This window comes from Ceratotherium simum, chromosome 40 (genome assembly GCF_057802395.1).
Source record: "Ceratotherium simum simum isolate JZ-2026a chromosome 40, ASM5780239v1, whole genome shotgun sequence".
Lineage (NCBI taxonomy): Eukaryota > Metazoa > Chordata > Mammalia > Perissodactyla > Rhinocerotidae > Ceratotherium > Ceratotherium simum.
Window position 1 is genome coordinate 4,161,914 of NC_141939.1, and position 243,793 is coordinate 4,405,706.

General features: G+C 47.7%; 5 protein-coding genes across 16 annotated transcripts; 3 read left to right on the forward strand and 2 right to left on the reverse strand.

The window, feature by feature from the left end:
• Positions 1-9,787: 9,787 nt before the first annotated feature.
• On the forward strand, positions 9,788-25,810 carry ARID5A (AT-rich interaction domain 5A). 2 transcript variants are annotated; one of them, XM_087426162.1, is made up of 7 exons: positions 9,788-9,857; positions 17,706-17,827; positions 19,379-19,499; positions 19,767-19,819; positions 20,304-20,401; positions 20,813-20,972; positions 21,416-25,810. In XM_087426162.1, the coding sequence occupies exons 1-7, from the start codon at positions 9,854-9,856 to the stop codon at positions 22,652-22,654; spliced, it is 1,797 nt and encodes a 598-aa protein (XP_087282288.1). In that variant the 5' UTR covers positions 9,788-9,853; the 3' UTR covers positions 22,655-25,810. The 2 variants fall into 2 exon arrangements, with proteins under 2 accessions (XP_087282288.1, XP_087282289.1); XM_087426163.1 differs by lacking the exons at positions 9,788-9,857; positions 19,379-19,499.
• Positions 25,811-59,271: 33,461 nt separating this feature from the next.
• On the reverse strand, positions 59,272-103,182 carry KANSL3 (KAT8 regulatory NSL complex subunit 3). Of its 6 annotated transcripts, XM_014791640.2 has the most exons (22): positions 102,699-102,870; positions 101,818-102,082; positions 99,907-100,077; positions 90,399-90,489; positions 90,081-90,266; positions 81,660-81,791; positions 81,295-81,411; positions 80,949-81,050; positions 80,770-80,841; positions 79,550-79,624; positions 79,215-79,372; positions 77,074-77,137; positions 76,087-76,287; positions 75,714-75,870; positions 74,092-74,169; positions 72,436-72,627; positions 71,869-71,953; positions 71,322-71,452; positions 70,367-70,476; positions 69,723-69,945; positions 69,255-69,388; positions 59,272-63,648 (listed from the first exon to the last, which is right to left on the reverse strand). In XM_014791640.2, exons 2-22 carry the CDS (start codon positions 102,030-102,032, stop codon positions 63,628-63,630), a joined length of 2,715 nt encoding a protein of 904 aa, XP_014647126.2. In that variant the 5' UTR covers positions 102,033-102,082; positions 102,699-102,870; the 3' UTR covers positions 59,272-63,627. The 6 variants fall into 6 exon arrangements, with proteins under 6 accessions (XP_014647126.2, XP_004435877.2, XP_087282290.1 ...); XM_004435820.3 differs by lacking the exons at positions 74,092-74,169; positions 102,699-102,870 and adding an exon at positions 103,121-103,182; XM_087426164.1 differs by lacking the exon at positions 74,092-74,169 and having other exon boundaries at positions 102,699-102,868.
• A 6,624-nt stretch (positions 103,183-109,806) lies between these two features.
• FER1L5 (fer-1 like family member 5) lies at positions 109,807-163,896 on the forward strand. Of its 2 annotated transcripts, none has more exons than XM_087426168.1 (53): positions 109,807-109,891; positions 112,175-112,227; positions 112,821-112,912; positions 113,637-113,745; positions 115,417-115,471; positions 115,935-116,044; positions 118,210-118,338; positions 119,689-119,751; positions 120,491-120,541; positions 124,166-124,196; positions 124,588-124,703; positions 124,937-125,060; positions 125,492-125,544; positions 127,125-127,193; positions 130,015-130,058; positions 130,152-130,234; positions 130,314-130,408; positions 131,382-131,510; positions 133,226-133,403; positions 144,675-144,799; positions 145,666-145,766; positions 146,500-146,677; positions 146,754-146,909; positions 148,141-148,272; positions 149,521-149,684; positions 150,010-150,124; positions 150,999-151,101; positions 151,664-151,872; positions 151,943-152,095; positions 152,352-152,496; positions 152,619-152,696; positions 153,621-153,802; positions 154,009-154,185; positions 154,505-154,594; positions 155,666-155,812; positions 155,892-156,054; positions 156,203-156,228; positions 157,172-157,222; positions 157,353-157,457; positions 157,807-157,926; positions 158,464-158,625; positions 158,868-158,959; positions 159,371-159,541; positions 159,750-159,898; positions 160,119-160,258; positions 161,449-161,537; positions 161,795-161,890; positions 162,049-162,190; positions 162,398-162,497; positions 162,574-162,767; positions 162,951-163,060; positions 163,356-163,503; positions 163,616-163,896. In XM_087426168.1, exons 1-53 carry the CDS (start codon positions 109,807-109,809, stop codon positions 163,841-163,843), a joined length of 6,210 nt encoding a protein of 2,069 aa, XP_087282294.1. In that variant the 3' UTR covers positions 163,844-163,896. The 2 variants fall into 2 exon arrangements, with proteins under 2 accessions (XP_087282294.1, XP_014647127.1); XM_014791641.2 differs by having other exon boundaries at positions 151,664-151,827; positions 151,922-152,095; positions 154,009-154,170; positions 154,493-154,594.
• Positions 163,897-165,086: 1,190 nt separating this feature from the next.
• On the reverse strand, positions 165,087-191,308 carry LMAN2L (lectin, mannose binding 2 like). 4 transcript variants are annotated; one of them, XM_004435821.3, is made up of 9 exons: positions 191,122-191,308; positions 189,833-189,951; positions 186,688-186,805; positions 185,801-185,883; positions 171,457-171,489; positions 170,237-170,398; positions 170,030-170,144; positions 166,915-167,034; positions 165,087-166,565 (listed from the first exon to the last, which is right to left on the reverse strand). In XM_004435821.3, exons 1-9 carry the CDS (start codon positions 191,306-191,308, stop codon positions 166,423-166,425), a joined length of 1,080 nt encoding a protein of 359 aa, XP_004435878.1. In that variant the 3' UTR covers positions 165,087-166,422. The 4 variants fall into 4 exon arrangements, with proteins under 4 accessions (XP_004435878.1, XP_004435879.1, XP_087282296.1 ...); XM_004435822.3 differs by lacking the exon at positions 171,457-171,489; XM_087426170.1 differs by lacking the exons at positions 171,457-171,489; positions 185,801-185,883; positions 191,122-191,308 and adding an exon at positions 189,286-189,366.
• A 14,798-nt stretch (positions 191,309-206,106) lies between these two features.
• Positions 206,107-243,504, forward strand: CNNM4 (cyclin and CBS domain divalent metal cation transport mediator 4). 2 transcript variants are annotated; one of them, XR_015550314.1, is made up of 8 exons: positions 206,107-207,523; positions 233,546-233,689; positions 234,052-234,186; positions 235,151-235,320; positions 235,578-235,674; positions 240,411-240,592; positions 240,901-241,823; positions 242,319-243,504. XR_015550314.1 is itself a non-coding variant. In XM_087426171.1 (7 exons), exons 1-7 carry the CDS (start codon positions 206,122-206,124, stop codon positions 241,096-241,098), a joined length of 2,328 nt encoding a protein of 775 aa, XP_087282297.1. In that variant the 5' UTR covers positions 206,107-206,121; the 3' UTR covers positions 241,099-243,504. The 2 variants fall into 2 exon arrangements, 1 of the variants encoding a protein (XP_087282297.1); XM_087426171.1 differs by having other exon boundaries at positions 240,901-243,504.
• The last annotated feature ends 289 nt before the right edge of the window (positions 243,505-243,793 follow it).

The following is a 243,793-nucleotide window of genomic DNA, read 5'->3' on the forward strand; positions in this document are numbered from 1 at the left end:
CGAATTATTCTTTCGGTTTGAACCAGCTCCCCATTTTGACTCAGATCCGGCTGGGCAAGGAAAGCGTTTTCCGAAACCCCCGCCCGTCTTCCCCGGGCTCCGCGAGCCCAGAGGGAAGGGGGGCAGCGCGGCCGCTCCGGCCGCTCTCGCCCCCAGGAGCCGCGGCCCCGAGCCGCCGGCGCGCCGCGCAGCCCAGCCGCGCCCGGGGCAGGAGCGGGCGCCCCGAGCCGGGCGGGGGCGCTCCTCCCGGAGGGGCGAGGCCGCGCCCCGCGCCGGGCGCCCTCCGGGGTCGTGGAGGACCGGGGCGCCGGCTCAGTGCACCGAGCACGTGCTTGACGCACCAAAATAGAAAAAGAAAAATGCTTGGAAAGAATTTGATATTTCCAAACGAGCATCGAAATCGCCAGTTACGGGAAAAGTCAGTCTTGTGGGACTTCCTCCCACCAATTTAATCGTTCAGCGTTGTTTTTATTTCAAATTACACGAGGAGGCAGGCATCGTGGTCTCTTTCAGGGTTTGGCTGCCCCCCCCACCCCGTCTTCCCTGCCCCCGCCATCCCCGGGGCCCTCAGGCCTCAGTGCCTCTCCAGCGCACCCTAATATTTCCGAGCCCCCGTTTCAAATCCCTGGGGCCGCAGGGCCGCCCAGCTGTTATTTTGCAGAATTTCTCTCGCAGCAGCCCACTAGCAGTTCTGCTTACTGCTCCCGCCACTGACTCACAAGGGGAGGAGGGGATTTCTGAGCTGTTTCAAAACTTAACCAGAATATTAGGGGTTTCATGTAGCCCTTGTTTATAAAAAAAAAAAAAAAAATGCCCCCAAAGCCAACAAAATATGACACATAGGAACAGAAGGAGGGAAGGTGTGGTGGACAGGGGCCTTCCAGGACCAAATGGCCTGTCTGCTGTATTGGAGCTGGACCAGGAGCCTAGCTGTCTCCCTCCCCAAGCCTGGCTCCTCACCTCGTGCCTTCTGCTCTGCCCTGGGCCGTGGATAAGAGCCAGTGTTTATGGAGAGCTTCCTCTAAGCTCTTTATAAGAACGGGCTCATTGAGTGCGCATAACTGCACTGAGAGGTGTGAGGGCTGTTATTATGCCATCCCCGTTTTATAGATGAGGAAACTGAACGTGAAGAACTTAACTGATTTGGAGCATTTGGTCTTCTTATGGAGAAAGATGCCCATCACTTGCCCACTTTGCAGAGGCAGGTTCTGACCAGCCACAAGCAGGCCTCAGACTCACTGGAGTGAGGCTACTGGGTGCGTGGAACCTCCTCTTGCAGAGACCAGCGGGCCAGGGGCCTGGGAACCCTGAGCTCCCGAGGGGATTGAGGACCGCTGCCCTGAGTGAAATCCAAGGCCCCAGATCCTGCTCACAGCCCCCACCTAGGGTCCAGCTGCAGCAGGGTTACCCAGCGTAGGGGCTCGGACATGAGCTTCCAGACTGGGGCGGGAGGGATGGAGAGAGCAACAGATCTGCAGAGTTACCCAGCCCTGGGAGTCCCAGAAGAAGGGAGCATGTGTGACCTCAGGGCCAAAATATTGTAGAATATGCTGCCCTTAAAAATTAGGAAGCACTGCCCTGGGGAAAGACTAGATGCTCCATGGTGATGGGGGAGGCAGTGGGAGGAAGTGGAAACAGGTATCATGCCCCTTCTTCCTCCCTTCCTCTCCTTCATCCTCCTTCCATGGATCTTCACAGAGCACCTGCTATGCACCTGCCCTCTGTGGCCTCGCACATCTTCCTCTTCCTTCCCAATTCCTTTATTCACCAACTCTAAGATCTCCTGAACCTACTGTGGGACCTCAGACAAGCCCCTTCCATCTCTGAACATCAGGCTCCTCTCTTGAAGGGCAGTGGCCCGGGCGCTGTGGCCCTGCCAGCAGCATGGTACAGGCCAATAGGAAGGATCATTCCTAACTGGGGGATAGAGGCCCAGTGGGTGCTGGCCAGTCACATAATGGCATGGGACTGACCATAGGAGCACCAGTGTGGCAAAGGTCACAGCAGAGGTGTATGCTGGGAGCACTGGGACACAGAGGGGATGTGGATGTCTGCCTCGGGTGGAGCGTTGAAGGATGAGCAGAGCTTGGCTAGGTGGACATGGCAGGACCTGCAGAGCCAGGGAAGGGCACTCAGGCACAGAGGGAAGACGCCACATGCAAACATCTGGCGTCAGGAACGGTGATGGGGCATTGGGAGGACAGTCCTCCTAGTGCGGCTATATTGCCAGATTTGCCAGGGAGGGGCAGACGCCAAGCTACCACCATGCCCAAGAGTTGTCCTTACCCCAGGTGCAACACCCAGAGAAGCCACCTTCATGCAGCCCACTGCCTTCAGCTGTGGCCGGTACCACTCAGGCGGGTCCGGAAGAGCCTGCTGAGGCCAAGGCAGGGAGGGAAGGCAGTTGGAACGAAGCAAAATCCAAAACCCAGAAGAGAGCAAGCCAGCTCCATGGCTGAAGAAACCAAGGCACAGGGGGGCAGCTGGGAAGAGGCAGTGGGGCTGGACAACCATCTGTCCCCTTTAGGGTGTCCAAGGTGGTGCCCCAGATGGGGCGAAGGAAGCCTTAGGGGCTGTGGGCTCTCCAGTGAGTTGTAGTTGAGTGTGTGCATATGTATGTGTGTTCCTATGTGTGAGCTATGGGCTCCTCTGCATGCTGGATGCATATGCAAATGCATAGGTGTGTGTACACAGATTTGCACACATGCTCCAGAAAGGATGTGCAGTGGGCGTGGGGAGAATTCAAGCCCTTGGTTGGCAGAGTAGGAAGGAAGGAGGGCCTGGGGTGCAGACAGGACCATTTAGATCCGAGTTCCCCTGGGGTACTCCCTACCAGGTGCTGTTTCAAACAAACATTGTTGGGACATCAGAAACGGAGGGCAGGCCGCCCTGGTGGCAGTCGCAGGGTGGATAATACCAAGATGATGAAAGTGGAGGCCTGGCCTTCAGGTACAGGATTGGGACTGGGAGTGGGGACAGGTGTGGGGAAAGCATGAAATGTCTAAGGGATCTTGAGTTCTTGGAACCAGTAGGCCCCAGACAACTCCAAGCCTGGAAGCTTTAGTTTTAAGGTCAGTAAAGTCCCATGGGTTCATGTGGGGAGCAGGAGTTAGAGCACCGCCGCCCCGAGGCCTGGGCTTCCAGTATTGAAGGGGTTGATGGGGCCCCCTCAGGTTGGAGATGAATCACTGACCTCACCCACAATTCCTCCCACCATCCTGGCTAGACCCTAAGACCTCACCAGAGACCTGGGGACTTTGAAGCTACTACCTGAAAACCTGGGAAACCTGATTGAGCGGGGAGTCTCAAAGCCCAGCTCAGGTCACCAAGGCCTGGCCTCCCCTGGGGTGCACACAGGTTTATTTAAGTATTACTTCTTTCCTTATTTCTTGCACAGGCTCAGAAGCACACCAAATCTGCTCCATCGGAGGCTGTTTTCAGAGAATACCACTGACACAACAGAGTGATCATTTGTCGAAGGCCTATGTTATTTCTAACCCTCACACTAATTTTGCAAGATAGGTATTGCTAACCCCGTTTTACACGTGGGAAAAATTGAGGGTTAGAGATGGTGAGTAACTCGTGCGAGGTCACCTGCGAGGGAGGGTGCCAGGATTGGGAACAGGCGGCCTGGCTCCAGGGCGGAGAGCTTCCTGTTCCAGGGGACTGGCTGAGAGTGAGTGCGGCTTCCTGGGAACTTGTGAGCCTCTCTGTGCTTCCCTGTGTCCTTTGGTAAAAAAAGGAAATTTAAAAAGTACCTAACTCATTGCAAGAGTGAAGAGTGAATGTGTGTAAGGAGCTTAGCCATGCGCCGGGCCTGCCTCAAACATTTAGTCACTGTAAGTCTGAGTTACTCTGTGCTGCCTTGGGGACCATGTAGGAAGCCAGTGGGAAGTCTCTGGACCCTAGCCGACTTACCTGCCAAGGGTCTAGGTTAGGACCACGGAGAGTGGGGTGATACCTGTGTCCAGCTCACAGCTGAGACCCATCCGGTGTTGTGAGCCCTGGAGGGGGCATAGAGGGCAGGCTCTAGAGACCGAGAGGCAGCTTCTTAATCAGCTCACCCCCCCCCCAATTAATCACAGTCCTGCCCTCAGGACGCCAAAAACCTCCGCCCCCCCCCCCCGACGACTTTCCTGCAAGTCTAGAGGAAAATCGGCACCTCCCAGGAGGTTAGGGTCCCCCCTCTCCTAAGTGTCCCCAGGCCGTTCCCCAGCCCTTTGCTCCGACAGCGGGCCTACAGCTGTCAAGATATGGTCTCCGGAATCCGGGAGAAAGGGGGGACACTGAAGAAAATGGAACCCCAGCCCCGGCTGGCCGAGTCCCCTCCCCATCATTCACCTCGCAGGGCCGCCCCCACGAGGGACACCGATTCTGCGGAGAGGAGGCAGCCCCAACCTTTCCCCGAAGCCCTGAACAACCAGGTAAACTGAGGCTGGCTGGTTGCCGGGCGAGCCCGGGGCCCAGCTGTCCGGGCAGGGCCGAGCGGCCGAGCGCGCCCGCCGCGCCCCCTCCTGGCTGCGCTCCCGCCCGGGTCCCTGGAGCCCGCCTCTCCCCCTCTGATGTAAGCTGATATTTTAATTCTCTTACAAGGAATGGTGTTTAGAGAAATGACTTAACCGGATTACTCATCGTCTATAATGACTTGGCCTGACTCCGAGGCTATTCCTAGACGTGACGCTTGAGGCTTTGATTCTTTCTCTCTTTTCTTTTGCTACTTTTTTTTTAATACCAAGAAATGACCCCACCCCTCGCACCCCTCCCACCCCTCGCCCCCCTCGCACGGCATCCTGGGAGACGTAGTTCTCTCCGGGCCCCGGGCGCCTCCTCCCCCCGCCCCAGGGCAGGTCCGCGCGGTGCGGGCGTGGGGCGGGGTCGGGCGGAACAAAGGAGTCCTGGGAACCTGCCTGTGATAAGAAATCCTGGGGCAGAAACCCCGGTTGTGCGGTCTGTGGGCCAGTCGCTCAATCTCTGCATGCCTCGGTTTACTCATCTGTCAAAAGGGAGACAGTCACACAACAGAGGGCTGAAGGGTTAGCTGAGATCTTATTTTAAGTCAAAGTGCTACACAGACCTTACGTTTAAAAAAAAAAAAAGGCTTTGTCCAGTGCATTTGTACTGACCTTCAGTCTAGACGTCCCACTTCGTGTCACAAAGTGACACAAAGAGCTGGGCTTTAGTTATCCAGGTCCCCTGGGCTTAACAGGGACCTGGCTCACAGTGGCCTTTCCTTACTCCTTAGTGTTTGTGGAGGAGCCTACCAACCTGTCCAGCACTGTCTCTCTGATCCTTAGTGTCCTCAGCTGTAATAAGGGGATAAATCGAGTGCCCACTTCACAGGGCTGGGGGGACGCTAAATACTGCACGTGAGATGCCTGGTGCAGAGTCTGACAGTAAACACTGGTCAAAGGCGTCTTCGCCCCTTCCAGCGCCAGCCGGGGCTCAGTCACTGAGAAGGAATGGCTGGTTCTCCGCAGCCAGTGAGGTGGGCAGGGCTGTATCTTCTGCTCCACAAGGTCAGAGCTTTGTTCTGGTCGCAGCTCTGTCTCCAGTGTCTAGCCCAGTGCTGGCATTTAGTGGACCACAACAAATGTCAGAGGAATGAATAAATGAAGATTACCCCTGCTTTCCGGATGAGGGACCTGAGGCTCTGAGAGGTCAGGTGACTTGCACAAGGCCACACAACTGGGCTGAGTGGGGATGAAAACCCAGATTTTCTCTTCTTGTCACCCCCCGCCCAACACACACACAAGGGAATTCGACTTTCACCCTTCAGGCTCAGGAAGTGCAGAATCTCGGGTTTCCACCCTGCTGGGACGTTGGTGGGAGGGGCTCCCAGCCCGGGCGCAGCCCAACAAAGGAAGTTGTTCCCGATTCAGGGGGAGGGAGGACTGAGGGGGGCTGGAGGGAGCAGGCCGACAGGTGTGGATGTGGCTCCCAGTGTGGACAAAGCTGGGGAAGCTAGTTTTCACGCGCCCTGGGGAAGGTGGCCAAAGCCCCTCAGGCAGGCAGCTGGGTCCTGGGCGATCTCGCCTGAGTCCCTATCCCGGTGCCACGCCTCCCGCTCCCTCACCCCCAGCAGTTCCCCAAAGGCCGAAAGCTATTCTTGGCTTTTTCTAAAAGAGGCATTTGAAGCCATGAGCCAATTTTTTCCATTCCTGAGCTTGGGTATCGTCTATTTCGGGCGTTTGTTGTTTTCCATGAGTTGCGAATGCCACTGTGAAGCCGGCCTTTCCTGGACAGCCAGCACGAGGGAGCCAGGCAGGAGCAAGGCGTGGCCGGCGGTTAAAAATACTTCCCGCTTCATTTCTCCTTTGAAAACAAAGCCCTGGGGGCCTTTTGCAACTGCCGAGCCTGGGAACGGAGCTTCCTGGGCAGAAAATTGGCTGTGCGTGGTTTCCTGAGTGCGGTAGATGGGTCTGTGTGTCCCAGAAGAAGCAACACTGACTTGCTATGTGACCTCGGGCAACTCGCTTAACATCTCTGGGCCTGGTGGCCTCCTCTCAAAAATGAGGCCAGGTGGACAGAAGATCTTGAATGGTCCCTCCAGCTCTGAAAGCTCAGGATGAGAACCACCCCCAGTGCCAGGTTTTCTTCCTAGAATTGGCCGGCAAGGGTGCTGGGACATGGAGGCAGGAGTTAGGAGAAGGCAGCTCTTAGCTCAGTCTCTGGGAACACTTTGTGAGGTCCCAAGCCCCGAAAGTGTTCTTAGGGGGTCCAGAACATTCTCAGAGGATTCATGTAATCACAAAAAGATTAAGCACCATCCAGAGGGGGTTAAATAAAAACGTTGTGGTAGATCCACACCAAGGTGTGCAGCCTGGCAGGTACGAGAAAGAGGCGGATCTGGGTTCTGACATGGAGGGATCTCAGAGAGAGAGTGTTGAGCGAAAAGGCAAGCTGCAGAATGGAACAATTAGAATTGTATCATTTGTTTAAAAACCGGTAAAACAAAGTTACATATTTTTCTATACCATGGATACATAAGTTTATGAAAATACATAGGGAAAGTTCTGGAAGATTTTACCCAGTCTGATGATAGTCCTTATCTCTGCGGCAGGGAGGGAACTGAATTTGGAAGTGGTGTCAGAGAGGACTGATTTATTTGTAATGTTTTTACGGGAAGAATGTTTATTAGTGGCGGTGTGTGTTTGTTTTATTGAGACACAGAGAGACACCAAGCCATTGAGGGACAAGGTGACTCCTCAGGCTGTCCCAGGCTGGGATCCTCTGGTTGGGGGGTGCCGGAGGTGGGTGGCTGTGGGAGCGAGGTAAAGGTGTGTGCCAGAGGCTTGAACAATGGAAGTGTTGATGCTTTTAGAAAAGGAGGCAAATGGAGATGTCATCCCTCTGCAAGATTTATTAGCCGTTGTAAATTACTTTCTACTGCAAACAGTTGCCTCAGGAGGCAATTAAATTTAGATCACATTGTTCCCAGGTTGGCACAGGCAGGTGTTGACTTGCTGAGGCTTTGCACAACAGCTACTGTCTGTGAGAGTGTGCTCAGCTGCCTGGACAGCAGAATAACCCTATAACCCTACCCCGTGGTGGAAAGCGCTGCTGCTTTGTAAGGTAGTGAGTTTGTTGTCAGAGGGGGCATCCAATCCAGGAGAGGGCTTAGCCTAGACTGTGACCCTGAGGGCAGTGTCCTGGTGTCCATCCCAAACCTTGGGCGATCAATCCTTATCGAATGGACAAAGGCGGGACTGCAAGCCTGTTAAGCTTCCCGATGGCATTCCATCGTAGTGTCAGCCTCCACAGCCTCAGGTCTCCTAGAGAGTTGTAAACTGGGAAATGGGGTGCACTATTATAATCATCATTGTAATGATTGTTCTGGGTAGTTACTAAATATTGTTGATGATGTTTCTGTTACCAAATCTACAGGCACTGGCTCTTACAAACCAACCCATTATGAGGTGGACAAGGGAGCCCACGGTGTTGCCTGGTTTGGCCTGAGCCTGGATGGATCTTCCATCCCAGGGCCAAAGGGTAAGGGCCAGGCTTTCAGGGTCATCAAACTGCAGCCCTGGTCCATTTGTGTAGGGTGATGGGTACGAACAGGTTTGGTGGATGCCTGGGTATGAGGGCTCCTCAACCATCTATATTTCCAGTCTGCACCTCTCTCCTGGATGCCAGGCCTCAGTTCCAGCTACCAGCTGGACATCTTGCTGGCCCACCACTTCCTCACCAGCGCTCGTGTCTTCCCCCTTATGCTCTCTCCTCCCCAGGCCGTGGTACCTGATTCTGTTAACAGCACTGCCAAGAGATGGCTGAGGGGAATGGTGCAAGGGGCCTGTTTTGGAGCCCCCAAGCCTGGGTTTAGCTCAGGCACCACCACTTACCAGCTGTGTTATTGGAGCTAATTAACCTCCTAGAGCCTCAGTTTTACCCAGTAAAATGAGGACAATGATGATGTGAAATGCATAGAGCTGTTGTATTAAAACTAATCAACAAAAAATCGTGAGCACCTCCTATGTGTTAGGAACAAAGTTCAAGGCATAGCTAGCCACATGCTGAGACCTTAGGCTCTTTTTCCAAATTGTGATAAAATATACATAATATAAAATTTGCCCTTTTAAAACCAGTTTTAAGTGTACAATTTAGTGGCATTAAGTACATTCACATTGTTGTGCAACCATCACCACCATCCATCTCCCGAACTTTTTCATGTTGCAAAACTGAAACTGTGTACTTATTAGACACTAACTCCCCATTTCCCCCTCCCCACCCCCCAGCCCCTGGCAACCATTCTATTATTTGTCTCTGTGAATTTGACTCAAAATACCTCATATAAGTGGAATCCTACGGTATTTGTCCTTTTGTGTCTGGTTTGTTTCACTTAGCATAATGTCTGGGAGGTTCACCCATGTTGTTAGCAGGTGTCAGAATTTCTTCCCTTTTTGAGGCTGAATAATAGTCCACTGTATGTACATGCCACCGTTTATCCCCTCATCCATCAATTGCCACTGGGTTGCTTCCACCTTTTGACTATTGTGAAGAATGCTGCGAGACTCTGGGCTCTCAAACCGGAGCCTGTTCCCTCTTCTATGAGCTGCACACTGTTCCCGCTTCTATGAGCTGCACACGGCGGAGTTACCCATCCCTCCAGTGGAAGCCCTGCCGCCGCCGCCGCTCGCTCAGCATCTCTTCTGGCCCCCACTCCAGCCTAAGCCTCACCCTTAGCTCCCTTCGCGGGGGTCATGCCGCCTCTTTGGACTGCTCACTCTGTACTACCACTCTCTGCTTTGGTGACATCTGTGGACATTAGCCAGTACCGACAAGCTTCCCGTCCCAGGCACTTCTGGGACTCCACAGAGCTTCTGCCCAGGATTTGCTAGTTTGGACTGGAATCCTTCTTTAGCCCAGACCAACCACCTCTACTTCCATGTTGGGCAGGGTGGGAGTTGGGAAATGCCCATGATCCCCGTCAAGTCAAAGTCAGAAGCACTTTGCTCCCCCCACCCAGCCTCCAGCGCCCTGCGGGCAAGCGAGGCATTTTTTCCAAGACTCCCGCTGTGCCTCCAGAGGCACAAGGCAGCAGTGATTCCTGGGTGTCCCGCCTCCTCCTCTAGGGGCGGAGCCTACTCAGGTGCACCGGTCCGTGAGCCTAGACCGGGGGAGCAACTACAACTCCCAGAGATCCCCGGGCGCAGGGGGCGGCCCCTGCCCCTCGCCGAGGATTCAGACCCACCAACCAGATCGCAGAGCGGGGCGTGGGCGGGGCCGGGCGGGGCGGGGCCGCGGGGAGGCGGCGGGAGAGCGGCGCCGCGGGCCAGTCGCGCGGAGAGCGCGGGGACGGGAGAGCGGCGCGCGCGGAGGGGCGCGGGCGGGCGCCGCGGGACCTCGCCGGGCCATGGGTAAGCGGCTCTGCGGCCGTCCCGGGACGGGGCTGGCGGCCCCGCGGGGAGCGCGGGGGGCGGCGCCGGGTCTGCCCCGGCCCTGGTGGCCGTCGGTGCGCCTTGGGGGGCGGAGCGGGGGCGGCGGGGGGCTCCGGGGCGGGGGCGCCGGGACCCAGCCCGGCCCGCGGCGCCGGCGCCCTCCGCCCTGCGCGGGAGGGGTGAAGCCGGGTGTCGGCGCGTGCTCTTCGAAAAAAGGAAAGACGAAAAGTTCTGGCGGCCAGGGGCTTCCCGGGCGTTTATCTCGAAACTCTTCTCGCCGTCTCTTGACTGAAATTTACCAAGTCCTGTACGGCTCTGTCATCCCACTTCCTGCTGTGGTTTCAATCTCGAGCTGGTCTCAGCTAATTTGTTGTGACAGCTGTCCGCAGCAGTTTCTCGGCCTCCCAGCCCCCAGCGGCCCCCGCCCCCACCCGTCACATCCCCGGGTTCTCAGAACCCGCCGGCGCCGCCGAGAAGAGGCTCCGGGGTCCGCTGGGCGCGCGGGGCGCTTTCCACTGCGGCCGCCGTTTCCTGAAAGTGACTCTGCGCGGGTTTTGAAGAACTTGCTCAATGCACTTTGAAGAATCAACTGTTCCTCTTTCAGCAGAGGGCTGTGCGGATCCTGCGGCGGTTACCTGCTTTCTCGGCCCCTACCCCGTCTCTTTTCTCTTCCCTTTTTTCTTTTCTTCTCGGGTGTCTCTTCTGGTCTCCTGTCCACTCTTCTCTGCCCCCCCCCGGCAGGAAAGGGGTAGCTTCCCTCTTTGCTCTCCTTTCTTCTGTCTTTCCTCTTCTCTCTCTTCGGGTCTCCAGAAGGGAAGTGATGGAGGGAGACAGGAGAAGCGCAGGTGCGAGCGCGCGAGGAGAGATGTTGGGCTTCGCGCTCAGCCGGAGCTGCGGGGCGCAGCCCAGTTGCTGTATCTCGGTCCCTCCGCAGAGTGTCCAGGGGGCGCCGCCGGGCCGGGCTCACGTCCCCCAGCCCCGCCGACGCGCGGGGGAGGGGGGGCCTCGCCGGGCGCCGGACCCTCGAGGTTTCAGGATGCGAATCAGGAGGCACTGCGCTGGCCGGCCCCGGCCTCCCTTTGTTTGCAGGGTCATCAGCGGGCGAGGAGAGGTCCTCGGGGGCGAGGGGAGGATAACAGGCGCGTCTTGTCCCGTCCCGAGCACCACTGTTGGAGGCTTCGGGGTCCCTGCGCCTACAGGCCACCCTAGGGCAGAGGAGGGGTGGGAGATGGCAGCTAGAGGATCGGACCCCTGGAGTGGAGTTCCAGAGTCCATCCGAGCCCTGGGGACCCGTCTGGGGGCTAGAACTTGGAGTGGCAGAGGTAGAAGAAAGGACCTCGGAGAATCAGCTCCTCCGTCTTTGATTCACAGTCGAGAAACTGAGGCTTAGAGACCAGTTCTGGTCTGGCAGTGAGGGCGGGGCAGGCCTCCAAGACCCCGCCCCCTCCCTTCCCCTGGGTCTCCCGTTTCCCGAGTGGGAAACTGGCCTGGGACGGCCCACACTCTCCCTTAGGCCCTGGGTCCACAGGCTTGGAGAGCTACCCTGGGGGGCTCTAGAGGAGAGTGGAAAAGCAGAGAGGCAGAGGAGGGCCCCTGCGCGGGTCAGGCAGCCTTCCTCCGGGCCTGGCTGTGCCTCTGCTGCTGGGCCACAACTTGGACAAGTCACTTAAAGCCTCTGAGCGTGATTTCTCCACAGGTGGAATGGGAACATGGAGTATAGTTCACGGGGACATAGGAAACCGTCCAGAGACGGAGCTGTTACTGTTATCGTCACATATCATCCAGACCTGGAGGAGGACAGTGGGGATCCAGCCTTGTCCTGCAGTAGGGTCTTTTAGGACATCCCAGAGCTGGCTGAAGTGGCATGCCCTCTCCGTTTCTATACTCTCTCAAGGCTGGCATCTTGGCTCCACCTGCTCCCAGACCCTGTTCCCCCAACCCCCAATCCAAGACATTGAGGCCAGGCTGTTGCAGGAGCTGCACCCTGTGCCTCAAGGGTCCCGTGTCCAGCTCGTCTGTCCTCAGTGCTGGCTGGAGCACAGCCCTTGGCAGGTCCCTCCTCCCCAAACCGCCCACTGGAGCGAGCTCCACACGGAGACTCCCCCAGGCAGCCGGCTCCTGGGCCACGAAGTGGACTGGCCGCTTCAAAGGCTGTCTTTGTTTCTGTTCCAGCTAGAGCTAAGAGCAACTTCAGCCAACAGCCTCAGGCGAGGGGGTGGGGCTGTGTCTGGTGGTTGTTATTGAGCTGCTGTTACCATTATTGTCGTAATTGACACAATGCTCCCTGTGGGTGACTTTTCATGAAAGGAAGTGTCGCTTCCTTCCCATCACACCAAGGGTGAATGGGGCGGGGCAGGCAGAGAGAGAGAGAGGGAGAGAGAAAGAAAGATAATCAGGGCAGGCAGAGAGAGAGAGAAAGGTGGTGCAGCTGCCACTGGGTTACTGACAGGCTGTGTGTCCTTGAACTAGTCACAGTCCAAGTCCCTCTCTGGGCATCAGGAGTAGCTGAGATCAAGTGGCTCATCATGCATCCATGTAGCTGAGGTTTATGGAGCGTCTGCTCTGTACCATACACTGCTCTGGGCAGTGAGCAGGACAGGCAGACCTGGGATCTCACCCAGGGGTGTGTGTGCGTGCACGCACACACACGCGCAGCTGTGGTTTGTGGGAGAAGCCTCGTTTTTCACTTTGTTCTGCTTAGAACATTGGGCCCACAGATTCTAGCACACTCACCTTATAGATGGGAAAACTGAGATACAGAAGCAGAGACTGACTTGGTGAAAGATGCACCCGTATGGTGTTGGAGCCGCCTTCCCCATCGCTCGTCCTGCCCCGCTCCCACTGATTTCAGCTTGTCCTTTGGTAGGGCAGGGGCAGGTTCTTGTTAGCAGATTAACTGGAGTGATGTGACGGGAGGCTGCAGATCCACTCCAGGAAAGTAGGCAAGCTTGCACCTTCTAAGCACAGATAAGGAACTTGGGGTCTCCCTGCTCCCACTAAAAAGATACTCTAGGGGCCGGCCTGGTGGCACAGCGGTTAAGTGCACGCGCTCCGCTATGGTGGCTGGGGGTTCGCAGGTTTGGATCCCAGGCGCACACTGACGCACCGCTTGTCAAGCCATGCTGTGGCGGCGTCCCATATAAAGTGGAGGAAGATGGGCACAGATGTTAGCCCAGGGCCAATCTTCCTCAGCAAAAAAAGAGGAGGATTGATTGGGGGCCGGCCCAGTGGCGCAAGTGGTTAAGCGCACGTGCTCCGCTGCAGCGGCCCGGGGTTCGCTGGTTCGGATCCTGGGCGCGCACCGAGGCGCTGCTTGGCAAGCCATGCTGTGGCAGCGTCCCACGTAAAGTGGAGGAAGATGGGCATGGATGTTAGCCCAGGGCCAGTCTTCCTCAGCAAAAAAAGAGGAGGATTGGCAGATGTTAGCACAGAGCTGATCTCCTCACAAAAAAAAAAAAAAAAAGAGGAGGATTGGTATCGGAAGATACTAGCCCAGGGCTAGTCTTCCTCACACACACACACACACACAAATACTCTAGATCTCAGGGGTCGGTGTCTTGAGTGTCTTGGGACAGTCAGACTGCCTGGTTCTGAATCCCAGCTTTGCCACTAGTAAGCTGTGTGACCTCAGGCAAGGTATTGAAGCTCTCGGAGCCTCAGGTGTTGTATCTGTATAAGGGGGAAATAATCCTGACTGGGTGGCTGGGAAGCTTTGGTGAGCAGTGTACAGAAATGCCTAGTCCCAGGCCTAGCAGAGCCCTGTCTGGTTTGGAGTGTGGCGTGTGGAAAGGGAAGTAGAGAAGGGCTGCAGAACAAGTAGCTACAGGGAGCATCCTCTTTTGCTATTAGTGACTGAAACTAACCTCTTCACTGCTGTGGTTTTAGGATCTGGGGGTTAAGCTTGACTTGGACATGAGCCATGGGGCTGAACAGAAATCAGATTCCTAACACAGGAAGGGCCTTGAGCAACCCCCCTGCCCAGCACCCTGCCACGCCCACTCGCTGCACAGTGAGGGACTGGGGCACAAGGGCCCAGGGTTCGTCTCCTTGGCCCAGCCACCAGCCTTCCTCTGTCCTGTCCCAACAGTGAAATGAGGAAATGACAGGGGCTGTGGGGCGGAGCCCTCCTGTCGATTATCAAGGCTTTTCTCACACTGTTATCCAGCTGCACCAAACACAAGGATAAGCTCAACAGGAAACCCATCAGGCCTTTAAGAAGGAATACTGGGGACTACAAGGGGAGTCTTTGGAGACACGGGGTCCTGAAAAGGAAGGTGCAGTGTCAGAAAGGTGTTATTTCTCGAAGTAATTTCTGAATTTAAATGCAATTCAATCAAGACCCCAGTAGTTTGGTGTTGTGTGTTTTTTTTAAAGGGAATGTGACAAAATTATCCTAAAGTTCAGATGGGATTTTTTAAAAAGAAGAGTAATGATGGGGGACTTGCCTTCTGGATAATAAGTTGTTTCACAAAGCCACAAAGATCAAAACAGATGCCTGGGTCCCAGCATTTCCCAGTGAATGGAACAGAATAGAAAGTCCAAAACGAGTCCCAGATGTGTTCCTTATAAGCCTTTAGATTGTGGGGAAAGTAGCATTTCAAATTATTGGGGGAAGAAGAGTCACTCAGTCAATACTGGGACCACCTAACCAATGGGGGGGGATGTGGTTAGATCTCTATCTCACACCTTATAGATTCCAGATGTATTAAAAGTAAACAATGAGACGATAATCACCATTATTGTCATTCTTGCTTCCTGGATGGAAAAAGCAATGTCTGAATGACATTCTTTTGGAGAGCAGAGGTTTTCTTCTGGTAACTGAATCCATCTCCTTGGAATAGGGCATCTGAGGCTTTGTGCTCAGAGGGGATCTGTGCTCACAAGCTCAGAGCAGGACCGTCACTCAGTGGCTCCTGAGTAGCAGCGGTCACTCAGGGGCAGGTGGGTTTCTCCTGCCTCTGCAGGCTGAGTGTGGCTGGGGGACTGGAATGGCTGGTCCATAAGTCCCTCCCCTCCCCTGCAGAGCCAGGAGGGGCCCAGCCCTGCCATCTGGGGCCCTGCAGTGGGAGGAGGTGTGGGAGCTGGGAGGTGGGCAGGCAGGAGGACTTGCCCATCACCGATGATGGAGGCTTTCAGACTTATTTGTCATAGCAGAATCCTTTTCCCAAATGGAGATTTACCTGGAACCCTGATTTACAAATCAGGATTGGAGAAGGGAGGGATTGGGGCAGCCAGGGACAGGACTGAGGCCACCCTGGGGAAGAAAGGAGAGGACTCTTCCTCTCCCACATCTAAGGCTGAGGAAGTGGGGGCCCAAAAGGCCCTGCCAAGACAGAGAGAGCCTGCTAACCCTGGATGGGAGAGAATGGAGGCTAGGTTCATTTGGGGACTCAGTTGGACACACAGATAAAGAGTGTTTCCCTTTGTGGCTCCAGGTGAGAGCTCTAATCCCTTTCCCATCTGGGGTTAAACAGCTTGGATTGGTGACCTCCTTTCCAGGTAACCTGAGTGCCCGACTCCAGGACACTGTGGCCCAGGCAGAGCTCACCAACTCTAGAACTGAGCAGAAGGGACTAGAGATCCTGTGGTCCAGTGGCTCTCATCCTGGCTGCCCCCTGGGACCCCCTGGGGAGCTTTAAACTCTGATGCTCCTGCAGGACCTTAAATCAAACTCAGGTGAGGGTGGGGAGACAGGCATCAGTGTCTTTAAAATGCTCCCCAGGTGATTCTAATGGGCCCTGGTCCAACCACTTTATTTCTCTGAGGCCGGAGGGCAGTGACTTACCAGAGTCACCTAGCAGATTTGCAGGAGGGCTCCAGCGAGAAGCCCCTCTCACAGGACCAGATGGAGAGAGTCCTTGCGTGCTGAGGAGCTGAGCCAGCAGGAAAGAAGGGAGAGGGGATGTGAAAACGGAGCAGGAAGGCAGGAGGGAGAGAAGAGCTGGCGGAAGCAGGTGCTCCCGTGACCTGGAAGACTTCAGGAATTCACAGATAGCTAGCAAAGGACTCCGGGGCCTTTCTCTCTTGTTCCAGAGGAGGGAAGACTGAGGCACAGAGTTGCCCAAGGACTTGGTTGGAAAGGCATCAGTCTGCAGGGTCGGTTGTTGGTACCCAGTTATTTCTGGAGATTGGCCTTGTCTCCAATAGTCAGGAGCCGGCCTGAGAGGATGGCCTGAATCTCTTTCTCTTTGACAAGCATGACGATCGGTTTCTCCCAGGCGTATTTGGACTCCTCATCAAGGCTTTGTAAATGTTGGCGATAACGACAGCAGGCGCAGTGGTGGTGAGGCCGGGCTACTGGACTGGTGGTCAGACAGACCTTGTTTTGAATCCTGGTCCCCCAGAGGGACAAGCAGTTTAATCTCTCTGCCTTCATATTCCCACTCTTTCAAATGGGATCCCTTCTGGGACTGAATGAGAGAACATACATGAAAGAGCCAGGGACACAGAGCTGAGGACCCACACAGCGTGAGTGAGTAATTGCAGGCATCGTGGCGCTTATGTGAACAACTGAGGGTGCGGATCCAGTGGCCAGAGGGTCTAACACCACGTGCCTCTGGCTCGTGGGTGGTGTTCGTATGGGTTTATTATTCTTAAGGAGATTCTTTTTCGGTCTGGGATGAAGGCAGAATCTCACAGATTCCCAGCAGTAAGGGTTTCCTGAGCTGGAGTGAACCAGGAGTTTGGGCCAGTTCACACTAGATTATCAAAATGAAAAAAGGAAAGGAAAAAAGAAAGAAAAGGTGGTCAGAGGACGTGGATCCTGGTCTCAGATCTGCTGCCAGCCCGAGTGTGGCCTGAGGCAGCTTCCAATGGCTGTGTTTTCTGCAGTGGCAGGGGTGTTGCGTTTTTGCAACCATCAGCTCATGGCTGCCCTTTGTGAAATCGAGCCCAGAGCGCCTCCCTGGCCTCTGTGTGGGTTGCTGTGAGACGCACTCGTTCTGACCTACCTGGCACCTACCACGTGTGGGTGCCAGCAGGCCTCAATGAGCTTTCAGGAAGCCAGACAAGTGATGAGCATTCAATCAGAAGGATCGTGAGGAGCGAGGATGGCTAGAGAGAAGCAGGAGCTTGGCTGGGGTCGGGGAATGGCCACCCAGAGGAAGCGACTTGTCCAGTGAGACCTGAAGGGTCACCAGGACCCTTGCAGGGGAGGGGAGGTGATGGGGTGATGCAGGTGACGGGGCCTGATTAGGGGCAGTTAGGGCCCTGCAGGTGCTCAGGGAAAGGTGAGATGCTTCACAAACAGGCACTTATTCTCTTCTTGATTATTCCCGGAGGATCTACGGTCCAAGCAGCCCCTGTGGTGCTCTGTGGTGCCCTGTGGTGTGTTGTGAGGCCCACAAACATGAGAGCCTCAGCAGCTTTCCCAGTTTGGCTGAGCTGCTGCAAAAACTTTCTGCCTGAATGTGGGGCAGGTTTTGGAGACAGGAGTTCCCCAGCACCATGGCCCCAGCCCCAGGCTCCTCTGACTTGACCCCAAGCTGGTTTAGGCTTTCCTTCAAAGATGTGGGGACATGGCCGGAACAGAGGAAGGAAAGGCCGCAGGTGTGGCATGGGCGGGGGCTGGTTGGGGATGAGCATGGCAGAGAGGAGGGAGAGCACAGTCACCCGCCAGGGGGAGCCCACATGTGTGTCTGGGGGGTTGGCCTGCGTCCAGCCAGGGTCAGCGGGGGCAGGGGCAGAAGACACACTGCAGAAGGAAGGAGAGGACTCACCCCCACCTGGCGCATTCAGACCTGCCGCCTCTCCCCAGGGGACCTCTCCTCGCCACCTGTTCCTCCCTACCTGCATCTCACGTGTTCTCTCTCCTTCCTCTCCTTGCAGCACCTCCTGTCAAAGGGAAAAGGAAACAATCAGAGGGAGGTGACGCCCTGGACCCACCTGTGTCCCCTCAGCCCGATGGTGAGCAGAGCCAGAGCCAGAGCCAGAGCCCCGTGCAGCTGGAGGTGAGTTGGGCGACCCCACTGGGGCCCTCTTTCCCTGTGCCCCGCCCCCTGGCCCCTGCCTGTGTGCAGCCTCCCAGGTGAAGTTGGAGACTCCCCAGCTGGAGATGTGTTCCATACTCCCATCCTGCAGAGCCAGGAGCGGCCCAGCGCTGCCGTCGGGGGCCCTGCAGTGGGGGGTGTGGGAGGCAGGCAGGAGGACTTGCCCGTCACCTGTGGAGGGGGCTTTCAGACAGTTTTCCTAGCAGAACCTTGTTATCAAATGGAGATGACCTGGAGCCTGATCTGTAAAACAGATGAAAGCACTCTTCTGTGATGTAAAAGCACATTTACACCCATCCGTCCATCCCAATTTATAACATGGACGTTAAAGCCACCCGGGGAGGTCACCGAGGCAGCGTGGATGAGCACGGTCTGAGTGGGGAGCCCTGGGTGATGCTGCGGAGCGGTCAGCCTCAGCGTCCGTGCACCTTGGCCGTTTGCTTTGGTGGCACAGTCTGGAGTAAAAATCCTGATTGGTGTAGAAGAGTAGTTGCAAATGGTAACAGGTTTTCACAGCTTGCGTGGCGTTCAGAGAAGAGGGCTAGAGGAGCAGACTCATTTGAAGAGCATATGCCTGCGTTCTGAGGCCTGCACAAACCGGCTGCCTTGGTCCCCAGCAGGTTACAATGTCATAGGTAACACGTGAATTTGTGTGGTTATTATCAGAGGCCTTTGATGAGTCAAAAACACTGAAATGGTACTTGAATCAGATATTTTGGGAATGCATGGCTCTCTGCACTGCTCTAGGCCCAGATGGTTTGCATCCTTCTGGTGTTGGAGGCCTCCCCAGCCAGGTCCTGGGAGCTGTCTGTTCTCCCAGCCCTCAGCCCCAGCGCAACCACCCCCTCTGCCCTGAGCCACCAGCCAGATGAACAGCATCAGCAGAAATTGTCCCTCTGGGAGCAGAAACTGAAAGTCCTGTGCGCCTGACAGAAGTGTGCCAGGAACTCAGGACAGGGCTTCACCTCCCTGAATTCAGCACGCAGACTGGCAGGTCAGAGAGGCAGGCCACTGCAGCAAAGGCTCAGTGGACACAGGCCGGCAGAGCAGTCCCTCAGTGCCAGAAAGTACCAAGCACCTGTGTTCCTTCAGCATTGACCACAGGCTGCTGTGAGGCCTGGGGACACCGAGCCTGCTGCCAGGACCTCAGTCTGGTCGAGGAGCTGAGACACAGGTGTAACAAATGTAGAGCAAGCTAAAGAAGTGATCTGTGCCTGGAGAGAGGCCTGGAGAAGGTGCGGGCTGCTCCTGTGCCCATCTCTGGAGCCAGGCCTCTGGGGACCCTGACCTGGGGTCCTGAGCCCTCATAGCTGACAACTGTGCCTTTCTGATGCCAGGGACACTCACTCCAGCCCAGAGCAAAAGGCTGGGTACTGGGGGCCTGGCCCCTCCTGTGGGAGCCTGGGGTTGGGGGCCACACACCTCATTCCTCCCCTGCAGCCAGTGGTTCCACCTGTCCCCAGCCACCCACCAACTGGGGGCTCATCCCAATGCCTCCTGTTCTTTCCCCAGGACTCCCCCGAGGCAGGCGGGGAGCGGGAGGAGGAGCAGGCCTTCCTGGTCAGCCTCTACAAGTTCATGAAGGAGCGACACACGCCCATCGAGAGGGTGCCCCATCTCGGCTTCAAGCAGAGTGCGTCCCTGGGGTGCAGGCAGGGAGGGGGGGCCTAGCAGGGGACCCCACCCAGGCAGGGCATTGGGGCAGGCACCTCCACTCTGGGCGACCCTGGACGCTGCCAGCCCACAGGGGTTGCACACAGAAAGAGTGCCCGGTCCGTCACAGCAGCCCTGTCTGGGTGTGTGCTGGGTCTGCCTGCCCAGCAGGGCCATGGGAACAGGCTGCTGGCTGCCCCCCCCGCCCTCAGAGACTGACAGCGGCCCTGCCCTCTCTTCTCTCCAGTTAACCTATGGAAAATCTACAAGGCAGTGGAGAAGCTGGGGGCCTATGAGATGGTAAGAAAGGCACCTCTTACTTCTCACCATGCCGCGTCTCCTGGCACATTCCTGCTCCCCACCCTGGGGGGGAAGAGCGTGAGCGGAACAGGGCTGGCCTTGCCTCCAGACAGGAGGAGGAGGCAGGGTCTCACCCCCTGCCCTTCCCCAGCGCTCCTGCATGCTGCAGGGAGGAGGACGGGCCTGCCTTGCCCTCTGGTACTTTGCTGCTCAAAGCAAGTTTTCCTCTCTTCCCCTTCTGTTCTGCCCACCCCCTACGCGGGGCTCAGAAAGCTGCTTGGGCCAGCAGTCGGGCAGCGGCCCCGGGGAGAGAGACCTGGCTGGCGGCCAGGCGAGCCCCTCCAACTCCCCGCCCCTGCTGCTGGGGGAGCAGCTGCAAGACTGCACTCCTTGCCCCCATCCCTGCCAAGTGAGGACCCGGAGCTGCGAGGGCCCCACGGCCAGGGGTGCGCGCTGGCCGTGCCCTCACGTGGTGCCCTTGCAGGTGACCGGCCGCCGCCTCTGGAAGAACGTGTACGACGAACTGGGGGGCAGCCCAGGCAGCACCAGTGCGGCCACCTGCACGCGCCGCCACTACGAGAGGTACGGCTGGGGGCGGGGCCCCTGGGTGCAGGACACCTGGGCCTTCACCTCCAGGGGGCGGGCAGGGCGCAGGGGGGCTGGGGCTGGGGGTAGGGGTGTGGGGAGAAGGTACTGGTGCAGGTGCGGACAGAGCGCAGAGCGGAGGCGGGATGTGAGCAACGCAGGCTGTCAGATGGTGGGCGCGTGTGCTCTGCTCATGGCGCCAGAGCTCTGCTGGGGGCGGCCAGGCCACAGGCCTCCTGGGCGAGACCAGGAAGAGCGTGGGCCCCCGCGCCTGTAGGTTGTCTGTGTGCACTGGCGGGGAGGGGTGTTCGTGGTTGGGGGAGGAGCCAGGTGGGCCTAGAGGGGTGGGAGGTGTGGAGCGGGCTGCCAGCCCTGGCCTCATGGTGAACATGCCTGGCTCCTCCTCAGGCTGGTCCTCCCGTACGTGCGGCACCTGAAGGGGGAGGATGACAAGCCACTGCCCCCCTCCAAGCCCAGGAAGCAATACAAGATGGCCAAGGAGACTCAGGGGGATGACGGGGCCGCTGAGAGGCCAAAGAAGGCCAAGGAGGAGAAGCGGGGAGATCAGGTGAGCTCTGAGCTCAGCGGGGGCCACCAGCTGACCCTGCCCCTCACGGCTCCCCCGCCCCTCATGGCTCTCCTACCTGTCTTCACTGTGGCGTGGCCGCGGAGCTCCCTGCCCAGAACACCCACAAGCCGCTGTGAGGGCAGAACCCGTGCAGGGCTGCAGGGCTTCTGTGATGGTTGTGCGAGTTCACTATTTGAGGGCTCTCAAATGAGGGCACACGTGGGATCTGAACTCCAGTCTGCACCCCATTCACCAGGCCCCACGTCCTAACACAAGGCCTATCCCTTCAGAGGACGGGATACCTTTTGAAAATTTTGCACAAAGGTGCTGGAAGGGCCAGCAGAGGCTCCTGGGTACCCCCCTGGGACCCTGCTGTCACCAGGTCCCCAGGTCAGGATGCATGGCTCACACCCAGCCCTGAGGCACCGCCTTTCTCATTCTAGATGGTGCCAGGAAAGATCAGAACAGATGCCGTGGACCTGGTGCGGCTTCCCAGCCAGGAGTCCCCCAGGGACTGCACGGAACAGCCGGGCCCGGCCTCAGGGCCCTCTCTGCCGTTTGTGGGTGCCAGCGGCTGCCCTGAGGCTTACAAGCGGCTCCTGTCCAGTTTCTACTGCAAAGGGACACAGGGCATCATGTCACCACTGGCCAAAAAGAAGCTCCTGGCCCAGGTGAGCAAGGCAGAGGCCTTGCAGTGTCAGGAGGAGGGCTGTCGCCATGGGGCAGGTGGCCCTAACGGGGAGCCCCAGACCTCCCCTGCTGTTTGCCCCCTGGAGCATCCCCAGAGCCCAGGAGGGCTGGCAGAGAACTCCAGGCACCGACTGACCCCGCAGGAGGAAATGCAGGCCCCTGGTGGCAGCCTGAGGGAGGAGGCTCAGGCGGGCCCCCGCCCGTCAGCCCCCATCTTCACTGGCTGTTTCCATGCCTACCCCACTGAGGTACTGAAGCCCATCAGCCAGCACCCCCGGGACTTCTTCCCCAGTCTTAAAGATGGGGTGCTCTTGGGGCCCCCTGGCAAAGAAGAGGGCTTGCCGGTCAAAGAACCCCAGCTGGTGTGGGGTGGGGATGCCAGCCACCCCTCTGCATTCCACAAAGGCAGCTCCAGAAAGGGCAGCCTCTACCCCAAGCCCAAAGCCTGCTGGGTGTCCCCCATGGCCAAGGTCCCTGCTGAGACCCCCGTGCCCCTTCCCACCTTCCCCAGCAGCCCAGGCCTCAGCAACAAGCGCAGCCTGGAGGAAGAGGGCTTTGCCCATGGTGGCAAAAAACTGCGGGCAGTGTCTCCCTTTCTTAAGGAGGTGGATGCCAAGGAGTGTGGGGCCAAGTCTGTGGGGCCTGGCTTGGCCGTCTCCTGCCTGCTGGGCCCAGCCCTGGGGCCTGCCCTCCCGGAGGCCTACAGGGGCACCATGCTGCGCTGCCCACTGAACTTTGCCGGCACCTCGGACCCCTTAAAGGGCCAGGCTACTCTCCCCTTCAGCCCCCTGGTCATCCCGGCCTTCCCAGCTCACTTCCTGGCCACTACAGCCCCCTCACCCGTGGCCACTGGCCTTATGCACTTCCCCCCAGCATCCTTTGACAGTGCCCTCCGCCACAGACTTTGCCCGACCTCGTCTCCATGGCACGTGCCGCCTGCCACAACCTATGCAGCGCCCCACTTCTCCTTCCACCTCAACACGAAGCTGTAGGTCGGAGCTCACAGCACTGTGAGGGTGGAGGGTCTGACGTGGCCTGAGATGGGTAGGCACTGCCAGGGGGCTCTGGGCTGGAGCCCATTCCCCAGGAGAGCTCGGCTGTGTCTGATGCAGGCACGTGCCCCAGGCTGGGCAGCCTGGCACAAAGAGGGAGGCAGTGGGAAAACTGGGTTTGTCTTTCCAGGTAGCAGCCCGAGCCTGGGGACTGGAGGCCCAGTGTGGCAAGGCCTTGGGAGCAGATGGTGCCGGGCTGGCAGCTCCCAGCTGAGTTCCCAGAGCAGAGGCCAGGGATCGGGTGAGGGGCCGAGGAGCTGGATAGCAGCTTGGGGCATCTTGGCTGCCCACAGAAAATCCAATAAAACAGCAATGTGAATCTACCCAGTCCTGCGGTGTGCATGGTGCAGATCTTCACAAGGGCAGCCGGGGGAGCCAAGGAGAGGGACCTGCCCAGCACCCACTTGGATCTGGAACTGCACCCCACTCAAGAGCGGGACCCAAAGCAATACTCAGCTTTCTGCTCAGACTTCAGCAGGCGGTGACAAGCGTCCTGTGCCTTCCAGCCACTTTCTAGTTGAGCCTCAGGACAGCTGCCTGTTACCTCCCTCATTGTGCAGCTGGGGCCTGAGGCTCAGAGAGGACCAGTAACTTGAGCAGGTTTCCCCAGCAGGTAAGTGGCAGAACAGCACTCGGAGCCAAGCCGCAGGAGCCCAGCGTCCAGGCCCTTGCAGCTGTTAGCAGCGCTCCTGGGGGCTGAGGGTGTGAGCAGGAAGCCTGAATCTGTCTGCCCTGGTGGTGGACGCAAACTTACAGGGCCTGCTGAATCCTGGCGCGCCCCTCCTGCCCCCCCCTTGCCTGCCACACATGAGTGGGTCAGGAGATTTCCACTGGGGGCGCCTCGAGGGAAAGGGGAGTGAGAGGGCCAGAATCTCTGCCTGGGCATCCGTGTTTCACATGTGGCTGCTCCAGGAGGCTCACTCAGAGACTCTGCAGCCTGGTGCCTCCTTCTGATGGGCTGTGGCTGGGGAGCTGTGCCCTGCTCCTTGCCCTGTTCCTGTCTCAGTAGGAGGGAGGGCCCCTGTCAGAGGCATCACACCCGTCCCCTCCCCAGGCTGTGTGTTCTCAGAAGCCAGGCACAGCTGCCTGCCTAGTTCACACATGTTCCTGGAAAGGCAGTGCTGGTATTGGCCAGGCAGATGCTGGGGTGGCGGGCATGGGGCCAGGCCCCCGACTTCCGGCCTCAGAGTGATCAATGAGTGGCCTTTGATGCGTGCCATGGAACTCCCCCTGCCCTCTGGGATGCTCATGACCTCAGGCCATGGGAGGGGCGATCTAGTGCGACCCCCCTCAGTTAACAGGTAAATGGGCTGAGGCCAGGGACGGGTCCTGCTTGCCCAAGGCCACCACCAAGGATGACAGAACCCAGACCAGGCCACATGCAACATGTCTGGCACCAGGGGCTGGGCTGCCACGGCTGAAGGCCATCCTGTCCAGCCCCCAACTCCAAGAGCTGCCTCTGGAGGGGGAGTTCCAACGGGCACAGGCAAGATAGCTGCCCGCCAAGCTGGGGCCAGTGATGGGGTGGTGGCCACCACTGTTATGAACACTCCCCGGCTCTGCAGGCGGTTCTCCCAATTTTCCGCCTCCCTCCTTCTGGAAGATGCCAGATGCCGGCCAGAGTAGCTGCGTGACTTGCAGCCCTGAGCTCCCAACTCCTGCATGAGCCCACGTGCTACCCACTTCTCTGAGCCTCTGGAGTCTCAGTGGTTGACAGAGGGGTGAGAGGACTGGATTCTGCCGCCCTCCCTGCAAGTGTGCTGGGTGCTGGGCCACAGGTCATTGGGGTCAGATCCCCTAAGTAAGGGTGAGGCAAGGGCTACCTATTGTGTGTAGGGTCCTGCCTGAGATGGGGCAGGGTCGCGGGGGTCCCCTTCATATGCACAGCCACAGGGGCCTCGCCCTGGCACAGAGGTAGGCAGGTGCACCGGGCGGTAGGACTTGGGCACAGACCGCTCAGAGCTGGGATGTTTGCGCCCTCTGGAGGCTGCTCTGGGGAATATGCCTTTCCGCACGGGGCATCTGCTTCCTGAGCTAGTCGCTGGGCAGGACACGGCCACCCCTGCTTGGGTGTCAGCAAACACCCAGGGTTTAATGTGGGCGTGCTTCCTCGAAAACCTCTGTGCCCTGTGCCCTGCAGCTCCAGTGTGCTGGCTTTGCATGAGTTTTCTCACTCCTCACGATTCCTGGGAAAGATACTGTCTCCATTTACAAATGAGGAAGCAGCTGAGATATCCTCTAGCTCCAGATGCCAGGACGTGGCTGAGTGGGATTGCCTAGCTCGCTGGAAGGGCATCCTGCACGTGCCTCGGGGCACTATCCCCTGAAGTGGACAGGTGTGCTCCAGGTCATCTTCCTTGTACTCATTACTTTGTATTACCTGCTGCGTCCTGACAGTCCCCAACAGCCCTGGGGACCTACAGCCCAGCAGGACTGCAGAGTACCTACCTTTGGGGCATAAACTGTTTCGGGGCCATTTTCAGGACCCCCTTTTTTTTTTTTTTTTTTTTTTTTTGTGAGGGAGATCAGCCCTGAGCTAACATCCGTGCTAATCCTCCTCTTTATTGCTGAGGAAGACCGGCCCTGAGCTAACATCTATTGCCAATCCTCCTCCTTTTTTTTCCCCAAAGCCCCAGTAGATAGTTGTATGTCATAGTTGCACATCCTTCTAGTTGCTGTATGTGGGACACGGCCTCAGCATGGCCGGAGAAGCGGTGCGTTGGTGCACGCCCGGGATCCGAATCCGGGCTGCCAGTAGCGGAGCGCGTGCACTTAACCGCTAAGCCACGGGGCCGGCCCTCAGGACCCCTTTCAAACTGCCTTTGGCCTTTGAGCTATTGATGGCAGTGGGGAGTGGAGGCGACTCTGGGAGGGATGTCCCCACAGTCCCGGCCCCTTTCTCAGGTGACGGTTTGTAGAAGGCCGTGTGTCAGGCATTTTGTGGACGCTGCGTGTCTGTTCCCAGTGGGTGCCAGGCACTGTTCTAGGTGTTGGATGGACGTGTCAGTGGATGAGACTTTCAAGACCCTGCTCTCACGAAGCTGACGTTCTACAGGGGGAGGCAGGAAAGAAATGAATAAAATACAGAGAAAAGTAGGGCTAGGAGTGGAGTGTGCTGTTTGTTTTTGTGGTAAACTATAACTTAGCATAAAATTTACTATCTTAACCATTTTTAAGTGTACAATTCAGTGGCATTAAGTCCACTCACAATGTTGGGCCACCATCACCACCATCCATCTCCAGGATGCACAGTTTTAAATGGAGTGGCCAGAGAGGCCTCACTAGAAGGTGACATCTGACAACGGCTGGAGGAGGTGACAGGGAGCCATGCGGCTTCTGAGGGGAGGACAGAGGGGGTATGTGTGGCTGAGGAACTAGAGGGTCTACAAGGCTGGAGCAGAGTGATCAGGCGGGAAAGATGGGGTTCACCAGGGACTGAGGCCATGTGTGTAGAGCCTTTCAGGCCAGTGGAGCAGTCAGCTTTACTCATTGAGGCGAGAGCCCAGGAGGGTCCTGGTCTCCAGCTTGAACAGAAGCCCTGTGGCTTCTGGGTGGGCCTAGATGCTAGGTTGGGGCGGGGAGCCCATTCCCAGAGACACTGGGCGCGGGCAGGGGGTGGGTGGGGGCCATGGGAGCCTCTGGCGAGTGCTTTTGTTTTCCTAGTGAGTGGAAAGTGAGTGTGGGCACCAGGGGTGGGAGGTTTGAGGCGAGGGAGAACGGGGACTAGAGATCTCCAAGAGAGGGAGCAAGGCTGCACCAGGCCTTGTCCTGGGCTTTCTGGAAAGCACCAAATTCCCGCCTGAGGTCAGAGGCAGGAATTTCGGTGAGATTGGCAGCAGCGAGGCTGGGCTGGCTGGGTGCGGAGCTGGACTGCAGGAGAGCTGGAGTCAGTGCCAGTGGGGGCTGTGCCCGGAGGGTCAGGTGAGCAAGAGAGGGACCGGGTGCTGGGGTGGCGCGAGAGTGATGACAGTGCTGGGCTGCGGAGTCGAAGCTGGGTGAGGGGGCGTGAGGACCGGAGGGAGTGAGGGACCCAGGACGGGTGGTGGGACTGATGGAACGTGGGTCCTGCGGGCACTCGAGGTAGGCTGGCAAGATAAGGGAGCGGCTGAAGTCATTTCGGTTACCGGGTGAGTTCATGGAGGGTGGGGGAGAGTGTCACTGGAAGAGAGAAGGTCAAGGCCCAGAGAGGCCAGGAGGTGGGAAGCCTCGAAATCAGCACAAATAGGACCACAGTGGTCTGGGGCAAGGGCTACAGTCTGCAGGACTGGAGAGGAGGCACTGGAGGGTCTGGGGACAGCTGCAGCAAGGACACCCGGCAGGGTCTAGTCGCGTGGTGTGACCTTCAGAGGGGGGCCCACAGGGCCTGGAAGCACGGGGCTGCTCAGCCCCCTCAGGGTCGTGTGGAGAAACGGCCCACACTGGAGGGGGCTTCGGGGGAGCTGTCTCAGGGTGGGCACAGTTGCCGGCTGGCAGTGGGAGGTACTAGAGAGGGCATTTGGGGAGCCCCTACGTATGTGAGGGATTTCCTTAGGCTCACGACCAGAGGCTGCAGCCAGTGGCTTGGAAGAGGGGTTTAGTTGGACCCATTTAATTTTTTAAAATGGTTTTGTAACTAGTTGCCAGCACTTAAAAATCAAGAGATTTTACATAAAAATTTGGATATTGGGCTTCTCTTTAAAAATCAGAATGTCTAGGGGCTGGCCTGGTGGCGCAAGCGGTTAAGTGTGCACGCTCCGCTGCAGCGGCCCAGGGTTCGCCGGTTTGGGTCCCGGGCGCGCACCAACACACTGCTTGTCGAGCCATGCTGTTGTGGCGTCCCATGTAAAGTGGAGGAAGATGGGCATGGATGTTAGCCCAGGGCCAGGCTTCCTCAGCAAAAAGAGGAGGATTGGCAGATGTTAGCTCAGGGCCGATCTTCCTCACACACACACACAAAAAATCAGAATTTCTGGCCACATGGGACCCCTTCCTGGAGCTCAGCAGTGGCTGCTGCCCTTTGGACAGGAATGCCAGCCCATTCACGACAGTCCTCCCAGCCCCGCTGTCCCCAATCCTGAGGGAGCCAGCCCCTGCAGCCGGCGGCCACCAGGTCTCCTGTAGGCTCGGCATTTCCACTGTTGGAGCCCAAGTCCTGCTGCTGCTCAGACACTAGGCGGCCGCTTGTGTTCTTTGTTGTCATAATAACACCCGAGGCCAGTTTCCTAAACAAATGTCTCCCAGAATGTCGCTGGTAAAAACTCAGCAGGGCTTCCAGACAGGAGGGCAGGGCAGAGTCAGATCATTGTCAAGTCACCTGTGCAGTGTCCCCTGGTTTATGGGCCAGCAGGGGCAGGCGGCGGAGGGCTTGACAGCACAGGCGTGGGTTACCATCCTGCTTGGCTGCAGAGGTGGCAGAAGCTTTTGTCCCTCCTGGGCCATGCCTGCGCATCTGTGAGGTGAGTGCAGTCACTCCCAGGTTCTGCCCTGTGACCCAGAATGAGATGCAGATAGGGTCTAGTGACTGGCGAAGGGAGGTGACCTTCCCCCTGAACCCACTCCTGGTCCCTGTTCCCAGCTCCTCTGGGCCCCTGGCCACTCCTGGAAAGCCAATATCACTTACGCATAGCAAGTGGCAGCCACTGCCCAGCCTTGTTTGCAAGGCCCCCAGGGGGAGAGAAGGGGCCACTGGAGGGAGAGCAGGGAGAAGGGGCTCCTGGGCAGGCGTCCTGGAAAGGTGACTGCCTCCCCATCTCCACCCCTCCTGCATGGCTCCTGTCTGCAGGTTCTTGGCTTGGTGCTTAGGATTCCTACCACCTGCTTGGCCTTGTCAGCCCTCCCTTGAGGGAGCAGTGGGGTGGGGAGGAAAGATCAAGGAGCTGGAAGCAGAACACAGGCCCTGAGCCCGCCTCGTGCATGGTTCAGTGAGGGTTCTCAGGCCCTTTCCTGCAAGCAACAGAAGTGGACTCTAGCCAGGCAGGAAACAGCCTGTGTGGCTCACAGAACTGCAGGGAGACCTGCACAAGCAGTAGCCTTGCGCCCCCTCTCTGGGGCACTGCCAGTGGTGAGCTGGAGCTGGCTCCTGCTGGCTCATCTCTTCCCCACTCCGCATTCAAGGATGCCACACTGGTAGCTTGAACTGGGCCAAAGCAAGAGTATTCACACCCCAGGAATCAGCAAATGCTACAAACCAGAGCTTCCCCCTCCATAGTCACCCCACCTCCCCCAGCTGTGCTGCAGCGTCCACCAGCACACCACCACCATGTGGCTCAGCTCCCACTGCTTCCCTCCCAGCGGGTCTCAGCTCTAGGACACATTTTCGGGAGAGAGACTCTGACCTTACCTGTGCCTACCTGTGTTCCCGAGGCACGGGCCCGTTACCTCAGAGGAAGTGAGTCTGCCAGGTAGATCAAAACAGTATCCGCCACACTGGTGACACCAGGCGAATTCGCTTCACTGGGCCTCCATTTCCTCATCTACAATATGGAAGTGAGTAATTTCTACCTCCAGAGTCGTGGGCATTTAGTGAAAGTGCTTTGTAAACTAAAGTTCTGGACGAATGTGAATCATCGCCTCCTTTCCTGCAGTTCTGCTTGGCCAGTCTGACTACCCACCCCCCCGCCCTGCCCTTTACCTCAGGGCTTTTGCAATTCCTGCTGTTTGCTGACCGCTGCTGTCCTGCCTGGCTTCTGACTCAGAGTCACCCCGACCTTTGGATCCTGTCTGTGTCTGGCAAGACTGGCAAATCAGCTTCAGCCCAGGTAACAGCTCTGATTGATCGTGGTTGTCTGCAGCTTTGGGGTGACTCAGTGTGAAAGTGATGCAATCGATTAGTAATGTCTGCCAAGGACCAGGAGCGGGAGGACACTCAGCTGCCGCAGAGTTGCCATCCCCGTCTATATATACCCGTGATGACTAGCTGGTGACCACCTGATGATGGGCTGTCTAACAGGTCCCTGACCTCACTGCCACATCTCAGCCGCAGCTCCTGTGCGGAGCTGTCTGGCTTGCCTCCCACATCAGCAAGGGTTGTGGGGGAGCAGGGCTTGGGAGCCCAAGTCTAGAAGGCTGGGCTAAACATCACTTGCCCATGAGCTACCAAGTTGAATGCCTGGGGAGTAATCAGGGAGCAGCTTCTTGAGAAATCCAGGTAGCCCCCCCAGCCCATCATCATGTAGTCACCCCCAGCCCCACTGCAAAAAAAGGTCTTTCCACGTGGACTGTGTGGAGGGGGGTGATCTGTGACCGACACCAAGAGCAGAGTGGAAGTGGAAGGATTCTGGTGTCATTTGTAGAGTTAACTGCAGTGCTTTTGAGATGGGGCCTGTGGCCTTGGGTATGGCGAAATCAGTAGATGATAAATTAAAAGATTCATTCCATATTCCAGCTCTGATCAGCTCACTCCCCTGCATAAACCTGGCCCACAGCCTTCCACTGCCCTCAAGTTGAACCCCAAATGTCTTAGTTTGTTAGGCTCTTCACTGGCCCCACTTGCCCCCGCAGTCTCCTGGCTCCCCACTCCCCACGGCATCCCTGAGCCTCACAGCCTCTGTCTGGGCTGAGCCCTGAGGCACCGCTTCAGCTCCCCAGCATACCTGGCCCTCCTCGGCTCTGGAAGCACAGAAAACACCTACTTGGAAAACATTCTCTCCACTCTTCCTTCCAGCCTCACCCAGAAGTCTTCCTCCCGGAAGGCTTACTGGCTCAGGAGTCCACCCCCTGTGCCCCCACAGCACCCAGCGCTTCAACCATCCTGCCACTGCCAGACCTATTACGACTCTGTACCCTCCCCCCAGACTGTAGGCTCCCTGAGGGCAGTCAGTGTTTTCTGTTCACCCCCAATCCCCAGCTCTACCTAGCCCCATAGAACAACTGTCTGAGACTCACCCTTTCCATTTTTTTACCCCAATTACTATACACGTGCCCATTGGCCAACATCAGAGCACCCCCCCAGAGTGTTCCCCAGCTGCCTCTGAGTAGTTCCCAGAGGGCTCTTGTGTGCTTAGGAGCCACCCCTAGGTTATTTCTGGAGAACTGTTCCTCACCCCATAAGCCCAACATGCTGGTGGCCCTGGACAGGCGCAGCTCTTCCTACAGTGGCCTTGGCCAATTCCCCACCTGGCTTTGGAGAAGGGCTAGAACCCACCCTTGACTACTGCTTCAGAAATATGGGCCAAACACAGACACACACACACACAGTCGAGACTAGGCAGGGACAGTAACAAGAGTTTATTAAAGTTCCAGGAAAAACAAGGGAGGCACAAAAGACACACAACCCATAACTGCTTCCTGAAGCTGCTACTCAACTCAGCTAAGGAGTGCAGGCAGTCTCTAGTAGTTGGAAAAGGCAAGGAAACGGATTCTCACCTAGAGCCCCCAGAAGGAACACAGCCCTGCTGACACCTTGATTTTTATCCCTGTGAGATCCATTTTGGACTTCCAAAACTCAACAAGTGACTTGGAAATATTTAGAGTGATTTGATGAGTGATTTCTCTTACAACTTATAACTTTTGTATCTTAGTAAGCACTTTTATATTTGTTTTATTTAGAGAATAAAAAAGAATATATTTGTGTTTTATATTATTTAGATTATTGTACCAGTTCTTAAATATTTGACCATCACTCCTGTGTAAAATATTTCTTCCTTTCCACACCTCCTGCTGAATCCTCTTCATTGACTTTTAAGTGATGTGGTCTCTGTGTACAGAGTGCCAGGGACAGACCAACACAAGTTGCCATGAGAAACGAGAGAAAGAAAAGCTGAGTGCTTTTCTGTGCTTATCAGTGAGAGCACAGGGACATCCTTTGCCCTTTTGGGAAAAAAGGAGTCATGAGAGCAGCCTTCCAAGTATCTTGTGAACTTGTTCTTGACAAGTGGGTCTGTAAATGGTGTCCCAGTCTGTCTGAAGCTGAGTCCAGCCTCGGTGCCAAGTGCCCACCATTGCATCACAGCCCCAGGTATGTCACCCCATGACATGTCCCCTGCCTGTGTTTCCCTGGAGGGTGAGTCTGAGCCAGGTCTGCTGGCCGTAGGATTCCAAGTGTTGAAGCCCTGAACAAATAACAGTTCCTGCCTGGTTTGGCGTGCATTTGCATCAACCTTGCTGCAGACTCCTTGACATGCTCCCCTTCACACACAGAGGCCTGAGCCTTGGTCATGATCAAATGCTGCTCTTGACTGCTGATATCTGCATGGTTGCAACAGCTAGCCCATGGCCATCTCCAAAATAGTCCAGCACTACCTATCACCCTGCCAGGGCTGGGCACTATCTAATTGGACTAATGGTGCTGAGTTAGGGTCATGGCTATGCTCCAGGGAGGCCCTGCATGACCTCCCAAATTTGGGGCATCCCAAATCTTCCTTGGAGTCTGAGGACATTCCCAGAATCCTCCCCATAAATCCCTCTTTGGGTATAAGCCTTTCAGATGCAATTTCTGCTACTCGCCACTCGAACACTATCAACCATCCAGGTATGCTTTATGGTGAATGTCCAGGTGCCCCAGCCACAGGTCCCAGGCAGCAGAGCCATGTCAATAGAGTCAGGCTGAGCCTTGTCCCCCTGCCAAGTCAGTAATGATTGAGAGGACTCACTGGGCCTTGTGCTGAGCTGGGCCACCTAACAGTCCTCTGTGGCCAACATAAGGATATATAGATCTTTGGTGGCCAGATCTCTACTCCATCACTTTTGCCAAGGAGTACCCCTGAGGGCAAGGAGCTCACAGTACCCTGGACTTTCATCTCACAAGTAAGTGAAAGACTCTGTCCAGATAGTAAGTCAGGCCTCTGATTTGTAATATGGGGAGGAAGACTTGCCAGGTAGTGGAGAATTTGAATCAATCCAGAATTTTCAAGAAACATAGCTTTGAACTCAGTTACATTCAAGAACTGGGACCAAGAAGGAGACCCAACTAGTCTCACTAGGAATAACCTAGCTGTCATTTGTATGCAAACAATTAGAGTTTACAGGCAGTCCTTGCAGGCTTCTTTGGCCCATTGTTGGACCTTTTCAAACCTGTGCTTAGACAGAAAACAAAGGGAAGCCACATCAGAGACAGTGGAATTTGGAGTCTAAGTCAGAGAGAGAGAGAGAGAGAGAGCTATAGGAAGTGTGTCTTTGATGGTCACCCAACATCCTTCAAAGTCATTTGGGCCCCCTCCATTTTGGTCCTCTCCTATCATCTTCCCAAGGTACAAGCTATAAAAATCATATTCCCAAACTCCTTTGCTGCCACTGAGCAGGCATGTGACCCAGGTGCCACCAATCAAATATGGCACAAAGAGTAGCAAGGGAGCCATGGGAGGAGGTGACCAAATGGATTTAATGGTTTATAGACGTCTTATCTCTGTTAGTGAAAGATAATGGAGCATCTAGTTCACTACTCTTTTCTGTTTGTGTACTTTGTGCTCAAGTCAATTAAGAATTCGTACCAATGAAGTGAAGTACCCGAGAGTTACTGTAAATATTTAATAAGAACATGATTACCATTTGACCTCGTTCCCAACACAGACACAGATGAAAAGAAGTTAATCTTGTTAATTTGCTGTTTTCTTGTTAACCTGAGGGGTGACTCAAGGGTCACAAGGATTTATGAGCTTGTTTTGTAGAAGAAAAAGAATGCCTTCAAGGAAATTAGGAGAACCAGATAACCAGCTCCCAGCTGCCTTTGATGCCCAGAAGTCTGATTGCCCAAGGGCTTATCTGGAGTGAAAGAAACATGGATTTCTCCTTTGTTTTGTTGAAACTCCTCCTCCCAAGACCCTTAGCTTTATAAACTCCCTTGCTTTCTTCTTTTATTAAAGCAGATTTGAGAGAACCTATCCTCCTACCTTCTCGTTTGGCCAGTTCAAATGAATCTTTCTCTGTGTCCAAGCACTGATGTCTCAGCGAATGGTTTACTGTGTATCAGGCACAGAACTTGAGATTAAGAGGTTCAGTATCACCCACTGGGAAGAAAATAGCTCACTGATATGAAATGTTCAAAAACTATGAGTTTTGTTTTTCTCTGTGTATTCTTGACCCATGGCTGAAATTTTAGAATTGAATCTATAAGCCCTGTTTGTATGTGTGAGGAAGATCAGCCCTGAGCTTACATCCATGCCAATCCTCCTCTTTTTGCTGAGGAAGACCAGCCCTGAGCTAACATCCGTGCCCATCTTCCTCCACTTTATGTGGGACGCTGCCACAGCATGGCCTGACAAGCAGTACGTTGGTGCATGCCCAGGATCTGAACCTGGGCTGCCAACAGCGGAGCGTGCGCAATTAACTGCTATGCCACAGGGCCGGCCCCTGTTTGTATGTTTAAGTGTCTGAGTATGTAGTATTATCAAATGGTATGGCATTATCAAATTAGGTTAGATTATAAATCTCTTAAAGGACCTCTATTCTGATGGACATTTATTTATCTTAGAGATATGAGCTTATATAAATTGAATACTCCTAAAATTCCCCCAAATTAAGGTAATTGAACCTCTAATACTTTCAATGTGGGAAAAAAGCATTCTTACAGAAACTAACTCAAATGTTTTAAGAATTCAATATCACATAATTTATTAAGAATTCAATATAACATAATTTATATACATCTTTTGCAAATGAGACTAACAATATTATTTTAACAAAAACAGCTATGTCTTCTCTGAGTTATCAGCATTAAGTATACTACAAGCTTACATTTTATTCTATTGGGGTATGTTCTTCCTAAACTCATACAGGTTTACTCATCAAATATGCTAGCATCACTTCTATTTAATGTTTAAGATTATGAAAAATATATGTTTAACCAAATAGAATCATTATTCTGACAAACTTTATATCAACAATAATTATATTTTGCAGTATGTCAACTGGAAGATATTTTCCATGACCTTTAGGTAACTTAAAATCTTGGGCTGATTGTAAATTGAGTTAAATAATTGATATTCATTCAATTCCTAAATAATTTTTTAGTAAAATACGGAAACATTAATTACAAGCATAATTTTATGTATTTTTGCCTCTTTATATGGTAATGAAGACTATATATATATTTAGGTCTATTAATAAACATGTTCATTTTTCCTTTTTTTTTTTCTGTGAGGAAGATCAGCCCTGAGATACCATCTGATTCCAATCCTCCTCTTTTTTCTGAGGAAGACTGGCCCTGAGCTGTGCCCATCTTCCTCTGCTTTATATGGGACGCCACCACAGCATGGCTTGCCAAGCGGTGCATCAGTGGGCGCCTGGGATCTGAACCAGCAAACCCCGGGCCGCCGCAGCAGAGCGCACGCACTCAACCACTTGCGCCACCGGGCCGGGCCCAAACATGTTCATTTTTGCCACCTTGAGAAGTTATACTATAAGGGATGTGTATGGATATGGAAATTTGTAGGTCTGCAGAAATGAATTTTGAGTGGTCAAAGCTGTCTAAGGTTTGATGGGTTTATTTACAAGATTTTCAAAAAGAGCTTTAGTATAAAATATTATACTGACACAAAACTAGAATTTGGCTTTCTGTTAAAATGACAAAATATTGTGATTTATAAGAAATGTATATATTTGGTCATTCAGATAACCAAAATATATTTCTCATATATATTTGGTCTTCACCCACAGTTCCTGGCTCACAGCCAGGAACCCAAAACCCTTGGAATTTCCTGAGCGATAAGACTCCACACAAGGGTGGAGGCCAGACGCCAGGAGAACCAGCGCTGTGATCAGAGGGTTGGAACTTTCAGTCCCAGCCCCTGATTTCCAGGGAGGGGAGTGGGACTTGAGGTTGAATCAGTTGCCAGTGGCCAATGCCTTAGTCAATCATGACTATTTAATAAAGCCTCCATAAAAATCCCAAAGGACAGCTCGTTGGCCTTTTCCCTTTTTTGGAGGGCCTCCACATTGGGGAACCGGAATGCTTCCCTGTGCCACCATGCTAGGCCCCAAGCTCCACGAATACAGAAGGTCCTTTATTTGGGACCTCACCCTATGTATCTCTTCATCTGGCTGTGGATTTGTGTCCTTTAGTCTCCTTTGTAATAAATTGGTAATCCAGTGAGTAAACGGGTTTTCTTGAGTTCTGTGAGCGGTCCTAGCAAATTAATTGAACCCAAGGAGGGAGTTGTGGGAACCTCTGATTTGTAGCCAGTAGGTCAGAAGCACAGGTTAACAACCTGGGCTTGCAACTGGCATCTGAAGTGGAGGGTCGTCTTGTGGCACTGAGCTCTTTACTTGTGGAGACTGCTTCTGTCTCTGGGTAGTTTCTGAATTAAATTAAATTCTCAGACACCCTGCTGACATCCAAGAATTGCTTGCTGGTATGGGGAAATCTACACACACACACACCCCACACACACACACACACACACACACCCCACGTTGGAATTGGGTCCAGGAAAACTTTGCAATTGGTCTTCTCTTAATAAGAGATTGTCAGAGTTTTTCCTTACCTTCTGAGTTATCTGCCTAGAGGGCAAAGATTCTGTGTCTTACCAGAATAACTTCCTATGCTTTATGTTGACTTTATCATGTCCTTGATTATTTAAGAGAATAAAGTCGTCTTCTAACTTTTGAAGGAGCTAAAGTTCTTTACAATCATATTTCCTCCTATTTAAAATCTTTTTACTGTCACTTTAATTAAATGGGGTAGCCAAATATTGTTTCTCAGTAATACATTATCCTATCTTACGTTTTCAAACCTCCTAAAAATACTTTTTGATATTTTCCCTTTCCAAAACCAAATCGTCCCTTAAATGCATATTACTAAGTGAAAGAAGCCAATCTGAAAAGGCTACATACTGTATGATTCCAACTAAATGACCTTCTAGAAAAAGCAAAACTGGATACAGTAAAAAGATCAGTGGTTGCCTGGGGGTGAGGGGTGGAAAGGATGCGTAGGCAGAGTACAGAAGACTTTTAGGGCAGTGAAAGTACTCTTATAATACCTCATGATGGATACATGTCATTATACATTTGTCCAAACCCATAGAATGTACAACACCAAGAGTGAACCACAATGTAAACTATGGACTTTTGGTGATTATGATGGGTCAATGCAGGTTCATCACTTGTAACAAATGTAGCACTCTGGTGGGGGATGTTGATAATGGGGGAGGCTGTGTATGAGTGGGGGCTGGGGGTGTATGGGAAATCTCTGTACCTTCCCCTCAATTTTGCTGTGAACCTTAAACTGCTCTAAAAAGAATAAAGGCTTAATAAAAAAAGAAAAAAAAGAAAGAAAGAAAAAGAAATCCTAAATGGTATCTTTGACACCTAAAACTATCTCTGAGATTTCTCAGAGGGCCCCTGGAAAATCATTTAGGATTTTTGTATTTTACTTTGTAAAAAGAGAGGTGTTAGAAATAATTAGGTTTATTTGATATGCTATTATTAATGAGCAGCATAGGAAGATTTGTCAAATCATGAGATGCTTTCATTTGGGTAAAATGTTATTAACATAAAATTTTCCAAAATTGTATACTGCGGTTAGTATAGTATAGTATAGTATACAGTTCTAGAGAGTTTTCAGTGTCCTCACTGTCCATGATATATTTCTATTTATCAGAGTCCTGGTGCTACTTTGCCTGATATTAGGCAAAAACAGGAGAGTGTTATCAATCATAATTTGTTAGTTTTAAAAATGTTAACTTGGTTGCAACTTTCCTTAACTTGAATCTTTTTTTTTTTTTTGTGAGGAGGACCAGCCCTGAGCTAACATCCAATGCCAATCCTCCTCTTTTTTGCTGAGGAAGACTGGCCCTGGGCTAACATCCATGCCCATCTTCCTCTACTTTATATGGGAAGCCGCCACAGCATGGCTTAACAAGCGGTGCGTCGGTGCGCACCCGGGATCCGAACCGGCGAACCCCGGGCCGCCGCAGCGGAATGTGCGCACCTAACCACTTGCGCCACCGGGCCGGCCCTTTAACTTGAATCTAGCATCTTCCTGGCCAGTGGCTTTTGATTGGGGATTCAGATCACTTACCTATGGAGTTTTATTAAGATACAGGTGTTTAGGACCTAATCCAAATTTACGAAATCTCTTTCCTTGATATTCTTAATATATTCTTGTGATAAATTTTTTTAAAAAATCCAGATTTAGTAAGGAGAGACTTTATTTGAAGGATTATTGCAAGGGGGGTGGTGGAGGAGGGACTATTGCAATGGGTGGTGAGGGGCAGGGGAGGATGTGTGACTACCGCAACAGGGAAAACCATAAGATCTGCATGTGTCACACAGGTTAGGAAAAAAGAGCTTCCCTTATAGAGAAGAAAGAGTGTGAGGGAGAGGGCTGAAAGGATGGCATGATAGGATAGTCAACCAGAGAATGTTTACCCCGAGGCCAGCCTATTCTCGGGGGGGTTTGTGTGCTGCCTCAAGCTGAGGGTGGGCCGAAGTTCAAGGGCCTAGGGGAAGGAGAGACTCTTGACCAGAGTTTGGTTAACAAGCATTTTGTTGCCGTTGATGCGTGGGGACAAAAAAGTTCAGCTAATCATATATGAGGTAAAGAATGGGAATTTGCAGGGTGTGTCTGGCTCATCATAGGTGAAAAAGGGGGGCATCCATGAGTCTTATCCAAGTCATATGGGGAAGGAGGGTTCTTTGCAGTAAGCTGTTGCCTGGAACACAAAGAGTGGGTGGATTTCTTAAGTTTTGCTGTTTTCCGGGATCACAGGGCTCAGGTAAATTCAACATTGTTGTTGGTATATTCTAACTACACTTATGTGCTGCATAATGACGTTTTGGTCAATGATGGACTGCTTATATGATGGTGGCCCCATAATTAGTACCATATAGTCCCACAGGATCAGTACCATATAGCCTAGGTGCGTAGTAGGCTATACCATCTAGGTTTGTGTAAGCGCACTCTACAATGTTCACACGATAAAGAAATCACCTAATGACGCATTTCTCAGAATGTATCCCCATGGCTAAATGGCGCATGACTATATATACTTGGTATATTTGTGATAAATTATGTCTCAGGATTATTATATGTTAAATCTTAAGCTAGTTTTCCTGAAAAGAGTATATTCATCTATTTTTGTATACTAGATATAATATCCACTTTTCTAGATATACTAGACAAAAACTTTAAAACAACTATCTTAAAGATGCTCAAAGAACTCAAGGAAGATGTGGAAAAAGTCAAGGAAATGATGTGTTAACAAAATGAAAATATCAATAGAGAGATAGAAAACCTAAAAAGAAACCAACAAGAAATACTGGAGCTGGGGCTGGCCCTGGGGCCTAGTGGTTACGTTCAGCACACTCCACTTTGGCAGCCTGGGTTCGGTTCCTGGGGGTGGACCTACAACACTCATCCGTGGCCACGCTGTGGGGGTGACCCACATACAAAATAGAGGAAGATTGGCACAGATGTTAGTTCAGGGTGAATCTTCCTCAGCAAAAAAAAAAAAAGAAAAGAAAAGAAAAAAATTTTGGAGCTGAAAATTACAGTAACTGAAATGAAAAATTCACTAGAGAGATTCAAATACGGATTTGAGCAGGCAGAAGAAAGAATCAGTGAACTTGAAGATAGGACAATGGAAATTATTAAGGCTGAGGAACAGAAAGAAAAAAAATTAAAGAAAAGTGAGCAGAGCCTAAAGGACTTGTGGGTCATCACCAACAGACCAATATATGCATCATAAGAGTCCCAGGAAGAGAAGAAAGGGGCAGAGAGAACATCTGAAGAAATAATGGCTGGAAACTTCCCAAATTTGATGAAAGACATGAATATAAACACCCAAGAAGCTCAATATACTCCAAATAAGATGAACTCAAAGAGACCCACACTGAGACACATTATAATAAAACTTTAAAAAGACAGAGAAAAGAGAATCTTAAAAAGCAGCAAGAGAGAGGCAAATCATCACATAGAAGGGATTTTCAATAAAATTACCAGTAGATTTCTCATCAGAAACTTTGGAAGCCAGAAGGAAGTGGGCCAACATATTCAAAGTGCTAAAAGAAAACCCTCTCAACCAAGAATCCTATATCTGGCAAAAATGTCCTTCAAAAGTAAAGGAGAAATTAAGACATTCCCAGATAAACAAAAGTTGAGGGAGCTCGTGACCATGAGACCTTAAAACCGAGAATGAGTGAGTTAAAATTTTCCCTGGGTTAGAGTGAAACTGTTCCAGGGGCCGGCCCCGTGGCTTAGCGGTTAAGTGCACGTGCTCCGCTGCTGGCAGCCCGGGTTCGGATCCCAGGCATGCACCGAGGCACCGCTTCTCCGGCCATGCTGAGGCCGCGTCCCACATACAGCAAGTAGAAGGCTGTGCAACGATGACATACAACTATCTACTGGGGCTTTGGGGGAAAAAAATAAATAAATAAAAATTAAAAAAAAAAAAAGTGAAACTGTTCCTCATACCATTGGAAACAAAGTAACCAAAGTTTCTGAGCTTGTCTTGCAGAACAACAGGAAGACCACTGATAAGAGAGTAGCTTGCTGACTAAACATCATGCAGGTGCACTGAGAAGCTAAAATGACTGATTGTAAACTTTAGACGCCACAGACTAAAAACCCACTGCGTGCAATATATAGAACCCCCTCCCCCAATTCACACATGCGACCCGTGAAGAAATATGAATCACAGTCACGCCTGTGCAGAGGACTCTTAAAGCTTCAGCCCCCAATGTCCTCCTACTCCCTCCCCGACCCAAACCCTAGATAAAAACCCCAAGTTTTTTCCTTCTGGGAGGTGGATTTGAGTTTTTTACTCCCATCTCGTCTAGCTGCCTTTTTTTTTTTTTTTTTTGGAGTTTTAAAAGTTTTATTTTTTTCTATTAAACTTAAAAATAGTACCAGATGAACAGACTTAGTTAGAAGTCAGAGATTTTATTTTTTTTCATTTTCTTATTGTGAAATTTTTGTTGTACATTTTTGTTTATCAGTTACCATATAAGTGCATCCTTCCACCCCTTGTGCCCACCCCCAACCCCCCTAGCCCCTGGTAATCACAAAACAGTTCTATCTGTCCGTGTGTTGGTTTATCTTCCACATATGAGTGCAATCATGCACTGTTTGTCTTCTCTTTCTGGCTTATTTCACTTTACATAATACCGTCCAGGTCCATCCATGTTGTTGCAATGGGACGATTTTGTCTTTCTTTATGGCTGAGTAGTATTCCATGGTATATATATACCACATCTTCTTTATCCATTTATCAGTCGAGAGACACTTGGGTTGCTTCCATGTCTCGGCTATAGCGAATAATGCTGCGATGAACATAGGGGTGCATAAGCCTCTTTGGATCGTTGATTTCAGGTTCATTGGGTAGATACCCAGTAGTGGGATAGCTGGATCATAAGGTATTTCTATTTTTAATTTTTTGAGGAATCTCCATACTGTTTTCCATAGAGGCTACACCAGTTTGCATTCCCACCAGCAGTGGATTAGGGTTCCCATTTCTCCACAGCCTCTCCAGCATTTGTTGCTTCTTGTTTGTCTAGCTGCCTTTTGATAATAAACCTCTTTCCCTGCTATAAGACTGAGGTTTTGGGTGATTGGCTTTGCTGCGTGTTGGGTAAATGAACCCGTGTTTGTGTTCAGTTTCAACCTGCCCTATGAGACATGCTCAAGGGAGTCCTGCAAGTTGAAACAAAAGGACACTAGACAGTAACTGGAAGCCATATGTAGAAACAAATATCTCAGTAAAGGTAAGTACATGGGCAATCATAAAAGGTAGTATTATGGTAACAATGGTTTGTAACTGTACTTTTTGTTTGCTTTCTACATGATTTAAGAGACATACATTTAAAGAAAAACAATTATTAGTATAAAAGCTAGAATTACTGTAACTTTGGTTTATAACTCCAAATCTTGTTTTCTAAATAATTTAGGAGACTAATGCATTTACAGCAATTACTAGTTTATGTTTTTGGGCACACAATATGTAAAACTGCAATTTTCTGACATCAACAACTCAAAGAGATAGAGACAGAGCTGTAAAGGAATAGAGTTTTTGTGTTATTGAAGTTAAGCTGGTATAAATTCAAACTGAAGTTATAACTTTAGAATGTTAAATGTAATCCTCATGGTAACTGCAAAGAAAATAGCTATAGAATATACACAAAAGGAATTTAAACATTTCACTACAAAAAATCAACTAAACACAAAAGAAGACAGTAATGTATGAAATGAGGGACATAAAGCTATAGTGCATATAGAAAACAAATAGTGCAATGACAGAAGTAAGTCTCTCCTTATCAGTAATTCCTTCAAATGTAAATGGATTAAACTCTCCAATCAAAAGACAGAGATTGGCAGAATGAATGGATAAAAAACACATGATCCAACTATATGCTATCTACAAGAGACTCACTTGAGATACAAAGACACAAACAGGTTGAAAGTGAAAGGATGGAAAAGGATATTGTATGTAAATAGTAACCAAAAGAGAGCAGGGGTTATTATATATAGCTATACTAATATCAGACAAAATAGACTTTAAACCAGAAAAGTTTACAAGGGACAAAGAAGGATATTATACATTAATAAAATGTTCAACACAGCAAGAAGATATAATAATTATAAACATTTATGCACCTAATGCCTGACTATCAAAATATATGAAGCAAAAACTGACAGAATTGAAGGGAGAAATAGACAGTTCTACAGTAATAGTTAGAGACTTCAATACCCTACTCACAATAATGGATAGAACAACCAGACAAAAGACAAGTGAGGAAACAGAGGACTTAACAACACAATAAACTAACTAGATCTAACAGACATATACATAAAACTCCACCCAACAACAACATACCCATTTTTCTCAAGTGCACATGGGACATTTTCCAGGATAGGCAATATGTTAGGCCATAAATCAAGTTTGAGTAGATTTAAAAAGATAGATATCACACAAAGTATCTTCTGTGACCACAACAGGATGAAGTTAGAAATCAATAACAAAAGTAAAACTAAAAAATTCATAAAACTGTGGAAATTAAACAATACACTTTTCAACAACCAATGGATCAAAGAAATCACAAGGGAAATTAAAAATACTTAGAGATGAATGAAAATGAAAACACTTAAGAATAGAACTACCAGACGATTCAGCAATTCCACTTCTAGGTATTTATGTGAAGGAAACAAAAATCACCATCTTTAAAAAATATATGCACCCCCATGTTCATTGCAGAATTATTTACAATAGCCAAAACATGGAAATAATCTAAGTGTCCACTGACAAGTGAATGGATAAAGAAAATGTGGTGCATATATATATATATATATATATATATATATATATATATATATATATATATATATATACACACACACACACATACATACATATACACAATGGAAAATTATTCAGCCATAAAAAAGGAAATCTTGTCATTTGCAACAACATGGATGGACTTTGAGGGCATTATGCTAAGTGAAATAAGACGGAGTAAGACAAATAACGTACTATCTCATTTATATGTGGAATCTAAAAAAATCCCAATTTGTAGATACAGAGAACAGATTAGTAGTTGCTAGAGGTGGGAGGTGGGGTGTGGCCTTTCAAAATGGGTGAAGTTGGTCAAAAGGTACAAACTTCCAGTTATAAGATAAGTCCTGGGGATGTAGGTTATGGCATGGTGACTATATTTAACAATACTGTATTATGTATTCGAAAATTACTAAGAGTAAATCTTAAAAGTTCTCATCACAAGGAAAAAAAACTTGTAACTATGTGTGGTGATGGATGTTAACTGAACTTATTGTGGTAATTGTTTCACAATATCTACATATATCAAATCATTATGGTGTACATCTAAAACTAATACAATGTTATATATCAATTATATTTCAATTTAAAAAAGGAAAAAAATATAAAACTTTGCACCAAACAAAAACCCAAGACAACACAACATACCAAAACCTATGGGAAAAAGCAAAAGTAGTACTAAGAGGGAAATTTATAGCTATAACATTTACATTTAAAAAACAAGAAATATCTTAAATCCACAACTTAAGTTTACAACTTAAGGAACTAGAAAAAGAAGAACAGACTAAACTCAAAGCCAAAAGAAGGAAATAACAAATATTAGAGCAGAGATAAACAAAATAGGGAGTAGAAAAACAAAAGAAAATCCATGAAACCAAATGATAGTTCTTCAAAAAGATCAACAGGGGCCGACTCAGTGGTATAGTGGTTAAGTTCGTGTGCTCCACTTCAGCAGCCTGGGGTTCGCTGGTTCGGATCCCAGGTGTGGACCTACGCACTGCTCATGAAATCATGCTGTGGCGGCATCCCATATACAAAACAGAGGAAGATGGGCACAGATATTAGCTCAGGGCTAATCTTGCTCAGCAAAAAGAGGAAGATTGGCAACAGATGTTAGCTCAGGGTCAATCTTCCTCACCAGAAAAAAAAATCAACAAAATTGGCAAAACTTTAGCTAAATGGACTAAGCAAAAAAGAGAGGATTCAAATTGCTAAAATCAAAAATGAAAGTGGGGACATGGCTACCAATTCTCCAAAAATAAAAAAGATTTATAAGAGAGTACTGTGAACAACTGTATGCCCAAAAATAATCTAGATGAAAGGGACAAATTCCTAGAAACACAAAACCTACCAAGACTAAATCACAAAGAAATAGAAAATCTGAATAGACCCTATAACTAGTAAGGAGATTGAATCAGTAATCAAAAATCTCCCAACAAAGAAAAGTCCTGGACCCGACAGCTTCACTGATGAATTCTACCAAACATTTAAAGAAGAATACCAATCCTTCTCAAACTTTTCCAAAAAAATCAAAGAACAGGAAACACTTCCTAACTCATTCTATAAGGCCAGCATAACCCTAATACCAAAGCCAAAGACACTATAAGAAAAGAAAACTAGAGACCAAAATCCCTTATGAACACTGATGCAAAAATCTTCAGTGAAATACTAGCAAACTGAATTCAGCAGCATAGTAAAAAAGGATTATACACCATGACCTAGTGGATTTATTCCAAGAATGCAAGGGTGGTTCAACATACAAAAATTGATCAACACCACATCAACAAAATAAAGAAAAAAAGTCACGTGATCTTATCAGTTGATGCAGAAAAAGCATTTGACAAAATTCACCACCCTTTCATGATAAAAATATGCAACAAAGTAGGAATAGAAGGAAACTACCCCAACATAACAAAAGCCATATATGAAAAACCCACAGCAAACCTCATAGTTAACGATAAAAGACTGACAGCTTTTCCTCTAAGATCAGGAACAAGGCAAGGATGCCCACTTTCACTAGTTCTATTCAACATAATACTGGAAGTTCTAGCCAGAGCAATTACACAAGAAAAGAAATAAAAGGTATCTAAATTGGGGCCGGCCCCGTGGCTTGGCGGTTGAGTACGCGTGCTCCACTGCTGGTGGCCCGGGTTCCGACCCCGGGCGCGCACCAACGCACCGCTTCTCCGGCCATGCTGAGGCCGCGTCCCACATACAGCAACTAGAAGGATGTGCAACTATGACATACAACTATCTACTGGGGCTTTGGGGAAAAAGAAAAAAAAAGGTATCTAAATTGGAAAGGAAAAAGTAAAGTTATCTCTCTTTGCAGATGATATGATCTTATTTGTAGAAAAAACCTAAATACTCCACAAAAAAGCTGTTAGGACTGATAAATGAATTCAGCGAAGTAGCAGGATACCAAGTCAACATGCAAAAATCAGTTGCATTTATATATGCTAACAATGAACAATCTGAAAAGGAAATTACAAAAACAATTCCATTTACAATAGCATAAGAAAGAATAAAGTACTTGGGAATTAACCAAGGAGGTGAAGAATTATGCAGTAAAAACTAGAGAACATTGCTGAAAGAAATTAAAGAAGATATAAGTAAATGGAAACACCTCCCATGTTCATGAATTGAAAGACTAATTGTTAAAATGTCAATATTACCCAAAGTGATCTACAGATTCAATGCAATCCTTATCAAAATCCCAATGTTTTTTGCAGACAGAGCAAAATCCATCCTAAAATGCATATGGAATCTCAAGGGACCCTGAATAGCCAAAACAATCTTGAAAAAGAACAAAACTAGAGGACTCACACTTCCTGATTTCAAAACTTACTACAAATCTACAATAATCAAAACTGTGGTATAAGGCCGGCCTGGTGGCACAGTGGTTAAGTGTGCGTGCTCCGCTTCAGCGGCCCGAGGCTTTGCAGGTTCGGATCCTGGGAGCGCACAGACGCACCGCTTGTCAAGCCATGCTGTGGTGGCACCCCTTATAAAGTAGAGGAAGATGGGCACGGATGTTAGCCCAGGGCCAATCTTCCTCAGCAAAAAAGAGGAGGATTGGTATCGGATGTTAGCTCAGGGCTAATCTTCCTCACATACACACACAAAAAAACTGTGGTATTGGCATAAAGACAGGCATATAGACCAATAGAATAGGGAGCCCAGAAATAAACTCGAACATATTTGGTTGAATAAGGTTTTTGACAAAGGTGCCAAGACCATTCAGTGGGGAAAGGACAATCATTTCAACAAATGTTGCTAGGAAAACTGGATATTCACATGCAAAAGAATGAAGTTACACCCTTACCTAACACTATATTCAAAAATTAACTCAGGGGCTGTCCTGGTGGAGCAGCGGTTAAGTGCGCTTGCTCCGCTGAGGCGGCCCAGGGTTCGCCGATTCGGATCCTGGGCGCGCACTGATGCACTGCTTGTCGAGCCATGCTGTGGCGGCGTCCCATATAAAGTAGAGGAAGATGGGCATGGATGTTAGCCCAGGGCCAGTCTTCCTCGGAAAAAGGAGGAGGACTGGTGTCAGATGTTAGCTTAGGGCTGATCTTCTTCACAAAAAAAAAAAAAATTAACTCAAAATAGATCAAGGACCTAAACATAAGACCTAAAACAATAAAAATCTTAGAAGAAAACATAGGACAAAGCTCCAAGACATTGGATTTGGTGATGACTTCTTGGATATGACACCAAAGGCCGAGGTAACAAAAGAAAAAACAGACAAATGAGACTTCACGGAAATTTTCAAATTTTGTGCATCAAAAGACATTATCCACAGAGTAAAAAGGCAACTCACAGAATGGGAGAAAATATTTGCAAATCATATATCTGATAAAGAATTATCAGAGATATACATATATAGATATATATAGATATTCTCTATATCTAGAATATGTAGAGAACTAAAACTCAACAACAAACCAACCAATTCAAAAATAGACAAAGGGGCCGGCCCTGTGGCTTAGCGGTTAAGTGCACGCAGTCCACTGCTGGCAGCCCTGGTTCGGATCCCGGGCGTGCACTGACACACCACTTGTCCAGCCATGCTGAGGCTGCGTCCCACATACAGCAACTAGAAGGATGTGCAGCTATGACATACAACTATCTACTGGGGCTTTGGGGGAAAATAAATAGATAAATAAAATTATTAAAAAAAAATAGGCAAAGGACTTGAATAGACATTTCTCCAAAGAATATATATGAATGGCCATTAAGCACATGAGAAGATGGTCAACATCAGTATCATTAGGGAAATGCAAATCAAAACTACACTGAAATACCACTTATGTCCATTAGGATGGCTACTATTAAAAAAAAAAGAAAGAAAGAAAGAAAGAAAACAACAAGTGTTGGTTGGAGAGGATGTGGAGAAATTGGAACCCTTGGGCACTGTTGGTGGGAGGGTAAAATGGTGCAGCCACTGGGGAAAATAGTATGGTGGTTCCTCAAAAAATTAAAAATAAAACTACCCAGTTCTACTTCTGGGTATATACCCGAAAGAATGGAAAGCAGGGTCTCAAAGAAATATTTGTACACCCATGCTCACAGCATTTTCCTAATATTAAATAGTTAAAAACGTGTAAACAAACCCAAGTGTCCATCAACTGATGAATGGATAAGAAAAACGTGGTATATTCAAACAATGGAGTATTATTCAACCTTAAAAAGGAAGCTCTGCAATATGCATGGATGAATCTTGAGGACGTTGCGCTAAGTGAAATAAGCCAGTCCAAACAGATAAGTACCATATGATTCCACTTATATGAGGTACTTATTAGTCAAACTCATAAAAACAGAAAGTATGATATTGGTTGCCAAGGGCTGGGGGCAGGGGGGAATAGGGAGTTATTGTTTTCATAGGTATACAGTTTCAGTTTTACAAGATGAAAAGAGTTATGGGGATTGACGGTGGTGATGGTTGCACAACAATGTGAATGTATTTTTTTTTTATTGATGTTTTACTGGTTTCTAACATTGTGAAATTTTGGGTTGTACATTTTTGTTTGTCCATCACCATATATATGACTCCCTTCACCCCTTGTGCCCACCCCCCACTCCCCTCCCCCCTCCCCCACTGCCCCTGGTAACCACAGTCCAGTTTTCTCTGTCCATGTGTTGGTTTATATTCCACATATGAGTGAGATCATACAGTGTTTGTCTTTCTCTTTCTGGCTTATTTCACTTAACATAATACGCTCCAGGCCCATCCATGTTGTTGCAAATGGGACGATTTTGTCTTTTTTTATGGCTGAGTAGTATTCCAACAATGTGAATGCATTTAATACCACTGAACTGTACTTAAAAATGGTTAAGATGATAAATTTTGTTATGTGTATTTTACCACAATAAAAAAAAAAAGAAAAATATAACAGTAATAACAGTGTGGAAAAAGACCTGGATGTAAACACTAAGTGCTTGCTATTATTCCCCCTACTTACAGGGACAAATCATGGCCAAGACGCAAGTAGGACTCAGCATCAACAAATGATGCCGAGGCAGAGTCAAGTAGGGGCCAGAACCCTGATTCTTAATCCCGTGTGGCTCCTAACAGTAACTCAATGCTGTCCTGACTTTTTCCTCCTGGTTGCAAGATAGCTGCTGCAGCTCCTAGAATTATATCCTTTGAGGACAGCAAACAGAGGTCAATGCAGGGCAGAGAATTTCTCCTCACATGCCTCTCCCTTTATATCAGGAGGAAAACCCTTTCTAGTAACCCCTGGCACATTGCCCTTATAACTCCCTAACCAGAACTGGGCTACATGTCCATCCCTCCCTAAGGGCTGAGTCCTCCTTCTCTGAGAAAGGGATCTCCCCCAATTCAACAAAACTGTATTTTATTAGTATGGAGAATGGAGGAATAGTCATCAGTTTTTTGTTTGTTTGTTTGCTGGGAAAGATTTGCCCTGAGTAACATCTGTTGCCAATCTTCCTCTATTTTTTTTTTCTCCCCAAAGCCCCAGTGCATGGTTGTATATTCTAGCTGTAAGTCCCTGTAGTTCTTCTATGTGAGCTGCAGCCACAGCATGGCTACTGACAGACAAGTGGTGTGGTTCCGCGCCTGGGAACAAATCCCAGGCTGCCGAAGCGGAGTGCGCTGAACTTTAACAGCTAGGCCATCAGGGCTGGCTCTAGTCATCGGTTTTGATATACCATTCTTAAAACATCCCTTGGCCACCCTACCATTAGGACTATTCCCTAGTCCCATCCTCCTCAAAAGCGCAAGGGAATATAAATTAATTCACTTTCTCCTATACGAGTGAATACAATTTCATTTACCACTGTTTGAGCTCCTGCTAAAACTCATGTAGTCAGAGCCACACCATCTGCTTCAGTTTCTTGAACTTTCCCCAAACAGAAAGCTCGCCCCTCCAGAGGAATTCTGGTGCCAGCTCATTACAAATAAAAAATTACATTTGGTACGATTTCAACTATTTAAAATATGTACAGAAAAGGACTAGAAACAAACACACCGAAATGTGAATAGTGGATGCTTCTCGTAGGTGAGATTATAAGCATTTTTTAAAATACTTTTCTATACTTACCAAAATTTCTATTCTGAATATGTATGCCTTTCATAGTTGAAAAACATATCTATTGTGTTGGTTATTCTGTTTGCCCCTCCAGATCCATCCTTCTCCCTCTGCTCTGCTGTGTGTCCTAGGACGCTACCCTAGGAGGCTGACATCCACGGACTGCAATGGCTCCTTTGTTTTCTGGCTTCCACCTGGCTTTTAGCCAATGGGATGCACCAGCAGATGAGAGGCAGGACAGGAGACTGGAGAATTTGTTCCCATTCCCACCTAACCAACTCCCTCTGCGTTCCTCTTAGAGTCGAAGTCGGGTGGCCCCTCTACAGGGATACAGCTCTTGCCAGAACCCAGTAACAGCACTGCTTTGGGTCAGTGAGTGGTAACAGTTTTCCACTGTTGTGTCCCTGGGCACTTCACCGTCCCTTGTTTCTCTTAACCCTGACTAAATGGTCTCTTCACTAACTCTGATATGCCCTTTGAGTATGCCATCTTTTCTTGCAAATACATTAACTGATAGCTCTATTAATAAACCTTTTGAAAGAAGACACATCTCTTTGTTCAGAGTGGCAGAGACCTGAAAGAAAGTTGTGTTGATTCACTCAAATATATACACAGATATGCATACGCAGTACTGGGCACCTGAACAGGAACAGAACCTGTCCTACAGCCTGCTGATGACTTGCACAATAGCTTCCTCCCCAGCAGAAATGCCACTAGAGGAGGAATTCCAAGTCAGTTCTTATCCTTCTGAAGATAGGGTCCTTGCCATCAAAAATTTTCCTTAAAAAGCACTATGTGCTACAATCTCTTTGGAAATTGGTTTTGCAGTATCTACTAAAGCTAGATATAAGCATCCCCTATGACCCAGCAATTCCATTCCACCAAAAGAAATGGGTACATGTATTCACCAAAATGCATGTACATAGTAGCATTATTTACAATAATCCAAAACTGGGAACTATCATACGGTGATATATCCCCACAACGAAATACATCATCAAGAATGATCTACTGATATATGCAACACAGATGAACCCCACATAATGTTGAAAAAAGCGAGACACACAAAAAAGTACATGATTCCATCATTATAGTTTAAAAACAGGCAAAGCCAATCCATAGAGATAGAAGTCAGGAAAGAAGTTACTTTGGAGTAGGAGGGGGATAGGGTAGTAGTGTTCATGCATTGTTTGTGAAAAATCATCATACTGTACACTTTTTATCTGAGCATTTTTCTGCATGTACATTGTATTTGAATAAAAAGTTTACATTTTTAAAAGTGCTGTGTGTGGAATCCCCGCATGTCAGAGACACCATTGGTCCAGAAAATTGTTTTAGGGCTTCTGTGCCTAGAGGGGGCTCTCTAGGAGGTAGAAGACTTTTGTCTCTGGCCCCCAGTATCCAGCATCCCAGCCCATGAGACAACTAGCACTCCCAGAGTGAGGCCACAGTCTAGAGAAGCAAGTACTGCTCAGAACCATCTCTACCACCTGCACTTAGGCCAGGGCCAGCAAAACAGAATGAGCCCTTCTTGAAGACATGTTGGTCTTTCCCAGCCCTCCATCATCAGCTGTGTGGTGCTGGCAAACCCCCTTCCCCTCTCCAAGACTCAGGTCCTTCCTCTGGGAATTGAGGGAGGGTGCCAGAGGCCAGAGACCCCCCAAAGCCCACGTAAGGCACTTATTAAAATACAAATTCCATGGCCCTACCCCAGACATGAATCATAGGCTATGAGGGTGGGACTTGGTCACATTTTAAATCCCAAATTCACTGAGCCAGGTGTGTGGAAAAAATGGCAAGGTGTCATCTCTAAGGACTCTCTCAGCTTTTATTTACCTGGAATTTTGCCTTCATGGTTCTTGGAGCTTAGGGTCTGGGATCACAAAGATTGAGACAAAACAGCCCCCATCAGATGCCAGTTACATGGGACTCTAGTCTTTCTTTTTTTTAACTGGTAAGTTTAATCCGTTTATATTTATTATAATTATTGTCATAGGGCTTATTCCGTATTTTCTGTTTAGGGTATTTTTGGTTTTTTCTTCTTTCTTACTTTTCAATAGAGGTAGCAAGTTTTCTTTTGCTGGTTTAAAAGGCTTACATTCTATTTTTGTTCTTAGGGTTGTTACCATTGCCTTAATATCCATTCTTATGTTTATATACCCTTATCAGTTTCTTAATCAGTATCTTTCCACAACAGGACAAGTGCTTCAGCATGTTTTACATTTCCTTTTCTCTCTTGCTCCCTGCCCCACCTCCAATCATATTAATATTATCTAGAATTTTAGTTCTAGATAGATATATATTTTGTGCCAGACCTTTTTTAAAAAAAATATTTTATTGAGGTCACATTGGTTTATAACATTATATAAATTTCAGGTGTATATCATTATATTTTGACTTCTGTATAGATTGCATCATGTTCACCACCAAAAGTCTAGTTACTATCCATCACCATACATTTGTGCCCTTTTACCCATTTCGCCCTCCCCCCACCTATTCCCCTCTGGTAACCACTAATCTGTTCTCTGTATCTATGTGTTTGTTTATCTTCCACATGAGTGAAGTCATATGGTAACTGACTTTCTCCATCTGACTTACTTCACTTAGCATAATACCCTCAAGGACTATCCATGTTGTTGCAAATGGGAAGATTTTGTCTTTTTTTATGGCTGAGTAGTATTCCATTGTAGATATATACCACCTCTTCTTTATCCATTCATCCATTGCTGGACACTTCTGACTTTTCTTGTTTAACAACAAACTTTGTAAAGATATTTAATCACCCTCATTTCCTATATTTCTTGCTACCTTGTCTGGATTTGTTTCTAGGTACTTCTAAATACTTCTTTCAATATGAGTCTTTATGTGGTAGACTTTTTGAAACCTTGTATGCCTGAGAACGTTTTTATCGTGCCCTCACATTTAAGTTATATGCTCTTTTCCTTTAATACATAACATTAATTAATGACTTCTTGAATCCAAGATTCATGTTGCAATGTCCCATGTCAGTCTGAGACTGATTCAAACTTTGTGATGGACCTGCATTTTCTCCATGGAAGCCTTTATGTCTTTGTACTTTGTACTACTGTACTTTGCTTTGTGCCTTGCAGATATTGCATTTGTGTGTGTGTGTGTGTGTGTGTGTGTGTGAGGAAGATCAGCCCTGTGCTAACATCCATGCCAATCCTCTTCTTTTTTTTTGCTGAGGAAGACTGGCCCTGGGCTAACCGCTGTGCCCATCTTGCTCTACTTTATATGGGATGCTGCCACAGCACGGCCTGACAAGCGGTGCATCAGTGTGTGCCTGGGATCCAAACCCCGGCCGCCAGCAGCGGAGCGTGTGCACTTAACCACCGCGCCACGGGGCTGGCCCCAGATATTGCATTTTTTACAAATTGAAGGTTTGTGGCAAGCAGGTCTCTCGGCACCATTTTTCCAACAGCATTTGCTCACTTCCTGTTTCTGTGTCACATTTCGGTAATTCTCACAATATTTCAAACTTTTTCATTGTTATTATGGTGATCTGTGATCAGTGATCTTTGATGTTACTATTGTAATTGTTTTGGGGTGCCACAAACCACACCCTTATAAGACAGTGAACTTAATAAATGTTGTGTGTGTTCTGACTGCTCCACCGACCAGCCGTTCCCCCATCTCTCTCCCTCTTCCCAGGCCACCCTATTCCCTGAGATACAACAATATTGAAATTAGGCCAATTAATAACCCTACAATGGCCTCTAAGTGTTCAAGAGAAAGAAAGAGACACATGTCTCTCACTTTAAATCAAAAGCTAGAAATGCTTAACGTTACTGAGAAAGGCATGTCACAAGCTGAGATAGGCCAAAAGCTAGGCCTCTTGTGCCAAATGGTTAGCCAAGTTGTGAATGCAAAGGAAAAGTTCTTGAAGGAGATTAAGAGTGCTACTCCAGTGAACACATGAGTGATAAGAAAGCAAAACAGGGCCGGCTCCGTGGCTTAGCGGTTAAGTGCGCGCGCTCTGATGCTGGCGGCCGGGGTTCGGATCCCGGGCACGCCCCAAGGCACCACTTCTCCGTCCAACCCGAGGCCGCGTCCCACGTACAGCAACTAGAAGGATGTGAACCTATGACATACAACTATCTACTGGGGCTTTAAAGGGGGGAAAAAATGAATAAAAAAAAAAAATAAAATCTTTAGAAAGCAAAACAGCCTTATTGCTGATATGGAGAAAGTTTTAGTGGTCTGGGTAGAAGATCAAACCAGCCACAACATTCTCTTAAGCCAAAGTGTAATCCAGAGCAAGGTCCTAACTCTCTTCAATTCTATGAAGACTGAGAGAGGTGAGGAAGCTGCAGAAGGAAAGTTTGAAGCCAGCAGAGGTTGGTTCGTGTAGTTTAAGGAAAGAAGGCATCTCCATAACATAAAAGTGCATGAAGCAGCAAGTGCTGATGTAGAAGCTGCAGCAAGTTCTCCAGAAGCTCTAAGAAAATTAAGGAAGGCGGCTACACTGAACTACAGATTTTCAATGCAGATGAGACAATCTTATATTGGAAGAAGATGCCATCTAGGACTTTCATAGCTGGAGAGGAGAAGTCAATGCCTGGCTTCAAAGGACAGACTGACTCTCTTATTGGGGGCTAATGCAGCTGGTGACTTTAAGTTGAAGCCAATGCTCATTTATCATTATGAAAATCCTAGGGCCCTTAAGAATTATGCTAAATCTACTCTGTCAGTGCTCTGTAAACGGAACAAAGCCTGGATAACAGAACATCTGTTTACCACATGGTTTACTGAATAATTTAAGCCCACTGTTGAGACCTACTGCTCAGAACAAAGATTCCTTTCAAAATATTGTTGTTCATTGACAAGGCACCTGGTCACCCAAGAGCTCTGATGGAGGTGTACAATGAGATTAATGTTGTTTTCATGGCTGCTAACACAACATCCATTCTGCAGCCCATGGATCAAGGAGTAATTTCAACTTTTGTCTTAAGAAATACATTTCATTGGTGGTGAACATGATGTAATCTATGCAGAAATAGAAGTATAATGATGTACACCTGAAATTTTTACAATGTTATGAACCAATGTTACTGCAATAAACAAAAAATTAAAAAAAAAGAAAAGAAAAGAAATACATTTCATAAGGCTGCCATGGTGATTCCTCTGATGGATCTGGGCAAAGTAAATTGAAAAACTTCTGGAAAGGATTCACCATACTAGCTGCCATTAAGAACATTTGTGATTCAAGGGAAGAGGTCAAAATATCAACATTAACAGGAGTTTGGAAGTAGTTGATTCCAGCCCTCGTGGGTGACTTTGAGGGTCTCAAGACTTCAGTGGAGGAAGTCACTGCACATGTGGTGGAAACAGCAAGAGAAGTAGAATTAAAAGTGGAACCTGATGATACGACTGAATTGCTGCAATCTCATGATACAACTTGTATGGATGAGGAGTTGCTTCTTACGGAGAAGCAAACAAAGTGGATTCTTGAGATGGAATCTATTCCACGTAAAGATGCTGTGTAGATTATTGAAATGACAACAAAGGATTTAGAATATTATATAAACTTAGTTGATAAAGCAGAGGCAGAGTTCGAGAGGACTGACTCCAATTCTGAAAGGTCTACTGTGAGTAAAATGCTATCAAACAGCATCACCTGCTACAGAGAAATCGTTTGTGAAAGGAAGAGTCAATTAAGTGGCAATTTCATTGTTGTCTTATTTTTGTTTTTTTGGTGAAGGAGATTGGCCATGAGCTAACATCTATTGCCAATCTTTCTTTCTTTTTTTTTCGTACTGCTGGTTACTTATACTATCTCTCTTTTTTATTTTTTGTGAGGAAGATTAGCCCTGAGCTAACCATCCGATGCCAATCTTCCTCTTTTTGCTGAGGAAGATTGTCCCTGGGCTAACATCTGTGCCCATCTTCCTCTGTTTTATATGGGATGCCGCCACAGCATGGCTCGACAAGTGGTGCATCGGTGCATGCCTTGGATCTGAACCTGCAAACTCTGGGCCACCAAAAGTAGAGCGTGCACACTTAACCACTACACCCCCAGGCTGGCCCTGCCAATCTTCCTCTTTTTGCTGAAGAAGATTAGCCCTGAGCTAACGTCTGTGCCCATGTTCCTCTATTTTGTATATGGGACACCACCACAGCATGACTTGATGAGTGGTGCGTAGGCCCACGCCTGGTATCCAAACCTGCAAACCCCAGCCCGCTGGAGTGCACAAACTTAACCACTATGCCACCAGGACAGCCCCCATTTTTTGTCTTATTTTAAGAAATTGCCACAGCCACCCCAGCCTTCAGCACCACTGCCCTGATCAGTCAGCAGCCATCAACATCGAGGCAAGACCCTCCACCAGCAAAAAGATTGACTCACTGAAGACTCAGATGACGATTAGCATATTTTTTAGCAATAAGGTATTTTTTAATTAAGGTATGTACATTGTTTTTTTTAGACATAATGCTATTTATTGCACACTTAACAGACTACAGTATAGTTTAAACATAACTTTTATATGCACTGGGAAACCAAAAAATTCACGTGACTTGCTTTATTGCGATATTTGCTTTATCACAGTTGTCTGGAACCAAACTGCAATATCTGTCAGGTGTGCCTGTATAATGTGTAGACATATGTTTTCCTTATTGCTCCCTTTTGAGACTCCATGTGAACCCTTTCAAACTGAGGCCTATTTTCTCTTAATTCCTAGAAATTCTCCATTCTTTGAAAATTATTTCCTTGGTTTTATTTTTATTTTTCTCACCAAGATTCTTACTTATGTTGACCTCTTTCTACTTCTATTCTCCATCTTTCTTGGCTTTTCTTGATGCCCTCTGGGAGAGTTCCTAACTGTAACCTTCCAACTCACTAATTCATTCTTTAGTCATATTCGTTCTCCTTTTTATCCTATCACTACCTCGTTTTAATTATATTATTTTTCCCATATATCGTATTTTCCATAACTAATATTTTCCATAACTAATATTTCTATCTGGTTTTTCTTAGTGTTTTCTTATGTTTCATCTCAACAATTCCTAACCTTAAGTCCTTATATATATTCATCATATGTTAACTTCTTGATCCATCTCTTCCAATAATTCTGCTTCAGAAGGTATATGTTGTCCAGTGTGCTGCCTTTTTATGAGGGGATTGTCTCTTAAAGTGTCTAATTATTTGGGGGCTGGTGTCAAAGAAGGCCAAGCAGACTACCAAAACTTTCATTCCAGTGAGTGGTAATGAGGCCTCCAACCCTCATCCCTACTGTGTCATTGGAGACCATATGGTTAGCCTGGACGTCCACCCCCACCTGGAGGTAACAAGGCACGCCCCCCTCCAAGCTGGGGTGGTCAGCAAAGGCGTAGTGGAGAGTCAGAACATTCACCACTGCCCAGGAGTAACAAGGACACATAACCTCTGCAGTGTAAATTGAAGCCATGTGAGGAAGAATAACGAGGTACCCCTTCCCATTCCAGCCAGGTTGGCATCAGTGGAGGCCTAGTGGGGAGCTGAAACTCCACCTTCACTCAGCAGTAAAGAGAAGCCCCTCTCCCAAGTCAGTGTCAACGAAAGCCAAATGGGGATCCTAGACTCCCATCTCACCTAACAGTAACAAAGCAGCTCCCCCTTTTTCCCACCAGAGCAGTCTCAAACAAGGCCTGCTAAAACAGATTTAAACAAGATCAAGAGTCTCATAGATAATACCTAAGACTCCCAGATTTCAATTAAAACCACTCAATGAACATACTAGGAATCCACAAAATCTCAGCTTGAATGAGAAAAGACAATCAACAGATTGTCAACATTTCCATGTGAAAGATATTAGAATTGTCTAACAAGGATTTTAAAGTAGTCATCATAAAAATGCTTCAGTGAGCAATTACAAATACACTTGAGACAAATAAAAAAATTTCTTAGTGAGGAAACAGAAGATGTAAAAAACAAAATAGAAGTTTTAGAACTGAAAAATACAATCATCTAAATAAAAACTCAATGGGTGGGCTCAATAGCAGAAGAGAGGGGACAGAGGAAAGAATTAGTGAACTTGAAGACAGAACAACAGAAATTACACAATCTAAACAGAGAAAACAGAGTTTAAAAAAAAAAAAAAAGGAATAGTCTCAGGGCCCTGTGGGACTATAATTAAAGATTTAACATTCATGTCATTGGAGTCTGGAGGAGTGGAAAAGGAGGGTGCGGCTGAAAAAAACAGCTGAAAAATTCCCCAAATTTGGCAAAAAAGGCACAAGCTTACAGATTCAGGAAGCTAAGTGAACCCTAACAAGATAAGCCCAAAGAAATTCTTGCCAAGACACACCACAGTCAAGTCTGAGAACTAAGACAAAGAAAAAATACTGAAAGCACAAAGAGAGAAACAGTACTTTATCTACTGGGGGAAGAGACAATTTGAATGACAGCAATTTCTCGTCAGAAACCAAGGAAGAAGCATAACATTTTTCAAGTGCCGAAAGAAAAGAATGGCCAACTCAGAATTTTATAACCAGCAAAAATATCCTTCAGTAATAAAGGAGAAATTGAGACACTGCCAGATGAAAAGAAAATTAAAAACATTTGTTGCCAGCTGACCTTCTCTATAACAATGGCTAAAAGAAATTCTCTAAACAGAAAGGAAATGATAAAAATAGGAATCTTGGAATATCAGGAAGAAAGAACAATGGAAAGAATAAAAATATGGGTAAATACAATAGATTTTCCTTTTCCTCTTGAGTTTCCTAAATTATGTTTGAAGCAAAACTTACAACACTGTCTAACATGGTTCTCAATGTATACAGACAATATCAGAAGTGGGGGGGTGGGTAAAGGGACATAAAGGGAGGTTAGGCTTCTTCACTTCACTCAAATTGGTAAAATGTAGACACCAAGAAATTGTAATATATTATGTGTATATATAATGCAACAGAGCAACCACTTAAAAAGGTATACAAGGAGATACACTCAAAAACACCATAGATAAATCAAAACTGTATTCTAAAAAAATGTTCAAGTAACCTGCTTGAAGGGAGGAAAAAGAAACACACAACAAAAGAGGAAACAAAAACTAAAATGGCTGACGTAGGCCCTAATATATCTATAATCACTTTAAATGGAGACAGTCTAAAAACACCAATTAAAAGACAGAGACTGACATCAGATCTGACATCTAAATGTCAGATAAGATAAACTTCAGAGCAAAGAAAATTACTAGGTACAGAGAGACATTACATAATGATAAAAGAGTCAATCCACCAAAAAAACATAGGAATCCTAAATGTGTATGCACCAGATAACAGAACTGCAAAGTATGTGAAGCAAAAACTGGTAGAACTGAAAGGAGACACAGACAATTCCACAATTATAGTCAGAAATTTCAACACCACCCTCTCAACAACTGATAGAACAACTTGACAGAAAATCAGCAAGGATATAAGAACTCGACAACACCATCAACCAACAGAATTTTATCAATATTTACAAAACACTCCACCCAACACCAGAATACACATTCTTTTTAAGTGCCTACAGAACATATACCAAGATAGACCACCATATCCTGGACATATACAAACTTCAACAAATTTTAAAGATCATAATGAGGTATCACTACACACCTATTAGAATGGCTAAAATAAAAAACAGAGACAGTATCAAACACTGGTAAGGATGCAGAGAAAGCGGATCTCTCCTCCACTACTAGCGGGAATGTAAAATGGTACAGATACTGTGGAAAATAGTTTGGCAGTTTCTTAAAAAACTGAAAACTTACCATATGACACAATAATCACACTCCTGGGCATTTATCCCAGGGAAATGAAAACAAATGTTCACACAAAAACCTGCTTACAATTGCTCACAGCAGCTTTATTTGTAATAGCCTCAAAGCAGAAACAATCAAGATGTCCCTTGGTTACAGAAACTGTGGTACATCCATACCATGGAACATTCATACTCAGCAGTGAAAAAAAAAATGAACTACTGATACATATAACAACTTGCATGAACATCAAGGGAATTACGCTGAGTGGAAAAAAGCCAATCTCAAAAGGTCATATATTCCAAGATTCTATTTATTCTTCTATTCATAGAGATACAGAAAAGATTAACAGTTGCTACAGCTTAGGAATGGTGAGGGGGAAGGAGATGGGTGTGACTATAAAGGGGTAACATGAGGGAGATCTTTGTGGTGATGGAATAGTTCTGTATCTTGATTATGGTTACAGGGATAAAATGACAGAACTACAGACACACATTGTCCAATGTTAATTTTTTGGTTTTGATATTGTACTACAGTATGTAAGATGTAATCAGCATTGGGGGAAACTGGATGAAGAAAACAGGGGACCTCTCTAAACTATAACTGCAAGTTAAAAAACCACACGCACATCTGAATAGCCCAAGTTTTGTTTGTTTGATCCCTTCTCCTCTCTTCTTAGAAAGGTAATATGAACCACACAACTTCATCCTCTGGACACTATTACTGGACTGGGGTGAGAGGAACCAACCTATAAGTGAGACTGAGCCAATCAGGTTCACTGTGTTCAGGATTTGAACTGAAAGACAGAGACTGGCCATCCACGAAGGCTCCATAGCAAAAAAGTCCAGTGACAAGATGAAAACTGGTCCCTGGCAAGTCCAAGTCAGTCGAGGTCTCGAGGCAAGTAGCAGAAACTGTCAGGCTCCCTGTCTGTGACAATGCCTATTGAGAGAATATTCCCTTTTAAAACTAATCTGGGTGGTGAATGGTTTCTGCTTCTTGCAACCACTGATCCTGACTAAAACATATGCTTTGGAAAGGCAGATAAAAAGGTAAGGGAGATTTTTCTGCATCGTAATTTGCTATGGCCCTGTCCCTACACTCCTAAAGTTTAAGACAGCTATCATTTAAACAATTTAATCCTCATCTCTACTTCATCTGACTCACCCAAGTCAGTGAGACTAGAGTTGAAAGGGATGGAAATTGTGTCAGGTCTCTACTAAGGATGGTAACAAGATGAGTCCATGTGTACTAGATACTCAAGCAGTCTACCAGAACTATGGCTTCCATCCACAGAGTGTTTCAAAGTTAAGTGTAGGGATCTGGAATTTAAGGGTAGAAAGGAAGGTCCTCTTGGATACAAGTACACAAATAATCTGGAGATTGGAATTCATTCATTCATCTTTATAAGCCTTTATTTATTTATTGGAGGGGACTGGAGGTATACGATGTGCAAAGGAATTTCTATCTCTCAGGACCAAGGGCGAGGACCCTACCTACTGACTCAGACCCAGCCAAGAGTCCCTCCATGACAGCAGCAATCACTCTAGGTCTGATGGGAAGTAAATTGAAAAGGGTCACATGAAGGCCAAGCCACCATCTCCTCACCTCCTGGGCTAATCTCCACCTCTGGTCTCCCATCTCAGAACCCAGCACAATGCAGAGAAGAACAGACACTGGCGACAGACTGCCTAGGTTCCAGTCCTGCTTCTGCCATTTCCTGCTGTGTGACTTCTCTGTGCCTCAGTTTCCTCACCTGTAAAAATGGAATTACCGTACCCACCTCATGGTACCAGGCATCAGTGAGATGATCACTGGCTTTACCGCAATATCTTTGCTTCTATTTTCTGTGCCACTTCATTGGGTGGTTACCAGAATAAACACGAGAAGTCAAGTGAAAAGAAGTTGAAGCAATCCACAGTTTTTTGTTTTTTAATTGTTTTTGCTAACATAAGAACAAAACCGTCACAGCGGCTCAGCTCTATAAACCATCCAGCCCACGACTGTTCTAGTGGTGGGGCCAAGAATAGACAGAAGGTCTTCCTCCATCAGTGACCTCTTCTCAAAGCACAAGGACATCTTCCATAGGGCATTAACATGCATCTGTCATCCAAGAATTTTAACTAAAGGCTTCTTGATCCTTCTCCATTTTCGGCTAGTAGTATTACCTTCTGAGGTTATGGACTCCAGGTCTGCTATATGATAGGTAGAAGAAAGCTTCCGTTTACATTTCAAGAAGTGTGGTTGGAGAAGCAGCATAGAACTGGAGAACACGACTCAAGAGACTTCAACCACTTCCCGTGTTAGCCTGTCCCTCCAAGGTGAAGAAGAACCAACGTTCTCACAACTCCCCTTCTCCAGTTTTGGCGTTCTTCAAGGTGTATAACCCAAGCCTTAGGAAGTCATCCACGGGAAGCATACTGGGATTTACACAAAAGCAGGACAATGCGTTAGTTTTTCCTTTGGCCCCAGCACACACCGGGCCAGCATCATTCAGGAGCGGCCCCTCCAGCGCTGTCTAGGCTGCACTCTTAAGTCTGAATAGGTTGTTCAGGACCCTCTGCCTGTCCTACATCATTCCTAAAAGCTTCACACAGTCTCACACAGTCTTACTGTCCTCGGTTCCTGTTGGTGTGTTATTATCCTACCTGTAAAGTTATCAAACTCCTGACCCACGGATGCCTCTTTCAGATTTCATATCTTCCTCAAACTTACTAAATGCCTCCTGAATTTCAGAAAGCAGTTACCTACCAGCTAACGCGAGAATGCAGCCTAATTCTATGTGAATCACTGCTGAGACCACCTCTGCAGGAGGTCAGGGAGAGAGAGTATGGTGTTTAAGATGCCCTCTCCAATCTTATCACATACATCCCCCTGGCCCTGCTTGCAGCACTCTAATCTGCCTGAGACTCCTGCACACTGTACACTTCTTCGTGGCTGCTATTCACACTGGCAGGTGAGGTTCCTGGATTGAACACAGGTGGCTTGATTTGGATACATGCTGCACCATGGGTCAGGACCCTGCAACACAATTCGAGCCATGGCATGTGGCTCGAATCTTTGGGCCCTCCCTGCCTACAGATACTGAACAGAGTCACATTTGGGTTGCCTTACTTATCACCTTGACTGGAAACATTCTAGGGTATGGAAGGGAAGGGCGCCTGCTCTGGAAGATAGGTTCTAAGCCAAATCTAAAACTACCTTTGCACACAAGTATTGTGAGGAGGTAAGGAGGGGCTCAGAGCTCCATCTTCAGTGATCACTTCTCCAAGGACCTCCACCTCCAAGGGTTCAGGCTGGTACCAAGAGCCCTGCATAGTAGTGTCAATGCCAATAATCTTCCCACTTCTATGCAAAAGGACAAAAAGTTGCATGGAATAGAAACACAAACAGAGAAATGTGGCCTTTGTCGTCTTGATGCCTAAGCTTTCTGGATGGCCAAGATGTTAACTTAGCTGGGTGTCCCTATTTCTGTTCCAGACCCTGGAGACAGAAATTTTAGCGGCTGGGTTTACTTCCTTCTGACTTGGCAAATTCTTCTTCTCATCTCCAGTTGCATCAAGAGTTCCTTAGGTACTAGATGCAAAGCCTCAAGCCCAAATCATTTTCACCACAGGACTTACTTGCATGCCCCTCAAGCCACTTCACTTGCTGTACCATTTCTCTTCTTTAGCCTTTCTGGACCTGCAGGCTTTCTGGATACAGTAACTGCCCAAAGCATGATGAAAAAAAGAAAAGGGCCAGCTTTTACCTCCTGGCAACTGCTGCTCCCCACATCTACAGTGGCCAAAAGGACTGAAAGATGACAGCCCAGTTCTCTTTGCCCTATCGTGGGTTTGAAATCAGGAGTTCCCAGGTCTCAGCAGGCTAGTTGTATCTAACATCGTTCCTAAGAGGGAGCTGCATGGGGAGCACTCTCCCACGGCTGCTCAGTGAGGCCAACAGCGATGTCCAAAACGCCCTCTGGCACTGAATGACCGGCTGGTGGGCCAAGATGATCCCAGTCCTCAGCAAAGGGCTCTCAATTCTCACTCCCACAGCCCCACACCACACGGACGTCTCCTCCCAACTTGGCACAGGGGCAGCACAGACGTCCAGGAGGAACTCCTTTATTAAATGCAGTGAGCGGTCCAACAATGCTCCTTGGCTAGTGCTGGGGAAGAAGTGCCTCTGATCCATGCACAGCCAGATCTGCTGAGGAGCCGGGGATTCTGTAGATGCTGGAAGACAATGCTCCCCTTGCTGGCACCATACCACCTAGCCTAATGGTTTCACAAGACCCAGAGGCCCAACCCTGAAGACAGCTGGTGGGGAGGCAAAAACGACTGTCTTAAAGAGGTCTTCAGACAAGTGGACAGCTCAGCAGGACAGCACGTGCCCAGGGCTCACTGTGCAGCAGCCATCATGAACCTGGTAAAGGACGTATCACAGCATTTTCAGGGCGCTGGAGGCAGGCGCTGTAGTAGGAGAGGTAGTGAACAAGAGTCAAAACCTTGCCAGGTTAACACATTCAGACCCTCTGACCCAATCATCCCACTCCTGAGAATTTATTCCAAAGAAGTAATTCTTGATAGGGAAAAAGCTGGATGCACAAGGACATGTATTCTAGCAGCCAAGTGGTTAATAGAACATGGACTCTGGAGCCACAGAGCCACCTCTACCACTTTTTAGGGAAAGTGATAACTGACTTATGTTCTCTGAGCCTCCTTTTTCTCATCTGTAAGATACATATGAAAGCACCTACTCCCCAGGGTTGTGAGATTAAATGAGACAATCCACATAAAGCACCTAGAGTATAATATGTGTTCAAATACAAAGGTTAGCTCTTATTATTATGCATGAAAACAATGCAGGGAAAAGGACACAGGTGAATTGTTAAGGGTGATAAGAGTTGAAAGGAAGTTTTCCATGATTGCTCCGACAATATCATTTTTTCAGATCTTGTCAATTTTTTAGGTATTGTGGAGGATGCCATAATTGTTGAGCCCTGCAGCTTAGGAAGAAGGAAGCAAGGTAGAGAGAGTTGGCCTTTTTCCACCAAGGTTTTCCCCACTTGTCTAGATTTCATCTTTGGAAAACTAAGAAGTCTCTAAGAATGCAGGAAAGTGGGGAGGACAGAGGGCACAGGAGAGGAGGAATGAAGAAGGGTCTGACAATCAAAACTTGACAGGATTCGCCTCCCACTTGCTCACCCTGCTCAAAGGCAGGGCTGTGCACAGATGACTGCTCTGTCCTGATTAGGAGTACACCTGAGAGCAAGCCCACTCTCCCAGGGGCTGCTACAAAGGTTGGACAGCTAGAGGGGCTGCCTGCCAGCCTGACAAGGTCATGGTGTGGCCAGAGGTGTCCACAGTATGGACAGAGAGGAGAAAGACCTTGTGACCACAGGCAAGGAGTCCATTCTCAGGACTCTGAGGCAGGACATCAGAGACAACATGGTCTCTGTCCCTCCCCTTCCTCCTGCAGCTTCTCAGCTGTAAGGAGTATATAACAGTCCAGTTCCATAAAGGAAACACACAGTAAATATTCATCAGTGCCAGAAACAAAACAGATAATTAAGTGCTTGCACAGACCTTAGAAGTCTAACCAGTGTTTACAATCTTCTTTTCAAATTCATTCTATCCATAAATATTGCAGTATGTAACCCCCAAATAAAAAAGGATTATTCTTTTCAAACTTAAACACCACTATCACACATAAGAAGGTTAGCAATTCCCTAATATCAATAATTATCCAGTGTTCAAATTTCCAATTATCTCATAAATATCATAAATGGGTGGTTTGTTTCTCAACCTCTAAAAATTCATCTTCTCAAAAGTTGAGGAAATTCTGAGACAACCCCTACTGATCCCACCACCAAAACAATCACTGACTTAGACCAACTTCTTCACTAGACTAGATGAGAAAACAAAAGCCCGGAGAGGCTAGTGATTTGCCCAGGGTCACAGAGCTGGATGAAGACAGAGGGCTGACCCATAGCCCAGTGCTCTCCCTGATATCATGCTCTCTGGCGGTCTGGACCCTGAGGTAACTGTTAGAAGCTTTCGAGGGGCCGGCCCTGTGGCTTAGCGGTTAAGTGCGTACGCTCTGCTACTGGCGGCCCAGGTTCAGATCCCGGGCATGCACTGAAGCACCGCTTCTCTGGCCATGCTGAGGCAGCGTGCCACATACAGCAACGAGAAGGATGTGCAACTATGATGTACAACTATCTACTGGGGCTTTGGGGAGAAAAAGGGTAAAAAGAAAAGGAGGAGGATTGGCAATAGATATTAGCTCAGGGCCGGTCTTCCTCAGCAAAAAGAGGAGGATTGGCATGGATGTTAGCTCAGGGCTGATCTTCCTCAAAAAAAAAAGAAGCTTTTGAGTCAGCAAGTCTTAATCTAATAATACCGCCTTCGTCTGTAAGAAGAGAATCACTACTAGAACCCTCCTAGTAATTATACACCCATTTTACTGAGACAAAAACTAAGCTCTTGAGTTAATACCGTCAGGTAGAAGTCAGATCTTGATCTTTACGCTGTGCTTCAGTTTAGCCGTGGAAAAGGATTCTCAATGACCTCTACTCTCTTCTCAACACTAACTAGCTTCCCCAGGCCACAGCATGCTGAAGAGGACCACCTAACAGAGGATGAAGGTACCCCACAGTGGGGATCTATGTTCTAGCTGCACATCAGTGTGGCATCAGCAAAGGTTAAGACTCCCTGAAAACAGGCCCAAATGGCTTTCTAGGTCACTTCCATCAAACCATCAAGCAACTGATAATTTCTGTGCTATACAAATGTTTTAGAATATGAAAAAAAAAATTAAAATGCTTCCCATTTCATTCTATAAAGATAGAATTACCCCTTTTATACAAGTGGACAAGGAAAGCACACACACACAAAAGCAGGGGCAGACGAAAGAAAACTATAGGCCAATCTCCCGAATACACACAGAGGCCAAAATCCTAAGTAAAATAAAAGCAAATCAAAAGAGTAGATACGCTTTTCCTCTGAAACGCCTGGCTTCTTTCTTTTTTTTTGTTTTGTTCTCTCATTTCCTATCTGAATAAAAATAAATTTGAGCATGTGCAAAAAAATCAGAATAGGACATACTGAACAAGTTACTGAATCAGAATTTAGACAGTTTGATATTAGGCAATCTATTAAAGTAACTCCTTGTTTTAACTGATATCCTCATTCGTCTCATTTGATTCCAAAAGGGCAATGGACAAAATTCAAAACCCATTACTTATCAAGAGAAAGGAAAAGAATGAAGATGATCCTAGCAAGCTAGAAATACAATTGATACTTCCTTAACTTGAGGACCTGCGTTATCAAACAATAATATAAAGCTAGTGTAGAAACAGGTCAAGGGTACAGAACAGGCCTACATGTGTACAATATCTAGAATGTGAGGGCCGGCCCGGTGGCTTAGCGGTTAAGTGCACGCGCTCTGCTGCTGGCGGCCCGGGGTTCGGATCCCGGGCGTGCACGGATGCACCGCTTCTCCGGCCATGCTGAGGCCGCGTCCCACATACAGCAACTAGAAGGGTGTGCAGCTATGACATACAACTATCTGCTGGGGCTTTGGGGGAAAAAATTAAGAAATAAAATCTTTAGAATGTGAGAGCAGAGGATTCCAAATGAATGAAGGAATGGAGTCATCAATAAAGTTGGAACCTTACCTCACTTAGCATATAAAAATAAATTCCAAGGGGACTGAAAAACTAAAGGTAAACAAACCAAAGCATTATAAGACACCACAAACACAGTTTTAGTATGATGGGATGATGGGAAAGCTCTGGAGATGCATGATGGTGACTGTTGCATAACAACGTGAATGTACTTAATGCCACTGAACTGTAAGCCTAAAAAAGGATAAAATGGTAAATTGTACGTATGTATATTTTACCATAATTTTAAAAATATATAAAAAAAGAAAGAATAAAAATATGCTTGCAATGGGAAGAGCTTTCTTAAGACACAAAACCTTGGAGCCATATAAAGGGAAAAATTTGAAGATTTTACTATATAAAAATTTTTAATGTTGGTATCATAAAAGATCCTGAAACAAAAGTTAAAAGACAAGCACTTAGGGCCAGCCCCGTGGCCTAGTGGTTCAAGTTTGGTGTGCTCTGCTTTGGTGGCCCAGGTTCACATGTTTGGATCCCAGGTGCGGACCTACACCACTTGTCAGCCATGCTGTGGTGGCGACCCATGTACAAAAACAAAAAATAGAGGAAGATTGGCACAGATGTTAGCTCAGGGTGAATCTTCAAGCTAAAAAAGAGGAAGACTGGCAACGATGTTAGCTCAGGGGGCGAATCTTCCTCAGCAAAAAAAAAAAAGAAAAAAAAAGACAAGCACTTAATACTTCAATAGAAAGAAAGAAAAAGAAGATAAGCAACTGACTGGAATAAAGTATATGTAACTTGTATAATAGATAAAGGATTAACATCTGAATATATAAAGCTGCTGTAAATCAAGTAAATAGATACAGAATATAACAAGTAATTCATAAAAGAAGACACACAACCTCATAAGTAATCAGGAAAATGCACATTAAAACAACTTCATTTTTCACCCATCACATTAATAAAATTAAAAATACTGATCTCCACAATTGACAAAGGTGTAAGAACACAGGTATTCTCATCACTGTGGCTTGGACTATAAATCAGCAGAACCTTTTGAAAGGCAATTAGTCAGCAGCTAGCAGACGTTAGATGCACATACCCCCCACTTACTGGTCTCTAGTCTGTAGACATCTCCCAGAGGTACACAAACACCATGAACAGGAGTGTTCACTGCACCATTATTTATGCTATCAAAAAACAAAACATAACAAACTTTCCATCTAACAGGAGGTGGTGAAACACGCTTCTGTACATCCCCCAGTGAAATACTAGGCCATTGACAACAAACAGATAGGTCTCTATGTAACCAACAGGGAAACATGTCACAGTTTTGTAAACAAAGACTAGTTACAAAATAATCCATATTCTGTGATCCCATTTTTGTCAAAAAATAAAATACTTTGTATAGAAAGAAAAATCTAGACAAATGCATATCAAGCTACTAACAGCAGATATCATCTCTGGGAGTCATATCATAGGAAATTTTCACTTTCTAAATTGCATTATTTCTGTAATGTTTGAATTAGTGTAATCACTTTTGTAATTGAAAAAATGAGAAATAAAATAAATAAGAACACCTCTGCCTCTCTGCAAAAAGGCAGGGAGGGGTAGCTATGATCCCAATGAATGCCGGGTAACAATCTCTGTGCAGTATTTTCCCCTGAAGAGGAAGAGGCACAAGAGCTTCTGGGACTGCTGGGAACTGCCACCTGCCAACAGTACCCAGCCCCCGAGTTCCTGGCCAGGGTTGGTGTGGAGGGAATGACGGAACAGAGCCAGGCCGTCAGTCACGGCAGCCGGCACAGCACCTTGCCCCACACAGCAAGGCCGTGGCTGAAACAGAAGACACTGAAGGAAAGCACACTCAATACTAGACTCAAACTATTTTTTTCTTTAACCTCTGATCTTTGGGTGGCTCTCCGATTACCACTTTAAGATGAGAAACACTCTACTTAAAAAGGTCATAACAGAAATCAGATCAGCTAGGAGGAATTGATGGTGACTTCCTGGGTAAGAGCTATAAAAACCTAGTTGTACCCTAAAAAGACAGCAATGAATGCCAAGATCTGGAATGGCACAATGCTGGAAAACTGTTGGTCAAAGAAGAGTATTAGCCAACTAGCCTCCACAACCACCTCTGAATGATGAAACCAAGAATGAGAGGAGAAAAGGAATGGAGAGGGAAAGTAAACAAAAATATTAAATACTAGGCACGGCTACACACTTGAACATATTTACATATTTAATCCTCACAACAACCCAGGGAGTGTTACAGAAAAAGAGACTCAAAGAGGTCCACAACTTGCTCAGTTACAAAGCTACAAACCCCCAAGTCTGGTCTGCCTACAAGTCCAGTGCACTGGCAGCAACTCCAATCAGACAGTCAGCCGGCCCCCAACTTCCCAATATGGAGCCCATGTCCTCGGTTTTCCCAGGCAGACTCACCTGTGAGCTGGAGGGCAGTGCCTGGGAGGTGGGCTCCTCTGACAGGGCTGCTCCTGAGCCCACGGGGCTCAGCGTGGTGATTCGGCTCGGCTGGCCACGTAGTGTCAAAGTAATGGTGGTGGGGACCTTCAAGCCTGAGGGAGAGAGGAAAGTAGGTTTTGTCACAGACTCCACTTTCCTTTCCTAGAGAGTTTCTTCCTCATATAACACACCCCCCCTCAGCCTCCCGCCTCAGCGTCCTCCCCAGCTGGGTCAGCTACGCCCTATCAGTCAGTCTGAAAGGCAGCAGGAAACAGTGTGCACTCTCTCAACCTCTCTGGGGGATGGACCCACACAACTGAATCCGAGGGTCAATGCCAGGACCCTTTGGGGTTGGGTTCAACATCATACCTTGCCCATGTGAGATGGGAAAGTCCTGATGGAAGACCCCATATCTGGGAGTCCCCACGGTTCTCATGAGAGACTCACCTGATGCTTGGTTAGAGATCTGAGCCAGGCCAGGGAGGCTGCTTGCCAACTTAGCGAGGCCCCCATTGGTCAGCAGCTGGTGGATGGCTGTGGGCTTCCCACCAGGAGTGGCACCCAAGGAGGAGAGAGTGGTGGCCACAGGAATGGTACGGACAATGGTGCTGGTGCCCGTGGTGATGGCACTCAGGCTCTGCATGGGGGTGGGCAACTTCACACTGGTGGCCTGTGGGACACACAAGCCCAGTTGATCAGAAGCTGTTGCCCAACAGCAACGTTCGAGTGTGGAGGGCCCACAGCATATTATTAAGGGCTACCATGTGTCGAGTGCCTACTACATGCAAGATACTCTTCCAGGCATTTTCCATATATTATCTTATTTAATCCTCAAAACAACTCTGTGAGGGTGGTACTATTATTATTCTCATTTTACACACAAGGAAACAAAGATATAGAGAGGTCAAGAAACTTGCTCAAGGTCACACAACAAGTGATGGAGCCTTAACCTTCGGTAGCTCCCAGGTGTGAAGTCAGAAGGCTGTTTGTTCTTGACCCAGAGTCCAGACCCAGTCACCCTGCCAAAACCAACTACGCTGAGGAGGCCTCCTCCCCACACCTGCCCAGCCCAGTGGAAGGCAGATGTGCACCTGTGGGGCTGGCCCTGGGGAGGAATTTGCTGGGAGGCCAGAGGTCTTGCTGCTGATATCCTGCAAGCTGAAGCTGAGACCTTGGAGGAGGCTGCTGGCTGGCGTGGCCCCTAGGAGAGGACATAACAGACATCAGCACAGGCTCAGTCACTTACCCCAGGAGCAGCCACGCCCGCACCCTGACCAACCAACCCGGACACCAGTCTCCCTCCCTCGGACATTGCCAGTGCTCGCAAAAAGATGCCAGGAAGGGCTCCCCAGGCACGTGAGCTGGATGCCCACATGAGGAAAGGTACTACGCCAGACACATTGCCTTAGATTTGCTCGGCACTTCCCAACCTGCTCCAAATCACCTGACACTTTGGACAGTTTTGAACCCCACTTCTCAGAAATCTAAATTCTCTCCTTTCTTTTCAAGGAAAAGGAAGGACTTTTTAAGCCAAAAGAATCCCAAATATACTTCACTTTATACACAGTCCAGTGGCCTCAAAGCAGAGAGAAAGGTCTTCTTGCAGAAGAAGAGCATCTGCAGTGCCTTAGTCCTGCTGGACTCAGGCAACCAGCCCTTCAGTGTAGGGCTGGGGGTGGAGACAGTGAGGAGACAAGCACAGGCAGAAAAACGTCTCATTTTTCTAATGCCCAGTATAGCACCATTTCCAGTTTTACTCAATCAGATGTGCTTAAAAACACCAAAATGAAACACAATACACATCTCCCACCAGCTATTTCTCCACCTTATATATAGACTGGGATATTTAGTCACTATAGATATTAAGGCCAAGAACTCCCCCAACTCAAAGCTAACTCCAGCTTCGTGTCAAGCCTCTATAACAGGCCTGAGACCCAGAGGAGCACTCTCCAGATTCAGCTCCAGGGATGCTTTCCCAGGCCCACCCTCCAGCTGCAGCCCAAAAAGCCTCTGCTGGGAGGCAGGAAATGCTGGGCTACCAGTTACCTGGGAGGGAGCTGCCAGGAGAGGTGGCCACCAGGCGGCTCTGGAGTGTGTGCAGGGCACTGGGCGTGGTGCTGCTGGAGCCCACTGAGGAGGCTGGGCTGGCTGACAGTCCTCCTTCAGAAGCATTTGACCTGGAGACAAAGACAGGATCTCCATTATCCAAAGGTCGGAAAGCAGCAGACCCTGGCAACAAAGGGAGGGTGCAAAGTCGGGCCCAGCAAGGCTTTCAGCAATAGACACAAGGCTAGAACCTTCGGTTTCTCCATCCCACCTTCTGAATCCGGCCTCTAGTCCTTCTAAAAGTCAAGCCGAAAGCACCGACTTCAGGCCTTGAAGCAAGAGCTACGGGTTGCTTTGCAAGCTCTAAGTAAAAATGAACTGTGAGCTGACCCAAAAGAAAGACAAAGAAGACTTCCCACTCAGAAAGAAGTCACATTCCCAAAACTGACAGAATCCAGAATCCACCATCTTCCAAAGCACTAAACAGACCGAAGAAAAGGTGAAGAGAAACAAGAGAACAGGGCCAAACAGACCAAGAAAGACTCACTTAGTTGTGGAGAGCAGCCCTGGGAGCTCCTTGGCCCCTGCTGAAGCTTGCCCCAGTGTCATGGTGACTGGCTTCCCTCCCGTGGCTGCAAAACATAAAACCCCAAGGTCACCAGTCAGTCCTGTGTGGCCCCTACCTTTCAGGGTCCACAGCCCAGGCTAAATGCAAGATATTATGGACAAAGACTGGAAGACAAAAAATGAAGAATAATGACATTAGAGTTGGGAGAATTGGGATAATTTCTTCCTTCTACTTCTAAGCTTTCTGTAATATTTTATCTTTAATTGAAACCGAAAATAAACAAAACATATGATGCTTTGAATGACCCCACAGCTTCCTCTGATCCTCGTTCTGCCGCTCTGATCCTCGTTCTGCTGCCCTGATCCTAGTTCAAATCAGGTCACTGCCCACTTTCCTCCATGTACAACCTCGTGCCCTCCTCACACTAGGCACCTCCTACAGTGAAGTTGAGGCTGAGCCACCCAGCAAGAGCCACCAAGAGGGCAAGGCTCTGTGCCCTGGGAGAGCTCAGTCAGTTTTCAGCTAAACAGGCCAAGAGAAACTCACCTTCTGGAGCTCCTCCTTGGGAAGGAGTACAAGGCCCTCCAGCTGTGTCCCCTTGGGAGACAAGGGACACCTTGATCTTCGGTCGCTTAGAGGTCTTACTGCCAGGAAGAGGACTGGAGGGATGGTGCCGCTTCAGCTGGGCCCTAAGATCCTCTTTCTCTGCTTCCTCCGTTTGTTCTGATGAAATGGGAACTAAAAGATAGAGCTGAGGTGAGGTCCTTCACAATCCGAAAGAGCCCGACAGACACTGACAGCCAGCACCAGCATGGGCATGGCTATGTGTGGGAACACACAGAACCATCCTACATAAGAAGTCACACATCAAAAGAGACTGCCAATGCCGCAGGCCCACCTCACTCAGGCCCCACCTGTGGTGGAACTCCACCTTGTCCCTCTCAGACGATCACTCCATCCCCATCTCTAACCCTGTCCCGGAGTCGGAAGGAAGGGGGCTCTGAGTTGGGGGGAACAAAAAATAAGGAGAAGACACCCTGACCCTGCCTAGCAAAAGCCAATCCAAAAACAGAGGACTCCCCACAGTAGATCTAGACAGCTTTTCCCGGACTCAAAGAATGTGATAACCTTCCTGTTACAAGCCCTCCTCCACATCACACAGCTGGAGGACATTAAACATTCTACGAAGAAGCCTGGAGGGGCAGGCTACCCAGTCCTCTCTAAAAGGGAGATTTTCACAAGGCTCTGCGAGTCCCACCCTGCCCTAAGAGCCTAAGGTTGAGGGTTTGCTTGCCAAATGGAGGCAAAGAGAAGGATTATCACCAGGACTTAAGGCTGGCTTTGAGTAGCTACTAGGCAAGGGAACACCTTAGCCAAGATAACTTTACAGCTCCTGCCCCAAAATAAGAGGGCAACAGTGGCCCATGTCACAGCCTAGTCCCCAGGTCATTTTACCAGTACAGAGAAAGGCTATCTGTTCACACATGGGCTTCCCCCTCCACTGAATCAATCAGACTCATGCTGCACATAGCCAAGCCTCTTGGACTCAAGTTATCTTTCAGGCTTCCTCACAGATCGCCTCCTCTTTAAACCCAGGAGCCCACTCCAGTCCCTCTTCTTAGCATAGGCAATCAGGGGTAGGGTGGGGAGGAAGGCAGCAGTCACACATGGATTGGGGGGGTCCTGGTACAGGGCCACAGGGAGCTATTCCAGACCACAGTCAGGGCATAACCAGCTGGAAGGATTGCTTAGGGAATAAATGCATTGACTAAAATCAGAGTTGGAAGGAGGGTAAAAGGAAAAGGAGTTACAGGTTTTATGCTGATAAGTGGCTGGTGTGTGCTTGCAGCGGCCAGGATGGAAACAGGAAGCCAAAGGCAGGGAGAAAAACACACAAGGAAACTCAGGCTCACAGGCAATGGGCCATAGGCAAAAACAGGAGAAGCAGAGCCAAGAAGCAGAATAAGAGACAAAAAGAGAAAAACACCATGAGAGGCAAAGAGAAAGAATGGAGAAAAAGCAAAGACCATGGAGTAAGCAAAAAGAGTCAGTGAAAAAAAGAATCAGAAGATAGAAAAAGGCAGAAAAGAACAAGAAGAAACCAGAGACGAATGAGAGGCAGGGATGGGGGGAAAATAAGACGGAGAAGGGGAGAGAAGCAGAGAGCAGAGGGTGAAAGTTGAGAGAAAGAACGATACTCACCAAAGAGACAGGAGGAGGTACCGGGAGGAAGAGCTTTCCTCACCAGCATATTTTGTTTCAGAAAAGCAGCAAACTGTGCTGGAATGAATCAGAAAGAATTACAGAATCACAGCCAGCCAGAGAAAGGAGAAAAAGAGAGGGAGTTAGAAAAAGATATGAAAGTGTTCTAGAAAACGGTCAATAGGGGCTTTTTCTGGAATTATTGCATGGATTTGAAATCTGACTCTGCCACTTACTAGCTCCATAGAATCATCTATAAATTGAAAATAAAAAATGTACCTGCCTCATTAGGCCATTGCCAAGATTCAATGAGCAACAACAAATCAAGCGCCAAGAAGAGGATGTAGCACGTAGTAAAGGCTCCATAAATGTTAGCTATTATCATCCCCCTGCCCACGAGCTCTGCCACAGCCAGGGCACAGCGGCTGCTGCTCTCCCCCATGACACTCTGGATCCCGTTTCAAATTCAGCTCACCAATCTGCCTTCCAGAACTCCTTAGATTCTCGACTAATTATCCCCTCCAGAAGCATGGCAGACTGACTCTCTCTTCCTCAAAAGCCTAAGGGGACACCGCCCATCGGGAACTTGGCTCTGGCCACCACTTCAGAAGATCCAGGTCACAGAGCATCCACATGGACCCTAGGGGCCTGGCCTCTTTTATGCCTTCACCAATCCACTGACACTTCTGCTCCTTGTTAGCTCCACTCTTAAGGTCAACCTCTAAGAGGCGTGGGTTTAGGTTGCGACCCTTTGGCTCCATTAAAACAAACACAGGGGAAGCGAGCAGATCAGCCTCCTGTCACCTCCACATCTCTCTACTTGACAGCCAGCTCTGGCTGCTGCCACTTCCCAGGCACATGAGAACCCCAGACGACACACGCTCCTGGACACATCATCAAACACCAATGCCCAAGAGGCCTCACCTCAGGGCCACCCAAATGGATCAAAGTAGGGGCAGGAGCAGAGCCACTGTTTCTTCTTCTCTCCCTACCCACTGAACTCTCCCTTTTCTTTAGCTTCTTACATAGCACTTGCTGTTCTCCAAACTCTATTTTCAACCATACAAATATTTCCCAGTCTAATCTAAAACCTATCTACAGAGACCCCTGACAAACTTCACTGAAAGTCCCAGTATGGGAATCTTAACTCGTCAAGGGCAAAACAAAAACAGGGTGCGACACCAGTTGAGTGGCCCTAGAATCTGATGAATAAAGCCAATCACGCTGTCCACATGATCTGAAGAGCTCCCCGACTGCAGGAGTGGCTGGACAGGGCCCAGAACAGAAGACGTAGCTTCCCCAATTGGGAGTTAGAAAACAATTTGAGGCTGATATACACGTAGTCAGCTCATGAAGCCTGACTTCCCCAAAACACCAAGACAAAGCTGTAATTAGTAGAATTGTATAGCCCCACTGATGCACAGACCTTTTGTGATGTTTTACCCTTGAAAACAGCCCTTGGTGTTCATTTCAACCTAATTTTGCCTGGACAGAAATGTGGGAAAGGGTGCCTCTCACACGCCCCTGGAAAAAGTTGCAGAGCCCAATACTTTCCAACTGCCACATGACATCAACGGCAGAAGACAGAACCCAAGAGAGGCCACTGGGCCAGGCGCCTATACCTTGCGCTTGTTTGTGGGTCAGCACAGCTTCTGTCCGCTGCACATGTCTCTTCAGCAGCTGAGAGCTCCCGATCTGACTGGGCTTCTGGGCAGAGGTCACTGTGGTCACTTTGGTCTTAGGACTGGAGGTGGGGCTGCTGGACACACTGGAGAGATCCTGAGTAGGGTAAGAAGGACAAGAGCGTAGCCATTGTTGTTTGGATTTGACCATCAATCACCACGTCTCCTTGGAATTCCCTGATCAGGAATTCTCCTCATAGGAACTCAGAGGCCTACAGCACGGGTAAGGCAGAGAGGCATCCCCAGGAAGTGAAGGAACCAACTCTGTGGTCCTGATTCCCCACCAAAAGTGTTCCCTGCCCGCCTGCATTACCTCCGAGCCTGAGGGTGAGGCAGGCAGCTTGGCAGCTGGCGAGGCAGGTCGACTGCCCCGCTCAGGGACCTCAAAGGCCAGGTCTCTGCGGGCCACATCCCGGGGCTTCTTCTTCTTCTCAGCATCCTGATCCCGAGGCTCAGAGCCCACATGCCCCTCAGCGCGAGTGAGCACTCCAGTCAGAAAGTCCACAATCTCATCCTAGTGTAAAGAGAGGCCAAGGCCTCTGAGTCCTCATCTGCAGAACAGCACCCTCCCCAACAGCTGCAACTAAAATTGATTCACCTTGGCTTTGGCATAGGATGTGCCGCCCCCCAGTCCCCTGCCCAAAGCATGGCACAAACCCCAGCCTCAGCCAAAGACCAGCAGAAGCCTGCACCCCAACATCTCTGTAAGGTGGCACCCTGCGGTGGTTGCACCCCACCACTCCTCAAATAAACCCTTTCTCCCCTGACGCTTCACTCACGTCTTAGTTCATTCCTCTCCTTTTCCCTTTTTCTCCCTCTCTCTTTTCCCCTTTTCTTTGCCTATGAACTAGGCCTACCAGTGGCCCCAGTGGATACCTCCTCACCCTTCAGAGCAAAAGACGCTGCTGCCAACAAGATCAAGCCTAAAAGGTTATGGAAAGGCAAGCCTAGGGGCCGACCCTGCGGCTTAGCGGTTAAGTGCGCGCGCTCCGCTACTGGCGGCCTGGGTTCGGATCCCGGGCGCACACTGACGCACCGCTTCTCTGGCCATGCTGAGGCCACGTCCCACATACAGCAACTAGAAGGATGTGCAACTATGACATACAACTATCTACTGGGGCTTTGGGGGAAAAAAAGGAGGAGGATTGGCAATAGATGTTAGCTCAGGGCCGGTCTTCCTCAGCAGAAAGAGGACGATTAGCACGGATGTTAGCTCAGGGCTGATCTTCCTCACAAAAAAAAAAAAACAAAAAAAAAAAGGCAAGCCTAGCCAAGAAAAACACATAAAGCAAGTGTGTACCTGAATACATCTGTCCACCATGCTCTGAGTCAACCCTTCTGATTTCTTCTTTGCTTTGCTTATTCTAAGAGACAAAAAGGAGGAAATTTTTACTTTCTAAACATTCCATGGCATCATATGGTAATAAGAATGGATTTCTCTTCTGTGTTGGTCATTTTCTAGGCCCAGGAAGGAAGACTACAGTAGCCCTCAGGCATCTATCACAACCTATCTGAACCTCAGTTTCCACATCTGCAAAATGGGGAATCATGACACCTCACTCACGGAGTTGTGGGGATTACACAAAATAACGTATGTAAAGAACCAAAGAACACGTGGAAAGGGCCTGGGACTGTACACCCCAGAAGTCCTATACCTGTGGCTTCACAGATAAACTCTATCCAATTGCTAAGACTTCATCTAGACGTCCTCCAACAGAGGCCCAAACCCTGGGATTACTGGTGCTGCTGAAGTAAGATTAGTAGGAGGGGAGGAAAGGTGGTCACAGCATAGTTCTAAAGGAATAAGAGAAAATGACCACAGCCGGCTACATTCCCCTCTTTGAAAGCTAAGCCTTATAACCCCTGGCTTCTGACTGGGGGTCTCAGCAAAGAGAAACAGGGCACCAAGTGACATTCTGAGCCTCAAAACTCAGAGACCCCCAACTGACTGATTGTTGGCTTCTGACCTTGTCTAACACCCTCATTTTACAGATGAGGACAGTGAATCCCAGAAGTTAAGCAGTTTACTCAAGCTTCTTAGCAAAGCAGCCAAGACTAAATTGAGGTCTCCCAATTCTCAGTCCAATGCTCTTGGCACCATGCAAATGTGTCTCAAAAGCAGACTCGCACTATAATTCTCACTAAGGACATTCCTACCTCTCTTACTCCCTCACAGCAACTCAACACATACAATCTATTCTCCTGTCAGAATTACCAAGAAAAACCATGTATTTACAAGAAAACATTGCCTTAAGTATCAAAGAATCAGATACTAGGTCCACAAGAAGCTACAGAATGACAAAGGCCAGAAGGACTTCTCCAAAACATCTTTGGGTAGGAAACTGACAAGACAAGTGGGAGCAGGTACTTGTTTTAAGCTCTCTAGTTAGAGCACACAAATGAAATTAATCTCTAAGATTGAGCACATAAAAAGAAAGAGGCCCAATAAATGACACAACTTCTTTTTCAGTACATTTCATGACAACATAACTAAAAGCCCTACAGGCAGCCAGCCTTGTAAGGGAAGAACGGCCATCTCAATGACTAAAGGTGCCTTTTTAAAACCCCTTCCAAACTTTGACTGTTTACACTCCAAAATATACAAAAGGATGCTTAATACAAATAAAATCTATGTTCACATTCATCCTCAGTAAGGAACAAAATATACAGAAATGCCAACTCCAGGAAAAGCACGATGACAAAGACTATATTTACGGAGTCTCAAAGCATCTTCTCCCCACAAGATAACTACTAATTACTAAGGTAAAAACAGTACCTTTACAGTGGAGAAACCCAGCAGATGCTACCTTAACCGTGTGATCAAGGTGAACATCACCAGTGACAAGACGCATCGACATCATGCACCCCGTGGGGGTGCACGAAAGGCGCATCACCTCTGTGGCATTCCTACCAAAAATGCGTATTCTCAACTCAACCTCATCATAAAAAATGTCAAAAACCTAAATGGAGGGATAGCCTACAAAATAACTGGCCAGAAGTCTTCAAAGTGTCAGGGCCATGAAAGACAAAGACAGAGTGAGGAACAGTATCAAATTAAAGGAGACTGAGGAGACACAGCAACTGACAGCAGCGGCTGATCCTGCATAGGATCCTGGTCCAGAAGGACATTAGTGAGACAACTGACAAACTCTGAGTCTGTAGATTAGATAACAGTATCGTATCAATGTTAATTTCCTGATTTTGATAATTCTACTGTGGTTATGTAAGATGTTAACACATTTGGGAAATCCAGGTTAAGGCTATACGGGAATTTTTTGTACTATTTTTTAAACTTTTTATAAATCTGAATTAGTTAAAATGTTTTTTAATATCCCCTTTCCACTGAACCAGATCAGTCTATAGCTACATCATCACCCCCTTACAGGCATCTCTCCAGCACGGAAACATGGCTCTCTTGCAGGTCTGGGGAAAGCTACTCACCTTAGGTTATCGTCAGCTCCCCCAACCACTACCAAGCTGTTCTCAGCCCGAATCTTCTCCCGGAAGTCCTCCATGGCTTCAGGGTGACACTGCAGGGAATTCTGACCAATGACAAAGAGGACTGGAGTCTTCATATCCAAGAGGGGATCATCCACATCCTAAAACAGGTACAGGTTTCACAATTGGCCAGCTCATTTTCACTGAGTACTGACTTGGCAAGTCCGCTCAGGAGTCAGCTAGGCAACTGCAGTCACCGAGCGCAAGCTTGGTCGAGGCATGCAGTCCCTCACTCTCACCTGCCAGGGACCCAGCAATCAGGGGCACCCTGTGCTTACCCCTCTGGGGCCATCCACGGTAAGCAGGGGAAACCCAAGGCAGACAACCGCAGTGACGTACTCCATCACTGACACCTAGAAATAATGAAATGGTTTGTCTCAAGGTCAACTGACTTCACTGCAGCTCCATCCTACCCAGAATCCAGGAGTGGTCCAAACCTAGCAGCCAGTCCCATCCCCTAGTTCCCTGTCCTAACCCCAGGGGCACCAGCCACAGCGGCAGCAGTAAGAGCACAGAACACAAGATGTACCATTCCACAAGCAGCCACCACCTAGAGAACTGGGGCCCTGAGAGTACCCTAGCAGGGGGCTGAACCATAGGATGGGAGGGTTAATACTTCTGTCCTGTCAATTCCCTAGACTAGAGCACTCCTGCTCACTTTCCCCTCCACCAACAGCAAATGCAATCAGGAGAACACAAATGTTGCTCTTCTCCCTTAAGTAAAGACAGTCTCTCCCTTTTGAATTTAATGGATAGCTCCCAGACTGCTCAAAGGTCTTAGAGCAGTCGCTGACTGAGTTCTGCCACCCCTGGGACCAAGGAGTATGAGGAGATAGCCTTCTTCCTCGGATGATCTTAGATGTCATACTTGACAGACCACATGAAGCAGCACAGACCTCACCTATTTGATCCACTTGAGAACTGGGGATTTGGACAGGTCAGAGACACTTATGCAAACTAACTTACATACAAATGTATATAAAATAATAAAGAAAAGGTTCCTTGATGTCTTGGCAAGGGACAGAACACGAACACAACATCAAATTCCAGAGCTATTAAAACTTTTGCCTGCTGGAATTATTGTTCTGCTTTGTTCTTTTAGGTGGGAGAATAGTACCTATGTTTCGGAGAAAAAGGAATTTTTTTTCAGAGATACATGCTGAAATATATATAAATGAAATGATACGATACTTGGGATTTTCTTTAAAACAACTGGAGGAGAAAGGAGACAGGGGTAGCTGTGAGCTGATCACTGGTAAAGCTGGGTGAGGGGCCCAAGGGGTTTACTATACTAGTCTATTCTCCCTTTAAGTTTCTGCTTAAAATTTTCCACAATAAAGTCAAAAAACAAAGTTTGTCTTCTACAGTTTCAATGCAATCGTGCAGATAAAGCACCGCAGTGCCTGAAAGATAAAAAAGACCCCCATGGTAGCCTTCGTAGTCGCAGTAGCAGTACTCCGTCCCAGGAAAGCCTCCACATAAGACGAGAATCACTTACGTGACAGGCCACCAAAGCTCCTGTGTTCCAGCCAATCAAGATAACGGGCTTGTGGGGGAAATGGCTGTGAATCTTTGTGGGAAGAGAAAGAAGAAATAAGACAGGAGGCCACAGATGGGGACAGATCAAGCCCAGAATGCTGGATGTGCCGCAGTGAACTGAAACGGGGGCATTCTCACCTCGAGCACTTTGCTTCTCACTGCCCCGATCATATGCTCAAGACACTGCAGAACTCCTACCCCACAACCATTGTTCGGCAGATGCGTGGCTACAGGGATGACCTAAACGAAAGAAAGTGGCAACCGCGCCACCAGAGGCAAGTTTCAAATCTTCTCTCAATTCTGCTTAACCTACCCGAAATCCCTTCAACTCTGGATAAGCACCATCCAATTCCAAACAAAGAGAGAACAGAGGGACGCTCCACGTTTACATTCATCCACTTTGAGCCCCTCCTGCATTCTGTCTGCTCCATCCTCCAAGACTCTATCCCCACCCAGGAGAGGGCTCGTCTTGCCCCACACATACCTTGCCCAAGCAGGACAGCTGAGACTGCCAGAAACGGTGGCGGCGTGAGGTGGGGAACACGGAACTGGAGGGCCCGGAGGGGGCAATGAGAATGAGAGGAGAGCCAGGGAGTTTGCTCTAAGGAGAAAGACCCCACCAGAGAATCAGTGAGTGAGACGTGCTCCTCCACAAAATCCCAAGTATCCCAATACCCTTCTTAACCCAACCAGTGCTGATTCGCTTATGAAACTATGTTAAGCACTACACACCACCAGTTATTAATGAGAAAAGTTAAAGAAGCCATTGATTATCCTCCGGCCAAGGTTCCGAGACTGGATTCTAAAAATGTCACGGGCCGTAGTTAAGTCCTGGGCCGTCCCACTTACTGGTTTGTTGTGAGAAAGCACCCCCACAGCGGGGTCCCAGGGCCTCTTCAGCAGGAGGGACAGGGCCTCAGCTCCTGCAGCCCCAGTCTTCGTGTTGGATGACACGAGCATCCGGTCAATCAAGCTAGGGATCTAGAAGCAAGAAGAGCAAGGACGCTTCCAGTGTGAAGCAGGAGACCTGCCCACCAGCAGCGCTGGGCCGGAGGACAGAGCCCCACGACGGGGCACAGCAGACTTCAACTCAGCCCCTCAAACTTTCCTCAGGAGCAAACGTACAAATAAGTGGATGGCTAAAAAGTACCCTCCCGTCATTAAGGTAAATGGGTACTAGCCTTCGGAGAGCCACCTGGTAACATGCATCAAGAGACTTAAATTTATTCCTATCCCTGTCTTAAAGGATCCTACTTCTGGGAACCTAACAAAATATAACAGAAATACAATCACACACACACACACACTCGGGGGGGGGGGGGTTATGCAAAAGACAAATTCACTCTCGATAATAATCAAAAAGTGGAAATAACCTAAACGCACATATAAGGGAGTGGTTAAGCAAATTATCTACGTAATTAGATATTAAGAGTTAACTTAAAATATTTAAAAGAATTTGTAGTAACATAGGAAAATAATTTTGCTAAAATGTTAAAAGTAAAACAGAAACTGCAAAAGTTATCTCCACTCAGAAAAAGTACTATAAGAAAATATGCCAAAATGTTAATAGTGATCTTTATGGAGTTATGGATGACTTTTTCCTTTTTAGATTTCTGTATTTTCTAAATTTCCTCAATGAACATCAGTTGATTTTATAAATTTTTTTTTTTTGGTGAGGAAGATCAGCCCTGTGCTAACATCTGCCAATCCTCCTCTTTTTTTTCTTTTGTTTTTTTTTTGCTGAGGAAGACTGGCCCTGGGCTAACATCCGTGCCCATCTTCCTCCACTTTATATGGGACGCCGCCACAGCATGGCCTGCCAAGCAGTGCGTCAGCGCACACCCGGGATCCAAACCGGCGAACCCCGGGCCGCCGTAGTGGAGCGCGCGCACTTAACCGCTTGCGCCACAGGGCCGGCCCCTGATTTTATAAATTTTTTTAAAATTCTGCATTTTCTTCAGGAGTACTGCCTTCAAGCTGTGGCATGTTAAAGAAATCTGTTATTGTGTCCAAAATAATATATCCTACTATACTGTGTATACTGTGATTTATACCATATCCTGTTTTCCACTATTCACCAAAAATGTGACCTCACAGATGTGTAAATACAGGTTTCAGACATGCTGATGCCTACACTGAGAAGAAATTATCTATGTGAATTCCATGCTACCCACAAATGGTCAAAGTGACCTAGGGGAAAGGAAAGCTTTTTAAATGTTAGAGGTAGTTTTCAGAAAAATAGTTTTTGAGAAACTGGAGAATAAAAAGTACTTTGGTGTTGTGGCCTGTAAAAGTTCAGTCCACAGCAAACATCCTACTCAAAATCTGAAAGCTTTTCCCCTAAGATCAGGAACAAGACAAGGATGCCCACTCGTGCCACTTTTACTCAACACAGTACTAGAAGTCCTAGCCAGAGCAATTAGGCAAGAAAAAGAGATAAAAGAAAGGGAGGAAGGAAGGAAATTATTCCCTATTAGAAAGGAAGAAGTAAAACTGTCGCTGTTGTTATATTATATATGTTATACAGTATTATATATATATTATATACATATTATATAGAGAAAACTCTAAAGACTCCACTGTAAAACTCTTACAACTAATAAAACAAATTTAGTAAAGTTGCAGAACACAAAATATACAAAAATCTGTTGCGTTTCTATTCACTAATAATGAACTAGCAGAGGGGCCGGCCCCGTGGCCTAGTGATTAAGTTCCGCACTCTCTGCTTCAGTGGCCTGGGTTCGGTTCCTGGGCGCAGACCTACACCACTTGTCGGCAGCCACGTTGTGGTGGCATCCCACATACAAAATAGAGGAAGACTGGCACAGATGTTAGCTCAGGGTGAATCTTCCTCAGCAAAAATAAATAAATAATAATGAACTAGCAGAAAGAGAAATCAAGAAAACAATCCCATTTACAATTGCATCAAAAAGAATAAAATACCTAGGAATAAATTTAACCAAGAAGATGAAAGACTTGTACACTGAAAACTATGAGACATTAGGGGCTGGCCCAGTTGTGCAGCAGTTAAGCACGTGCACTCCGCTGTGGCGGCCGGAGGGTTCGCAGGTTCAGATCCCCAGCGTGCACTGAGGCACTGCTTGTCAAGCCATGCTGTGGTGGCGTCCCATATAAAGTACAGGGAGACTGGCACGGATGTTAGCTCAGGGCCGATCTTCCTTGGCAAAAAAGAGGAGGATTGGCATCAGGTGTTAGCTCAGGGCTGCTCTTCCTCACAAAAAAAAAACCAAAACAAAACTATGAGACATTAATGAAAAAACTGAAGACACAAATAAACGGAAAGATATTCTGGGCTCATGGATTGGAAGAATTAATATTTTTAAAATGTCCATATTACCCCAAACAATCTATAGATTCAATGCAATCCCTATCAAAATTCCAATAGCATTTTTTACAGAAATAGAACAAACAATCCTAAAATTTGTATGAAACCACAGAAGACCCCCAATAGCCAAAGTAATCTTGAGAAAGAAGAACAAAGCTGGAGGCATCATGCTCCCAAATTTCAAACTATACTACAGAAAACTATAGTAATCAAAACAGTATGGGGGCCGGCCCCGTGGCTTGGTGGTTAAGTGCGCGCGCTCCGATGCTGGTGGCCCGGGTTCGGATCCCGGGCGCGCACCGAGGCACCACTTCTCCGTCCATCCTGAGGCCGAGTCCCACATACAGCAACTAGAAGGATGTGCAGCTATGACATACAACTATCTACTGGGGCTTTGGGGGGAAAAAATAAATAAATAAAATCTTTAAAAAAAAAAAAACAGTATGGTATTGGCATAAAAACAGACAAAGATCAGTGGGACAGAGCAGAGAGCCCAGAAATACACCCACGTATATATAGCATATATATATGCTATATATTTAATAATCAATTTAATTAATTAATTAATTAATTTACAACAGAGGAGCCAAGAATACACAATTGGGGAAAGGACAGTCTCTTCAATAAACAGTGTTGAAAAACTGGACAGCCACATGCAAAAGAATGAAACTGGACCACCCTCTTAAACCATACACAAAAATTAACTCCAAATGGATTAAAGACTTGAACTTAAGACCTGAAACCATAAAACTCCTAGAAGAAAACATAGGTGGTAAGCTCCTTGACATTGGTCTTGTCAACAATTCTTTGGATTTGACACCAAAATCCAAGGCAACAAAAGAAAAACAAACAAGTGGGACTACATCAAACTAAAAAGCTTCTGCACAGCAAAGGAAACCATCAACAAAATGAAAAGGCAACCTACCAAATGGGAGAAAATATCTGCAAATCATATATCTGATAAGGGGTAAATATCCAAAATATATAAAGAACTCATACAACTCAATAGCAAAAAAATAAACAATCCAATTAAAAAATGGGCAGAAGATCTTAATAGACAGAGAAAAGACAGAGAATTTTTCCAAAGACAGATAGATGACCAACAAGTACATGAAAAGATGCTCAACATACTAATCATCAGGGAAATGCAAATCAAAACCACAATGAGATATCACCTCACGCCTGTTAAAATGGCTATTATCCAAACGACAAAAGTTAACAAGCGTTGGCTAGGATGTAAGAAAAGGGAACCCTTGTACACTGTTGGTGGGAATATAAATTGGTATAGCCACTATGGAAAACAGTACGGAGGTTCCTCAAAAAATTAAAAACAGAGGGCCGGCCCCGTGGCTTAGCGGTTAAGTGCACGCGCTCCGCTACTGGCGGCGCGGGTTTGGATCCCGGGCGCGCACCTACGCACGGCTTCTCTGGCCATGCTGAGGCCGCGTCCCAGATACAGCAACTAGAAGGATGTGCAGCTATGACATACAACTATCTACTGGGGCTTTGGGGAAAAAAAAGGAGGAGGATTGGCAATAGATGTTAGCTCAGGGCCAGTCTTCCTCAGCAAAAAGAGGAGGATTAGCACGGATGTTAGCTCAGGGCTGATGTTCCTCACAAAAAAAAAAAAAAAATTAAAAACAGAACTACCATATGATTCAGTAATTCTACTTCTGGGTACTTATTTGAAGAAAATGAAAACCCTTACTCAAAAAGATATACGCACCCCCTTGTTCACTGCAGCAGTATTTACAATAGCCAAGGTATGAAAACAATCTAAGTGTCCATCAATGGATGAATGGATTAAAAAAACCAGGTATAGAGGTTAAGTTCAGCGCACTCTGCTTTGGCAGCTTGGGTTTGTGGGTTCAGATCCCAGGCACGGACCTGCACCACTCGTCAGCCACACTGTAGCAGCGACCCACATGCAAAGTGGAGGAAGACTGGCACAGATGTTAGCTCAGGGCGAATCTTCCTCAAGCAAACAGAAAAGACTGGCAAAAGATGTTAGCTCAGGGCAAATCTTCCTCACTCCCCTCCCCCCAAAACACGGTATATACAATAGAATATTATTCAGCCATAAAAAAATAAGAAAGTCTTGCCATCTGTGACAACATGGATGCACCTTGAGGGCGTTATGCTAAGTAAAATAAGTCAGACAGAGAAAGACAAATATCATGTGATCTCACTTATATGAGGGATCTAAAATTTAAAAAAAAAACCTCAGAGACATAGAGAGCAGATTGGTGGTTGTCAAGAGAAGGGGGTGCTGAGGGGTGGGCAAAATGGGTGAAGGGGATCAAAAGATACAAACTTCCAGTTATAAAATAAATAAATCTTGTAATACGGAATATAAGGTACAGCATGGTGACTGTAGTTAATAATACTGTATTGCATATTTCAAAGTTGCTAAGAGAGTAGATCTTAAAAGTTTTCATCACAAGAAAAAAAGTAATTTTGAAACTATGTATGGTGACAGATATTAACTAGACTTACTGTGGTGATCATTTTTGCAATATATATAAATATCAAATCATGACGCTATACACCTGAAACTAATATAATGCTATATGTCAATTATACCTCAATTTAAAAAAACGTCCAAGACAGTACGAGAAGATAAGCTGCTCCAGGCAATAACAAGCAAAGACAGTGTTCCTAATTTTAAAAAATCAAGACTAAAAAGATTTCTGCATGACAAATTAGGGGAATATTAACCATAAGACTTTCTCAGTTTAATTCAGGAAACAAACCCTGCAAATGTTTATGCAACAGCTGCTATTACAAGGCACTGGGCTAGTCCTGCAAAGAGATTTAATCTACAAGGGGCAATGAAGACAAACACACAAATAACAAATAGTGCATAAGTGCCATAAAGAAACAGAAGTCCCACACTGCTATGATTCAAACTATCCAAGAGAGAAGGAGGAAGTGAACAGGCAATTTTCAACTGAAGACGCAGCATGCAAAGTGAGGTGAGCTCTGAAGAATTCCAACAGAAGAAGATGGGAAAAAAGCTTTCTAATCAGAGATGCCAGACAGAAGCAAGACTGTGCGGTGCACAGACTGTGTGACGTCGAGAATTTGAGTAAGGAAGAAAGAGTACATAAGGCTAGTAACAAAGTCTAGGGCCAATTGCAAAGGATCTTCATTCCAAACTGGCCATTTCTTTTTTTTTTTTGGTAAGGAAGATTGTCGCTGAGCTAACATCTGTGCCAATCTTCCACTATTTTGTATGTGGGGCACCGTCACAGCATGGCTTGATGAGCGGTGTGTAGGTCCACACCCAGGATCCGAACCCACGAACCCTGGGCTGCCAAAGCAAAGCACGTGAACTTAACCACTACACCACCAGGCCGGCCCCATAACCTGGCCATTTCTTTGCAACTTCCTCTATAACTGAACCATTCAACACCTCCAGGCAGAGGATCTCATCTGAATTAGACTTTAAAACCTTTTATCTGGCAGTAGAGTAAACCTCTGAAATGACAAAGCCTTGAAACTCACTTTCTGTCAATATAGAATACTTGGAAATAATCAATAACCACTTCTCTGCTTGGAGGTAGGCAGAACAAGCTTCCCTGATCTTTCTGGCATTACATCACTCTCAACTGGCAATTAAGAGGCTAGGGTCTATACAATCTCTGCTCCCTTTACAATGGATCTATGGTACAAGTAGCTGGGCCAAGAGCATGATCCCATCCACCTGCATTCTCATCCAACAGATACATTAAGTTTTGGGAAATAATCAAAGTATTTGGTGTGACTCTGACAGTCATGGGAAAATAAGAGTCTGATGGTAGAGGAACCACTGCTGAGAGCACAGCCTAGACTGGACAGCGCCTTGCAGTCTGAGACCTTGCTGACTGGCACGCTAGCATGTCGTCTGCCATTCCAGCTAACCCACACGATGACCTAGCAGCACGGCTGGGCAGCAAGTAACTGTGTAGACATGTGGAGTCCCCTCAGTGGTCTGTCATGCTCATAAAACCCGGACACCATCTCATTTACTTGGAAACGTCCAGACAGTAACTTAAATGGGGAAGCAGTGCACTTCCTTATGAGGGAAACTACATCCAAGTCATGCTGGCCATGCAAAGTAAGGCAGAGCCACAAAGAAGTGGGACTCTGGGGACCACCGACAGGCATCCCCTAGAGTGTATTCACCAATGTACTTTTACCACAGGCAGAATGCTGTGGAGAACATTTAAAATACTTCAAATACTCACAGGCCACCACTCTCTGCCAGGCACTTGTCTTGGCCCTTCATCCCACCTGTGCCCATGCCTGCCAACCATTCAGCTCCTGGGCCCAGGGATGCTACTGCAGAGGAGCAGTACAGGGGAAGTCTGGGACTATCTTTTCACCTGTCTCTTTCCCCACTAGAAAATAAGCTCCATCAGAGTAGGGAGCATTTCTGTTTTGCTCACTCCAGTGCCTGGCACAGTGTAGGCACAAAATAAGTATTTGTTGAATGAATAAATTAATGTCAAGTTTCCTACCATGCATACCATTAATGCATCTAGTCCTGAGTTTCTTCTTATTTCCGCACTAAACCAGTTTTACTTTTGCTTTCAAATGGTGTCCTTAACTTAAAAACAGGTAGGAAACAACAAGTCTGAAAATTTTGGGAATATGGCTGAGGGAAGCTGTGGGCCAGGCAAATTACAGCAACAAAATGGGCCAGCTTCCTGCAAAGCAGAAGAAAGAAAAACTATTTAAAAAAAAAAGTCAAGAACTGAATTAATCCAAGTTGTCTGAGGCCATTTTGTATTGGAGCAAAACACTCCAAAAATTTCAAGAACCCATGAAGGTACCACTTATATAATCATTAACAGTTACTGTCGGCTTTCTGTGTGCCAAATTCTGCGTCAAGCATTCTATCTAAATTAACTCATTTTCACAAAAACCCTACCTAAGTATTATTATTAGCCATATTTTAGAGATGAGGAAACTGAGACACTAATCCAAGATTACACAGCTAATTAGTGATCAAGATGAGATCAGCCAGGCAGTCTCAACCAGACCCTGTACTCTACCATATGAACACAGTCCAGTGCAATAACTGAAATCACAATAAACTGGAATCACGAAGAAAACAGTTTAATTTTGTGCAATATTGTCTAAGTAAGGAAGCAGGAAAATGTAATGATTCATTTTATAAAGAATTATTACAGTCAAAGTGTTGCTATTGAAGGCTCATCCCATGATGAGGAGAGACTGAGGAGTTATTGGACTTCCCCGCTCTGGAGCATCTTCCCACCCCCACCCCTGCACTCAGCACCAAAGGTCTGCTTCTTGCCCCCTTCTCAACACTCCTCTCTGGTAAATCCTTCTTCTTCTTTGTGATAATTCAATTTCTTTCTCACCTCACTTCAGAGGTGACTCAAACCACAAGCTATAGGGTTGTATAAGGTAAAAGTATACTCTGGTTTTCAGGCCCCATACCTCATTGCAGGGATAGCAGAGCTGAAGACGTTTATACCAAACAAAAACATGAAATGATACCATGTCTCCTATTTTTAAGAGCAAACCCATTAGCTTCAGTCATGCCCTCCAGGCCAACCAGGCAATGACCTTGCCCAACCCAACTTCTTCTTTTTTTTTTTTTGAGGAAGATTGGCCCTGTGCTAACACCTGTTGCTAATCTTCCTCTTTTTCTTTTTTCTCCCCAAAGCCCCAGTACATAGTTGTGTATCACAGTTGTAGAGTTGTAGCTCTTCTATGTGGGACACCACCACAGCATGGCTTGATGAGTGGTGAGCAGGTCCACGCACAAGCTGCGAACCAGCGAACCCAGGGCCACGGACACGGAACCTGTGAACTTAACCGCCACGCCACAGGGCCAGCCCCCAGCCAACTTCTTGAATCCATAACAGAGGCTGGCTACCCAAGGACAGAGCAGACGACAATCATAGCCTTACCTTCCCTTTCAGCGTCTGCAAAGCATCCAGGTAGGCTGCCAGCATGGGTAGACTCAAAGTCTCCACCAGGGTGGTATGCAGCCACTGGATCAGTTTGGTGTCCCAGCTCACACTTGCCAGAGCCTGCCGCACTCTCCTTGCACACTTGTCCACAGCAACACGGCGCAGCACTGGCTCATTGCAAGCCTGAAAGTGGAGTGATAAAACATGAGGGTCACCTTGTTAGGGATTGGGGGGGGGGTGGCAGGCAGCAAGTTAGTCAACCAGTGAGGCCTGAACCAGGGAGAGCCCACTGTGGACAGATTTGCAGAGTCTTACCCCTTCGTTGGCCAAGCGAGCAAGCCGGTCAGACTGCAGGGCTTTGAGGATCTTGTTGAATAGCTTGTTCTGGGCCATTGTCCAGCCAGTCCTATAAGAGAAACTCAGAGGAATTAAAGTCAAACCCTGGTGACACTTCCAGGCATGTACGCTGTACAAAGAAGATTATGCCATGTTTTTTGTTCCCACTATGAAACACTGTAACTTGAAGTAGCTTAATCTAAGACCACTGAGCTAAAGCACAGGCCCTAGATTCTGGTCCCAATACCACCAGTGAGTCACCTCTGCACACACTTATATTAATACACACACTATAAGTCAAAACCAGTCATGAATGAAGTCTTTTTAGTGTTAGCAAAGCTAATTATTGACCTAGTGACTAAAACGATTCATTAGTAAATAAAACCACGGCACCATTGCACAGATGTATTTGAATTTCACAAGTTTAATATTTCACACAAAAAGGCAGACAGGATGAGTAAACATTTTAATGTAATAAAACCTCAGACTAAGATAAGAGGCCTATTTAAATTAGCTTTAGGAACAAAAATACAGCAGAAATTTAACAAATGTGCTATTCTCTCACTCCCTAATATTCCACCCCACACTAACCTCGCTCCCTTTTCCGTGTAGATTTTTTATATGTTTTCTGTATATCACACAATTAACAGATTTACTTTTGAATGGTCTACTCCATATAAGTTGACACTGTGACATCCCAGCCTGTGACACTGGCATACACCCTTCTACCTTGCTTGTGGACGGCTGTGTGTGTCCTCCTCCAAGGCAGCTGTAAACTCCCTGCAATTAGAAACCTGTCCTGTTGCTCTTGTTCTCACCCATCACACCCAGCACAGTGGTATGGAGCTTACTGAAGTCCCCCTTCCATGCCACTCCTGGCAATCTTAATTACTCTGATATCCCAACTCTGGCCAGTAATCTTCCTACAGATACTAAGAGAAAGGTAACAGAAGATGCCCAATTAATATTTGTTTACTAACCCTCCTTGCCATAAAACAAACTGGTGATTAAATTACCTTAAAAAAATTTTTTAAGTGGGTGCTAGACCCAAATGAGAACCTGGAAGGAGATAAAGATAGCATTTCAAATCAGTAGGGATAAAAAAAGGGCTGAGACAACCACTAGCCAATTGGAAAAAGAAAATCTGGATCCCTACACATCACTCTTTACATCAAAATAAAAATTTCAGGTGGAAAAGTTAAATATTAAAAAATAAAGTTACCAAAGTACTAGGAAAAAATAGTCATTAAAAAAAAATAAATCACAACTATATAAAACAGATTAAAAGCATTAAATATTGGAAGTAAATGACAAAAAAATAATATATATGTAACTATCTTAAAATGAGTAAAGCCTTTCTAAGCATGACCTAAAACCTAGAAGCCATAAAAGGAATAAAGATACATAAAAATTTCAAACTTTTGTAAAGAAAAAAATAAAGTATCATAAAGTCAAAACACAATGGAAAAATAACAACCATTTCTTTAAAATAGAGAAAGCCTCTAGAAAATTATTAAGAAAAAAACAAAATACTCAAAACAAAAACGATGGGCAAAGAACATGAAAAGGCAGTTCACAAAAGAAGGTATAGTCAACCTCCTTCAAAATGAAACATACAAATTAAAGTAATAAAATATTATTTTTCACCTATCAAATGGGTAAAAATTAAGAAGTTTAACAGTACTCTGTGTTGTGAGAGTGTAAGAAAATAGGTCCATCTATACTTTGTTGATGGAAATATAAATTAGTACAACCTTTGGAAAGTCAATTTGGAAAATCAACTTTGGAAAAATTCAATCAAAAAACCTAAGTCAGGGCTGGGCCCATGGCTTAGCGGTTAAGTCCGCATGCTCCGCTGCTGGAGGCCCAGGGTTCGGCTCCCGGTGTGCACCGACGCACCGCTTCTCCGGCCATGCTGAGGCCGCGTCCCACATACAGCAACTAGGAAAATGTGCAGCTATGACATACACCTATCTACTGGGGCTTTGGGGGGAAAAAATAAATAAATAAATAAATAAATAAAATAAAACCTAAGTCAGATTATGTCACTGCTCAAAGCCCTTCCGTGACCCCATTTCAATCAGTTAAAAACCAAAGTCCTTCAGAGAGAACAGTTTAGTGGTTACCAGGGGGAAGTGGGTTGGGGGTGGGCACAAGGGGGAAGGGGCGCATTTATATGGTGACTCACAAATAATAATGTACAACTGAAATTTCACAATGTTATAAACTACTATTACCTGAATAGAAAAAAAAAAAGAAAAGCCAAAGTCCTTGCAATGGGCTGTTTGGACCCCACTGTCCCTCCAGCCTCATCGTCCATGACTGCCCCCGGCTTATACAGTGCTTCACCACGTCACCCCCTGACCCCCTACCCCCACCACACACACATCCTGCATGCTCCCACATCACGGACTGGGCCCTTGTCATCCACTCCTCTACTTGAAACAAGGGGTCCCTCTCCAATCTCTTTTAGGTCTTGGCTCAAATGCCACCTTATACTGAGGCTTCCCCTGACTAACCCCTATTTTAAACTGCCAACACCCTACTCCCACCCCGGATTACCCTCTCCCCCTTTCCAGCTGTATCACCACTTTGCATTCTATCCATTTTATTTGTTTGTTTTAGTCTGTCTCCCTCTGCTAGAATGTAAAGGCCAAGACGGCAGGAACTTGCGTCCATTTTTGTTCAAGTGCTACATCCCCAGCACATAAAATAGTGTCTGACACACAGTAGGGACGTGAACACCTGCTGAATAAATCAATGGAAGAGTTGTGTGCCACTACATTCTAAGTCCTGCAAACAGTGGAGTACAAATTCAAAGCCTCACCCTCCCCACCACACTAAACACAGGGGTACTGAGCAGCAGGGACACTGAAACAGCATTTAGGCTCAACTGTAAACTGAGTCTTCACCATACCGGGGGGGTCAAACTGCAGGGAAGCTGCCTGAAACAACTTCAACAATCTCAGTCTCTCTTACTTTATAACAGACTAGTAACCTTTCCATCACACCCCACTAACACGATACCCTATTTTCTACAAGTCATCGCTCTAAGAACACCAATAACATGGCCCAGTAAACACACAGATGGAGGACAAATTACCCTTTGTTATTCACTTTGCACAACCATCCCACTCTCCTTGGAAAGAGTAAATACCCTCTAGAAAGGAGGAAAATGGTCCAACTTCTTCTCTTGTAAAATAAAATCTCCATCTACTGCATCTCCAATTTTACAACTGACCACAGTTACACAGTGCAGGAGAACACTAACTAGCGCCAGGACTCTAACCAGCTCTGTAGGATACAGCTGGCTGTGTGCCCTCAGCCTCCTTGACTGTGAAATGGACATGGACTGGATGATCTATAAGGTTCCTTCTAGTAATAAAAAATTCAGCTATGATTAGTGATGGGAGCAAAAGTTACAAGAGAGCAGCTGAAGGCCATGATCACAGAATTCTTCAGAAGTACCCTCTATCTTCAGTAGCCTTCCTTGCCACAGCTAAACCCCTTCTTAACCTCCAAAGCCTCCCACCCTTTTGTAACCCTCACACAGGGTACTAAAAGCAGTCGCAGGTTTCTTGGAATTGTCCTTTTTCTTATTTTCTCCTAGTTCTCTTGGTTTAATTCCTGCTACTTCATCAGGATCCAATCAGTTTTTGTTGTGATTTGACATGCAGAGAGATTCTGGACCTGGGAGGCGGGGAGTGGAAGCTTCAACTCAATGTTGGGACACAGACTACTTTGGGACCAGAAAGGCTTGTGCGGAACAGCAGCTCCAGCCCCCTGGTTCTGAATCTCGTTTTCCTTCACACTGTTAAATTACACAACACACTCACACGAGTAGCATCTCTCTTATGTATAGTGATCCTCAGGTGGGCTTAGGGATTTGGCGGTGGTGGTAGGAGACAGAGGATATTCACAGATAGTTTTAAAAAGCTCTCTGGAAATACATGGATATATCTCCATATTACACACCTCTCTGTTTTTAATGGCTGGTTCTACCCTATCAGTGGGCATTTAGGTTGTATCTCTTTCACTGCTATTATAAACAATTGCCATGACCACCCCTCCTTTCCCCACCAATACACACATCCACACATCTATCTACATCTCTATACAGTCATGCAAGTATCTCTGTAGGATAAATTTCTTAAAGTGGAAATGAAAGACCAAAAGCTATCTGTTAAAATTTTCGAACTGCCAGTTCTGTGAAAATAATATATATAAAGAACCCGCCACATCTTGAGAGCAGTATTACACTGCAGCCTTACCCCCAGCAATAATGCTCATTGATAATCAAACAGGTTAAGCAACGAATACAATTTCTTCATGTTCAACAATCTCGAGCTTTCTCAAAGCCTACTGATCACGTTGCAAACTTTAATTCCAAGGACAGAGAATGAGGTAGAACTTATTTATGAGGCACCAACAGCATTTCCAAAATTATCCCATTCTTTATTTTATAACAGGATGTTTTCTCTATTTGTTTTTCTTACTGTATATTTATTCTGAAACCCAAAATGATGGGAGCAAGGAAAATGATGTGAACAAAATGGGAGGGGGGCTAGAAAGCTATTTAGAAATTACTACCATACACCAATGACAGCTGAAATTAAATTGAAAAACCACAATGTTGAGAGTCTAGAATCCCAGAAAAAGTTCTTAGGATTGTTGCTGGATATATAACAAAGTGATTCCAAGAACTGAAACATGTTCTCTATATTTTGTCAGCTTCGTGGGAGGCTGGAAAATTAAGTGGGCAGAAAAAAAAATGATCTAACCCGAGATTAAGATAAAGAGCATGCAAAAGATATAATTAAGGAAAATTTTAAAAACAGGAGACAGAATTTTAAATACAAGTCTAAACAGTCAAATAGCTGATGGGAACTGTGGTGAGTCAATGTGCTCCCCCCATCTAAACCTATTCAATTTTCATGAGCGCAAAAATGCCTTTTCTTCATTTCTTAGATGAGCTCAAATAATCTTATGTTCTCCATGCTCTGACTGAACCTGAATGATGGTCTGACCTCTGGTTCATCTTATCCAAAGTACCCAAAAAGTCACACTGGTCCTAGAAAAGCCTGATATTTTCAAAGTTAATTATTCTTTCTCTGATATTGTCAAAGGTAATTATTTTTTCTCCGATATTGTTTCAAGGGAGACTAATTCAATATCAAAATATCTAAAAGATTTTTTTTTAACCAGAAGTCAAACAGGGAGAGACAAAGAACATCAGAGAGACGGAACAGGTCACACTTACTTTTCCAGATTATAAAGATTCTTTACTTAAACACCAGGAAAGAGAAAGGAAGGAAGGAAAGAGGGGGGTGGGGGGAAGAACACCAGGAGAAAGGAAGGAAGGGGAAGGGGGGGTAGGAAAGAGGGAAAATAAACAACTCAAAGATCTTGGACTCACAATGTCAAACATCCAACCCAAGATTAATACGTAGATAGATACATACAACATTGAGAAATATAATTAGAGCAAATCTAAAAAAGGAGAATGGGTTTTTTTGACTGAATTCAGTTCTGATTTCTAAGATAAGATAACCTGCTTTCTGACTCTAGATTCTTTTACTGAAATGTTGGAAATGTCCAAAAATCCATTTGAGCAATGCTGAGAAGTATCACGTGTCAGGAGTATTTTGTTAAATGTCTTTCAAAAGCTGTACATTTAATTAAACTTGGCATTTGACAAATATCTGGGGGAAAAAAAAGCAGGTCCAACTTCTTCAAGACAACATCAGCACACCAGCAAACGTGAATCACTTTCAAAGGCTCTCCACGTCACTGCTTTGGCACGCAGACACAAGAACATGTTCTAGACCAGTGGTCAGCAAACTGTTTCTATAACGGACTGGATAGGAAATATTTTAGAGTTTGTGGCCAAACGGTCTCTGTCACAACTATTCAACTCTGCAGCTATAGTGCAAAAGCAGCCACAGACAATACGTAAATGAATGGGCATGACTGTGGTCCAATAAAACTGCATTTATCGACACTGAAATCCGAATTTCATGTGTCTTCTTTCCATTTTTTTCCAACCACTTAAAAATGTGAAGACCACTCTTAGCTCGTGGGCCACACAAAAACAAGCAGTGGGCCAGATTTGCCGCATGGGCCACAGTTTGCCAACCCCTGATCTAGACAATTAAATCAGGCAGAGAGGGATATTTAAACTATTTCACAAAATATCAGGCTTTAAAAGAGAAAGTCAGAGTCAGTTGGGGGGAGGGCCTTCATTTTCTATACTCAGAAAGTTATCTGAAGGTGGTTTCTACTGAAATAATTCAAGAGGGGGGAAAAGTGCACTAACAAAGAAAATTAAGTTTCTTACTCCACTGATAGATCATTTAAGTTCTCTGAGGAAAAAAGATTTCTAGGGAGCTGTCCTACAGTTCATGAGTTCTTGATGTGGAAGAACTGTAGTTTTTCTACAGTTCTAAGGAAACTGTAATTTTACATGTTTTTATACAGGAAGAAAAGAAGCAGCAATTTAACAATCAAGTCAAGGGAAAGAACGGCAACCAGACGATTATAATCAGAGCAGAGCACACTGCAAGCTCCCAACAGGCTGCAGATCCATAATTCAGGGACAAGGTCATAAAATGGTGACCTCCGAAACTGAAGCCAATTAAGTATCATCAAATAATGAAATTAGCTGTGTGTAAAAGTGACCTACCTGAAGAGATGGTTTGTAAGCCTGTTGCTAATGAGAGAAGGACGCCTCCAAAATCTCATCAGACACTAAAAAACAAATAATCTGAGATAAACTGAGCACTAATTAAGCGTATCAATCTGTGGCAATGTCATAACAGAAGGATGGAGGTCCACATGGAGAAAGACAAGCCAAAGATAAGAACCTGTCAGTGTTTCTCTGCGGGGCTGGGCAGGTGAGGGTGTCCCCTGGCATATGTGGTGGTCCCATCTTGCTTTGAGGAAAGATGGGTGCATCCAGCTACCCTATTGAAGGAGGGTGCCTCCTGTGCAGACTCTCCTCTCGCCATCCACTTCTGGAATAGAATGGCTTCCCAGACTCTCCTACTGAGAACCAATGCTGTGGCCAGGCCATCCTAGTGTCTCATCTGCCTTGCAGTTATAGCTCTCCTTATAAATTAAGAAACTGGTATTCATATGTATTATTAAGCCTCTGATAACTTTGGTAAGTATGAAGAGTCCCCCAAAATCTCTTGACCATGACCATGGGTGAACTGATAAAAAACTCCATGCAGTTCTCCCATGCAGTTTCTGAAATTGCAAACTGAGAACAAGGCAATCAATAAACACCACAAAGGGACACACACAACTCTGTGAGGTCACCTTGTTCAGCCACCACTAACTGGTCTCTCTTTTTACTGCCCTTAAACAGAGGGTACAGTAGTTGAGAACACTAGGCTCTGGAGTCAGACTGCTTGCTTTGAACAAATCCCTGCTCCATCACTTCCTAACTTAGGTTTCTTAAACTCCCTGAGCTCAAGTTTCTTTACCATGTAAAACAGACATGAAGATGGGATATACCTCAAGAGTTACTGAGAGGATTAAAAAGAGAGAATGCATATGAAGCACTTGGCACAATGCCTGGCACCTAGAAAGCACTCAATAAACGGTAGTTCTTTTTGTTACTACCACTGTCACTATTTTTATTATTATTAACTGTAACAATGATGATAAACCGTTTTGCTGAATTCATGGACCCTAGCAATACTCCAGTAGTTGATCTTCATTCGCAGCAGAGTTTTCCTCTTTATCTGAAGCTCTGGAGAGCATTTCTCCCTCTTAGGGCACAACATTAATTCCAATTCAAGACTTCAAACAACTTTTTCACAAGCTCTTCAACCAAGGTGCAGAACTGTTCGCCCATCAACAGCTAATACCTTGATCTCACAAGCATACCTGCTCAATCTTGTTCCCTGCTTCCAACCAGACTCATAAATCATGCCAATTGCCTCAAACTTTCCTACCCTTCTTCCTACCAAATTACCCCTTTCTCTTCTGTTATTATAAAATAAGAGCTCTCCAACATTACAGCAAGTTTACCACCTACCAACTCCTGATGTAAGGATTTTAACATTCCCTTACACATAGTGGATAAATATATAGCGAAAGAACCATCAGGGAAATGCAGATTAAAACCACAATGAGATGTCACTTCACACCCATTAGAATAGTCATAATAAAAAAATAAGACAGACAATAACACATGTTAGCAAAGATGTGGAGAAACTGGAACTCTCATACACCGCTGGTGGGGATATAAAATGGTGCAGTTCTGCACCCTTTGGAAAACAGTCTGGAAATTCCTCAAAAGTTAAACATAGAGTAACCATATGACCCAGCAATTCTATGCCTAGGTACATATGCAAGAGAATCGAAAACATATGTCCACACAAAAACAAGTACATGAATGTTCATAGCAGCATTATTCACAATAACCAAAAAATGTTAAAAATCCAAATGTCTATCAATAGATGAATGGATAAAGAAAATGTGGTATGTCCATACAATGGAATATCATTCAGCAATAAAAAGGAATGAAGTACTGATACATGCTACCACATGGATGAACCACGAAAACATTCTGCTAAGTGAAGGAAGCCCATCATAGACCACATATGTATGATTCCATTTATAGGAAATGTCCAGAATAGGCAAATTTAGAGAGACAGAAAGTAGACTGGTGGTTGCCAGGGGTTGGAGGGTTGGGAGGAAATGGGAAGTGACTTAACAGGTACAGAGTTTCTTTTTGGGGTAATGAAAATGTTCATCAAATTGACTGTGGTGATGAATCTACTAAAAACATACCTTGATTGTACACATTAAATAGGTGAATTGTATGGCATGTAAGTTTTATCTTCATAAAGTTGTTGTGCAAAAAGTCAAAGATAAATAAATGTTTGCCAAATGAATGACAAATGACCTGAAGAGGAGTACTGAGGCCCCCAGGGTCAGTAGGAAGCATGGGAACAAAACTAGCCACAAACTCATGAAAATGGGCTGAAGTGTTCCTTCAAAACTACCGACTGAAAATCTGTTTTTAAAAGTCACTCAAATCAAACATGTGTTAGCTTTTCATATGACTCCCCATTTTCATTACCCTAGTTATAGACCATATAAATGCAGCATCTTACAAATGTACATTTATCTAATGGTTGGAGTTTTTTTTGTAGTCTGGGTAACTGCCATATCATAATCAGCTAGCTACAGAGCTAGTCATACTGATAGTTCATTTATTTACTGAATAAACATTTATTATATGCCTACTATGTGCCAGGCAGTGTCCTAGGTGTCAAGGATGCAAAGATGGGTGAGACACAAGCCCTCCTCTCAAGGAGCTGACAGTTTATAATGCAGAGAGGAGAATATTCTGACTTGTGTGGCTGCAAGTGAAATAAACTCCTAATAAATGTGTTTCGATGATGATGATACAAAACATTTACAGTGCGGTGACCATTAACCCAGTAGTGATCAGTCCTGAGGAGCCGCCTACCTGTTGACATGCTCCTCCCAGTCCTCTGGTGGGGGAGGGGCATCCGCATCAGTCCTGGCGAAGATGACATGCCGTTCACACTCGTTCATCACGCTGCGTGCCTTCTGATTGTCGTACAGCGGCACAGGGGTTGCCGTGACTGTCTCCACGTCTATTGGGACATCTGATTCACTGTAAACAGGTGAACAAATAGGACCATGCCACACGTACTTCACACAACACACGTGTTTAACAGTCATCGGCTTGCCAAAAAAAAAGTCTCTTTAATATAATCAAGAAGAAAATTATGATCCAAAGTCATCTTTCCCACACTTGTCTAGACCTCTGCCCTCTGACATATTGGTATGTGCAAGGGGAACAGAAAGTCATTTTAAAATGAGTCTATGCAAAAAATGACAAAAAGCTATTTTTCAAAAAGGACAAATATATTCCGCAAGCAAATAGCTGACTGCCTAAATGTGCTTCCTAGTACAATAACTATAACCCACATGCAACCATTTAAATTAATATAAATTAAATAGAATTAAAAATTCTGTTCCTCAGTCACACTAGCCACATGTCAAGTGCTCAACAGAAATATGTGGCTAGTGACTACCATACTGGACAGCACAGATACAGAACGTTTCTACCACTGCAGAGTTCTGTTGGACAGTGCTGGTCTAGAGTTTTAAATTATTCATACAAACTTTCCCTTTCATTAGAAGCCCACTGATAGTTAATTATATGCTGTAAAAGCCTATGATTGTCTAAGAAGATCACCTGGAAGGTAGACACCTTAGCTATTTAACTCACTGGGTAAGGAGCCTAGAACAGAAACAAGTGGAAATGGACATCTGAAGGATCTTTCATATTTTAAAATGTTGTTAAGGAAATCCTATTGCTATAAGGGTTCTTAACTGTACCAACTTTGTGACTGAAAATATTATGCCAGACAAACTGATCTACTGGCTGTCTACCAAACATCACTTTAACTTTTTGACCTCGATGATCTTACTGCATCCACTCCTAACAGCTGGAATAATTACATCATTATGAAATGAAGTGAAATAATGTGTAGCTAGATTTGGTGGTGGGTGAAAGAGCTGATTATCTTCTCTGGACCAGACACCGGGCTAGGCGCTTGGACCTGTATGCCTAAAACAGAACTCTTGATTTCACCATTCCAAATCTATCCTCTACCAGTCCTCCCCCACTTATGGCACCATCCAGCAGCTCAAGCCAGAAATCTAAGATCCTTCAACAACTTCTTACCACTTCTTACATGAGGTAGGTTCTGTTAACTTCTCCCCTAGCTCCCACTGACAGCCCCATTGCAACCATATTCCAGACACAGTGGCCTAAAAAGAGTTCCTAGAACATGGCCAACTCCCACTCTCAGGGCCCATATATGGATACAGAATACAAGAGGAAATAATTTTCTAAGTACTGAAATGACCAAGTCTACAGAATCTCACTTTAAGAAAATATCATGAGATATGAACACAGGACTTTCAGCATTGGCAAGAAGCTACTACATAACTAAGAGAAAAAGATTTCAAATTCTACTTAAAGGAGCTCTTCAGCTATACCCTAGACCAGAGGCATCAAGGTTATGGTGGATTATTCCCTGAAGTCACAGATCCCAGGCCCTGTACAACCAAAAAAGCCAACAAAATGTTGCCCTCATTAGGAAATGAAACAAAAGTACTATTCTACATGTGTTAAAAAATCTTGCTTTCCTAACGCCTTAGATGACTTGAATGCAGATGTCCACCTATAGGCCCGATATCCTCATGCTGCTTAAGAGATGCCTGAATTAAACATTCAAGCCCCCCATATAATCTCCCACAATAACACCCTCTCTAATTCCCACCCTCTGACCACTGCCCAATTAGCGCAACGGCAACCCTTAGGAGAGAAGCCCAAACTCACATGGTACTTTCGTGCTGCCTCCGGGGAGTGACAAAGAGCATACGGGTGGGGCGGGCACTACTGGCATCTGGGTGGGCACTCCATGGCTTGGCATAGCTATGATCCAGAAAAACCAGGTCCAGCTCCCGTTCGTGCACTGACAGCTGGAACAGCAACGAGGTGCCCATGCGCCGCGCTGAAGTCTGGAAGTCCCTCTCCCCACCCCGGTGTGCCATGTCAGCAGAGGGGCAGCAGGTCAGAGAATGGGTAACTGCATGCTAGTCACCTGCAGTGAAAAGTTTCAGTTTATGGCAATTCAAACAGTCTTCCAACCCAGAACATCTAACAAGCTTCTTACTTTTGTGACCTTCTATCATTCATAATTGAATACCCATTACACAGCACATCCTTGCCCCCCCCACAGGGAGGGATCCCAGAGTCCCCAGACCACCACCAAAAAGGCTATGGCACCATGAATTCCTCCACATTCAATCTCTACAAAATTCGTTAACTGGGAAGCTGAGTGGCTCCACTGTTCCGAAAGGCCTGGCACGGACAGGTACCACACTTGCTTGGCCAGCGCCACAATTTTCTAGGCGGGCGGGAAGGGTTTTGGGAAACAAGAGGAATCACAAATAGTAATTCTTCCAACGCTAAGGGTCTCGATTGCTTCTCCGCCTTCTCTACAGCTCCAGAGGGACATCGCTGCAGCCAGAGCGTGAGCACCCGTCACTGCAGGGCAGCGTGGGCCTCAAGGAAGCCCTGGAAGTCTCTTGTTCCATGTTCAATAAAAGTTTTGCAACTACTTCAGAATACTCTGCAGTTTTTAAATATACACACAGGAGAGCTCCTCCCCAAAGCCTGTAACAAAACACTATCCCAGGAAGACCTCGCTCCCTCACCCTGGGGCGGGATCGCCCGGGCAAACCGCCCGGTACTCCAGGGACCCCTGGGGGTCTCGCCACGGAACCTCAAAACGGCCCCTCTAGTTGGCATGGCTCGTAATTCGCACTTTACAGACGAAGGCGCCGGCTCGAGGGGATGAAGGGACTTGGCCAAGGTCACCGCGAGTTCGCGACGAGGAGGAGCCGCCTCGCACCCGCCTCCCGCCCGCCCGGGCCCGGCTCGGCGCCCGCGTCCCGGCGGCCCAAGTCCGCCCCCCAGCCAGCACGCCCGCCCGACCCCGGCCGCCCGACCCCGGGCTCAGCTCCCGGTCCCCGCATGCCCCGGCAGTCCTGCGGCCCTCGCCGAGCCCCCCGCCCGCTCCGACCCGGGCCGCCACCCCCACGGCCCGCTACCCAGCCGGGGCCCACCCTGCCCTCACCCGCAATCTTCGGGCCGCGCGCTCGACCCGGGCCGGACCCCTGCGCGCGTGCGCGCTACCGCCTCCACGCCCCGGCGCTCCGGGCGCCGAGCAAAACGCGGACGCGGATTACAGCCTGGGACGGGAGGAGCAGTGAGCGGCAAAACCCGGAAAGGATGCAACTGCGGCCACGTAGGCGGGAGGAGGAGAGTCGGCAACGGGCGCGGGTCTCGGAGGCAGCAAGTCAGCGCAGAGTCCCGAGTGTCCGCCTCCTGCATTTTCAGCAGGGAAAGCGAGGGCAAAGGAGGAGGCCGGCTTGTGAAGCTCCGGTTCTCGCTGTCCCCGCTGCATTGTTCCTTTGCCCGGTGCCCGGCCAGGGGCGGGAGGGCGCGCAACCGACTTTCCACCTCCGCCAGAGCAGGCCCCCCTGAATGTGCTCGTTAAGAATTTACTTTTAAGAAATGACCACAATAAAAATTAAAATAAAGTTAAAAATAAAAGGTTGCTGTGAGCCTAAAACTGCTCTAAAAATAAAGTGTATTAAAAATAAATAAGATGAAAAGAAACGTTTATCCGGAGCTTTCCCAAGTGGTGTTGGTCCCTGCAGAGATGAATCAAGACCAGAGCCTGCAGTAATGGAGCTTAAGGAATAAAGGGAAGGCAGGGAAGGCAGTGCCACTCAAGGCAGAGAGCAGGCTTGGGGGCTTGCAATGTTGGCTCCAACACTTAACTCCCTGGCATTGTGACCCAGCAAGACCTCTGGGTCCCCTCATCTCTAAATGTGCAAAAACCTCACTGGGTGGCTGAGAGAATGAAATGGGTAATGTGCGGTACCTGGCAGGAATACAAATAGATTTCAAGATGGTAATTACCATGAGGGACCCCAGAGTGTTCCAGAAGAAAGATTTCCCGACCAGGGGATTGGGGTGGTGTCATGAAGGGGAAGTCACCTGAGGCTGGGCTCTGAAGGACCAGGCCATTGCAGAGGGATTGGAAAGGTTGGTAAGGGCCTGTGCAGAGAGAGCAAATGGGCCAAATACACCCAACACCATTTTCATTGGCCCACACATTACTTTCTTAAAATTTTATTTAATTCCAAACATTTTGAACTTGGGAGATTTCATGTAAAAAGCCAGATTTCTGGATTCTCTTCAAAAATTGGAGGCTGTGGCAGCACTGGACTCCCCTTCTGGTGTGGCAGGCGTGGGGTCCTCATATGCTTGCACTCTGCCCAGCTTCAATAGGCCTCCTTGGCCCCTGTGGCATTAATTCATCACGCACCCCTATACACACACACTCACACACCATCCCCAGCTAGATTTAAATGCAAACGTCCCTGGGATGGAAAACACAATCAGGGGTCAAGTCCAGTCATTTCAGGGTGATTAGTGGATTGGTTCATTTTGGTTGCCCTATCAGGGCAGGAGTGAGACAACTGTGGAAGTAGGGTGCAGAGACCAGCCCAAAGAATGAGACAGTGCTACAGAGGGCCTGTGCAATGCCACATGGTGTCCTAAGTGCCTAGAGGAAGGGGGGGCGGGGCAGTGGAGAGAAAGGAGGCAAATTGTCACTTCACAATTCTGGACTGTTTTCAACGCGACAGTGAGCCTTCTCTACAGCACGGATGTCAAACCCTTAGTGCTTGTGCTGCAGTTTTATTTTTCTGTGACCATGGCAGACATGATTAATCAATCACAGTCCACTCTGCAAAATCGTTTTCTCCATATGGGACTCCAAGCTGTCACTACCAATTGATGAGAGTGAGCCATCTCTTCTCTTTAATGCCTCTCCTTCCTCTGATATCCTGTAGGATGCACGTGGCCTTCATTCAGTCACAATATTTCTTAAAGTCCCACTATGTGGTAAGTACTGTGCTAGGTGCTGAGGATACAGCACTGACAAGGCATACTTCCTTTTAATCTACATAAATAATTGTTTAATTTATAATTGTGATAATAAGGGCTAGCATTTGGAGAATGCCAAACAAGTTCTAAGAGACATACATGACTTACTTCATTTAATCCTCTCAATGACTTTATGTGCTAGGTTCTATTATAGTCATATTCAGAGAGGTAAAGTATTTTGCCCAAGGTCACACAGCTAGTAAGTATCAAAGGCAGAACTGGACCCAAGGCAGTCTGGCTCCAGAAATTAGGCATTTAACCCCTCACAACTCCACTCCCCACCATGCCTACTGCAATAAGGAAAAGTGCAAGGTGATGAGGACACATGGAACAGTGAGCCAGCTTTGGCTTGCGTGATGGGGAAGGTGTCCTCGTGGAGGTGGCATTGAAGCTGAAACTAAAAGAGGAGAATTAACATGGTAGAAGCAGGGAGAGACGCTCTCCAGGAAAAGAAACAGCAAAGACAAAGCCTCTGAGGTAGAAAGGAGCTTGATAACATTAAAAAAAAAAAAAGGCAAGAACAGTGTAGCTAGGACGCAGTCATCAGCAAGTGGAGAGAGACGAAGTTGGAGAGCTAAACATAAGCCAGAGCCTGTAGGGCCCTAGATGCCCTGGTAACAATTTTGGATAAAGAGGATGTGGTATATATACACAATGGAATACTACTCAGCCATAAAAAAGAGATGAAATCGTGCCATTTGCAACAGCTTGGATAGATCTTGAGGATATTATGCTAAGTGAAATAAGTCAGATGGAGAAAGTCAAATACCATATGATTTCACTCATAAGTGGAAGATAAAACCAATAACAACAACAAACAAACACATAGATACAGGGATTAGATTGGTGGTTACCAGAGGGGAAGGGGGGAGGGAGGAGGGTAAAAGGGGTGATAGGGCACATGTGTACAGTGATGGATGGCAATTAGTCTTTGGGTGATGAACATGATGCAGTCTACACAGAAATCAAAATATAATAATGTACACCTGAAATTTGTAAAATGTTGTAAACTAATGTTACCTTGATACAAAAGAAAAGAATTTTGGTATTGACCATAGACTGCTTTGTGTTAACTTTCCTCTGTGTTTTGTAAAGAGAGTGTAGATCCTCAAAGTCAGGGATGTTAGCCCTCTTCGCATCCTTAAGAGTACACAGCCCAGGACACAGGGGATGGTTCCTGTGTTGACTGATTGATGTTCGGTACATTGGTTGACTGACTGACAAGATACCAAGGCAAGAGGCATGGTTCAAGCTGAAAAATAAATCTTTGCCACTTCACACCCACTAGGATGGCTACAAAATCAACAATGACAAAAAAACATGATGAAAAGTGTTGACAAGCATGCAGAGAAAGGAAAACCCCATACATTGCCAGTTGGATTGTAAAATGGTGCAACCACTTTGGAAAACATTTCCTCAGAAAGCTACAGAGTTAGCATACGACCTGGCAATTCCACTCCTACATATATACTCAAGAGAACTGAAAACATACGTACACATAAAAGCAAGTGTACAAATGTTCAGAGCAGCATTATTTATAATAACCAAAAAGTGTTAACAACCTAAATGTCCATCAACTGATGAATGGATAAACAAAATGTGGTATATATCCATATAATGGAATAACATTTGGCCATAAAAAGGAATGAAGTACTGATACATGTTACAACATGGATGAATCTTGAAAACATTATACTAGGTGAAAAAAGCCAGTCACAAAACACCACATATTGTATGATTCCATTTATATGAAATGTTCAAAATAGGGAAATCTATAAAGACAAAAAGTGGGTTCATGGTTTCCAGGGGCTATGGGAAGGGGGAAATGAGGAGTGACTGTTAATGGATATGAGGTTTCTTTTTAGGGTGATGAAATCTTCTAGAATTAGATAGTGGTGATAGTTGCACAACCTTGTAAATATACTAAAAACCTGAACAGTACAGTTTAAAAGGCTGAATTTATGGTATGTGAATGATATCTCAGTAAAGCTGCTAGTTAAAAAAAAAAAAAAAAAAGAAAGAACCTTTATTGTTTTAAGCCTCTAAGATTTTGGGTTTGTTTGTTACCTCAGCACAACATAGCCCATCCAGGCTGACACATCCAGCCAGATGATCCATCAACTGCAAGGGCAGAATAAAGACATGTATAGACCTGCAAACACTCAAAAAATTCAGAAAGCTACTAAAAATTGTGTTCCACTAAGATGAGAGAGTAAATCGAGAAAGAGGAAGACATGGGATCTGGGACAGAAGGTCTAACACAAAAGGCAGACAAGGGGAATTCTAAAGATGAGGGTGAAGGGAAGTCCCAGGATGATAGCTGTGCTACAGGCTGGGGACCAAGCAGTGTAGACTGGAGAGGAGAGACGGCCACGATGGGTATCTCCAGGGACAGCAGTAAAACTAGTAAAATCCCTGATGGATGTGAATCTGGGGAAAATTGTATTAAAAGGAGTATCACAGAGCTGTTGAACGATGTTAGAAGACTTGGTCAGACTTTCAAGAAAAGCAAGCAAAGGAAAAAAACAAAGCAATTCTTAACTTACAGAAAACACAAAGTTATATAAGGAAGGACATGGAATTGGAGTATATTACTTGATCTGCAGTGAAAACTATACATTATCATAATAACGAAAATACTGAATCTAGATTTAGCCCCCAAATGAGATATAATTATATTGGGAGAATAGGATGCAGGAAAGGCAGAGTGTGAGAAAGCTAAACTCCTCATAGTGGGTGATGAACAGCAGTAACTAATGTCTGGAAGTGGTGAGTCAGGGGAAACTGGGGAGAGAGAAGCTAGGAGGCAGGAAAGGAGTGAGAGACGGAGTCAGAGAGCTGGCTTAGACAGTGTCTCAAATTGAAAAATTCAAGTGATGCTATTTAAATATGCTATTTAGAGATATAGAGATTAATACTATTAGAGTTGACAAAAAAAGAGCAGTCTCTGCCCAGCCTCTCCCCACACTTAATTCCCTCTCCCAGGCACTTCTCTTGGGCCAGGGTTCTGCTGTTTTTCTATTTATACCCCATCAGGGGTGTGTATGATTTGTATCTTTTCTCTGCCCTCCTTCCTTCCTTAGCACACCAAATTTTTCATTCTTTGCCAATTTGGGAGGTGATAAATTGGTATCTTCCTGCATTTATTTGCTTATTAGTAGCTTGAATTTTTTTCTTACATCTTTTTTTTGGCTTTTGAGTCTAATTTGGCAAAGCGATGAATGATATTTCATTGCATTTCTTTGATTATTAAACAGACTGAATTTTTTATGATTTTTTATATCCATTTGGGCAATTGTCTGATAGAAACTTTGCCCCCATTTTCCTTTGAAATATTCATCTTTTTCTTGTTGAATTATAAGAGCTCACGCTAGAAAAGGTAATACTCTTTTGGACATTAAATATGTTGCAAATGTTCCCTACTTTGATATTTGCCTATAACTTTTAAGTATATTTTTCTGTACAGAAATTTTAAATTTTGTGCGGTCAAATCTATCAGACTTTTCCCTTATGGGGTTTGCCTTTTGTGCCTTGCTTAGTTTGGAAAATCATTAACAAAGCAAAAAGCATTGTGTTGTGTTTAGATTCAAGAAGAACTGTCAGGAAGTACTTTTTTTGTTGTTGTTGTGAGGAAGACTAGCCCTGAACTAACATCCAATGCCAATCCTCCTCTTTTTGCTAAGGAAGATTGGCCCTGGGCTAACATCCTTTATATGGGGGGACACCTGCCACAACATGGCTTGATAAGCAGTGCATCGGTGCGCGCCCAGGATCCGAACCTACGAACCCCAGGCAGCAGAAGCGGAGCACGCATACTTAACCACTGCACCCCTGGGCCTGCCCTAGGAAGTACTTTTTCGCTTTAAATCTACTGCACCAGGAAGCAATCAATCATGCACCAAGATCACACATCCAGCTTTGAATGCCATGTCTTTGAATGCCATGCATCTCTTAGAATGTGTAGTAAGCTTAATGCTAAATTGTTTCATCAACTAAATATACACTTTTAAAACATCCATTAATTTTCAGGCTAATCGTGGGATAAGATGTAACTTATACAATGTTCAACCTTAAAGCAGAAAAAGCCTTAATGTGGACAACAGGAGCCAACAAGCCAGCTTCGTCCTCACACCGTCGTCATGCCCAGAGGCCTTGAGAGCAGTCAAGACACCACAGCAAAATTGTACTGCTGATGAGATTTTTCTTCAGCCTTACAAACCCAGCCGGTGTAAGAGCTCATTGGTTAAAAAGCTAATTTCCCTCTGTTAAAGAGAGACATGGCTGAACTGAGGTTTCCTTAGAAAAAAGGAGTCTTAACTATTTGCTTATACATTAAGCAGGACTCCTCCTGAAACATCATTGAAATCGGCTTTGACTTCCCTATTCCTTTCCTCAGATCGCCTTGCTTCTCTCATTTTCTCATCTAAATTGTGTGACTTTGGCAATGATTCACTCCAAATAACTTGCTTGTATAAAGAGAAAATATAACTCTTATACCGGATCTGAAATCAGACAGCAAGAAGAAAAGAGAAAAGAAAGAGGAAACGAAAAGCGGTCCAATTGTCTGGTTTCCACAGGCCCAGTCACCTCCAGCCCCTGGCTTCATACTCCCTGTGACTTCTCTCATTCCCTTTCATTCCTCTCCAGAACCAAGAACCACCCACCTGTGTGACATCGACTCTATTGCTAAGCAACAGACTCAGGGCTCCACTCACCCCCAGGAGCCCTAGGAGAAGCCTGGGACCCAGGTGCTGCGAGAAGGAAGCTTCGCTACAGAGGGACGGAGGGAAATAGGTCAAAGACATGCTGCGGCTTGTCGTGGAGTCGGCCAAGATCAACCCGCCCCTCACCCCCGCCCCCAGACCCTGCATGACCGTCTACTTCAGAGGTGAGAGCCAGATGGGAGAGAGGAGCCCCAAGGGGCAACATGCATTCAGTGAAAAAATATATTTCCTGTGCCCTACAGTGTAAAAGATGCCCTGTGTGACAGGAAGGTGAGGTAGACACCGTCCAGTTCTTTCAAAACTTATCATCTTTATTGGTCTTGTTTCTCTTACTGTGACATCTCTGCCTCCCATTTTTTCCAGGAAATGGCTATGAGAAAAAGAGAAGATTAATTCTTCTCAAGCCTCTTCTGTGAACTAGGGCTCGGCCACAAACTGAGGTTTAAAGACAAAAAAGTACCCACTTCATAGGATTGATGTGAGGATTTAAAAAGATAATATATGTACAGCTTTTTGTACAATTTCTAGTAATTGCTCAATAATATTAATTACTTTTACAATCAATAATAAAATTTATATTTTCGTAAGTATAATGACTTTTGCTCCTCACAACAATGCCATGAGGCCAATAAGGCAAGTTTCATTGTCGCTATTTTTTTTTAATATTTTATTAAGACTTTTCCTTTCTTTTTTTTTTTTTTTGAGGAAAATTGGCCCTCTGCTAACATCTCTTGCCAATCTTCCTCTTTTTTCTTTTTTCTCCCCAAAGCCACAGTACATAGTTGTGTATCATAGCTGTAGAGTTGTAGCTCTTCTATATGGGACGCCGCCTCAGCGTGGCTTGATGAGCGGTGAGTAGATCCGCACCCAGGACCCGAACCGGCGAGCCCCGGGCCGCCTAAGCAGAAAGTGTGAATTTAACCACTACGCCACCACGCCGGGCCCCTATTGTCTCTATTTTTTATACATAAGGAAAAAAGTCCAAGAAAGGTGGGGAGGAAGGCGGTGATAGAATTTATGAGAGAGAATGAAAGAGATTATGTATATCTATATAACAAAGCTGAGAGCGAAGGAGAAAGAAAGGAAAGCAAAATGAGCAGTTGGTGGAGAGTCTGGGGAGGTAGATACAGGAAAATGAGGTTTTCCAGAAAGCGTGGAGAATGAGAAAACTGGAGCCAAGAGAAAAGAAGAATACAGTAGTTTCTACAAGAGACATGAGTGAAGAATGAAATTCCCTCCATTTTTTCCTGGTCTGTGAAACTGTGGTTGCTCAACATGACAACAGTCAGACTGAACGTTTGGGACTCCAGGCTCCCAGGGCGATGGAGGTTTATGCCCCGAGTCTGCAGGCTGCAGGAGGTGCCGTGGCTGTTCAGTGTGTCTTTGCCCCTACTGACTCATACTACGCTGAGCCAGGGAACAGCCTTGCAGCTCCTCTCCCTGATCTGAGCCATATTCCCCACCACCTCGTGGACGCCATCTATCTCCTCCTAGAAATAAGTATTACAAAGATGCCTAAAACCCGGAATTCTGGGTTTACCAGCAGGTTTACCTACAATTTCTTGTAACTGAATGTTTGTTTGAGATTTTTTATTCCTTTTTCACATGTTCTTCCTAGCCGTCTTTCCCCGTATACCATGCACTACCCTGCACACCTTCCCGCTACCTAACAGGCTCACTCTCTCTCTCTCTCTCTCTCACATTCTTTCCTTGGGAAGAATCTCAAAGTAATTCAGCAATTGAGAGGTTCTTTGCAGGGCTATAGACTGGTCTTTATTAAAGATATTTCTGAAGGAGAGGGATTTTAGTAGCTGAAGAGCTTTCAACCCGTTATAGCTGTTTTGGGGTGTCTTAGGGTACACTAGGCTTTGCTCTGGTAATAAACTCTTAAATTGCCTTAACACAATAAAAGTTTAGCTCTTGCTCACACAAGTCCTGCGTGGATGGCGCTGGTCGGGCGGCTCTCCAGAGTGGCTCCTCTAAACAGTAGTTTAGGGACCAGCTGCTTGCTGCTTCTGGCTGCAGAGTCACCCGGGCACCACCCAGCCAGCAGATCGTGAGTGTGGATGTGAGAGTGAGGAGAAGGAGAACGGAGAATCTCATGGGAGATTTTAGGAGCCAGGCTTGGCAGTGGTGAATATCACTCCCATACTCCATTGGCCAGAACAAGTCACGAGGCCTCACCTGGCTGCAAAGTGGGCTGGGAACTATGTACCCGAGAAGAAAATGAAATGAACACGTGATACTATCTGCGATGCGAGCTGATGTTTCTCTTACAAAAAGTGAGAGATTTTGAAACTTCCAGGGTAGGAAAGAATCAGTGCCATATCACACCTGCCAATGTAGATTTGAAGTTTTCTTAGAGAGTCTTTCCTTTCTTTACCCAGTCGAACTTAGACTTTGAAATATTTCCTACCACCAATGCCAGCCCCTTGGTGTCTTTGCAGATATCAAGAAGAGAACTCGTGAGGCGGAAGGGAATAACCCCACATGGAACGAGGTAAAACCATCAGGGCAGGCCCAGAAGAGGCCTTAACAACCCCGTAGTGAGGTTGGGTCCAGGCTGTGCTCAGAAGGGAGAGGACAGGGAACCTCACCAGCTTTTCCCAAGGCTGAGGTACCTCGGCCTCGGAGTAGCCTCTGAGCTGACACAGCTATGGAGGCCTGAACACAGAGGCTAAATCTGCCCATAGCTGTTCTTGGCCCTTCTCCCAGACTCTCGGGATGGACCACAGTACGGCCCATCATGTCCAACTGGGCCATGCTAATGTTCCCAGAAACCTGAAGCAAAGATAATGGTCCCTGTGCAGGATCCTGTCTCATCTTCCATCCATCCATGTCCACCTTCTCTTGGTTCCTAAACCTCTTCACTACTAACATGCCCATAATACTGCAGTTCAAGTCACAGGAGCCCAAATAGGATGCCCAGTACCTTGGTGAAAGGAAGCAAATGCCCTCCTCTTAGGAAATTAGACTTGAGGGAGGTTCCTCAGTTTGAGAGAAACACAGTGCCAACCCATTCCCTCCATCTTTCCAGAAGGATGGGAAGGGGAAGGTAGAGCAAGGATGCTGATGTCTCTGTGCCTCCCACAGACCCTAATCTGGCACCTCTGGAACCGCCCCCTGAAAAATGACTCCTTCCTGCAAATCATCCTTCGGGACATGGGCTCAATGAAGAAAGAAAGGTGAGGCAGAGAGGCAGGAGGAGCCTGACTCTCTAACCAAAGTACAGCAGATGCTGCATCTCTCTAATCCATAACTCACTCAGACGCAAGGACCAGAACCCACTTCAGCCAGTTAATGCAAAAAAAAAACAAAAAAGGTGGGAGATTTGTGGAAAGGTAGCGAGGCTAGGAGCGCAGATTGACTAGAACTAGGAATCTGGAAACCCAGGAGCAAGTCTGTCTCTTCTGAAGCTACGGGATCTCAAATTTCTGCTTCTCTCTGTCCAACCCTGACTTCCCATCACAGCCCCATTCTAGTACCCAGCTGAGACTGACATCCCACTGACACTGAAGCTATGGCATCCTAAGTCAAAATTCCCTGGACAGAGACTCTGATTGACCCAGCTTCAGTCAGGTGTCACCCTCTGGTCCAATCACCTGTTACTTGGCACAGTCCTCATTCCAGAGGAGTGTGGGAGCAGTTTCTGGGAAGGGACTGGGCAGGGCAGAGCTGGTAACTGGGGCACCCACTGCCCAGGAAGCCCCAAAGCCAATTCCCAGAGACTTGAGAGCCCTGCGCCCTCTGGCGGGTGCTCTTCATCACTGCGTTCTTCCCTCAGCCTCTCTTTGTGGATAACACAGTCTCTAGGAGAGAAAACCATCTCCAGATAAAGGCATGCCTGGAACAGAGAAGGACACCCTTTCCCCTGGCTCAGGATCTCATATCTGCTCCTCATTTCCCCAGGTTCATTGGCCTGGCCACAATAATGCTCACGCCCTTGGTGAAAAAACCTAGTGAAGTCCTTTTCGTGAAGGACCTGACCCTGCTCAACCATTCTATGAAGCCCACAGACGTGAGTCGGGCCCCAGGAAGGGTGGCTGGAGGAGTGGGGGCAGCCGGTAAAGCTGGACTACTCCGCTCCAGCAGAGGCCCGGTGTCCCCACCCAGAGAGTGCTTCCTGCCCTGGAGGGGCCTCATCACACTGGCATCGTCTAGCCAAGTTCCCCATCCGCCATCTCTCCACCCACCCACCCTTCCACCCTTCCACCCTTCACCCACCCATTTAGTTTGATTATTTCGTTGATTATCCACTGGATGTCAGCAACTGTGCTAGGCCTGGGATACAAAATTGAATGAAACCCACTGTCTATTGGAGTGGGCACCACTCAGTGACAAGCGCTCCAGCACACGTGTACAGGAGTGAGTAAAGCTAGGTCACTGAGATCAGGAAAGAATGAATGATTCCGCTTGGGAGGTAATGGAAGGCTTTACAGTGGAGGTGATTAAGACGTGTGGAAACAAACAAAGACCAATCAAATGAGAACAAGCAGCGGCTATTTATTCAGAGCTTTCTATAGGAAGTGAGTCAGCTGCCATCACTTGTGTTTTGGCAGAGACTCAAAGGCAGGCAGGGAAGCAGGAAAGCTTTATAGTGGAAAAAAGAGGAGTGTCCTGATTGGAGGCTATTGGCGTGGGGAAGCTGGAGACAGGCTAGCTAGAAGCAGGGCATCCTATGTGATTGGGTAGGGGCGCACATTTGGCTTTCTCTGGTTGGTCCTACGCTGGAGGTGGGGACAAAAATTAGAGAAGCTATCAGTTATTAATCAAGTCCTGGCCGTTTGGGGCTGGTTGGAAGCTGTTTGGCTTCCTGGGTTGTTGCTGGAGCTGGTGGTCAGACTTCCTATAAGGCTGGCTTCCTGGGCTGGTTACTGCAGACACTGGGTTGGTTTCCTGGGCTGATTGCTGCAGATTGTGGGTCAGAGTTCCATTTTTATATATGGTCTGGCCATTGTCCATTTGGATATTCAGTTTCTCAGACGAATCTTAAGGAGGGGCGTGAGTTTGCCCAATGGACAGGAAAGGAAGACGATCCTAGGCAGGAGTATAAGGTGCATGTGTAAAGGCTGGAGGAAGAAAGAGGCAGCATGGCAGGCTCAGGAGGGCAGGCACACAGGATGGAGGGCATGAAAGGGGTGAGAGCTGAGACTGGGTGGGTGGCCAGGGGCCAGAGGTGAAAGTCCTCGTGGTGTATGCTGGGGAGTTGTGGCTTTTCTCTTTAGGGCACTCAGGGGGTAGTTCTGGCGGTGGTCTGGAGGATGGGTGGGTAGTGAGAGCACTTGGAGGCAGGAGGTCACTTCAGAGGTCTTTGCAGGAGTTCCCACATGAGGTCATGAGATGTTGGGCTAAGAGGAGAGCTGTTAGCATCAGTGGTTCTAGACTCATCCCAAGTCACCTCTCCCTCTCCTCCCCACCCTGCTGCATCATCTTCTGTCACCACCCCTGCCACATGGCTCCTCTGTTCTCCAAATCCTCTCTACTGTAACCCATTGCTCTCTCTCCAGTTTATAACCTCCCTCCACTCCAGACTGCACAGGCCCTCATGGTGTGGCCCTGTATCATGGCCAACATCGCTCCACCCAGGAGGACTGGGCATGAACCCACCAGGCTGGGCAAGGTTCCAGTTCTATGACTTGGCCAAGGATTGCAGGATCTGGCTTACAGTTCCCCTGCCTTTGCCTTGCAGTGCACTGCTACCCTACAGGTGGCCCATATGACCAACCACGATATTGACAAGACAGGTATGTCCTTCCATGGGGCTTACCCCTGCCCTTCTTCAAGCATAGCTGGATGGGCTCTTTGGGACCTTCAAGACCCATCCCTCGAGGCCTACAGAAGGACTGTGACCAGGTTATGGTGTAGAGGCTAGATCTCCAGACACCTAGCTGAGGCCATCTGTCACCCCAATATGTCCACTTGTCATCTCTAGACATAAGACCCAGCTTCCAATGGGGTGTGGAGAGAGGCAAAGACAGCCATTTCCAGGAGCCCCCACGTATGCAGAGTGGGGCCTGGGGTTACTGAGGGTAGGAGGGGACCTGCGGGAATGTTCTGGGGAGGACATGTGCCCCGATCAGGGCCTCTTGGCCATGTTTTTAGTCAGGAGCTGGTCATTCTGAGGATAGAATGATGAAATGGGGGAAATGCCTCAAAACCTCCTGAGCGCCAGCCTCTGAGAGCCCACCCTGGACTGTATTTCCCCAGGGGACGAAGACCTTCTGGGCATAACTACACGAGAAGCCGTCAAGCAAAAACTGATGGTTCCTGGCTCTGCCATGCCCAAGGCTCTGTCCTCAAAGCCTGAACACTTTCAGGTGAGGATCTTCCAGGTTGAAAGACATGATCTGTCTGACACCCTCACCGTGTTCCCAGGCCATTCCTACTTCTCCACAAGGTCGTGGCAGAGGGTCAGAGCTTCAGACTGGGCTACAGGTCCTCGGATCCTCACCGCATCCCCTGCTCCTGCAGGGGTCATGCTGGGGAGCTTCTGCATGTGGCTGAAGCTGGAGACAGTTGCAGTGAGGCAGCAGGAGCCACTGGTGATTGTGCCCCAACAGGCCCTAGCAGACGCTGGGGATGCAGAGCAGAAGGCGTGGACCCTGCCCCTCAGGAGTCCTCGGGATTGTTGACAACACAGGCTCGCTACGTGAAAGATGAAATTAACTGTACAGGAGGGGCTGAGGAGAGTTTGAGGGGATCCATGGGAAGGCCTACGGGTTCCACTGTGAATTCTAGAACCCCCATCCCGTTCCCTCTGACCTCCAGCATGTGACCTAACATTTCTGCTGTGGTTTTGCCTGTTCCCTGGCCTGCCATTTGCTCAGGAGATTGGGAATCATCCTTGACTGCCCCTCTTCCTCACCCACCCCCTGCCTCCAGTCACTGGCCAAGGCCAGCTCTTAATATGGCCTGACTGCACCCACTTCTCCATCACCGCTTCCATTCCTTGGCCTGAGCCGCCACCATTGCTTCCCTGGGCCACCTTGATAGGCTCCTCCCGAACTCCCCGCCTCCAGTTCGCTCCTGTTCATTCTTCAGTCAAAGTGGTCTTTCAAAGATGTCATTCTCATCATGCCATGCATTTGCTTTAAAATGTCCTTAAAAATGAGGATATCCCAATGTCCTCAGGACAAAACCCAAACTCCTTACAGTGGCTTCTCAGGCCCTCGAAAACCCAAACCTGCCCCTCCAAGCCACTTGGTCCTCTGCCCCTGCCCCTCCCCACCCTGCACTAGCATCCTGGACAACTTGCAGTCCCCATTATCAGGCCTCTCTCTAGCAGCCAGGCCTTTGCACATGCTGTTGCCTCCTTTGGAGTACCTTCCGTCTCCTGGCTGGCTCCATCCCTTTTCACCAGGCTAGTTGGCAAGAGGCTAGAAGGTCAGTGTGCCCAAATCCCTACCCTTCCTATGTATTAGGGGTTAGGGCAAAATTCCAACATGAGGGCTGTTTGCCTGGCTTGGCCCACTACTGTCTCTGATGGACAGGCAGCTGCACGTGTGTCAATCCCTGAAGGGTCCCTGGACTTGATGGAGGCACAGGAGGCCTCATGGAGAACGGCTGGACCCACGGCCTGGGTTGGGAGAGCAGTATGCTGTTTACTACCCACATTCTGAAGACAAGCTCCCGCGACTGTGCCCTGCTGGCCGTGGCCATCTCCAGTTCCTTCTCCCTCGGGCCTCAGCCAGCCTGGATCTTACGTGGGCTCCACGTTGCTCTTCTCCCTCCAGCCTTCGAATTCCAGGCTCAGATGCCACAGTCCCTTTACTGAGTCTCAGTATAGTACATAAAAGCGGCAGAAGAAAGCACAAATCAGAGATCAAATCACAGATCATAGATTGAACTGCACGGAATTTTAAATTTTCAATTTGTTAAAAAGATCATAGACAAAAATAAAAAACAAACAACAAACTGAGAAACATTAGACTTTCTTTTGTAACAAGCCCACACCAACGGAGAAGAGAAACACTAATTCTGCACAAGATGAAAAGGGCAAAGAAGTAGGGGTGACACTTCCCAGAAGAGGGCAGTGAAGGGGCTGGCCCGGTGGTGCAAGTGGTTAAGTGCGCATGCTCCGCTGTGGCGGCCTGGGGTTCGCCGGTTCGGATCCCGGGCGCGCACCAACGCACCGCTTGGCAAGCCATGCTGTGGCAGCGTCCCATATAAAGTGGAGGAAGATGGGCATGGATGTTAGCCCAGGGCCAGGCTTCCTCAGCAAAAAAAAAGAGGAGGATTGGCAGATGTTAGCACAGGGCTGATCTTCCTCACACACACACAAAAAAAGATGGCAGTGAAGGAGCCAAGGCCTCCCTAGGGCTTGTCTCCCAGCCAAGGCCAGCTCCTAGCCTTCTCCCTGTGGGTTCTCTTCTACCTGCAGTAGATGCTTATTATCACAACATTTTGTTCCTTTAGAGAAGAGTCCCTGGGAGAAGAGGACCCCAGGCCCCGACGTCAAGGTCCCCCGTTTTCTCGTCTGTAGGTCCGAGTGAAGGTGTTTGAAGCCCGACAGCTCATGGGCAACAACCTCAAGCCCGTGGTGAAGGTGGTCATTGGAGGCCAGCAACACCACACACGGATCAAGATGGGAAACAACCCTTTCTTCAACGAGGTGAGCCGCACGTGCCCTTCAGGGCTGAACGGGGCACTTGGCCAAGCGAGCCAGTCAGGGGCTGGGGGTTTCCTGCAGGCAGCTGGCAAGCTTGCCTCCTGACTCGGGTGTTTTCGTTTGTCTCTTCCACAAACATTTACTGAGCACCTATGGAGGGCCAAGCACTGTGTTTGGCACTGAGGATACAGATGGAAGAACTGGCAGCTCTGCATTTGAGGAGCCAGTGGTCTGTGGGGGGCCCAGCCTGTGAACACAGAAACAATCACAGAGGGATAACACCGGGGTTGACAGAGATCTGGGAGTGCTGTTTTTTTGTTTTTTGTTTTTGAGGAAGATCAGCCCTGAGCTAACATCCATGCCAATCCTCCTCTTTTTGCTGAGGAAGACCGGCACTGGGCTAACATCCATGCCCATCTTCCTCCACTTTATATGGGACGCCGCCACAGCATGGCTTGACAAGCGGTGCATCGGTGCGCGCCCGGGATCCCAACCCCGGCCGCCAGCAGCAGAGCGCGTGCACTTAACCGCTATGCCACGGGGCTGGCCCTGGAAGTGCTGTTAATGCAGCCATGAAATGCAGGCCCAGACCATGTACATCTTGTCACTGTTGGAGCCCAAATTGTAGCATTGTGTCTGATACACAGTAGGAACTCCATCAATACCCGCTGAATTAATTGGCAAGTGGACAAACAAATAAAAGAGAAAAGCAGAGTGGCAGCAGGGAGGAGTGGGTGGAGAGGACTCAGGAAAGGCCCTGCAAACCTTGAAGGAAATGTTTACTAGGGAAAGAGGGACAGGATGGGGAAAGATAATTCAGGAAAAAGGAATAGTGTTTTCAGAGGCTTGGAAGTGAGAATCCGTAGGGCTTGATGGCAGAACTGTAGATATGGGTGGGGCTAGAGGGGAGTGGCTGGAGGTGAGCCTGCAAAATGGGCTCAGGCTCCTTCATGGATGGCACTTGGGAGCCATGGAGGAACTTAAGTAGGATAGTGACAGGCCCAGGTTTGTATTTGGGAAAGGATATTCTGGCTGCAGCAGGGAGTGGGGGTGGAATGGACTGACAGGGCAATCTAGAAGGAGGAGAGGCTTGAATCTCCATTGCAGGGCAGCTAGCTGCTCATGACAGGTTCTCCAGGGATCCCCTACCCCTGCCTTTTATCTGAGCAGAAAACCCTCCAGGACCCTGGCCAGCCTCTGCTTCCAGAGAAGGAGCGTGAGGGTGGCAGTAAGCTGAAAGTTATTGAAATGGGCAAACGACCAGGAAGTAGAACGTTATTCTGAGCCTTCAGCTCACTGAGTCCCTGGGTGAAAAAACATCGTCCACCCCTTCCCCCATTCTCTCTGCTTCAGATCTTCTTCCAGAATTTTCATGAGGTTCCTGCAAAGTTCTTCGATGAGACCATCTTAATCCAAGTGAGGAGCCGAACAAGATGGGTCCACTTTCTTGTCCCACCTCAATTCTGGGAAGCATTTCAGTCCCCCACCCCACCCTTAGAGCCAGAGTCACTACGGATGGTCTTTCTGACCCGAAGGTAGCATCTCTACAACCTTCTTCACTCCAAGGCGGCCCAGCCTCCCCATTCATTCATTCGATAAATGTTACGGAGTGCCAAATGCTAAGCCCTGCCCCTAGGCACTAAGGTAAACAAAGCAGTCCCTTCCCATGTGCCACGATTCTCATGCCGCCAAAGGACCCCCAGACATCCCCTCAACATGGGACATTCTACGCCCCAACCAGAGGGAGCCCTGTAACAGTGGTGAACATGTGTTTATCAAGTGCCTCGTAAGTTCCCAGCACAGGCCTAAGGAGAACAAGAGGCCTCTCCCTTAAAGAGTTTACATGTTCTTAGGAACGCAGGCACATTGGAAACAACCAGATAACATGCAGTGGAGAAAGCTGAGGGCAATGCTTTATGCTGACCAAGTGAACTGTCCTCTGATCAATTTCCTCATCAGCAAAATGGAACTAAAAATCTGAACTTGACAGCGTTCCTCTGAGAATTAAATGAGAAAACCTATGTGGAAGTGTCAGCCATTAGGAAGCGTTGAGTAAATCCGGGAGAATCCTGAATATGCCCTTACAATTCCTCCCATGGGGTGGGAGAAATTGGGGTTGTGAATAACCGAGCTCTTTCTGGGAATTCCCCTGCAGGTGATGAATTCCTCGGTGATGAGATTTAATGCAGAGATCGGGAGATTCCAAGTGAGCACTGGATAAAGGAGGAGGTTTGGTGAAACAGTTAGATACCCACCCTGGGCTCTATGCCTGAGTCTAGGGGAAAGGACGTGCGTTTTCAAGCAGAAAGATCCAGATTTGGATCCACCAACCAATGGGATGACTTAGACAAGTTATTCTGAGCCTCTACTTCCTCATCTCCAAAATGGGGATAATAATATACTCAACCCACAGGGTCCTTGTGAGGATTAAAATATGCAACATTTAGGCAAGCATGGTGCCATGTTGAATTCCCCATACTTAGGATACTGTGGACACTGTTCAAATCTCCGCCTCCAGGAAATGGAAGGAGGGCATCCAAAAAGCCCAGGTTAATTGTTGGAGAAACCCAGAGAAAGATTGCTGCCTGTGAGGACAGAGTAAAAAGATTTGCTTTGGAAAGACACAGTCTGAGAGATAAGGAATGTTTACACAATCACGAAGGGTTAAACCAAGATTCTCCAAATCCAGGAAGTTCAGGAAAATAAAGTTTGCCAGATTAAATACAGGATGCCCTGTTAAATTTGAATCCTAAACAATAAATACTTTTTTAAATATAGGTATGTCCCAAATATTACATGGCTCCTCATGAAATATTGCAGGGGACATATGTACACAAAAAAAGTAGTCATTGTTTACCTGCAATTCAAATTTAAACTGGCATTTGTATTTTTATTTGCTTAATCTGGCAGCCCCTGAAAAGGGGCCTCACCCTTAGGAAAGGCAAATTTAAGACAAATCAAAGTAAGTTTTCTTTCTCACTGCTTGTAATAAGCACATGAGCAGTCATGACCTGCCCCTTCCCCACCTCACCCACACAGCAGCAGCACAGGCTTAGAAACTAAGAGATTCCAGAGAGGTTAGATGGCAGGAGGTTAAAAATATGCTTTTGACAAAGGCCATTGTGCAATTTCCAGACAATGACCAATGATATGATCTGTTGAATAAGTTATAAAGGTCAGAGAAAATCTGAGGGTTTTTTTTTTTTTTCAGTATTACTTTTTTGGAAAATTTCAAACATACACAAACAGAGAGAGAACAGTATCATGAATTCCCATATCCTCATCACTCAACTTCACCAATTCATTGTCAATCATGTTTTATCTACAGCCGGCCCACTTCCCTCCCCCACTGGATTATTTTGAAGATTTTATTTATTTATTTTTTTCCCCCCAAACCCCAGTAGATAGTTATATGTTGTAGTTGCACATCCTTCTAGTTGCTGTATGTGGGACGCGGCCTCAGCGTGGCCGGAGAAGCGGTGCGTCGGTGCGCACCCGGCATCCGAACCCAGGCCGCCAGCAGCGGAGTGCGCGCACTTAACCACTAAGCCATGGGGCCGGCCCCGCACTGGATTATTTTGAATCAAATCTCAGACATCATTTTATTTTTAAATATTTCAGTATGTATTTCTAAAACGTAAAGATTGTATTAAGCATAACCAAACACAATTGTCACATTTAAAAACTTTTACCATTCCTGGATAGCAGTAAATAGCTAGTCAGTGTTCAAATTCCTGATTGTCTTGTGAATTCCTTTTACAGTTTGTTCAAATCAGGATCCACACCAGGTGCATACGTTGCAGGTGGTTAATATGTATTTTTAGGTCTCTTTTATTCTGTTGGCTCTGCTTCCCTTTTTTCCTTGCAATTTATTTGTTAAAGAAACTGGATAGTTTGTCCTGTAGAGTTTTCCCTTAGTCTGGATTCTGCTGATTGCATCTCCAGGAGATCATTTCACATGTCCCTCTGCCCAGGTATTTCCATCTAGAGGCTTGATCAGACTGAGGTCAGTTATTTCGCAAGATGACTTCAGCAGGAGGCGCAGAATGTCCGTTGATCTCTCTTTTTATGTTGTTAACAGCTATTGATGGTCACTGCCTAGATCTGTTGCTTCTTTAGGGGTGACTGAGTTTTGCTTTGTTTTGTTTTCTTACAGCTTTGTGGAGGTACAATTGACATACAATGAATTGTATGTATTTAAAATGTATAATTTGATACATTTTAAAATATGTATACACCCATGAAACCATCCTAACAATCAAGATAATGAATATATCTATCACATCTACCACCCCCAAAAGTTTCCTTGTGCCTCTTTGTAATTCTTTGCTCTCACTCCCATCTCGCCCCCTCCCATTCCCAGGCAACCACTGATTGCTTTGCATTTTCTAGAATTTTGTATAAATGGAATCATACAGCATGCATTTTTTTTGTTTGTTTGGCTTCTTTCACTCAGCATAATTATTTTGAGATTCATCCATGTTGTTGCATGTATCAATAGTTCATCCCTTTTTATCACTGAGTAGTATTCCATTGTATGGATATACCACAGTTTGTTTATCGATTCATCTGTTGATGGACATTCAGATTGTTTCCAGTTTTGGGCTATTACAATAAAGCTGCTATAACATTGATGTATAAATCTTAGTGTGGACATATGCTTTAATTTCTCTTGAGTAGATATGCAGAAGTGGAATGACTAGCTCATATGGTAGGTATATGTTTAACTTTTCAAGAAAATTTCTAACAGTTTTTTCCCCAAAATCTCAAATAGGTTTTACCATTTTATATTCCCCCCAGTGGTATATTAGAGTTCCAGTTACCCTACATTCTCATCAACACTTGATATAGTCCATCTTTTTATTTTAGCCATTCTAATTACGTGTAGTGGCATCTCACTGTGATTTTAATTTACGCTTCCCTGATGGCTAATGATGTTGAGCATATTTTCATGTGCTTATTTGTCATCTATATATCTTCTTTGGTGAAGTGTCCAAATCTTTTGCTTGTTTTCATTGTGTTGCTTGTTTTCTTGCTATTGAGTTTTGAGATTTTCTTATATATTTCTTATATCTTATATATTCTGGACACAAGTCCTTTATCAGATATATGATTTGGAAACATTTTCTCCCAGTATATGACTTGTCCTTTCATTTCCTTAACAGTGTCTTTCAAAGAGCAGAAGTTTTACGTTTTGATGAAGTCCAATTTATCAAATTTTTCTCTTATGAACTGTGCTTCTGTTGTTGTATCTAAGAAATCTTTGCCTACCTAACCCAAGGGAGTAACTGAGTTTTAAAGCAGGCCTACATGCAGAATTTGGGGACTGCTCAGTGGAACCTTCAGATATGGGTTACAACAGTGGTCTGAATGTTCTGTGGCGCCTTGCCCCACACAACCCTCCATCCTGTACCACGTCTCTCAGGCCTCAGTCAGGGGAGGGGAAAGGGAAAACCCCTAGTCTCTTTGCCAACTCCTCCCTTGACCATCTTGTTCTCTTGTTCCCCAAGATGGAGACACCCTTCCCACCCAGGGATAGGGAAGAGTTGGCGCTCTGTTGGCCAGGCAATGCTGCGTGGTGGTTAACGACCCTTTCAATCCAGGCCCCCTCACTAGCTGTAAGACTTTGGGCACTTCTCCCAAACTCAGTATCCTCCTCTGCAGAGTGGAGGTGATAACGAACCAACTGCCAGGTTGTCGTAAATATTAAAGGAGTTAGGGCAGGGCAAGTTCTTAAGCACCAGGGGTTAGTATTGTCATCAGGTTAGTTGGCATTCCAAAGCTTGGCTGGAGGCCCTGACTAATCTTTACTCTATTCTTGTCTTTTCAGACAGATATTGGGTTTATCTACCATTATCCAGGTAGGTAACAGTTGTTGCAAATATGTGTGTCTTCTGAGAAAAACCAGGCCAAATATCAAAACATCTCAAAATCCCTGTATGTTCAACACATAGGAGGAGAGTACTAGAGGGTATGAATTATTTTCTGACTTGATAATATTTTACTGTATTTTTTGGTATTTTATCTTGTTTTATAATAACAACATCTTTCTCTGCAAAACTCAAGTCATCCCTTTGGGTCAAATGCTAACCTTTTATTGTAGCCTTGGGTTGAATTTCTATTTTTTGAGGCCAGTGTTGGGGAATTGAAGTTTCCACGCTCCTCTCCCGCAGAAACAAAGACTGGTTTCAGGGAAGAAGGATGGAGACTGGAGGCTGGGCCCTCTGCCTCATGGGCCCTCTGCCTCTCCAGGTCACACACTCCTGAGGAAGTGGTTAGGCCTCTGCCAGCCAAATGAACCCAACAGTGGTGTGAGAGGCTACCTGAAAGTCACCATCTGTGCCCTCGGTGTGGGAGACCAGGCCCTGGTGAGGCTGCCCCGCATACCCTAGTAATATTTCCTACCCTGGCTGCTTCTCTGGGGGCACCCCTGGGCCCTCAAAGTGGCCATTGATCTTCATATGCTTTCATTTGTCCACTGTGTCACTTCAGGGTTGTCCACCCTCCCTGTACCAAGTGGAAGGCTGGGGAAGCCAAATCTAGTGGCCTTGGTCGTGACCGCCCTATGACCCTGACCCTACCAGCTTTCTGGTCTCTCTAGGTAGATCAAAAGCTTCCCTATGGGGCTGATGACACCGCTACCCCAATCTTCAAGTCAACGGTGGTCCCAGTCAACATGGCCTACTTACAGTTCTTCATCTACTGCGCGGAGGACCTTCATCTCAGTTAGAGTCAGGGTGGCAGGGAGGGAGCGACTCTGAGATGCCCTACATAGTGGCACCCTGGAGTTTCATGGGGCTTCCCTGTTCCTTTTTGACACTAACCTAGTGTGGGGTGGGGGAAGAGGGAAAACTGAAATCTACGAAGAATTGTTTTATGAAAGCCTTGTAGACACCCTTTAAAATGGGCCATATGCACCTGTCTTTGATGTCCACATGAAGACCCAAGGCTCCCTATACCAGTCCTCACCCCTGCTGCCATTATGTGCCATGACTTTTAACAGCACCTAGAGATAGAGTGGAAATAGGAGAGGTCTTCCCGGGGGCACCAAACCAAATTATAGGGGAGGGTTTTAAGTTGTTTTGTCACCTCTCTGTTTCCTTCTCCTAAAAAGAAATGCTGCTGTCTCAGAAATCTTTTAACTTCTTGTTCACAGAGAAACACTATTCAGTAAGTCCTATGTTGGAGGTGGAACTAATTGGGGAAAAGGTAAGTGTAGAAAGGGTCTGATAAGTTGTCACTTAGAAAAAAACAGTGTGGGGAAAAGAGTGGGTTGGTGGGAAGACCCCAGGAATCGTATCCCAGTTCTTCCCTTGATGGGCAATGTGATCCCGCTGGACCAGGAACTCTGTGAAGGTGCAGGCCAAGGCTTAGTCACCCTGCATCCCAGAGCTGTGCCCACTGCCTTGCGTGGAGACAATGCCACTGAAAAACAAATATGCAAATGCACGGATGAGAGAATGAGTGAATGAAACAACATGCCCGCAGATGCACAACACTGAACAGTTGCCGTCCCCTTTGGCCCTCGTTTTCTTCATCTATAAATTGAAGGTTCTGGGCAAGAGAGTTGCCGACATTCCATGAATCTCTATGAATTTGTTGTTAGTGCTGTCGAGTCAGTTCTGACTCCTGGTGACCCTGTGTACGGCAGAGCAGAACTCTGCTCTGTCTTTTTGTGCCATCCTCTCACTTCTGGCGCTGTATCAGACAACGCTCCACTGCTAGTCATAGGATTTGCACAGCCAACTTTTTGGAAGTAGGTGGCGAGGTTCTTCTTTTTAATCTGTCTTAGCCTGGAAGGTCCACTGAAACCTGTCCATCATGGGTGACCCTGCTGGTATTTGAAATACCAGTGGCATAGCTGTCAGCATCCCAGCAACACGCAGCAACCACATAGATGGGTGGTGTGGTTTCCTGACTGGGAAATGAACCTAGGCCATGATGGTGAGAGCATTAACAGAGTAGCATTTTCCAGAATGTGCTGATGTGCAAAAAAAGGAACCTATGTTCAAATTTGGGAAATGCTGGGTTAAAGTTAAATAGGTTTGTCTCAAAATTCATGAACCATCATTTCCACCATATTCTACCTATTAGAAGAAGTCATTAAATCCAGCCCATATGAGGGGAGGGAGATTAGTGTCCACCTTTTGAAGGGAGGAGTATAAAGGATTTGTAGACATAATTTTAAACCACCACACTATTTCTTTCCCAACGAGTGGTTTGGGTACTCCCGATCTAGGTGAAATGCTCTTGGGTGGTAGGTGGCACACATTTTTCAAAAATTTTAATATTTCTGTGTTTTTCTTAGTGCATATTAAGAAGTTTAATCAGTCCTACTAACCCTTGATTTCACTGACATGATTGCTCAGAATAAGGCTAGGTTTAAAAATAAGTCAAGTGATGTTCTGAAAATGGCTACGCCCTTCTGTGCTGCCATCTGCATTGTTTTTGCCCACTTTTCTGTTAGAATCTTGGAGTTTATCTAAAAAAATCTATGTGTATCACTCATATAATAAAGTTAGTAACTCTATATCTATTTTAAAATTAAGTCAATTGAAAGTTGATTTAAGGAAAAATATTAAGGAATCTGGATCTGGGTAGGTTCACAAAGGCCTAAAATTGCAGCTGATGAGAAGTTGTCAGAATGTCTGTAGACCTGGGATTTCCCTGATCAGCTCTGTGCTGCAGACAGCGTCTATCTGTGGGCTGGACCAGAAGGGCTGGAAGGTGAGGCTAGTGGAGGGAGGAGGGGACAGGCCAGCACTGACACTGCTTTGGGATGTTTCCAGCTCAAGACAAACGTGCAGACCAAAACTGAGAACCCGATATGGAACCAGATCTTGACCTTCCAGATTCAGGTACCGCTGTTCCATCATGCCTACCCTCTTCCTCCTGCCCTACAAACAGAAGGGATGATTGGGTGTTCGTGTAGGAGTGTGGATGGAAGGTAGGGACCAAGAAGCATGCGAGGGGAAGTGGGGGCTCTGCTGGATAGGGAGCATGAGGAAGCCCAGAACATATTACAGAAAACCTTACTTTATTTATCTAGTATTAAGAAATGAGTGGGCCATACAGCTGAACTTTCCAGAGAATTTAAACGTGCCCTTTCACCTACATTAAAAAACAAAACAAAAGTCACTTGAGTCATTCTAAATTGTATTATGCATTTTCTTATCTTCTAGGCAAAGTGCCCTGAATATAATTATAGCTCTTTGTTGATGGTGTAGAGGTATCATGGGAACATAATTGTTATACAGGCTACATGTAGTGCGGGGCTATTTGTTTCTACACTAAGTAGCTCCAAGATGCTCTTCTTTGTGGGGTTCTGTGGTCTGATTTTTACAGCCTGTCAGTCCTTCTCAGTCACCTATCAGGGATGTGGATGCCAGTTCTCTCGAAGCTCTGGGAGAGCCTTTTGACTCCATGCCAGGCTTCTAAGAGCCGTGTGTAAAAGAAGAGTAGGCAATTCTGAGAGATAACGTGAGTGCTCTCCTGAGTGTGAGTGCACAGAACTTTGTGTGGCATCTATTTGGTGACCCAGAGAGAGTTTCACTCTCCTCATTCCTTCCATTTGTGTGATGGGAAATTAGCTAATGAACTCCCCTCTACCCTCCTGTGGACTCTCCTCCTTGCTTCTAGAAGCTTCCCCAGTCTGCCTCCTGGTGAGTCATAATTTTTAACCATTCCTCATAATCCTCACCTTCTTGGGTGATTTTAGTGACTCTAAAAAGTAGGAAGAGATTTTAGAGGGGGCCTAGACTATCCCTAGGCCACCTGTCCCTGGCCATGATGAGGTTCATGGCCAGGATCCTCAGATGTCCTGTGGATGCTCAGAGCCTTGGGAGTCCTGCCTCCTGTTCAGCTGCCTTCAGGCTCAGAAACCAGTGGCACAGGCCAGGCCCTCCTTTGTCCCTGAAAGAGGCCTTCCAACGTTTGAAGATGTCCAGTCCCTGGACCCTCACCCACTTCCCGCAAAACACAGTCTTCAGGGCTGGGGCCGTTTGGATGCAGGCCTGATTGTCACTAGCCCTCTGTAAATGCAATAAGTAGATGTGAACCTCACTCTGAAGTGGCAGGATGACCACACAGACAGTAGCATCTGAGGCCAGTTGGTCAGGGCCCCAGCACGGCAGGCTGCCAGGGCCAGGGGGACACTGCTGAAAATGGGGGTGTGCCAGCTTACAGTCCAAGGGCCCCAGGACAGGAGGGAAATCAAGACAAGGACTTCGGAAAGGGGAGGAGAATTCTCAACAGGGTGGGTGAAAAGATGGGTCAGCCATGAATTCGAATTTGGAGGGTTCGTAACTTTGGAAGACCTGGACGCCTGACAGTGCCCGTCTCTCCTCTCCCAGTGTCCTTCCTTAACCTGGGCATTTCCTCATTTCTTACTAATGAGCTGCTCAACTGGAAAGCCCTTTCCCTACTTCCCCTTGTTCCCCAGCCTCCATGGCAAGGGGAGAATGGACGAGCAGAGTGGAGAACTGGGAGGGTTCCCGGCTGTGCCCCAGGACCTGCTGTGAGGGGGTGAGGCCTCAGCGGAGAGCCTTTGGGTGCCACCCAGGCCTCAACCCCAGCAGCTGTTTTCCATATGGATTTTTTTTGTTTTCATAACCGAGGGAACCCTGTGGCAGGGTAGAGGTAAGACTGAGAAGCTTGGGTTCCAATCCTGACTCTACCCCTTACTGTGTGACTGTGAGCAAGTCCCTCTGCCTCTCTGGGCCCCACTCCCCATCTGTAAATAGGGACAATCACAGCCCTCACTGGGTTATGGCAGCCTGGTTGGGAGCTCTGAAGCCGCTTCAGCCCCTGCATGTAACATGAAGAACTTCAGGAATTCAACCTCTCTGTGCTTCAGTTTTCCTATCTGAAAACAGGAATAACAGCACCTGGCTTGTGTGGTTGTTGGGAGGGGTCACTCACATGATCCATGTAGATCATTCAGCACAGGCCAGGGCAGAACAGAAACCCTCCCCAGAGCGGCAGCTATTATTATTCATTCTTTGAGGAGATAGACATCCTGCTGACTAAAAGTCAACTGCTAACTGTGATGAAGACATTCTAGGCCCATGACCTCCCTATGAGATTGTTGGGTAAACACTCATTCAGACTGTGAAGGGGTGTGTGAGGATTGCAGTCATCGAGTCCATACACGGGGCAGACCCAGGTCTGGTGGGTCCTGAGGCTTATGTAATTAGGGGGCCATTTTAAGAACAAGAATACAAAACCATCATGGGACACAGTCCTAGGCCTCTCCCAGGGCCTCGCAAGGGGCCCTAAATCCGAAGGCCCATAAGCTCCCATGGTAAATCCATCTGGGCTGCAGTTAAATGGTTCATTGGTGGGCCGGCCCTGTGGCTTAGCAGTTAAGTGCATGCGCTCCGCTGCTGGCGGCCCAGGTTGGGATCCCGGGCGCGCACCGACGCCCTGCTTCTCCAGCCATGCTGAGGCCACGTCCCACATACAGCAACTAGAAGGATATGCAGCTATGACCTACAACTATCTACTGGGGCTTTCTGGGGAAAATAAATAAATAAATAAAATTAAAAAAAAAAAAAAAATGGTTCATTGGTAACTGAGCCAGGCCTTGGGCCCAGACCCAGGACATCCCAGCTCTCAGTCTCCGCGAGGACCAGACCATCTGAGCAGGCACTCTCTGCTCCTCTCACCTTCCCCCTACAGCTGCCCTGCCTCTCCAGCTACATCAAGTTCAGAGTCTTGGACTGGTGAGCCACTGGGTGGAGGCTGAAAAACACGCAGGGGAGGAGAAACTCAGAGCTGGGCCAGGGGCTCAGCCTGCAGAGTGTGTTTCTCTCCAGCCCCAAGAACAGTTGCCGGGATGAGATCGGGACTGTCAGCCTGTCCCTCAACCAGATTTCATCCACTGGAGCAGAAACAGAAGGCAAGCAAGCCCCCCTGACCCCTGCCTGCTGTGCCTCTCCCACCTGGGTCCCGCCCCCTCTCACTCTCTCTTCTTGCAGGAATGTACTCTGGCTTCCTACCCTGCTTTGGCCCCAGCTTCCTGACTCTCCGTGGGGGTAAAAAGGCCCCTTTCAGGATCCAGGAAGAAGGCTCTGTAAGCTTCTCATGTCAGCTCTGGGGAAGAGTGGAGGTAAAACCAACCATGTGTAAGGCACTGGGGCCTGGGAAACACCTGGGGACAGCCAGGCCCTGGTTTCTGCCGCCACACTGTAGTAGAGGACGCGTAGCCTGTACTTAAATGGCCACGTATACTTGTGCTGTGGCACAAGAAAGGCACAAATGGAGTGCTCTGGGGGTTCATGGAAGAAGGGGTGTTGAGATCAGGCCTTTGGTAAGATTTTCAGCAGGTGGAAAGGACACGTGAGACAAAAGAAACAGCACAGGTAAACGTGGAAAAGCATTGGGTTATTTCAGACTGGTGACATATGACAGAAAGCCAACTCCAATCAGCTTAAACGACCGGGAAGGAGACTGGGAGGGACTCCCAGTGAGGCAGAGCTGCAGACACCAGGACCTCCACGCCCTCTCCTTGCATCTCTCATCTCTGCAGCTCTTTAGCCTGGGCCTCATTCTTTCCTACTGCAGTCATGCCTCCCTTCTGGGAACGTGGCCATGGAAGCCTTTAATAGGGAAGGCCAGGGAGGCATTCTAATTGGCCTCCTTAGGTCACGTGTTGATCCCCTTGGACCAATCACAATGGCCAAGGAGGTGGGGCATGCCCTGATTGGCCAGTTGACTCTCTGAGTCAACTACGGAGAGCTGACTCAGTAGTTACCACAGTCCCCTCCAAGCAGGCAGCATTTATGGGGAACAGAGAACTTCAAGTTGGCCATCAGGTAGAATGCGGCAGAGGAGGAGTGGCCCAAAGGGTGTAGAAGAGGGGTCAGGAACCAGAGGTTTCCTGGCACAGCCATGTCTGGGTTTTCTGGAATTCCTCCCTGGGATGTGAGCAGCCCTGGGCAGGAAGTTGTGGGCAACCCTGTCTTTGCTGCACAAGTTTCAGGGGAGACGTGCCTGCTCTTTTTCTCTCATCCCTTTTCTCCTCGTTTTCCTCCTTGTTACCCTAGATTATTCCCAACTCTGTTAAGGATGGTTTAGCTTATCGAGGCCGAGTCTTCCTGGAGTTAATCACACACATCAAGTCCCATCAAGACTCTAGGATAAAGGATCTCTCCAGTGAAGTGACCAGTGTAGAGGTAATCACGGAAACAGGTAACCCAGGAAGAAAGAGGCCCACTGCCTGCCCCAAATCTTCTGACACTGCAAGAAGCCCTGGCCACTAGCTGAATGCACTGTTGGGGGCATGAGAATGTTTGGTCAACCTGCCTGAGTCTTCACTAAGACCCTGGGGGGCTTCATGCTGTGCCAAATCCCAGGTGGTCAGAGGACCCAGTAAAGACAAGATCAAGTTTTGGTTTAAGAAATGTGTAAGCTAGTTAAGGAGAAATGATGTTCTAAGGAGTTTGGATTTCTTCCCAAAGGCAGAGGAGGGTCAAGGAGGCAGGAGAGGGCAGGAGGAGCAGTGTTAAGAATAAACTGGAGTGGAGTAAGTTGGGCTACCCACTCAGGAGAAGTGGGGATACAGTCACGGGGGCGGAGAGCTGGAGAGGAAGGAGCAGGTTCCACAAATCCTTTGGAAACAGAATGGTCAGAGCCGGTGATTAAGAGGACATGAGAAGTGAGGCCGACTCCCCTAAGCTGACGCCCATTTTCTGCCTCGAGTGGCAAGGTGGTCGGGGGTGGTGTACCTCAACATGGGCTTCCTGAAGGCGAAGCAGGTCTGGGGGAGATGATGAATCCCAACTTGACATGTGCTTGTGAGACATCCACATAGACCAGTCCCTGAGGCTGCTAGATGGATGGGTGTGTGGTCAATACACCAGGATCTCAACCCCTGGTTGTGGAAGAACTGCCCAAGGGGAGTAGGCAGAATGAAAGGAGAAGGGAGCTGAGGCTGGAGCCTATCAGGACTCCACAGCCTAAGTGGCAGGTGGAGGAGGAGAAGGGGTTTGCAGAGGAGACCGAGGAGGATTCTGCAAAGGGGAGCCCTGAGGCAGCCTCTGGAGGGGAGAGTTGCAGAAAAGAGCAATCCGTGATCTGAACGTGGCAGAGAGAAAGGATGAGGACTCAAAAGTGTCCGCTGGTTATTAGGAGGGCACCAGTAGCTTTGGGTCAGGAGAGAAGCCAGACCACAGTAGGTGGGAGGGAGAGGTTGCAGATGATGTATATAGAGGCAAGTGCATAGAAACTTGGCTGGAAAGTGGAAGAAGACAAGATCAGGTGGTAGCTAAATAAGGGCTCAGAGGGGAGAAGGAGAGTTATTTTTCAAGACAGAGGAGACCTGAACTACTGAACAGACTGGGAGAACGCAAGAGTAGGGCAGAGGTTGGCAACAGAAATGAGAGAAGGGCTAACATGATGGATAGAGGACCCTGAGCAGATAGGAGGCATGGTGGGAGGAGGGGCCTTGAGAAGGGCCAAGAGCAGATGCACGTGTGTGTGCAACCTCTACCACGCACCCCTGCCCACACTCTGTCTCATCCAAGGAAGGCGTTTAGGCCAAAAGGAGAGGCGTGGGGCAGCCCAACTCAGAGCCTAGCCTGACCAAGGAGAAGACCCTCCTGCCCAATTTCAGGAAGGGAAGGAACCAGAGCTGGCTGGGTGGAGGTGGTCAGGTGATGGAGGTCCTGGGAAGAACTGCCCTTGATCAGCCCTGAGTGGGAGTCAAGGCAGGGTTTTGAGGGGGGATTCTGAGTTCAGTGATAGTCTAGCTCACCCTGAAGAGAAGCAAAGTGGGTGTTTCTTTCTTTTGAAAGAAACAAGGCACCTCATCCTAGCCTCCCTGCCTGTCTCTATAGCCTTGTTCATCCCTTGGCTTATGTACTGGGGATGTGGGGGGTTATTGTTTTAGAAGCACCAGAACCGCCAAAAGTATGGGCTGTGCGTCATCTTCCTTTCCTGTACCATGATGCCCAACTTTAAGGACCTGATCCAATTCGAGGTCAGCATCGGCCACTACGGAAACAAGATGGACCAGAACTACAAGCCTCTCGTCTCAACCACACAGTACAGCCCAGTGATATATGATGGTAATAGTCAGATCCAACCAAAGAGTAGCAAGCATCCATGGCACGCCAGACTCTGTGCTAGGCCCTTTTAAGGGTACCAGCTCACGGAACACTCATAGGCATTGTTAACCCACATTTCACACATTAGGAAAACGAGCTTCAGGGAGGTGAACTCACCAAACATTGCACAGCTAATAGGTGGTGAACTCACAAGAGTTGAAACTAGGTCTTGACTTCAAGTCCTTCTCTACACTACATTCCACACTGCAACTTCCTCAACCCCATCTCCTCCCCTGCTGCTCTGAACCACCCCCAATCCATCCACGCAACTACCACTGTTACTCATCTGCCCACCTTCCATCCCTCCATTCATCCGTTCGTCCCATACATACTTATTGGACACCTATATTGGGCACTATAGAGTAGCAATTCTCACACTGCAGTCCCTGGGCCAGCAGCAGCAGCGTCACCTGGGAACTGTTAGACATGCAGATTCTTGGTTCCACCCCAGTCCTACAGAATCAGAAGATCTGGGGATGGGGCCCCACAATCTGTGATTGAACATGAGAATCACCTCCAGGTGATTCGATGCATGCTCAAGTTTGAGAACCACTGCTCTAGAAGAATACTGTCTCACTTTCCTCTTTCTCCGCTCCACCATCTCGTCACCCATTGAGAGCCTTTCCGTGCATCTCTCTTCTCTGCCTCTTTCTTTAAGAACAGCTTTATTGAAATATAATCCACACACCATACAACTCATCCATGTAAAGTACACTATTCAGTGGTTTTCAGCATATTCACAGAAGTGTGCAACCATCACCAAGGTCAATTTAAAACATTTTCATCAGCCCAAAAGAAACCCTGTGCCCACTAGCAGTCACTCTATTTCTCCCCCACCTCCTCAACCTTAGGCAAACACTAATCTACTTTCTGTCTCCTTAGAGTTTCCTATACAGGACATTTCATATGCATGGAATCATACAACATGTGGTCCTTGGAGACTGACTTCTTTCACCTAGCATAATGTTCTACTTGTTTTTAAATTATGAAATATTATACAAAAAGTATATAAAATGTATATGTAGCGTTTAAAAAAGAAGAATAAAATGAGTACCCACAAACTCAGCTCAAAAGATAGAAAATTGTCAGCATCTTAGAAGTCCCCTGTACGCTCTTCGCAGGTCCACTTACCCAAGAAATACCCACCATCCTGACTCTTGCGATAATCACACCCTTGCTTTCTTTTAAATTTTACCACCTATGTACGCAACCTAAACAGCATACTATTTTTGCATTTTATATAAATGGATCTTTCAGTCCATATTCATCTGTTTGCTGCCTTTGCTCAATATTAAATTTTTTTATATTGGTATGTGTAGCTGAAGTTCATTTTCATTTCTGTATATAGTCCACTGTATGATTATGCCACAAATGATGTGGTATATGTAGACATTTAGATTGTATCTTTTTTTTCTACTATAATAATTTTGTATAAACATTCTTGTACATGTCTCCTGGTCACAAGAGCAAGACTTCCTCTAAATTATATACCCAGGAGTGGAAGAGAACTTCAAAGCAAAAGCAATTATACCAAATTACACTCCCATGAGCATGTGGTATGAGAAGTCCTATTACTCTGCATTCTCACCAGTACTTGATGTTGCCCAGCCTTTTAATACCTGCAATCTGGTGGATATAAAATAGTATCTCTTACGATCTTGATTTGCATTTTCCTGATTATAAATGAAGGTTGAGCATCTTTTCACATGTTTATAAACATTTGTTTTCCTCATCTGTAAAAAGCCTATCAATATCTTTTATCCATTATTCTATTGGGCTGTATTTTTCTTATTGACTTGTACATTATTTTTTCTGGGAATAATTTTTTGTCAGACGTGTCGTACATATCGTCTCCAAGTTTAGGGCTTTTCATTCTCTTAATGGTGACTTTTGCTTTTTTTATTGAGGTATTACTTACAAGCAATAGAATACACAGATTTTAAGCGTACAGTTTGATGAGTTTTGACAAATACATACACCCACGTAACCACCATGGGTATAAAGTTTCATCACCCCAGAAAGCAGCCATGTATGTGCCCCTTTCAGTCAATCTCCCCAACCCCTGGGGCCAATCGTTGTAATATCTATCGCTACAGACTGTTCTGTTTGTTCTAGAACTTTATCTAGGTGAAATCGTACGTATGGTACTCTTCCTTTTTCTATGGCTTCTTTGGCTCAGTGTAGTGTTTTAGATATTCAGCCGTGTTGTTGCATTTATCAGTATTTTGTTCCTTTTTATTTCTGATAGTATTCCATTATATGAATGTGACAGTTTATTTATCCATTCCCCTAACCATGGACGTTTGGATTGATTCAAGTTTTTGGAGTATTATGAATAAAGCTGCTAGGAACATTTGAAGTCTTTTTGTGGAAACGTGCTTGCATTTCTCTTGGGTAAATACCTAGGGATGGAATTTGGGTTTTATAAGAAAATACCTAACATTTTCCCAAAATGATTGTACCATTTTACACCCCCACAGCAATGTTTGAGAGTTCCATTTGCTCCACATCCTTGCCAACTTTTGGTATTGTCAGTCTTTTTCATTAGAGTCATTCTAGTTGGGTCAAGTTGTACCTGTAGCTTTCTTTTTTTTTTTTTTTTGTGAGGAAGATCAGCCCTGAGCTAACATCCATGCCAATCCTCCTCTTTTTGCTGAGGAAGACTGGCCCTGGGCTAACATCTGTGTCCGTCTTCCTCCACTTTATTTGGGACGCTGCCACAGCATGGCCTGACAAGTGGTGTGTCGGTGCGCGCCCAGGATCCGAGCCCAGGCCGCCAGCAGTGGAGCGCGCGCACTTAACTGCTACACCACAGGGCCGGCCCTGTACCTGTAGTTTTAATTTTCATTTCTCTAATCACTAATGATACCGAGCATCTTTTGATACTCTCATGTCTTTCTCTATGAAGGGACTGTTCAAGTCTTCTGTCTGTCTTTCATTGAGTTGTTTGTCTTTTTATACTAAATTGCAAGAGTTCTTTTATATTTTACACATCCTTTGCAGATATGTTTTGCTAATATTTTCTTCTGCTCTGTGGCTTGACTTTTCAATTTCCAAGCAGTATCTTTTGAAGATCAAAAGTTCCTAATGTTGATGAAGTCCAATTTGTTGATTATCTTTTCTTTTATGGTAGTACAGTATGTGATCTAAGAAATATTTGTCCCCCCCAGGATGATAAAGCTATTATCCTGTGTTTCATTCTATGTTTTATAGTTTTGGCTTTTTTAAGTTTATAATCTAACTCAACTTAATATTTTGTATACGGTATGAGGAGGAATTTTTTTCTATACAGACATCCAATTCAGCACCATTTGCTGAAAAGACTATTCATCCCCATATTGAATTACCTTGACACCTTTGTTGAAAATCAATTAACCATATATTGTGGGTCTCTTTCTAGAATCTCTGTTCTGATCCATTGATCTATTTGTCTATCTTTATGCCAATATCACACTGACTTGATTACTGTAGCTCCAAAGCAAGTCTTGAGATCAGGTAGCGTAAATTCTCCAACTTGATTGCTCTTTTACAAAATAATATAATTTCTGACTATTTTGGTTCCTTTCCATTTTCATATAAATTTTAGCATTAGCTTAGCAATTTCTATAAAAATTTCTACAATTTCTGCTGGGATTTTCCTGTCTTCTTTTGTTTTAATCAAGTGTTTTTTATTTGTTTTGTTTTTAGTATTGCATTCTATCTCCTCTATTGACTTACTGGCTATATGTCTTTGGATTATTTTTCACAGATGCTCAAGGGATTACAATATTGATCCTTCACCTAGCATAGTCTAACTTGAGTTATTATACTATTTCACATATAATAATATAACTATAATTTTAATTAATATATATTTAATATAGTTATATTATTATATATAATGCATTTATAATAGTATATTTGCATTTTCACCTTTTTGTTACACATTCTGGAATTGGTTTGCTAATAATTTTTTTAGGATTTTTGCATCTATATTTACGAGTAAGATTGATCTGTAATTTTCTTTCTTGTAGTGTCCTTGTTTGGTTTTAATACCAAAGTTATGCTAGCTTCATGAAATTAATTGAGCAGCATTTCTTCTTTTTACTCTCTAGGAGCATTTTGGTAAGACTGGAATCATCTGTTCCTTGAAAGTTTGATAGAACTCACCTTTAATTATGAGCCTGGTGGTTTTTCCTGCAATGATTTAAATATAGATTTATTTTACTTTATTCAGCTTTTCTATTTCTTTTTAAGTCAATTTTGGTAAGTTTAATTTGTCTAGGAATTTATAAATTTCATCTAAGTTTTCAATATTTTCAGCATAAAATTGTTCATGATATCTTAAAAGAATTTTTTATCGTGGCAAAATATATGTAACATAAAATTTATCATTTTAACAATTCTTTTTTTTTTTTTTGAGGAAGATCGGCCCTGAGCTAATATCTGCCAATCCTCTTTTTGCTGAGGAAGACTGGCCCTGGGCTAACATCCATGCCCATCTTCCTCCACTTTATATGGGACGCTGCCACAGCATGGCTTGCCAAGCTGTGCGTCGGTGCACACCCAGGATCCGAACCAGTGAACCCCGGGCCGCCGCAGCGGGGCGCGTGCACTTAACCGCTTGCGCCACCGGGCCGGCCCCATCATTTTAACAATTCTTAAGTGTACAGTTCAGTGCAATTAAGTATTCACATTGTTGTGTAACTATCACCACTATTTCTAGAACTCTTTCGTCATCCCAAACAGAAACTCTACTCTTTGAGGAATAAATTCTCTTTTCTCCCTTCTCCAAGCACCTGGTAACCTCTATTCTTCTTTCGGTATCTATGAATTTGCTATTCTAGATACCTCATATGTGTGGAATCATATAATATTTGTCTTTTGTCTGGCTTATTTCACTTAGCATAATATTTTCAAGGTTTATCCATGTGTAGCGTGTGTCAGAACTACATTCCTTTCTGCGGTTCAATGACATCCCATTGTGTGTATGTATCGCATTTGGTTTATCCATTCATCTGTTGATGGACATTTCGTTGTTTCCACCTTTTGGCTATTGTGAATAGTGCTGCCTGAACATTGGTATACACATACCTGTTTGAGTCTCTATTTTTTAATTATTTGGGATATATACCTAGGAGCGGAATCACTGGATCATATGGTAATTCTGTTTAACTTTTTGAGGAACCACCGAACTATTTTCCACCATGGTTTCTTATTATCCGCTTAATCTCTGCAATATCTAAAAATATCTCCTCTTGTTTTATTCTTTGTGGGGTTCGTATATGTGTGCCTTCTTTCTTTTCTCTTGATAAGTCTTGACAGAATTTTCCAATCTTCTATTACAAATAATGCTGCCAAGATATAATCTTATCCAGAAGTTATTTCACATGAGTCAGTATATCAGTAGGATAAATTTCGCAAAATGGATTCGGTCGAAGTGTATTTGCATCTTGGCAGATACTGCAAAACTGCCCTCTGTGCTGGTCATTTTCCTGTTTGCCTTCAGCTCCTCCAGCAAGGAGAGACCTTTGCATGCTCTGTTCTGTATCAAGCTTCATTCTTGCCCTTCCTTGCTCTACTCAGTGTCTCAGGGGCTGAACACCTGCAAACTACATTTCCCAGATTCTCTGGCCAGCTGATAGAAGGGGAGATACTGTTGTTCTCTCTCTCTCTCTGTCTCTCTCTCTCTGTCTCTCTCTCTGTCTCTTTCTCTCTCTCTCTCTCTCTCTCTCTCTCTCTCTCGTACTGGAGGCATCTCCAGAAAGAGCTGCATGCCTTCCGAGATCTCAGCTTTGGCTGCCCCCCTGCTCCATGATTCCAGCCTTAGCCCAGCAGCCCCTCCTCTGCAATCCCACTACTGGTTGGGCATCGCCTTCTTGGTTCCAGCCCCCTGTGCAGCAACCTCAGGGATGCAGCTGTGGTTGTGCCCCTGTCTCTGTTCACACCACTGCCTCCCTTTGTTCCCCAGCCCTAGAAGTAGTAGCCTCTTCCTCCTGTGACTCATCTCTAGGTAACCTCACTTTCCCATTTTTGATCTCTTGGCTTTTTCAACACATTTTTTCTATCAGATTCCCTCTGTTTAAAATATCTAGCATGGTCTTTTTCTTTTTCTGGCTGGACCCTGACTGATAATCCTCCGTAAAGATTGTACCATTCTACACTCCCACCAGCAATGCGTGAGAGCCTTATCAACAAAACCTGGTAGAAACTTTTGGATTTTTTTTCAATCTAAGTGAAAAATGTTATTTCAGTGTAGTTTTAATTTGTATTTCCCTCATTACAAGTGAGGTTAGATATCTTTTTATATGTTTGAAAGTCCCTTGGTATTCCCCTTTCTGTTAATTGCCTGTTCATATAATTTTCTCTTTTATTCTATTGGGATGTTGGTCATTTTCTTATTGATTTCTAGGATCCTTTTATATATTAGGGAGATTACGCCTTTGTGATATGAGCTGTAAATATATTTCCTATATTTGTCTCATATTTTTGCTGATGGTGTTTTGGTTTTTTTTTTTCCCATGAAGACTGTTTTGCTATGTGATCAAACTATTTCTTTTATGGCTCTGGTTTTTGAGTCATAATTAGAGAGGTCTTTTCCATTCCAAATTTATTAAGGAATTCTCTCAAGTTTTCTTCTAGAAGTTTGTGGTTTCTTAAAGTTTCATAACTCATACCTTTTCTTTTTCTGATATTTTTCCCCTACAAATCTCTTGATCTTTTTGGCCAGCTGCCCAAAGGTTCTTTATCTTGTAAGTCCAATAACTTCACTAGGATATGTCTAAGTATTGATCCTTCTACGTGAGTTTTCCTTGGCATGTGGTGTACTCTTTCAATACGTAGATTCAAGTCTTCTTTTATTTTGTTAGTAATTTATTACGTACCGTAAAATTCACTTGTTTTGTACAAAAATTCAATGATTTTTAGTAAATTTACAGAGTTGGGCAGCTATCACTGTGCTGCATTATAGAACTTTTCTATCACCCCAAGAAATCCCTCATGCTTGTTTATAGTAATTTTTCTGTTTCCATCCCCAGGCCCCCACAACTACTACTGCTGTCTCTGTATACCTACTTTTCCTGGACATTTCGTATAAATGGAACCATATCATATGTGGTTGTTCACATCTGGCTTCTTTCACTTGGTTTATCCACAGTGTAGCATATATCAGTACTTCATACCTTTTTATTGCCAAATAGTATTCCATTGTATGATGTACCATTCATCATTTGTTAATCCATTCATTAGTTGATGGACATATTTCTACTTCTTCTCTGTTATGAATGAAGCTGCTGTGAACGTTTGTGTAAAGTGTTTGTGTAGACATATGCTTTCACTTCTCTTGGGTACATACTTAGAGGTGGAATGGTTTTTTAAGGAACTGCCAAACTTTTCTAAAGTGCCTGCACCATTTCACATTCCCCCAGCAATGTACGATGGTTCCAGTTTCTCCATATCCTCACTAATGTTTATTTCCTCTTTTTTATTATATTTATTATATCGAGCATGTATCTCATTGTGGTTTTAATTTGCAGTTCCCTAATATCTAATGATGCTGAGCATCTTTTTGTGTGCTAATTAGCCATTCATAGATCTTTTTTGGTGATATGTCTATACAAACCATTTGCCCATTTTTCAATTGGGTTGTTTGTCTTCTTAGTATTGAGTTATAAGAGTTCTTTCGGTATTCTGGATACAAGTCCTTTATCACATATATGATTTGCAAGTGGTTCATCTTTTCATTTTCTTAATGGTGTCTTTTAAAACATTTTAATTTGGATGAAGTCTAATTTTTTTCTTTTATGGTGTCATATCTAAGAACTCTTTGCTTAACCCAAGGTCATAAAGGTTTTCTCCTATTTTTTCTTCTAAAAGTTTTACAGTTTTAGTTCTTACATTTAGCTCTATGATCCATTTTGAATTAATTTGCATAAGGATATCCAATTTTTCAAGCACCATTTGTTACAAAGACTATTTTTTTCCCATGTGAGTTTTCTCAAATTATATTTTAAAATATCCTGTTCCATTGTTTAGGTTTTCTACTCAGGGGCTCCATTTATGGGTTTAACAATTCTCCTTGGTTTTCTTCTATATCTGTCATTTTCTCCCTGACCCTCTTTGACTCTATATTTCCATTTTATTTTGGTCCCTTTTCTTATTTCTGCGCCTCTCACTGAACTGTCTGCAGGGTCTCCTCTCTCTTGGGCTCCTTTTTATACTGTCTTCCTTTCTGTGATGTTTTTTCTTGTACTTGTTTTCTGAGTTTTGTCGGCTCACATTTCCTCGTCTGAGTCCTGAGCTCGCGCTGGGAGTGTATTTTTGCTGGCACTTTCTGCACTCTGCTCCCATCAGGCTGTGCTCCCCGCTGTCTGTCTTGCCCTTCGCTCCCCCGCAGGTGACTTCCGCTGCTCTGCACCCCTTACGACTTCCATGGCAATCACGGCTGCCTTTGGCCGTCCTTCTGTGTATGTTGAGTCTGCAGATTATATCTGTCTCTTTGTTTTGCTGAAAATGGAGTTATTTTCCTTCTCCTTGTTGCTTTTGTATTCTATCCAAGAGTAGTAGAAGAAAATTGCCAGTGTGTATCCCCACGCTCACGTCTGATAACCCCAGTCATGGATCTCTCTGCTTATTATTCTAATGATTCACTCAGTGCCAGCATCTGGAACTGGTGTCTTCCAACAGTTCTGGAAAATTATCAGAAATTTTCTCTTTGGAAATTACCTCTTCCCCTTGTCTCTTATACCTCCTTCTTGAATTCACTCTATCCTCTGTGGAACTTCTCATTCTGTTCTTCACATTTTTAAATCTCTCTTCCATATTTTTCATCTCCCTGGGCTGCATGCTGCACAATTTCTTCTAGATCTTCTAGGAAAAGCCTTGGGTAACCATTCTATTTAAAATTTTTTGGCAGCTCTTTATCCCCTTTCCCCACTTTATTCTTCCCCATAGCATTTTCCACCATTTCATGCACTGTATTTTATGTGTTTGTCTTTTTTGCCCCCACTATTTTTTAAATTCTTAAGCAAACTTTTGACTCAAGAATAACATACCTATGGGAAAATACACAAACCAAAGTGTCCAGCTCAATGAATTCTCACAAAGTAAACACACACACATAACAACATCAGACTGTGAAACAGAGTCCCAACCTCCCCAAGGACTCTTGAGCCCCACTACCCCCATCCCCACCAAGGCAACCACTCTCCTAACCTCCAATTTGTTTTGTCTGGTTTTTAACTTTACATAGAAGAAATCATATAGTACATAATCTTTTGTGTCTGGCTTCTTTTGCTTATCATTTTATTTGTAAAATGCATTCACAAACTTGGATATTGTTGGCTGTGTTGTAGTTCATTTATTCTCATTGCTGTATAGTATTTCATTATGCAAATATACCATAATTTATCCCTTCTCCTACTGAGGGAGATTTTGGTGGTTTCTAATTTTGAACTATTATAAATAGTGCTGCTGTGAACATTTTTCTTCACATCTTTTGATAACGTGGTGTACACCTTTCTGTTGAGTGTATACCTAGGAACAGATTGCTGGGTTAGAGAGTGTGTGTACTGGTTCTAAGCTGCTCATTTTCTTGGAAGTTTATCTGTGGGAATCCTCTGGGACTTGACTAAAGTTTCATGCTCCAGAGAGGATTTGTCTTTGCTTTCTCCAGTTACCTGGGGCACTGCCAACCGGAGACCACTTTAAATTTTCTCCAGACCACAGAGGTGGCATGAATGCAGAATGCAACCTGCATGAAGCCCCACTTGTGGTTACAAGTTTTCAGGAAAATTTCCTGCGCCCTCTACCCAGATGCACGCTGGAGATGAGCAGGTTTCCTCACTGTCTTCTGTGTGGTGGATTATGTCTCATCGACTGAGGGTTTGTTTTCAGAGTGCCAGCATTTCATGGTGTATTAGTTTGCTAGGGCTGTCATAATAATGTACCACAAACTAAATGGCTTATAACAACATAAGTGACTTCTCTCACAGTTCAGGAGGCTAGAAGTCTGATATCAAGGTGTTGGCAGGGTTGGTCCCTTCTGATGGATCTGAGGGAGAATCTGCTCCATGCCTTTCTCCCAGCTTTTGGTGGTTGCCTGCCATCTTTGGTGGCTTGGCTTGTAGACGCATCGCTCCATCTCTGCCTCTGTCTTCACATGGTGTTCTCCCTCTGTCTCTGTGTCTTCACACGGCTGTCATCTCTCTGTGTCTCTCTCTTCTTATAAAGACACCAGTCATATTGCCTTAAGGGTCCACCTTACTCCAGTATGACCTCATCTTAACTAATTACAGCTGCAATGACCCTATTTCCAAATAAGGTCACATTCTGAGGTAGTGGGAGTTAGGACTTCAACCTATCTTCAGAGGGGACACAATTCAACCCATAACACGTGGGGTCTCCTGGCAGACTGCCCACCCGGGGCAGCACTAGGCTTTCTTCTCCTGACCCCTGTGCCCTGGCAGTTGCCAAAGAGAAGTGCAACTTCTCCAAGATTTGCCAGAAATTCAGAGGACAAAAGTCAGCTTTGCTTCTGCTTGCCTCGCAGATTTTCTGCTTTTACTTTATTTTTGGCTTCTGTGGATTTCTTCCTTTTACGCTAACTTAGAAATACATGTCAGAAAAAGAATCCCTTATGTTTCATCTAGCTTGTCCCCCTCATTTCAATAAGGAACATCGCAAGGGAACCCATTCTGCCAGCACTGTTTTTTATCCATGCTTGCTCCCCTGACCCCACTCCTCTGCACTGGCAGGCCCTTTATGGTAGATGTCTGCCCACTGCAATCAAACCCTGGGTCTCCTCCTGAATCAGGGCTCGCTCATCCTCGGCCTTGCAGACCACCCAGAAGGGAGGCCCTAGCTCGAAGCGTGCCCCTTGCCTTGGCATCTCGCCTGAGGCTAAGGACGCGGGGCTGTGGAGCTAGACACCTGCCTTATGACTACAGGCTGTGCCATATCAGGCAACTACTTCCCACCTCTAGCCTGGATTTTCCCACCTGTAAACTGGGGACTTTGAAAGGCTGCGTGACACCCCGAGCACAATGAATGCTCGATAAGGCTAGCCATGTTCATCAAAGTGCATGCATTCTCAATTGGCCCCCAGCTCACCCTCTGGGGGGAGGGGTCCAATTAGGATTATTAGCAGATCACATTCTTGAGGAATGTAGCTCAGGGAAGGTCCTCTGAGGGGACACAGTGAGGGAGACCTCCCAGAATCCCTCAGACACCCCCACATGTGTCTCTGTGTCTCAGGGAACATCTACCATTACGTGCCCTGGTACAACACCAAGCCAGTGGTGGCCGTGACTTCCTACTGGGAGGACGTCAGCTTCCGCATGAACTGCCTCAACCTCCTCCACTTCACTCGGGACCGCCTGGTGAGTGGTGCAGGAGGGGTGCAGGGAAGGATCCAGATCATCGATGGGAGATGTGGGAAAATGAATCGCAGCCCTAGGAAACCGGTCACTCACCTCGCTCATGCTTTCCACACCAATTGAGATGGGAGTGCCAGACCAGTGCTAGGCACTGCAGACACAATGGTGAACAAACACAGCCCCTGTCCTCCCCATCTGGAAGTTGGATATGCCCCGAGTTACTCCACAGTGAACCAGGGCTGCAGTGGAGATACAGGTCCCGAGAGCTATGGGACAGAGAGACTGGGGGTTGGGGAGAGGACTTGAAGAGAGGATGGTCAGAAGAGGTGTCTGAAAAGCAGATGACATGGAGCAGAGTCTTGAAGAATGAGGAGTTTGTTGGGGGCGTGGTGGGGGTGCAGAGAAGAGAATAACGTGCAAAGCCATGGTGACATGAAGTTCAGGGGTGGCAGGGGCACGGAGATGTTGTGGAAATAAGGCCAGAGAAGCTGGGAGGGGTCAGATCACAAAAGGTCTTAGGTGATCTGTCAAAGAAGGAAGCCACTGAACAGTTGTAGGCAGGAGAGCCACATGGCGCCTCCACCTCAGACACGGCTTCCTGGCACCTACCGAAGAGAAGCCCAGGGTCAGCACTCTGCACTCCTTCACAGTCCCACCCTATCCTGGCTCCTTCCTTCCACCATTTCTTCTGTTGGGTAGTGGGGAGGAAGTGTGGGGATCCTAGCCTTGCAAGGGCATGTGACAGCTTTGAACTGACCTCCCAGGTTACTCCTCAAAGGTCCTGGCTGAAAACAGCTTGGGCTGATCAGCCCTGTAGCCTGTCCCGGGTGAGCCCCATGCTCACTTTCTGTTTCTCTCCCGCTGGACAGAAAGCCAATCTAGACACCCTGAAATCCATGAGGAATCCGAGGGACCCAGCTCTGCTGCCCCAGTGGGAGAAACTGCTGAGGGAGCTGGCGGAGGACTGCAAGTAGGAATGGACGTGCTGCACCTGGGGCTGGGCTGGGGGTTCAGACCAGTACCCTACAGGGCAACCCCGCCCCCGCCACAACCCTCCCCCCACACCTCCTCAAGAAATATGAGCTCTGCTCAGATCTCTCCCCAGCTTGAAACCCAAACACCAGAGTGGCTTCTCTCCCATTCGGGCCTCCCCGAGAATGGCCCTGACCTCCTCGCCCAGCGCTGTCCCTGCTGTCCCCACACCCACACCTGGGGTGCTCCTACCAGACCAAGGCTCTCCCTGTTACCCACACAAGCCCTGCACCGTCCCGGCCCCACACCCTTTCTCCTGCTGCTCCTTCTGTCCACAACGCCCTCTTCAGAGCTCTGCCTGTTCCGGAAGATTCATTGTAAGGCCTCTCCCGGCTCCACACCCCACTTGGATCCTCACCCCTACCCTCCAGGGCTTGGTTGGCCCCTGTCTCATGGCTCACACCCCTCTCCACAAGAAGGTCCTTGAGCACAGGCCTGGCACACTGCAGGGGCTGGGAGGACGGGAGAGGGGGATGGAATCCAGGGGCCAGGCCCTCAGGGAGCAGGCTTCCTCAGGAGGGATGCTGGCCCAGGGCTCCCTGGGCCAGGCCAGCAGGGATGGGGCAGGATCTCGAGTCTAGGAAGGGCACATTGGCGGAAGGCAGGGCGGGAGGGTGGGAGGCAGTGAGACAGGAGAGAGGCCCAGCCCCTCCTGCCTATTCTGGCCACAGGCGCCCTCTGCCCTGCATGACGGATCAGCCCAAAGCCACCGAACTGGACAAGAAGAGGTGGCAGCTCCGCAGTGTCCTCCTGCAGGAACTGGCCCAGAAGGCCAAGGAGGCCAAGCCCAGGGACATGGTGGCCACCGTGGAGGGCTGGCTGTACCGCCTCAACGCCGTGCTCCCCGAGGTGGGCGTGGACACACCGGCCGGGGAGCAGGCCCTGGACATGGCCGCGCAGGCCTGACGCTCTCCCGCCTCGGCAGCCCCAGATGAGCCTCCCGGACGTGACGATCTGGCTGATGTCCAAGGAGCAGCGAGTGGCCTACGCGCAGGTGCCCGCCCACAGCATCCTGTTCTCCCGGACAGGGGCCCCGCACTCTGGCAGTTTCTGTGGGAAGACACAGACCCTCCTCCTGCAGGTGGGGAAGCGGGGAGTCCTCAGGCCGCCCCAGTCCTCAGGGGAGGAGAGGGCCCAGAAATACCCCAAGGGAGAAGTGCTGAACTCTCGGGGCAGCCCCCACGAGCCTCCCCAAGGGCATGCCCACCTCCTCTCTCCTGGGTCCTTTACCAGGTAACATGGGGTTTAAACTGTCTCCAGAGGAAGGCAGGGGCCTGTGACCAACAGCACGTGGCTGGTGCCAAGTCCATGTCTCTCATAAATATTCCTCAAATTCGTCTCCTCTCTCATCCTCACACCACACTTGTTCCAGTCTCTTGTCATCTCTCCCCTGGAGCACAATTGGGTGCCATCAAAAATATTTAATGTCTATAAGGTTTGGGCACCAGCCCATCCTATCAGCTGCAAGCCATAAATAACGCTGACGGACCAGCACCCCGCCCTGACCATAGCCCCCTGCCTCCACCTCGCCCCTTGGGAGGCAGACGGGGACACTCCCTCCCTCTTGGACATGTCCCTGGCTCCCCATTGCCTCCTGGAGAAGGCTTAACCTCCCTGGCCTGGCCCCAGCCACCTCTCCCTTCATGAGCCCTCTTGGGCCCCACACTTTGGGCTTCCCTGCTGCTAAACCTGCCTGCCCTTTGCCCTTTCCACCATTGTGGAAGGCCCCTCCCGTGCCCACCTGAGCCCTTCTCATCCTGCAAGAACCACTGAGACTTGAATCCTGGCTCTATCTATCACCGCCTTGTGTGACCCTGGGCCAGCTCCTGACCATGTGTAGGCCTCAGTCTGCCTCTCTGTAAAACGGGCCTGGGGATAATGATTGCCATCTCGCCGTGGTGTGTGGGGATCGCAGCACATTTGTACGCTGCATATTCGGCACTTAGCACAGGGCCGGGCATGGAGCAAGCATGTGATAAATGATCGCTGGTCCGTTGTCCACATCACCATCATCACCGCTCTGCTGTGGAGCCTCCCCAGGCTCCCTAGGCAGCACTGCCCCCTCCCCACAACCCCCACCAGCCTCCCTGTCATGCATGGGGTCACAGGCATAACCGCTCTGGAAGGCAGGAACTCTGCATCCCACACTTTTCAGGCCCAGCAGTTAGCACAGCTGAGGCCGCTGCTCCCAGGGCTGAGGGTGAAGGGCCAGGTGTGAGTGACCCGTTCCAAGTGTGTGTGCCTCTCCCTCACCCACGCCCCTGCCCCCGGGGGACCCACACCCTTGTGAGGTTAACCTGCCTCTGGCTCAGTACCCAGAGGGTGAAGGACAGAAGAACACGCTCCCGGCTCACCTCCGGGTCTGCATGTGGCTCGGCAACGTCACGGACAGCAGGGACCTGCAGCTGCTCCGCCAGGGCGAAGTGGTCGTGTACGCGGAGACGGTGAGCGCGGGCCAGCTGGGGCAGGAGTGGCGTGAGGCTGCAGGAGCCCAGCACCCAAGGCAGAGAAAGGCATTCCTGGCAGAACCTGAGAATTGTGAAAGGGGGTCTGATAGAGACAGGTCACAGAGACTAGACAACCTCAGAGGCTGCCAGCTCAGGGTGCCTCGTTGACAAGCCATGGGCCTGTGGTGACAGAGGGGCAGCTGAGTGGTCCCCCGGGGCTGGTCCCTCTCTCCCTGATGGAGGTTTATTGGGAATTTCTCCCAGTTAGTCCAGGGCATGTGAGGTGACCCAGGCTCCAACTTGCAGGGGGGCTTGTCTGTCACCAACACAGCAGCCCGGGACCCCTGCAGACTCTAGCTGGGTCCTTCTGGTGAGTCTGGTGGTCCCAGGGAGGGGGAGGCCTGGGAGAGTCAGAGGAGCAGGAAATGAGGCATCTCCCCACAGAACCATAAACCCAGGGTGACGTACGCAGCCAGCCAGAGACGTCTCTAGAATCAGAGGAGGGGGAGATCACCCTTGCTCCCTGGGAGGACCTGGCTCAGGAGAAAGGCCTGAGAGCAGGAGGGAAATAAGTTTCAAGTTTCAGGCTTTGTAATTTACTGAGTGAAAACATATCTTTATGGTTCCTAAGTTGCGTGTTGTGAATGGATGTATTGTAATATCTGTAACCAGCCCCTACGCAGGGCTTGGAGACGCCGAGATGGACTGGGGATTCAGGATGAGGCGCAGGGAGCAGGGACTGCGTGCCCGGCAGGGGAGTGTGGAAGCAAAGGCTCAGAGGCAGCAAAGATGTGGCAAGTGGTGGAGCAGGACTGGGCTCCCCAGGGTCAGCAGTGACACAGGGTAGACAGGTCACATCACAGACATGGCCAGGATCTCACACAGGCATCCCCCCCCACTCCACCCCTTGGTAGCTGAGCAACCTGGTTAGAGTTGACCTCTGAGCCTCAGTCTGCTCGCCTGTGAAATGGGAGTGTGGGGATTATAGGCAATAGTTCATGTAAGGCCCTTGGATTGATGAAGGCAGCCTGCCTGTGCGGAGTGACAGCTGGGGGACAGGTCTGCCCCATGATAAGTGATGACACAAGCTCCTGGCCCAATGGCAGGGGCCACATGGCCCTTTCTTGCCTGATGACCACATTTCTAGGGGGTGCCTGCAGCCCAGAGTGGGGGGCCCAGGGCGGGGCCCCATGTCCCAGTGTGTGCTGGGGAGGTGGCAGACACTAATGGCCTCCCCTCCCCCAGTACGAGAACCAGGCCAAGTATAAAGACCAGTGGGGGCAGCAGGGGCTGTACCGGTGCCCCAAATTCTCGGACGTCATGGGGCACAAGGCCCTCCCCAAGGAGGATTTCAAGGCACCCCACGGATGGCACTGGCAGGGGCAGTGGACAGTGGAGCCTCAGAGGAGGTAAGGCTAGGGTGCAGGGCCTGGAGCCTGTGTGCCCCTGGACACGCAGCACTGGAGTTGACACTTCTTTTCACCGGGGAGGGCCAGTTAGCAGCAGCCCAGAGAGGTGGGCACACAGCCACTGTAGCCTGGTCCCTGGGGGTAGGGTGCACAAGACAGAGGGCCCTGTCTACCACCCTGCCCTGGATGCCAGGGCCCCTCACCCAGCCTCGCCCACAGTGGGTGTGACTGCCAGGCAAGGGAGCACTCAGCCAGCAGAGGAGGACCCCGGGGGCCTATAAGTTCAGGGAGCTATGCTGGGAACTCGGGGTCTCGCTGCCCCCAGACTCCTCCTGGACACAGACATCAACAAGAGCCAGGTGCTGGAGGAAGTGTACGAAAACCAGCACCGCGACACCACGGGGGCCTGGGTGCCAGCGGCCATCCCCAACACGGATATGGTGAGTGGGGGCTGAAGCTGCCCCAGAGGATGTGGGGGGGCAAGCAGTGCAACCAGGTGGACACCTTGGAAGCTGGGTTGTCCGAGTGGAAAGAGCACTGGACCAGGGGTTACCATCTGAGCCTGCTCCCCACACACTGGGGGACCCTGGGTGAGCCCTGAGGGGGTTTGTACCCCAAGACGGCAGGTAGAGAGACCTTAAATAGACTGTAAGGAACAACAAAAGGGGGCAGTGTTTCCTTCCCAGGCCTTTTTCAAGGGTCGTGTTCACCCTGGAGGACAGGATCCATTGGGGCTAGTCTAAGCCAGGGCTGTCCAACAGAACCTTCTGTGATGATGGAAACGTTCTATACCCCCGCTGTCCACATGTGGCCATTGAGTACTTGACATGTGGCCCTTGTGAGAGGAGGACCCGAACTTTGACTTTTGTTTCATTTTAATTAACTTAAGTTTAAGTAGCCCCAGGAGGCTGGTGGCCGCAGCACTGGACAGCGCGGGTCTCACGCGTCTGTCCCACGTGCTACCCTCCCTCCGCGAAGACAGGGCGGCCTGGGCTGGGGCCGCAGCAGCTGGCTGAGACTGTGTCACACTGTTTTTCACAGTCGTTAGTGTGGTTATTCCCTGTTTATGGTGAGTGACACTGATTTCCCATTGGTAGTGGTTATGTAAAATTTTCTTTTAAAAATACCTTGATTTACAGTTCAAAAAGGCAAGTCAGTAAAAGCATATTAAGTGCATATGCGGGTGGCATCAGACGTAGCGAGTGCTGTCTGCTCCAGGGGGCGGGAGGCCGCTGTGTCCACTGTAGGCAGAGTGAGTGAAGGTGGCCTCCTAGCTCAGATGCCCCTCGGCCCACCCCCTCTGTCCGCCCACAGGACGGACAGCCCGTGGAGGCCCGGGAGAATGTGAGGTGCCCCCAAGGCTGGCACGTTAGGAAGAACTGGACTGTGGAGCTGAACCACGCGGTGGATGATGAGGGTCAGTCCTCTGCTCACCGGCTGAGGCCAGGAGGGCCTGGGGCTGCCCAGGTCCGACACTTCCCCCAGCCTGAAAGCAGCCAAGCTCTCGGTGGGAGGGGCCGGAACTCCTGGGGGGCCCCCACCCTTCCCACAGATGTGGGCCTCTGTTTTGAGCCAGGGCAGGTTGTAAGCGCCTCCCCAGCACTTGAACAGGGACCTGGTCATGGAGCCTGGTTCATTCAATGGGCTGGAAGTCTGAAGACCTGGGCTCAAGACGCAGACTCTGCTGCTTATGGGCTGGGTGACCTTGTGCAGACGTCTCAGGACGTCTCTGAGCCTCACCTTCCTCATTTGTAAGATGGGCAGTTGGGCCCAGGCCACCCAGGTGACACAGTGTGACCACACCTTCCTTTGTGGAAGGAAGTCTCCTTTCTGGCACCTTCCAGGGCCAGAGAGACCAGGACATGAGGGAAAGCACTGCTCCTTTAGCCTGCCTCTCTGGGGCCCATCTCTCAGGCCCGTCCAAGCCTCCCAGCCTGTGGGCACCTTGGCACCCCCGGGCCGTGGTCCTGCCCCTGCAGGTTGGGAGTACGGAGTGGGGATCCCGCCGTCGGGCCTGCCCCGGGTCTGGAACTCAGTGGAGAAGACCTACTACACGTGCCGCCGCCGGCGCTGGGCGCGCATGCGCTACCGGAACCATGGGAAGCTGAGCCACGAGCAGGAGACTCTGTCCTTCCTGCAGCTGGTGAGGGGTCCGCCTGGGCAGGGGCCTGGTGGGGCCTCAGACGGGGTCCACTTTGGGCCGTGGCAGAAGGGAGCCCCTGCTCTCCCCACTGCAGCACCACCCCAGCCTGGTTGAGGAGGAGCAGGGCTGGGAATATGGCACATTTGGCTCCAAGTTCCACCTGAACCCTCAGCCGCAGAGCCGGTTCCGCCGCCGCTGCTGGCACCGCAGGCTGGCCCCCAACAGGCACAAGGGCATTGCACCCATATTCCTTCTGGAGGGATCCTTGGTAAAGCCTCAGCAGGCTAGGTGACTCCTCCCTGCAACCCTACCTCCCAGAGCCAGGGCCCAACCCGGGTGTGGCAGACAGCCCCACATGCCCCCTGACCGCTCCGGGGTTGGCAGTCTGGGCCCCAGATACACATCCTCAGGCTTTGGAGGGTGGAGCCCATAAGGGGAGAAGGGTGACCTGGGCCTGGGCTAGAGGAGAAGCTGGGCTAGGGAAGAGCACCCAAGAGCCTCAGGGGAGACTGTCCTGGGCACAGGGTATGGATCTGAAAGAGCAGGCTGAGAAGGAAGGGGACAGGACGCCATCACGGGGTCTGAGCAAAATGTTCAGGGACTCCTGGAGGCCTGCCCCAGAGGACACCCACCCACCCAACCTGCCCTTCATCTACTGCATCTTCAACAGTGAGCATTTCACTGAGAGTCTGTTTGGGTGGCCCCAGAGGCCGTCTCTGAGGGCAGAGAGTGGGGGGCGGGGGATGGGGATCCTGGGGACAGGTGACGGACGTGGCTCCTCTCTGACCCAGAGCCCCACTACTACCAGCTTTTCTGCTACATCTACCAGGCCCGGAACCTGATGTCCAACCAGATCCATTCCTTCCAGGGTAGGTGGCAGGCACCCCTTCTCCCCTAGCCCCCTCGGGCTCCCCTGCTGTGGCCACCCAGCAGTATAAAGAACGTGGCAAGCAAGTGGGTGACAAGCATGCAGGCCCCTCCCCAGCAGCTCATGGCCCTGGTTTAGGGAAAAGACACAAAAACAAAGAATACAAGGCAGGGCTGCTCTTGAGGTGTGTCCCCAGTGCTGTGGATTCAAGAAGGGGGAGTTGTGGAGGCTTCACCCTTGGGGACCATTTAGCTGGGCCTTGAAGAGGGAGGAGGAACTTGCTGGCAGAGTACTGATGAGACATGAAGGCAAGAGAGAGGGTGACATGTTGGGAACCACGTTGCTTGCGTTGGATAGAAGATGAGGGCTGGGGAGGAGGTGTGGCAACTTCCAGCCTTGTGCGGAGGAGGACCCGCGGGAGGTCTCAGATGAGTCACACGCATGCTCCTGCCCCGTCCTATTAGTGGGACTATTTGTAAGGAGCCACGTTGCTGGATGAGGGTCTGAGCCAGGGCAGTGGGTGTCTGCTGGAAGCTGTGTCCTCTGGGCATCAGCACCCACATTGAGACGGCCACGTGTTGTTCCCCGATGCCAAGGCTGATGCTGTGGAAGGACAGCCACAGGTAGCCTCTGCCCTAGAACTCCTCCAGAGGAGCCACCAGGCCCTCCATCTCTGTGACACCCAGGCCTAAACCGTGGTAGTATAAAAGAGACATGGATAGAACCAAATGATCCTTGGCCTCTGGTTAAACGCCCATTTGCTCTGCGGCTTACACTGAAGTGGCCTTCTCGACAGCTGGCAATGGCTGTGGCTGCCCTGCCTGGGCCTCCCTGGGTACCTGGTCCAGTGGCGGCAGCAGCCAGAGAGGGGAGCCTCACTTCACAGCTCAAAGGCACAACTCTCTCCTCTCCTACCACCCTCCAGAGCCCTTCATTCGGCTGGTCTTCTTGAACCACAGCCAGTGCACCCAAACCCTGAGGAGCTCTGCAGCCCCTACATGGGCCCAGACACTCATCTTCCAGCACCTCCTTCTGTATGAGAACCCCCAGGACACCAAAGAGAGCCCACCACTCGTGGTGTTAGAACTGTGGCAGCGGAACTCCCAGGTAAGGAGGGCTGGGCTGGGCAGAGTTGCTGAGGGGTTTTTATTCCAGAGAATACACGCAAAGTGCTCCAGTGGGGCCTGCTTTGCAGAGAGCGTCATGTAAACACAGGTGTTAGCCCTTATCCGGGAGCTGTCAGAATCCCAGGGGAGGAGCCTGAACCCTGCCAGCTTGGCCTCCACGCTTTGTGAACTTCCCCTTCCCTCCAGGGCAAGGAGAGCTTGTGGGGACGGAGCATGTGGTCCCCGGTGGTCTGGCTGGATGTCCAAAACCGGATCCTGCCCCCTATGAGGTGGCACCCCCTTGTAAAAGAGTTGGAGGAGGAAGAGGGCGAGATCTTGGCATCCTGTGAGCTGATCCTTGAGACTGAGGTACTGGGAGAGAGGGCCTGACTGGGAAGTGTGGTGCTCAGTGCTCCCACCCTGCCCCATTCCACTGCCACAAGTTCCCACAGCCAGCGGTCCCCAACTCCAGCCCCTCAGGAAAGGCCTAGGGCCTGGGAACCAGAACACTGGGCTTGGTGATGCCGGCCTGCCCAGCCTCTCCCCTAACTCCCCCACCAGCTTCTGCCCATGGGTCTCTGGGGCCTCCTCAGTTGAGCCCTCTTAGGGACCTGCTTGAGTTGGGGGTGGGGGACAGCAGGACCAGCCCAATGGGGCTCATGCTCACTGCTCTCCCACCTCGTCCCTTCAGAGTCTCAGAGAGAAACTGCCACTCTTAAGTGTTCCTTGGAAGAATGGGGTCTACACACTCCCCAAGAGTATCCAGCCCACGCTAAAGAAAATGGCTATTGAGGTGACCATGGTGCGGGGCGGGGAGGGTGGGCAGGACACAGGCGTAATCACCCAGAGCAGTCGAGCGCCGTGGAGCTCTCTCTGCTGACCCTCCTTGGGCCTTCCTGACTACCTGACCCAAAGCTTGGACCCCAAGAAGATACTATCTGAGAGATGGAGAGAGACAGGAGACAGATGAAGAGCAGAGGCTCTGATAGAATGTTGTAAATTATTCTAATGCCAATCTCTGTAGTGGGGAGGAGACAAGGGCTTTAGCGTTCATTATCGCATTCAAGCCTCACGCTGTCCCTCCAGAGAAGGAAACTGAGGCTCTGAGACAGAGTATCCCATGCACAGCGACTCAGGGGCTAAGTGGCAGAGCCAAGATTTGGGCTCGGCCCTGCCTGACTCCAAATGCCAGGCTGTTTCTGTCTTTTGACAGTAGCTTGGAGGTCCCCATGTCAGAACCTTTGTGCTCTGCCACAAACCTGACAAAGAGCAAAAAACGGTCAGGTGGTCATGGCACTGGAGCCTTCCCTGAGATCAGGCAACCCCGCTCTGGAGTAAGGGCACGGACAGTTCCTGGGGTGCCTAGTGTCTATCAGTTAGAATGAGGTCATAGGGTACTGGGTCACGGAATGGCCATGGGGTTCTACGGGATACAAGTCAGCAATGAGCTAGATGGCACAAGGGAAGCCTGAGAAATCTGAGGCATTCCCTGCTCTGTGTGCCTCCGAGGCAGCCGGCCTCAGGAACTCACTCCTGAGAACTGATCAGCGGCCAGACGAGGCCGCAGGTGAGGAAGGGCCATACCTAAGGGGCACTGGAGGTCGGTGAAGGCTACAGTCTTAGGGGCCAGAGGGCACCTCCCTCACGGAGGAGGCAGGGCAGCAGCCAGGCCGAGGACAAGCACTGAACCCTCCCAGGACAGGAGACCTCGGTGAGCCCTCAGACTCGGACTTCACTCAGCCGCATGTCCTGGCCCTGCTCCGTGACACGCCATCACTCCCAGGACAGCCCCTCTCTCTGGCCAGGACCCCATGACAGAGGCACTGCCTGCCCTGTGCCCCGCCCTCCTCCTCTGTTCTGCCAGATCCTGGTCTGGGGCCTTCGGAACATGAAGCAGGTGCGCTCCCCTCAGCTCCTGGTAGAATGCTGGGAGGAGTCCCTGCAGACAGAACCCATCAGGGACTTCCAGACCAACCCCAACTTCACCGAGTCAGTCCTCTTCCTCACGCTGGTAAGAAGGCCTCAAGCAAGGGCTGGGCAGCCCTCTCCTCATGGGAGGCCTCACGTTCTCGCCTCTCTTGGGGCTGCAGTTCATGCCTACGGAGGAGGCCTACGTGCTGCCCCTCATGTTGAAGGTGGTGGACAACCGGGACTTTGGCCAGCAGACCGTGGTGGGTCAGGCCAGCGTCGACTCCCTACAGCCCTACTTCTGTGACCCCTGGGCTCGGGACTACGTGCCTCCATGGCGTCCAAGTACGGCCCTTCCTCCTTGCCCTTCCCCAGCCCTCACCAACAGGCTGGCACGGAGTGGGCGAGGCCCTGGCTGCCTGTGGGGTTGGTGTCCCTCCTCCTCACCCTCCTCCCTTCTCCTAAGACTCACGATTGTGCTCTCTCCACACAGTGCTGTCTGTGAACAAGTACCAGGAGGTGAGTAAAGGGCACGAGGTCCCACCTTCCCCCACACCACTTACAGGGAACAACCCTTGTCCCTGAGGAGGGGTGGAGGTTAAACAGAGCTGATATCTGCACCCCCAGTGTGAGGCCCACCTGTACACGGGAACTCTAAAGCAGTGATTCTCAACCGGGACTGCACACCAGAAGTGCCTGAGAGTTTAGGCCCAGTAGCGTAGTGGTTAAGTTCGTGTGCTCTGCTTCGGTGGCCCGGAGTTCGCAGGTTTGGATCCCAGGCACAGACCTACGCATGGCTCACCAAGCCATGCTGTGGCAGGCATCCCACACATAAAGTAGAGGATGATGGACACAGATGTTAGCAACAATCTTCCTCAGCAAAAAGAGGATTGGCAAGAGACGTTAGCTCAGGGCGAATCTTCCTCTCACACTCACACACACACTCTCACACACACACACACACACACACACACACACACGCACCAAACCCTGATAGCCAGGCCACTGACCATTCCACCAGAACTGCTGGGGCTAGGACCCAGGCATCAGCATTTTTTAAGCCCCTGGCCCCCCTCCCAGGTGATTCCAATGTTTTCAAGTTTCAGAACTATGCTCTAGAGCAGCACTTGTCACACTTGAATGCACAGGAATCCTGGGGACAGCTTGAGCAAAAGCTGATTGTGATGCAGTAGGCCTGGGGCCTGAGGCTTGAGGTTGTGCGTTTCTGAGCCCTTCCAGAGTTCAGTCAAGGCTGTGGGCAATGAGAACTAAGAACTATGCTCACCCTCCTTCTTGCCCCCAGTCCTATTTCTGAAGAGCCTTCAATTAAAAGGCCTATGTGAAGGGCAAGGGAGCCAGGGAAATAGCCCTGCCTCGACCCCTCTCTCCTTCTCCAAGTCAGAGATGATGAGCGGGCTACAGGCTGCTGGGCCTCACCTCGTTCACTGCTCTCATTTTTCAGCTCCTAGGTTACCTCTATGAAAAGTTCTGGTTCAAGTCCAGCAAAGGCGAGGTGATGTAGGCTCAGCCCCAGGGAAGGAACAACTCCAGGCAGCTCAGGGAGGTGGGGGTAGCATGACCCTGGCAGAGGAAGGCCACTGTGTCTTCTCCCCAAGGGCCAGAATGACCCTCTTCCCTGCCAGGATGAATACGAGCATGAAGTGGATTGGTGGAGCAAGCTGTTCTGGGCCACAGGCGATCTTCAGAAGCCCCTCAAGTACAAGGACAAAGACTACCACACCCTGAAGGTTTGGAGGCCCCTAGGAGGGGAGATTGCTGAGAGAGACAGAGTCAAATCTGCTGGGCGAGGCCAACAAACCTAGCCTTGATTTCTCTGGGAACCACCAAGTGGAGGAGTTTCCTCACTGTCTCTGCAAGACCCCAGGCCCCACCTCCACCAGCCATGCCCCTGTGGGAACCAGGGCTGCCCTGGGCAGCAAGCAGTGCTGACCCTGGAGCCGCTGACCAGGCAGACGCTTTGGGGCAAGACCTGGGAGCTGGTGGTTTCTCAATCCCCTGACCCCAGGAATGGTCCCCCTCTGGTCAAGCCCAGGCCTACTCTCCCCACAAGCCTGGGTTCCACGCACCCTCCTGCAGGTGTATGACTGCGAGCTGGAGGCTGTGCCCGACTTCCAAGGCCTGCAGGACTTCTGCCAGACCTTCAGACTTTACCAGGAACAGCCCAAGTTGGACAGCCCTGTGGTGGGTGAGTTCAAGGTGCGTGTCTAATCCAGCTTAGCTGCCCATCTTGTTGTTTTCCTCTGGCCCCAGAAGACTCTAATAAAAGCCCTGGCTCCATATGCTTGTTGTGAGGATGGGGTAGGGAGGGCTTGAAGAACAGTTTTGGGAGTAGGGGAGCAGAGACTGACCTACGCAGGTATTCAGGGTGACCTCCTCTGACACAGGAGAGGGCGAGGCCTGCTCACCCCCAGCTCTGGCCTATGCTGGTCTCCCCAGACCAAAGAGCCTTCAAGAACAAGTGCAAGCCTGAAGGATGGGGGGGTGGAATGAGAGTTCACATCAGCAGAAACTGGGAATTCACCTAATGCCCAACACCCCTCCTAAACATGGGGTCCCTGCAGAGCATCTCTGCTGCACCTCCTCTACCCGTCCTTGCGGCCTTCTGTCCCTGCATCTTCAACACAACCCACTCTCCCTGAACTGGGACCAGGGGCACCTCCTGGAGGGCATTATAGAGCTGGGCCAGCACTACCATGCTGGGCTGTCAACACCTTCTCTCTCCAACACACACAGGGCCTTTTCCGCGTCTACCCCTTTCCTGAGAATCCAGAAGCCCCCAAACCCCCTCACCAGTTTTTGGTTTGGCCTCAGAAAGAGGACTTTCCTCAGCAGTGCTTGGTGCGAGTGTATGTGGTACGAGCAATCAACCTGCAGCCGCAAGACACCAATGGCCTGGTAACAAGCAGCCCCAAACTCACAGTGCTCGTCTTCCTGGGCCCCACCCACCCAGGAACCTTCACTCCTTGCCCTGAAACCCAGTGTCCCAGAGCTCCCTCAGGCTGCCTATGCCCAGACTGCCAACTCCCCACAGGCCCCATCTGGTGCAAGGGGCTCACTGCTGCCCCACTGCCCCCTCCCTGACCAGCTGGACTGACTCTCCATTTCCTGTCCTTCCTTCACTTACATCTAACCCCCAGTGTGACCCTTATGTGATCCTGAAACTGGGACAGACAAAGCTTGGCAACCGAGACAAGTACCAGCCCAACACCTTGGATCCCATCTTTGGCATGTGAGCTGCCCAAACTCACCCAGGCCCACTTCTCCACTCCCGTCCACACAGTGCTGGGAGTAAGCTCCTGAAGGCAAAGAACTCTTGCACCTCTTTCTAGCCTCCAGTCCCTAGCACGGTGTCTTACACACTCTAGGTGCTCAACAGACGGCAGATGAATGAATGGGTGGCCCAGTTCTACCCTCTCTCTCACATGTTTTGCCTGGGAAGGGAGCTCCGAGTCCTATACCCCACCAAGTTATTTCCAGCCATAACTAGGGGATGGTTATTGGCAGACAACAGCCATCCCACGCTCTGCTCTCCATATTCACCGTGACCAAACAAGGGGAGATGGGGCCGAGATGCTGGAGAGGGAGGCAAGTAGATAAGTGGGTCCACAGTCTCTGCAGTCTGCAACACCCTCACCCCTAGGATGTTTGAACTGAGCTGCACCATCCCCCTGGAGAAGGACCTGGAGATCCAGCTATATGACTTTGACCTGTTGTCACCTGATGATAAGATCGGAGCCACAGTCATCGACCTTGAAAACCGACTCCTCTCTGGCTTTGGAGCTCGTTGTGGGCTCTCCAAATCCTACTGCCAGTGAGAGTGGACCTGAACCAGGGCAAGGGAGTCGGGGAGGGGTGGAGGAGTGAGCCCACAGCTCCCTCAGAGGCTTGCATCCTGGGCCGGGGAACCAGGGCCTGAACCTGTCTCCACGCATGCTCCCACCACTGGTCATCCTGCAGTTCAAAGCCGTGTTCTCTAGGACCCAAGCCTCCCTCCGTTTCCCTCTCACATATCGCCACAGGTCAGGGCCCTTCAGGTGGCGGGATCAGATGCCCCCAAGCTTCCTCTTGGAACGCCACGCCAAGCAGAAAGGACTGCCTCCGCCTCTATTCAACCCTGAGGACGACTCTGTTTTTTACAATGGGAAAAAATTCAAACTGCAAAGCTTTGGTGAGTAGAGCACACTGCCAGAAAGCACAGAGCCAGGCCTCTGACACCAGTGAGGCTCCAGAATGGGAGAGCCGCCAGAGGACACCCTCCGCCCCGTTCCTCCTGTAGAGGGTGACCATGTCCACTGTCCCGGCTGGGGGTGGGGAAGGTGGAGGGCCTACCTGGGGGATGGGAAGGCTGATGACTGTGATTCCCCTCCTTCCATCCTCCTCCAATCTAGAGCCCAAGCCCCCTACCACTCATTATTTGGGACCTAAGAAAGAACGCCTTGCACTGTACCTCCTGCACACCCAGGGGCTGGTACCTGAGCACGTGGAGACCCGCACGCTATACAGCGACAGCCAGCCAGGCATTGACCAGGTATGAGGCTGGAGGGGCTGGATCAGGAGATAGGGGACCCCATCCATCCAGGACATAGCCCATGACGAAAGGGGAAGGAGAGGACAAGCATTCACAGATGTACACACACAGAAGACCAGCATGCTCTGCACATGTTAATCAGCAGGAAGTTCCAGTGATGGTGTTTAGAATGGAGAGATTCAGAGCTGGAAAAGTCATCTACAAGAAACCAAAGTTGTGCATCAGCTGTAGGAAGTGCTAAGGCACCCTCCCGGCCAACACCAACACTGCCTTAGTCTCTCCTGAGGGCGGGCGGGTGGGGAGGCAGCACCTGGGGTCAGACCTGCAGACATTACAACCCTGGTTTGGCTGTTAATTGTAGGCTGTTTTCTCCATAGCAAGGAACCCAAACAGGAGGAATGAAAATTCCCACAGGCACCCTAATTATCATCTACCTTCCAGCCACCAGAATGGCTCATCTCATTCTCCAAATTTCTCAAGCTGATACAACATTTTAGACACAAAATTCTCTGCTGAGCATTTTTTAAACCAATTCTCATTAAACCTGTTTTCTCAAATGGGGTCAACTTCAAAAGAATAAAATTAGGTCAGATAGTCTGAAAGAATATATTTATTTATCTTCCAGTGTCGGTAGTTCTACACTATTACTTTTTCCTTTCCCTTTTTCACCATTTTCATCCCTTCTTTCATCCCTTCTTAGATCCTTGTGCTTTGTGAATAGCGTCATATCCTTAGGCTGTGGTTATACAACATAAAGTGACCTGGAAATTTGGACTGATCATCTAGTTTACTCCTACCCAGGGCCACAAGCTGGTTAATAAATGAAGGCTCAATCCCATTCTGGAGCCCCATCCAGGGACGCTGTCTAGCATGACCTGCTGAATGGCATTAACCCCCAGACCCATCACAAGTGAGATCCCAGCACCATGGCCATCAGCCTCGACGCCATCACATACCACAACCTTACGGCACTGTTCTCCCAGGCGGGAAAAGAAAAAAGTGGAAGCTGGTGGCTGGTTACCTGACATCCTGTCTGAAGTCCATCCACCTCACAGATACCTCTGTACCTCACCCTCAGTGTTGGGAACACAGCCTCAACAGACCTCAGAACCTGGGACAGGGCCCCCCAGGCCAGCATGCGGAGAACAGAGGCTAGCAAAGCCCAGCTAGCCAATCCATCTCCACTCTAGGGAAAGGTGCAAATGTGGGTGGACATCTTCCCCAAGAAGCTTGGGCCTCCTGGCCCCCCAGTCAACATCAAGCCCAGACAGCCTAAAAGGTGAGTGACGATCCATTTCCCAATCACTGCATCTCCCGGGGCAGCTTCCCAGGGTGCGGAGCACCAGTGTCCTCACACACCGAGTGGCAGTGATCCTTTTCCTCTTCTGGGAACCCCGGGAGCTCCCTTCCCCTGAATTCCCTCAAATGCAGCATGACTAGCACCGGCACGGAGGGCAGCCTCCCAGGCCCTCTTCCCTCCCAAGGCTGCAGCTGGGGAGCTATCCTCAGCACAGCCTCAGAGCACAGGGGCTGCAGGTATGAGCTGCGCTGCGTCATCTGGAAAACTGCCCAGGTGGACCTGAAGAGTGACACTTTAAGTATGGACAACATAAGCGACATCTATGTCAAAGGGTGAGGAAGAGGAACAGGACTCTTAGCCGAGTTCCCCACTTCTGTCATTCCTGCGGGTCCTCCTCATCCTGGGGTGACATCTCTCCACTTCTGCCTGTGCCAGCTCGGGGATGGGGACAATATACATAAACCCCAGGTGAAAGGACTTTTGGCTCTAGGTGGTTATTCGGGCTAGAGAAGGACATGCAGAAGACAGATGTCCACTACCGCTCCCTGACTGGGGAGGGCAACTTCAACTGGCGGTTCATCTTCACCTTGGACTACCTGATGGCAGAGCATGTGTGCGTCCTGAGCCAGAAGGTAACAGGCCTGGGGGCGGGGCGCGCTCCTCCTCCCCCTCCCTCTCCTTTGGGAAACCTGCAAGCTGCGCCAGAACATTTAGAATGTGGCCTCAGGCAGAAACCCTCTTCCTTGACAGTCCATCACTGCTGGTAGTGAGCTACTGAGGTGGCCAAGGGAAATCTCAAAGGAGACAGGCCAGTAATATGCTCTTCTGCCATCCTCCAGGACTACATATGGAGCCTGGATCCCACGGTGATGAAGTTCCCAGCCCGGCTCATCATCCAGGTCTGGGATAATGACATCTTCTCCCCTGATGACTTCCTAGGTGAGATCTTGGCATGGAGGCCCGGGACCCCAGGGCAGGGAGCTCCTTCTTGCTAATGGCATTTCTCTGGGTTCAGGGGTCCTGGAGCTGGATTTGTCTGACATGCCCCTCCCGGCCCGGCACGCCAAGCTATGCTCCATCAGGATGATGGATGCTGACCCCAAGTGGCCCTACTTCCTCCATCACAAGCACTTCTCCCTCTTTAAGAAGAAGACTGTAACCGGCTGGTGGCCTTGCCAGGTCCTCGATGGTGGCAAATGGCGCTTGTCGGTAGGAGCTGGGGAAGATGTCTATTGCAGAGGACTGCTGTGCCACATAACTTGGCTCTAACAGACTTCTAGGGGTCTTAGCTAAATCCCTTTTCCTTTCTGGATCCTGGGAAGAGGCCTTAAAACTACTGTTGCTCCTGCTATCTGAACGCAGCCTCCCACCACCTATGTACGGTGTTTCTAGGGTAAAGTGAAGATGACTCTGGAGATTCTGTCCGAGAAGGAGGCCTTAATCAGGCCAGCAGGACGAGGCCAGTCAGAACCCAACCAATACCCTACACTTCATCCTCCCCTGTAAGGGTCCTGCGGGGCAAAGGCACCAAATCTTTCTTCCCTGTTCACCAAGCTGAGCTGCTGGGCCCAGCACTTTGTATGGGGCGATGACCGGTGGGCCTCTAAGTGGGGAGCGAGAATGACTTCCCGCTAGCCCAGTTCAATGCTCAGTTACAGTCAGGAGAGAACAACTGGGGGCAGGGGCGGGGGCAACAAGCAGAAGTTGCTTTTTAAAAAGAAAGCTCTCTGCTCTGGATTACTTGACCTGAAGCTTCCCTGCCCTCCGTTCTCTGACATTTCCTCTGCTCATGGACAGACGCAGCGACAGCTTGTTCCTATGGCTTCGGTCACCTATTAAAAACTTCCTCCGTGTTTTGTGGAAACGCTACCGCTTCAAAATCATAGCCGTCTCAATCATATTGATTATAGGGCTCATGCTGTTCAAGTTTATCTATTCAGCTCCGGTGAGTGACAACCATGGGGACAGGGACAAAGGCACTGGTTGCTCTTGGGATGAGTCTGCAAAGAGAGCGTTCAGGTTGCTACCTTAGGATAACTGTTGCCCGTTCTCTCTAGAACTATTTGGCTATGAGCTGGATCAAACCTGAACTTCGGATGAATGCTCCCATTAACATATTCGCCAATATCATTAATTCACCAAACACCAGCAATGCCAACTCTTCTATCCTCACCACCCAGCATCTGAACCTAAAGCCTACAACACGCCATGAGTTGAAACTCCTCCAGGGACCCATGAATCACCTGCGAGATATTTTTCCAGAACTTCCAGTCCCGCAAGACTAATTCGCTCACATTTGCCTGGCTTTCTCCTGACCACCACCAGCCCTACCCTTGGGCTTCCCACCAGTTCCTTGTTTCTCTCCTCTAGGACATATGCAAGGGGCTAGGGATATTCTGGCTATTATGTTCAGAAACCCCTTCAACAAGAAGGGCAGAGTTGTAATTTTCCACTGAAATAAACAATTTTTGTAACAGAGAGCCACCTTATAATTTGGGGGGTTGAAGACAATATGAGGCACTGAAAACACCAGCCTTTCAAAAAAGACTCACACGGACAGAGAAAAATGTCATCTTTACACACCACCTCTAGCCTTCAGGGTCTCTTCCACTCTAAGAGGCTCTGAAGTCAGAGGAAAACTGAGGGAAAGGGTGACTATGAAGAGAGAAATGGCTCATGTGGAGTAAGCAGCTTGCCAAGGCCCCAGCTCTCCCCGGTAGTGTGCACGCATGAAAGAGCCACACCACAGACCAGGCATCTCCCTCCTCTAGGGCACACCTGGGATTACAGTACCCACAACAATATTCGGCCCCAGTCGTGATAGGAAACATTTGTTTCTAGAACAAAAAGCAAGAGCTAAAGCACGATATATCATGCTAGGTCAGCCGGATTCCTTGCACCACACATTTCTCTAAGGCCAGCCCCAGGCTAGGTGGGAACTGGAAATGCATTTCATGTCTTCCCCGACCTCTTCAAAAAGCCTCAAGGAGCGCCCGAGATGGAATCATACAAAACCCACAAGTTCCATCTCTCTCCTACACACCCCCTCCCCCATGATGAGATCCCATCCTCCTGCACCAGTGCCTGGGCCATCTCAAGAGCCCACCTAGGTCCTCCCACCACAGGGGTCCATCCATTCTCCCCCAGAACTCTAAAAAGACAAAATAGCCATTTGCTTTTTCAGTTCTCCCAGGTCCTAAGGCCAAGCTCTAGGTCACCATTTTTCCTCTGGCACTCTAGAGCTGCTCTGCTGTTGTGGGGAAGGTGTTAGGAAGATCCCATTTTAATCCCACCTGCAGGAGAGCATTACAGCCTGTGATGCTTAATTAAGCACATGGGAAGGATATAAGAAAGTCCAAGATGACAAAACCCATACCCAGCCAAGGTGACCCTCCTTTCCTTCTGGGCTGAGCTGAGGGGTTTCCCAACCCAGAAGGCAGGGCAAGGGTTGACGGGCTTGAGGATCAGGAAAAAGGCCTGGACCTTCCCCTAAACCCACCTCTGGAAGGAAGGACACTGAGTCAGAAGTTCATGTTTGGTTTCCATCAGCCATTTTAAGAATACAGAAGCACATGGCTAGGAGAGCTCAGCGTTCCAGGCCCTCCAGGGAGGCTCTGGCCTGTTAGCCAATTTAATCACAGGGCAGACAGGTGAGCAGCACGTGACCCCTTGACAGATAAGGCAGTGGAATAAGGGTTGACCCATAGAGGATGACACTCAGGCTCTGTCACTCAATGACAACGAACTCTTCCAGGTGCAGATGATGAAGGTCTATTGCTCCCAAGTTTGCAACATGAGAACAGCAACAATTTCTTATCCATTAAGAAAAAGAAGCCAAATTTCCTCTTTGGGGAATATCCAAGCCGAGGCTATAAGAAGAAAGCTTCCTTACATTCTGAACATTCAAAGTGGATTTCCAAAAATCATGATAAACACAAAACATGCAGCTAAGCAGGCTCCGGAGTCTAGAAACATCTCCCAGTGGTCAGATCACATGGCAAATGTTGCTTTCGGTGTCAAAATGAGGAGCTGGTCAGTCTCAGAATTAATCCTATTGCATCCGTGAAGTCTTCAAGTTTCTCTTGACTTGCACACCAACTCTAAGCCAAACTCGACTGAGGGCTAAAGGGACCTAACTGGGAAGGTCATGAACACACCAATAAACCAAGATCCACGCTGAAGAACCAAGGCTAGAGCAGTGAGCCAATGCAGAAACCCTCTCCCTATGGCCACCTAATGAGGGTTAGTGAAACCTAAGTTTGTTCTGCAGCCCCAGGCCCAACAGAGAGGCATCCAAATGTCTTTTCTAGCTCAGGTTGCATTTGGAGAGGACAACGAATGGAGGGAGAGGAAGGCGAGGCAGGGAAGAAGTTTCCATCCAGATTTCCAAGGAAAGCTCTTCAGAAAGGCTTAGATAAAAGGCAAAACTCAGTGAATGGATGGCTGGAAGGTAGGAGGAATTATCAGTTTTCTATTCCTTGCAGATTTAAAAATCAAGTACAAGGGTCCTCTGAGTCCAACAACAAGGCAGCCAGGGCTATGAAATGTTGTTCTGTGATTCTGACATCATAACAGCATATATTCTCTCCATCCCTCTTAGCTCCCAAGTGGAAGGACTGCAAGGAAAGGCACATCACAGCAGCACTGTCCTGGGGTGGGTGGGCTTCCTGAACCAGAGTTAGATGTCCCCTTGCTTGACCATGGGAATGCAGTGTCCCTGCATTCAAAGCTCCAGTGACAGAATCGAGTCCCTGACCAGCTGTTGGAGACTGGAGAAGACCCGCCGGGCTGTGTGTTCAGGCCAGCACCTGCTCCTCCCACACCTCATGGGGGACTGCCAGAGAGGAGGTGGTAGCAGGAGGGCTCAGTAGAAACGCTTCCGGCTCTGTTCCTGCCATTTGTTGTAGAGTATGATACCAATGACAATGGCAAATACGGAAAACACCAGAGAGAAAAACACGATGAGGAAGAGGGCCAGGCCACTCAGGGGTGGCAGTGGGGCTGTCACTGAGGAAGCAAGAGAGAAGCAAGTCAGAATCAGGGAGCCCACCCAGTTGGGAAGGACCAGCCAACAAGCTCTCACGCCCCCAGTTTCTGACACCCCTTTCTGGGAGCCAGAGCTCAGACTCTCCCTTTCCAGATGCCTCAGTTTAAAAACTAAGCCACTCTCCTACTGCTCATCTGTAGCATGGAGACAAGTGAAAAAGCAGGTGTGAGAGCTCCACCTTCTTTAGAGGAAGAACGCAGAAAGGAGACAGCCCTGCAAGCTGTGGGCACAAGTCACCTCAGACCTCCCACAGCACTACGACCTCCCCTCTGACCACGGGACCGTTTCCCAAGATTCCCCCGTGCTCACTCTCAGGCAGCTTCATGTTGTCCACCGAGGGCAAGAACACATCTCGATGCAGCTTCTCTTCTTCTGGGGTTCTCTCTACTGTCAGCTCAAACAACTTGAGGGAAATGACGTCATGATTATCTAAGGAAAAAAGAACAGGGATTACTCAAGCTGCCTCAAAGATAGGTATCTTGGAGTATCTTGATTCAGGCCTCCAATCCACAGCTAACTAGCAGTACCCTCGAAAAAAATAATTGCAACATCTCTGTTTTCTCATCTAAAAATAAGGATCGAGAACAGGGAGTATTATATATTACTCCATATTTAAGTTTTTATCAACAAGCATGCATTACTTATGTAATTTAAAAATTCAGAGATAATACAAGAATTAAATCGCATATTATATGTAAAACCTTCTAGCACAGCGAGACGAGACACAGTAGCCCTGCAGCTTCCCTTTAATGCAGACAACACGCACGAGCAAGACAGGAAAGGGTCTCACAGCAGCTGTTTCATGGGCTATGGGCAGCACAGAGCTATTGGCGTGGAACACACTTCCCTTCTGGACTATGCCCAATTCTTTGCAGCTCCCCGTCAACCGTGACCCTGAATCTTACTAATAACCACCAGAGAAAGGATGAAGGAAGTAGGGACTGGATTTTTTTCTATCTCTTTTTAAAGTATCATTATACACTCACAGATTTTCTGTGAGTTTTTTGCTATGTTTCGATACAGTAAAGTTGTATATCTTACTGATGCTCCACTTGACCCATCTTTGTCCAGTTGGAGCCTAATCAAGTTGGCTCCTGAGTCCTTTTACAGGAAACCAGAAGTTTTTGTTATCTTCCTTGCTTTTCTGGAAAGTTCCAGTCTTATACATGTCCTGCCTCAGACCTGACATCAGCCATTTCTCCAAGAAGCTCTCATTCCTTTTCGTGGGAACTGGTATTCAGAGACCACAAATCTGAGTGCTAGGAGTGCTCACTGGTACTAGGCTGGTTGCTGGGGACGGATTTCTTGCCATTTCTATCGCTAGGATGGCATCTACAGCTACGTGGACTGCTGGAAACTTTAGCAGACCCCCAGACAGGGAAAACTGGACTCGCCTTCAATTAGAAAAATGTTTTCGCTGTCAGGACTGAGTTTAAACCATGGGACAGGATAAAAAGCCAGGGCAATGCTCCTCACGACGTAAGGGCACCAAAGACTGGAGAGCTGGGGTGTCAGAACTTTCTCAGCAGTTTTCAACAATCCATTGCGTAACAAGTAAGAAAATGTCAACCAGAAAGACCTGAAGACACAATTTGTGCTCAGGGATAGCCTATGGGCACAGAACACAGACTTACTAACCTAGGCTTTATCACTAAAAACCTAGAGCAAAGGACTCCTTAGGATAAACAAAAATTATTCTCTTCAGCCATTTGTAACAGTTGGGAACAACTTCCCATTTAAAAGTACATCAGGGGCCGGCCCCGTGGCTCAGCAGTTAAGTGCACGCGCTCTGCTGCTGGCGGCCCGGGGTTCGGATCCCAGGTGCGCACCGACGCACCGCTTCTCTGGCCACGCTGAGGCCGCGTCCCACATACGGCAGCTAGAAGGATGTGCAGCTATGACATACAACTATCTACTGGGGCTTTGGGGGGAAAAATAAATAAATAAAATTATAAAAAAATAAATAAATAAATAAATAAAAGTACATCAGGAGGTTAAGTGAGCAAGTACTAGAAACCTGTAAGCTCAAAGAAAAACATGTAGACAAGAACATCTCTTTCATCTTGAGTCATATAACAAGATTACACAGCAAAGATCTCAAGCCTGTGCCTCCTGTCCCTGTGCCAAGGTGAGATCTGTCCCACAGCTCTGGCCTGCCTGCACTGTACTTAGAACCTAGCTAATCTCTTGAAATGACAGAAAGCAGATCAGTGGTTGTCTGAAGCCAGGGTAGGGGAGGAATACTGCAAAGGGGCAAAAGGGAACTTTCTGCAGCAATGGAAACATTCTGTATCTTGACTGTGGTTACCTAGGTGTAAATATCTGTCAAAACTCTTCAAACTGTAAACTTCTGTCCTATGGAAAACATACCTCAATAAAGTTGATGTTTTAAAAAATTAGTTGCCAGGATTTTAAAAATCAGAATATTTCATTGAAAAAATCTAGATTTCCAGCTTCTCTTGAAAAACTGGAAGACATGGTCTCACTGAGTCCACATTTTCTCTTAGCAACAACGGCTGGAACTGAGCAGCTGCTGCCCGTTTCAGATGGGTATTTGCCTTTCCTTTTTGCCACAAGAAAGTTCTAATTCATGCTAGCTTTATTCATAATAAATTATATTAATCAAAAGTACGGAAAGTTCAGTTCCTTACCTCTTCTCATAAGATGCTATGATTGGGGCTAATGCCAAGGGAGAGAATAAGCACATGAAGAGAAGCTACAAATCAGGAACAAGTAGGAAGAAAATCCAGAGGAAATGTTCAAGTCAAAGAACCAGGTCCTATTAATGCCACATAAGTCAAGGAAGGTAAGAGTTTCAGAGTCACCGGTCAAATGAGCTGAGGAGGGGACAAAGAGCGAGGACTGGAACAGAGTACTATACGTGGCAAGGAAACAGAAGTCACTTTTATGAGAGTAGTGCTAAAAGCACAGTGAAGATACAGGTCCAAGTGCAGCATGGTCAAGAGGTAGACGGCTGGGAAACAGAAGCGTCTGTACACACGACACAATGTGTCTGAGCACAAAGGAGAGTCTGAGGGTCAGTTAGAAGAGGGATGGCAGAGCCAAGGAAAAGCTTTGTTAAGAGTAGGGGAACTGAGCACATTAGGAGGAATTGACTGTAAAAAGGGCACCAGAAATAGGAAAGTACGAAACTCAAAACACAGGCTGGAAGAGCCGGCTTGATGAAGAGGCCAACACTGCTCTCCCTTAGCACCCACCATCTCCCAGAGACAACTGTCCTAGGATAGCCTAGGCCTGGGGTTTGGAAGGGACCTGGATACAAGAATGCAGGAAGATAAGCACTCTCAAGGCACTTGCTTCCCAGACTCCGCTTGTCTGGTTCTCCCCTCTCCAGGCTCCACCAAGGCCTGGCTATGGAGACGTGACCTCAGTCAGGGCAAATAAAGAGGGCATGTAGCAGTACCCGAGAGATCCCCAGTGATGGAGGAGGTGCCAAAGTAGTAGCCCCGGGGCAGACGGACCCCGGGCACCTCAATGCAGTCCCTCCACTCATGCTTGCCATCGATGTCCATCATTATCTAGAATAAAAAGAAGAGATAAATCAGGGCCAGGCCACGAAAGCAGGAGAGAGACAGCCCATACCACCAACTGGTCCAGAACAGGGACTCACCGTCAAATGCCTCTTGACATAGCGAATCACAAGGAAGGTGTCATAATGGAGATTGCGGACAATGGCTGTACAGCCCCCCAGCTCTGTGGGCCGCCCATCCCGCTCATGATCATAGCTGAGGGAGCCATTGTTCACCATGGCTGAGATGTAGGGGAATACCCGCTAGGGAAGCAGGGAAGGAAAAGCAGAGGACAGTAAGGAAGTGTTCTTGGGAATGCCTGTACAAACAGCAACAGGAATTTTGTACACACAAGCTGAACCCTTTACAGCAGACCAGACAACAACTCTCCCTCATCACTAGCAGCCCATGAGAACCCACATTCAGATGGTCACTCCAGGGATATGGCCCAGGAAGCGACTGAACTCTGTACTTGCCTTCAGGAACCCTCCTTGCTACCAATCTGGGGTGGGCCTGAAATGGTCCCTCTGGAGTCTGACTCGAATCCTCCCAGAGGTCACCATTCGGCACTTATATATAGCCCAAGACTGGTGGTTTTCTTTTTATGTATATATATGTATCTCCCCAACTGCCATGTAAACTTCTTAAAGAAAAAATCATTTATTATGCTTCTTTGCATGTCTCCGCCTTAGCTCCTCCCCTCCCCCTCCAGGGTAAGTGTTTTGCACACAGCAGGTATTCTGAAAATACTTGTTTGATCAGGGAAATCTTCCCATTCAGGACAGGTCCTTTCAAATTCTAAAATCCTATAAGCATATGATGCTAAATGGATTAGGATTCAAAAAGAGCACTGCCAGAACCAGGCTGCTGGATGGTATTCTCCAGCCACGATGACTGTTCTTAGTCAAAAGACCTTCCAGCCCACACGTAACTTCTCCCAATAATACTCCAGGCAAGGTTCTCCCACTAAAAGTTTCCCCATATCCCATCCATTTTCCCACCTACTTCAGAGGCCCTCTCTCTCCAAGAGAGTTGTAGGAGCATATTCTTCCTTAGAAATGATGAGCTAACCATTCCAGAACAAGCCCAGTGCTAAGGCAGTGCAGAGAGGCAGGGTGATGAAAGGAGAGGAAACACGAGACATGCCACTTCTCTGGTGAGTCCCTCATTGTCCTAAATAGTCAACATGCAGGTGGAGATGCAGCTGAAATCAGAGACTGGTGACTCTTGAGACAACAGCCACGTGGATATAAACAGTAGCAAATGTTGGATGGACACACAGGGAATAACAGATGGCCATGGTGGGTCAAGAATTGAGTACCTGGACTCCTGGAGAATATCGCCTCTTCTGGGCCTGAGAGGGTCCAGCAGGTTATTATAAAAACAAGAGAGGGCACAGAAGACAGGAGACCAGGTCAGAAAGAAACAGCCATGGGAGAGCTATGACCCAGCTGCGGTGGATGAGCAAACCAATCTAAATCCCCAAACAGAATTTTAGGGTCCATGGAAGGCATACAGCTTGCAAGTCCTTACACCCCTCAAAATTCTAGGCAAACTATATGCACAGGTGCACATACATTTTCTAAGGAGAGGGTCTGTTACTATCATCAGATTCTCACAGGGGTCCGCTAGAAAGACGGCTCTAAGGTCCTGAGGCTTTCAGAAGTTCATACAACACACAGCATTACACTGTGCAAGCAGGTCACAAGTTTGTACCCAGACTACAGTATTTCTGAAGCAAGGGGAAAGACAAGAGTGACAAATAGGGCTAAATTCCTCTAAATTCAAGATGTCCTTTACCGCTCAGGATCTCAGGATACAGCTCTTGCCCAGAAGACAAAAATCCCACCACTTGAGAGACTATGAAGTTAACTCTAATCCAAAGAGATCATCTACCCTCTAATTGTGCCTCTTGGGCATATATTTCTAAATAGCTGTTGTCATTCTAACCTACAACATGTGGTCAAGGACAAAGCTCCATGGGAGCGTTGCAGCGTGACAGATTTCAAAAAGTCATGAGGCTGAAGAGTATTTAGCTTTGCTCCCGAAAACTGCTCCAGTTCTCAGCTCCTAGCAACAAGAGACACCTCCACAAGCTCAGCTCAGGCCTGCCCTACAGGAAGGGTGCGCCAGGGTGTGGAGCCCAAAGCTCTCCTTCCTCTAATTCTTAGTGAGCAGCTCTTAGGAGCCAGGCACTGTTCCACAGGCTGGGGATTCAATGGGAAACAAGAGAGACAGGTATCTGCTCTCACGGAGCTGACATGAGAGGGAAGAGACAAACAATAAATAAATGAATAAAATTATTTCAGATAGTGAGAAATACTATGAACAGGCAATACGATAGAGACTGACGAGGGATCATGTCCCTGAGCAGACGACTGTGCTGAGACCTAAGCAGTTAGAGGGATCCACCAAAAGACATGGGGGTATAAGCAGCATGAGGCTGGCATATTCAAGAACTAGGAGAAGACAGAGGTATCTGAAACATAGCTAGTGAGGAAGAGGTTGGTGGGCGCTAAGACAGGAGCCAGATCACACTGGGCCTCAGAGGCCACAGTAAGGAGTTTAGGGTAAGCCTCAGAGCAGCTCCTCAGCTGTTCTTCTCTTATGCCAGGTGGAACATGTACAGAACTACAGACAGGTATGAAATGAATCAGTGGATGATTAAACTGCCATAAAAACTACTCTTCATAAAAACTATCATTTAGAACAAGGGAATTAGGGGTATATTACCAAGCAGTTTATGGAAATGGGCTTCCGACAAGAAAGCTCCTAACTTCAGTGAACAATTAGGAAAAGAAGGGATTTAAAATGCCCTGGAGAAGTCTGATGATCCCAAGGCTTGCTTCATTTATCAACTCCAGCACCCATGATCAGAAGTTTAAGTTGCAACTTTCAAGAGAGTGCCCAGGACAACTATCCTTAACCTAAGTGGGCCTGACTCTTCCCAAGGCTGGTGAGGCATCCAATTATCCGGTAACAGCCAGAGGTGAGCTGGGCCTCAGGATCACATCGGGGAGCTCTTCAAGTGCACACACATGGGGGTCCTTCAGTCAAAAAGGCTCAGTCAGTAGGTCTAGGGTAGGGCACAGGATTATGTACTTTTTAAAAAGCACCACAGACAGTTGTGATGTGCCGCCCAAGTTAAGAAATACTGCACTAGACACAGAGCCTCACGGCTTTGGAGCTGGAATCTGTCTACTTCAGCAACTCATGACTGGGCCTTCAACTTTTTACCTCACATTAGTGGTAAGTCTTTAAATGCTGTCTTATTGTCTACACCCAGTCAGGAGTTCTCGAAGTATTTGTTGGGTAGCCACTAACATCACACAGCAGCAAATTTTCTTTCCTTGGAAAGCAGCCTATATATAGCTAGAACCAAAGGCTGAAGAATCACATTGACTCCAGCAAAGGTGATAGCTTCACTCCTAATTTAAGAGTCTCCAAAAATTAGGAACTCCTACCTATTGTCCAAACGATTGTTATCTGTAGGGTGGAGAAATGTTTTCAACTTTTTGTACCACAAGGCCACTTAAAAACAAAACAAAAGGACCCCCCTCTACATGGTAATTGTACCTTCAGCATATCTTGACTGAAAAGAGACCCATGAACTTGTGGATTTATGGATCCTATGCTAAAATTCCAGAGGTCTAAAGCAGACAAGTTGTGAACCACTAGATAGAAAACAGCACATGTGGCCTCTGTAACCAGGAAGATCTGGGTTCTCACTGCAGTTGTACCGCTCATGGCTGTATAACCTTGGGTGGATTACATGTAGCAACTCTTTGAGATTCTATTTCCTTACTGTAAGCCATACAGCTGAGAATAATACACACAGGGTTAATTAAGATGAAATTAGACACATAGAGTATTTAGTACAGTATCTGGCATTCAGGAGGGAGTCAATAAATGTTCATTCAATCAAATGACTAAATTAATGAATTTCTAGATACAAACATTGTTTGCAGGTGCTCATATATAAGCACAAAGCCAAACACATATCTTTTAGAGCAGTAATTCCCAGACCGTTGGCTGTCTGTCACAGACCAGTAAAATTTCTAACAACATTTGGAGGATTAATAGATTTGCCTTTTATTTGGTTTTTTTGACCTACTAAATATATTATTATAATTTTTTTGGTGAGGAGGATTGGCCCTGAGCTAACATCTGTCCCCATCTTCCTCTATTTTATTTTATTATTATTTTTTTTTTTGGTGAGGAAGATCAGCCCTGAGCTAACATCCGTGCTAATTCTCCTATTTTTTTTGCGGAGGAAGACCGGCTCTGAGCTAACATCTATTGCCAATCCTCCTCCTTTTTTTTCCCCAAAGCCCCAGTAGATAGTTGTATGTCATAGCTGCACAGTCTTCTAGTTGCTGTATGTGGGACGCAGCCTCAGCATGGCCGGAGAAGCGATGCATCAGTGCGTGACCGGGATCTGTGCCGGGGATCCAAACCCGGGCCACCAGTAGCGGAGCACGCGCACTTAACCCCTAAGCCACGGGGCCGGCCCTTTCCTCTATTTTATATGTGGGACACCTGCCACAGCATGGCTTGAGAAGCAGTATGTCAGTCCGTGCCTGGGATTCAAACCCGCAAACCCCGTCTGCCAAAGCGGAGCGCTCGAACTTAACCACTACGCCACCAGGCGGGCCCCTGACCTACTAAATATATTAAAATACAATAATGACAGAACCACCATCTATAACTAAATTTTTTTTTTTTTTTTGCGAGGAAGATTGGCCCTAAGCTAACGTCTGTGCCCATTCTCCTCCATGTTGTACGTGGGACACCACCAAAGCATGGCTTGATGAGCAGTATGTAGGTCTGTGCCTGGGATCTGAACCCGTGAACCCCGGGCTGCCGAAGTGGAGCGTGCAAACTTAACCACTATGCCACCAGGCTGGCCCCAATAAATATCATTTTTAAAAGAACATTTTAACACCAAAAAAAGAAAGAACTATGTAATTTCATAATAAAACATTTAGCACTTATGAAAAGTGACTTCACTGTTCCTGTTCTTAGACCAGTGAAACTCTGTTAGCAACCAACACGAGTTCATGAAGCAGCATTTGGGAGCCGCTCTCTTAGAGCAGTTTTTTCCAACCTAAACCATACTGCGGTAGAGTAAGCTGGCCAAGTTTGCCCTATGGAACCTAGATATGAAGAAGAGGAGGGTGGGAGAGGAGAGTGAGAGATCAGAGCCACAACAGCTACTGCCAAGATGTCTGTAAAACGTCCCTTGGGAATGTCACTTAGTGGTGTAAATAAGAATAGCTAGCATTTTCTGAGAGCTTACTCTGTGCCAGGCACAGTGCTCAATAATGTGCACGTATGCATTCATTTAATTCTCACAACCCTAAGAGGTAGTATTAGTATCCCCATTTCACGGTTAAGAAAACTTGTTGAAGATAACACAGGTATTAAGTAATGAAACCAGGATTTGAAACCAGATAGTCCAGCCCCAGAGCCCTGGCTCAATCACTATGCTACAATGCTCTCAATGTCTATCAATAAGAAAAAATATTCAGTATGTACTATTAGATACAAAACACACACAAAAAAACCTAGGTCTCTAACATACCCTGAAACACAAAGAAATACTAGAGAACGGTTCCAGATTAAAGGCAGAGAGAGAGATGACAGCTGAATACAACACAGGCTCTGGGATTTTCTTTTGCTATGAAGGACATGTTGAGACAACTGGTGAAATCTGAATAAGGTCAGCAGATTAGGTAAATATTGTTATCAGTGCTAAGCTCCTGATTTTGATCACTGTGCTGTGGCTATGTTAAGAGAACCCATTTGTAGGAAAAACAAGTGAAGTATTTAGGATTAAGGGAGCATGATGAAGGCAATCTACTCTTAAGTAGTTCAGAAAAAAATATATACACGTGCATGAGCACACACACAGACACACACAAACAGGAGTAAAAGAAAAGGACAAAGCAAATGTAGTAAAACATAACATTTTGGGGAATCTGGGTGAAGAGCATTCCAGAATTCTTTGTTGTATTCTTGTAACTTATCTAAGTCTGAAACTATATCCAAATAAAAAATTTAAAAAAGATTAATCTGAATCTAGTATTTACCATACCCTCAATTTTACTATGTCTAAAAAATTTCAAAAATTAAAAAAGCTTTAAAAAAAACAGTATGTTCAATATAATGCAATGTTTTACTTTTAAAAAGATGTTTGTACAGTTTTGGTTTTGTTTTAGCCTCTTCTGATCTTTCTGTAATGAGCTTTTATATAAAAATAGGAATTAACAAAACAAAGTCCTTTTCTACAGCATCTCCCTTCACACCTCACTCGATCCTCCCCTTGGATCACTAGGGGAGCACTCTCACTGCCACGTCCACTGACAGACGCTTCTCAGACTTTCCAAACTCTGTAAGGCCCTGGTCCCCCAGTAATCTTCATCCAACTAACCCTTTATGCAGGGATCTGGATAAAGAAGTGACTGATTAACTCAGCAATACTCATCCTATTCAGAGTGGGTAACAAGATCGGTGAGATTCACCACATTATTGGGCAGCATGAGAAGGCCCCTGCTCCACAAGCCCCCAAACCACTAACCTACACTAGTGACTCTGTCTCCAAGTCTCAAAGCTCCTCAACTGGAGGATGTGAAAAAGTGGTGCCTCCAGGCGAGCTGACTGCCCGGAAGACCTTCACATACTTGGAACATTATTATGATCTCTCAAACTCATGAAATGATTTTAATCCCATTTATTTCATTTGTGACCCCATTACAACTAACCCAAAACATGTAATTTGAGGACTTCAGTAAAGAGTACTCTAAAAATCAGGAAACTTTAAACTTGAGGTATGCCCTCAAAACTGAAGTTCATAACCCATCTACCCAGAGTACAAGTGCCAAGCTTCAGAATAATGTATAAGCCTAAGATATATGCCTTGATTTCACTGCTAGCCATCATTTTGATAGTATGTGAATACTTCTTGTTAATGAGAAGCACTATCAACCCTACAGGAGATCTTGCCTACAGTTCTACTGTGGGGAATCTATGAACCCTCTAAAATTATACATAAAATCCTATGTGTGACTGCATCTTTCTGTGGGCCCACCACTTTCACCAGATTCTCAAAAGGGTCAAAACCCAAAGCAAGGTATGTACTATTTAGTATGTACTATTAGATACAGCTACAGCTCCAGAGCCAAGTGTTCTCTGGAGCACTGGCTCTTGCTTTCTTTCTCCTTCCTCTCTCCCTCTTTCACTGTTTCAGAAAAGAAACATTATCTTCTCCTGGTCTTTATTTAATTCCAGCAGAGAGCCATACATTTCTACTTCCCTTGAAAGCTAGTTCTCACCGATGAAGCTCAGCCTCAACGCCTGATCACATCTGAGCACTCGCCAATACTCCCTAGACCTAGCTTCCACAGGAGTCTCTCTTGGAAAACACTGCCTCACCTAGGACTGAAAAAAAACCTAACTCACACCCAGCTTGGATGATAAGAGAATTTAAGAAGTTATGGAGGGGCCGGCCCCATGGCTTAGCGGTTAAGTGCGCACGCTCCGCTGCTGGAGGCCCGGGTTCGGATCTTGGGCGCACACCAAAGCACCGCTCCTCCGGCCATGCTGAGCCCACGTCCCACATACAGCAACTAGAAGGATGTGCAGCTATGACATACAACTATCTACTGGGGCTTTGGGGGAAAAAAAAAAGGAGGAGGATTGGCAATAGATGTTAGCTCAGAGCCAGTCCTCCTCAGCAAAAAGAGGATTAGCATGGATGTTAGCTCAGGGCTGATCTTCCTCACAAAAAAAAGAAAAAAGAGAAGTTATGGAGTTCTTTTAATAATGTAAAGATTCTCTCCGCCAACAATAAAGAGACCAAAAGGGATCAGTGTCTGTATCAACATAAAGACTTGAGGGGGCCGGCCCCATGGCTTAGTGGTTAAGTGCGTGCGCTCCCCTACTGGTGGCCCGGGTTCAGATCCCAGGCGTGCACCGACGCGCTGCTTCTCCGGCCATGCTGAGGCCACGTCCCACATACAGCAACTAGAAGGATGTGCAGCTATGACATACAACTATCTACTGGGGCTTTGGGGAGAAAAAGGGGAAAAAAGGAGGAGGATTGGCAATAGATGTTAGCTCAGAGCCGGTCTTCCTCAGCAAAAAGAGGAGGATTGGCATGGATGTTAGCTCAGGGCTGATATTCCTCAAAAAAAAAAGAAAAGAATTGAGGAAATGTGTTTTCAAGTTGAATGGCATAGTACTGTTAATTTTCTTCCAGTTTCAAAGGAGGAAAAACAATCATCACATTAAAAAATATATGGGGAGGGCTTCAAACTAGACTTCCAAGCTGACCTGACCTGGGAAGAGCAGTGAGCTGTTCTCCCCACTCTCCAACCAGCTGTGTCTGCCTCCATGGGTTGAGGCCCAAATGTCTCAACGGGAAGAATGAGGGCCAAGGCTGCAAAGGGCTGCACTTTTGTGCTCTCATTCCAGGAAGGCCTCATCACCATACTCTGATTTCAACTGAAAGAAGACATTCCTGCTCCAAGATTGCTACCCAGTTCCCTTCAACTTTTCACCAACATCTGGCTTCTCATGAGAAGCTGATGACCATCAGCTGATGGCTTCATAGTGCCAAGAAGAGATGATCAGGTCACGTTTTAACCAATATTTTATTTTTTTTGCTGAGGAAGATTCACCCTGAGCTAACATCTGTTGCCAATCTTCCTTTTTCTTCGCTTAAGGACGATTCACCCTAAGCTAACATCTGTGCCAGTCTTCCTCTATTTTGTATGCAAGTTGCTGCCAAAGCATGGCCACTTACGAGTAGTGTAGGTCCGTGACCAGAAACCAAACCCAGGCTGCCAAAGCGGAGTGCGGCAAATGCAACCACTGGGCCACGGGGCCAGCCCCAATCAATATTTTTAAAAAATAGCGATACTAAAAGCAATTCTCATACTACACAATCAATGGCTTTTTGTATATTCAGAGTTAAGATTATAATAAACTGTGGATCATTTTCATCACCCAAAAAGAAATTCTGTGCCCACTAGCAGTCACTCTCCCCACCTCCACTGCCATTCACCCAGCCCTAAGCAACCACACAACTCCTTTCTGTCTCTATAGATTTGCCTATTCTGGATATTTCATACACATGGGATTATACAATATGCGGTCTTTTGTGACCGGTTTCTTTCACTTAGCATATCTTCAAGGGTCATCCACATTGGAGCAGATATAAATGTTTCATTTCTTTTTAATGCTGAATGATATTCCATTGTATGGATATACCATATTTTGTTTATCCATTCATCAGTTGATGGACATTTGAGCTGTATCCTTTTGGCTATTATGAAGAATGCTCCTATGAACATTCATGTAAAAGTTTTTGTGTAGACATTTTTTCATTTCTCTTCAGTATATACCCAGGAGTGGAATTGCTGGATCATATAAACTCTGTGTTTAACCATTCGAAGAACTGCCAAACTGTTTTCCAAAACTGCACCATTTTACATTCCCACCAGTAGTATATGAGGGTTCCAATTACTCCACATCCTTACCAACACTTGTCATCATCTTTTTTCCATACAAGTGGGTATGAAGTAGCATCTCATTGTGGTTTCGTTTTGTGTGTCCCTAACGGCTAATGATGTTGAGCATCTTTTCATGTGTTTATTTGCCTTTCACATATATTTTTTGGGGAAATATCTACTGAGATCCTTTGGCCATTTTTTAATTGGGTTGTCTTTTTTATTACTGAGTTGCAACTAGAATATATAAAGAACTATTACAAGTCCCTTATCAGATATATGATTTATGTTTATTTTCTCCCATTCTGTGGGTTGTCTTTTCACTTTCTTAATGGTGTCCTTCAAGCACAAAAGTTTTTAATTTTGTTGAAGTCCAATTTATCTATTTTTTTCTTTTGTGGCTTTTGTTTTTGTTGTCATAGCTAAGAAACTATTGCCCAATCCAAGGCCATGAAGAATTAACACTATGTTTTCTTCCAAGAGTTTTATAGTTTTAGCTTTTACATTTAGTTCATTGATCCATTTTGAGTTAAAATTTGTGTACGGTGTGAGGTAGGGGACAAGTTCATCATTCTCCCTGTGGATATCCGGTTGTCTCAGCATCTTTTGTTGAAAAGACAATTCTTTCCCCATTGAATTATCTTGGCACCCTTATCAAAAATCAACTGATTATAAATGTGAGAATTTACTTCTGGACTTTCAATTCTATTCCATTGATCTATATGGCTACCTTTATGCCAGTACCACATTGCCTTTATTACTGTAGCTTTGTAGTAAGTTTTGAAATCAGGAAGTGTGAGTTCTCCAACTTTGCTCTTCTTTATCAAGATTAACTTGGCTATTCTGGTTCTCTTGAATTTCCATATTGATTGTAGGATCAGTTTGTCAATTTCTGTAAAGAAGCTAGCTAGGCTTTTGATAAATAGGGATTGTGTCAAATTTGTAGATTAATGTGGGGAGTATCACCATCTTAATACTAAGTTTTCCAATCCATGACATGGGATGTCTTTCCATTTACTTAGGTCTTCTTTAATTTCTTTCAACAATATTTTATGGTTTTAAGAATATTTTTTTGTTAAATTTATTTCCAAGTATTTTATTTTTTTTGATGATAGTGTAAATGGAATTGTCTTCTTACTTTCATTTTCTGATTGTTGAATGCAAACATATAGGAATATGATTGATTTCTGAATGTTGATCTTGTATCCTGCAACCTTGCTGAATTCATTTATTAGTTCTAATAGTTTTTTTGTGGATTCTTTAGGATTTTCTATATACAAGATCAAGTCATCTGCAAATAGAAATAGTTTTACTTCTTCCTTTCCAAACTGGAGGTCTTTTATTTTCTTGCCTCACTGCCCTGACTAGAATCTCCAGTACAATATTTAATAGAAGTGGCAAGAGCAGATATCCTTGTCTTATTCCTGATCTTAGGGGGAAAGCATTCAGTCTTTCACAATTGAGTATGATGTTAGCTGAGGGTTTTTCATAGATGCCCTTTATCAGGCTGAGGAAGTTCTCTTCTATTTCTAATTTGTTGAGTGTTTTTATTATCATGAAGAGGTATTAATTTTGTCAAATACTTTTTCTCCATCTATTGATATGATATGATTTTGTCCTTTATCCTATTAATATGGTTTATCACATAAATTTTCAGATATTAAGCCAAATGTGAATTCCTAGGATAAATATACTTGGTCATGGTGTATAATCCTTTTTATATGTTGCTGGATTTGGTTTGCTAGTATTTTGTTGATGATTTTTACATCTATATTCATAAGAAATATTGGTCTGTAGTTTTCTTGTGATGTCTTTATCTGGTTTTGGTCAGGATAATACTGGCCTCAAGGAATGAGTTGGGGCCGGCCCCGTGGCTTGGTGGTTAAGTGCGTGCGCTCCGCTGCCGGCGGCCCGGGTTCGGATCCCGGGTGCGCACCGAGGCACCGCTCCTCCGGCCATGCTGAGGCCGCGTCCCACATACAGCAACTGGAAGGATGTGCAGCTATGACAGACAGCTATGTACTGGGGCTTTGGGGAAAAATAAATAAATAAAATCTTTAAAAAAAAAAAAAAAAAAAAAAAAAAAAAAAAAAAAAGGAATGAGTTGGTTAGTGTCTCCTCCTCTTATTTTTTGTAAGAATTTGAGAAGAACTGTTATTAATTCTACCTTATATGTTTGGTAGAATTTACAAGAAAAGCCATCTGGGCCTGGGCTTTTCTTTGTGACTAATTTTTTATTATTAATTCAATCTCTTATTATAGATCCATCCCAATTTTCTATTTCTTCAACTAGCATTTTTTCTTTTTAATAATTTTATTTTTTTTTTTTCCCCCAAAGCCCCAGTAGATAGTTGTATGTCATAGCTGCACATCCTTCTAGTTGCTGTACGTGGGACTCGGCCTCAGCATGGCCGGAGAAGTGGTGCATTGGTGTGCACCCGGGATCCGAACCCAGGCCGCCAGCAGCAGAGCGCGAGCACTTAACCGCTAAGCCATGGGGCCGGCCCTCAACTAGCATTTTAACAACCATTTATAATATGGCAACCTCACTGTGGCACAGGTACCACCTTGCACTCCCAAATACTGAAGCTCTTGACTTACCTAAACTACAACTGCTATACTGCTGCTGAGGAAATCGAGGTTACATAACTTTGAACCATCTGCCCTGATTTCAGAGAGCCAAGCCTAAACTCAACTTATACACTGAACTCCCTCACCCCCTTCTCAGATGCATTACTGGTTGAATTACTGAAATGCTGTCTTCCCAGTATTTCCTCATGAACAAATGTGGTAGGAAGTAAAACATTTATACCACTACCTTGAGGGGTTTGATGAATTGCTCCACACCCCCTCCTGTCTGCTCCTTGCCCTCCTTGTCCAGCACATCCTACATACGACATTTACAAGTTTTCAAAACGTACTATTTTTGTCACCCTCTCCTTAGTGCTCAAAATAATAAAGCAAAAGAATGAGATGAAAGACTGGAGTCACCCCACTACCTGTGTGGCATTGACAAGTTGTTTAACCTTTCTGCACTTCAGTTTCTTACCCATCAAGTAGAGATAAGAATATCTATCCCAAAGAGTTGTTATGGTAAGTAAATAACACATGTAAAAATGCTTGGAACAATGCCTGGCTCCTTTATGTATGATATCAAAGCAAACCATGGCACTAACAAAACACATTTGATTTTACCTTCGAAGACTGCATCCCAGGTTGTTGGCATGCAGAGGGAAGTACACTTTCTACACTCCCTGCACTGAATGGAAGTTCTAAGAACTGAAATTGCATAGATCACATGAAAATAACAAATGTCTGCATTCTCAAGGAAATCAACCTGGCAGAAGAAACAATGGATGAGAGGTGGTGGAGCATCATAATTAAAAGCACAGCCTCTGGAATCAGGAGGACAGTGTTCAAAATCTGGCTCCACCTTACACTGGCTGTTACATTGAACAAGACACAACTTCTCTAAGCCTCTGTTCACTCACTGGTAAAATGGCAAAAATAATACTGACTATAAGGAGATTTCACGAGGATTAAGATAATATTTGTAAAGTACCAGGCACATAATAGCCACCTAGTAAACAAAAATTGCTTTTATTAGTTTTTTAAAATTTAGTTCTAGGGGCCGGCCCCGTGGCTTGGCGGTTAAGTGCGTGCGCTCCGCTGCTGGCTGCCCGGGTTCGGATCCCGGGATCGCACCGACGCACCGCTTCTCCGGCCATGCTGAGGCCGCGTCCCACGTACAGCAACTGGAAGGATGTGCAGCTATGACAGACAACTATCTCCTGGGGCGTTGGGGGAAAAATAAATAAATAAAATCCTTAAAAAAAAAAAAAAAATATTTAGTTCTAATCAACAGTAAGAAAACAAGGACCTGGTGTTGGTCCAGGGGTTCTCAATCCCGGCTATGCATGTGACTCATCTGGAGATCTCCGAAAATGTGAGCTTGCCTAGACTGCACCTAAGACAAACAGAATCAGGACCCCCGGGGCCAGCCCCTGGACAGCAGTATTTTTAAAAGTCTTCCAGGTTGGGCCAGCCCCGTGGCTTAGCGGTTAAGTGCGCGCGCTCCGCTGCTGGCGGCTGGGGTTCGGATCCTGGGCGCGCACCGACTCACTGCTTCTCCGGCCATGCTGAGGCCGCGTCCCACATACAGCAACTAGAAGGACGTGCAGCTATGACATACAACTATCTACTGGGGCTTTGGGGGAAAAATAAATAAATAAATAAAATTAAAAAAAAAAAAAAAGTCTTCCAGGTTATTCCAATGTGCAGTTGGGGGTGAGAACCATAATAGCTAGCCAGAAAAGAAGTCCCCATTTTTATCATCTGAAACTAATTTTTTTGATTAATATCTACTCTCCTTACAAAATAAGCCCATCAGATCTGCCCCCTCAAATCAGAATTATTACTATCAGATGGTGAAACAGAAGTTAAGAGAGTCTAAAGTATTTCTGGGGGAAACAGACAGCCAGGTGTAAAACTCTAGTCCAGCCCTGAAGCCCATACCTCTTATTCAGATGCTTCTAACTACCACTATTTCCTCAGCATTTCTGCAAATCCAGTCAGGAGATTTCCCCTCATTAAAATCCTTTAATGCACTCACCTCCTTAGCATAAAGTCTAGACTCCTTAACAGGAACACCACCCTTCAGAACCTGGCCCCATAACGTGCACAGTGAGGATGAGTCACATATACTCAAATTGTCTAGTGCTGGTCTCAATAGCCAAACCACCAACCACCCAAGCAGACACTGCTCAATCTCAGTGGCCAGTTAACTTGCCCAAGAGGGAACAGTGTTAATACTAAAGAATGCAATGTGAATGGTGGCCCCTGGAATTGCACAACATGGCGAAGCTGCTGGCCCTGTTTTTCTTTCTAGCCTCATCTCTCTCTGATACCCCTTTTTTTCCCTCATACTCATCGTCCCTTCTCTCACATTATCTCCTTAACACATGCTTTACCTTCTGCATGGAACACTGGTCCTAATGCTGCAGACTTCAATGTAAATGTCACTTCCTGAAAGAAGTCTTCCCCAACCACCACCACTGCCCACTCCAGGTAGGATGCTCCTGCTATGTCCTCCCACAGCACCCCGCAGTTCCCCCACTGGCATTGTCACACATCGGTGCTACTGAGTGCAAGGACCAGGTTGGTCTTGCTCACTAATTCCCAGGGCCTGGCACCTACAAAGAGCTTAATGTATGGCAGAGTGAAGAGGAACCCAGAAGCAACACGGAGAAGCAACTCTGGAACTGACTCACAACAAAAGCTTGTTCTCCTAACTCAGGTCTCACTTTCCACCTCTTCTAAGGTGAAATGTTAAAAACTGTTGAATCTGGGTGTTGCACATACGATGACATGTTCTTCCAATTTGTTTATAAGTTTGAAATTTTTCATAATAAACTTTTGGGAAAAAAATAGAGTGAGTTCTGCCTCCACTCCTAATGCTGCCTTTTTTGCTAAATATTATTTAGCTACAGGATACCCAGTAACAACCTATCACAATCATTTTCCCACCATCTGAAGGCAGGGCCGTCGGGCAGAGAGAGTACAAACCTGTTGCCAGTATAAGAAAGTACTAAAGAACCTTTAGGGTCAGATAATAAGAAGCTCTGCCAACAGCCAGATACTGAGTTCCAACGAAATGCTGGGATTTCATCAATTTCCTTTTACAGCCTTTCCAATAGGAGGGAATTGCTGTTCATGTCTGAGAAGAGGAAGAAGAAAAGGGTGCCAGAAAAAGTGAGCAAGCTACAGAAGAGAGCACAGCAATGATACATTACATCAGCGGAGCTGAGTTACATAAATCATTCAGCTTGCTCTAGTGCTGGCCTAGTAGCCAAATCACAAACCAGCCAAGCAAGCTCAATTCCATCAGCTACCTAATGTGTGCAAGAGAGCACACTGTGAACCTAAAGAGAAAGCCCCCATTCACAACAGCGATTCCCAAAAGACTGTGCGCCATAAACAGTTCTCTCTAAAAAAAACGCTGACAAAGACATTAACTTTTGAAGTTCAATAGATGAAGAAAATAGAACCAGACCCCTCACTTTCTGCCCCCTCTGTTCCCTCCTGAACGACACTCCTGAGGCAAAGGACTGTGACGTCAGTGCAGCTGACCTAAGCTCTGACACTTGCCATTACCTCTTGCTGCTTCTCCTCATTGGGGTAGGTGTCTACAAATACTCCCAGCCCCACAAATTTGTCCATGTTTCCAAACACAGGCCCTAGAGAGAGAGAACAGATGATGAACAATGAAATCAAGCCAAGAGTCGATAAAGGAATAATATATCACTATGATGGAGGAAAAAGTGAAAGTCAAATGACTCCCAGGCCTCTCTTTAAGATGAGAAAACATACGTAAAAGCACACAACAAAGTGCATGGCCTGTAACAAGCACCCAATAAACATCTGTAGTTGTTTGTCACTGAAGGCAGGGGAAAGAGAGAAGGCCACTGCAACCGTGTTTAGCTCTACAGCTGCTCCCTGATCCAAACTGGTTGCTAAGGCGCCCCTAAAGAATTGTTTCACAAACACTTGGTGATGACTATGCCCCTGAGAGCGAACTGAATTCCCAAGTTCCACTTCTTGTTGCACAAGAGATCAGGTCAAATCAGGTTGAGTTTCCCATCTACTTGGAGCAATGGCTCCTACACAACGAAGAAAACTAGATAACTCTTCTGCCTCAGGAGTGCTGAGATGGTCCGCTGTGCATGCCCAGAAGACATCGGCTGACCCAGTCGTCAGTGTCGGGAGAGCCACCACTTTCACCCAGCCAGCAGGCCAAGTGGTTTCCAAGGGAAACTGGAAGGAACTAATAAGCAAGAAACTGCTCCAGGATGAGTCAAGTTCAGCTGTTTATTAGGACTCAGACCCCATTCTAGAGACTAGACAGGCCAGTCTTCATCCACAGACATCAAGGGAGAGGGAAAACTGCTGGCCTTGTGGGGACACACCCTTCTCAAAAAGAGCATAGATGAAAAAGCTGGCCTGTCACGCCCCCACACGAGAGCAACCCAAGGTCCCAATACCTGGCTGCATCCGATCCTTTGTATACCAGATTGCCAAGCCATCCCCATGCAGATTCTTCTTCCCTTGTCCATGGATTTTGAAGTGCACCTGCAACTCCCAGTCTCTCAGGAAACACGGCTAAAGTGAAAAAGACATTGGAATCAACGAGAAGCATGAAATACAAAACCCCTTAAGCCCTCGTCAGCAGCCTACAGATGTGGAAAACATAAATGCAGGTAACATGAGGCTAAGGGCTAAAACTGAAATCTAAGACTTGCTAAGTGTTTGTGCCATAAAATTAGATTAAGCCATTCAACTGTAACTGAGATTTAATATGAAAAGTGAATAAACCTCCCAATTATCTCCAACATCTCCCAATAGAAACAGGATAGTACTCCAAAGTTGGAGAAGACAAGAATGCCAAGTTAGACTAGTGATTCTACATCCACTCAGCAAAGTATCTCAGTCTATAGAGTACAGGTGGCTGAATTAACATTTATTTGCAACTTAAGATCACCCCTCTGACAGACTCTAAAAAGCTTGGATTTAAAGGTCAATGCCTCATTCATTACAAAAGAATAAGAAAAGCTAAGTTATTATGCACAGGTTTCCAGAAACAATTAGCAGATGCTATAAAGAACTCTCATTAGCTAGACTTGGCCCTATGGCAAGCCAGAGTTCCCACAAGAAGGGGTAAGTTACAGTCCCCCTAAACCTCATGCCCATGGCCAAGCAGGATAAATGCTCCAAAGGAAAACACCCCCACCCACACCACAGGCACAGCCTCTGGTGGGAAACATTAAGGAGATGTGTACTAATCGGACTCCCGTTTTTCTTTTTTTGAATTGTGTATCAAAACATTGGAAAATGGAGAAGGAGGTAAGTGGATGGTTGAGTGCTCTAAATAGTTGAATGCTTTCAAGGAGAAACCAGAGTGGGTATTTAGTTTAGAGATGCTCCTGATTAAAGCTCACCAGGAAGGAGGGAAGAAGGGAAGGAGGAGCAGACAGAGCAGCGGGATGCAGCCAAAGGCTCTCCAAATAGATTGTTCTGGCTGTTGAGCAACATATTGCTAGATCATTTTCAGTTTTCATTTTTCATTTCTGAGAAATCTTCCAAAAGTGTTAGTATTAGTACATAGTCAAAACAAAAAGGGTACTGATACTTCAGAATTCACCAAAGAACCCTGAAATCTCCAACAGCTTACCTACTCTGATGAGCCCAGTCCCTGGATTGTCATTTGGGTTCTCGTCTTTCTGCTGTTTCATTTTGATTTCAGGGCAAGAGTGAAATTCAGCGGCAGGAAGCTGCCCCATAGCCAGGGGATAGGTATGCCCCTGGGAAGAGGGCAGGGCCAGAGAAGTTCACACTGACCCAAGAGGTGTCTGCCACTTATCCTTGGCCTCCAGTAGCACAGTGCTATACAGTTTTACTCAGGGCTAACTACAGTGGTTCTGAAACTTTGCTGCACATTAGATTCACCTAGAGGCTTTTAAAAATCCCAATGGCCAAACCACACCCCATTCCAATTAAATCAGAATCTCCGGTGGGGGATCCAGGCATCACCTCCAATGGACAGCCAAATTTGAGAACCACAGCTCAAACAAATGCATCCTATTCAAGTAACTCAGAAACAACTCCAAAGCTCATTTTGACAGTCAGATAACAAAAAATACAGGTATCAGATAATATTAAAAAGGGCGGGATAACTAGATCCTAGATTAAAATTGCTGCCAAAAGAGTAAAGACAGCTAGCTATGGGCCGGCCCTGTGGCTTAGCGGTTAAGCGCGCGCACTCCGCTATTGGCGGCCCGGGGTTCGGATCCCGGGCGTGCACCAACGCACCGCTTCTCTGGCCAAGCTGAGGCCGTGCCCCACGTATAGCAACTAGAAGGATGTGCAGCTGTGACATACAACTATCTGCTGGGGCTTTGGGGTGGAAAAAAAAAAAAAGACAGCTAGCTAGATAGCAGCAAAGTATCAAACCTTGGATATAATCATTTAGTAACCAAAAGAGCTCCATCAATGAATCTTAGATGTAATAACATAACAACAATGCACATTTCTGTAACCATTTTAACTTTCCAAAGCTTTTTCAGGTCTACTGTCTTATTTTATTCTCACAATAATGCTGGTGGGCAAGTAGAAGAGGTATTATGAAGCTCGTCTGACAGAGGGAGAAACTAAAAACTGGAGAGGTTAAGTAACCACCCAGGGCTCACAGCGGGTCTATGATACAGCTAGATCTAAACCCAAGTCTTTCAACTGCCAAAGCTTCACCTCTTCTACCAGAAACATCGCCATGCACTCTGTCCAAGCTCAGCACTACAATCTGAGTTAAGAGGCCAGCTTGCGCAAATAGTTCACGTACAAACTTCTCTTATCCCTCTGCTCCTTTAGAATTCTCTGCCACATAAAATGAACAGGGAAAAGAAATAATCCTCCTTTCTGAGGTACACTTATCTACAACTAACAATAAAAAACATGTAAAAGTAAGTTCTTAGCTTATGAGAACCCAAGAGAAAGTATTAAAGGATGCCAAAGTCATTCCCAAAAGCAAAGTGGTCGTAAAAGATTTAGAAAGAGCCCTGGAAACCAAAAAGAAAGCATCATCTTACACTTGTACAAAATCACAGTGCAGCCACACCAGGAATACTGCATTCACTTCTTGCCGCCATACCTCAAGGAAGACAATGTAGCTAGAAAAGGTCCAGAGAAGGACAAATAAAATGACCAAGGGCTCAAAGTGGCTTTCACACGAAAATAAAATTTAAAATTAGACTCTTCAAAGTGAAATAACAAAGGGGGATACTGGGATGAAGTCTGGGATAAATTTAAAAGAGCAGTCTTCTACTTTACAAAGCAAAGTAATTAAACTTGAGTTAAGTTATTAACTTCCAAGAAGTAATACTATCAGGTCCATCAGGAATTAAAAACATTTCAGAAAACTGAATCAAAATGATTTGCTATAATTAGGGCAGTCGAGAGCATTTCCCTAAATATCTGATTTCATTATGAAGATCATCATAATCTCTGAAATGAAAATCCTTGATATCCACAGAAGACAGAATACTGGGGATAGACAGTAAAATTAAGTCAATATGCCACTGGTAAACTTTTTAGGACTTTCTGGGTCACCAACACAGGAGGGAGAAAGATTCTTACCACCCGGTTCCACAGGGCACCCTGTTTACTTTGCATATCTGGGGTAAGGCGGATATACTGGGTCATCACCATGGCACTGCCCATCAGATTCCACAGTGAGGAACTGCTTGTGCCCACACCTACGGAGAGGAAGTGGATCAGTTCACACTCTTCAACACCAACCCTTTCAGAAAGGCACCACGGACCCTCTGAAAGCTGGAGTCATCTTTTTTTTCCCTTTCACATCACTCAATCTCCCACCTTCTGTCACTCACAAATCTTAAATCCCTACCATCTTTACAGCTTCCTTTCACAAAGCCCTTCTCAGGTGAAGCCCCCAAAGCACATCAGAGCTATCACCTTACCCATGCCACAGTAACCATAGCTCAGATCCCTTCTTCCCATTTTATGAGTAAATTTTAGCAACATGAAAGAAAAAAATTTCCCCAGTTATACCAAAAAGAGCTTGACCCTCAGTCCTCCGGGGCTTAATCACATTCTTTCTTTAAACAATCCAAGTGTGAAGTTACTTCATCCCATACCTCAGACTACAAGCCCCTTGAGAGTGAGAACTTTGTGTCTTTATAACCCACAGTATTAGCAAAGAGACCAGCACAGAGGAGGCACTCAATGCATCTAAGTGAATAAATGATCACTCTTAGCAACAGTGTATATGCTCTTGCACTTCGAGTTTTTGTTTGCTGTTCCCCATCCACACTCCAGTGGGGAAACAGACGTGTTAGTTAAGCCATCTGCACTGATCTGGTCCTCTTTGTGGCTAATTACATATAAATATATATATATACAGCAAAGCTAACCAGCCTGTTTCATCAATAGAGCTCCTGGACTGGAGAACAGATGTTTTAACCGGCAACAGAATTTTATCTCCTTTTCCAGTCAGGCCAAGTTCTACCCTGTGCTGTTTCCTGCTTTATCTCTAGCACATCCACAGCTCCACCGCGAGACGGGCTCGTTGCTAGTGGTCCTCAATCACTCCCCACCATTCGCAGTTCTCTCCCCTTCCCACGTGCCTCCCGTCAAACTCCGAGCTCCCCTTCGTCCAGGCCCACGCTAGTGGCATCCGAGAGCCCTGCTTCGACGCGGTGGAAACTTCCAGCGCTCAGCGCTAAGGGAGGCTGACCCCTGCCTTTCGGACCCGTGGCTCCCACGGGTAGGAGTCTCCGTGGGCCCCCACCCACCGCCGGCAGTTTCCTCAGGGCCACGAATTCCTGCGCCGCCCCCGCCCCTGCCGAAGAGCTCGGGTCCCGAAGCCCTCCCCGCGCGCGACCACCTCGCCCCGGGCGCCTCACCCTGGTAGGGCTTCGACAGCGAGTGCTCTCGTTTCAAGTACTCGAACGTTTGACCCGCCCCGACTTGCCGTGGCCCCTGCCCAGACCCCAACAAAAGGAGAAGGAGCAACATTCTAGACCCATCCCGGGCCGACAAACGCCCCCGCCACCGCTGCCACCACCCAGACGACTCCAGAGTCGCCGCCATCTTTCCCACCGCCGTCCCTTCACTAAAAACCCGCCCTGTCGTCCAAGCCATTGGTCCATGGAACCACCTGCCCCGCGTCCCATTGGCTCTCGTCGAGCCCCGCAGGTGAGCATCTCACCGATTGGCTGGCTAGGGTATCAGTTGCCTTGCCAACCCTGAAGGGGGCGTGGCCGAATGACTGGAGTCCCTCATTCGGATTTGTCCTAAGCTCCACTAGGCCTGCTGGGATACGTAGTGATTTTCATTTTGTCTCTACGTTCCAGAGTAAATTTAAAGAGATAAAATGTTTCTTCCGGTCTCGCGCAAACGTTCTATCCTCTCTGCCGTAGTACCTCCTGACAGTGCGGAGCTGTCAATCAGGAGGATACAGAACTGAAAGGAGAAACAGACAAACTCACAATTAAAGTAGCTGGAAAATTATCAAATTTATAAAAGACTTGACCAGCACTATCAAACAACTTGACCTGATGATACTTATAGAAATTCCACCCAACAACAACAGAAGACACATTTTCTTCAAGTGCCAGAGAAACATTTACCAAGATAGTCTGGACCAAAAAAAAACCCTCCATAAATTTAAAAGAATTGAAAACGCACAAAGGATGTTCTCCTATCCTGATAGAATTAGACTAGAAATCCATAACAGAAAGATTTTGGAGAAATCTCCAAAGATTTGGGAATTAACTCACTTCTAAATACAGTAACCCATGAGGGAGTAGGAGGTACAGGAGGACTTCAGCGAGTCCTCTAAAAAATGGAGCCGAGTAATCAATTCTTTAACCGGGCGGTAAAATAATATACCCAGGCCCCGAAGCCAAACAAGTAACAGTCATCCCAGCTTCTGTCCTTTTCCTCACCAGTTCCACCACCCAATTAAAATAATCAATTTGATGATTTTACTCCTAATTATTTCTCAAAGCCATCACATCTTTTCCATCCCTCCCTTTGTCTTTCTCCCGTACCAGGACAACATGTGTCCCAGCTGAGGTTCTGGCCACCGTCATCTGCATGGCCACCCAAGTGATCCAAACCATCTAACCGTGCCATTTCCTTAGTGTTGAGATGGAATGAGTCAATATTGGTAAAGCCCTTAGAATAGTGCCTGGCATATAAGCACTATAACATCATCATCGTTATTATTAACTGAGGTCTTGACGGTTCACCATCACCTGCGGGGAAGAGATTCAAGCCCCTCAACTTGGCACACAAAGCCCTCTCCCATCTGGCCCTGGCCCTCTAGCCTTATTGCGCATAGCTCCCTTTCTTCATCTATATGCTCCAGCTTCCCCTGTTCCCTCTCCTTTTTCCCAGCCCACTTCCTCCTGGAGGCCTTCTCTGACTCCCTCAGGCGGGGGCAGGTGCCCCACTCCAAGCTCTCACTATGCCCCAAGCACATTGCTTACAGAGCACTTGCCAGATCTGTGTCCCTGTCTTCCCAATAGACTTAACCAAAGTTAACTCTTTCTTTCCTGAACATAAATATATTTAATAAGAGAAACATGAATACAAGCAGAAACGTAAATATGAGCCTGTCTTACAGGGGTTCAACTTTTTAAAATTAAAACTGTCACAGCCATTGATCTTTTACACACTCCACACAAAGCAGATGTTTGGCGGTAAGACATTAGGACTTGCAATGAATCTATTCGTGTCATACCCTGGCTGTAAAACCATTCATGGCTCCCAATTACCATAGGATCAAATCCAAATTCCTTAGTGTAGCATTCAAGGCCCTTCACAACCTGACTCAAATCAAGCTGTACACGTCTATTATAACGTGTGTCACCCTGAATTATGTAGCTCAATTAGCAGATTATGTGTTTGTCTCCCCAGCAAAGCCGAGAGCTCCTGGATCACGAGAAGCAAATCTTACTCATTTCCTATCCCAGGCCCCACCCACTTCCCCACCTCCAACCCATCACCCAGCACATAGTAGGGGTTCTAAATGTTTTGAATAAAGTTATTTCCATTGTATTTCTCTGTCAGCTGGAATTTTTTTAGTGTGGTAAAATATATATACAATAAAATTTACCATTTTAACCATTTTTAAGTATACAGTTCAGAGACATTAAGTACATTCGCATTGTGCGACCCGTCAGCTGGATTTTTGATAGATCATCTCAGCAGCTCTCATTGTAAAATTCTTTATGATGAAGAAAAGGGGAAGAAAGGAGAAGGGTGTGAAAGACAAAATGCACAGGACAATAAGTCAGATGATTTTGTTCAGACTGTGCACTAGGGAGAATGCTCATTAGTGAGGAACATAGCCAAGAAAAGGAAGGGGACGTGGGGTTTTATAGAAGCAAATAAACAAGGGAGTCATCATGAGGAAGGATGGAGGGGGTCTTATCTGAGTCATTGAGGAAGAGTGGAAGTGAGTCTTATGTTGGAATATTCTAGACCGGGATAGTCCTTTGAGGTTAGCCATTTCTTGGAACTCAAAATGGGGTGAGGGAGGACACAAAAGGGTGGGGGGATTTCTTGACTGTAGCTGCACAGGATTCAGATCAAGTTCAGCACCATCAATGTGTTGAGGGAGGTAAAGGGAGAGAGAAAAAGGAGCCATGCCCCCCCTCCAACACCACCCTACACAAACATAGAGGCACCTTCTGAAAGCTGGGTCAGGTCTTGACCTACCATCCTCTCAGCTGCCTGATATTCTTTTTCTCCATGGAATCATCTCCCACTATCTAGGCCTACACACCTCCAGGGCATGAGCTGTGCATTCCAGCAGTTCTGAGTGATTCCTCTACTTTCCTGTTTTCAAAACCAGACAGGTACCTCCACTTAGGTGCACCTTGTACCCTGATGCCCCCCACCCTATGACAGAGGCTCCAAAACAGCCACTTGGCCCCATCTTTTCCATTCCCTCCCAACCCTTCACTTCTAAACCTTGCCATTCCATTTAAATCCACCCCCACTCCAAACCCAGGACCCAAAGCAGGGCCTAACATCAACCATCCCAAAACCAGGTAGACCATTCCTCCTTCCTCAGGGATCCAGGTTGGGCCCATCTTCAGCCCTAAAGTTGCAGCTGACCCAGCCCCACCCCTATGCTCCTCCAGTTCTCCAAGCAGACCCTGGAGCATAGAAGGGGACAGCAACTCTAATGCAAACTAGCTAACTACTTTCCAGTGGCAACTGCTGAATTCCGGCCTCCTAACAACCACAATAGCCCGGAGTGCTTTCGGCATGCACAGATGCCTGGGTCCCACTCCCAGACACCTGATTCATAGGTCTGGGGTAGGGCCCAGGGAGTTGGTTTTGAAAATCTTCCCCCAGAGAATTTGATATGCAGCCAGTTTCCAGAACCACAGCCCTTTCATGTCCAGTATCTCATTTCGACCTCACAATCACTTGACCTGGTGGGCAAGGCAAGTATGACTCCACTTTAAGATTAGGACACTTGTACTCAGTTCGTAGACTAAATTTCAAACAGGGTACAGCACCTGAATTTAAAGATAAGATTTAGAGATTTGCTTTAAAATACTGTGGAGGGAAATTGTGTGTGTGTTGCGGGGAGGGTAGGATAGATGAAAAAAAGGCAGCAGGATGTTGATAAATGTTGAAGCTGGGTTATGGGTATGTGGGGGAATTCCCTCTAACTTTAGGAGTGTTTGAGAGTTGCCATAATAAAAAGTTTTTTAAAATTTCCCTTGGATGGGCCGGCTCCGTGGCTTAGCGGTTAAGTGCATGCGCTCTGATGCTGGCAGCCCGGGTTCGGATCCCGGGCGCGCCCCGAGGCACCACATCTCCGTCCAACCCGAGGCCGAGTCCCGCGTACAGCAACTAGAAGGATGTGAACCTACGACATACAACTATCTACTGGGGCTTTGGGGGGAAAAAATGAATAAATAAAATCTTTAAAATTTCCCTTGGAGATGATTAGGAAATGTGCTGGGTATGCAGTTGTGGTATTTTCTAAATTTCCTCCAGGGAATGAAAACTGTAATTAACTATAATCTGTAAAGATCGTTGTGACCCATCCAATATAATGTAGTCATAACTAAAAAGAGAAGAGTCTGCAGTCTCGAAAAAGAACAGTAAAGGGATGAAAATATGTCAGAGCATATCAATTCTGTCCAGGGGAGAGATTTCTAAGTATTCTGTGTTGGTTATTCAAATCAATCCTACTCTCCCAACATATTCATAAGGACTTCCACTTAACATTCTAGCCCTCTTAGCAATTTCTCAGTATATTAAGAAATTAGTATTAGTATATTATTATATTGCTAACAGTATATTAATTAAGAAATTAGTATTTGGAGCAGTATAAACGTACTACTCAGAAAAAAACTACAATAAGAAACAGCTAAGAGCTAAAAGTGGTTGTCTTGGGAGGAAAAAAATCAGGAATGGATAGAGAAAAAGTGGAGGATTGCTGTTTTCCACTACCCATCTAACAGTATTATTTTGATTTTTCTTAACTATATATATATATTTCTTTGATTAAGAATTAATTTAAATAAATTTCATTTTTAAAATTCCAAAAAGAAAAGGAAATTAGTATTTGGGTTTATCATTTAGTTACTTGTTTAGTCAGTGTAACTTACTCTCCCCAGTCTGTTTACCCATGAGTGAATTGATAAAAATCAGCATCCTGAGGACCAGATCTCAGATCTGTGGTGGCTCAATGAAGAGGCGGAACTCCCACATAGTAGGGACTGCCTCTAGGCCTCCAGATGCCTGCTTGTCACAGAGTTGGAGAATAAGATTCACCAGGAATTGCAGAATGGGGGTGGGGGAAGGGAGGAGGATCTGACATATTCCAGTAGGAATGAAAACACCTGCCCTTTTGAGCCCCAGCTCTATTGTATGACCTTGGGCAAATTACATAATCTCTGTGAGCCTTAAATTCTTTATCTGTAAATTGAGTGTGATGAAACCTACCACCCTAGATTGTTGACAGCATTAAATGAAAGAATGTATAAAGGATGCACATGCACATCGTAGACTCTGCAGAGTTCTATAAGTATACAAATGACTCTTGTTTGTGAATCTCTGTGACAGCTTGCCTACTTATGTTCTGAAATGTGTTCTGGAAAAGTGGGTTTGGTGCCTTTAGAAGAAAGTATATGTGTCAGAAGTAGGTTTATAAATGAAGTAGAAACCGCTGGCTGATTGGAGGATACTGCTCAGGCACCTGTGGCACAGAGTGGCAAATCCTATCACTGGGGTTTATAATTAGAAATATGATAAGCTATAGCTTTGAAGGTCAAACAGCTGAAAAAAGGCCTTGGTGGGTATAATTTTCCTCATTTGCCTTCTGCTTGTGGAAGATGAACAGATGGAAGAGACTTGAGGTCTCCAGGAGCTGAGTGGCTAGGGAGTACATTGGTACAGCTGAGCTGCAGCTATGACAGAAGCCAAGGGAGGGGATGGATGAGGTTGGAAATTCCCATTCTGTGCAGCAGGCAGAGCCCATTGCTTCAAGGTATGGCAGGCTCTTTAGGATGAACGGAAGCCATGAGTCTTGAGAAGCCATCCTGGGGACGTAGGAAGTTAACCTGGCCTGAAGTCCTGAACCAGCCTGATGGTGGTTACTTCCAAAAGTCAGATTGAGGGTTGTTGGTTCTAGGGGGGACGCCACAAAGTCAAGGTTAGACTGAACACTGATGGAAAGAATCTGAAGATTAGTGTGTAAGAAGCCCAATTGTAAAAACGTGGTTGTATTTCTTTAAATCGTATTCCACTTGGCATTTCTTGAAACAACTAGACTCATGCGTGGCTGTGTTGTAATAAAGATTTCTATTTTCTATCATGAAGACTTTTATAATGTCCTAACATTTCTCAATGAAAATGGCAGCTTGAAAAGCGTTGGAGGTAGACAGGTTTGGACTTCAATACTCGGCTCTGTTGACTTTACCTAGTTGTATGACCTGGGGCAAATTATTCAACCTCTTTGGGACCCAGTTTTTCTATTTATAAAAGGAGAATAATAATAATACCTACCTCAACGAATTGCTATAAATATTTAAATGAGGAAAGGAGTGGAAAGCCCAGTACCTGGTATGTAGCACTCAATAAATGGGAGCTATTTTTTAATTAATTGTTACTTGTCCCTTCACATCTAGATTACATTGGCAGCTTCTTGCCTAGATCGTCTCCCACCCCCATTCACCCAAAACACTGCCAACAAATAACCTTCCAAATTTTTAGTTTCCATCATATCACTTCCCCAATAAGAGCTTTCTGTCCCTCCCTAATTAGATTAAGACTAAACTCCAGTTTGCAGGCCAATGTCAGGACTGTGGCTGTTACTTTAAAAGAAACTGGGCACCTCTGGAAGGTTTTGATCAGAGGAGGTTTATAATCTAATTTATGTTTTTAAAGGATCACTCTGGCTGCTGGCTTGAGAACAGACTGTAAGAGGGCAAGGGTAGAAGCAAGGAGACCAGGTATATTGGTAATCTGGGTGAGAAAGGAAGGGGCTGGGGCTTGGGTGGTCACAGCAGAAGTAGGGAGAGGGAGCTGGATTTTAGATGTATTTTCTTTTTCTTTTTCTTTTTTTTTAAATTTTATTTATTTATTTTTTTCCCCCAAAGCCCCAGCATATAGTTGCATGTCATAGCTGCACATCCCTCTAGCTGCTGTATGTGGGACGCGGCCACAGCATGGCGGGAGAAGCAGTGCGTTGGTGCACGCTAGGGACCCGAACCCGGGCCGCCAGCAGCGGAGTGTGCGCACTCAACCGCCAAGCCACGGGGCCGGCCCTAGATGTATTTTCAAGTGACAGTCAACAGGATTTGCTGATGGATCAGAAAGAGGTATGAGAGAAAGAGAGGAATAAAAGATAATTCCTAGATTTTTGGCCACAGCAACTGGAAAGATGGAATTGCCATATAATGAGAGAAGGGAAATTACAGGAGATATGTGTTTTGGAGGAAAGATCAATATTTTAATTTTGGGATACTAGTTTTAGGTGTCTATTGGACATCTAAGCACAGAACAGGCCCTCTGACGCCAACCACCATCCCAGAAGACCAAATGCCCAATCTTTAAGAGAAGTTCTTGGGGGTAAGGGCAGGGAGAAGTTTGTCAGTTCATCAGTGTTCAGTAGAGAGGATTTTCCCTCACCTCCTATGATATCCAGCTTCCAAAAGGCCCCCAGTGATCCCTGCCACCTGCTATTTATGCCATTGTATAGTCCCCTCCCACAGTGTATCAGTTTGGGTTCACATGACCAATAGAATATGGAAGACATGGTGGTTTGTCACTTTTAAGGCTAGGTCATAAAAGATATGTGGTTTCTATCTTGGTCTTTCTCTCTCTTGGATCACATACTCTGGGGAAAGCCAGCTACCATGTCATGAGTAGTCCTATGGACAAGTCCACATGACAAAGAACTGAGGCCTCCTACCGACAGCTAGGTGAGTGAGCTTGGAAGCGGATCTTCCAGCCCCAATCAAGCCTTCAGATCACTGCAGCCCCAGCCAGAATCTTGACTGCAACTCATGAGAAACTCTGAGGCAGAACCACCCAGCTAAACTGCTTCCTAATTCCTGACCCACAGAAACTATGACATAATAAATATTTATTATTTTAGGCCACTAAGTTCTGGGGTAACTTGTTATGCAGCAATAGGTTACTAACATACCTCTCAAAGTCAGGTGAAGGGGGTGCTCTAAGAAAATTTGGGGCTCCTGCAAGAAGAAGACTGGCATCTTATACCACAATCAGACCTCTGCTCAGGCAGCAGACTGCTGTTTGGCCAATGACTCCTAGAGCAAAGGACAAAGAGAACTGGAGAGAGACCTGGGGCAGAGAGAGGGGTCAGTAGTTGAGTGGTCTATACTGCAACCATTGGGTAGATTCACCCAAGGGGGGCTGCCTGACAGGCAAAGTGTACCCCAACAGCAAGAAGCTGGGGGCAAGGGGTCCCAACAGGGGCTGAACTGAACCTCCCACTACAGGCAACCAATAACTGGACACAAGCCACACTCAGTCAAGCAGCAACAACTACAAAGAGGGGGGTTTAAACTGTGGGAGATTAAGTAAAGAGAAATTTCCCCTGGCCCCTCCCAGGAAAAGTTCAACCCTGAAAAGGAAGAGGGAAGTATCCCAGAACCCACACAAGGCCCTCCTCACTCGACACGAGACACATGCACACACACAGACACTTCCCTCCCTCCCCACTGGCTGCAGTGATTGGAGGATTGAAAGGCTGACCACGGCCCTTCCCCCATCCAAGTCCCTAGAGCAGAAACTGGACCCCAAGACTGGAGAAGGAGGACAGGATAGGGACAGAGGTGATGTAAATCAGAAATTAGATGGTAGTTTTTAATGGACCTGACTGGACTTTTAATACTAAAAGTCACACTAAAGCTGTGGGATCCATCTAGGACCTCAACAAGGGATGGAAAAAGGAAATTTGACAGAAATTCGTTAAAAGCCTTGACTGGAAAAAGAAATAAAACCCAGCCATGTTAAGGTCCCACTGAGTTGCGATTCCTCAATCAACCGATTACAATTCTGTTCCTGTAACCCTCGTCCTCAGAGGGGCAGCACAGTGCAGGAGTTAAGAAGGTTTGGAGCTGAGACAGTTTTGCACAGTATCAAAATTCATTTTTGTGTGATCTGAGCGGGTTTCTTAAACTTTCCAAATCTCCCTTTTCTCCTCTGTAAAAGGGGACTAATAATGGTACTCCCCTTACAGGGCTGTGGTAAAGCTGAACAGAAGTAACTGCAGTCAGCAGGGAGAGGGGACAGAGAAGCAGACAGCTTGAACCTCCTATAATCTCCATCTAGGGACCCTCCCCCTATATAAAAGCCAAGGCCAGACTCCTGATTGGCCCTTCCTGGTGTCCTGCCCACCCTAGGTCAATTGTTGTGGTCTGGGGTACTTTTGTCAGTTTCCCATTCCCACTAGAACCCATGGAAATGGAGATGGGACAGGTCCCCAGAGGAAAGAGAGGTTTCCTTCCCAGAAGAAAGAGACAGGAAACTGGACAGATCAGAACAACAGATGCCCACCACATCTGATCTTGTTGATCTCGCCTTTACCTTCCTCCCTTGGTTGCCCAGGAAGAATCATACACGAAAGAATTTAAATGAGAACAGAGCCTGGCTATCTAATCCAGTCCCCTCAGTTAAAGATAGTTAAAGATAAAGGCCCTAAGGCCCAGCAAGATGAGCTGGTTGTTGAAGCCTCCACAGGTATTTGGTGCTTTGGCAGTTGCTGGGGACAAATCTGCCTAACAATATCTGGACACTTGGGAGACAATGAGATTCCGGAATCAAGAACTTGCCTCACTGATTGGCCTGGGGTAATTTATTGCCACATGTGGATTAGGTCAGTCACTGTGGGCGGGGGTGGCTGTCATTTAAATAGGGAGCATTTACCTCCCACCAGACCCACAGGCTTCGTCCAAAAGGAATCCCAGCCGATGCCCGTGAGCAACCAACAAGACCAGTTTTTTTCAAACCGTGAATCAGTCAAGAAATCAATTTAGTTGGGTCAAGATCAGATTTCTTTTGTTTTTAAGAAATAGGATAGAAGGGCCACCCCATGGTGTAGTGGTTAGGTTTGGCGTGCTTTGCTTCAGTGGCCTGGGTTTGCGGGTTCAGTTCCTGGGCACAGACCTACATCACTTGTCAGCTATGCTGAGGCAATGACCCACATACAGCAGTCTTCTCTGTTGTAATTTTATATATAAAGCTACTGGCTAAATGTTTCCTCCTCATTTCTCACCCCTGGGCCCAACAGTATTATGCCTACTCCCTTTTGAAGGGAAATCCAATTCATTCCACAAATGCATATGGAATGCCGAGCATTCTGGATACAGAGATGACTGTGACACAGTTTTTGCCCTTGAGGGACTCTCAACCCAGTGGGAAATGGCCTCCAGTCAACAGTAGGGAAGAGAAGAAAATGAAGAGGCAGAGGGTGATGGACTACTTTGCAAAAAAACAATCTGGTTTTCTAGGCGGAACTTCCATTTTCTACTTTATACACCCTGTGTTATTTGACTTTGTTGCAATGAACACGTCTAACTTAGCAATTTTAAAAGCCCAGTAAAAATATAAAAATACACAAATGAATAAATGAATGAAACGTAATGTGAAAGTCTGGCCTGGGGAAAGGAAAAGAAACATTTACGGAACAGTGCTTTCAAACACGAGCTCATTTAGTCCTTTTGATACAGCGAAAAGGGTCTCTTGATCCTCATCTTAAAAATGGAGAAACCAAACGCCCTAAGAGGTGAAGAACTTTGCCCCAATTCACCAGCTGATAAGGGATAGAGCCCATGACATTTCTGCTACAGCCTGTTCCCATCTGCCAACTAAGAAAAAGGGGCAGAAACTAGGGACAATGACTCCAAGAACTTTGTTTTCAAGCCTTTGTAAATACTACTCAGTGTCTGTCATCTTGCTCTTTCTTGTTTTTCTCCAGTGATTAACAGTTAATATCTTCAAATAAAAAAGGGTCTTTGTGTTTTCAGAGGCAGAAGGAAAAGCTTGCTGGGGTAGCCAGTCTTGGGGACAGAGGGTGCTCCAGCGCACAATAGGAAGAGGGAAGCAGAAAGGAAAGAGAGCAGGCAGAGTCCTGGGTCCACTCAGACCCTCAGACCCTCAGACCCGGTGCTGCGTGGGACTCCTCCCAGGGGCCTTAGTGCAGCAGGGGCTTCCTGGCAGGCCTTGCCTTGCAGGGTTGTTAAGTTTTTTCAATCCCAAGTGACAGGCTTCCTTCTCTCCCAGCTTGCCAGCCTTTGCAGCCTGAGCCTCTTGGTGCTGTGAAATAGCACGATAGTCCTTTCGCCTTCCCTCCACCAGCTCTACCTCTGCCCCAGCCTCCTTCACTTACAGTGGAGGTCCAGGTGTCCAGATGTGGTCTTGCTTGGTCCTTGCTGACCCACCTCAGCCTCCTTTCTTCCCCCATAATCCCCTACTGATTTTCTCCCTCTGCAGGAAAGGAAAGGGAAAGAACAAAAGGCTGTAGCTGAAGTTGGATGGAGAGACATAATGGAGCTAAGGAAAGTTGAGTGTCCTCTAAAACTCTGGGCCTCATCATTTCCATCATCATCATGGTTACTGATCACGTTTACTGAGCTATTACCATGGGCCAGGCATCCTCTCTCTCAGCACGCAAGAATGTCCCAGAGTCCCAGGTCACATGGGCAATCTGTGGCCATGCCAGCCCTGCAGTGTGCCTCCAGAGCTGTGCCAGAACCCCCATGGTGGGGCATCCTGCCTCCCATGGTCCTGTCCCAAAGGAGGACCATTTGTCCTATGGCCATGGGAGCCTTGAAGCCCACCCAATTAATACAAGCTTCCTCACCTTTGCTGCTCCAGCATTTGACTCCCTGTCAGAGGCACATCCTTTTATTGGCCTGGATTCGCTGACATGATGTTTTCATCCCTGCTTCAGGCTCAGTGAAGTGTCTGTCCCAGGTAGGAATCATGACACCAGGTCCTCATGTCCCCACTTGCTGGGATGATCTGAGTTGGGAGTTGAAAGGCACCATCCCAGCTAACCCCATGCCTGCTCCGTCCCTTTGTGGAGGGATGACTGCCCCTTCCCTCTTGAGACACTTGAATGGCATGGATGTATCTGCAAATATCCTGCTCAGGGTTATTGTACACTTATAGGCAGCCAGCGAACAGGCCACTGTATGTACTGATGATGGCCCAGGTTTCACGCTGAAAAAGTGTCCCACTGCTCCCAACCAGGCTCTCGCACCCCAGGGTCCATGGCATCCGCTGAGGGACTCTGCCCAGAGTGGGGCCATGGCAGGCCTCAGCCTCTGAACTCCACCAGCAGACAGGCAGCTTCTCTGCCAGCAGCTCCCCATCTTGGAGACCCAGAGGTTGAAAAGGGCTAGGAATCCAGCCTGGGAGGATCCCAGACTAGAGAGAAGAGCAGGAGATCCCAGGTTACTAATTCAGGACCTTGTTCATCATCTGATCCTCAATGTCAGTGCAACGCTGGGTACAGAAAAGGGGCCCATAAACCTTCAAGGCTGTCTCCCTGCACAGGACCAGACGGAGTGGGCTCAGTCACAGAGGCGTAGATGTGCTGCCATAGGGCCTAAACCTGGAAAGAACCCATCAGGTCCAAGGATCTCTGAATGGAGTGCTTTGAGATGCTGAGGTACCAGATCCTTCTGAGAAAGACCTTCCCAAACCCCTTACTTGCAAATGGAGGCAACTTAGGTGAGTAAGGGCCTCTCCACCCAGAGGCAGAGAAACAGGTCTGCCCCCCACAGAAGACGGCCTTCTCATTTGCAGTCACTGTCTGCCATTCGCACAGCCTGGCTCACAGCAGCCACACACACATCCAGGCTTCCCGACTCTTCATATTAATAGACCTCCAACTCCATGTTGTCCCCAGCACTCTGTGGGAGAGGTTTTTCAACTCTGCAGACCTGGAAAGGTTAAATGCTCTAACCAGGGATGCAAGCCTGGGCCTCCAATGCCTCCTCCAACACTCTCCATGTCATACTGCATTCACCTTTTACTGAGGGATTCTTGTCTCCTCCGCTAGATTGAAGGCCCTGGGAGGGCAAAGAGGAATCTCATTTCTTTACTTCGTTGATTGTCCTCTATTTACCTCATCACAGATGTGAATATAATCACAGATGGGTATAATTAAATGAACTTCAGCAGAGACTGATTTTTCCTACCAGACCCTCATCACGCCTCCCACTTTTAACCCAAGTATCTTAAAAGCTTATCTTTTCCTTCCCTTTGCCGGCTTCTGTCTTTGGACTCAGTGCACATGTAGAGAGCTTCTGAGTAGAGACAGTCTGAAAAGGGCAAAATAACAATAGCCAGTGGGTCGATAATGGAATGGGAAAGTCTCTAAGTACAGTGGGGGAGGGCACTCATCCTAAAGCCAGCTGGAAAGAGATGGGGGGGTGGGGGTGGGCAGAAGCCTCCTGCGGAGCCGGGCTTGCTTTGAGGCGATGCAGGTGGCTCATCTGGTGGGTGGAGGTGGGAGGGAACAGTCGGTCAAAGGTTCTGCTTTCTGCTTTTGTTCTGTCTGGGCCAGTGCCCACCCTGAAGCTCCTGTTCCCTACAAAACTAGCTGGCTGGACCCTCACTGTGGAATATGAAGTGAGGCACCTACCTGCAAGGGACTGCTTTCGGCTGGGCTAGTATGCAGAGCCCTCTAAGCCTGCTAACAGTGCTTCATTACATCAGGCCTCTGCCACCACGCCTCCTCCCATAACAGTATATGATTGTTCCTCTCTGTTTAGACTCTTTCCGGCTGGTATTGATTGTTGCTTTTATTGGCAAACAGTATACCAAATAAAAATAAACACAAGTATTTGTGCAGAGAGAGATTAAAGGGGATTCTCTGTCTCCAGGGCTGGGAAAAAACTTGCTCCGAGACCCAGTGGTCAACGTGGTCCCTGAGTCTTCCCTCAGCGCACCTCTGCAATTATGCTAGGGATGTTTGTTTGTCTCCTTCCCCCTACAGGGCCGGCAGCTGCGGGCTTCCCCACACACCCTGAGTTTTTGGCACTTAATTCATAGTAATTCATAGCTGCCAACTGACACGCCGGTAGGGTCGTCCAGGAAGCAGTCATCTCAGGGCTAGGCTGGGGCCGCGCCTCTCGGCTTGTTCCCACATGCGGCTGCCCCAGATGGCCAGTCACCCCCACAATTTGGGGTTAGGGGTTTGGTCCCGGAAGGGCAGGCAACAGCAACAACAACAACAACAACAACAACAACAGCTACATAGCCAAAGAACATTTAGAGTTGTCCTGTCGTGTTTAACACCTAGGCCACAGGCTTAGTGAAGTGGTGCTGTGGTACAATTCTTACTCTCATTTTACAGATGTAGAAACTGGGGTTGAGAGACCTTCGAACTTGCCTTCCCAAAGTCACACAAGCCTGCCCCTAAGATGACGATCTCTAAGGACCCCGATCTCTAAGGACCCTGATGTGTGCCTAGACTCAATTTCTTCATCTGTAATATGGAAATAATAACACTACCTCTTAGAGTTGTTCAGAGGATTAAATATTATGTATGTGTTTGTTTATTGCCTGTTTTCTGCTCTAGACTGTAAACTCCGGCGGGCAGGGACTTTGGCTTATTCACTGCTATATTGTCAAAGTCGGGAACAAGTGCCTAGCACACAGAAGCTCAATATTTGTGTCCTAAATGGAAACGACATGAGATAAGCCAGGCCAGACCCTGGCCCTTCTATCTGCAGGTACATTGTACATCCTCAGGTCCCAGATTGGGGCTGGGAAAAGCCACTGCTGGCCTTGGGACAAGGCCAGCAAAACCCCCAGGAGTGCGGAGGCCAGAAAAGTCTTCAAGGCACTGGCTGCAATGCCGGTGGACTTGCAGGCCTCCCGCAGGCCTCAGCCCTCGGGTTCCTCTTTTCTTTTCTTATATCAGGAAAAGCATTTTCCTCGCCGAATCACAACGTGGTGCGGCTTCTGAGGTTCCTGCAGAGAAGGGCCAGCCGCCCCGAGCTGCAGACTTCTGCGGAAGGGGAACGGGCAGAGCACGCCAGGCCCGCCCAGGCTGCGGACGAGGGACGGAGCGGCCCCGAGAGCGAGTCCGGGCGCAGGAGGGGGCGGGGCGGGCGCCCGCCGGCGGCTCCCGCGCTCGGGCGCCGCTCCACCTTAAGCGCCGGACCCCCTTAAGGGCGGGCGCTGGAGCCGCGCGCCGGGGGCGGGGCCTCCCATGCAAAGGAGGGGCGTGGGTTGGCGGGGCGGGGCGGGCGGGGCGCTGACCTGACGTCAGGCCCGCGGCCCGGGCAGTTGGCTCGGCGGCGGCGCAGCGGCAGGAGCGGCGGCGCGAGCGGGGCTGCGCGGCGGGGCGCGGGGAGCGGCGGCGGCCGAGCCGGAGCAACATGGCGCCGGTGGGCGGGGGCGGGAGCCCGGGCGGCGGGCCGGCCCGAGGGCGCCTCCTCCTGGCGGCGCTGGTGCTGCTGGTGCTGCTGTGGGCGCGGGGGGCCCGGGGCCAGGGCGACCCCCAGGGAGGCGCGATCCTGGGCATGAGGCTGGCGAGCTGCAACAAATCGTGTGGCATGGACCGGGATGGCATCATCTTCGTGTCCGAGGGCAGCACGGTGAACCTAAGGCTGTACGGCCAGAGGCTGGGCTCTATCTCCAGCAACCTCATCTCCTTCACCGAGGTGGACAACTCCGAGGCCGTCCACAACTCCACCAGCTGCCCCGAGCTCACCAAGGACCTGGTCGTCCAGCAGCTGGTCAACGTGAGCCGCGGGAACACGTCGGGGATGCTAGTGGTGCTCACTAAGTTCCTTCGGAGAAGCGAGAACATGAAGCTGTATGCACTGTGCACTCGGGCCGGGGTGGACGGGCCCTGGCAGAGGTGGACGGATAAGGACTCGCTGCTCTTTATGGTGGAGGAGGCTGGGAAGTTCCTGCCCCTCTGGCTGCACATCCTACTCATTATGGTGCTGCTAGTGCTGTCGGGCATATTTTCTGGCCTCAACCTGGGGCTTATGGCCCTGGACCCCATGGAGCTGCGCATTGTGCAGAACTGTGGCACGCAGAAGGAGAGGCGCTATGCCCGCAAGATCGAGCCCATCCGGCGCAAGGGCAACTACTTGCTCTGCTCGCTGCTCCTGGGAAACGTGCTGGTCAACACCTCCCTCACGATCATTCTAGACAACCTCATCGGGTCTGGACTCATGGCCGTGGCCTCCTCTACCATTGGCATTGTCATCTTTGGGGAGATCGTACCTCAGTCCCTGTGCTCCCGACACGGGCTGGCTGTGGGTGCCAACACCCTCATTCTCACCAAATTCTTCATGCTACTCACCTTCCCCCTCAGTTACCCCATCAGCAAGCTGCTGGACTTTTTTCTGGGCCAGGAGATTGGCACCGTTTACAATCGGGAGAAACTGATGGAGATGTTGAAAGTGACAGAGCCCTATAATGACCTCGTGAAAGAGGAGCTAAATATGATCCAGGGTGCCCTGGAACTACGGACCAAAACTGTGGAGGATATCATGACCCAGCTCCAAGACTGCTTCATGATCCGCAGTGATGCCATCCTCGACTTCAACACGATGTCAGAGATTATGGAAAGCGGCTATACCCGCATCCCTGTGTTTGAAGATGAGCAATCCAATATTGTAGATATTCTCTATGTCAAAGACTTGGCCTTCGTGGACCCGGATGACTGCACTCCCCTCAAGACCATCACCCGCTTCTATAATCACCCAGTGCACTTTGTCTTCCATGACACCAAGTTGGATGCCATGCTGGAGGAGTTCAAGAAGGGTAAGGCCTGATGCAGCTCTCCCGGTTAACTTTTGTCACCCCTCTCGTACTGTTGCCTGTTTTGTGTCTGCTGCTCATAGTGTTCCTTTCGTGTGACCTTGTGTACCTTTGCCCATCACGTCTTGTGCCTCTGAGGTGAACGGTATTCGGGACAGCAAAAACAGTTCTTAAGCGTCTGCTGTCTGCCAGGTACTGTGCTTTGTGCTTCAGGTGAATCAAAGCTGAGTGACACACCTGCCCACTTGGAGGGATAGAGCAAGGCATTATGGAGCTGTTGAAGCAAGACAGAGTAAGGCAACAGCAACTAGAAGGATGTGCAACTACGGCATACAACTATCTACTGGGGCTTTGGGGAAAAAAAAAGGAGGAGGATTGGCAATAGATGTTAGCTCAGAGCCGGTCTTCCTTAGCCAAAAAAAAAGAGGAGGATTAGCATGGATGTTAGCTCAGGGCCTATCTTCCTCACACACACACACACACACAAAAAGGCAGAGTAAGGCAAATGCCCAACACCAGGGCATGGAGATTAGAGCCCAGAGGGGCGCATCTGACTGGGGTGGGGAAGGAGCTGGGGAACTGGGAGAACCTTCACAGGGGAGGGAGCATTTGAGGACAGACTTAAAAGATGGGGAGACTTGGTGCCTGAGGCAGAGGGAACCCCATGAGCCGAGAACCTGAGCAGGGGAGCAAAGGATGTGCTTGTGGCCCAGCAGGTGGTCCTGTTCAGCTGAGGATAGGCTCTGCTGATCTTTGTCAGTGAGGGAGAGGCTGAGTCATTAGCGGCCTTGTGAAGAGCCTGAAAGGATGGTAAGTTTGCTTGGAGCTTGGAGCTATGGAAGGTTTCTGAGCAGGGGATTGCCGTTACTGGAGCTTCTAGCCCACAGAAGCTGAATTGGGAGGTCTCTAGTTGGCTCCCCACTCAGAACAATGCCAAGTAATGCTTTGACTATTCAGCAGGAGCAAGCAGATTAAGTTTTGGTTATTGTTCTGTCTTTCCCAGGCGCCAAACATAAGCTTCTCTCCTGCGGTCTGCTGGAATCTTCAGCTGGCCTTGCATGGCCTTGTGTTTTTTTCTCACGTGGGTTCTTGGCCAGTTCTCAGGTAGTTAGAGAGGCGCTCGGAGGGTTTACTCACCAGCCTCAAAGCTCAGGGCACACACTCCTTTCCTTACTTCCAACAAAACTTTCCTCCCACCTCTGCCCCTCTGAAGCCCTCAGCGTGGCAGTAAACAAGCCAATTATAGAGTAAAACCCTCCTAGGCCAAAGGGAGTGAGGAGGCAGAAAGGGAAACTCTTTATAAAGGAATGGGGTGCAGGGGAGCTCATCCTAGACCCGGGACTTTGCTTCATTTTCCATAGGTAGAGCTTCTGCTGGCTAAGACCTAGGTCAGCCTGGGAGCAAGCCCCAGACCCTTGTCAGTTGTTTCTAGAACAGTGAGTGGAGGAGAGCCTGAAACTAGCTGGGTCAGTGGGTGATGGAGTGGGCTAGGGAGGAGCTGGCTGGCCTTGGCAGATTTGGTCTGAAAAGATGCCAGGATGGGGAGTTGGTACCCTGCCTTTTTCAGTTTCACAGACTGAATCTCAGCATCACAGCTAAGAAGGACTTGAGTAATATAAGTCGGAGTGGGAGACAGTCTGATAAGGCGACCTCACTCCAGAGGGATTGGAGGGACAGGGACATCCGGTGGTGATGGCATAGCCTGAGGGAAGCTTTGGGGGTGCAGACCCAGGAACCTATTTCTCCCGGGTACCCCAGCCTGAGACAGGAGAGCAGTGAGGGTTTGAGCCCCACCCCCACCCTGCAGCCTCTTGGCCCGGAGAACCTCCCGTGTTGCTTGGTCAGGAACCTGGTTAGGGCTCACCAGGGCGGCTTCCTCCTCACCACCTCTTTGGTCTTTGGGACTCTTGTTGGTGACACACCCAACAAGCACGTTTACATCGTTCAGCATGGATCTGGGTCCAACCAGTATGGATTGGCTTGGCCAGGCTCCCCAGCCCCTGAACAGCAGGGCTCAGCTCTCCTAGGATGGGAGCTTCCTGGGTCTTGACAGGGCCATCTTTGGATTCGTCTTGTAAAAAAGTGCCGTTTCATGAAGCTGGGGAAACAGGGCTAGCATCTCTCAGACAGAGCTCTGCAGAACTCTTCACATGCACGTTTTAGTCCACTGGACTCTCCTCCTTAATAGGCCAGTGGCCTGAGCCCGAGCCCTGGAGGGGGTGCTGGTAATTCCATGGAAACACAGGCACTGTCTGCCCGTGCAGCAGGAAGCTCTGGAGTGTGATATGGTCCCCCCTAATGAACACACCCTTGGGCTTTAAGCCATCATCACTTCCTGGTCCCCAGTCTCCCCCTAGTGTGGCCTCTTCCAGATCGTTCCATCTGGCATTTACCTTTTTAGTCTGAGGCCATCTGGGACATGGCAAACACTTAGTGTACATCTGCAGTTTTTTGTTTTTTTTAATAATTTATTTATTTTTTCCCGCAAAGCCCCAGTAGATGGTTGTATGTCATAGTTCCACATCCTTCTAGTTGCTGTATGTGGGACGCGGCCTCAGCATGGCCGGAGAAGCAGCGTGGCTGGAGAAGCGGTGCGTCGGTGCGCGCCCGGGATCCGAACCCCGGGCAGCCAGCAGCGGAGCGCACGCACTTAACTGCTAAGCCACGGGGCCGGCCCCTACATCTGCAGTTTGAAAGATTTTCTTTACAAATCTGGTGTTTGGAAGGCTTCTTTTTTAGCTAAGAAAAATGAGTGAGCAATGTTAACAACAGCCAGTATTGTCCTCAGCATCAAAATCAGAGCTGGGGTTGCCGGCTGAGTCTAGCTCAGTACCTCTCGGAGGGTTTGCCTGTGCTTCAGTGGCCTCTTCAGTACCCAGCCACTCCAAGTTGGGTGAGGCCCCTGACCTCTGCCAGAGTCTTTCTGCTCTGAGTGTAATCCTCTTTTAAGGTCATTTTGTCTCCTTCCTGCTCACCCTCCCCCCCACCGCGTTATGAGCTCCTTGAGGGTAGGGATCATGCCTGTTAGTGTTTTTGCCACTCAGTGCCTGGCAAAGAGTTGAGTCTTCAGTAAGTGCTCGTTAAATGAATGAATGAATGAATGACAAATGAATGGCTATCTCACAAGCCCTGCTGGCCTTCTTGCTGTTCCTTGAACACACCAGGATGCTTTGCCCTCCCATTCCCTCAGGCTGGAATGTTCTTCCCCAGCTGCCGCATGGCTCCTCACTCTCCCTCATGTCTGCTTCAACTTCACCTTCCCAGTGAGGCCTTCCTGTCACCCTATTTAAAACTGTAACCCCCCATCCCACCCTGACCTTCCTGATCTCCCCTACCCTGTGCTAATTTTTCTTTTTCTCATAGCACATATCACTTTCTAACAACTGTGTAATTTACGAGTTTGCTGCCCTATTTATTGTCTGTCTCCTCCCACTAGAATAGAAGTTCCAAAGTGCAGGGCCCTTTGTTCACTGCTGTATCCCTACTGCCTAGAATGGTTCTTGGCACATCGTAAAACCTCAATAGAAAGTCGCTGAATGAATGAATGACCTGTCAGGTTTGAGAGAGAATTATCCCCCTTGCAGAAGTGTTGGAATTTTGAGGAGCTGGTAAGGGATAAAGAAAAATGGGTGTTGTGCCCTTACGCGGGGGCTTGACGCTTCTAGCTGCACCGAGAAGGACAGGGGGAGCTCCTGCAATCACATGTTTATTAATGGTTCGGCTCAGCGGCTGAGAAGCAGAGTTTGGAGTCTTGAGTGTGGTACATGGTTCCCCTTCTCTGTGCCTCAGTTTCTTGTTGAATAAGCAGTCTTTGACCATCAGGAGTTTACATAGGTTCCCTCATTAGTGTGAGTCATGAATATGCTCCTACACACTCAGAGACAGGCTTGGGGAGTCAGTGCAGGCGTGGGGGGCTGAGCTTCCCATGGAGACTAAGACAAGGGTGTCACAGGTTCCCAGCTGCTTCTGCCTCCTGACTCAAGGCAGTTATCATTAGATATTTATTGACCCCCATACAGTGTGCAAGACATGATGCTCGGTGCTGCAGGACCTCAGGAGTAAGACCATCTAGATGAGAGCTGTGAGGCCACTGGGAGGCTCATGCAATGTGAACCTTGGTCCTTTGGCTTAAACCTCGCCTAGCACTGTTTGCAGTGCTGGGTATTGTGGTTGGGTTTGTCTACATCTTGAAATATTAGAACAAAGGCTCCCTGGGCTTCTCCTGGCTCAGCTGCGTTTTTCCTCTATTGCAGATGCTCTCCCAGACTCTGGAAGCAAAGTACTGTAATCAATGAACTCTCCCTGTGGAGATCAGAAGCTCAGGCCCACACGGAAGGCCACCTTCCAGCCTTTTGCTGTGCCCCTCCCTCTGTGACATTCCTGCCCCTCCCAGGCACTGAGCTCATCTTTAGTCATCTTATCTTTCCCCACCCACTTTATAAGCATTTAGCCCCCTGTAAAGAGCTGGGTTTAAACTCCAGCCAGCTGGGTCACTGACCCATGAGGTGACCTTGGACCTGTGATTGCTCCTCATACAAAGTTGGTGGGTTATAAATTGGAGGGGAAAAAAGCTAGAAATATTTTCATTAAAAACTCCTCCCACAGTTCCCCCACCTCATCACATTTCTCCCTCCTACTTGATGTTATTCCTGAAACAACTTTACAAAGTCAAGCAAAAACGCTGCATAATTTTTGCATTCGCTTTTGGTTTCTACCATCTGACACCTTGAGTATCTTATTTCCTTCCATTTGCTTGTTCATTCAATTATTCAGCAAATATCTAATTTTTTGAAGCCTGTGTCAGACTGTGTGTGAGCTGTTGGCAATCAGAGAGGACTGACACAGCCCTCTGACAGAGCTCGCAGTCTGCCAGGAGACAGACATGTAAACAGAGCTTAGCTGTGCCCCGCTCACGTAGGTGCCGTGGGGCAGAGGAAGGCCTAGGCCTGCGAGATGCTTCTCAAGTCAGAGTAACAGGACCCGGAGATCGTTACGGAGATGTTGGAGTCAGGGCCAGGAAGAAGCTGTGAACACCTGAGGTTCCTAGCTTGGGATTCATGTTGATGGTGTCATTTGGTGGAAGTGGGGAGAGGAAGAAGCAGGCTCAGTTTGGTGAGGGTGGAGGGAAGGGAGTGATGGTCAATAATAGTGGTGTGACCCCACAGTGGACTCTTCTGTGCCCAGCATTGTGTGCACCAGAGCTTCTCACACTTGAACGTCGGCCCAAACTGCCTGGGCATTTTGTTAGAAAGCAGATTTGAACTCAGTGGGTCTGGGGTGTGGCCGGAGTCTGCATTTTTGGCAAGCTCTCAGATGATGCCCACGCTGCTGGTCCGGGACCACACGGAGCAGCACGAGGGTGCAGTCCATGCGGGCGAGTGTGCAAGTGAACGTGCCCGTGTGGAGCTTGGGAGCGAGGCCAGGGCCAGGCTAAAAGATTTGGAAGTCAGCCGAGAGCAGGCAGAACGTGTGAAGCGTGTAGAAGCCTGGCCCAAATGGCTTCTTGGAGAGAAAAAAGAGCCAAGCAGCCATGGTTTTGGGAGCCTCCTGGGGAGGTCAGATAGAGCAAGGGCCGAGCACAGGTTATGAGATGGGACAGTTAAGTCACAGGGTGCTGGGAGAGGGCAGCCTCAGGAGTGGAGTCAAGGCAGCCGGACACCTGGTCTCAGACGGCTCCACCTGGAAACAGGCTCTAACTGAGCTGGTGGTTTGATCTCGAGAAGCTGCCCTGGGGGCAGGTGTATCTGAGAGAGGGACAGCAGCTGCCTGCTGGGGTAGAGGTGCCAGTGGGGCAGCTGACAAAACGCTGGCCAGGCTCCTCCTTTCTTTCTCTTGAGCAGAGCGCTTGGGGGCACGGAGTATGGCCGCGTCGGGGGGCGGGGGGGTGGCAGGGCGGGGCGGCCAGTGGGCAGCTGCACCTCTCCCCCTTGCTGGCACCGTGCAGCCTTTGGGCTGGCTTCCCCAGAGGAGCCAGAACTGAGGACAGTTTCACCAGTCTTCTGTTTACAGTTCTCTTCCTAAAGCTCTTATTTGTGTGCTGGAAGATGCTGCCTTATGTCTAGGCCCTAATAAGAGCTTCTTAGATTGTAGTGAGATCATACTGGTGTTTATTTTTCAAAAATCTTGTATTTTTAATTAGAAAGCCTAGCTCCAGAGTTTTCCTGGACACCTCTGGTAGGATGGGAGGTATCAAACAGATGTTTAACCTTGAAAAGGTGGGTGCACAGAAACTGGGTCCTACAGGATAAATGGATAAGGGGCAGGGGACTTTGGGAAAGCAGAGGCCTGTCTTGTCAGTAGAAGTCTGGGAAGACACTCCAAAGGAGGTGACATTTCAGCTGGATCTTCAAGGGTAAATAGACACGGCATTTTCCACTTCTGTGGTCTTATTGTGGGAGAACTGGGACAAGACCACAGGGCGAGAAATGAGCTTATCATTCCTTGGCGCCAACTTAGGTGACACACTGCTTCTGCATGTTGTGACTGTTCAGCCCTTTCTAGAGGGGCTGCGAGGTATGACCATTGTGTGTCTTCTCTCTCCACCCCCTCCCCCACATTAGTGCTGTCATACAGACAGCCAGGGTCGTTGAACAGCAAGGACATCTTTGAGGGAACGGAATGGCGCCTCAGTCTCAGGCTCCTTGAGGGCAGGGGCAGCGAGTATACACTCCTACAAGGCCGCACAGCAGGGGGCGTGTATAGAAGGGGAGGATGGACCAGGCCGTTCTGTCAGTGTCTTGGTGACTGATTTTAGCAGAGCCACCTGGTTCCTTCAACCCAGTCCCCAGGGAGGGTTGCCTTGCTTGTCCTAGGGCTGGCTCCCTCCAAGCCTTCCTTTGGTCTTAGGGATTTTTTTGAACTTCTCAGCAGAGCTTGCCATGAGGATGTGAGGGTTGTCGAATTTCCCAGAGTGCCCAAGATGGCCCTCAGCTAAGAGGATGGGGAGTAGCTTTCCGGTGCTCTTCCTGCCGTGTGATCCAGCGCCTCTCCTCTGCTTCTCTGAGGCCCTCTGTCTGCTGTCCGGCACAGCTGCCCTTAGGTGCTCACCTGTCCTGTGCCTCAGGTTGCCCCTCGTCACCCCTGCGGGTGCCGAGACATCCTGTAGCTTTGTGGCTACGTAAAAGGCTCCTAGCTCATTTCATAGACTGGAATCTGGACTCCTATTTATTATGTGATTTTTCTTTTTACTAGTGCTTGTTATAAAAGACATACATCTCCTTGTCAGAACTTTAGAAAACACAAAAGGGGCCGGCCCGGTGGCTCAGCGGCTAAGTGTGTGCGCTCAGCTGCGGCGGCCCAGCGTTTGCAGGTTCGGATCCCGGCTGCGCACTGACACGCCACTTGTCAGGCCATGCGGTAGCGGCGTCCCATATAAAGTAGAGGAAGATGGGCATGGATGTTAGCCCAGGGCCAGTCTTCCTCAAGAAAAAAAGGGGAGGATTGGCATCAGATGTTAGCTCAGGGCTAGTCCTCCTCACGAAAGAAAAAAAAAGAAAACCACAAAAATGTAAACAAAACCATCCACAAGGCTGTGACCTAGAAAGAACCACTTTTAATATTTTAATTTATTGTAATAACTTTTTTATAAATTTTATGTTTTAGTTCAAAAAATCTTGTAACAAACAGCAAGATCAAAACCATTTTCATTTTTACAGCCATGCCTTCTCCTATTAGCTGCCCATATGTGTTTTCACGTTGAAATCATTGTCTGCATACAATTTTGTGTCTTGTTTTTTGGAACACTGTTTAGATTGGTTCTTCAGATTTTTCCTCTGATAAGAAATGAAATCGTGGGCCGGCCCCGTGGCTTAGCGGTTAAGTGCACGTGCTCCGCTACTGGCGGCCCGGGTTCAGACCCCGGGCGCGCACCAACGCACCGCTTCTCCGGCCATGCTGAGGCCGCGTCCCACATACAGCAACTAGAAGGATGTGCAACTATGACATACAACTATCTGCTGGGGCTTTGGGGGAAAAAAAAAAAGGAGGCGGATTGGCAATAGATGTTAGCTCAGAGCTGGTCTTCCTCAGCAAAAAGAGGAGGATTAGCACGGATGTTAGCTCAGGGCTGATCTTCCTCACAAAAAAACAAAAAACAAAGAAAAGAAATGAAATCCTTTTTTATCCCTGGGATTCTTGGGAGAAGCGTTTGGGAGGATTTCCACAGGCTGAGGGCGGGGCGGGGCTGTGTGGCTGGCTGACAAGATGATGAGCCCAGAGGGCTAGGGTGTGCTGCTGCCAGCCTGATTTGCTGGGGGTTAAGCCTAGTGTTGCTGGAGCATTCTCCAGAGGTTATAGTCAGAGTTGCTTCCATGCTGCAGGGCTGGTTTACTGGGATCTGGGCAGGGTTCTCGAAAGACTGGTTTCCCCGGGCTCTCTGGAACGCCTGGTCTCTGGCCAGCGGGCAGCCAGGAGCCTTGGTTGGAAGGAAGCTCCCTCCCTCTGCAGGCTCACTCCCACACACACTTACGCCCCCCTGCCCTCCCCAAGACAGGCTCACACACATGCACACTCTGCCCTCACAGGAAACACACTTGCCCCCACACACAGGCAGGCAGGCTGTGTCTCTCTTCTCTCTCTCTCTCTCTCCTTTCTCTTCTTCTCTCTCTCCTCTCTCTCCGTCTCCCTCTCTCTCTGTGTCTCTCTGTCTCTCTCTCTCTCTCTCTCACACACATACACACATGCACAGTCACCTGGAGTCCTGTGTTTTAAACTTACGTCCATCTCTCATCACACTCCCCTAAGAGTGAGTTTAAAAAGTGAGTAAATGCTTATGCAGTGGAGTTTATTTCATGAAAGGCTCAAAATAGTGACTGCCTCTTGGGCTCAGAAGAATTTCTCTGGTTGCTGGTGATTTGGTCACTCACTTTAATGACAGTGTCCAGGTCAGAGACTTGTGGTGAGGATTCAGTGAGGGAAGGCATGTAAAGCACTTAGCTCAGTGCTTGGCACCATGTGATCATGCAATAAATGTTAGCTATTTAAAAAATTATTGTTATTACTATCCAAAAGGTGCCCCGGTTGGTGCTGGTACCAACTTGTGCCACGCTGGTTCTCACAGACTGTCTGAGGTGGCAGGCTGCCCCACTGTCGGGGGTGAGGTGCCTTTCTTGGAATTCTAAATACATGGAGGTCAAAAGATCCCACTATATAATTACATGTGAATTTAGATACCATCTTATCTGGACACTAGTGTGTATATTAAGGGTAACAGAAGCCAGAGCTTAAGAAAAAAATGTATGGGAGAGAAACTTAAAACTGAGGAAATTCTCCTCATTTACTTAATTATTTGTCTCCTGCAAATTGGAAAAAGTTAGCCTGCCATCCTGATTGCCAGCACATTCATGTTCTAACTGCAGAAGCGGAATCTGAGGATGCCGCTCCAGGGAGACGCCCAGGGGACCAGGCATGGCCACATTTGCCACTTGCACCTCTACCTGGGTTCTTTCATTTCAGGATTCACCAGTTGCCTGCTCCCTCCCTCATGTCTTAGTTAGGGAGGGAAGAAGCTATGACAGAACAGCAGCAGAGACAAGAGGGGGATCCAAGGGAACAGAGACTCCCCAGGAGGCCCAGTCTCCCAGCAAGTGCCCCAGACCCAGAGCTCAGGAAGAGGTTAGAGCAGGAAAAAGGAAGTGCCTTTGTTAATGGTTAACCTTTATTGAAGACTGACTTAATCCTCCAGAGCCGTAGATGGGGAACTGAGGCTCAGAGGGGCTGAGAGTCTTGCCCGGTTACATGACAACTAAGTGGCAGCCCAGACTGCCCTCCTCCAGAGGCCAGGCTCTTAACCACTGTTCTGTGTCATTTCTCAGTGAGATCCAAGAGATTAAGAAAGAGACCAGAAGATTGGGATATTCCAATAACTCCAAGCTAGAAAATTTACTGTCAGTCCTAGATTTTTTTAAAATTGAGATATAATTGACATATAACACATTATATGAATTTCAGGTGTACAACATAATGACTCCATATTTATATATATTGCTAAATGGTCACCACAATAAGTCTAGTTAACAGCCCTCATCACACATAGTTACAAAATCTTTTTTTCTTGTGATGAGAACTTTTAAGATCTACTCTCAGCAGCTTTCAAATATACAATACAGTATTGTTAACTATAGTTACCATGCTGTACATTATATCCTCATGACTTATTTATCTTTTAACTGGAAGTTTGTACCTTTTGACCCCCTTCACCCGTTTTGCCCACCCCGCACCTCCTGCCTCTGGCAGCCACCTAAATTTGTCTTAAAGTAAATTTTTCGTTGAAGCAAAGTGCATAAATCATAAGTGTACAACTTTGTAATTTTTTGCAAAGGAACACCGCCGTGAAACTACCTCTGAGTTCACGAAATAGAACATTACCAACACCCTAGGAGCGCCCCCTGGACCCTCCCAGTCACTGCCCCTGCCCCCTAAATCATCGTGGGTTAATTATTTTCTGTTTATGAACTTTCTAAAGTGAATCGTACAGTATGTATTCTTTCGTATCTGGCTCCTTCTGCTCAACATTAAGGTAATGAGCTTCATCCACGTTGTGTGTAGCTGTAGTTCATTCTTTTTTGTTGCTGTATAGTATTCCATGATATAAATACACCATGATGGTACTGTTGATGGACACGTGGATTGTTTCCAGTTTGAGACTATTACATATAATGCAAAAGAGAACACTCTTTTGCATGTCTTTTGGTGACTGTATGTAGGCATTTCTATTGGGAGTAGACCTGGGAATAGAATTGCTAGGACATAGCATGGGCACAGATGAGACACTTTTCCACAGTGCTGCTTGTATCAGTTTACACTGCTGGCCCCACAACTCTGGTATTGTCGGCTGTTTATTTGTTTATTTTATTTTATTTTAACCAGTCAGGTAGGTGTGGTAGTATCACATTGTGATTGTAATACAGATTTCCCTAGTGACTAATGATGCTGAGCACATTTTCATATGCTTACCATCCACTGTGGTTAGTGCTTTTGATATCCTGTTTAAGATTCTTTGCCTATACACAGTTGAGAAGCTAGGATCCTATGTTATCTTCTAGAAGCCGTATTGTTTACCTTTCACATTTAGGTCTATAATCCTTCTGGAATTTTTGATTCTGATGTGTTACAGGTTAAGATTCACTTTTTTGTCCATATGGATATCCAGCTACTCCAATACTACTTACTGAAAAGACTGTCCTTTCCCCGCCGACCCTTGGTATTGAGTGCATCTGTCTCTGGATGCTTTTATATTCCACTGGTCTGTTTATTTTTCTTTGTTTCAATACTACATTGACATAATTGCCATAGTTTTGTAATCAGTTTTGATAATCTGATAATGTCAAGTACTTTGTTCTTCAAGATTGTCTTGACTATGCTTAGCCTTTTGCTTGGGAATTTTGTGGAACTGCGTTGAATCTGTAGATCAACTTGAAGACTTGACCTCTTAATAATAATGAATCTTCCAATCAATAAACATGGTTTTTTTGTTTATGTTCTTATCATTTTCTATGTAGAAATCTTATACATCTTAGATTATTCTTAGGTGTTTGGTGATTTTAAGTGGTGTGTGCGAAATTTTATTTTCCAGATGTTTGTTGCAGATTGTTCCAAGTGGGGTGTGCTACAATTCACTTCTGATGCTAACCACCCAGAGTTAGCATCAGACCCCACAGGTCTAAGGCTCAGTCCTCCAGACTGAGCCACTTCAGATGCCAGCCACAGGTGGGGTCCGCCCCACTTGTGTACTTCTGACCAACCGGCTGTGAATTCAGGGGGTTCCCATGACCTCTTCAGGTTGGATAATTTACTAGAATGGCTCACAGAACTCAGGAAATTGCTACACTTACGACTACAGTTTTATTTTAAAGCATACACATAGGATGAGGTCTGCAAGAGTCTGGGACGCAGACCTTTGGCCCTCTCCCAGTCGAGTCAGGGTGTGTCACCCTCCTGGCTCGTCCATACTCCTCGAGAAGCTCCACTGAGCTTTGGCATCTGGAGTTTTCGTCAGGCTTTCATTACCTAGGCATGATCGATTAAGTTATTGGCTACAGGACTGGACTGAGTCTCCAGCCCCCTTCCTTTCCTGGAGATAGGGCAACTGCACGTTCCTACCCTCTAGTGCTTGGTTTTCCTGGTGACCAGCCCTGTCCTGAAGCTATCTAGGGGCCACCTTGAGTTGTCTCATTAACATAATAAAGACACTTCTATTACTCAGAAAATTCCAAAGGTTTTTGAATCTCTGTGTGAGGAACGAGAGTCAAAGACCAGATATATTCCTTTTTGTTTTTTAATTGAAATATAGTTGACATACAATATTATATTAGTTTCAGGCCTACAACACGGGGATTCGACATTCACGTACATTACAAAGTGATCACAATGATAAGTCTAGTAACCATCTGTCGCTGTACAGTTATTATAATATTATTGACCATATTCTCTATGCTGTCCTTTACATCCCTGTGACTTATTTATTTTATGACTAGAAGTTTGTACCTTAGTCCCCTTCACCTATTTTGCCCATCCCCCCACCCCCTCCCCTCTGGTGACCTCCAGTTTGTTCTTGGTATCTATGAGTTTGTTTTGTTTCTCAGATTTCACATATAAGTGAGATCCTATGGTATTTGTGTTTCTCTGTCTGACTTATTTCACTTAGCATAATGCCCTCTAGGTCCATCCATGTTGTCACAAATAGCAAGAGGGTATATTATTTATTATACCACACAAGTATAGAGAAATTTTTATAGTTAATTTTTGTATAGTGACCTTGCTAAATTTACTTATTAATTCTAATAGTTTATTTTAGATTCTTTTGGATTTTCTACACAGATAATTATGTTGCCTGTGAATAATGGCAATTTTATTTACTTATTGCTAACCTTTATCCATTTTATATCTTGTTCTTGCCTTATTTCACTGCCTAGGACATCTGGGATTGTGTTGAACTGGTGACAGTGGGCATCCTTGTTTCATTTAGGTCTCAGGGGAAGGCTTTCAAAATTTATCATTGTGTGTGATTCTGCTGTTTTTTGGTAGTTTTCCTTTATCAGATCAAGAAAGTTTCCGTCTCTTCCTACTTTGGTAAGAGTTTTATAATGAATAGATGTTGAATTTTACCAAACGCTTTTAAAATATCTGTTGAGATGACTGAATGACTGATTTTCTTTATTCTGAATTACACTGATTGATTTTTTTTCTTTTTTTTCTGAGGAGATCAGCCCTTTGCTAACATCTGCCAATCTTCCTCTTTTTTTGCTGAGGAAGACTGGCCCAGGGCTAACATCCATGCCCATCTTCTTCCACTTTATGTGGGACACCGCCACAGCATGGCTCGACAAGCAGTGCATTGGTGCGCGCCCGGGATCCGAACTGGCGAACTCCGGGCCGCCGCAGGGGAGCATGCGCACTTAACCGCTTGCGCCACCGGGCCAGCCCCCACTGATTGATTTTTAAATGTTAACCCATAAACATTTATTGCATACCTGGAATAAACCTAACTTAGTCATGATGTATTATCCTTTTTTACACATCACTGGATTTGACTTGCCAATATGCTTATTTAGAATTTTGGCATCTACATTCGTGAGAGAGGTAGGTCTATAATTGTTTTTCCTGCCATTAAAAAAAAAAAAAACTGAGGAAAATATTACAAGATGTCCCTGTTAGTTTTTTTTTTTTGGAAGGAAAAATAATTATTTAATAATTAAGTCTTTTTTCCTCTTAAAACTAATATCCTAGTTTAGGTGAGCAAGTTGGAACATACCAAGTAATGTTCTCGCCCTCTTCCCACCCCTTCCTTCTACTTCTAACAACAAGTATAATGCCTCTTACATCATGTCAAGTGTTGCTGCTGATTTTTCCCTCTTTAGGTTTTGATATCAAGGTCTAGAATGATTTTAGTAATTTGTAAACATTTGGAAATGATTTGTGATTACCAGTTACCAACTGGGGTTCACCAAGGAAAAACAAAAACTTTTTATTTTTTTGGTGAAGGGGATAAGATTTACTAGGTTAGTTCAGGAGAAAGCTAGTTCCAGACTTAATGTATCTTGATTGTCAGCAAAGTATTTCACAGAATTTCCTATTATATCTTCATAACTAACACGGGACATGTGGGCTCATTAATAATGGTCCAACTCTTAGATTGATTGCCCGTAGGTTATTAGCTAGTTGCACAAACAGGTCCAAAGAATGGGTGCCTCACAAGGCGGTAAGTGACCTGTGAGTCTAAGCAGCCAAGCGGGGGTATGATGGGGAAGGGGCGCTTCCTGGGTGGGAGTGCTGGGGTGGGAGGCCAGATGGCCGTGAGTGGGGATTCCAGGGGAAGAGGCCAGAGCGGCTCCTGAGAAGAAAGGCCTGAGCAGAAAGGGAGAAGCAGTTTGCTGGAAGGGTCCAAAGTCAAAAGAAGGCTGGTGATGCTGACAAGACGGCTGGAAACCCGCTAGGTACCTCCTGATCACCCCCTCACCTTCCCATGCTCACGGAGGCCTTGTCAGCGGGCCAGCTTCTTCCCCTCACTTTATCTTCTGCTGCTGCGTAAAATAGCTCAAGTTCTGTGTGTGCCTCCCTGCCTTCTGAACTGTCCCTGGCTGTGTCCTCCAGGAGAGTTTTCCACATCACTGAGGACGAAGACATCAGCATTGGGTCTGAACTCAGTCCTTGGATAACTTAAGAAACCTTTAAAAAACTGTCCTTTGACCCAGTGATGCTCCTTCTAGAAATCTGTCTTAAGGACATGGAGATATAACCAAATATATTTATTACAAGGATTTTCATAATGGTAAAAAAAGGGGGAAGGACACAATTTAAGAGCCCAGTCGGGATTGGGATTATATACACATATGTACAATGAAATATTATGAAGCCATTCAATCCTTTAAAATATTTTTATGACATGGGAAAATACAAAGAATGTAAACTATTTAAAAGCAGGGTACAGGGGCCGGCCCCGTGGCTTAGCGGTTAAGTAGCAGTTAAGTGCGCGAGCTCCGCTGCTGGTGGCCCGGATTCAGATCCCTGGCGCACACCGACACACTGCTTCTCCGGCCATGCTGAGGCCGCGTCCCACATACAGCAACTAGAAGGATGTGCAGCTATGACATACAACTATCTACTGGGGCTTTGGGGGAAAAAATAAATAAATAAAATAAAAATAAATAAATAAAATAAAATAAAAGGGTACAAAACTATATATACAATGATCCAATTTGTGGTGAAAATACATATTGTAATATTTGATCTCTATATATTAATTTTAAAAAAACAAATAAAATACTCCATTAACTGTAGTCATCTTTGGGAGGCAGGATTATAAGTGACCTTAATTTCCTTGTTCCCACTTTTTTTTTGCTTGAGGAAGATTAGCCCTGAGCTAACATCTGTGCCAGTCTTCCTCTGTTTTGTATGTGGGTCACCACCACAGCATGGCTGATGAGTGGTGCAGGTCTGAACCCATGAACCCTGGCTGCCGAAAAGGAATGCTCTGAACTTAATCGCTATGCCACGGGGCCCACTGCGCCATGAGTCCAGCCTCCTCCTTCTTTCCACTTTTGTTACCAGTATCAGAAAAAAAATCATGTAAAAATTAGATGTAAAGTTTTTTTATTATAAGAAAACTGGCGAAGTTAGAACATTGTTGATGATCTTAAGGAATTATGTATTTAGATGTGGTAATACTGTTGTGGTTTTGCTTTTTTTTAAAAAGAGCCCTTACCTTTTAGAGATACTTACTGAAATGCTTGTAAAATTTGCAGACGTTTACAGATAAAATCTGGGATTTGCTTCAAAATAAGCCAGTGGAGTGGGTGGAGGAAAGAGGAAACAAGATTGGCTGGAGGAGTTAATTGTTTAAGTTAGGTGAAAGGGCCTGAGGGGGTAATTATATTATTTCCTGTGCTTTTATATGCTTGATATTTTCTGTAATAAAAGGTTAAAAAATTAGAGACTACTGGCTAAATGAAAAATCAAAGGCGTGAAGACCTGGCCCCACGGTGAGAGACCAGTGTAGGGTCTCCTGTCAACAGCTTCACCCTAGGGTGCTCGGGTTAACCAAGAAGGCTCTCGGGAGAAGTCCCATTTCTGAATCCTGCTTGCTCACCCCCTCACAGTGTATCCTAGCAGGACTTCTCTGAGCCTCAGTTTCCTCCCGTGAAGAGGGGTCTGTAGGAGGAGATGCACGTGGGACAGCTTGTGGGCCCCCCTCCCCAGAACGTGCCCACCCTCACTCTCACCCCCACTGCTCTGTAGCTGGGGGGAGGTGGACCCTGAGGGGGACACCCAGTGTCTACCCTGGGAAGGGACAACCAAGGTCTGGCCGCCTTTACAGGGCTATTGTAAAGGGAGCTCTCTAAACTTTGTTTTTTTTAATTTTTTTGTGTGAGGAAGATTAGCCCTGAGCTAACATCCTATGCCAATTCTCCTCTTTTTGCTGAGGAAGCTTGGCCCTGGGCTAACATCCATGCCCACCTTCCTCTACTTTATATGGGACACCGCCACAGCATGGCTTGACAAGTGGTGTGTCGGTGTGCGCCCGGGATCCAAACCTGCAAACCCCGGGCCGCTGAAGCGGAGCGTGTGCGTTTAACTGCTGTGCCACCAGGCGGGCCCCTCTAAACTTTTTTGATCATGCACCTTATTAGAAAGAAAAAGGTTTTTTTGAATTTGTACCTCTATTCATTCAAAAATTATATACATGTACTATTTTACTAATATATATATTATAAAACAAAAAAATTTTTAAAGATGAAATAACCATTATTTTTTAAATGTCTTGTTAATAGTTATCACTTCATATTATCTCTAGCATATACTTTATATACTTTCTCAAGGCACAAAATACCCTTATGGAGGCATTCATCATTACTAACAGTGGCTGTGAGTCTGTTTCAAATAGTTTTCTTAATAGTTTTGCATTATTTTGGCCAAACGCCCAGCCCTGACCCCGTTGTTACTGATCCCCACCCTACACACACACACACACACACACACACACACACACACACACACACACACACACACACACACACACACACACACACACACACACACACACACACACACACACACACACACACACACACACACACACACACACACACACACACACACACACACACACACACACACACTGATTGACGAATGGCTGGTGGGGAGGGGAGCGGCTGCCCTGGCCTTTGTAGGCGCCTATGCTTGCTTCATTCATGTTCTCTTCACTCTGGGATTTCCTTGCAGGGCCCTTGTTAAGCGACTGTGCATTTTGTGATCATATATTTGGTCAACATAATCTGCAAATCCGCGTCATTGAGCACACCTCCTCTGCGGTGGGTGAGTGCAGGAGCCCCTTCCGGTGGTGACTGGCCGGCTCGCAGACCTGGTCCAGCCTGCTGTCGGTCTGGGTAAACAAACGATCAAGTTGCTTATTTATTTTGGATTAAAAATAAACATAAACGGAGTCTGGCATGAGTACCCCCTCTGGACACCCTGTTCTAAAAGGTCCCAGACGGCCTGTGGCTCTCTTCTGTGCATACATGTGGTGTCTGGCTAGGGTGTTATCTTGCTCAGGATGGCTGGTCAAGGCTCTAGAAATCGCTTCACCTGCGGACTTTGGCGGGTGGGCCACAAGGCCTGCGGTTCCTTTTCTCTCTTCCGTGCGGCTGTCCATGCGGCTGTCCTCCTGTCACTTTCTCTTTTTTTCTGCTTTACTCTGTTTTTCCCTTTGTCTCACCTTTCATTTTCATTTCATTAAAAACATAACCAGCTATAATGCAGTGTTTTCATTGGTGGTACTTATTGAATAGCTTACTTATTGAGCACCTGCTGTATATTTAGCCTCGTGCTAGGCGTTGAGGAATGAATCAAGAACCACTGAATATAATTTCTGCTGGTGAGAGTGTAACGGGGAGGGAGCCCTACTAGGGAGGGCAATTGGGAGGTTTCTATCAAATTTGCCAATGCGCGAACACTTTGACCTAGTAACTCCACATCTATAAGTGTACTGTAATCTCACATGGGTTGAGTGAGGGACATACAGGGATTTTCGCTGCAGCATTGTTTGCAGTAGAAAAAACTGGAAACAGTCGTGTGTTCATCAGCAGAAGGGAGAGGGTCAGTTCTTCCTGCCGTTCACCAGTGGACACTGCACAGCGGAGGCAGCCGGGGCTCTGCTCCAGTGACATGGCTGAGTGCAAAGCACAAGGTGCAGAAGGGTGTACGTTGTATTTTTAATTAAAAAATAAAAATAGAAGTAATACATTTATGGTAGACACTTTTAGAAAAGTGGAAAATGATTAAGAAATGAAAGGCACCCTTATCCCACTGCCCAAAATATGAATATTTTTGGTGTGTTTTCTTCTTTTTTTTTTTTAATTTTTATTTATTTATTTTTCCCCCAAAGCCCCAGTAGATAGTTGTATGTCACAGCTGCACATCCTTCTAGTTGCTGTATGTGGGACGCGGCCTCAGCATGGCCGGAGAAGCGGTGCGTCGGTGTGCGCCCGGGATCTGAACCCGGGTCGCCAGTGGCGGAGCGCGCACACTTAACCACTAAGCCATGGGGCCGGCCCAGGTGTGTTTTCTTCTAAGTCAGGGAGGAATGATACTGCTTTTCTCCCCCTCTCAAAATGAGATATCTTTCTTTTCTGATTATAAATGTAAAATTAAAAAAGTAATACATGTTGATTTTAAAATGCAGTAAGCAAAAGCTAAAGAAACCAGTATCGCTCTTACTGTTGTGTTTTGTTAACTTTTTGCTTTACACGAACGGTAAGCCACCATCTCTAAATAAATCTATGTCTGCATCAGGCTTTTTAGTGGCTACAGTACTGTGTCGTAAACCCCATTGGGTGGGCCCTCCCGGGCACACTTTGCACACTTGCCTGGGTATTTCCTTTGTGTTAACGTCCTTCCCAGAAGTGGAAGAAATGGCTGAGTCCAAGGTCTTTCACATTTTACATTTTGACACACTACCAAATCTTGAAGAAAAAATGTCATTGTTCTTTCCAGTACTGCACTGTTTTAGTCACTATGATCTTATAATATATTCTAATTTATATTAAAATTAAGGACCCCCTCAATGTTCTTTTAAGTTGCTTATTGATTGAACAGCTTCCTCCCTGGCCCTCTCTGCTGTGGATAGCTGGCACTCTTCTTTTTGAGTGTAACTCTCCAACCCCTTGGAGCTGAGGGGTGATGGGGGTGGGAGGCTGTGCAAGGGGTTTGTCTCCTGCTGCTGTGCCCCCCTAGTTCCTCTCCTACCCCAGTAGATGTCTTCTTGCCCGGCTGCTGGAGTGGGCCCCACTCCTCCTGCTGGTTGAGGTCAGCACTATTAATAGCAACTTAATCCTGCCCCGCCGGGGTGGAGGAAGAAAAGGAGGGGGATTCCCGGGAAATCAGGGTGCCCTGTGGTCTGCAAGTGCAGACCCGTGGCCTGAGGCCGGCTCTTCCGGCAGCCTGGCCACCACCCATCCCTGTAGGAGGGCCCGAGAGCTCAGGGTCAGTCCTGGGAACCTGGGATGTCAGGAGATGGGACTTGGGAGGTCAGCGAGGAAGATGCCGAGGACGCCGTCTTGGGTGGTGGGAATCCCATGTCTGATCTGGGATCCCTGGATCTTCCCCATGAGAAGAGGCAGCTGGGGCTGGGAGTAGGGCCCTCTCAGGGCCCTGGTGGACTTTGACACCCAGCACCTGGTAATGTGTTTTTCTTATGGTCTTGGAGAGACTATAAAGTTTTTTATGGAGGGAGGAAGACACAGCAGTTTGCTAAAATGGGTGTTGTGGAAGGCGGAGGAGTGGGCTTTCTGGGGCCCCTGGAGACCGGCCAGTCTGTATCCAGCAGAGTGTTCAGAGCGTCAGCTGTGCTCCAGGCGTGGGTGGGAGGGGAGAAGGTGGCGTGGAGAGGAGTGAAGTCACAGTGCAGGCCTGGCTGAGCTGCAGCCCGTCCCTGGGGAGATGGATGCTGGTCAGTCCATGGCACAAGCAGGCAGCAGCAGCCACGCAAGTGCTGGGAAAGGAAGGACGGGGTGGGGGCTGGGAGCGGGGCGGTGGGTGCTAACAGGGCGCCCAGGGCTGAGGCAGGGGAAGGGGAAGGCCGGGGGTCAAGGGGCTCGAGCAGGTTCTGGGTCCTCTCCTTGCCCCCCTGTTCCAGGTGGGAGAGGGCCGTGAGAGAGGACCAGACTTGCTGTCTGCGTCTGCCGATTCCTCTGGGGTTTCTAGAGGCCTCATGTGCAGTTCTCTGACCTGGGAGGAGACCATCCCACCTGGCTGGACAAAGGTTGACTGAGGGCGGAGTAGGCAAGCTTGCAGCCAGGTGTGGCCGAGAGGAGACCTCAGGGCAGCAGCTTCAGGGCGCCTCCTTTCCCACAGCCAGCTTGTCTCTTTCTAGCAGTGCTTGAGTTTAAAGGCTCAGGAAGCCCCAAGTCCAGAGGCAGCAGTTATGAGAGTTTTTTTAAAAGTTACTTTAATGTACGTATTTCTTTCTGATTATGAAGTTAATACTATTGATTATAGAAATTTTGGAATTTCTGTTCATAAAAGTTTGAAAAAGAAAACAAAAATCATCTTGAATACCCCCTACTGTTAGGTTAAATTATATGAAATTGTTATTTTTTGGTCAAAATAGTTGAATATCAGCAATTTCATATGGATCAGCCAAATATGAACATTTAGCCATAGTCTTTTTTCTTTGAATAAGGGGGCTGCTTTGAAAAATGTGGGATTCTCAGCTTTTGGGGTAGATGTATTATTTAAATTTCATGTTTCATTTTTCAGCCCAGCCACCCCCGAAATCAAATTATCCAGTTGAATGGACACTAATAATAAATTGAGGTAACTGGTTAAAATAAAATTCTATATTAGATTTAAATTCCATACAATGAGAATCATAAATAAAAGTCTTAAGTTGATCCTCTTATTTTATTTTATTTTTTTTGTGAGGAAGATCAGCCCTGAGCTAACATCCATGCCAATCCTCCTTTTTTCGCTGAGGAAAACCGGCTCTGAGCTGACATCTATTGCCAGTCCTCCTCCTTTTTCCCCCCGCCCCAAAGCCCCAGTAGACAGTTGTATGTCATAGTGCACATCCTTCTAGTTGCTGTATGTGGGACGCGGCCTCAGCATGGCCGGACAAGCGGTGCCTCGGTGCGCGCCCGGGATCCGAACCCGGGCCGCCAGTAGCGGAGCGCGCACACTTAAGCGCTAAGCCACGGGGCCGGCCCTGATCCTCTTATTTTAAACGGTAAATCTCCTAACAGTAATTTCTGAATTACAGAAACTTCTTTTTTTTTTTTTAATTTTATTTATTTATTTTTCCCCCAAAGCCCCAGTAGATAGCTGTATGTCATAGTTGCACATCCTTCTAGTTGCTGTATATGGGATGCGGCCTCAGCATGGCCGGAGAAGTGGTGCGTCAGTGCGCGCCCGGGATCCAAACTCCGGCAGCCAGCAGCGGAGCGCGCGCACTTAACCGCTAAGCCACAGGGCCGGCCCACGGAAACTTCTTAATTACTAAAATTCAAAATTATTATTTCTCTAGTCTCTATCCGTTTCCCCCTCCCCCTATTGGTTACGTTTCTCCTAAGGAACGTCCGGGTGAACTGAGTCATTCATTCCACAGATATTCGTTGAACACTTGCTGAGTGTGTGTGTGCCACTCACTGACCTGAGTTTTGGGAACACAGACTGAATAAAGGCCCTGCCTTAATGGAGTTCGCAGTCTAGTGGGAGAAAACAGGCCATAAAGGATAAATATGGTGAATAAGCATATTATATTGTTTATTTTAGGTGATAAACTAGTGACCGAGGTTGGGGGGCTGGAGGAGGGGTTGCAGTTTTTGGTGAGGCCGTCATGGTAGGCCTCACCGAGAGAATGACGTTTGAACAAAGACCTAAAGGTGGGAGCAGCTCTGCAGATCTGGGGGGAGGAGCAGGCCAGGTAAAGGGAGCAGCCTCAGGGGTTTGAGGAGCAGCAAGGAGGCTGTGTGGCTGACTAGAGCACGAGAGGGAGGGAGAGAGGGAGAGAGGGAGGAGGGAGAGGGAGAGGAGCCGGGGTGAGGGGGTCAGCACGAAGGGCTTTGGGACCCGGGCCGCTGTGAGGAATGTGGCTTTTACTGGAAGTGAGACAGGAGCCACTAGAGGGATTTGGGTGAGGTATGAGGCAACCTGGCTTCTGTTGTCACAAGAGGGTCCCCCTTGTGCTGTGTTGGGAGTAGACTCGGTCCAGGATGAAGCAGGGAGATGGTTAGAGGTTATTCCAGCCCCCCGGGTGAGAAAGATGCACGTGGCCCAGAACAGGACAGTCGCAGTGGAGACTGCCAGAAGAGCTTGGATTCTGGGTGTCTGTTGCAGGCAGAGCTGACGGGATGTGCTGAAAGGGTTGGATGTAGAAGGGTAGAGAAATAGAGGAGGCAAAGTTTGCTCCCCCATGGCCTGATCAACTGGATAGACGAGCTGGGGAAGCTGGCGGGAAGGGCAGGAGCTTGGTTTTGGCGGAGTTAAGTTCAAGATGTACACATCCATGGGGAGCCAGCTGTCAGCCAGCAGTTGGATATATGAGTCTGGAGGGCACAGGGGAGGGCTGGGCTGCAAATGTCTGTTTGAGACGCCTTGACATATAGTTTGTATTTAAAGTCACGAGGCAAGGACTGAGCCCTGGAACCCTCCCGCATTAAGAGGTCAGACAGAAGGAGCAGCCCCTGAGCTCAGAGGAACACCAGGAGAGCGGTGTCGTGGAAGCCAAGGGGAGGAAGGGTTTCCAGGAGGAGGGAGAGAGTGACCCCTGGTCAAAGGCTGCAGCCTGAGCATGAGACCCCACCATTGGAGGTCACCGTGGCAAGAGAGGTTCTCTGGCCAGGGGAGGGAAAGATTCTGCTAAGACAAAAAAATGTCCCCTCTGGGCAGACAAATTAGAAAAAAGCAGACACAGCCCAGGATCCCATGGCTGGGCCAGCAGAGGGTGACTGACTGGCCTCCAGCCCAGCACCTTTGTGTGGGGCCCCACTGGCCAGCCATAATCAACGCCAGTGCACCGCGCTCTTGGTATGCAGAGCAAGGGTGACTGTGGGTGGGGCCCCACGTCTGCACACCTACCAGGTACCTGTCTCAAAGGTGCTGCCACAAGAGGGCACCCACACGCACCAGTGGATTCCACGGACGGAGGAGCCTCGGGAGAAGGCTGGAGGGCTGAGTGTGGCCCCAAGATCGGGCTCAAGGAATCGGCTCATTTCATCTGCAGGAAGGATATTTCTGTCCCTTAGAGAAGCCGCCAGCCTTTCACTGTGAGGCCCGGTGCCCCCGTGACTGGTTGCTGGTCAGGATTTGTTCTGAGTGGTGGGTTACTGGGAGGTGTCAGTGGGGGGAGGACACTTTCTCAGACTGTGGAAGCTGTGTCTCTTCTCCGCAGGGGTCTGCCTTCTGGTGTGAGCAAGGCGCTGCTAACTGAGCTGCCTTCAGAGGCACACCCCCTTCCCTGGGGCTCAGTCCATGGCAGTTCAGACACAGAGGGTCCTTGCTCAACCCAGCCTCTCACCAATTTCCTTTGTTTGTTCTCCTTAATTTTTTCTCAATTAAAAAAAATTATAGCAGTGAAACAGTGGACACAGAGAACAGATTAGTGGTTACCAGAGGGGAAGGGGGTTAGGGGGGTGGGCATAAGGGGTAAAGGGGCACATATATGGTGACTGACAAATAATGTACACCTGGAATTTCACAATGTTATAGACTATTATGAGCTCAATAAAATAATTAAAAAAAAAAACTGGAAAAAAAATTATAGAGGCTGGCCTGGTGGCGCAAGCGGTTAGGTGCGCGTGCTCCGCTGCGGCGGCCCGGGGTTCGCTGGTTCGGATCCCGGGCGCGCACCGACGCACCGCTTGTCAGGCCATGCTGTGGCGGCGTCCCATATAAAGTGGAGGAAGATGGGCACGGATGTTAGCCCAGGGCCAGTCTTCCTCAGCAAAAAGAGGAGGATTGGCAGATGTTAGCTGAGGGCTGATCTTCCTCACAAAAAAAAAATTATAGCAGTGAAACATCCCATCAAATAGAACCATGTAGAAGGGTAGAGAGTAAGGGATAATAGGACCCCTCCCCCAAACTCCAGATACCCCCCAAAGGTGACCACTGTTCCTGCTTCTAGACATTTCCAGGGCAGTTCAAGCCCCGCCTTGTTTCTGCGCAGGCGGGGGCACCATGTGTTCTGTCCCATTACTTGCTCTTCCAACAGCCCGTCTTGGGCTTCATTCCACATTTCGTCCACCAGCCCTGCCGCCTTCTCCCCAGGGCAGCAGTGGCGCCTGTTCAGCACTCCTGCTCCATCGCTATTGATTTAGGCTGTTTCTGGTTTGAGGTTGTTAAAAACAGTGTTCTGATGGAACCCTTTTGCTTTTGTGCCTTTCTGCTTTTGTGGATAAGTTCCTACAAGTGGGAATTCTGAGTCCAAGCATAGGGACCCTTACTGTTGAGACACCCTGCCAGATTGGCCTCCTGAAATGTGCCCATTTACCTTCCCACTAGCCAGAGTACCTGTGAGCGCCCCCTTGTCTTCCCCCAACCCTCGGCTTACCGGGCTTCTTGGAGCGTGTCTGTCTGGAAGGGGGTAAGAGCTCCCTTGCTTCAATTGTGGTTCCTGTCTGATGACATAGTTTAGCTGGCTGCCCCAGGCCCTGGCAGCATTGTTGCTCTCTCAGGAGGGTGCTCCTGAGTGGGAGCCTCCAGCAGGAGAAGAGGCCCCGGGCCGACCCCAGGGTGCCGCCTGCTGGAGGACCTTGGCGGATCTCTTGCTCTTGTTGGCTCATCTCTAGAAGATCCGGGGAAGTTCTTAATCGAGTCTAGCCATGGTTCTGTCTAGCAAGGTGCTGAAAGTTTTTTGACCAAAACTTGTAGCTGGAAATAAGTGTATCATAGTGACCAGCACATGTGTGAAAAGTTTAACAGAACAGGATTCCCCACCTCATCACGTGTGGTGTACTCTGATATTTTTTACTTTATTCTACTTTTTAAAATGCTGGTCATGAGAACTGGCGTCTCTCTGTTCTCCCTAGGAGGCCCCTCGGAGTTCTGAAGAGCACACCCCGGGGTTGGGAGATTTCCTGTGGCCTTAGAGACCTGGGAAACATCTCCTACAGAGAAGTCCCTGGACGGAGGCCCTGAGATGGGATTGTGGAGGGGAAGCTGTGCAGGAGACCCTGTCTGGACCTCCTTAGCTCTCCCGGGGCTTTTTCCCTTAGGCTGCTCCAAACCTGTGTCCCCGCCTGTGGGGCACACAGTTCCCTCTGACCTAGAGTATGGGCCAAGCCCTTCTTGGCTGTCTCCCTGTTGTCACGCACTGGGGCAAGGGGCACGAGAGCAGGGTGGGAACCCGGAAGGAGGGCCTGGGAAGCCCTACCACCCGACAAAGCTTCTGTGGAAGGTCTTTCCTCCTCATCCTCTGCCTCCTAACTTTCTCTTGCTTTAGGTTGAAGCCGTGGCCCTTCTCTAATTATAGTACTTGCCTGCCCTAATTACGGCCTGGGCTAATTTGTTAATGGCTTTGAGAATGAGAGCCTTTGCCTTGGGCAGTATTACGGCCCCTGGGTACATGCGGGGGAGTTCTGCCGGGGAGAGCTGGGGGAGGGATGTGAATGGCCCTTGAGGGGTGGGCCCCCATGGGGGCGGGCACTGTGGGCCCCCTGGGGAGCCCCATGTCCAGCTGGCACACACATGTCTCTGACTGATGACTCTGCTGTCCATGGGTTGTCAGTGTGGGTCTTTCCCCTCCCCAGGAATTCCAGGAGCCCCTAATATAGGGCACCGGCCAGGACCTTGCCATTTTCATTCTATTTAAACAAATAGTCCTCAATAAATGGCTTTAAATTAAAAATACTTTTGGTTTTCCTTTTCATAAAAGCAATATCTGTTTGCAGTAGAAACTTCAGGAAATACAGAAAAGGGAAAAAACCACCCCTGACCCCACCCCCATGACTCATGGCCCCAAATGCATTAGTATTTTGGTGGAGGAGTCTCATGACTGGCCCCTTTGCTCTTGTCTGACTCGTCACGTTGTCCCCCCAGGGAAGTCCCACCTGGCCATCGTGCAGAAGGTGAACAACGAGGGTGAAGGTGACCCCTTCTACGAGGTGCTGGGCCTGGTCACCCTGGAGGACGTCATTGAGGAGATCATCAAGTCAGAGATCCTGGACGAGTCGGACATGTACAGTGAGTTCCCCCTCCACCGGCCCAGACCCCCTTTCTTGCTCAGACCTGACATCTGGTGTTGTCCCCAAGTGGAAAGGCCACAGTGCAGGGACGTGGGAGGCCTGGCACCTGGAGACCCAGGAGCTCAGTGCCTCGCACTGGCCGGGGCGAGCGGGAGCACACTGCCCGGAGCGGTGAGAGGAGGCTGCATTTGTTCCTCCTGGCCTTGGTGCTGCAGCGTCAGCCTGGGGGCCTGGCCCTGACCCGGATACTGCTGCTTCTGCCTGGAAGAAGGGACCACAGAGCTGGGAGCTGGCGGGTTCCAGTCTGTTCCTGAGTCCTCGGGGGACAGAGTTCTCAGTTCCAGATTGTTTCTCTTGCAGCTGACAACCGAAGCCGGAAACGGGTATCTGAGAAGAACAAACGCGACTTCTCAGCCTTTAAGGATGCTGACAACGAGCTCAAGGTGAAAATTTCACCTCAGCTCCTTCTGGCTGCTCATCGCTTCCTGGCCACGGGTAAGAGCAAGAGGAGGGCCTTCAAGCGTTGGTGGAATGTGAGGGGGACGTCCTGGGCCTCGGGGACAAAGGCTGTGGCAGATGACAGGTACAGGGACAACATGGCTGCCTCTAGAAGGGGCGAAGCAGCTTCCCTCGATGCCTGGGGGGCTCCCTGCCTTTTGTCTTCTCTGTTAATGGGTTGCCATTGCAAACTTGTAGAAAGCCTCTGAGTTACTTGTAAAAACAACCACTGAGAGTACCTAAGGTGGGCACTGGCCTCCCCGGGCCCATGGAGGCCTGTGGAGTTGGAGTGAGAGGGAGGCCCTCCCAGCTGCTGGAGGCCGCCCAGGTTCTGTCTCTCCCCATCCCCCTGCCTGCATATGCCTGGGCCCGCAGCACTTGACCTCTAGATCAGTGACGTCTCTCTGTTCACCCGTGATCAGAGCTCCCTTGGGGACCTGGGTGATTGATAAGAAAAACACTTGCCTGCTCTGACCCCTCCCTTCTAATGTGACTTCCTTCCCAACCCTCACTAGCTAAAGGTGTGCTCATTCCTTCTCCTTTATTTTTCCTACCAGGATATTGATGATATTGACAATGATAGTAATGGTAGTAATGTTTATCAGGCACTTTCCATACGCCGAGACTGCGTGTAAGTGCTGTCCCTATATTCTCCCGTTTAACCTCACAACGATGCTGGGAAGTTTTTAATCCCCATTTTACAGATGAGGAGACTGAGACATAGGTTAAAGAATTTGCCCAAGGTCATGTACTCTTGGCGCAGGAGCCACCATTCAAGCCCAGGCAGGCAGACAGACTGGAGTCCAACCAGCCCAGAGCCAAGGGCGCTTCCCCTCCAGGGAGGTGCCGAGCCGAAGGGAAGGGCCTGGCTGGTGAGGGAGCCGTCCCAGGCAGCAGTGACCATGTTCCAGGCCCCGCCTGGCCCAGGCTCCATGTGAAGCCCTCCTCTCTCCTCCTGCAGAGGTTCCCCAGTTTAGCCCATCTCTGATATCAGAGAAAATCCTACTTCGGCTGCTCAAGTACCCAGACGTCATTCAGGAGCTCAAGTTTGATGAGCACAACAAGTATTACGCCCGCCATTACCTGTACACCCGAAATAAGCCAGCTGACTACTTCATCCTCATCCTGCAGGTGAGCTGCCCTCCTGTGCCCACTCTCCCCTCCTCGCCTGCTGAGGGGAGCGCAGCCTGCCCTGAGCCTCTGCCCCCTGTTGCCCGTCCTCTTCCTGTGAGGCCCCCAGGCGGGGCCCCTGAGCCCTGCAGGCCTCAGGACCAGCTCCTCCTCGTGTGGCCCACAGTCCCAGTCGCTCCTCACCTCTGCCTCTTGCCTCCTCCTCTTCTCCCCAGTTGTGTGTTTCCGTTTGTAACCGTGACCCCGTGTTCTTTCAGGGGAAGGTGGAGGTGGAGGCTGGGAAAGAGAACATGAAGTTTGAGACGGGCGCCTTCTCCTACTACGGGACCATGGCCTTGTCCTCGTCGCCCTCTGGTGAGTCACCGGGCCGCACTGGGCAGAGACATTGACTGGCAGCCCAGAACTTAGGGCAGTCGAGATGGCTCATACCCTAGGTGGCTCGGGGGAGAGGGAGGCCAGTGAGGGCTGGAGCTGCCAGGGCCCCGAGGAGGTGGCCTGGAAGAACAGTGACTTGCCCGCTTGGACAGGAGTCAGAGGGTGGAGGGGAGGTGATGGGAAGGGGATTCTGAGCAAAGGCCTGGAGGGAGCCGAGAGTGTGTCCTGAGATGGTGGGACCAGCCTGCCAGATGGGAGGAAGACCGTGGGGAATGAGGACGTGTCGGGGAGCCCCAGAAGATCGGTGGTGTTTGGTTGTGAGAGGAAGCAGGAAGTGGCGAATGGTTTTGAGCAGAGGGAAGTACAGTAGCAGAATGGACCAGCCGGGCGAGCAGGCCGTGGTGCCTCACTGGCCGGAACAGCGGGAAGAGTCGAGAGAAAGAGGCAGTGGAGGGGCTGCAGGCCCTGCTCGTGGAGGCTGGGACGGGGGAACTGCCGAGTGGGGGCCGGGGGTCCACAGTGCCCGTGGGTGGAGCCAGGCCAGGGGCTGTTTGCTGGGCAAGTTGCAGGTGGGTTTGGCTTTTCGGGGGGCTTAGCCACTGCCATTTGGTTAAGGTTCAGTTCTGATGGAATAAAGGGACTTGGGGGCAAAGAAGGGACTGGACACCCTCCCATAGAGGTTGTGGGAAGTCCAGGGAAGGGCCACTCTGGCCACCCCAGTGCCCTCTGCTTCTCCAGTCCTGAGGGGCTCCCTGCTAGTTGTGTCACCCCTCCATGCCTTGAGAGGGTCCCCATGTTGCTGCGGGCTGGAGAGTGAAAGTCCGCTTTGGTGCTGAGGGATGGGCCACACGGTGAGGGGCTGCTGCAGCTCCTGGGAGCCGGTGTGCCGTGCCTGTTGCTGTCCGTTGAGAAAGAGGACCCCGTGCTGGGGGCCAGGCACCCATGTGTATTGACAGCACTCAGCTCACACACTGGCGTCCTCTCTGCCCTCCACCAGCGTGAGCCAGGACTGTTGCAGGGAGGGAGTGGGGAGACAAGGCTCCAGAGCTGGGTTTTAGAGCAGGCGGACCCTGCCCGGACACTGCAGGCCTGGAGAGGACTTCTCTGCCCCTCCCGGGAGCACCTCTTGAGCACCGCTTGGGGAAATCTAGTTCAGAAGGGCAACGGTCATGGGACATTTCCTCCAGGCATTCTTTCTCTGCAGTGATGCCTCAGAGGCCTGGGTCAGGATCCTGGGCTCTGTCCCTTGACCTGATGGCCCTCAGTGCCCACTTGGAGTGGCTGGAAGGGAGGGGAAATGACTTTCGGGGAGCTCCAGAACCACCATGTGAGCTCTGGGTCCACCCTGCCAGCTTCTGCCCTTCTCGGAGCAGGTCTCGTTGGTCTGCCCCGGGCACTCTCCCCTCTCTGCCCGACGGGGCCTGGCCCCCAGCGGGTCTGCTCCTCCACTCTGTTCCTGTGCCCCACGTCCTGTCCCCTGACCCCGCCGTCACTGACCTTTTACTCTTTTGCTCCAGTGCCTTCCACCCAGGTCGGGTGTCCGCCTGGCAAGCGGAACTCCCTGCTCTCCTGGCTCTCAGGTAACATGGCACGGCTGGAGAAGTCTGCAGTGCCACCTGTCGCCTGGGCCCGCACACCACAGCTGCATTAACCTCTCCCAGCAGGCACTGGGGCTCCCCATACACACCTGGGGGCATCCCACCTGTTCACACTCGTGGGCCAGCCTGATTTGCTCTGGCTTTGCTTGGCCTAGGGCCCAGTGACTGGGTGGCCTTGTCCTGGTCCTGGAAGGGCTTCCCCAAAGGTCTTTCAGTCCTTGAGAAGACACACGCACCTACACACACACACACAGCTACACCCACACACACACCCTCCTGCAGATGATACGCTGGGAATGCAGGGTTGCTCCCGGCCAGGCCAGGTGAGCCCAGTGGTTCAGCACCCCCGATCAAGTCTACTCGCAGACCTCAGAGGACAACTTGTCATCTCGTCAGCTTGCTCTAAAACACTTTCCACTTTTCCTCACAAGCTTTGCTTTTCCTTCTGTTGCTGCTGGTGTCTGCCTGCCAGGGGGAGGCGGCAGCTGGGCAGTTAGAAGTGCCCTGTTTGGATGCTGTCCGCACAGTTTCTAGCTGAATGATTATGATTCTGGGGAGCCAACTTACCCTTTCTCAGTGTTGGTTTCCTCGTGTGAAATGGGAACAATGCATGTGCCCATTTCTTAGAATTGTTAGGAGCAGTAAGTGAGAGAATTGATATAAAATGTTTAGTTAGAGCTCAATTACTATTTCTGTTTTTTCTCTCTTACAACTAAAATGTGACATGCCAATCAGAAAGTGTTTAGGAAAAGGTCAAAGACCATATGGTGTTTCTGGCCTTTGGTATGTCACACTCCTGAGCCCTGTCCCAGGATTGGTGGCAGCTGTGTTGGCCAGATTCATTCAATTTGAGGGATTCCCATCCCACAGAAAATGAGGCAGCAGCGAGTGGCAGAAGGTGCTGGTCTCATCGCCAGAATTCTGGCCTGGGCAGGAGAGCCCGGAGGAGCGTAAGAATGTTCATTACGAGTGTCTTGGAGCTGCAGTCTCAGTGTGTGACTGAAAAAGCTCCTGAGGCCCCTTCACAGTGCTAAAAACCTGCCACCTCACTGGGCTGTTTCGTACAGCTGCGTGTTTTCCTTCTTAAATGTACCAACGCAAACTTTTCTGTTGTCCTCTTTAAAAAAAAAAAAAGTAGTAGTAAAAAGATGACTTAAAAGTCACTTGTCCCTTTCAAACACAACCAGCTTTTGGCTGTGAGAGGAAGTAGGAGCTGTGAGTGGTCTTGGAGCAGGGTCGTCTGATGGGAACAGAGGGGACCGTGTTGGCTTTCACTGGCCAGCACCTCAGCCTCACTCTCCTCTCTTTGTGTGGCTGGGTTTATGCACACGTGGGTTGAATCCTGATGTTTTTACCTAATGTGGGAACAGAGACGCTTTTCATAAGCTGTCTCTTGAGAGCCACACTGTGTTCCACCAAGCAGGTGTGCCTTCATTTGTTATTTCCCTCCTTATGCATATTCACAGCGTCTATATTCTAAATAACACCATGATGTAACCCTCTTTATGAAAAAACTTTATCTGTGTTTAAGATTATGTCCATAGAATATTCTTTCAGAAATAGAATTACCAAGTCAAAAATCCCTATTTTTTTTGTTACATTTATTGTTTTGTTTTAATCATAAAAGTAACAGTTTATTTAGAAAATTGGGAAAATAGAAAAAAGTCTGAAGAAAATTAAGAAGCATCATAATTTCATTATTCAGAAACAAACGCTTCATATTTTGGTGTATTTCCTTCTAGGACCTCTATTTGTAATAGGTCATGTTACTAATTTACGTTGGTTTTAAATTCACTTCCTGTTTCTGGAGTGTTAATAAGCATTCATTGAAAGCATTCCGTCATCCAAATAATTAATTTGAAGTATTAAGTAATAGCCCTAGTATTGCTGTTTTTTCCTACAAGTTAATCAGAGGTGTTAAGTTAGAATAAGTGTTACATGCACGTGATCCTTTAATGATTCTGCACTCCCCAATCGTAGAATGTCCAGACTGTATTGTCCTAGTTTTATGAATGAAGCTCAGAGACAGAGTATTGCTCAGCTCAGTCTCACGTAGTTAAAGCTATACTGGTCGTTCAGTCACCTGGATTCAATATGTTTGCTCTCTTCACTGGGCTATTTGTTAGAATAGCTAACTTAGTAGTTAGTAACTTAGTAGTTTAAGCAAATCAGCTTAATCCACTTCCTGTTGGTTTAAAACCAGCCAGCCTGCCTTCACAATTAACTTCTTCGTGCATGTCGTTGTTTTCTAAGTGTTCTCAAAAATAGGAGCTAACGATGTACAATAATATGTGCAGTTCCTTTTTCAAGATAAGGAGCCTGTTCCTTCCTCATTTGAGGTTGAGTCATTCCCCTTTGCTGGTTACAGTCAGCTGAATGGAGGCCTGTGCTGCCCCTAGTGGTGGGCAGAGGTGCCGCCACCATGATACCAGGCTTTGCCTCATGGGAGGGGGACTTGGACGAGCTCCAAGAAAACGCTGGAGTGGGCAGCCTGGAGCTCTGGGGCCTCTCGGGTCCCGTGAGAGGAACCTGCTGCCCCCGTCCCCCTGGCAGATGGGCCGACGTCTCATCAGACACGAGTGGGTGGGACTGTTCCACACAGAATAAGTCATGTGCAGAACACACCTTTGACCTCTTCAGAGCATTTTAAGATGTGAACAGGGTGTCATGTTGAGGGGTGTGTGTGTGTGCGTAGTGGGAGACTACCAGGTGTATATTCTTCCTTTTGATGTAATTTAAAAGTACGCAGTTTGTGTCCCTTGACACCAGCTGTTATTGGGACAAGGATAGCGCCTCGTCTGCCATGCTAGCATAATCATCCTGTTGCCCTTGACTGGCCAGTTGTTGTGGACATGAGGGGTTTTGTAGCCATAAACCTTCTGTGTCTTTGGTTTTTGTTTTCTGTTTTGTTTGTTCAATAGACTTTTTAATGTCACACAACACTTCTCAACACACTAACTCACTTGCTTTGATGGGGTCAGCTCTTCTGTTGTTAGAGCTTCTGTTTGTCCCTGAGAGCTGTTCCCGGTCCTGGTGGGGGCACCCCTCGCTGGGCGTCCGTGGGCTGAGGGGCACCAGGGCGGCTCCTGGCCTGACAGCCTCTCTCTCTCTCCACAGACCGCTCCCCCTCCCACTCCACCACCCTTAGTCGCTCAGCCTCCCTCAGTTACCCCGACCGCACGGATGCCTCCAGCACAGCTCCCTTGGCAGGCAGCAGCAACCAGTTTGGCAGCTCCATCCTGGGCCAGTACATCTCTGACTTCAGTGTCCGCGCGCTCATGGACCTCCAGTACATTAAGGTGAGTGCTTCCCGCAGCCCTCTGTCTGGTGGGTGCCGGCGTCCTCGTCTTGGCCGTTTGGATCACTCTGCCTGAGGAACCAGCAACTTCTTTCTTTCCTCCACCACACCCAGCACGGAGGGCCCAGACCTAACATGCGTGTCCTTCTTACTCTTCCCCTTTCTCTGGGCTTCTGGAGACTCCACCTGGTTACGTCCTCTCTTCTGGACACGCAGCCTCCATCCCGGCCGGCCCTGTGTCCCCAGGTCTGTGGTGGGGCTGGCCTCCCAGTTCCTGCTCTCTGTGAACCGCACCCCTTCCTCCTGCAGATCACCCGGCAACAGTACCAGAATGGGCTGCTGGCTTCACGGATGGAGAACTGCCCTCAGTTTCCCCTGGATGGCTGCACCATGTGCACAGAGAACTTGGCAGAGAAGCCCGAGCTGCCTGTGGTGGACGAGACCACAACTCTCCTCAACGAGCGTAATTCCTTGCTGCACAAAGCCTCGCACGAGAGTGCCATCTGACAGGAGGGCCCGGGGCCCCCCGCCAGCCCTGCGGGGGCCTCCCCAGTGGGCCCACATGAAGATAGGGAGCCTGTTAGGCCAGAAGGGGTGCAGATACCCTGTTTTACTGAGCAGCCAGATGGCCCCCATCCCGTGGGGGACCCGGCCTCTGACAGGACCTCTGAACAGCTCTGAGGTGGCAGCTGCCTGGCCCTGGACTGGTAGGGCAGGAGGCCAGCTACTGTGAGCAAGGCTGTTTTTTACTGAGAGAATTTCTGAACTAAGCTCATTGCTCCTCTTTTTAAATATCATTTGGGGAAGGGAAGACAGGGTTAAGGAACTTTAAATTTTTATTTTCCACAAAAACTGTAAAAGGGGTAGGGTTTCTCACCCCAGGAAGCAATAGCCATAATCTGCTCCCAGCCATGACCTTCTGGCTTGTGTCCCTGACTCAGGGAGCCCACTCTTCCTCCTTCTCCTCCTCCAGAGATGGGATCCCAGAGACCCACTGGAGAAAGGTTTTCTCTTGGGAGGAAGACAGTTCTTCCAGGAAGCAAAGAACGAAATAGCACTGAGAACAACTGCCTGGACACGTGCACTGAGGCTGTCTGACATCGCTGAGGCCAAGGGATTCTGGGTAGTTGTGATCAGGGACATGATACTCCCAGCTACAGAGAGGAGCACACCTACTCCTGTCAATCGCTGGATCCAGGAATTTCCTAGAACTCTGCTGATGTGCTCTCCTGGTGAGTTGGGGCTAGGCTGAGGACTCTCATCCCCCTCCCCACTGGTTTGCTTCATATCTGCCCGTTTGGACAACTCTCCCCTTGTAATAGGGCTGACTCAAAGCATTAGGCAGAGTCTCACACCTTTAAGATTGCTTACCCCTGCTCCCCGGGCCCTGCCCTCACTTTTACCAGAGGTTTGCCCCTAGGTGGGGAGAGCATCTACGTTAGAGGTGAATTGTCTAGGATACTCCTTTTGGTTCCAGGAGGGAACCTGGTCATGGGCATCTGCGTTGCTGGCAATTAATATCATCCCCCTCCCACCCCACAATGAAAGTCAAGTCTCAATCACTGACCCATAGACCCCTTCTTTCCAGACTCCCTACTTTTCATCCAAAAACCCTAATGCCTCTTGGGGATGGAGGACAAGAGGACATGTAGGAAGCCAACCTAAGCAGGTTCTTCATGCTCTTTCCTCTGGCTGAGGCTCACCTGACCTTGTTCACACACTTACAGAACCCAGGAAAGGAGGTTTTCACTGAAAAGTACACAGCTGGCAGCTCCGTTTCCCCTGTGACTGTGTAATCCTAGTGTGAGATGTCATCCTGGCCTTTGCTGAAGCTAGTGGTACTGGACCCTACGAGCTCCACCCACGTGAAGTCCTGCCCCAGCGCCCTTTCCCGGGGGTTGAATCAGGCCCTGCTGCAGAGCTCCAGGCTTCCTACTGTTGGGGAGGCTGTGGGACCAAGGTCCGTGCTGGCCCTTTTGTTGGGTGGAACAGTTGCTGGGGCCCGAGATCAGGCGAGGGAGACTCGGCACTCCTTCCGCCTGAGTGTGATGGATTCACTCCTCCACCAGTGCGTCTGTCAGCCCAGGTGCTTGCTCTTCAGGTGCCCAGAGAGTCCTAACTCTTGGGACCAGGAAATGTCTTGCACCAAGTATGCCTGCCCCCGGCCAGTTGAAAGTTTTCCCCAGTCACAGAATTTATTCCTAAAGTCTGGAGAGAAAGTGGTGACACCCATAGGTCCTCAGCCATAAGGAAAAAACACACCAGACCTTTGTTCCCTGTTGGGGGAAACCCCTTAGTTTTCTACAGGAGCAGCTTGCTTTCTGAGTCCACACAGGAGCTTGCAAAGCTGTGTTCCTGAGAGACCTGAGTGCCAGGTGGAGCACACCACGTTGGCCTGAACCAGGGGAGTGTGTGTGAAGTAAAAGCAGGTGCACACACTTCCACAGCTACCTCTTTGCACAGTTACTATCGACAGATGGTCCCTCCTCTCCTCCCTTCCCCTTTTATAATCACTTCTTGCAGAGGGTCATAATTATTTCCAAATATTACTGGTCCGATGACTTCCTCCTCCCAGTGCAATTTGTCACTTCCTATTCCAACCTCTGGTTCCTGGGCTGAGCCGTGCCCTGAAGCTGGCCCTCCTTGCGCGTCTTCCTGTGTAAGGGAGACCTTCGCAAATGGCCTCCAAATGGGTAGGCAAGTCACAGCCACCGTAGCAAATAACTCGTATTTATTTTGCATAAGATTTTAATTTGTATATTTTTGTGATTTATTTTGGCATTGTTATGAGTTTGACTCTCGGGGAGTTTTGTTGTTATGACTCTTGTGTCTTTTGTCACAAAACAATGATAATATTTGCTAAACAATATATGGAATTTATTTTTGATTGGTAATAAAAAATGAGATACGAAATCTTGGTGAGTCTGCCATTTGACTGTTCGAGTTCTGTCAATACTCACTGCCTGTCATAGAGATGGAAGTGGCTGTGGTTGGCTGTCACCTGTGACAGGGCAAGAGAGAGGTATTCTGGGACTGTTTAACAGTGAAAAGGAAGCAGAAATGTTATTTACAAAATTATATAATCAAGGCTGTTGTCACAGGAGCTAGAGCGTGCCAGCTGCTATGAGACATACAGGGCAAATGTGCTCAACTGCCGCATTCAGGAATCCTGTAAAATGGATGCCATGGGGTCTTCTGCCCG

Excerpts from the sequence above, each read along its gene's own strand:
- ARID5A (XM_087426162.1), top strand. Across the intron at positions 19,500-19,766 it reads CCATCTCGGCTTCAAGCAGA|TTAACCTATGGAAAATCTAC; the intron begins GTGCGTCCCTGG and ends TCTTCTCTCCAG. Across the intron at positions 20,402-20,812 it reads ACGCGCCGCCACTACGAGAG|GCTGGTCCTCCCGTACGTGC; the intron begins GTACGGCTGGGG and ends GCTCCTCCTCAG.
- KANSL3 (XM_014791640.2), bottom strand. The coding sequence starts at position 102,032 with ATGGCACACCGGGGTGGGGAGAGGGACTTCCAGACTTCAGCGCGGCGC. Across the intron at positions 72,628-74,091 it reads TACCTCCTCCTGTCTCTTTG|TTCCCATTTCATCAGAACAA; the intron begins GTGAGTATCGTT and ends TCTATCTTTTAG. Across the intron at positions 69,389-69,722 it reads GATCTCTAACCAAGCATCAG|GCTTGAAGGTCCCCACCACC; the intron begins GTGAGTCTCTCA and ends TCTCTCCCTCAG.
- FER1L5 (XM_087426168.1), top strand. The coding sequence starts at position 109,807 with ATGCTGCGGCTTGTCGTGGAGTCGGCCAAGATCAACCCGCCCCTCACC. Across the intron at positions 144,800-145,665 it reads ACTTCACTCGGGACCGCCTG|AAAGCCAATCTAGACACCCT; the intron begins GTGAGTGGTGCA and ends CCCGCTGGACAG. Across the intron at positions 153,803-154,008 it reads TGTGGCAGCGGAACTCCCAG|GGCAAGGAGAGCTTGTGGGG; the intron begins GTAAGGAGGGCT and ends CCTTCCCTCCAG.
- LMAN2L (XM_004435821.3), bottom strand. The coding sequence starts at position 191,308 with ATGGCGGCGACTCTGGAGTCGTCTGGGTGGTGGCAGCGGTGGCGGGGG. Across the intron at positions 170,145-170,236 it reads ATGTCAAGAGGCATTTGACG|ATAATGATGGACATCGATGG; the intron begins GTGAGTCCCTGT and ends TTTTTATTCTAG. Across the intron at positions 167,035-170,029 it reads CATCACTGGGGATCTCTCGG|ATAATCATGACGTCATTTCC; the intron begins GTACTGCTACAT and ends TTTTTTCCTTAG.
- CNNM4 (XM_087426171.1), top strand. The coding sequence starts at position 206,122 with ATGGCGCCGGTGGGCGGGGGCGGGAGCCCGGGCGGCGGGCCGGCCCGA. Across the intron at positions 207,524-233,545 it reads GCTGGAGGAGTTCAAGAAGG|GGAAGTCCCACCTGGCCATC; the intron begins GTAAGGCCTGAT and ends TTGTCCCCCCAG. Across the intron at positions 240,593-240,900 it reads TGGACCTCCAGTACATTAAG|ATCACCCGGCAACAGTACCA; the intron begins GTGAGTGCTTCC and ends TTCCTCCTGCAG.